General features: G+C 42.0%; 3 protein-coding genes and 1 non-coding gene across 15 annotated transcripts; 2 read left to right on the forward strand and 2 right to left on the reverse strand.

Annotated features, from left to right (window-relative positions):
- The first annotated feature begins 282 nt into the window (after positions 1–282).
- Positions 283–125,704, forward strand: ARHGAP31 (Rho GTPase activating protein 31). 2 transcript variants are annotated; one of them, XM_054481232.2, is made up of 12 exons: positions 283–1,138; positions 74,434–74,536; positions 77,459–77,603; positions 89,981–90,063; positions 91,365–91,472; positions 92,155–92,297; positions 98,867–99,065; positions 101,539–101,663; positions 107,237–107,299; positions 109,893–110,468; positions 117,479–117,759; positions 121,834–125,704. In XM_054481232.2, the coding sequence occupies exons 1-12, from the start codon at positions 1,039–1,041 to the stop codon at positions 124,249–124,251; spliced, it is 4,344 nt and encodes a 1,447-aa protein (XP_054337207.1). In that variant the 5' UTR covers positions 283–1,038; the 3' UTR covers positions 124,252–125,704. The 2 variants fall into 2 exon arrangements, with proteins under 2 accessions (XP_054337207.1, XP_054337208.1); XM_054481233.2 differs by having other exon boundaries at positions 339–1,138; positions 109,953–110,468.
- On the reverse strand, positions 49,125–49,229 carry LOC129034303 (U6 spliceosomal RNA). Its single transcript, XR_008501808.1, has one exon. It is a non-coding gene; the product is annotated as a U6 spliceosomal RNA (small nuclear RNA).
- A 14,800-nt stretch (positions 125,705–140,504) lies between the features above and the next one.
- Positions 140,505–181,079, reverse strand: TMEM39A (transmembrane protein 39A). 9 transcript variants are annotated; one of them, XM_063661661.1, is made up of 10 exons: positions 181,063–181,079; positions 175,526–175,662; positions 174,180–174,366; positions 167,601–167,823; positions 162,135–162,218; positions 156,735–156,889; positions 147,491–147,839; positions 146,533–146,720; positions 144,511–144,631; positions 140,505–141,946 (listed from the first exon to the last, which is right to left on the reverse strand). In XM_063661661.1, exons 3-10 carry the CDS (start codon positions 174,290–174,292, stop codon positions 141,713–141,715), a joined length of 1,467 nt encoding a protein of 488 aa, XP_063517731.1. In that variant the 5' UTR covers positions 174,293–174,366; positions 175,526–175,662; positions 181,063–181,079; the 3' UTR covers positions 140,505–141,712. The 9 variants fall into 9 exon arrangements, 8 of the variants coding, with proteins under 8 accessions (XP_063517731.1, XP_054337023.1, XP_063517730.1 ...); XM_054481048.2 differs by lacking the exon at positions 181,063–181,079 and adding an exon at positions 175,796–175,865 and having other exon boundaries at positions 174,180–174,322; XM_063661660.1 differs by lacking the exons at positions 175,526–175,662; positions 181,063–181,079 and adding an exon at positions 175,663–175,839.
- Positions 181,080–181,083: 4 nt separating this feature from the next.
- Positions 181,084–204,981, forward strand: POGLUT1 (protein O-glucosyltransferase 1). 3 transcript variants are annotated; one of them, XM_054481051.2, is made up of 11 exons: positions 181,084–181,324; positions 182,135–182,225; positions 183,619–183,762; positions 187,524–187,659; positions 190,258–190,379; positions 195,541–195,600; positions 197,068–197,167; positions 199,172–199,230; positions 200,791–200,958; positions 201,762–201,818; positions 202,529–204,981. In XM_054481051.2, exons 1-11 carry the CDS (start codon positions 181,099–181,101, stop codon positions 202,683–202,685), a joined length of 1,320 nt encoding a protein of 439 aa, XP_054337026.2. In that variant the 5' UTR covers positions 181,084–181,098; the 3' UTR covers positions 202,686–204,981. The 3 variants fall into 3 exon arrangements, with proteins under 3 accessions (XP_054337026.2, XP_054337024.1, XP_054337025.1); XM_054481049.2 differs by having other exon boundaries at positions 181,235–181,424; XM_054481050.2 differs by lacking the exon at positions 202,529–204,981 and adding an exon at positions 202,005–202,340 and having other exon boundaries at positions 181,249–181,424.
- Positions 204,982–207,858: the final 2,877 nt, after the last annotated feature.

A 207,858-nucleotide genomic window follows, 5' to 3' on the forward strand; every position in this document is an offset into this window, starting at 1 on the left:
TGGCCGGCGTGAAGCCACTGCCTGTCAGGTTTCTCCTCTGGAGTCCCCTCTTTGTCTCTGTCATTACTCTTTAAGTATTTGCGTAGCAGACAGGCGGGCACCGAAATAGAAAGTGTCAAAGATACAATGACAATGAGGATAAAACCAGGGCAGAGGGTTCTGAAAGTCCCAACCAGCACGGTCCCCGCAGAATGCCAGCGCACCTCCTCCCGCCGCTTCAAAGAGCCGGCTCGGCGGTGCAGGAAGCGGCGGCTGCGGCTGCGGGTCCTGCGAGGAGAGCGCGATTTCCTCCGGGGCTGCCCAGTTATCTCTGGAGTCGCAGAACGGCTCTCGGGAGAACGCGTTCTCTACCCCAACCCCGTGCTCCTCAACCCACCCACCTACTTCCTCCAGCTCCACACACTCACAAGCACCGAGCTGCCAAAAATTTCCACCCTCCGCCCCCCTCCCTAGCTAACTTCCTTCCAGCGTTTCCTGAGCTGGATGATCCTAGGATTTGTAAGACAGGAAAAAAAGGAAGGCGTGAGGGCGGGCAGGAGGGACAGGATGCTTGTTTTTCGCTCTACCAAAGCCATCTGAAGGCGAGACAGCGGGCCCAGGGCGCAGGACCCACCGCAGCCCCCTGGGCAGTCTCCTCGCCCCGCGTCCGCGTCCTCTCCGGGGCACTTAGGAAGGCGGGGGGAAAGCTTGCCCTCCCTCCTAAGCGGAGGAGAAACACCCGAAGACACCGCAGGAGCCTGTGAAAGTCCCTGGGACTCCAAGTGAGGAAGTGACACTCCCAGGCGAGCCGGCCCGCGGCTGCCAGTCTGCACGGCCTCGGCACGGCGGCCCCGGAGCGGCGCGGGGTGGATCTCAAGCTCTGCCGGCCCGCGCCCCGCGGGGTCCATGCGCGGGGCCCCCAGCCCAGGTTCTTCCATCTTCCGATGCGGCTCCCCAGAGCCGCGGGGCAGCCGGTGATCTAGCCCGGGAGCCCATCTTACAGCGGTGCCAAGCAGAGGGGCGGCAGAGACGGAGGGGCAGCCTCTTTGGGACTAACTCATGAAGAACAAGGGTGCTAAGCAGAAGCTGAAACGAAAGGGAGCCGCCAGCGCGTTTGGCTGTGACCTGACGGAGTATCTGGAAAGCTCGGGACAGGATGGTAATGTGCCTTGGCCTTTCTCCCCCGCCCCCCCACCTTCTTTTTGTTTGAGTGAGAGATGGACTCTCTCGAGTTGTGTTAGAATCGGTTCACAAGTTAATGTATTCCAGGCCTGTGCGCTCATTGTACTTTTTTTTTTTTTTTAAAGAACATAAAGGATTCTTAAGGTGCACAGCGCTGCCGTCCCGACGCGCAGAGGCTGCTGTGTCAGTCCTTCCGTTTGCCTCACACAAGCTGTTAATGGGTGGTACTGCCGCAAGTTTACCGGGCCACCTCAGGGGATGGGGGTAGAAGCTGCAGAGGTCCCAATCCTAAACTTGGCATGTTGGAAGGGAGGGAGGAGGGGTGGACATGTGGGATGGTGATCAGTGGGCTTCCCTGGGTACAAAATCATGCCCGCCTTAGCTGTCCCTCCTGGGCTCTCCAATTTCGTCTGCTCACATCTTTTTTTATTAATGTGTTAGAAGGCAGTTGGGGGTGGGGGGTGGGGGAGGATCCTGGCTGGGGGAGTGGTTGCACAAACATTTCTGAATTTCTGAGCTGATGCCAAATATATAGTACCTCCACCCCCTTTCCACAACCCCCTCCCCGCCCTGCAAGACCTTTTCCCTCCTCTTGGCTTTCAGATTAACATTTGGTGTGTCAGACAAGAAGAGTGTTGTAAAAAGGTCAGAGGGCCTCGATTTTTAAATAGTTTAGGGTAAGTAGAGAAAAGGAAAACTTCTCTGTTTTCAAGGTCAGATGGGGGTGGGGGGAAGTTGAGGATGGGGGAATCCAGCGGAGACAATTTAAACATTTGTTGGTGAAGGGGGAAAGAAAACACCATCTAGATTACAATAACAGCGTTTGAGCTTAGAAGTGTTTAATCATAGGAAAGTTGGAAAATTGAGCATTAAATGACTCCTTTTGTAAGGTTGACTGGTTTTGCACTTACCCATGACAAAAAGGCCTTGTCTTCAGAAGCTTCAGCGAGAGAAAAATAGCCTACTATATGGGCCATGTGTTTATACATAGATAGATACAACAAAGGAGAAAACTAAGGGCTGTGTAACTGTGCGGAATAATTCTGCCTCCAGGAAAATAATCTCAAAACCTATTTGATTAGTCCATATCGAATATGCATTTCAAAAACAGTGCAATGCTTTTGTTTCACTTCTGTTTTTTGGGAGACTCAGCACCACCTAGTAATTTGCAGTGGTGTGATATTCCTGTGGTATTCTAGAGTTCAGTCTGCTGTGTCATTAGGACAAATAGCTTAGGATTTTAGAGCTTGGAGAACCACAGGTTTCAAAACTGACTCTTTTGAAATTGATGCATAACTTAACACTTCATTGAATCCTCACCAACCATCTGGAGAGGTAGATTTGAGATAAAAATCACTTGGTTTGAGTTTTTTTGAGTATAAGAAAACTCTAAGTATGCCTCTTAACCACTATCGTCAGAAGTTTACAATGAAAGGTTCCCCTTCACCTATTTTTGCAGGGGACTTCAAGTTAACCTCCAGGTACACTAGGAATGCTCCTGGGATGCCACCTTTCACCATGCGGGTGTTATTCTGGCCCCTCCCTCAAAGCTATGAGAGTTGCATAGGGGTGCTTGCCAGCCCTGTTCATTCTCACAAACTAATAGATCATAGGATGAGCCAGAACCCTAGGGTTCTGTGAAGAGACCTCAAAGGCAGCTTTAGGCAGCTGTTCTTTCACCTGCTTTATATTTTGGGCTTCTGCATATGTTTCATTTAGACAAAAAAAAAAAAAACAGGAAAGAGACTACTGCTTAAAAGAATGGCAAACCAGTACCCCGGGTTCCCCACCCTGGGGAGGAGGAAAAGAAGCCCAGAGGGGTAAATTGGCCTGTCTAAGGTCGTACAGCTAATCATGAAGGATCAGAGGGCCCTCCCTGGCCTGTTAGGTTCCTCTGCCCTCCCTGGCTTCTGTGTCTAAGCCAACATTCTCTTCTAATGATATTTTCCCCCTAAATTGAAAGCAGACAGCCCTGCTACAGGATCAGCAAACTTTGAAGACTGAACGTACCTGATGAGAGTTCAGCTTTGAAAGGAAAGGCAACTGACCCACTTAATGATCCACACACTGTTATTGTGCTACACGGAAATTAGACATGCATAATATACTGCTTATGTAAATAAGAGTAATTAGAATTTATTTTTTCCCACAGCTAAAACTAGTTGGATGGTTTTTTTCTGTATATTTGTGATAGTGTAGCATCAATTAACAAAGTCAGTGCTAATGGTTTTCTCTAAAGTAATGTTGCTTCTTTGTGGACTCTCTGAAACATGTATTGGTTCATAGACAAGGCCTGGACTCTGCTTCTGGGAGGAAAAGCTGAGCTGGGCACTGGCCCTTTGCCCACCACCTTGGAAGATCAGCCCAGAATGCTGAGGGTGACAAGTCAGTGTGGTAACTGGGAGTCATGGGGCTGAAGAAGGGCTCCCTGGACTGACATCACGGTTACTGAACTTTGAAGGTCAAGGGTGGTGCAGTGGACCTGCATTGAGACAGAAAAAATAGGTTCAGGTTTGGGAGTACAAGGGGGAGAAGGGAAGACCAAAGATTTAGGGAGGCAAAGAGAGCCCCTGTCCTTGGACAGGGAAGGAAAGCCCTGAGCTGGAGTGGAGGACAAAGCGGGGTGACGATGAGCTACGTTCAGGGCATCTGAACATGGGGATGCCACATGCCTGAGTGGGAACTCTGGGGAGACAAAGGCTGAAGACAGAGAATGAATGTCGCATGCTTCTGTAATTTGCTGAGGCTCAGCCCTGCTACTTTCAGCTGGACAAATCTGACAAGGCTGGGCGTGTGGTTTACAAATAGGTATTCAGCTTAGGGCAGACATTGCTCAGGGCCAGTTGTCAACCTTAATCTTTGGGAAGCTGATGAAAAACAGAATCCCTTTCCTTAGAATCACACACACACACACACACACACACACACACACACACACACACACACACACACACACACACACACACACACACACACACACACACACACACACACACACACACACACACACACACACACACACACACACACACACACTCTGTATGCAATTTCTGCAGGTATCTACATAGATGTCAATTTCAGACCCTGCTCTGATCACCCCTCACTGGCTACACAGTGGGGCCTGATATCCAGGACCAATTTTCCCCCTTCTTTGACCACTTTTCTCTAGCCTGGTAAGAAGGGAGCAATGAACACTCTTAGCCTGGTAAGAACACTCAAGAATGGCATGAAGTGGCTCCTGGCAGACTTGCCAAGAGCCTCTTGCACTTCCCCTCCAACACAGTGGCTGCTGCCCACAACCCCCAGCTCTCCCCTGGGAACCAGCTAACTTTCTCTTCCTGTCTGGAATAAAGGGAGATCATCCCTTCCTTACTGCTGCTGCTGAAAATAGTATAGTTTTCTTTTTCTTTTCTTGACCACTGAATAAGAAGGCCCTTGCTTGCAACTGTATAATGAAAACCACATCATGTTGCTGCCTGTGGTTGGGAGGTGGTGGGTGAAGCTCTGCGAGGTCATAATGTGCCCATGGTCGTTTCCTGCCTCTCCTTCATACGCCAAGTGTTCTGGGTCTTCTATTAGAGCTTGGAGATGGTTGGGGCCAGGAGCCAAGAGACAAGTAAGAGAGTGTTATAGGGAAAATTATCTTCTTCCTCTGGGTTGGCTTTACTTTAATGGCTGAGGATTTTCTTGTTCCTCCGAGCAATCTTTGTTCATTTTGCCCACTCCCTGGTAAAAAGTGATACCGAGCTTCCAAATTGACAAAGAAAAGAAGGGGCGACGATTGTGCCAAAAAGGGCAGCACAAACTGCGCCCAATGTGTGCCCAGAGACAAGGCTATTAAGAAGTTCCTCATTCAAAACACAGTAGAGGCCACCGCTGTCAGGGACATTTCTGAAGCAAGTGTCTTCACCGCCTATGTACTTCCCAAGCTATATGTGAAGCTACATTACTTTGTGAGTTGTGCCATTCACAGCAAGGTAGTCAGGAATTGATCTCGTGAAGCCTGCAAGGACCAAACACTCCCACCCTGATTTAGATTTAGGTGTTGCCCTACGGCCTCCACCAAAGCCCGTGTAAGGAGCTGAGTCCTTAAGGGCTGAAGAAAAACTGTTCTCTCGAGAAAAATAAAATGGAAGTTGTACTTAAAAAAAAAAAGGTGATATTGCTTGCTCTAGCCCCATGGCTCTCAGTGATGGCAACACATTAAAATTACCTGAGAGCTTTAAGAAAAAAATGCTGATGCTCAGACCCCTCTAAGAACAATTAAATCAGAATCTTTCCTAGAAGATGTGGATACACAGGCAGGGTTGTATTTTCCCTGGATAAGTGGCCTTAGCTTATTTCCCTGGATAAGCGGCCTTAGCCATTCAGAACGCACCTTCTGAATGTTTGATAAGAACCGTCAGCCTTTTTATTCCTAAAATTTTTTTCCTAGTTCTTACCACACTGAAAAAATACACATTAACATATATATATATGACATATCTTTCATATATAATGTATATGTTTGATTTGAGGCATGACAGAGGGAGGGTTCATAACAAATAAGTGCCCATTACAAATATGACTTTAAGCTTGATGAGAGTAAGCCCTGGTATTTCAAAGAACAAGGATAAGGCAACGGGAACTTTTAGATGTGACTCTTCTACATTTCTGAGGCTAAATGATTCTCTTTCTTTGTTTATCTATTTATTTAACAAATATTTATTAAGGCACTGTGATAGATACTGTGGAAAAAAAAAAAGATGGGCTGCAAGCTCAAGAAAGTTACAGTCTAAGGGATACTAACTTTCAGATCAATTAAGCTTTGAAGTTAGCTGTCATAGCTGAAGGAAAAGCTGAAGAAGAAAATTCGAAAGTTTTGATCTCCAATTAAATAGACAAGATACTCAAACATCAACAGCAGCAAAGTCTTAGCAAAGAAGGTAAATATTTTCTGTTCAAGAAAAGATTTAACCTTGAATGGAGAACGAAGGCAGGGGTTTTTTCTTTGGCTTAGCTGCTTCCTTTCCAGCAGCTTGCCTGGCACATCGTGGTCACACCTTCCCTGACTAACTCTTCATCCTTTGGGTCTCAGCTTTGGAAGATTCTGGAAACCTCCAATCCTCCTGAGGCAGGTGCCCCTGCTGGAGGATCCCATTAGGAGTTTTGGAAACTTACTGCCTGGAATAGAATCCCAACTTTGCTTGTTCCCAGCTGAGTCACCCTGGAGCCAGTTATTTACCCTCCCTGGGTCTCAGTGTCCTCACTCATGAAATGATGATAATAAGATTGATACGAAAATAAATGAGTTAATATGGGTAAAGCACTTAACAGAGGGCAAGCACATGGTAAACCATAAGTGTAGCTATTATCATGGCACCCTGAGTTTACCCTAGCATCACCACCTACCATCCAGGACTGAGTGGATGAGGCTCCAATTAAATGAGTAAATGATATGATAAGATGGAGCTAATCCATCACCAAAAGGGACAAGAAGCAGGTTGCTTGCCCTACTGAATGAAGAAGCCAATTTATGCAAGGATTTCTCAGAGTCACTGCAGGGTGGATCATCAGTATACACTCAGGAACTAAAGGTCACCCTAAAATTAAAGGACCCTCAAAAGGCCTAAGACACAGCCACAGCTGGGCATGGTGGCTCATGCCTATAATCCCAGCACTTTGGGAGGCCAAAGCGGGCGGATCACTTGAGGTCAGGAGTTTGAGACCAGCCTGACCAACATGGTGAAATCCCATCTCTACTAAAAATACAAAAAAAATTAGCTGAGTGGCGGAGTCTGTTATCCCAGCTACTTGAGAGGCTGAGGCAGGAGAATTGCTTGAACCCGGGAGGCGGAGGTTGCAGTGAGCTGAGATTGTACCACTGTACTCCAGCCTGAGCGACAGAGCCAGACTCCATCTCAAAAAAAAAAAAAAGAAAAAAGAAAGAAAGAAAGACACAGCCTCTGCTGCTGGGTCTAGCAGAACTGAAGCAGAAGTCAGGTCCTGGATGTGGAGCTTGTGGAGCGAGAACAACAACTTCGTGGGCTTGAGTTTAGAGGGGCATCCCCGCATTTGGGCTCCCAGAGTGAAACAGGAAGAACTGAAAAAGGAGAATTAGGCTTTAAACGTGGAACGAACTGACTGGCTAACTTGAGGCCGAGCTGTAACTTACTCTGTGTAGTCTGGAGATGACAACCCACACAGAGAATAGAAACAGCCACTTCCACATGCTTCCCTTCTGCCCACTAGTTAGACCTCTGCCAAGAGCCCCTGGGCCACAGGGACAGCCTCACCCTTTCTCCTCCCCTGTCTACCCCAACTGGCCACGACCCAGTTGCCTTCCAGCTTCAGGAGGCCCAGGCTTTGGGGCTGCTAAGGAAGCCCACTCCCTTGTTGCCTCAGCCCTACCCTGAAGCTAAGAACAGTCTGCGGGGTGAGGGAGAGCTGAAGGCCTGCTCTTGTGCTGGGACAGAGGGAAACATGTTGAAACTAGGAACACATTTTCCCATAGCTGGTGCTGTAAGCGGTGGACACACTCTCCAGTGCCATTAGAGCTGTAGTTTTTGATGTATTTGCTTCATCCTCCTCCCCTTAGCCTGTTAGGCATCTGTGGGCTAGCCTGGAAACCTTTTCCGTAGGGTGGAAGCAGGTGTGAGGGGAAACACATTCCGAATTCCAAAAGTTGATTGATCACTGCTTCAAGTTCTCAAGCACCTGACGGGGACTGTTTTTTTACCAGGAATCATCTCGCTGCAGAGAGGTTTCCTGGGCTTTTGTGGCTGTGGGTGAGGCTCTGCAGCAGTGGGTGGAGAAAGGGGATGGGGCTCTAAGTTCCAGGACTCTGGGCATAAGAACTGTCACTGCCCTGCCACCTCCCTTGCCATTAGCTAAGTCTAGCTAAAGATTCTGGAACAAAGTAGTGATAAGACTCTTCTAGTTGGGGCTACCCATTGCTCATTTCCTCCAGAACAGACCACACTTGCTCTGAGCCGCCTTCCCACCCTGGCCTCTGCGTCTCAGGACTCCACTTCCTTCTAGCGGTTCCTTCAGACCAGCCTTGAGGCCCAGGAACATGGAGTTAGCTTTCTTCCCATTCAGTGCTTGCTGTGTATTTAAGCCAATGTGACATTTTCCTACTTATCCCCAAGCTTCAAGTTATTTTTCTTTTTGCCTATGGGTCCATGTCCTACCCAATTTCCTGAGCTGTTTCCCCCTATGCACCAACAGAAATGCCACTCTTGAGTTGAACTGATCTTGCTATTTCTCCCCCAAGGGGCTGGCCTCAAGTACTGATTGAGTGAGGGCCACAGCCTGCTGGAACTTCAGGAGTCTAGATAGCACTCTCTGTCTCTCTAGACTTTGCCGCGGTATACAATTTCAACTAAGGCTTCACATTTAAAACCCCTGGGAACAAACAGGCTGACTGTAATTTAGAGGAGAATAAGTATTGGTACTAGATTTTTTTTCTAAGAGCAGAGTTTGATAGAGAAAGATGAAAACATCAGGCTGCTGAATGGCTGAAGGGAAAAGGAGGAAGAGGAGGTCTCTTGAAGAGAAAGGACTCAGACATGAAGTCTGAGTCCCACATCAGGCCTTGTTGTTATTTTCATTGGTAGTAAGTACTACTTATCTGTATTGATTGCTTACTCTGTGCCAGTCACTTTATACATGCAAAGTAATATTTCAGTATCTTTAAGAATTGGGCATTTTAATCCCCATTTTGCAAAAGAAAAAACTGAGTGATTTAACCAAGTGATGCCGAGATTATAGAGATGGGAAAGGCAGAATTGAAATCAAGATCTGTATGACTCCTAAGGCCATGGTCTCAGGCATGAATCACATCTCCTAGGATAGCATATTTCATAATTTGGCATTAACAGTTTTGCCACAACCTATGAAAAGTGATTTTTCTCCCTTTGCTTTGTTTTTCCCACAGCCTAAACCATGAAGAGTCATAATAACAATGGACATTTGCACAGCACTTTACCCTCTGCAAGGTGCATTTCACACACACGGATCTAAACCTACCAGCTTTGAAGCCCAGCCGGACCCTATCTTTTCCTCCCAGGTCCCTTGCCCACTGCAGCCACATCTTCTTCACCTCTTGGAATACCCACTGCCTTAGGGTCAGGGGTACCCAATTTGTTATGCATTCTATCTGTTGTTTTGTTCTCTAACACTTTATGTATGCAAATCGATGGTGAGTTCCCCCGAAGGCAGATCTGGCAGCTCACTGTGGCTCTCTCAGGGTGAGCCCCATGTGAGACATGCAGCAGTTGATTCATTGACCCTACTTCCTTCTTCAGAAAACCAGTGTTTGTGCCCTTCTAGGAAGCTCAGGACAAGGCACATTGCTGATGTGCTGGATTATCAGGAATCCAATTGCTTAATGGTCCCCACAGGGGTTCATAGCTACTCCCAAATAGAAACTGACCCAGGCTTTGCACAGAACTCCCCAGAAACACTGCCTTTTCCTAGTTCCTCACCAATCACTCCTTGGTATGAACCACATTCTTGGCGAGGCCCCAGAACCAACTGAGTTTCTGGGATCGAGTCTCAGGCACTCTTTGTTCTCGTTTAAGCTTGGTTGATGCATGCCAGGCCCTGGTACCACGCCCATGGCCTGATGCTGGCCCAGAATGCCTTGTAGGCCCCCTTCCCACCACCACTGGAGGGAGAGGGGTGAATGTCACCCCTCCCCCCAAAAGCAACATATACCAGCTCTCACTGTTACAGACACTGGAAAACAGCTTGACATATAAGCTAGGATTCTGGCAAACCGTAAATAAATCTATAGGCTATGTGAAGGCAATTGAGCTAATTTGTGTGATTATGCATATTTCTTTCCCCAGCTCTTTTCATGTTTTTTTTTTTTTTTTTGGTTGAGATGGGGTCTCACAGTGTCGCCTGGGCTGGCATACAATGGTGCAATCTCAGCTCACTGCAACCTCCACCTCCCGGGTTCAAGCAATTCTCCTGCCTCAGTCTCCCAAGTAACTGGGATTACAGGCACCCACCACCATGCCTGGCTAATTTTTCATATTTTTAATGGAGACCGGGTTTCACTATGTTAGCCAGGCTGGTCTCAAACTCCTGACCTCGTGATCCGCCTGCCTCAGCCTCCCAAAGTGCTGGGATTACAGGTGTAAGCCACCGCACCTGGCCTCTTTTCATGTTTTAATCAGATCCTATCTGGAATGGGACTTTCAATTCAATGTAACAAGTATGTAATGGGATTCTAACGTGACAGACACTGTTGGGTTTATAGAGATGCTCTCAAGTTGCTCCTGACCTAAAGGATTCAAAGAGGGAAAACAACTAAAAGAAGTACAAAGAAGAATGGAATGAGGGCTGTAGAGGATGAGCAAGCAGGGGGTGTGCACATGTGAGGCAGCCAAGTGAGAAAGAACCATCAGACAGAGTGGGTTGTTTTCACCGGGGGAAAATCAGTAAAATTATAAAACAAACATCATCTGACTGAGTTATGACAGAGCTATGGGAGGATGGGAGGATGGGGTGGTTGGTCTCTAGAGGCAGGAAACCACAGGGATTTGCCTGACGCTTGGAATTGGTCACACCCTTCTGCACCCTGGGGAAGAAGAGGCTTAAAATCTGGGAAAGGCAGCTGAGGGTACTTAGAGTGGTGAGGCTGAGATTGGCTGCAGTGACAGAAGCCTGCCTTCAGCTGCAGGGAAGTGAACCTAACCTCAGGAGAGGGCAAACCAGCTGATAATAACAAGAGTGGCCTTTGATTTGGCTTATCGTGGCTTTGTCTATCCCCTGCCCAAGCACAGAAGAATGGAGAATTCTGTTAAAATTAGCTGGGCTTGGTGGTGGGCGCCTGTAATCCCAGCTACTTGGGAGGCTGAGGCGAAAGAATTGCTTGAACCTGGGAGGCAGAGGTTTCAGTGTCCCAAGATCACGCTACTGCAATCCAGCCTGAGTGACAGAGTGAGACTCTGTCTCAAAAAAAAATAAATAAATAAAACAAAATAAAATAAAACTTTTAAAAAATGATGCTAACTGACCCTCTGTTTCTTGATTAAATCTATCTGTATGGCATAAATGTCCAACTGCAGAGCCTTCCACTATATGGAAAGTTCTGTTTTGTCCCCATCTTATAAAGAAGGACCAACTCAGAGAGGTTAAGTAACTTGCCTCCTGTCACCCAGCCAGGAAGCGCTAGAAGCGAGACTCCAGCTGTGTCTGTGCAACATTAAATTCTCCTTCCATGGCTTTGCCTGCTCTTGACCCAATGAGACACAGCTATGCCAGCAGTAAAACAGGTCTGATATGCAGAGCTCCATTTTGCCATGCATTGCCAAGGTGATAAGTTCAGTAGGATTTAGTTAGACTTAATAAAACTTCTGGCAATTGCGTTCCCATCCCCAGTTTTTCAAAGTAAAACACTTAGGTTCCACATGGCAGGATTCTAAACAGAGAGCATGCCCTGTTACCATAAGTAGCCCCTTCCACCACTTCTTTCCCATCTGTTTCCTGCATGCTGAGTATTATTGGGAAACAATGATGTCAGCTCTTCCATATAAATCTACACCTCCCTGCCAGCCCCTCCCCTACAATGCATATTTTTGTTCCTCTTTCTGGCTTTTGTCTTGCTGTTCTGCTAAGGACTCATGCTTTTGGTGACAATTGTTGGCTTTCTTTTTAATCTTTCTTTTTAACAAGTTTTAGCTATTTAAGCTTTATTGTGGCCTTCAAAGTGCACATGCTTTTTGGGGCCTATATTTGGAAAAATCCTTTGTAGGGCTAATAGCTAGAATATGAGCTTGGTGCTAATGGAGAAGAGCCATTTTGCTTTCTGGAAAAGCAAAGCCAAATGCAGGTCTCTGCATCAAGCTCAGAGCTGAGGACAGAAACGCTGCTTGGGTTGGGGGCCCTCTGAGGCTGCATTAAAGCTGTAGCTGCCCTGGGCACAGAGCCTATAGCTAAAGGCCAGAATATCCCCTTCAAGTAATCTGTAAAGGTCCTGTTTTCCCCCGTCGTAAGCCTGACTTCCAAATGGGGCATGGTTTCCTCAGTTCTCCTTTCTTTAGTAACTCTAAAGACAATTTGGTTTCAGATGGAAAGGAGGGCTAGTTCTCTGGGTACAGTATGAGTTTTGAATTCAGAGTCCAAGAATTCTGGACCTCTCTTGTTAGTCCTTGGGCAGCATTTCTCAAACTTTACTGGACATAAGAAAGACTAAAAATGTAATTCTTGCTTTTAAATTTTAATTTTAAAATTAAATATTAGACAAATTTAGTATACTACTAGAGATACTCTTCAAATCCAATTTTGGACTCCTTGAGACAAAATGGACATCTAATAAAAGTTTTCAAATGGGGCCGGGTGCGGTGGCTCACACCTGTAATCACAGCACTTTGGGAGGCGAGGCGGGAGGATCACTTGAGGTCAGGAATTCAAGACCAGCCTGGCCAACATGGTGAAACCCCATCTCTACTAAAAAAAAATTACAAAAATTAGCTGGGCATGGTGGCACGTGCTTGTAATCCCAGCTACACGGGAGGCTGAGGCACGAGAATTGCTTGAACCTGGGAGGTGGAAGTTGCAGTGAGCCGAGATCGCACCACTGCACTCCAGCCTGGGGGACGGTGTGAGACTTTGTCTCAAAAAAAAAGTTTTCAAAGGGGTATTTGCATAGGTTGTGTAGTGTCTGGGTCCATGGAGAACATATGATTCTACTGAATGGGTTCCATAGTTTATAGGGCAGCAAGCTGTAAAGTGCTGCTGCAAGTCAGGATTCTGAGGTCCAGTTCCTCAGGGATTTTACTTTTGTTGGTCTGGGGTGGGAAATCCACATTTTAAAGATGAGCTCCAGGTGATCTAATATCCATGGCCTACTGATCTCACTTTGAGAAACACTGACGTAGCACATAGAAAGAAGCAGCTATGTGAAATGACATGATTTTTATTTTCTTCATTATACTTTTATATTGCCCAACATTTCTACAGTGAAGATATATTTTTATCTTTTAAATCAGAAAGAAACATTTCTAAAATTATTGTAGGAATAGTGTGTCTTAAGTCATTGGCTTTTTCATAAATGCCCTTTGTTTCAATCTTTATTTTTAGAAAAAAAACTAAGTCTGTTAGTTTTTTTTTTTTCCTGCCTTAATAGATGCAGTATAGTGAAGCCAATTAACCTTTCCGCAGTGTAGCAGGGTGGTTGAGCATAGGGTTTGTTTGCTGATAGACTACCATGGTTCAAATTCCAACTCTACCACATGCTAGGTTTGTGACCATGGACAAGCTACCAAACCTCTCTATGCCTCAGTTTCTTCATCTGTAAAGTGGAGATTATGACGCTAATGGTACCTACCACATAGAGCCATTATGAGCATTCAAGCAACTAGTGCATTGTTTGGAATTTAGTAAACCTTTCATACATGTTAACTATGGTTATCATTTCCTTGAGGATTGGAAATCTTACTGTGTTTCAGCCTTATTACTGAAAGTGTGGTTCCTGGGTTATGCTACAGATGTGGAAGTTGAGAAAGCTGAGAACAAATATTCCAAGGACCCCATCTATCCCTAGGGGCTTCTTTCTTTAAGAAATTCTCTTATATGTACACAATTATTTATTTCCCTTGGGTGGATGTATAAAAATGCTAGTTTTAAGATTCTAATCTGTGGATAAATATATCTGGGGTGGGAATGTGGCAAACTTTCTAAGTTTTATATTTCTTTAGCAATTAGAAAAAGAAAATAATCTAAAAATAATTCTTCCTCCCCTATAAAGTTTATGGTAAAAAGGCTATAATCACAGTGACAGCCATCCAGCCTGCTAGTTTCCATCTGTATTTCAGGAGAGTTATAAATCTGGTAATCAAGTCTGTTTCCATCATTGATGGAACAGTGTAAGTCCTGGATTTTTGCTGGGCCATATGACATCTCACATATGCCTATTTATTTGCCCCAAAACTGCATTTTGGAAGTTGACGGAATTAGGTAAATCTGGCTTGAGAGTGAATCCAAGTATGAATTAACGGCCAAAAAAAAAAAAAAAAAAAAAAAAAAAAAAAAAAAAAAGCTCAATCTTAGGCTGTAGGAACAGCAGCAGAGTATATAGATCAAGGGATCCATCCCGCATTCTTCAGGACTGGAGTCTCGCACGCAGCATTGTCTTTATTCTGGAGCTGCATTTTAACATGGAAGCTTGTACACAGAATTATATTTAGCAAGGTGATCAGAAGAGTGAAGGATTGTAAAATGCTACAGATGACAAATGAAGTTGCTGAAAATGTTTATTATAGACAAGTAAAAGCTGCTTCCTTTGCAGACATGACCATGCTGGCCTCTCTGGCTTGTTGTGTTTCTTGTCCCTTGTCTTAGTTTCCTATTGCTCCCATAACAAATTACCACAAACTTAGTGGCTTAAAACAATACAAATCTATTATCCTACAGTTTTGTAAGTTAGAAGTCCAACACAGCTGTCTCTAAAGTCAAGGTGCAAGATGTATTTCTGGAGGCTCTGGGGAAGAATCCATTTCCTTGCCTTTTCCAGCTTCCAGAAACCACCCACATTCCTTGGCTTATGGCACCTTCCTCCATCCGTCTTCAAAGCCAGCCATATTGCATCTCTTCCACCATTTGTCCAAAGTCATGTCTTTCTCTTCCCACAGCTGGGAAAGCTTCTCTACTTTCAATGACTCATGTGATCAGATTAAGCCTGCTTGTATAATCCAGGACACTATCCCCATCTCAAGGTCCTTAACCTAATCACATCTGTAAAGCCTCTTTGTATAGAAGGTAACATATTCACAGGTCCCAGGGATTACGTCATGGACATCTTTGAAGGGCATTATACTGCTTACTGCCCTACGGAAAGGTGTCACACTGGGCAAATTGCCCATACTTGATGACCTTTGAAGTCTTCCCCAATTCCTAAACATGGTCATTATATGATTTTTGTTGTTGTTGTAAAATTTTAGACAGGGTCTCACTTTATCACCCAGGCTGGAGTGCAGTGGTGCAATCTTGGCTCGCTGCAGCCTTGACTTCCTGGACTCAAGTGATCCTCCCACCTCATCCCCCCAAGAAGCTGGGACTACAGGCATGCACCCCCACACATAGCTAATTTCTGTATTTTTTGTAGAGACAAGGTTTCACCATGTTGCCCAGTCTGCTCTCAAACTCCTGGACTCAAGTATTCCACTCACCTTGGCCTCCCAAAGTGCTGGGATTACAGGTGTGAGCCACCGTGCCTGGCCAATTAATCCAATTTGGTACACTGTTAGAAATACTCCCTAAATTCCATTTCCGATTGCTTGAAACAAAATGGACAAACGGAAAGCCCTGTATGTCAGGGTTTGTGGAGAACATGTCATTCTACTAAGTGAGTCTCTAGTTTGTAGACTGCAAGTGTAAAGTGCTGCTGGCCTGTCAGTAATATGTGTTCAGCCCTGTTGACTGCTGAGGAAGCCACAGAAGTGCTGGAATCATGGCTCCCATCGATTGAGAACTTGCCTCTTGCCAGGCTGTGTACAAATGTTAACTCATGTGTCTCTGAAAACAGCCCTAGGAGGTCAGAGAAGAAAATAGAGGTTGGGTGCAGTGGCTCACACCTGTAACTCCAGCACTTTGGGAGGTTGAGGCGGGAGAGTTGTTTGAACTCAGAAGTTCAAGACCAGCCTGGACAATATGGCAAAACTCTGTCTCTACAAAAAAAAAAAAAAAAAAAAAATACAAAAATTAGCTAGGCATCGTGGCTCAGGGCTGTGGTCCCAGTTACTCAGGAGGCTGAGGTGGGAAGATTGCTTGAGCCCAGGAGGTCAAAGCTGCAGTGAGCTGTGATCATGCCACTGCACTCCAGCCTGAGACAGAGTGAGACTCTGTCTCAAAAAAAACCATCCCCCCCGACAACCACCAGCACCATGGAAAAGTTATCTTCTGCGAATCCGGTCCCTGGTGCCAAAAAAGTTGGGGACCTCTGGCTTAGACAACCACCATTTAGCGAGAGCACTTTGAGTTAGGTAATGCCTGTTGTAAATGCTCACATGCCTGGGAAGATTAAAGGCACTATCAACTGTTTTTTAAAATCTCAGGTCTCAACAAAGAAAACAAAATAAAATACAATCTCAGAGAAGTGAAACGATGTGCCCAAAACCATATAGCTGGTACTTGGCAAAGCCAGGGTTCAATCTAAGTCCTGTCTCAGTCCGTCACACTACATGGTCCCTTTCTAAATTATCCTCCCATCAAGCTGACTGGCATTCACAGGAGAAGCAGCTAGAGAACAATAGATCACATTGGGTAATTGAATGCCTCGGCCACACAGGGAGCCCAGGCTCAGTCTTCAGGGGTCAAAAGAGAAAACCAGTTAGGGACTTGGCCTGGAAAAGCTTCCAGGAGAGCAGCCAGAGATGACACAACAACATTCTGTGGTCACCCAGTGGTGTGCAAGAAAGGAGATCCAGACTCCAGAACAGATTCTTAACCAAGTGATTCACCCTCCAGGGAGTTCTTGCCTTGGTAATAATGGTGCAGACTGGGGGTCCCCCAACCTCAGGCTGCAAACAGGTATGATCCATGGTCCCTTAGGAACCAGGCTGCACAGCAGGAGGTGAGGGCAGGCAAGGGAGCATTACTGCCTGAGCTCTGCTTCCTGTCAGATCAGCAGCATTTCTAATAGCAGCGCAAATCCTACTGTGAACTGCGCAGGAGGGATTTAGGTTGCAGGCTCCTTATAAGAATCTACCTAACACCTGATGATCTGAGATAGAACAGTTTTATCCCAAAACCATTCCCCGCCACCCATCACCACCATGGAAAAGTTGTCTTCCACGAAACTGGTCCATGGTGCCAAAAAGGTTGGGGACCACTGGCTTAGACAACCACCATTTAGCGAGAGCACTTTGAGTTAGGTAATGCCTGTTGTAAATGCTCACACGCCTGGGAAGATTAAAGGCACTACCAACTGTTTTTTTTTTAAATCTCAGCGGGAATTCACCTAATCAGCTTCCTTTTTCCCAACCCAAAATTGGAATTAACTGAAGAAACAGGATTTTAAAGGGGAAAAGACAGCTTTGAAGGATAGACATGCAGATGAAATGGGTGGGCTGGTGGGGTGCTAACCTTCAACAAGGCAGAAAGTGGTCAATGAAGAGCACAGAAGTGACAGCCTATGTTCTCCTCCGTCTGCCTCCAGCTCCCCATCACTCCTGTCCGTTTTAGTGCCAGTAGATTCCCCAGTTGACCAATTTTCTCCGTTCCCAGTGTTTCTGCCCTAGAATAGACCTCTGTTACCTCTCACTTCCAACCGCTGTCGTAGTTTCCTCCCTTGAGTATGAGCTCCTTAAAGACTGGCACCCATCCTCTGTTCCTCTGTGTATTAGGTGTCTGCAGGGCTGGCTCATTTCTGCAGGCTCTAAGGGGGAATCTTGCCATTTCCAGCTTCTAGAGGCCTTCCTCATTCCTTGACTCATGCCACCTTTGCTCCTCGGCCTCCATCCTCACATTGTCTTCCTCTGCTGATCTGCATCTCTCTTATGAAGTGATTACATTAGGACCACTCAGACAACCCAAAATAATCTCCCCATCTCAAGATCTTTAATTTGATAACATCTGCAAAATCCCTTTTGCCATATAAGGTAACATTCACAGATTCTAGGAATAAGGATGTGGACCTCTTTTGGGGGACATTACTCAACAAACCACACTTTGTTTTCCCACAGGACACGGTTGGCTAGTAGATAGCATTCACTTATGTGAAGAGAATAGAGTGGTGATTATGGGAGTGGAGGAAGAGATGGACATCAAATGCCACCATCTGCTAAGCACTTATCAGGCATTGGGTCAGCTGGGACACTGGGAGGAACAGGTATTATCTGTCCTGGGGAGGGAATGTGGGAGACAGGGTCATAATCCCATATGATGGACATACCTTCAACTGATTCTCACACAAACCACAATAGGAAGTAGATGACATCAGTTCTGACTCAGAGGAGTGGGATCTTAAAAGATGAGTGGAATCTGAGTAGTCTCTGTCTGAAGGGAAGATATTCCAGACAGAGGTAACAACATAAATCAAGGTAGAGTGGTAAAAACAGTACAGCAGGATCAGCATTCTCAAAAGAGAACAAAGGTGACAGTATCTATCTGCCTGAACTCTCTGTTTACAGGAACAAATGGCTAGTTGAGTGACCATTTTAAATCTTCCAGGGAAAAGAGAGTGGTGAAGACAAATGTGTCCGTTTAAATTCCAGACTGATAAAGGAAGGGGGAAGCTCACAAGAGCCACATTTAAAACCACCTTGTCCTTTTTGTTGTTTTTGTTGTAGCTGTTGAGAAAAAATTGGACCCCCGTCAGAGGATAAACTTATTTCAGGTGGAGAGAAAATGAGGTACCTGGGGCAATTCTAAACCAGAGTTTCAAAGTTTGTTCCATTTATTTATAATTTTAGGAAATTTCATTTCACTCAGTCCTGTGGATGATAACTAGAGGATGTTTAATGTTTCAAATCCAAGTTTTATTTGAGGTGAAAAACTTTGTAATGTTCCTTCTCACCCGCCTCCTGGTCACACTTCTACTCCATCCCATCTCTTTTTCTTCCAGCCTTCTCTTCATCTTTGTCATTTCCCCAATTTGAGAAACAATGCAGTATGTGATTTAATAAGGAATAAGCACCTGACACAAGTACAAGCCGTCGTCTTCTCTTGTAAAATTACAAAAATAATAAAATAAAATAGCAAAAGTAATTGTTAAAAACAACAACAACAACAATGTGATTTATAAAGTATAAAGTCCCTTTCCACATCCTTGTAGCCCCATTTGTCACTTATCAGTCTAGACAGATTCATCTAATTCGGTATAATGGAGCTTTCCGCAAAGATGGAAACTTGCTCTATCTGTGCTGCCCAGTGTGGCAGCCACTAGCCACATGTGTCTGTTGAGCACTTGAATGTGGCTGGTGCTACCCAGGAACTAAAATTTTAATTTTAATTAATTTAAATGTGGCTAGTGGCAGTTACACTGGATAGCACAGAGACCTTTCTCTGTGTGTTTACTAAAAATTCACATGGAGATTGATATTTTTTGTTCTCTTCCCTCAACAATAAAGTTATAACATATTCTGAAATATGCTATTTTCAAGTGAGAGTAGACCTTGGAGAACTACCTGTTTTGTAACTATAATTGATTTCTTTCTTTTAGTCACTGGATGGGATTCTACTGAATGGATGGTTTTTAAAGTATTAATTATTTTTAAAATCAGACATCACATTCTTGCTGTTTAAAATGTAAAAGACTCTAAAGAGTATAGTAAAAAAATTTCCTTCCCATCCCTGTCCCCAGCTTCTCTGTTCCTCTTCCCAGAAGCAACTAGTGTTATTTTCTTGGAAATCCTTCCAAAGATATTTTGTGTATATACAAGCAAATATACAAGTTTTATTTTTTAACTCATAATTTATTTCACCATTTCTTTGTGTATGAAGCTTTCTCTTTTTACAAGTTCCTGTAAGACTTCACTTATTATCTAAATATTGATCACTTATCTATTGAATATATGAGCCACGTATCATTTTCATTGATAATTTCTATTATCTATAACTTGTTAAATATCAACAATGGCTTCCCTTTGCTGAAGGAATGAGGGTAGAATTTGCTAGCCCACATACTTCTAATTATAGTTTAAACTTGTTTTCCAGTATTCGTGAGGGATTTTGTCTGGTCAATTGACATTCTGTCAGCTGGACAGCTGGAGTTTAGGCCCTGGAGTAAAGCTGAGGCTGAGAGCAGGGAAGACTTAGAAGCTGTCTGGCCCACAAACTGGCATATCCATGCATCTTGGTCACAGTGGTTATCCAGGCCAACCTGGCACAGATCACAGAGACCCAGGAAGAGTGGCAAAAGCAGGTGAAATGGAGGTGGCAGCCTAAACTGAAAATGTATCCTGAAGTTGAGTATCTATATTTTTGCAGATGCTGTAGCCAGAGTATATCTTAAGGTAGGATCAGAAAACATTTATATCCATAGATTCTTACAGTGGGCAAAAGGAGAATGTCTTAATAAGAGCTTGTCACCAGTGGCACTCACTAAATCCATCAATGGCTTTCCAATGCCTGCAAGACAAACACCAACTCCATCAACACCAACAAGGCTTACCGCCTTCACACGCAGACACCTGCTTCCTCAATGGACACATCTCCCGACCACAGCATTATCCCTGGCCACACTCTACTTCTTGCAGTTCCTCAAAAGTGCCATGCTGCTCTTGCCTCCAAGTTTTTGTACGTGTTCCTTCCTGTGTGTGGAACACTCTCCTCAACTCTCTTTTTAGCCTCACTTTGGGCCTTGCCAACTCCAACCCATCTTTTGCACCTCAGCTCGGATGTCTCCTCCTCCAGGATGCCTTTCCTGGTCCTCCAGAGAAAGAGTTAGGTGCTCTTGGTGTGTGTTCTCATCTTATCCTGTACTTCCCCAACGCTGCTCTTATCATCCTCATCCCCACCTAATCCCTGCCTCATCCTAGACTCTGAATGATCCTGGGTCATCTCTGTGAGACTCAGGAACTGTGTCTTCTGGTGTTCATTATTTTATTGCCAGTGCGTAGCACAATGTTTGTAAATAGGTGTTGACTGAGTGGCTGGGTCCAGAGAAGAGCAATGCTGTCTTGGGATTGCGTGGTAGTGAGGTGGAGGTGGAGGAGTGTGTTCTTTATAAGTGTTTTGCACATATGTGTGCATCTGTCATGTGTCTGTGTCCATCCAATGGGGAGACTGTGGAGGTGGCGAAGGGATCCACTGATGGAGGTCGGGATTGTCTTCATTCTGCAGATAATCGTCATCTGGTCTTAAGCAAATCATCGTACTCTCTGTTTCTCAATTTCTTCATCTAAAAGAGGGGTGAGAATTAGGTGAGATAATATAAGCAAAAGGACTTTTAAAATAGAATTTGAATACTATGTTTGTACTGCAGTTTAGGCACTTGTGTTCAGGAAGAGCTAATGGCCCCAGAGCCTGTATCTACTGATAGGCTGTGAATGGAATGAGTCCTTGTAGACATCCCCCACTGCCATAGTGGAAGGAAATTGGCAGAGCTGTTTTCCTGACATAACCCTCCTCTCCACCCTTGTGCCTCCCCCTAGCCCTGACAGCTTCAGCCATCTGCTACCAGCAGAAGTCCTTCAGGGCCTTCTAGTACATTGTCCAGGTGCATAGCTGGGGATCCCCAGGGGACTCCCTTTCACTCAGTACCAAGGTAAATACAGAGATAAATGAACTAGGAGCTAATAAGTCATTTTAGAGCTGAAAGAATCTTAGAAAATCTCTATCCAGAACTCTTATTTAACACACAGAGAACCTGAGGCCCTGGCTGAGTTAGTTGCCTGAGAAGATGCAGCTGGCTCGTCGCATTTCTGGCTGGCTGTTTGTGTTGGTCAGAAATCACAGGCCAGTGTGTTTCTCAGAACCAGCCAGCATCAAGGACCTCTGAAAGGGTGGGAGGAGGATAAGATGATGGTGCCTTTAGAAGAGAAGACTTCCAAAAGTAAGACTATCTCACAGCTTGTGAAAAATATCATTTATTATACAACTAGTTACAAAGATGACACATATTTAACTGCATACAAAGATGTCCAAGAACATATTAAGTTAAAAAGTTTACAAAACAGCATATACAGTGTAATTCCATTTGGGTAACTATATGTATAAGAAAAAGTCTGGAGGAAAATACTCAAAAACATTAGCAAGAGCTTTCTCTGGATGGATACTTTTCTCTTCTGCATATACTGCTGTTACCGTGTTGTCTGAATTGCTTTTTGTAACAATGAACATGTATAATGTCTATAGTTTGAAAAACCAACAAGGAGATTTTCATTTTATAAAACATACATATTCCCTAAATCCAACTTTCTTTTACTTTGATTTCATTTTTATCAAACAAATTTTATTATCTGCAACTTGCTCTCCTCAGTGAGGCCATCTGTAAGAAGCCTAAACCCAATTTTGAACTTCTATAAAAAGTAATTCAACTTTGATATTACAAAGTCATCCCCTCTGAAATTAGCTGCAGAGCACAGATCACCTTCTAGTGAACTTGCCAAATTCAGGTTATGATTCTGCCAAGGAAAAGACAAGACCCTGACCTGTGATGACTCTGCAAAGGCCCAGCTTCCCCCCTGCCACCTCTTAAGGCCTCGCGAAGACATCAGCCTGACCCACAGTCCCTGTGGACACTGCTTGGGACTAGGGGTAAGGCAGCCTTACAAACCTTTGGTGGTGCATACTCAAATCTCTGACGTGGAGAGATAAAGAGCTTTGGTGTGGCGCAAAAGGGGAGCTAGCTGCTGCTGTGGATGCTGACCAGCAGCTGACAATAGTAAGAGGCTTGCACAATACAGAATGTGAAACAAATTTTATTTGGTTTGTAAAAGTGAGGTCCAAGTTAATAGAAGGACAGGGAACTTGCCAAAATGTTGGGGTGGGGAAGGAAGAGAGTGATCCTTAGATAGCACATCATAGAGTACTCTTACAAATCGTCTCATTGTTCTTCAAAATCCTGTGAAGTCGTGAGGCAGGTAATTATCACACATGCTGTAAAATGAGGGCACTGATGTTCCCTAAGGACACAAAGCTGGTAACACCAAATCTGTGGCCTTTACTACTACTTCCCTAGGGTGCAAGATCTATGCACACAGCATGTGTGTTTAAAGCTCTGGATGGCAAGCAGAACTATGTATTAGTCATGGGACCTTGCAGCATTCTCTTCATCTTTCTGAGCCTCAGCTTCCTCATCGGTAAAGTGGGATCATAATACCTGTCTAACTTGCCTCATGGAGTGGGGATCTAACAAGACAATGGATGCAAAAATAGTGTGCTTTGAAAATAGTGGGTTGTTAAAGGAATATAAAGTATGATCAATCTCCCAGTGCAGTACTGAGGGATATAGGTTGAGAATAACTTTCTCTAAACAGAACTGTTGTTTTAGGACTGGATAAATTTGATACAGCCCACAACAATCCTACAACCCCCACCATTTCCCTAGGAAGCCACACCTATTTTCACACCCCTGTCCTGTGTAGGGTGCACTCAGCTTTAAAGATAGGTAATCAGGTTTCCAGGAAACAGAGGAATTCCTGGCCAGCTGCCTCTTCTCTCTGAAACCCTGAGCTGGAGTGAGCTTGAGTTGGGGGCTGTTGGTGAAATAGTTGCTGTGGGGCCCATACTTTAATCTTAAGAAATTGTGTTTGCCTCCTTATTTTGAAGGATGGTTAAGTACGAAAACCTCCAGTCTGTGTTATGCTTTTCCCATCACAGGGGTCACTAGAGGGGCCTCGGAGGGAAGGCTCTAGGGTTCCCCACCCTGCTTCAGCCAAAGAACTCTGCTTCTTTAGTGCTATTTGTTTTATGCTTTGGAGTGAAATTTATCTGAACAAAGCACTTCATGCTTAAAAAAATAAGTTGAAAACCACTGCTGCTTGAATTCGCAAATCAGCAAAACTTCTCTTGTGCCGCAGGTCACCCACCCAGCCAACCATTTATCCCCTATGTCCCTCCTGTCTTTGCTCTGCCTGACCTCACTAATACCTGCTTTCTGCGATCAGGCTTACTCCGGAACCTTTCCTCTGGGCAGTCCAGGTGTTTTGTTTTGCATAAGACATTTTGTAAATAGCCTGCAGAACACAGACGCAAAGCCATGTGTATTTTTGTTTGATAAAAAATGCTCAGCACTAATATGTAATGTGATGTTTTATGTTTTGTATGGTATGTCACATTTCTATTTTGTTTTTTCTTTTTTTTTTTTTTTTTTTTGAGACAGCGTCTCGCTCAGTCGCCCAGGCTGGAGTGCAGTGGCACGATCTCGGCTCACTGCAAGCTCCGCCTCCTGGGTTCATGCCATTCTCCTGCCTCAGCCTCCCGAGTAGCTGGCACTACAGGCGCCCGCCATCACGCCCAGCTAATTTTTTGTATTTTTTAGTAGAGACGGGGTTTCACCATGTTAGCCAGGATGGTCTCGATCTCTTGACCTCGTGATCGCCTGCCTCGGCCCCGCAAAGTGCTGGGATTACAGGCGTGAGCCACTGCGCCCGGCCACATTTCTATTTTCAATAGAAGCAGTAAAGAAATAAGGCAGAATTTAAGTGCTGATATTAATGCCACTTAATACCAGCATTTCTCTGAATAGTTCTCAGCCCTCCTGCCACTATGGGTATAAATATTTTTTATGTGAACACTAACAACACAGAATAATTCCTGACACTACAGATGCATCCCAATTACTGTAGGAGGAAAGGGAAGAAAGAAGACATGAGAGGGAAAAAGAAAGGAGGATAGGAAGAATGGAATTAGAAGCTGGTACAGAAAAGTACAAGGTAATTTAGAATTTTTGAAGTAGTTGACTTAAGTGGAAGTACTACTGTGACATGGAGTAAGATTCTTCTCTAAGCCTCAGTTTGCTTATCTGGAAACTGAGGAATATGGTTTGATAGACCTAAAAGAGATATTGTGAGGACCAGTTGAAGTAGTGAATAGGAAAGGGACTTTAGTTAAAAAGGGAATTGCTGTTCTTTCAGCTGAAGAGTCCTGTCAATTTTTTCACTGTTTTTAAATAGATGGTCTGAAGGATTAGGATCTTTCCCTCTTTCTATATAATTTTGGAGCACCACCCAGGGCAACATACTGAGACTTGGTCTGTATAAAAAAAAAAAAAATTTAAATTAGCTGGGCGTGGTGGCTCATGCCTGTATCCCCAGCTACTCAAGAGGCTGAAGTGGGAGGACTGCTTGAACCCAGGAAGTAGAGGCTGCAGTGAGCTATGATCGCACCACTGAACCCCAGCCTGGGTGAAAGATCGAGACCCTGTCTCAATAATACCCAGCAGTTTCTACAAAGTTTTCAAATGCTAGGTCTAATGGTTTTTCACTGGGTGACTTTCAGAATCGATTTAAGTTATCTCCATTTGAACTCTTGAAGGTGTAATAATATTTCAAAGATGGCATTATTGACAGAGAGGTTGTGCTCTGATCTTTTTAAAAACATCATCTAATAATTTCAGTATTGCCTTAAATATAATTTTTCTATCCAGCAGATGCAGGTCAGTTTGATTTTTCTTAAACCTTACCTTAGTTAGCAAATTAAGGAGATACTTTACTTCTGATTAATTTAATTCTGTTTCACAGAGCCTATAGAAGAAACAGGTCTCTCTTTTCTTGGCTAGGGTAGAAATTCAAATAATATATTTACTTACTTTACCTAGACTTTCTCTCTAAGACAGCTAGAACTTTTTTACTCTTGCATAATTCTAATTTAATACTGTAGAATCAGTCTCTCGCTTATAACTATTTTGAGTTAAACATTTAAATCTCTAAAAATTCAAAATCTAAGCTCTGGTAGTATAGAATGCAGCAATAATTCAATAAACAAATATTCCTGGGAAAAAATTGAGAAGGTGAAAACAAGCTAAACTATATTCCAGTATTAGATGGACCTCTATCTCTTGGTCCAACAACCTGCCCATTTTTTTTTTACATACAGGTCAGATTGCTCCAAAAAAACAAAAAAATGCCTTTTCAAAATAAGTAATGCTGCTGGTCTAGTCTATCTTGGGACTCACTGTTAAAAATTCTTCCCTTCTGCTGCCTTCTTTTGGGTAATACCAAACAAACATTAACAACTGTGGAACAGATGTTCTAACTAGTGAGGATTCCAAAGCTCGGCTCAAACGCATTTTCAACCAGAACAAGACACCAACCACAGAGATTAATCTTCTGGTATGGGTGTTATGAGATAAAAGCACCTTCTAGATTTCATCATATATTAAAAAAATAATAATCTCTAGAGTTTATTTTTGTTTGTTTCTTTTTAGAGATGGGTCAGAAAATTTTTCTATTTTGTGAGCCCAAGTATCATACAAATACTTATGTTGGTGTTCTGATTTTAGACAAAGCAAAGATAATTGCTTTCTGTTCTGCTGTAATAACTTTTAAAAAGATAATTTCTCTTTCACCCTCTTTTATTTTTGTGGAAAATATTAAGAAACCACTGTACATTATAGCATAAGACGTCTTAAGAAGATAACATTTCACTGCATTCCATAAGTTGCAGGATATCAAGCAGGACAGTTCCCACCTTCCATCTAGACGCCAACACAAAGTCATATCCAACCCAAACATTTGCACTCATTTCATTTAACTAACAAGAATCTGTAGATAACCGAACATTTTCCTAGTACTGAAGCATCACATCTCCTGGCTCTAACAGACTTTAATTTTAAAAGTCTAAAAAGAACCGTGAGTGGTTCCCCCTCCTTCCCTATAATCTATTCCAGTGATTGGAAAACAGGGTGATGAGGTTGGTGAGATGGTCAAGTTTTTAGGGGAAGGCCGTGAATCCACGAATGTCCAGGGTCTGGCCCTCAACCTAGTGAGACCTCCCATTTCATTCCCAGTATAACGTGTACAGCTTTCAATAGATGAGGGAGGGATGATGATAAAAAGCCCACACAAGGTGAGATCAGCAAGGGATCTCCCCTGGCAGGGGAAGAATCAAGGGAGGGGAGCTGGAATGACCCAGGATTTCCTTAGGCCCAGACTCACAGCTCTCTGTGTATGGCTTGGTAAATTCTACGTCTACAACCCAGAGAGTCCTAGATTTCAATCCCAGAGCAAAAGCTTTGCCTTCTATCACAACGCAGGTCCTCACCAGTTTATGCTACATTCCTTGTTCAAGGTATGGTATGTAGTATTACTTGAAGGATATTGCTGCATTCTCGATTCTACCAGATCCTCCCATAAGACTGAACAGTTCTCAAACTAGGGAAACTTGGTTTTATTAGTGTCTATTCTCTGCTGCTACATAAAGATCTCCAGGGATACAGGGCACTTAGACATGAGGCTTTCCTGATATTCTTCCCTTCCCTCCCTATAGAAGAGGAATAGGCCCCAAATAAGGGGCTACATGATCACTGGGCATTTTCCAACCCAAAATAAGCACAATCATCCTATTGCTAAGGTAAGATAATAATACTGGTATCAACAACCTTGGGCCAAATGTGAAGATGTTAAATTCATTTTGCACACCTATTCTTCAGGATTAAAAAATATTATCCTGATAAATACAGTAAACCCATTGTAAACAAAACTTCTCATGATGCTGTAACCTTACCCATTACTCCCTTACCTCGTATCTTAAATAATGTTTTGAGTGTATTCTTCCCTTTGCCATTAAAAGTTCCATTCCTTCTGCCCACGAACCAGCAAGTCCTCACCAATCAAGAATCAGCTGCGATCTCATCATTTTCTTTTTGTGTATTCTAAAACTCAGATTTTTTCTCTCCTCTGGCCTACTGTGGCATGCCCTTCCTTTTCACTAATATCTTGGACATTGATATGGTTTTGCTGCGTCCCCACCCAAATCTCATCTTGAATTCCCACGTGTTGTGGAGGGACCTGGCAGGAGGTAATTGAATCATGGGGGCCAGGCCTTTCTCGGGCTGTTCTTGTGATAGAGAGTAAGTCTCATGAAATCTGATGGTTTTGAAAAACGGGAGTCTCCTTACAAAAGCTCTCTCTTCTCTTGAGTGCCTTTAATCTTCCACCATGACTGTGTGGCCTCCCCAGCCATGTGGAACTGTAAGTTCATTAAACCTCTTTCTTTTGTAAATTGCCCAGTCTCCAGTATGTTTTTATCAGCAGTGTGAAAACGAACTAATACAGACGTATAAACATTGACCCATCCTCTTTAACTTCCATATACCCTTTTTAAAATTGCAGAAAAACCATTCAATTAGTGGAAAAATTGCTCAAGTAAATTTTATCATCTTTCACCCAGGCCCAGTTTCCTATTCAGCAGCAATTTCATATATATACATATGTATTATATATATATAATTATATACTATATATGTAAAATTTTGAAATCAATGTTTTCATATTTTAATTAATAATACATGCTTATCCTAATTGTAGAGAAATTGGAAAATACATAAATGTTTTAGAAAGAAAAAAATACTTGTATGTAATTCTATCACCCAAAGATGTAACATTTTGGTGGATTTCCTTCAAGTGTTTTTTTTCTATGTACATTTTCATATTGTGATTACACTCTGTGTGTATGTGTGTGTGTGTGTGTGTATATATATATATATGATTTTGTATCTTGCTTTCTTATAACCGAAGTCTTTATTCAAGTTATAAAACCCTACATATAACATTTTAAGGCTCTGTAGGTTTTGTTTTGTTTTGTTTTGTTTTGAGATGGAGGCTCACTCTGTTGCCCAGGCCGGAGTGCAGTGGCACGATCTCGGCTCATTGAAGCCTCTACCTCTTGGGCTCAAGTGATTCTCCTGCCTCAGCCTCCCAAGTAGCTGGAATTATAGGCGCATACCACCATGCCCAGCTAACTTTTTTTTGTATTTTTAGTGGAGATGGGGTTTCGCCATGTTGGCCAGGCTGGTCTTGAACTCCTGACCTCGGGTGATCTGCCCGCCTCAGCCTCCCAAAGTGCTGGGATTACAGGTGTGAGCCACCACGCCCGGCCCATAGTAGTTTATCATGTAAATATGCCAGTTTATTCCCTGCCTCCATTACTGGACATTTATTATTTATGATTGTTTTAATTTTATGAACAAGCCCACAAGTGAGGCCCATTGTGAGGCATATGGCTCTTTTGTTATGTAATAATATTTCTTTGGAATAAACTCCCAGACGTAAAATTACTGGATTAAAAGGTGTGTTATTAGTCAGGACTCTCTTGGTTGTGAGTGAAGGAACTCAGACTGACATAAGAAAAAAAGTGGGGGTTGATTACTGATTCATAGAAGCAAACTTTGGCAAAGACAAGAAGGGAGCTGGCTTTAGGGAGCTGGGACCAGAGGCTGGAATTTTAACCTCCTGACTTTCTCCTTGTCTCTTGAATGGGGTAGTAGCATTTATCTTAGACATAAATGAAAATAGAAGTAACTCAAATCGTCTAACCCACAGTGACAATTGCTGCTCTGTTTTTAGAGCCGGGATTTTGTTCGTGGACTTGCCTTGCCTGGTGGTTGAACTTTGCAGCCCCTTCCTCCTCGGGGCAGCTTCTCTCAGTGGCAGCTGTGTTTCCCATGGTTTGTCCTGGATGTCTTCCTTGTGCCATCCTTGCAAGCCCGCGGCCAGCGCCTCCACCCACGCTCCGGCCTTGCTCCCACTCCCACCGCTCTGCCACCTCCCACCTCAGCCTCCCACCTTGGTGTGGAGGGACCAGCGCCGAAGACAAAGGAATCTCTGACAAGAACCGGCTAGTCCGGGAGGGACGGCGGGGAAAGGGGTGCTGCTCTGGCGGAGCCCTCACTTCACTCGGTTCCCCTCGAGCGCCCCCCTAGCTGGGGCCCGGTCGCTCTGGGCCTGCTCCTCCTCCCGCGCCTGTTGCGGGGCACCGGCTCAGACCCTACGGGGGGCTCCGCCAGGGGGAGGGGGAGAGGGGCTCCCTTCAAACTCGGCCCGGCCGCGGGGGTCCCGGGTGCCCTCTGCTGGGCTCCTTCCACGTCCTTGTCCCTCCTGAACTCCTGTTCCAGCCCTGCCCCCGCCCCCCAGCAGGGAACCGACTCGCTTCTGCCCCGCCCCGGGGTCCGGGCGCCCGCCCGGCGCTTCAGCTTCAGCAACGTCAAGGCCACGTTCCCCCCGCTCCAGCTCGAAAGACGGTGGCGCTGACTCTGCTCGGCGCGCTGCGGCTTCCTCCCGCTGCTCCGCCCAGCGGTTTCTGATCCCCTTTCGGTGCTGGGGACTCTCACGCTGCGGCGACGGGAAAGCCCGCGCCCCCGGCCGCTTCCCGGAACGCCCTCGGGGACGGCTGAGTCACTTGGCGCCCGCCCGCGCGGCCACCGAGCCCAGAAGCGGGGAAACCCCAGGGACAGCCGCCGGCCCTAGGGGCAGCCAGCGCCCCAGGCCGCCCAGCACCTCAGGCCCGGATGGGCTTCTCGCGCCCCAGGGCTGCCGCCACACCCCGCCAGGCCAGACCCCGCGGGTAGAGAAAGGAGGTGCAACCCTGAGAGCCAAGACGTTGGGCTTTGCTTTGCTTTGCCTTTCTTTCCTTTCCTTTTCTTCTTCTTTTTTTTTTTTTTTTTTTTTTTTTTTAACCACATCCAGGAAGAGGAGAAACCTGTCTTACGACAGGAAACGAAGAGGGAGGATGCATCCGAACTAAGGGACATTGTTTCAGTTGCTTCACCTGACATACTGCCTCACCTGAGAGAGGGAGGCCAAAGAGAGAGCCAGTGGTGGCTGGAGCAAACCCTGCCCTCGTTACCTGTGCTGGGGCTGAGCCCTGGGGCTCACCAGCTGTATGGCCTTGGGCAAGTCCTCGGAGCCTTAGGTTCTCGGCAAAATGGAGATGATGTGTAATAGAAAATGTTTCTATAACTTTTGTGGCTTACTTTTTGAAAAGCGAGGAAGGGACTTTTGTCCTTCCCTCTTCGCATCTCAGTCGCAGTGCTGGTTCACAATCAGGCTTTTTAACGCGGTTTCCACATTTCCTGTCCTCCCCCTTCCCCTTTCCTCCTGGGAATAGGAAGGTGGGCCCCCAAGGAGACAGAGAGTACACTCGTGAATGAAAAAGAACAGTCAGCACAAGGACCTTTTGCCGCAGAGATTTCTTTTTCCAGGTATCCTAAGTGGGGCTCTCGCCATCCCTGCTCTATACCGAAGGGGTGAAGTCCTGGGACTCTGTTACCCCATCTGTATGTAATCCTAGGCAAGATTATTACAGTAGTGCTTTCCTCTTTTTAGAATATACCCTTGTCTACCCCTACCCCATCTTCAGGACAGTAAAGGTTCTCAACTCACTTCAAACCCTCCTAGCCATCTAGAACAGTGGCTCACAACTGCAGACCCATAGGAAATGTAGGGCCATCTATGTAATAAATTTATCCGGATGTATTATAACAATTTTAAGGTTACACTTGTCCTTTCTTGAACAGGACAATTCTTTATTCTAAGACTATATGCTTCATAGTTTTAGTTATTTTGAACTGTCCATTCTATTATGAAATATGATAGTTGTTATTGTTGGTTGATGTCCTCTCTCAGAAAAATAAAAAAATTAGCAGTCCTAGGTGGATCCCCCAAAATGTTTTAAACTTGATCTGTGAAATCCAAAAAGCTTGGGTACCATTGCTGTATTCCACATGTGGTTCACATCAAGGTTCCTTGTCCCTCCCAAGGAGATTTGTAGCTATTAAAAGAAACAAACAAACATAAACAACAAAATCCCTTTCGAGAATCAGATCCTCAAAGAATGTTTAAGGATAGACATGGAAAAACAAAGATTGGGGAGAGGAGTCTTTCTCTACTCTCAACCCCTAGCCCTTAGTGTAGGTGAAGGCAGCACAGTTGTATCTGTTCTAACTGGTATTTAGTATTGAGCATGACTTTTAATGGATGACTCTTTTTGGTAAAACAGAGAACCTATTTTGAATAAGCCAGGGTCTCTTGGTCTTTCAGTTTGCAGATCAGCGGAATGGCTAAATGAAGGTGCTATACTTTACTTAAAAGGTGAAAATGTGATCATTTGGGTAAGCAATAAGCAGCACTCCTCATGTCAACAGTGGCATAGTGTGGACTTACATGATGCCGTCTTAAATTAGGCCTCATTGGTTAATATTTATTGAACACTCTCAGTGTGTTTGGTGCTAATTAAAATATCTTCAAGTCGCAGAATCACTGCTTTCTAGTAACTAGTGATGCAGCAAGCTGTAACTGTTGAATTATACCTACCTATATCAACACAGATACAATACATGCGTATTCATCTTTTTTGGATGCTAAGATAAAATTGTGCTTAAAATTCTTACTTAGTTGTGTGGGAAGCAGGGGAAAGGAAGATTTTTAAATTAGAAATGGTTGTCCTAGGATAGGAAACCATCGCAGCTGTCATGCACATTAATGTTTTAGAAACACATTCACATATCATCTGTGTTGATCTTCCCAAGACCCTGTGACTCTACGGGCTGATTTCAGAGATGTTGTTGTTCCCCCTTTACAGACAAGATATTTTAGTGGCTTGCCCCAGGAGACTTACCTAAGGCCACCCTGCTGGGTGGGGAGTCTGCCCTGGGTCTGCCTCCTCCCACTCATGCTGCTGCAGTCCTGTATTCTGGGAAGGCCTCTATGGGCCAATCCCAGAGCCTTTGAACCGGGGGAGAAAGGGTGGAGGGGAAGCTGGCTTCTCCTAGTTCTGTATACCCAAGAATCCACCTGGTGGGGGTGGCGGAGTGGGGAGGGAGGGGCGGAAATGACTCAGCCTGAAGGCAGGCTGTTTGACAGCTAGGGCAAAACAGTGGCAAGAAGAAACTGAGGGAAAGGAGAGAGGAGCTACCAGTAATTTTCAAACTTTGCTGAATATTAGAATCACCTGGGAAGTTAAAAAAAATTTTTTTTGATGCCTAGCTCTCACCCATACTGATTAAATCAGAATCTCTGAAGGTGGAACTAGGCATTGGTATTTTTAAAAGCTTCCCAGGGCTGGGCATGGTGGCTCACACCTGTAATCCCAGCAATTTGGGAGGCTGAGGCGGGTGGATCACCTAAGGTCAGGAGTTCAACACCACCCTGGCCAACATGGTGAAACCCAGTCTCTACTAAAAATGCAAAACATTAGCCGGGTGTGGTGGTGGGCGCCTGTAATCCCAGCTACTCAGGAGGCTGAGGCAGGAGAATCACTTGAACCCAGGAGGCAGAGGTTGCAGTGAGCCGAGAACATGTCATTGCACTCCAGCCTGGGCAACAAGAGCAAAACTCTGTCTCAAAAATAAAAATAATAATAATAATAAAAAGATTCCCAGGGTTTTAGAGTGTGTAGGCACATTTGAAGACAAGTGGCCTACAGCGATTCTCAGATTTTTGTGTGCATTTTCAATCACCTGTGGATCTTGTTAAAATTAGGGTCTGGTACAGTCAGCTGCAGATGTGACGTGCTACTGTACAGATCCAGAAAAAGGAAACACTGGGTGCTCGGTGGTCAGGAAGAGTTTTGTGAAGGAGAACAAGTCTGAGTGGGCTTTGGACGTTGTATAAGATCTAAAACAAGAAAGTATGAGAAGAGCATTCCCCTCTGGGAAATGAGACAGAGGCCTAGAGGTGGAAACGTCCAAGGTATGTTTCAGGGGTCCTGCTGGTCCAGTATAACTGATGGGGAGAAGTTTTTGAGAGATCTCATCTTCCAAATTTAGCACTTGGCAGTTAACTAGCTATGGTTTTGGGTGCATTTGTGTTCTTCTTTCTTCAAGATCTTGGTGTTCAGAAACCTGTGTTTTAGTGCGTTTTGCCACACATGATGCTAAGCATTCAGCAGGTATTCAGAACATGACTGGAATCTTGCATTTGTATCTGCTATTCCCTTTATGTTCTGACAGATACTTACCCTGATCACTTGCTGATTTCCTTTGTGGCTTAAACCTCAATTTCTGTCAGGTGGGTTGGCTCACGCCTGTAATCCTAGCACTTTAGGAGGCCAAGGCAGGTGGATCGCTTGAGCTCACAAATTCAAGACCAGCCTGGGCAACATGGCAAAACCCTGTCTCTACGGAAAATACACAAAAAATTAGCTAGGCATGGTGGCACGCGCCTGTAGTCTCAGTTACTTGGAGGCTGAGGTGGGAGGATGGCTTGAGTCCAGGAGACGGAGGTTGTAGTGAGGTGAGATGGCGCCACTGCACTCCAAACTGGGCGATAGAGCCAGACCTTGTCTCAAAAACAGAAGCAAAACCAAAAACCACAGCAAAGAAAACTCACGGTCACTTTCTCAGTGGGACTCCCTTTATTTAAATAGAATTTAAAGGGGCTTGACCACTCCATTTAAATTGCAACATCAGCTGGGCGCAGTGGCTCACACCTGTAATCCCAGCACTCTGGGAGGCTGAGGTGGGCATATCACCTGAGGTCAAGGAGTTCGAGACCAGCCTGGCCAACATGGTGAAACCCCGTCTCTACTACAAAATACAAAAATTAGCTGGGCATGGTGGCATGTGCCTGTAATCCCAGCTACTTGGGAGGCTGAGGCTGGAGAATCGCTTGAACCCACGAGGCGGAGGTTGCAGTGAGCTGAGATCATGCCACTGTACTCCAGCCTGGGCAACACAGCGAGACAATGTCTCAAAAAAATAAATAAATAAAATAAATTACAACATCCTCTTTCTCTTTCCCCACCTCTCCCATGCACTTCTTCCTGCTTTAGTCTTCCCTTTAGTGTTTGTCACCAGTTCATGTATATTTCATCTTGTGTATATTTACTTCTTTATCTTATTTACTCTCTGTCCCCTCCATTAAAAAGCAGGTCCACAGGAGCAGAGAATTTTGTTTGTGTTTGTTCACTGCGGTTTCCTCAGCGCCTAGAACGATATTGGATACTCCACAATTATTTGTGAATGAATGAACAGTGCATATTGAATTGAATGCATATTACTTTTGGTGTTACCAGCACAAGTAAATTCAACATTCAGAGGCAGGAGAAACCAAAATAATCCATCTTGCTACTGTTTAATTTTAGAAGAGACACTTATAGCACTATTTGGTCATTAGATAGAAAAATTTTGAATAACATGTTCCAGAAAATAAATTGCCTTCCCAAGGATCGGAGAGTTGTTTTTAGATGTCTCATATTAGAAATCCAGGAAAAATGTTTGATTTTAAAAATCAGATTAAAAAAATTAGTTTAAGAAAACCTCATAAAGCTACTAATGATTAGGTTAGCTTGATATTGAACTATTTTAAAATATAATTATGGCTCAAGTGAAGGGAAAGAGTAAATGCCACCAAGTATAGCAGATTACTTGTAAATGAGACATTAAGAGGGGGGAAAACCGAATCTAAGAAGACGGTTCTGATGGTAGATTAACTGGTGGATTGTGGAATTTGGGGTTGGAAGGGACGGTGAAGGTTGGAGGGTCCTGATGCTTGACTCTCTTGTCTCTGCATGGACATCTCCAGTGATGGGAAACTCCTACCTCACAAAGCAGACGATTCCATCTGTGAACAGTTCCAAATACTGGAGGGCCCTTCTTTCTTTTGAGCAGTTAGCAACATCCTTATACTGGTTTTAGAGCTACCTGTTAGCTGCTATACTGGGGAATTTCATTCTTCTTCTGGACAGTATTTCAAACTTTGAAGATACCTATTGTATCCCTTTTCCTCCCTGCCCACCCAAACCCCTATATATCACCAGAAACTCCACCTTTTTCTTTCTTTCTTTTCTTTTTTTTTTTTTCTGAGACAGAGTCTCGCTGTGTTGTGCAGGTTGGAGTGCAATGGCGCGATCTTGGCTCACTGCAACCTCCGCCTCCTGAGTTCAAGCGATTCTCCTGCCTCAGCCTCTGGAGTAGCTGGGACTACAGGCACGTGCCACCACGCCCAGCTAACTTTTTGTATTTTTAATAAAGATGGGATTTCACCTTGTTGGCTAGGCTGACCTCGAATTTGTGACCTCAGGTGATCCGCCCACCTCAGTCTCCCCTCCCCAAATGCTGGGATAACAGGTGTGAGTCACCACGCCTGGCCTCCCAACTTTTCTTAAAGCCAAATAATCTCAGCTCCTCAATTTTTCTACATAGGTTTAGGGTCCACTCACCTTCTGAGTCATACTCCTCTGAACATTTCAGATTCCTCTGAAACTCCAGTTTACCTATGCCCCTTATAAACTGTGTCCCCAAGAATGGGACATAATGTTCCAGGTGTGGACTGAGGAGTGCAGAGAGTAGCATTCTCCTCCCTCTTTCTAGACACTGTGCTTCTAATGCAGCCTTAGATACATCAATGTCTTTATCAGCCACATCACACTTTGGACATAGTGTGCTTCCTGTTGTCTGCCATAGCCAGGAGGACAATGAGTTGTGTTTTCAGAGATGAAAAAGTGATACTCAAAATGGAAAGTATATTATATGAAATTAAATATAAAATATTTATAAGATTTTTTAAATTGAATGTGGTCTTTGCTTACTACTTTCTCAACTGTATTTATCATTAGAAAGATAGGGGCTTTGGGATCAGACAGGCCTAGGAATGAAAACTATCTTGACCCTTTCTGGTTATGCAGCCTCAACCTCTCTGTACTTCTGTGTTTTCATTTATTAAAGGAGATAATACCCACTTTCCAGGATTGTTGAGGAGAGGAAATGAAACCATGTAGGTAAATGTGTGGCATATGATAAATGCTTTAAATAACTCTTAGAAAAATAATAATCATTATTATGATTCTAAAAGGTAACTATTAGACAATTAAATCACCTATGTTGGAACCTCATGACATGATCATATAGACATCTCATGTACCTTGGAAGGGACCTAAAAGTCGTATGGCAAGCCAGTCTGTCTGAGAATATAGGTGAGTCCAGTGTGCACAGTCCCCAAAGGCTATCCAGAACTAGAGAGTTTAGGGGTCCCTGCCACTTTGCTGCCTTCTAGATCGTGGTGGCCAATGGCCACCAAGCTCATCTTTCTTCACGGTTTATTCTCTTGAGCCACATGTCAATATAGCCTGCATCAAGCTACCTAGAATTGCCCAACATGCCATTTCATGACCAGAACTACACGCACATGCCACAAAAACACCACAGGCTCCTGGAAGTCCTCTGTAAAATCTTTGGAGCCTTTGTGAGTGGGAGCAGCTAAAAACGAAACATTCAGGAGGTATTGAAGGAGAACTAGAAAATATAGAATGCTTATTGCAATGGATCTATACCTGGCTGAGATCCTTTTTTTGTGAGCCTGCAGAAGTTCTGAAAAGAGAAGTTTCTCTTTCTAGTTTTCTCCCCTCCTCCTTTGCAAGGCCCCAAATCCAGCTATCCATAACCTCCTTCCACCGAGTCTCCAGTTATAAACAAAGGCCTCTCACAGGGCCTTCCCACCCCCAGCCAGCTGTATCCAAGGTTACAGTGGGGAACTTCGAAACAGGACTTGGCTCTCAAACAGAAGATGCCCTTCCTGCCCGCTCACAGAGCTCACGCTCATTCCACAGTGCCCAGTGAAAGGACAGACTGTTCTGTGATTGAACCATGAGCGTATTGAGAGGAGTCTGTCTGCAGTGTCCCCACCAAAGTGTTATCCAAGCCTTATTGTGTGAGTCCTCATTGGTGCTGAGAAACCTGGTAAATGAAGACCGTGTCTGGGTAAACAAACAAAGACGCTGAAGAAGTCAAAGTGGAGAAGAGAATGAGTCTGTGTCTATGCGGAGTGAGTTTCCACTATCATCAGTGACTCCATTAGCCAGTTGCTTCATAAAACCAACTAGTGTGGTAGATGTTTCCATTCAATCGTCTGATTGTTTGAACTGATCTAATCACCCCAATTAGTGTTGTGGAGAGAGCCTTCAGGAAAACAGCAAATGAGGCTCAAAGGCAGGAGCTGCAGAATGTAGAGGGTGGGATTTATGTATTTTCCCATGTGCCTCTTCATATCTTTAGTGGATCTATTCAGCTATCCTAGAGAACCCAGAGCTGCCCAAGCTGCAGAGGATGGCATGGCTAGATCTACCATTACAAAGGAGGGTGATGCCGTCGGCTCAGCGTGCGGGCATCATAGGAGAAACCAGCCATCTTGTATTCCATACCAATGGCATGATTATCCCATGACCCAATGGTCTGTGTTGCAGTGGCCAGGAAATCAGGCAGGGTGTGCATTCCTTTGCTGGGATAAGAACCATGACTCCTGGCTCTCAGTGGCTTTGTTTGTTTTTAGGGTTGTTTTGTGGTTGTTTACAGTGTGGATGGTTTCTTTCCACCATCAATTAGTAAACTCTAGTTTTGGAACCATAAACCTGGATTTATTATTATGTTAGAGCTAATTTTCTGGTGAGCCTTAAGCAAGTCACCTCCCCTTGGAATCCCTGCTTTCTCATCTAAACAGTGAAGAAAATGGAGATTGTCTCCAAGTGACTGTCAGCTAGAGCCTTCTGTGGTTCTGTGGGGAGGACCCTTGTCCTTCTTTATCTCTTTATCATTTACCCACACCACTTTGGACAAACTATAACTAAATGGGCTTTGAAATGCTTTTAAATAGACTGTTACATACACATATTATGCATAGGAACAGACCTGTTTTGTATACGTTCGATATATTTATAAAGTGTGTGCCTTTGAAAGCATTAAAAATAATCTCGGCTGTCAAACTCTTGCTTCACCAGGGTGCTTTCAAGCTGGTTTCCTCCTTATCAATGGCTCCTTCAGATCCACCACGCTGCACATTCTTCAGGAGGTGGCATGGCTAGTGGTGGGAGTGAGGTTGTTTATAATCTTTCAGATTAAAATGTCATTGGGTGCTTCTCTGAAACTGCTGACATGGTTCAAATGTCCACTTCTGATGGCCTGCCCTTGGTCAAATGAGTTCCAGGGGTGCTTGGCTAAGACCATAAGGTCCACAAATCCACCCCAGGGTCCCCATGCTAAATAATAAAACATTGTTTCAGCCCTGAGTCACATTTCTGTAGCACTCCATGATTGAGATGAGATAACTAATGTAGTTTTTACATGGTTGTATTTGGGGAAAAAAAGGCGATCAAAATAGACCCTTTAATTACTTTTCTTCTGTGTGTATGTAGAGTATATGTTCTGAACAATTTGAGAGAAAAGAATAAAAATGGAATAGGTTAAGTGAAGCCGTATTAATTACTTTTAGACTTTAAATTTAAAAATACTTTAAATTTTAGACAAAACAGGAAAAAATAAAACTCTGACTCCATGTTGGATTTTGAAAAGGAGTGAGGGAAGAAGGTGTGTATATAGTACCTGCAAACGCTCATAAATATTCATGAGTCCTCGACTAGAATGAAAATCATCAAAAACAGTCTGAATCTAATGACAAAAAGAAAACAGCTCCAAGAGCCCTAAATTCACTATTTCCTCTGGCTTTTAATGTATTCAGGCATAATCACCTCTTCAGCCATTTTGAGGGACTTGAGATTGATAAAATATGATTTAATAAGGACAAAACAATTTTAGCAGGATTATGAAAACCAAGGCTCTATTAAAGTTTGACTCAGAAGAAACCTCACAGGGCAGCTAATCCCAGCCCAACCCAGTACAGGAATCCTGGACCCAGGAGTCATTCAGCTTCTGCTCAGCTTCTGCAGTGCCTGGCTGCCTGCACTGCCTCACTACACAGCCCATTCCCTTAGGTGAAGAGCTCCACAGGACTGAGAGTCCTTTCTACTACTGAGCTGAATAGCACCTCTGTCATTTCTGTCTTTGGGTCCTGTTTTGCTTTCTAAGTCAGAAAGAATATGTTTCCACCTACTTCTGCTTGAAGCCCTTTAATTATTTTAAAAGTTATTACTTCTCCTTTAGATTTCTCTTTACCAGGTTAAATCCGCCAGCTCCTTCAACCATTCTCCAAATGAGCTAGTGTTTAGGTCCTCTGGATTCTCTTCATCTTCCTCTGGATTCCTTGTTTTTTGGTTTTTTTGAGACAGAGTTTTGCTCTTGTCACTCAGGCTGGAGTACAATGGCATGGTCTCAGCTCACTGCAACCTCTGTCTCCCAGGTTCAAAGTATTCTCCTCTCTCAGCCTCCCAAGTGGCTGGGATTACAGGCGCCCGACACCATGCCCGGCTAATTTTTGTATTTTTAGTAGAGATGGGGTTTCATCATGTTGGCCAGGCTGGTCTTGAACTCCTGACCTCAGGTGATCCACCCACCTCGGTCTCCCAAAATGCTGGAATTACATAGGCAAGAGCCACCCCACCGGCCCAATTCCCTGTATTTTAAGATGTGCTTCTACAAGCTGTAGCCAGTCCTCCAGATGTAGTCTCTCTGGAGCAGAGTGCACAGGGATCTCTTTCTCTCTCTCTTTCTCTCTCTCTCTCTCTCTCACACACACACACAGACACACAGGCATGCACGCATGACTTCCAGACCTGTATTGGTACTCACTACTCATGCAGCCTGGCTGAGTGAGCCTTTTTTTGGCAGCTTTGCCCCACTGCTCACTCATGTTGACAAATAGCAGGCAATTGTCATGGTCTTTGTCCCTGACTTCCTGACAGTGCTAAGCAGAGGTCAAGGTACTTTCACAGTGATAATGAGAACTTCCATTTACTAGTCCCTCCTCTGTGCCAAGCACTCTAATTGAAGTATAGCAGATGTTATTTAATTCAACCTATTAGGTAAATACTGCTATCTTCATTTTCCAATTGAGAGCACCAAGGCTCAGTGAGGCTAAATAACTTGCCTAAAGTCATATAGAAGACTAAGGGCCAACTTGGATAAGAGCCCAGGCTCATCAGATTCCAGAGCCCATGCGTCATCTATCGCATATTGCTGCCCTCATCAAAGGTGCTGTTTGTTCCATATGTTGGAAATACTGGACCCAAACAGCCCAACCCAGCATTCTGGTTTGAACCAGCCATGTTTGTCAGAAAGAAATGTTGCTCTTTCTTCTTCAAAAAGGGACTCTGAATTTTCATTAATATTAATTTTCCACTATGAACCTATTATCCTTGTATGTATTCTAACTTTTTGAGAAGATATTTATGTTTTCTAACTGTTGTACATTTCTGGAAGGAGCCAAGGTTAGCAGCTCCCACTAGCATATTACCCAATATGTAAAGGAGCATTTCTTTAGTATCTGAAGTAGTTCCGATTTTGCTGTAGTACTAGAATTTGTTCATTACGTTTACTCCAGCTATATTCTTTTTAAAAGTATTTCATCTTTTCTGAGCTTTTTTCTTAATACATGTGATACATGTTTATTTTAGAAAGTCCTACTTTATTATCACATTAGAGAGATGTCTAGCTTAGATTTGTGTAGCACTCTGCAGCCTTTGTAATCCATGCCTCCCCACACTTTTCCTTCCCAACAGTTATTACCTCCATTGACAGGTGAGCTCAGGGAGGTGAAGTGACTTACCTAAAAATTAGGAGTCAGGAAGAGGCAGAACAGAAGCAGGATAGAACCTAGTTCTGACTCTCACCATTTTATTCCTTTCTTTTCACCATGCTGCCTCTTGGTTCTTCGGGCTTTCAGTTATTACACCTCATTATGAGAAGTGTTTTATGACTGCTACTTTGTGAGAAGTTAAGTACTGAAGTAAAATTGAAATAAGCTGCCAATCCTGCTCATTAAATGTGGTGGGAGGTTTAAATGACACTACCTGCTTTATATTTGGTCTTTGTTATCACCAACAGTCTCAGAGTCACTGATCAACCCTGGCACATGTGCACAGCATCATGGAGAAGGATATGACCCAGATGTGCCCTAGACAGTGCCTCAACTCCTTTAAAGACAAAGAAGAGTGGAATATAGGCTCCTGGAGGGGGACTGATGCCCAGACCCCCTTCCCCCAGGCACAGTGAGACCTCTTGCCCTTCCGGCACCTTGCTGACCTCCCTTAGTGGTGTCCCTGATACTTCATCTCCCGGCTCCCCCCCCATCTCCTGTTTGGCTTGCCGTCTTGGCCCCCACTCCAGCCCCCACCCTGTCCTTTGGCCTGGCTCCTTGGCTCCTTGGCAGGGCTCCTGTCGGACCAGACACTTGCGTGACTGCTGGTGCCTTTGGCTGGGCTCCCTTATCCCTGAAGGCTCTCTTCCTGGCTTCAGACCCTCACTGGGAACACAGATGCTGCTTCTGGAAACATCCAAACAGTAGCTCTCAGCTCCCTGGTGAGATGCTCTTGACAAAGGCCAAATTGCGATTAGGGAGCTTCAGTCTTGGGGCTTTGTGGTCCCCTCGAAGTCATGCCTTCTGGGCCCATCTTCAGGTAGGGTGACCCATATAATTTATCATCCAAGTTGGGGCACCTTAAGAGTAGAAGGGAGTGCTGTTAATAATTTCATCTGCACGATAGGAATAAACAAGGACCATCCCTGGCCAGCGGGGATATATTCCAGGTTGTAGTCAGCCTGACTCTCCCATTGAACAACAAAGGTCCATGTTTATTGGAGGCTGACTCTGCACCAAGCACTGCACTAAGCACTTTACAAGCATGCATTATTCATTTAATTCTTACAATAATCCTATATGTGTAATGTTGCCCTTATTTTACAAAGGAAGAAACTGAAGCCCAGAGAAGTTAAGTAATTTGCTTGAGGTCACATCAATTAAGTGGTAGGCCCTAGTCTGACTCTAAAGCCTTTACTTTTCAATCCTCCTTTTGGGTCCTGACCAGTAAGATAAAGGAATCAATAGAAATGAAACCCTTCAGTAGGGAGACAATGGAGATAGTCTGCAAATTAAAAATGAGTTATGCTGTAGAAGAACACTTGTATGTTGATTGCTCAGAATTTGAAATTCATTTTCCCATGGGAAAAAAAAAAGATCTAAAATGGTGGTTAGGCTCCAAGCCCAGCCAACAAAAGTCTATGCAGACTGTAATTTCACTGTGGCCTACTCCTCTATGTAATACTGAACTGGCATGGGAAGCAGAAGCCATAGATTTCTATCATAGTTCTTTCACTACTGGCTATGTGACTTGAGACAAATTATTTAATCTGTCTGAGCCTCAGTCTTATCATCAAAATTGAGATAATGTCTAGCTTCTAAAAAGTACAAGAATCACAGGAGATAATGTACATAAAGTCTTTTTAAAAATAGCACTTATCACACTGTAGGAACTGACCACCATTTATGACATTGCCAGAACGCAAGCCAAGTTTTGGAGAATCCTAACCCCGGTCCTCAAAGTGGAGACATAAACTCCTATGGGATGGATGGGGTAGCAGGAGGATGGATGACCAGGCCAGGGCAGGCCAGGGGACGTCTGTGGAAATGCGTTCTCCTTGGTGAAGCCAGTGGCGCTGTGAGAAACATAGGAAGAGAATGGTATCCGGGAGGAGAACACAGGCTTCCACAGGGATTTGGGGCCCAGTTAGGCGAAGAGGAGTATGTGGCAGCCACACAGCAGTGGGGGTCTGCACTCTGAGGAGCAGGGGCATTGGTCTGTGGCTGCAAGGTAAGATAGCCTCGGGGGCAGGGTCTCCACAGCTGTCAGAAGCTGTTCTGGTTTTGGGGTTGGAAGAGCAACAGACATTTCTACCTAGGGATTGTTCATGGTTCATGAATACAGCCACTCTGCAAATGGGCATCAACAGCTGCCCGAGAGCACAGGAAATCTAGATCCTGGGTTGAGTTTAAAAACTGGTTCTGGCCAGGAGCGGTAGCTCACACCTGTAATCCCAGCACTTTGGGAGGCCAAGGTGGGTGGATCACTTGAGGTCAGGAGATCGAGACCAGCCTAGACAACATGATGAAATACCCTCTCTACTAAAAATACAGAAAAATTAGCCAGGCGTGGTGGCAGGTGCCTATAATCCCAGCTACTCTGGAGGATGAGGCAGGAGAATCGCTTGAACCTGGAAGGCAGAGGTAGCACTGAGCCAAGTTCACACCATTGCACTCCAGCCTGGGCAACAAGAGTGAAACTTGGTCTCAAAAAAAACAAAACAAAACAAAAATACTGGTTCTGAGTAAGAAGTCTACAGAAGATTCATTTAACTATATAAAAGGTTTTATTTCATTTGAAGTGGCTCTTGACTTCCTAAAATGGGTATCACCTTATTTTTCAAATTCTTAAAATTTCTTATAAGTCCCAAATTAGACTTTTCTCTACACATTAGCAATTTACATCAGCCAGTCACTAGATGGGCCATAGTGTAGATCTACACTGACCATGTCAGCTGGGATGTACCATCATGCAGCAGAGGGAGAGGGACACCTTGCATACCCAAAATAAGGGGATGTGTCGTCAGCAGAAAAGTTAAAAATGACAATAAACCCAAGAGTGGGTTTTAATCACTAAGCACTGGTAATTCTAATATTGACAGTGATAAAATATTCCTCCCCGCAAAATCTTTTGTCAGTCAAAGTTCTAAACAATTGCTGCATTTACGCTGGTTTTATTTTTAATTTTATTGAGATATGATTAACATACCACACAGCCACCTATTTAAAGTATACAAGTCAATAGTTTTAGTATAACCACAGAGCTATACAACAATGACCACAATCAATCTTAGAACATTTGCATCACCCTCAAAAGAAACCCCATACCCATTAATAGCCATTTCCCATTCCCCCACCTTCCCACCTACTCCCCCAGCCCTAAGAAACCCGGAATCTAGTTTCTATCTTTATAGATTTATCTATGCTGGACACTTCATATGAATGGAATCATCTGGCTTTTTGTTTCTGGCTTCTTAACATTTACAGTGTTTTCAAGGGATATCCACATTAAAGCTTGTGTTGGTACTTAAGTCCTTTTTATTACCTAATAATATTTTATTCTATGGATATACCACAGTTTATCCATTCATCAGTTGATGGACATTTGAGTTGTTTCCACTTTTTGGCTGTTGTGAATAATGGTGCTGTGTCCAGAATTGGTGAGTTCTTGGTCTCGCTGACTTCAAGAATGAAGCCGCAGACCCTCACAGTGAGTGTTACAGGTCTTAAAGATGGTGTATCTGGAGTTTGTTCCTTCTGATGTTTGGACATGTGCAGAGTTTCTTCCTTCTGGTGAGTTCGTGGTCTCACGGACTTCAGGAGTGAAGCTGCAGACCTTTGCGTTGAGTGTTACAGTTCATAAAGTCGGCGCGTCCAAGTTGTTCATTCCTCCCGGTGGGTTTGTGCTCTCGCTGACTTCAGGAGTAAAGCTGTAGACCTTTGCGGTGAGTGTTACAGCTCATAAAGGTGGCACAGACCCAAAGAGTAACGAGCAGCACAACTATTGCAAAGAACCAAAGAACAGAGCTTCCACAATGTTGAAGGGGACCCAAGTGGGTTGCCACTGCTGGTGCCAGTGGCCTGCTTTTATTCCCTTATTTCGCCCCACCCACATCCTGCTGATTGGTCCATTTTACAGAGAGCTGATTGGTCCATTTTACAGAGTGCAGATTGGTCTGTTTTACAGAGTGCTGATTGGTCCGTTTTTACCGAGTGCTGATTGGTGCATTTACAAACCTTTAGCTAGACAGAAAAGTTCTCCAAGTTCCCTACCTGATTAGCTAGACACAGAGCACTGATTGGTGCATTTACAAACCTTTAGCTAGACACAGAGTGCTGATTGGTGCATTTACAATCCTTTAGGCAGACAGAAAATTTCTCCAAGTCCCATCCCAACCCAGAAGCCCAGCCGGCTTCACCTCTCAGTGCTATGAACATTTGGGTACAAGTTTGTATGCAGATATATGTTTTTATTCATTTAAGGTCTATATATGCCTAGGGCTGGAATTGCAGGATCATAGGGTAACACTGTGACACTGTATTGACATTTTGAGGGACTGTGAGTTTTAATAATATATATGTGAATATATTTAGTATATTAGTACACTTTTATTATTTATCCTTTAATAAACATGGATTAGTACATTTTCATTCCTTGTCCTTTAATAAATATTGTATCAACATGGATGTTACTTGGAGAACTCCTACTCATAGTGACATCCATGACCAGGTAACACAAGGGTGTTACATGGATGTTACTCCTAGTTGAGCCCCAAGCCATGTCCACGTAACACATGGACTCAACTAAGTGTTCATTTAACAATTAGCTCATACTCATTTAAGTAGTTTGACCTTGTTTCAGGTGCAGTGTGTGTTTCTAGCTCCTGTGGTACTACATATTCCTGCATTTAATCAGTAGATGTGAAATAAACAAAAATAGCACAGTAAATACAGAAAGAATCAGAACTTGTCATTATATGACCACTTGAGGTTTTTATTTGTATTTTAAACTTAAAACAGTGACATAGGATGCAGACTTGAAGGTATAATATTTTTGTTTCATAAGTACAAATTTTAGTTCATACGTGACATATTTTACTGAACTTTAATATCTTTAAAGTAGAATTCTTTTTTTTTCATTGAAGCTCAGAATTCAAAGCTAAAAAATAGAATTTTATTCAAGTTAAGCTTGGAAAGAGTTTTAGTTTTATTTTAAAACTAAAAAGCAAAATCAGAAAATACCAATGATTGCTGTTATTGCATTATACACTTACTACTGAACATAAATCCATTCTGTAGAGGACAGTAGCATTAAAAATCACATGTTCCAGATGTCAGATATGCTAGGCCTGCCACTGTGTATGAACTTGTACAAAATGACCAAGTTATTTAGGAAATATTTCTTGCATTGAGTAAGCTTAAATTGACAGAAGAAAATGGAAACAGATTGGCAGAGTGGAAGGAATTCCTGGCTAAGTTATATGTTTAGGTAGCAGTTCAGAGTCATGAATTACTTGGGTATATCAAGATTGAATGAGAAGTGGAAATTTGGGGAGTTTGAATAAGAGGGTAAACCTGGCCTAGGTCTGGAGTAGGAAGCAATTTGAGATTCTCAAACAAGACAGCAACTTTGGTGGGGGAGAGCTAGAGTTTCATCATTTTGGCAGCAACACACAGCCTGAGTGGGAACAACAGAAGACCACAATGAAAGGCGAATTATAAAGTTGGTCAATAATTTCAGGCATTAGCTAATGTCATTCTCTTTGAGGGTAGCAGTTATGGAGAAGGAACGAATCAAAGAGATCTTATAAACAACACAGTAAAGATGTCTATTTTTCCCTAAGCTGACTATAAGTTTAATGCAATTCTTATCAAAATCCCAGCAAGATTTTTTTTGTGGATATAGATAAGCTTATTCTAAAAGCTTATTCTAAAAAGGCCCTAAAATAGCTAGAACAGTCTTGAAAAAGAAAGATAAAGTGGGAAGAATCACTCTACCCTGTATTAAGGCCTAGTATATAGCTACAGTATGAAGGTGGTGTCCTATTAGCAGAAGAACACATAGATCAATGTAACAGAATAGAGAATCCATTAACTCCCCCCTACCCCCCACAACTCTGACCCCACACAAGTACAACCAACCAACTTTTGACAGAGTTGCAGAAGCAATGCAATGAACGAAAAAGAGCATTTCCAAAAAATAGTGCTGGAACAACTAGACATTCCTAGGCCAAAAAAAATGAACCTTAATGTATACTTTATACCTTATATAAAAGTTAGCTCAAAAGAGATCACCGTCTGAAATATAAAATGCAAAACTATAAAACTGTTAGGAAAAAAAATTAAGGAAAATCCTTGGAATCTGGGCCCAAGCAAAGGGTTCTTAGACTTGACACCAAAAGCATGACCCACAAAGGGAAAATTGATCAATTGGACCTCATCAATGTGAAAAATGCACTCTGCAAAAGACCTTGTTAAGAAGTGAAACAATCAGATAGCGAGAGGAAGAAAATAGTTGCAAACTGCACATCCAACAAAGGACTAGTATATGGAATATATTAAAAAACTTTCAAACCTCAGCAGTAAAAAACAAACACTCTAATTAGAAAATGTGCAAAAGATATAAGCAGACATTTTATCAAAGAAGATAGACAAATGGTAAGCACACAAAAAGATGTTCATCATCATCAGTCACTAGGGAAATGCAAATTAAAACCACAATGAGACACATGTCATTTGGTCATTTCTAATTTGGCTGGGCCACAGATTTGTGGCACACACGAAGGGTCTAGTGTCTAGAAGTTAATAATTTATCCAGTAAAAGAGCTTAGCTGATGCCAATGGCTGTCTCTTAAAGTGGCTTGTTCCCTTCTCGTTTTGTCATCAAGTGTTCTGATGGTATTCCTAAATTTGAACATCCACAAAGGTCTCCAGAGGTAGCTCTCCCAAATGCCACATCTAAGTCTAGCAGGATTTAGTGACCAATTAGATATAGGAGTAGCTCAAGTGTCTTTGAAAATTAGCACCCTTTGACCTTATGTGGGGCAGAGCCTAGGCCACTTGCCAACTGTGTGATGTGACAAGACACGTATTTCTTTGAGATTCAGTTTCCTCCTCTTAAAAGGAGAATGACAGTTCTTCCCTTACAAGGTCTTGTAAGAATTAGATCAAACACCATGGATATGAGGTACCCAGCCTAATGCGCAGTGTGGCTGTGGGTGCTGTTTCCATACACAAGCCAAGGCTGTGGTCTTCAGGAAAGATTTAAGTGAGTCTCTTTCCGGAGTGATTTAATTTTGTTGACCATGTGGCTGAGAATATCTGAAAAAAATCCCAAATCTATTATTCTGCGTTGCTATTCTCTTAAGTATGCTAATGTTTGTCCGAACACATATCTTGTTTTTTTCAAAACACAAGATCACTTTACTATACCCGACTTCTTCCCGTGGTCATTCAGCTGGCCAGAGGAGCTGAGCAAATGCCTGCATGAGCTTTCCTTCAGTGTGTGCATTAGCATGGGAAACATCATGGGAATTTTTTTTCTCACCCAGCGGAGCCTGTACAGAGAAGGTACCCATAAATATTTGCTGAATGAGAAAAATGAATGAGTCTTGATGCTATAGAGGAGTTGGGAGTCAGGAGTCCCCATATATTCTCTTAGCCAGGAAGATATTTGGAGTCAAGGACAGCAGATAGTCAGGGAGGTAGGGCACATAGTTTAGTCTAAGTAGAGTTAGACAGATGGTCATAAAGGGGTGGGGAGGAGAGGGTGCATCCAACTGAGGAAGCCTGGAAAAGCTTCAGTGAGGACATGACATTCATGGTTGTCTTAAGCTGGCGTTGCTGTTGCTGATGATAATAATAATAGCAAACTAGTAGGTAACACTTTTTATGTCAGGCACTGTTCTAAGTGCTTTCCACGGGTTAACTCATTTAATCTGCTCAGCAACTCTGTGAGGGAGTTACTATTATTCTCCTAATTTAACAGATGGGGAAGCTAAGGCACCAAGAGGTTAAGAAATTTGCTCAAGGTCACATAGCTTGTAAGAAGAAAATCTTCCTAAAATTAGCATTATGAACCCTTGCAATATGGTTCTAGGGAAGCCAAGGGAGTTCCATCTGCTCTGATAATAGTATGACTCCTATCTTCTTAAATATGTATCTATAAACATGAGTAGTTGGACTTCACAGGGCTACTATATATACTGTTGTTGCACACTTAGAATGGTCGTAGTAACTCGCAGTAAAAAATGCATCACTGATACTATGTAACAACCAAAAATCTGTGTGTAAGACATTCCTGCTACCTCTCAGGGGTCTCCCAGACATCCTCTCACTTTTTTTTTTTTTAATATGGAACACTTCGTGAAATTTCATGTCATCCTTGTGCAGGAGCCATGCTAATCTTCTCTGTATGGTTCCAATTTTAGTATATGCACTGCCCAAGTGAGCATGCCTCTCACTTTCTGACATGAGACTTAGAAGTTCTGGGCACTCCTAAGATGTTGATCAAAATCATAGCAGACCACAGGTCACAGCTTGTACCTAACCTGGTCCCCACCACTTTTTTATTAAGATCATGGTTGTTTTACTTGTTCATATTCATGGCCACATTCCTCAAAATAGAGTCCCTCTCTGTTTCACAACCTGCTGCCCTGTGACTCTCTGTGTGTGTTTGTGTAACAGAATGTGTGTTATGGTTGTGTGAGCTTTGAAAGAGCAGTTATAACCTAGGCCCCCCAATGATTTTTTGTTAATGAGCCCTGCATCCTCATCCAGTTCTAGCAATGCTTTGCTAAAAACAGACTGAGGTCATTCATGTGTAAATGGAAATACACCAAGAAAAAAATTAATACGAAATGTCCATCAAGATCAAAAGAAAAAATAAATTTCTCAATGGAATACTCAGGGCTATGCAGAGACCATTGGTTACTGCTGCTTCACATATAATTGAAAGTCAGAGCATGTTTCAGTAAGGTTCTTAAAAAGGCTGGGACCAACCAGAGGCTGTGATTTGAGAATCCCACAAGGATGACTGCCCCCAAAACTGGCTGGATCCTGAATTACACAGGGAATATGTACCACCAAAAACTGTAATAAATGCCAAAAAAATAAGTAAGAGCCTCAAGGCCTATGGAACTCAGGGCCTAGAACCAAAACATTTTCATTTAAAGACAAATACAGGCCGGGCACAGTGGCTCATGCCTGTAATCCCAGCGCTTGGGGAGACTGAGGTGGGCGGATCACCTGAGGTTGGGAGTTCAAGACCAGCCTGACCAACATGGAGAAACCCCATCTCTACTAAAAATACAAAATTAGCGGGGCTTGGTGGTGCATGCCTGTAATCCCCACTACTCGGGAGGCTGAGGCAGGAGAATTGCTTGAACCCAGGATGTGGAGGTTACAGTGAGCTGAGATTGCGCCATTGCACTCCAGCCTGGGCAACAAGAGTGAAACTCCGTCTCAAAAAAAAAAAAAAAAAAAAAAAAAAGGACAAATACACACAATGTTGTAATGAAATTAGCATCCATGAACTATTTGATCACAAATTATAATTTGATGAATTTTTCAAAATCAAAAATATATAAACATGTCAGAACAAATCATTCTCCTGATTATCATTGACAGGTGAGTCTACAGAAATAAATGTAGACCTTAGAATGACACATTCATTTGTACATTCAATCGTGCATTCATCCAGGGCGTATTTATTGAGCTCCTAGTAGGTGCCAGGGGGAACTCTGAAAAAAGAGCAGTATAGAAAGCTGGTTAAGAGTGGGGTTGGGAGTCAGAGAGACTGGGCTTAAATACCTGCCCCACCATTTTACAAACTGAATGATGTTCGGCAAGGGAATAAACTTCCCTCAGCCCCTGATTTCTCAACTGTAAAATGAGGACTGTTAAACTTGCCTTGCAAGGTTGGATTGGATGAAGTAATATATGTGACATACTTAGCCCAGGGCCTGGCCCACAGTAAATGTTTGAGGAAAAGGGAGGAGCCAGGGGAGGTGGTACTCTAACAATTCATACTTCCTAAACTCAGAGATACCCTGGCATCTTCCTCTTCGCTTTTCTAGAAGAGTGCTCCAAAGGTACATCCCCCTGCCCCAGCCCATCCACATATTCATACCATCAAAAATGTGGCTGGTAGCCAAGGAGCAGAGCCACCAGGAGGTTCATGCAGAGGCAGTCTTAGAAGACAAAGACACCAATGGGAAGGGAAAACCTGATGAGGATTTCAAGGCTGGCTTCATCCTTGCTCTCCCTTTTCTCTCTGAGGCCAGGTAAGAAAACAGCTTCCCCTTATCTCTGTAGGACGAGGAGCTCAGGGACACTCCTGTACCTCTAGAAGCCTCTTAACCCATTGGGCAGTTTGGCTCCCTGACACACTGACATCTGCTGCTGCCCATCCTTTCTCAGTTCCTCCTACTGGTGGAAGAAGCTAAATCATGAGAGGTGACCCACGCGTAGGCCTAAGGTTGGCCCTGGAGGGCAAATGGAGTCAGGGAAAGATTTGTGGTTGTGGCTATGTGAGTGTGATACTGAGAGGGAGCACTGCTGCTGGCCGGGGGCCGCAAAGAGTGGGAAAGGAACTCAGAGACAGAGTTGCCACATTCAGCAGATAAAAATATTAGACCCTGGACTAAAATTTGAATTTCAGATCAACAACAAATCATGTTTTAATCTATGTCCCATGCAATACTGGGGGCATACTGATACAAAAAATTATTCATTATTTATCTGAAATTCAAATTTAACTGGATGTTCTGTATTTTATCTGTCAACTCTAATCAGAAAGGGAAGGAGGAGAACATCCACCATTTTCCCCGTGTTTCCGTCTGAAACCAGGTAGGACACAGTATCTCTGAAGAGTCCACCCATTCTGCAAGTACACCCTCATATGGCTGCAGCCTGTATCCCAGTCTCTTTGAGGAGACATTGAGTCAAAGTCCCCACTGTGCAGGGCATGGTGCTGGGTGCTAGGAATACAGAGGTGTACAACAGCCCCTCACTTAAGGACCCACTCACTAATGGAGGACCAAAGCCCAATGGGACAGTAATCACAATTAAAATAACAATAGCAATTGTTAATATTTATTGAGAGCTTATTGGGCCACTGTTCCAAGCACTTCATAGATTATTTTATCTATGTTTTTGTTTTGTTTTATTTGTTTGTTTGTTTTGTTCTGTTGCCCAGGCTGGAGTACAGTGGCATGATCATGGCTCACGGCAGCCTCAACCTCCCCCCATCTCAGGTGATCCTCCCACCTCAGCCTCCCAAGTAGCTGAGACCACAAGCATGTACAACCACCCTGGCTAATTTTTACCACCCTATGAGGTAGATTATATTGTTAGCTTCAGTTTTCAAATAAGGAAACTGAACCTGGTAGGTAAGGTAACCAACCATACAGTTTTTTTTACCTGAATTGAGATGTGTTTTGTTTATTTTTATTTCTAAGAGAAATTTCACTGCTGATGGGATTTTTTTTTCTTTTTTCTTTTTTTTTTGAGGCGGAGTCTTCGCTCTGTCGCCCAGGCTGGAGCGCAGTGGCACAATCTCAGCTCACTGCAAGCTCCGCCTCCCGGGTTCACGCCATTCTCTTGCTTCAGCCTCCTGAGTAACTGGGACTACAGGTGCCCGCCACCATGTCTGGCTAATTTTTTTGTATTTTTTAGTAGAGACGGGGTTTCACCATGTTAGCCAGGATGGTCTCGATCTCCTGACCTCGTGATCCACCCACCTCGGCCTCCCAAAGTGCTAGGATTATAGGCGTGTGCCACCACGCCCGGCCCAGTGGGATTTTAAAAAAAATTTTTTAGAGATGTGTATTTAAGTGAAAGGGAGCACAATCCATAACTACACAGAGCAGCAGGTGTCCTCTGGAGCTGCCCCAGCACACTGGAGTTATGGCATTCTGCTTACAGGAGGCATGCCTGGTCTCAGTGGTAGGAAGTGGCAGTGGGAGGCTTTGAACCGAGGCAGAATGGCTCCAGAACTCATGCCCTTAATCAGGAACAGTAAGAGAGGAGACTGATCAACAGGCACTTCCTCCCACTGTACGCTAAGCTCTTGGGGATGGGGCCTGCTGTTTTGCTTCCCACTGTGTCCTTGAAACCTAGCACCCAGCACCCAGTACCCAAGCATAGAGTGGGTGCCAAAAAGCACTTGATGAGCAAATGAAGCTGGGAAGTCTTTATGGAGAGGGTAGGATATGAGCAGAGCTTGAATAATGGAGCGGACCTCTACAGGGACCCCTTTCTCTTCCTGGCTCTGTCCCTCTTTCCAGGTGCTTGAGGCAGGATCAGTGAGAGAGGGCCATTCAATGAGCTGTGTACATGACTGCAAACCAAATCTCTGGGACATAAAAAGGTGACACCTATTCTAGAAACTAAGTCATGAAGGGCTCTGTTAGCCCTAACTTGACTCTTTTACATGGACACTCAGATGCTCACTGCCTGCCCTCTCCAGTGCAGATCCTATAGATTTAGAATCCGTCACATTTCCTGCATCCTGACCAGTTGACTGCCCTCTGTTGGGTCCTGTAGCACCAGTGGTACTGTCTTCTGGATGAGCTGACCCCCAGGGAAGTCTCCTCAACTTTCATCTCCTTAACCAGCTCAGGACTGCTTTCCTCTGTGTTCCCACCAGGGGCCCTAGACTGAGGCTACCCACTCCCAGCAGCTCTGACTGCACCCACAAAGCCTGCTACTTCCATCTCTTCAGTGAATTTAAGCCTACAACAATCTACTGCAAGCCTACACCCTCTTTAAACAGGAATCACGAGATCTTTAGAACAATAAACAAACCCCTCCTTCTTGCTGAGGATCAGCTACTCACTATTTAAGAAGAGAAAACAAATTTATAGAAGGGGAGAGACAGCCTCTGGCAGCTGGCTGTCCCCTCTCTCCAGAAAGATATCATTAAACCCAGTGACTCCTGTCTGACAGCTGTAGAATGAACAAGGAAGGGCTCTCTCTGGCATTTTTGTTCCACCCACGATTTAACTGCTTGTAATTGAACTAACTAGACTGTAAACTGAGGTTATGGTCAGTGTCTTATAAGTATAAGCTACTTCTTTGAATCCCTAAAGTCTAGCACGGTGTTTTACTTGTGGGAATCCAATAAACATAATTAATTTGAGCTGACTGCTAAGGGTGTGTCTAAGCTTAAATATTCTAAATTACTTCTGACACCAAAGTGCTAGTTAGTCTGGGGCAGAAAGAAGCCCACGTACTTAAGCCCTAATCCTGAAAATCAGAGAAAAAAGGAAATGTTAATCACTTTTCAAATCACTCTGGTCCCCTTGTCTCAGTCTCCTTCCAACTCTAGGGCTTTGCTGCTGTCAAGCTGGGTGACATTAGATAGGTCCCTAAACTTCCTGGGTTCTTAATTTCCTGGTGCTGAATCAGGCAGGTTCAATACAATGATCTGACGGTCTCTTCCAACTCTGACATTCCAGGATTCTGGTTGACCAAAAAGTGGAGAGCAGGGATAGAGTATGGAATGGATACTTGGGGGCGGGGATGGTGTCGCTGGGAAGGAGAAAATAAATATAGATCTGGGAAGAGACAAAAAGCTCAAGAGACTAGGGTACACTTTGCCATCCCTTCAAAGGCTCACTGTGCTCTCACTAACATGGTGTCATCCGTCACGTCCTACATGGTGTCCAGCTGATGCCCATCCACCTGGGCCCAGCCTTTTCTTCCACTCATTCCTCTATGTATGTGCTCTGCCTTCTTCCTGGCACTGCCCAAGGCACAAGGAAATGACCAGACTATAAACTGTGGCCAAGGGCAGTGTCTTGTAAGTTGAGTAAGACAGACATAGCTCTGCATACAGTTTACGGAATAGAGGAAAGGCAGATGTTTTAAAACAAAACAACTCAATTAAGTAGTAATAGCGAACCCACTGATTTAAGACTGTGTCAAGTATTCCCTACTCTTGGAAATCAGGGAAGGCTTCCCAGAGGAGGTGACCAGGAGATGGGTCACCCCATGCCTAGATCACTTCCCAGAGGGTCTTTCTGTCTCTAAATGATCCTGACAGAGCTTTTAAAACACCAGTGCCTTCACGGAAGCTTTACAGTGGCCTCCTTGGGTACAAGCTCAAGTAGAGATTCAGTCTCCATTTGAAACCTCTTCCTGGCTATTGCTCCCAGGACAGGCTGTTGTCCTTGGGTGCCCAGAGTGCCCTGGATATATCTCTGACACCTTCTATGTACCCAAGAAAAGGGATTAGAATATGAGCCTTACCTTGTGAAAGCTCACCATCCCTGGGCTACCCTTGAATCAGATCTGACCACTGACATTTTCAGTAGCAAACGACTGAAAATTCTAATTCTGAAGCTCTTAAAGGGTGAGGAGAGAATAAGTCAGAAATTAAAAGCAAAAGAGATCTGTTTGATATTCAGATTCTCTAATTCTAGAAATAAGAGTGTCTGTATGATAAACTAGCATTCCCTTTGCTAGTTGTCTGTGTCCTTTATATCAGGGGTCCCCAAGCCCTGGGTTACAAACCAACACCTGTCTGTGACCTGTTAGGAACTGGGCTACACAGCAGGAGGTGACTGGCGGGCGAGCCAGCAAAGCTGAGCTCCACCTCCTGTCAGATCAGTGGCATTAGATTTTTGTAGGAGCCTGAACACAATCATGAACTGCACAGGCAATGGATCTAGGTTGCAGGCTCCTTGTGAAAATCTAATGCCTCATGATCTGTCACTGCATATATTACATGTAGTAACATATACATGTATTTACATTACATATTACAATGTAATAATAATAGAAATAAAGTTCACAATAAAGGTAATGTGCTTGAATCATTGCAAAACCATCCCCCTGACCCTGGTCCATGGAAAAATTGTCTTCCACGAAACTGGTCCCTGGTGCCAAAAAGGTTGGGGACCACTGCTTTATATATTATTTATGACTGTCTCCTCCTATAAGGAGGTGCCCACATATTTGACAGTAATCCTTTGTATCATCTTCATCATCGAGCCTTAATCCTAAAGAGAGTTGTCTCCTGGTACTCAAAGGGAATTGGTTCCAGGACCCCCATGGATACCAAAATCTATGGATTGTCAAGATCTTGATATAAAACGGTGTAGTATTTGCATGTAATCTATGCACATCCTCTCATATACTTTAAATCATCTCTAGATTACTTATATCTAATACAACATAAATGCTATGTAAATAGTTGTTACACTGTATTGTTTAGGGAATAATGACAAGAGAAAAAGCCTGTACGTGTTCAGTACACACACAGCCATCCTTTTTTATTCTGAATATTTTCAATCCTCAGTTGGCTGAATCCAAGGATGCAGAACCCACAAATATGGGTGGCTGACTGTATATCTGGTGAAAATTACTTCTAAAGACAGTGCTGAGAGCAGAGGTATAACAACTGTGAGTGAGAAGAGGAGTAAGCAGGTTTGGATAATTGCAATATCTGGCCTCTGAAATGAACGCTGGTTCCCCATAGGAGGCATTTCAGAGAATACTAAATAATTTTTGAGCTGCAAAACTTCAGGATAAAAGCTTGAATATCATCACCCCTTGCTGTTTTAACAAACCACAAGTTGCTACTATTTTTTGCCTGATTTTATATAAGGAATAATATATTATCTATAAAGGTAAAAGTGTAATCTCTCTGCAGAAAGCATATCTTTTTGTTGGGATCTGTCAGAGATATGGAGAGAAAATTGAGGAAGAGGCCAATGTGAGTTTCCAAAATATTTTACATCTTATCCCTCAAGTATATTCCCTGGGGCAAAACAGAAGCTCATAGAAATTCAGATATCTTGATTTGCACGTAAAATAAGTGTCCAGAAACCTAGACACTGCAGCAGAGCTTGGTGTCCCATTTTTGGTGAGTTATTCTATTTGAGGTTACAGTAAAAGCCCTTGGGAGGACTTCTCTGGGCTGGGTTCTGAAGAACACAGGAGAGAAGCATCTCCTGGGGACAATTTCCATCCTGGACAGAGAATGCAAAGGCAGAAGGGGTGTTCTGAAGAGAACTGTGGGGAGTTTACGTGATTAGAGAGGGTGATGTTGGGGGAGGGGTCACGAAGAACTTAGCATTCCTTGCTATAGACAAACAATTAGATCTCTGTTTTCAAAAGCTCATTGGAGCAGCTGGCAGGCAGCTGGATTGAAGAGACTACTGGAGTCCTGATAACAATGGGCTGCCCCTCCTCCCTGGCCTCTTCAATTGCCCCATGAGCCTCTCCCAAATTTAACAAACTATTTAAAGAAGATCTCCAAGTGTAGTCCTGAGAATTTGCAGGGGAATCTCCTGGAGTTTGCACTCTTCTTAAGCTCCTGGGAGGCCCTTTTGCTCAGAAATATATGAGAACCTCCAGGAGAATGGTTTCTGGGCAGGCTTCCCTGCTTGCATTTCCACTGTTGAGAATGGTCATCTATTCAAGCCCTGAGTCTTGTGGTAAATTTTCTGTACATAGATGGATAATCTTAAAGCATGAACACCAAAGAGATTTCAGTGCTAATAGAAGGGGATGAGATTTGGTGATTTTTTTTTCTTTCGCTCATCTTTATTTTTAACTTGCACTACTTGTAGAATAAGAAAACTGTTAACTAAAATAAATGTAATGAGCACTCTGTATTTGCAAACACTGAACAAGCTCATGGAAGAAATGAATTGCCTGAAAAGGGTTACAAACTGCAGGGAAGTGCCGTTGTTTTCAGCAGGAAAGAGAGGCCTGGTAACAACAGGAAGCGCTGGGAGGCCTCAGTACCAAGGCTTCCAAGCAAAGCGGTTCTGGAAACAATGGCTGCCTGTGGCTCGGGAATATTGGGCAGGAAATGAAAGGATGCTGGGGTGGGGGCTGGGGCATAGCGAGTAACTGATAAGCTTTACCTGGCTGTTCTTCACATAGTCGTAGCTGGCCCAAGATGACGTCATTTTTTATAAATGCTCCCCATCTCCCATCAGTAAAATTGATTTTAGAAAAATACAAAAACGAGAAGCCCCCATAGTGCTGTAGGTCTGGAAACCATTAGGAAGCTCTACAGCCTGGGAAACCAGAGGGTACAATAAGCAAAAGAAGGGATTTCTCACTCTTAGGGCATGGTCAGATCAGTGCGGAGAGGACCTTCAGATGAACTAGGCATCTTTTAGAGCTAAGTCCCTGGAGGATTCCAGCCTCCATAAAAATAAAAATAGCCTTGGGGTTAAGGGGAGTCTAGCCATACCAAAGGAGATATGTATAAACCTCTTGAGATTGAAGTTTATATTTTATTTAACAGACATTTCCATTTATATGGGTGGAGTAAGCTGGGGAACCATTAACAGTACAAATGAGAAACAAAAACAAAACAAACAAACAAAAAATTACCCTAATGTTTTGTCCTGAAAGACCTAGCTGTAAACCAGAGCTGGTAGGAGTCAGGACCTGAACACTGGCAGATAGAAATCGAATCTGCCTTCTTAATTTCCAGCCCAGCCTCTCCTCCCAGTGTCATCCAAGAAGCTGACAGATCCTGGAAGGAGGTTAGACCTGGAAGAAACATAAGGATCCAGAAATCATTTGGATCCAGAACTTGTTTCTAGCACAGATGAAAGTCTGAGGCTGGCAGTGGCTGATTTGCTGGAGGACATACAACTGGTTCATGTTGCTGTAACTGATGGGTACCCCAGCACCTACTGCCTGGAAGATACCTAGGGGAATTCAAAGAAGAGGAAAGTTATTCTCCTAAAAGGTCAAGAATCTCATACGTGTAGATTAGGGCAAGAATCCATGTTTCTTAATTCGTTATCTAAGTCCTTCTCTCTCATCAAGTTGCACTTAGTTGTGAAGTCAGTCTCTACCTTCTGCTGCTTTCTGGTCTTCCCCATTCCTGGTCTGTGACTTGGTTTCCCTAGTGTGGAGGTTATGCTTATAAAATGTACTGGAAAGTGCATGAATTTTGGGTTCAAACAGACTTATAACTGCACCCCAGTTTGCCACTAGCTGTTTGAGCTTGGACAAGTTGTCTAACCATATAGAATGTTAGCTTCCCATCTGAAAATAGGAGTAGCAATGCCTACATCTCAGAGTTTTAAGAATTAAATGAAATAATGATGGTTAATTCATCCCCATAAGCACCCATGAGGTATGCAAGAAAAAAAAAAGAGGTGGTCTGGACACACTCAGAGTAGAAAAAAATTTACATTGTCCTCATTCTTAAGATGATCAGTGTTAGTGAAGCATACAGTTCAAGAAACAAGTTTGCTTCTCTCTCATTAATCTGCTCAGTTCACGACCTTCTCCCCTGGGGCTCACTCTCAGACACATGCGGCCATTCTCTGTATCCATTAGCACTTAAGAGCCTCCATCAGCGGTATCCTAAGGAGCAGGTGGCAAGAAAGTTGCTCATCCAGTAAATAAAACCTTGATCAGGTGATTCCACTGATGTGGGCTTTATGCAGTTAAACTGAGGATTTAAATGATTTTAAATGAGTTGTTGTTGCCTAGGAATGTGCTAGGGATTGACTGAGATCTTTCTGTCCTCCATCAGCAGCCCCATGGCGTGAGTGATGTCTGCCCCTACAAATCTCCTAATAACAAAGCTTTCTCCACAGACAGTAGAAAGGATGAACCACATAAGTCTTTATCGACTACACAAAGCCCAGCAGCTTCATCAATGGGACAAAACCCTTCTGTACAGTTTCTGTGTACAAGATGAGCAAGGCCAGCTCTAAGACCAAGGTCACATGGGGACATCTTGCAGGTTTGTTTTCTATGTTCACAGCATTTGAACCTTTTTCTCTACTCAGCACCACCCTTCCTCAGCCACAACCACTCCCACCCCAAACACACACACCCAGAGGCACCCTGTGGGAGTCCCTCATAAGCTCTCCCCACTGGCTCATTCGCTACTGATGACATGCGGACCCAGACACTTTCACCACTCTCAACCAGTGTTTTATGTGTGAGTCAGATAGGCTCTTACCTTTCCTAAAGAAATTTCAGGCAACAGCTAGAAAAGAGTGAGTCCTCTCACTTCCCCTTTCGTTGACAAACCATGAGAGGTTGTCCCTTCTGATCCTAAAGGGACTCCTTATTTTTTTCTTTTCGTGGCAAGTCTTTTCTTCTAGATTACCTCCCCTCCCTCTTCCCACACACACACACACACACACACACACACACACACACACACACACACAAAGGCCTATTTCTTTGAAGGGAAGAACTTCAGGCTTGGCCCTGATGAGGAAGCTGAATGTCTAGTCCCAAAGCTGCCTGTTTTGGACATTATTCTACAGGCAGTGGGAAGCTATTGATTGTTTTGGTGTAGGGGAGCTTTATCATCAAGGTAGAGTGTTTTAGAAAGATTCATCTGGAAGTAGAGACCGAGATAGAGTGCAATCTTCCCAGACAGTCAGTAAAAATGCCCCCAAGTTCCCTAATGTTTCTCTTCCACCGGACTGGTCTAGTCAGCATTCCTGGAATTCACCACGTTATTTCTTGCCTTTCACCTTGTTTATACTATTCTGTTTCCTGCCCCAAAAGAAAGTGTACGACATTTACTAAGTACTTACTATATGCTAGGCACTTACATGAACGTTCCGCAGGTATTGTAATGTATATTGCGTCACGTCAATTACATCATATGATAGCGTCTCACATCATATCAAATCATCCTTCTGCACCAGTGTCAGAGTTCTTATTGCAGTACCTTGACTTGTCCTTTATCCACTTAGCTCACAACATTGTGAGCCCCTGAGCATGAGGGTCCTGTCTCAGCACTCCCCAACGTGGTCCCTCTCAAGACAGCTGGCTCTCTATAAATGTACACAATTTCTTGTTCTTGTTCAACATCTAAAAGCTCTGCCTGACTTCCCCACAAGCTATCATCTTTTTAAAAGAACTTTTGTTACAATTTTTGTGCCTGTCTAGGGCCCTTAGCATATTTCGTTTGATGTTTTCATACTGGCCAAGTTACTTAATACCTTTGAGCTTCAGTTTCTTCATTTACAAAACAGAGATAAATAACTCCCTCATAAGGTGACTGTGAGGATTGCACTGGGTACAAATAATGGATAAGAAGTGTATAGCTAGGCTGGGTGCGGTGGCTCACGCCTGTAAGCCCAGCACTTTGGGAGACCGAGGCGGGTGGATCACGAGGTCAGGAGTTCAAGACCAGCCTGGCCAAGATGGTGAAACCCTGTCTCTACTAAAAATACAAAAAATTAGCTGGGCGTGGTGGTACAGGCCTGTAATCCCAGCTGCTCCAGAGGCTGAGGCAGAGAATTGCTTAAACCTGGAAGGGTGGAGGTTGCAGTGAGCCAAGATTGTGCCACTGCACTCCAGCCTGGGCGACAGAGCAAGACTCCATCTCAAAAAAAAAAAAAAAGTGTATAGCTCAGGGACCACTGCATACTAGGTTCACAGTAATTACCCATTCCCTTCTTAGCTTCTTGAGGGCAAAGATCTTATTACCTTTTGTTCCTCTAGATGGGCCCTCAGTGCATCTGCTTTGGTAGAAGGAGAATCGCTGTCACTGGGAAAGAGACAGCATTGGCAGTAGAGACCTGAGGGCCCCGGCAGGGATAAGTCACAGAGTGGACCAGAGGAGGACCTGGACACCTCTGCAGGAAAGTGCTGGTTTGGCTTCGCATCTGAGAGCCTAAAAATGAGGAAGGCAGGGACCCCCAGCCGGGGAACCGGGCTCCAGGCTGCCTTGTTCAGCAGGATAGCAGAGCTAGTCCTCAGCCATCCCAGGCCAGCAGGTTGGGCTAATACTTCTGCTTCACAAGGGGTAATAACCTCAACAGGGTCACTGGAAAGGACTTCAGCAAACATTTAGAACTTGGGTCACTGATTTCAGAAGCCCCTCCATCTTCCTAAATGAAACTTGTTTTTCAAAATCCCATTTCTTTCTTTTTAAAAAATACTTTTACTATATCCCCTTCACAGAAAAATTTAGAAAAGCAAAATTAAAAATAGAGAAAAGCAAAAATCATTTATTTTCTCCCACTTAGCAGTAACTACTATTAACATCTCTGTGTGTGTGTGTGGTTTTAGTGTGTGTGTGTGAGGCAAAGTTTCGCCCTTGTTGCCCAGCCTAGAGTGCAATGGCGCAATCTCAGCTCACTGCAACCTCTGCCTGACTCCCGGGTTCAAGCGATTCTCCTGCCTCAGCCTCCCGAGTAGCTGGTATTACAGGCACCTGCCACCATGCCAGGCTAATTTTTTTTTTTTTTTTTTGTATTTTTTAGCAGAGACGGAGTCTCACCATGTTGGTCAGGCTGGTCTCGAACTCCTGACCTCAGGTGATCCACCTGCCAGTGTGTGTCATTTTTTATTATTTAATATACTGGGGAAGAGGTAGTTTTAAAGAGACGTTCTGTACTCTATGTATATTTTAATTTTTCAAACTTTTTTGCTATTTTTTTTCAAAGGGAACTTAAAAATAGATATTAACCATGAGCTGTTGAACACTTAAAGATCAGGCCTGCAGTGGTAGGATTTCAGGCATTTTGGCAGTCAACGGCAAGGAGCTAATCCACTCTCCTCAAATCACACCTCCAAAGTTGCCACCATAGAACCTGCCTTCCTTTTGGGGAGTGTTTGAACCATGGTAGGTGTAGCTTGGGGCTTTTTCTATTCTTCGTCACTTGTGGTATCACAGAAAAAGCATGGGCTTTGGCAGCACACAAACCTGGGTTTGGATCCCAACTCTGGCACTTCCTAGCTGCAAGCCATTGGGGAATTTATCTATTCTCTCTGAGAATCAACTTTCCTATTTTCAAAATGGAGATCATTTTGTCAGTTTCATGGGTTGTCTACAGTTATAGAATGGAGAATGCTATAAAACAAACAAACAAATAAAAACCCACCTAAAGCCATGCCTGACACATAGTAACTATTTTCTCTGAGGAATCCAGATAGCAAAGGAGCACAGAAAATCTATCTGGAGAAAAATGACCAAGCTCCTGTTCAGGAAAACATTTTGAGTGCTTCTGTGTTCTTTTTTTTTTTTAATTTCTTTTTTTTATTATACTTTAAGTTCTAGGGTACATGTGCACAATGTGCAGGTTTGTTACATACGTATACATGTGCCATGTTGGTGTGCCGCACTCATTAACTCATCATTTGCATTAGGTATATCTCTAATGCTATCCCTCTCCCATCCCCCCATCCCACGATGTGTTCCCCACCCTGTGTCCAAGTGTTCTCATTGTTCAATTCTGACCTATGAGTGAGAACATGTGGTGTTTGGTTTTCTGTCCTTGTGATAGTTTGCTCAGAATAATGATTTCCAGCTTCATCCATGTCCCTACAAAGGACATGAACTCATCCTTTTTTATGGCTGCATAGTATTCCGTGGTGTATATGTGCCACATTTTCTTAATCCAGTCTATCACTGATGGACATTTGGATTGGTTCCAAGTCTTTGCAATTGTGAATAGAGAGTGCTTCTGTTTTCAAGGCTATTTTAGATTAATAAGACACGGGACTGTCCTCATTGTCCCCAAGGAGCTCACAACTTAGTAATGGAGATGAATCAGAAACAAGCAACACCTCACACTTGGTGCTAGACACAGAGTAAGCTTGCAGTAAATATCTGCAGGATTAAATTTATTCTGACAATTTTCTTCAGAAAAGGTAATATATTCCTATAGTTCAAAATTCAAAAGTACAAAAGAATATACAGTGAGAAGTCTCTCTCTTACTCAAAGGGCTACCCCCAGCTTCCAGTTTCTTTCCTGTAGACAACTAAAATTATTGCTTTCTTATGTATTCTTCCATAGATGTTGAATGCATATATAAATAGATGTGTATATTTAATCTTTCATTCTCTCTTAACAACAACAACAACAAAAAAAAAAACAACCATGGCTGGGCACGGTGGCTCACACCTATAATCCCAGCACTTTGGGAGGCCGACGCAGGTAGATCACCTGAGGTCAGGAGTTCAAAACCAGCCTGGCCAACATAGTGAATCCCAGTCTCTACTAAAAATACAAAAATTAGCCAGGTGTGGTGGCACACACCTGTAATCCCAGCTACTCAGGAGGCTAAGGCAGGAGAATCACTTGAACCCAGGAGGCAGAGGTTGCAGTGAGCCAAGATTGTGCCACTGCACTCCAGCCTGGGTGACAGAGCAAGACTCTATCTCAAAAAAAAAAAAAAAAAAAAAGGAAAAAACAACCAGATGCTAGCATACCATTATTCTGGTCTGCCTAACAATATATCTGAGACCACTCTATGTCTGTACATAAAAGTTTTCTCATTCTTTTTAGTGACCACATAGTATTCCACTATGTGAATCTTCCATTATTTATATTAGCAACCTGCTGTTGATGACAATCTCGTGCAATTATGAAAACTGTTGTAATGAATAGCCTTGCACATACCTTACATGTCACATGTACAAGAATATCTGTGGGATAAATTTCTAGAATAAGAACGACTGGGTCAAAAGCCATGTGTACTTACAAATTTAACAGATATTGTCAAATTGCCCTCCAGAGGTTGTATCAATCTCCCCTGCCAGTTGCAATGCATGAGAGTACTTGTTTTCCCATAGCCTTGCCAACACTGTGGGTTAACAAACTTAGGTACCTTTGCCAATCTGGGAAGTGAAAAATGATATATCAGTGCAGTTTTAATTTGCAGTGGAATTGAATTTAGATAATTCTAGAAAGTGCCACAAAGGGAGGAGGCACAGGAGAGATGAGAACACGGAGGAAGGAGAACCTAGTTCTGCCTGAGGAAGGCTTTATAGAGAAGTTGAGGCTTGAGCTGAATCCCAAAAGATAAGCAGGAGGAGTTTCTCAGTGGAGAAGAGGCAATGGGCTCAGACGAGGGAATATCGGGTGCAAAGTCAGGAAGGTGTGAAGGTGCAGAGCATATTCAGGAAGTGGCAGGCTGTCCAGCGTGGCTGGAACACGGCATTCCCGTGTGGGGCTGAGAGGGAGGGAGAGCTTGGCAATCAGTGATGAGACTGGCAGCGGGGAGTATGGCCAGATTGTGGAAAACCTCCTAGGCCTCCCTCTAAATCAAATCTCAGTTTTTAAAAGATAAAATATATTCCCTGTCTGTAGGAACTAAAGAGAAAACAGAACTAAAGCCCATTCTCCCCAAAACGAATTCGAAAGTGAAATAATAATAAAACAATTGCTTTGAATCCTGTAGGGAAAATGAGAAGTACAGTATAAACACTGCTCACTCTTTTTTTCCTCTTTTTCTCCTGGAAGGAGGTTATACTTGAGTTAAATGTATACCGTTTCTAACTAACAGTTCCCAAAGGGTGGTTTCAAAAATGTTCTGAGCCAGATAATGGTCTAGTTTCTCAAAGGATAGTGCTGCTTTGGATTTATATGTTCTCATCTATAACAATAAGAAACAGTTGCATTACTTATAACATCACTCTTTATGCATGTGAATAATGATGAACCATTATTCCAATAACCAATGATGAAGGATGTGGACAATATAAATCAGAAATAAGAAGCTTTTCTCCTGATACAAAAAGCACAAGCAACAAAAGAAAAACATAGATGAATTGGACTTCACTGAAATGTAAAACTTCTGTGCTTCAAAGAACACCATGAAGAAAGTGAAAAGACCACCCACAGCATAGGAGAAAATATTTGCCAATCATAGGTCTAATAAGAGTCTAGTATTCAGAATATATAAAGAAATCTGATAACCCAGCAAAGACCACCCAACTAAAAATGGACAAATTATCCAAATAGACATTTCTTCAAAAGAGATATACAAAGGGACATGAAGGACCTCTTCAGGGAGAACTATAAACCACTGCTCAATGAAATAAAAGAGGATACAAACAAATGGAAGAACATTCCATGCTCATGGGTAGGAAGAATCAATATCGTGAAAATGGCCATACTGCCCAAGGTAATTTATAGATTCAATGCCATCCCCATCAAGCTACCAATGACTTTCTTCACAGAATTGGAAAAACCTTTTTAAAGTTCATATGGAACCCAAAAAGAGCCCACATCGCCAAGTCAATCCTAAGCCAAAAGAGCAAAGCTAGAGGCATCATGCTACCTGACTTCAAACTATACTACAAAGCTACAGTAACCAAAACAGCATGGTACTGGTACCAAAACAGAGATATAGATCAATGGAACAGAACAGAGCCCTCAGAAATAACGCTGCATATCTACAACTATCTGATCTTTGACAAACCTGAGAAAAACAAGCAATGGGGAAAGGATTCCCTATTTAATAAATGGTTCTGGGAAAACTGGCTAGCCATATGTAGAAAGCTGAAACTGGATCCCTTCCTTCCACCTTATACAAAAATTAATTCAAGATGGATTAAAGACTTAAATGTTAGACCTAAAACCATAAAAACCCTAGAAGAAAACCTAGGCATTACCATTCAGGACATAGGCATGGGCAAGGACTTCATAGCTAAAACACCAAAAGCAATGGCAACAAAAGCCAAAATTGACAAATGGGATCTAATTAAACTCAAGAGCTTCTGCACAGCAAAAGAAACTACCATCAGAGTGAACAGGCAGCCTACAAAATGGGAGAAAATTTTCACAACTTATTCATCTGACAAATGGCTAATATCCAGAATCTACAATGAACTCAAACAAATTTACAAGAAAAAAACAAACAACCCCATCAAAAAGTGGGCGAAGGATATGAACAGACACTTCTCAAAAGAAGACATTTATGCAGCCAAAAGACACATGAAAAAATGCTCATCATCACTGGCCATCAGAGAAATGCACATCAAAACCACAATGAGATACCATCTCACACCAGTTAGAATGGCAATCATTAAAAAGTCAGGAAACAACAGGTGCTGGAGAGGATGTGGAGAAATAGGAACACTTTTACACTGTTCGTGGGACTGTAAACTAGTTCAACCATTGTGGAAGTCAGTGTGGCGATTCCTCAGGGATCTAGAACTAGAAATTCCATTTGACCCAGCCATCCCATTACTGGGTATATACCCAAAGGACTATAAATCATGCTGCTATAAAGACACATGCACTCGTATGTTTATTGCGGCACTATTCACAATAGCAAAGACTTGGAACCAACCCAAATGTCCATCAGTGATAGACTGGATTAAGAAGATGTGGCACATATACACCATGGAATACTATGCTGCCATAAAAAATGATGAGTTCATGTCCTTTGTAGGGACATGGATGAAATTGGAAATCATCATTCTCAGTAAACTATCGTAAGGACAAAAAACCAAACACCGCATGTTCTCACTCATAGATGGGAATTGAACAAAGCATTAGGAGATATACCTAATGCTAAATGGCATGTTAATGGGTGCAGCACACCAGCATGGCACATGTATACATATGTAACTAACCTGCACGCTGTGCACATGTACCCTAAAACTTAAAGTATAATAATAATAAAAAAAAAAACTTAAAAAAAAAAAGGATTTGGGATAAACCCAGAATATCACAGGATTGAGAAGAGACTTAGAATACCATGAAAGAAATGCAGTGGTATGAAAAAATCACGTTGCTTTTTGGTTGCCCTCTATCTAATCCAGTTTACTCAATAACCTCATTAATACTGTAACCGAACAAAAAAAAAAAAAAAAGAGATATACAAATGGCCAGTAAGCACAAGAAAAGATGTTCTACATTGTTAGTTATCAGGGAAATGCAAACCAAACTGCAATGATACCACTTCACAACTACTAGGATGACAATAAAAAAGACAGACAATAACAAGTATTGACCAGGATATGGAAAATTGGAACCTTCATCCATTGCTGGTGGGAATGTAAAATGGCACAACTATTGTGGAAAACAGTTTGGCAGTGCCTCAAAATTTAAACGTAGAGTCACCATACGACCTACCCATTTCACCCCTTGGATATATATCCAAGAGAATTGAAAACATATATCCATACGAAAACTTGTACATAAAGGTTCATAGCAACAATATTCCTAATAGCAAAAAGTGGAAATAACTCAAATTTCTATCAACTGGAGAATGAATAAACAAAATGAAGGCTTTATTTGGAATTTTATTCAGCCATAAAAATCAATGAAATACTGACACATGCTACAACATGGACGGACCTTGAAAACACTATGCTAAATGAAAGAAGTCCATCACAAAGTCCACATATTTTAAGATCTCATTTATAGGAAATGTCCAAAACGGGCAAACCCATAGAAAATAGAACGTTGATTAGTGGCTGTTGGAGCTGGGAGAAGGGGAAATAGGCAGTAAATACTAATGGATATGGGTTCCTTTCTTGAGAGATGAAAATGTTCTGGAATTAATGTGATGGTTGCTTAACTTGTGAATACACTAAAAATCACTTAGTCGTACACTTTAAAGGGTGAGTTATATGGTATTTTAATTATATCTCAGGTTTTTTGTTTTTAACTTTTTTTTTTTTTTTTTTTTTGAGACAGAGTCTTACTCACTCTGTCACCCAGGCTAGAGTGCAATGGTATGATCTCAGCTCACTGCAACCTCTGATTCCCAGGTTCAAGCGATTCTCCTGCCTCAGCCTCCTGAGTAGCTGGGATTACAGGGGTGGACCACCACGCCCGGCTAGTTTTTGTAGTTTTAGTAGAGACGAGGTTTCACTGTATTGGGTAGGCTGGTCTTGAACTCCTGACCTCAGGTGATCCACCTGCCTTGGCCTCCCAAAGTGCTGGGATTATAGGCAGCCTGAACCACTGTGACTGGTCTATATTTCAGGTTTAAAAAGAAAAAATAAAAGGTTTAAAAGGAAACTTTTCTCCAAGGAGGACAAGCCAAAGCCTCAACATATTTTTAATTTTTTTTTCTTAGAAAATTAAAAAGTGGTTCATTTATTATTATTTTTTTTAAAGAACAGAACACATTATACTTTGTTAAATAAATACCACAACTTTTCAACATCTGTTTAATTCCACATTAAGCCAGGAGGAAGAGAGTAGAAAGAAGTTAAAACAGGGAGGAGGAAGGAGACTCAGAGGGAAAATTGGGGTGGGCAGTGACCTCCAGGCAGGGAGAGCCTCGCAGAGGCCAGGGAGGAGCATGGGACAGAGGAGTGGAACAGGGATGGGGAAAGGATGGGGACAGGAACAAAGAACAGAGGCTGGCACAGAGAGCTCTTGGATTCTGGGGGGGAAACGCCTAGGAAGTTCTGTACTCACAACCCAGAGAAATGAGGAAGTAATGTAAATCTTTACTGCATCTCTTGGGAGAATGCTGAAGAGGGGGCCCATTCACAGCACTGCAAAATTGTTTAAAATTCCCCCCTCTCTCCCATGTGCATCGCAACAGAAGCTCACAGGATTTCTTCCTGTGCAGTGTCTTGTCTCCCTCATTATCTTACCCTCTTCCCTCAAGCATCATCATTCTTTGCCCACCAGCAGCTCTTGGTCCTTTTTATTACCTCAAACAAGATAATGAACATATCCATCACGACCAAATGTTTCCTCCGGTTCCTTTGTCATTCCTCCCTCCTGCCTCTTCCCTGCTTTCTCTTCCTAGAAGTTAGTTTGCATTTTCTACAGTTTTACATTAATAGAATCCTACCCTATGTAGTCTTTCATAGTCTGGCTTCTATCACCCAGCCGAGTGTCTTTGAGCTGCACTCACAGGCTTTATCACTCCTTGTTGTTGCCGAGTATATTATATTGTGTGTACACACCACTAGACTTTACTTTGAAGGTCAGGAATGCAGGACCCAGAGAGGGGACAAAATCTGACCAAGTCAAGACCTTAACAAAATCCAGAATGGAGATGGGGGAGTGCCTGTTTCCCTAAAACACAAATGCCATTTGCACTATGAAAGAATGTGGCCACCACAACCACGTAAATGACCAAATACAACTGTGCTTCTTTCAATCTCTGTCTCCAGGTCTGATCAGGTCCCAGGCACACAGGGAACTGAGGCAGCTTAGCAGTGCTATGACTTCTGGGGGTGACTTCGAGAAATGTTTGACTTCTGGCCTTTTCTGCACTAAACCCTTCAAGAGGTTAGGACTTGAGGAAAACATGCCACGTTATTTATAAGTGTAAAATATCTGTTAGTAAGAAATAAATAAAACAAAGGACTTTATAATATTTTATAAACTGTAAAGCATAAATCAAAGGCAAGATTTTCTTTTCCCTCAGAAACCACTTGAAGTTGTATTTTGTGCTCAGATTAAAATTTAACATTTAAGATAACTGATCTAGGAAAAACTAAACAAAACAAGGGAGTTAGAGGGACATCGGTGAAATGATTCTAAGAACTATAATATTATGTCATCTGCAGCAACTATGTCTACCTCTGTAGGAGGAGACTCAGAGTTCTATGGGCCCAGGATGAATCCCACAGAATGAGCTCTGTGACTTTGACCTCCAGCGTCAGTCCTTCCCATGCCTAAATCGACAATAGAAGCTTTCTTTCTGTCTATAACTACTCAGCTATTTTGATCGAGCTTCTACCCTGTCCAGAATCCTAGGGTGTCCCCAATCTGATAGGACCCCCGGGACAATAGTTTAAAGAATTCTAAGACTTTGAGACTTAACAATAGCCACTGCAACACTACCCTCCAGGGCTATTTTCAGACCCTTGCTATTCTGAGTGTGAGCTGCAGATTAGCAGTACCTGCATGACCTGGAATTTGTTAGAAAGGCAAATTCTCAACACTCCTACCACCTGCCTCCCTCTGAATTGCAATATGCATACCAGTGAAATCCCCAGGTGATTTTATGCACATTAAGGTATGTGAGAAGCCCTGGTCTAGACCGGTGGTTCTTCAACATTCCTTTTTTTTTTTTTTTTTGTTTAAGACAGAGTCTAGCTTTGTCGCCCAGGCTGGAGTGCAGTGGCGCAATCTTGGCTCACTGCAACCTCGGCCTCCCAGGTTCAAGTGATTCTCCTGCCTCAGGCTACCAAGTGGCTGAGAGTACAGGCACCCGCCACCACACCCGGCAAATTTTTGCATTTTTAGTAGAGATGGGATTTCACAGTGTTGGTCAGTCTGGTCTCGAACTCCTGACCTCAAGTGATCCACCCACCTTGGCCTCCTAAAGTATTGGGATTACAGGTGTGAGCCACTGTGCCCGGCGGTTCTTCAACTTTCGAGTACATCAGAATCATCCGGAGGATGCCGGGCTGCAGGACTTGATCCAGGGCCCACAGTCTGAGAACCGCTGCTCTAACATCTAGAGCTGGATGATTACACAGAGATTGAATCCTTTCCCATTACTGAGTAACAACGATGGAGAATTCCTACATCTTCCAACTCAGTCCAAGATGAGAAATCCAGGAAAGCTAACACTTCACAGTGATTGGGACCATGACCTCTTTCCTTGGGTTGTTTTAACATTGTCTCCCACTTAAACAAAGCCATAGACAATAGGTTCTAAGGCCTTTGTACCAAAGCCAGAATAAATTTATGGCAGAGACTCTGTCTCAGAATGTGTTTTCCCACCTTTGAGACAAATGGAGCCTGAAGTGCTGCAGCTGAGAGCTATGGTACTGGGAGGTCCCTATCTGAGAATGGGCTGGAACAGGTTGGTTACCCTGTACTGCCCCTTTTGTGGAGTGTTCTTTATCAAGGTCCTTAGAGTCCAAGGCTTTTGTGCTTGAGTCCTCCTTGTGAGTGTTCCGAGTTCTTAAGTCCACTTGTGCCCTGCACAGCACAGCAGCCATGCACTGTGGTACAGACTTGAAATGCAGAACACCCTGAGGGCCAAGCACAGCTCCCAGACTGCTAACTCACAACCCATACACTGTTAGATCCTACTGCCTTTGTGCTGCAAAGATATACCTACATGCAAAGAAAAGATATCCCATGGAAGCAAAATTACTCTCAAATCAAAAAATGTGCTAAAGAAGGACACAACAGCCATTCTAAGAAGTAGAGATGAAGCCGGGTGTGGTGGCTTACGCCTGTAATCCCAGCACTTTGGGAGGCTGAGGCAGGTGGATCACCTGAGATCAGGAGTTCAAGACCAGCCTGGCCAACATAGTGAAACCCTATCTCTACGAAAAATACAAAAATTAGCTGGGCATGGTGGCAGGCACCTGTAATCCCAGCTACTCGGCAGGCTGAGGCAGGAGAATCACTTGAAACTGGGAGGCCAAGGTGGCAGTGAGCTGAGATCACACCATTGCACTCCAGCCTGAGTGACAAGAGCGAAACTCTGTCTCAAAAAAAAAAAAAAAAACAGAAGTAGAGATGAGTTTTGACCTGTATGAGGTTGGTCATCTACCTCAAGTGCCCATTGGATGGGAAGAGGCAAGCTGTGTTTTCACCAAGAAAATCAGATTATACGTTTATATTATGGATAAGTTACAAGTAGAAATAATATTGGTCATTGTGGAATGCTTCTTATATGCCAGGGTCTGTGCCAAATATTTGTAAGTATTATTTCAGTCCTAGCTACAAGATTAATATCACTCTTGTCCTCCTTTTACACACATGGAAACTAAGAAACAGAACCCTTGTATATTTTGTCCAAGGTTACAAAAGCAGTTTGGTATCCAAATCTACACTCTCAACCATAGACTGTATGGTGGCAGGTTACCGAACAGTGAGGTGTGGTGGGGAAAGAGTCAACCATCATTGTTCACAACAGGGATTTTGAGAGAGAGAGAGGGAGAGACTTTAAGTATCATTGGAACTGTTTCCATTTATCTATCTATTCGCATGAGCATGGGAAACAAAATCTCACCAAGAACCCTATTTTATAAAACAGATCAAATCATAGCTCTTCTGGTTGAAGACAGGCAGAGGCTCTGGACCCCTGCCCGCTCCCACAGCACCCCCCATCACACCCTACTCCCACGCTGCCCTCACTCCTAGGAAGTGGTTCCACCTCTATGGTCTCTGGCCTCAATGTTTCCAATTCCAAGTCCATTCCCTGAGGGGCAAACCATGGATGTGTGCTGGAGGGGAACGTTCTTGGAATGCACAGCCTTTGAGAGGCAGCAGAATAAGTATGATGAACTTTATCGAACGCTTAAAATTAGTTACTTGAAGGCCACAAAGGAAAGGAATGCTTAGAGCACGTCATAATAGGGAATTCAGGTAGAATGTTGAGTGTGAATGCCTTAGAATTCATAAAGATCCAGTCCAGCTTAGAATTGTGTGTAGGCATGAGTCTATGTAATAAGCATTAATGAATTAGCATTGGTCTAATCTACAGCATTAATGGATTGAGTATGTGTTGGAAGTGTGAGCACAATAGCCCAAGTGTTAATTCATGGAGGTCCCACATCACTGTGGCAGCCTCGAGAAGCCACTGAAGATCTCAGAGCCTTCAGTGGATTGTTTGATGGGTTAGGTTGTTCTATCCCAAACCACCATTCACAGCCCTCTCACAGGGGGGAACTCAAGTGCATCTGTCCAGGGACCAAAGTGGCAAGTGATCTGCTGCTCTCTCTGTACCATCCAGAAGGCCTGTATCTGCCCCTCTTGGTCACTGAGCCGTCTAGTTCTCTCAAAGTCAGCCGCCCGGAGAGAACAGCACAGCCAGACCCTTCTACCAGGGCACTGAACCTCTGGAGAGGCAGGAACTCAGGAGGCCCCGTCAGTCCCTTTTTTGTTGTCCATTAAATCAATGACTGGCTTCGATCCATGTTGGGGGCGGGGGGATGGAAGTGGGGGGGCCGTTCTTACCTTAAAAAAAAAGCACTTTATCACTTTAACCTTTAAATCACCTTCGACATTCTAGCAGATTTTCTTCCAGTCTTTTTTCCTTCGAATTTTTTTTAATCTAAACTGAATTTACAATGTATATTCAATTTGTTGAAGATTTTGTCTTCTAAAAAAATGGAATTGTAAGCATTTTCCAATGTATTAATTATTTTTTACAAGCAACAAGTAATCATGAGTGACTTAAGTAAATTTGCCTGTGCCTTGATGTCCTCATGTTTAGAATAAAGCAGTGGCTCTCTAATTTTTGCATGCATCAGAGTCACCCAGAGGGTTGTTAAAAGGCACAGATTGCTTTGCCCCACCCCAAAATTTCTGAGTTAGTAGGTTGGGAGTAGGGCCTGCAGATTTGCATTTCCAACTTCCTAGGAGATGCTGTTGCTGCTGGTCAGAAGACCATACTTGGAGAACAATGAAATGAAGAGACCCAGCTGTGGGATGTCCAAGCTCACCACTGGTCTCAAAATCTAAGTTCTTGAATATTTTTTAAAATTCTTTAAAAAAAAACAATTCTTGGTCAGGCGTAGTGGCTCACACCTATAATCCCAGTTCTTTGGGAGGCCAAGGCGGGTGGATCACCTGAAGTCAAGTGTTGGAGACCAGCCTGGTCAACATGGCGAAACCCAGTTCTCTACTAAAAATACAAAAATTAGCTTGGCGTGGTGGCGGGTGCCTGTAATCCCAGCTACTTGGGAGTCTGAGGCAGGAGAATTGCTTGAACCCAGGAGGTGGAGGTTGCAGTGAGCCAAGATTGCCCCACTGCACTCCAGCCTGGGCAACAGAGCAAGTCTCAAAAACAAAACAAAACAAGAAAACAATTCTTTAGCAAAGCCCTATGATTTTTTTTTTAAATACGAAAGGAACATCACCTACCACTTACAAGTAATCGTTTCCACTTGTAAGTCATATGAGTTCCATACTTACATCTCTTTGAAGGTACCTGGATTTTTAAAAGGATATCTTTAAAAGACAGGCAGACTTACATCTAATACTTAATTGTTTTTTCCTTTTCCTTTACATAGTTCCATATGTTTTGAAGAGCTGTGCAGAATTTATAGAGACTCACGGCATCGTGGATGGAATCTATCGGCTTTCAGGAGTCACCTCAAACATACAACGGCTAAGGTAAGCTAAAAGAATAGCCCTAAACCCATGATTCCTCCTGTGTCCATGCCTCTGTCCATCGGTGTCCAGAGTATTAAAAACCCAAAGGAACTGAGGGAAGTGTGGCAGCACCGAAGATCAGATGCCTGACTGTTCTTAATCTAATCAGGAAACCCTCCAGCCTGATGTAATTCTTTCCAACAAAAGCTCCTAAGGCTTTCAGTCTGTTTCTTTGTCTTGCACTAGATATATTCTTCTTAGGTGAATTTGATTTAACTCAAATGATTTAAATTACAAGTTAAGGAAAACGTGATTTATTATCGTTTGCTGGCCTGCCCAAAGCTCAGTTAGACTAGGTTCCTGTTACTTAGTGTTCAGACCCCTGAGATCCATGTCAGTTTTTCTGCTGGCACACCCTCAAATTTGATGTTTTGTCTGGTTGAGAAATCAGAAGCCTATATGATTGTGCATGTCTCTAATTGATGCTAGGATTTTAAAAATTACTGATGGGTGAAAAAAAATTAAAAATAATAAAAATAAAAAATAAATTACTGATGGGTGAGCTATTTCCAATTCTGTGTATTTATCCTAAATATTTGGAAGAAATTTCTATCACATTAAATAAAGAGGGCAAAACGTTTTATACAAAACACAGGTACGTGTGTGTTTTATATATATACAGAGAGTATATAGAAAATAGAGTATATATATATAATTTTACACAACTTAAACAATAGATTTACATATTTTGCATATTGTTCCTTAACACCAAAAAGAACATAATTTAATGCTATTTTAATTATAACATTTTATTATTACCTATATTTATTATATGTTCTTTAGTTATAAATGTAGACTTTTAAAACAAAAAAATTCTTATTACAAGGTTAATATGTAAAATTTAATAAGTTGTGCACGTAATTCAGTTTTCATATTCTTTCTCTTGTTTGGTTTCTGCCCTTTTCCTCCAGATTTGGATGTAATTAAATTATACCAAAAAATAGAGCATCTTTTTTTTTACTAGAGAAGTCGTAGCTGTTAAAAAAAATAATTGGTTTATTGCAGCCATAGATTTTAATGAACCTATGTGTTTACGTAATTTCACTAATTTACTAGTACTCCATTTATTAGCGTTTCAATGGCAAATACTTCTTAATGGTTGGAAATATGCCACACAGTAGGTAGCATCCTGGAAGGACACTTGGGTAGTAATGAATTATTTTTTATTTCAGCACTGACCTTATCCTTGACAAGAGAAATCTTTGGCTAAATAAATGAATAAGCTCTAGATTGCTCTTGTTCTGTTCTCTTAAAAACATTCTCTTTTTAAAAGAGAACTATGCCAAGAGAACATAGCATGGCATAGTTCTCTTTTAAAACGTAGCATGGGCTGGGCGCAGTGGCTCATGCCTGTAATCCCAGCACTTTGGGAGGCCAAGACGGGTGGATCACCTGAGATCAGGAGTTCGAGAAAAGCCTGGCCAACATGATGAAACTCCGTCTCTACTAAAAATACAAAAATTAGCTGGGCGTGGTGGTGGGCGCCTGTAATCCCAACTACTCGGGAGGCTGAGGCAGAAGAATCACTTGAACCCGGGAGGCAGAGGTTGCAGTGAGCCGAGATTGTGCCAGCCTGGGCGACAGCAGTGAAACTCCATCTGAAAAAAAAAAAAAAAAAATAGCATGGCATAGATCTCTTTTCAAAGCCCCACTCAGTTTCTTTCATGTTCCGAAAGTATCAGGGATTTCCCTACCCTTCATTAAGGGTGTAGGCCCAGAAAACAGGAGAATGGGCAGCGAGCTGTTTCAAAAATGCTGGTTCTGAGAGTACTGTTGACTTGGTCACCAGTTGGATGACTAAGTGAATACTCTCAAAAAGCTTAACTTCTCTTCTATATTAAAGCTCATATTTGTCATTTTTTAAGCAGATTTTAATTTATAAGTATTAATATATATATTATTTGAGGCAGTATATTCATGTAACCTTTTTAGGAAATGTTTTCTAAATGTTTTTCAGGCCTGGAATTGGATGATGTTCCAAGACATCCCACTATAGATTGTTTAAGAAGATATTTATAAATTCATCTGTCCTGTAGGAGTCACCATCAGGCAGCCTAGAAGGTTCTATTGAGCACCAAAAAGATAGTCGATTAGGCTGGGCATGGTGGCTCACATCTGTAATCCCAGCACTTTGGGAGGCCGAGGTGGTCAGATCACGAGGTCAGGAGATAGAGACCATCCTGGCTAACATGGTGAAACCCCATCTCCACTAAAAATACAAAAAATTAGCCGGGTATGGTGGCGGGCGCCTGTAGTCCCAGCTACTCAGAGGCTGAGGCAGGAGAATCACTTGAACCCGGGAGGCGGAGGTTGCAGTGAGCCAAGATTGCGCTACTACACTCCAGCCTGGGTGACAGAGCGAGACTCCATCTCAAAAAAAAAAAAAAAAAACAAAGGATAGTTAAAGTTCTCAAGCTTTGGGTTTGAGTCTTCAGATAAAACAAGTTTGTAGACACGGATGTATGGAGATGAGCGACAACAACCTGACCTACCCTAGTTTCGGTCTCTCCTATAAGAAAGGGAAATTCATTTTGAACAATATTTTGGAAAAACTGAAATCTCAATAGGACTTTTTGGCAAATTGTGTTGATATTCCCCCAATGTTCATAACCAAGACTGCAGACCTGATGCCATGGGTAATCCATTTGTAAATGAGCATTATGTCTTTCTAATCACAGCAGATTTTGCAAGAAGATCCAGACCTGAAGTGGAAGTCTTCCTGTGACTTCCTAGGGCCTGGAGTAGAAGATCTTTTTGAATTAAGGTCAAAAATATAGTCAGAATCAGCAGTTTAGGGTCTTTTTACCCCTAAGCAGCCAAGCAGCTGCTGACATGGAACACACACTCCCTGGGATTGTTATGTCTCCGTCTGTGTTGTTTCAGGCAAGAGTTTGGCTCAGATCAATGTCCAGATCTGACAAGGGAAGTGTACCTCCAGGACATCCACTGTGTGGGCTCGCTCTGCAAGCTCTACTTTAGGGAGCTGCCCAACCCCCTCCTGACTTATGAGCTCTATGAGAAATTCACGGTGAGTGTTTGGATTTCCATTATGGTTACTGGGTGGGATGCATGGATGGGCCAAGAAGAGTTTCAGCACTAAAATAACAATAATAACACTCACCAGATGGTTGACATTATCTTAGCATGGTGAGGGAAGTAGGATAATATGGTAAGGAAAATAGGGTGGTGGAACTGTTTGCTAAATTTTTCTTTCTTGAATTTTCAGAATCATGTTGTTTGTTTTAAGAGCTGGGTTGAATTATCTCCATGTTTATTCAACTGAATGTGCCTTATTGTATAGGGAGGAAACTGAGAACCCCAGAAGTAAAGTGGCTGGCCCAAGGTCACACAGCAGAGGCAGGACAGGAACCTGAGACTCCTCATGCTACACCCATTGCTAGCTTTTTTATCAGACCATTCCCTCTGTGTTTCTTTTGTGGGTTGGGGAAAGAGGTGGGTGGGTAGAGAGGGGAGAGGGAACAAACAAATGTCAAGAGGGGTCAGAAAGCTGGGAAGAGAAAAGAATACGAGAAAAACAGCCAAGAGGGAGAGCAGGATAGGTCAGTGAGTTGGACTGGTGGAGAGGATGAATGGGCATTAGCAAAACACCTAAGTAGCAGCTGTATGGTCACCAAATAGGGCACACCCATAGGAAAGTAGAAAGAAGAATAAATGCTTAAAGGATGACTGTAGAGATAGCGTGAAGAACATGGCTTGAACATTTGGCTGCATGGGAGAAGGTGTAGAGTAGGCAGAGGGCTGGGTTTAACCAAGGTTGGGGTTCAGTTGGCAAAGAGGGATGAGGGAGATGAGAGCGTGTGCTGGGACATTGAAACAATTTATCATGGAATTTAGTGTAGATACGAAAAGAAGTGAGGGCACAAGGTAGTTGAATAACAGTGTAAAAGTAGATCATCCCAGTGAAGTCAGTGGACTGTTGAAGTATGGTAGTTAGAGAGGGATGTTCGAAAGTGAGACTATGACGAGGTTACAGTTTTGGGTAAGGACCAGATCTAGTCACTAACAGCGGGAGGGAACCTTTCCTCATGGCTCCTGTAATAAATTTGTTTTGAGTATATGAAAGGTTCTTCAATTTGAAATGATACAGGAATAAATGAATGCTATTTCTTAAAAATGGGCTTGGGCTGTAAAAATATGTTTAGGAGTTTTCAGTGGTACAGGGAAATACTCAAATGATCATTGAAGAAAAACTAAACGCACAACTGTATACTAAGAAAGAAATAAAAGGAAAGATGTTCAAAAGACTAAAAGACTAACAGCTATTCATTTCAGTGATGGGATTTCAGACAGCTTTTCTTGTTTCTTTAACTTTCATAATTTTGCCCACTAAAAATATATTAGTTTTTAGCAAGCAACAACAACAACAAAACCATCTTCTGGTTATATATACTTAAAGAATTTTAAAAAGGAAAAACAAAATCAAGAAATAGGGGGAGAAATGAAGATTAAAGAAAAAAGAAAGAAAAAAATAGTCCAAAGCACATTAAAAAATGGGCATAAATGTTGACCTCTAGAGAAGTCAACATGTACCAGCTGGCATAGAGTTGTCATTGGTTATGGGGCCCTTCTCCTTTAGATCTAAGGCAGAAGGTAAAGAAGCCTCCTACCTGCATGGCTAAGTTGTAAATAATGGTATCCCCTACCCATGGAACCACAGAAGTGTCTTTCCTAGGAACCAAGAAGAAAGGTGTGAGCTTCATGTGGGTCTGTCAGATTATAATCACTTCACCATATGTAAGTATTTGGTTATTTTAAGAGTAATCCTATTTAATAAAAGACATTATGAAAAATGAAGGAAAGTAGAAATGAACCATTGGTCTGTCTCCTTAAAGACCAAAGACAACTACAGTTAACATGTTGTGGGTATTCTTTCCATAGTGTTTTTGTTGTGGTTTGTGTTTTGTTTTCCAAAATCAAAATAAAATTTTATTGCAAAAATTAAAGTAATACAGAAATGTATAAAGGAGAAAGTATAAATCTCAAATCACCTGAAATTCCATACTCCAGGCATATTTGCTATTAACAGATCAAACAGATATTAACTATATCTGTAGTAATAGATGTTAACAGATCTCAACACACACACACCCACACACACTCACTTGTCAGTACTACATATTGCTGTTTGGGGGATGCTTTTAGTTCAACAGTGTGATCATCTTTGTGTGTTAAGAAATACAGGAAGACACTGTGTTTACAGCATTCTCTCATATGTGCCATGATTTTTGAAACCAAGCTCCCACTGATGGACATTTAGCTTTTTCATTTCTCAAGACGTTCCTTTTATAAACATTATAATACACATTTTTTCACCTATATTTTTACACTTTTTTTTGTTTGTTTATATCCTTAGAGAAAAATCATTGAAGTAGATTTGCTGAGTAGAAAGTTCTTGTTTAAAATTTTGTCACAAATTGCCAGTCTGTCCTCCAGAAAGACAAGGAATGCTCTTTTCCCTGCAGACTTTCCAACCCTGGGTATTTCCAATTGGTTAAATTATTTGTTGACCTGAATCAACAAAAAATAACACCTTATTGTTGCTTTAATTTGTGTGTAAGACATTACTGTTTTCAATATAGTCGTAATCCTCTTATCAGTACCATATTATCACATCTTTGAATATGATAGAATGGAATATCATTATGTTAATGAACTGAATCAGTCTTATTTCTTTTAACTAATATCTCATTCTATTATAGTTGGGGGTAGATAGGAATTCTTTGTCTGGAAACTTTAGAAATACAATTTCTCCTTAGCCCTTGTCTACAGGCTCAGAATGAAACCCGTATTTATCTCTCCCCTCTCCTGTTCCCTGATAGTGCTAATCATTCTGTTTTCTCACAGCAACTGAAAAATACCAAGGCAGCTTGTCAACCTGCCATCAGATTTGAAGGAAATCTGACATTGTATTTAAACAGTTTATTTGACACTAAAAAACAGGGATGTTTTGTTATGACAACTAACTCTATATACATAGGATCTAGTGAAGTTAACTATGTTGGAGAATGTATCATTTAATAGATTTCTTTGATCACAGATAATATAAGTAAACCTTCAGGGGTATGGAAATAGCTCTGTTACATTGTCACACATTCTCCCTATAGTTTACTCAAACCTACTTGCACAGCTAAAGTAGAATAATACCTTTTTTTAACTTTTACTTTAGGTTCAGGGTACATGTTCAGGTTTGTTATATAGGTAAACTTATGTCACGGGGGTTCGTCGTACAGATTATTTTGTCACTCAGGTACTAAGCCTACTCCCAATCAAGTAGTCCCCAATGTCTGTTGTTCCTCCCTTTGTGTCCATGTGTTCTCATCATTTAGCTCCCACTTATAAGTGAGAACATGCACTATTTGGTTTTCTGTTCCTGCATTAGCTTGCTAAGGATAATGGCCCCCAGCTTCATCCATGTTCCTGCAAAGGACATGATCTCATTCTTTTTTATGGCTGCATAGTATTCCATGGTGTATATGTACCATATTTTCTTTATCCAATCTGCCATTGATGGGCATTTAGGTTGATTCTGTGTCTTTGCTATTGCGAATAGCACTGCAATGAACATACGTGTGCATGTGTCTTATGGTAGAACAATTTATGTTCCTTTGGATATATACCCAGTAGTGGGATTGCTAGGTCGAATAATAGTTCTGTTTTTAGCTCTTTGAGGAATCGCCACACTGCTTTCCACAACGGTTGAATTGATTTACACTCCCAACAGTGTATGCATAAGTGTTCTCATTTCTCCGCAACCTCACCAGCATCTGTTATTTCTGACTTTTTTTTTTTTTTGAGACGGAGTCTCACTCTTGTCACCCAGGCTGGAGTGCAGTGGTGTGATCTCAGCTCACTTCAACCTCTGCCTCCTGGGTTCAAGTTATCCTCCTGCCTCAGTCTCCTGAGTAGCTGGGATTACAGGCGCTCGCCACCACGCCCACTAATTTTTGTACTTTTAGTAGAGACGGGGTTTCGCCATGTTGGCCAGCCTGGTCTTGAGCTTCTGACCTCAGGTGATCCACCCACCTTGGCCTCCCAAAGTGCTGGGATTACAGGCGTGAACCACCGCACCTGGCCTATTTTTGACTTTTTAATAATAGCCATAGAAGAATATCTTAATGGAATGATGAGAGAATAAGAAAAAATATTAATGGACTAATAATACTAATAATGATAATAGCTGTCATTAATTGAGTGCTTACTATATGATAAACTCATTATAAATATTATTTCATTTAATTCTCAAAGTAACCCTATGAGGTAGGTTTTATTGTCTCTGTTATACAGATCATTAAAATGAGGCTCAGGGTGACTCTTGCCGGGGTGGTACAGCTAGTAGGTGGAGGTAAAGATGTAGTTCTGTCTCATAACTCCCACACTACTTGAAAGTAGAGTTAACGACACTTAATTAAGGCTCAAATATTAAATAACTTAATATGAAATAAAGTGATGAAGGAACAATGCCATAAACAGTGCTAGGAAAATTGGCTATCTATTGCAAAATGAGGAAATCAAGTTTCGTCTTTACCATTTAGCAGATTTCAGGGTGGAGAAGGGTTTCCTAACCATAAAAGCAAAGGAAAAAAGTCACAAAAAACAAACTTAAAAATGGAGCTACACGTTAACTATTTTTCTTTGTAAAAATATATTAACACAATTAAAAGGCAAATGACTAAATATAGGAACTATTTACAATAAAGATGACAGGGGATTAATGTTCTTTAATTATAAGGAAGCTATCAATAAAAAGAAGTAAAACATATAATACCTCAATAAACAAGTAAGTGAAGGACCTCGACAGAGAATTCCTAAAAAAAGAAATTGAATTATTTAAAAAGTATCAATATATTAGAATAATATAGTTGCACATTAAATAAGTAATTTTTAATGTTATCATTTCACACTAGCAAGCCCATGGTGAGACTGGCTTTTTTTTTTTTTTTTGGCTTTTTTTGTTTGTTTGTTTGTTTGTTTGTTGAGATGGAGTCTCGCTCTGTCGCCCAGGCTGGAGAGCAGAAGTGCGATCACGGCTCACTGCAGCCTCCCCCACCCGGGTTCAAGAGATTCTCCTGCCTCAGCCTCCTGAGTAGCTGGGATTACAGGCGCCCGCCACCATGCCCAGCTAATTTTTGTATTTTTAGTAGAGACAGGGTTTCACCACGTTGACCAGGCTAGTCTCAAACTCCTGACCTCAGGTGATCCACCTGCCTCGGCCTCCCAAAGTGCTGGGATTACAGGCGTGAGCCACCGCACCCAGCTGAGACTGGCTTTTTTATAGTTTTCTGTTGGAAGTATAAATTGCTTGGACATCCCTGAAAGTCATATGAAATTACTATCAAGAATACTCAAATGCTCATATTCTTTAATCCAGTAACTCTATTTCTAGGACTCCATTCTAGGGTGACAATCAGATGTGCACACAAATAATTGATGTACAAGTATTTCCATTGCAATATTATATACAATATCAACATTTTGGAGAGTACATCTCTAACAATGAGAGATGATTTCAATAAATGATTATTATTGTTAAAACTGTGTAGCCATGAAAAGTCACAGTTTTGAAAAATGTTTACTGACCATATGATATGGTTTGGAGGCTTGTCCCCTCTAAATCTCATGTTAAAGTGTAATCTCTAATGTTGGAGGTGAGGTCCTAGTGGGAGGTGACTGGATCATGGGGGTTGATCCCTCATGAATGGCATGAATGGCTTAGCATCATCCACTTGGAGACGAATGAGTTCTCACTTAGTTCATGTGAGATCTGCTTAGAGTTTGGGACCTCCCACTTTTCTCTCTCGTGCTCACTCTCTCACCACGTGGCATCACCTGTTCTCCCTTCCCCTTCCACCATGACTGTTAGCTTCCTGAGGCCCTCACCAGAAGCAGATACTGGAACCGTGCTTGGACAGCCTGCAGAACCATGAATCAATTCAACCTCTTTTCTATATAAATTACCCAGTCTTAGGTATTCAGTATGGTTTGGCTCTGTCCCCACCCAAACCTCATCTCGAATTGTAATCTCCACATGTTGAGGGAGGGACGTGGTGGGACTGATTGGATCATGGGGGCGGTTTTCCTCATGCTGTTCTCATGATAGTGAATGAGTTCTCACAAGATCTGATGGTTCAAAAGTGTGTGGCGGTTCCCCCTTAGCTCTCTCTCTCTCACTCCTGCTCCGCCGTGGTAAGGCATGCTTGCCTCCCCTTCGCCTTCTGCCATGATTATGTTTCCCAAGGCCTCCTAGCCATGCTTTCTGTTAAGCCTGTGGAACTGTGAGTCAATTAAACCTCTCTTCTTCAGAAATTGCCCAGTCTCAGGTAGTTCTTATGGCAATGTGAAAGAGGGCTAATACAGTATTCCTTTATAGTGACACAAAGACAGGAAAACACACCATAATATAAAGTTAAATGGGGAAAAAAGCAGTATCTGTAACTAAATAGGAAATAAAGCCAGTGTTCATGTTTGGTGCTTGGAGGCCCTGATCAAACTGCTGTTGTTTTTTTTTCTTCACCTATGAGTAGGTTAGTAGTGGTTATTTCTGGGTGATGTGATAAAAAGGGATTTTTTATTTTCTGCAGATTTCCTACTTTAATTTTGAGTACATGTATTAGTTTCCAGTTGCTGCTGTAACTAATTGCCATAAGCTAGATGACTTAAACAACAGAAACCTATTGACTCACAGCTCCGGAGGCCAGAAGTCTGAAATCGGCTTCACTGGGCTGAAGTTAAGGTTTCAGCAGGGCGTGCTCTCTCCAGAGGCTCTAGAGGAAAAGCCGTTCCTTGCCCCTCCCAGCTTCTGATGGCTGCTGACGTTCCTTGGATTATTGGTGCCTCACTCCCATCTCTGCCTCCAGGGCCACATTGCCTTTTCTTCTTCTGTCTGTGTCAGATCTCCCTTTGCCCTGCTCCTATATAGATACCCATGACGGCATTTAGGACGCAACCAGATAATCGAGGATAATGTCCCCACTCAACATCCTTAATTTAACCACATCTGCAAAGATTCTTTTCCAATAAGGTAACACAGGTTCCAGTGATTAGGATTTGATATCTTCGGGAGCAATTATTCAACCTACTGCATTTCATTTTTATCAAAAAATAACAACAACATTTATTTTAGGAAAAATTCAATTTTGTTCCGATTGATCCAGCTAAAACTATTACACCCCAAACAGGAAAACTTTGCTGACTTGAGATTTTTAGAGAAGGCCATTTAGAGAGGTGTTAAATTATGTATTTGCCTTTTTTCTTTTTTTAATTAAACTTTTCACCTGTCAGAATGTATATTTAATTTATACTGAAATAGTATCTTTTTAAATTTTTTGAAATTTATTTATTTTTAGAGATGCACTCTTACTCTGTTCCTCAAGTCTGCAGTGCAGTGGTATAATCATAACTCACTGTAACTTCAAACTCCAAGGCTCCAGCAGCCCTTCTGCTTCAGCCTCTGGAGTAGCTAGGGCTACAGGCGTGTGCCATCAAGCCCTGCCTGAAATAATGTCTTTACGTGTCAGTCTCCCTTGGTTAAATTGTAAGCTTCCTGAGGACAGGAACTGTGTTTATTTTATTTATTGTTGTGTTTCCCTGCTTGCTAGCTACTGGAAAATGTTGTAACTGTTACTTAGGAAATATTTACTGACAGATTTGTTGACTAGCAGCTATCATTTGAAATGTCCCTTAGGGCCAGGCTTGGTGGCTTACGCCTGTAATCCCAGCACTTTGGGAGGCTGAGGCCGGCGGATCACTTGAGGTCAGTAGTTTGAGATCAGCCTGGCCAACATGGTGAAACCCCATCTCTACTAAAAATACAAAAATTATTCGGGCATGGTAGTGTGCGCCTGTAATCCCAGCTACTCGTGAGGCTAAGGCAGGAGAATTGCTTGAACCTAGAAGGTGGAGGTTGCAAATTCCCCTGCTCCGTCTCCCATCATTTCCACCTGCCTTGCTCCATACAGGCCACACTGGCCTCCACATGTCCCCTAAGCAAGTTCAGCGTGTCCCCGCTGTCCCCAAAGCCTTTGTACCTGCTGTTTCTTCTTGGCACCCTGTTTTCCTGGATACTTGCACAATTTGTTCCTTCACTTCATCTTTGCCTCTGTTCAAATGTCACCTCCTAGAGACCTCTGATTATCCTATCTAAAACAGGAGTCCCCATCATTCTCTCCCCTGTGCCCTACACTACCGGGATTGTGCCACTACACTCCAGCCTGGGTGACAGAGTGAGACTCGTCTCAAAAAAAAAAAAAAGATAATGTCACTTAGGGCAGACAACTAACACCTTGCAACCGGCAAAGTCAGGCTGGTTGTGAGCTCAAGATAGCTGCAAAGGGGTGCAGTAGCCAATTGTCTTGGTTTGCCAGGGACTCTCCCTGTTTCAACACTGAAAATCTCATGTTCCAGGAAAACTCTATCTTGGGCAAACCAGGATATTGGTCATCCTACCGGGAGCCCAGAGTGAAAAGGAACTGCCTCTGCAATGCTGGTGTTCATCATGATGGGGAATGATCCCAGGATGGCAGTGTTCTGGAAGTGTGGCCCAAATGTGACTGTTTAGCATTTTCAAGCACAAAGCAAAATATTGACTCGTTCACTTACTCCTTCCATTCAACAGTGTTTATTGGACATCTACTACCTACATTTGGCAGGCACAGTTCTAGGTGCGGAGATTTAATGGTGAATGGAGCAGAGAAAATCTCTGTGCTTGTGAAACTTACATTTTAATGGAAGGGACAGATGATACACAAATGTAAGACATAGATCTATAATGAGAACTGTTGATAAGTACTATGAAGAAAAATAATGCAGGGCACAGGGGAGAGAATGATGGGGACTCCTGTTTTAGATAGGATAATCAGAGGTCTCTAGGAGGTGACATTTGAACAGAGTCAAAGATGAAGTGAAGAAACAAATTTTGCAAGTATCTGGGAAAACAGAGTGCCAAGAAGAAACAGCAGGTACAAAGGCTTTGGGGACAGCGGGGACACGCTGAACTTGCTTAGGGGACATGTGGAGGCCAGTGTGGCCTGTATGGAGCAAGGCAGATGGAAATGATGGGAGACGGAGCAGGGGAATTTGCAGAGGGACCAGCTCACTTAGGAGCGCTTGCTTCCACAGGTGTAACAAAGACATAGCTATAAAGACTGCCCTGAAGGACACACAGTGGTTCCTCTGGAGTCTGTAGTTGGAAGGAAGGTTAACTTTCCTTGTACATTCCTTTGGAGGCTTTCCTTTTTTTTTTTTTTTTAATTATATGCATTAATTACTTTTTAAAGGTCTAGTAAATAGCTTAAAATACCTTAAAATAATAAAAATGGTTTGATAATTTTAAAATAATGAATAAAAAGTTAAAGTTGCAGCTGGGGTGCAGTTGGAAGGGAGTGCCTCAGACTGTCTGTGTTGGGCCACCCTGGTGACAGGGCTGCCTGGGCAGCAGGACTTGAGCTTAGGGACTGTGGTGGCTTTGAGTAAACAGAAACCCAGAGTGAGGGTCCTACCACAGAGGACAAGAGCCCAGCCTCTACCAGCGTCCTCCAAGGGCAGGAAGCTGGCCTTATTGACACTGATTTGAAAAGAACAAATAGTCACAGATTCATCCTAGATCTTTTAAGATTTAACCATTAGCCATCTTGGCCTGGCTAATGCTGAGTGAAATTCTCTCACAGGCAAAAAATTGGGGTAGGTAAAATTTCCACTCCCATCCCCCAATTGCCCCAGCTGTGGGTTCTGTGGTCCTAATGGGACAACATAGAGAAGCTCAAAATAAGTTTGCAGTGGCCAGGCCCCTCCAGAAGGAAAACATGGATTTAGAAAGCTTTTGGAGAGGGTTGGGGTAGGATGGGGAGAGGTTGCAAATAATGAAATAAACACCAGTCCCAAATGGGACCTGCAGGCATCCGGGGATGAGCCTGCCCTGCCTCTTGGAGAACAAAGATGACTAACAGCTTCCTAAAATATTAAAGGAACTTTCCATGAGGGTTGTTAAATTGACCTACACCTTTATTCCCCAGACACATTTTTTAAAGGCGTGTGGGGTTAGTGGTACAACATTTGTGAAGCATGATTCCGGCTTTGCAGAGAGATGAAGAGAAGCTCCCCACCCCTCCCTGTGTGCACAGTAGAATGTGGGAGAGTCCACAGAGCATTCCCGCAGCCCTTCCCTCCCCGGGAGCTTCTCTCCCTCAGCTCCCCGGCTCCCCAGCTCCCCATTGTGAGGTTCTCACTGCCTTGCAGAGCCAGGGTCCTCTCCACAATCATGTTTTCCAAAGGACAGCCCCAGGGAAGAAAAGGGAGGTGTCAGGGGCCTTACTGGAGGCCCCATTCTTGCCCCTACCACACACCCTGCATATCTCACAAAGTGAGGATTCCAGCAGTGATCTTGCTTAGGCTGGGCCTGTTCTCAGGCTGGCAAACCCACCAGAAGACTGGGACACCTATGACTATGATCCTCCCAGTCCCACGTTTCTCCCCACTTCTGCTTCAAATGCGAGACCTCAAGATTTCCACATAGAGAAGTTGGATTGCCTTAAAAAATGGTGGGCTTCTGTATATTTGTTTTATTTCAATTAAATAAAAAAGGTAAAAAAGAAAAAACTTGGTGGGCAAAGCCCTGGCCTGCTGTCTCACACCTACTGTGTGCCAGGCACTGTTCTGGACACAGGGATTCATCATGTCCCCGCACTCACAGAGCTTATGTTCTAGCAAGGGAGACAGACAATAAGCAATAACTCCAATAAATAAGTGCATTCTTGCAGTGTAATGGCAGTGAGTCCTGTGGGGAAAAAGTGGGAGGGATTGGGAGGCCCAGGCTGGAGCAGGACCTCAGTGGTCTTCTCTAGGTTAAAACAGATCACACTCAGCTGGTGTGTCCTAGGAACTGAAGATGCTGGTAAAGTTAATTCCCTTCCACTTTTCTGTGCCTAAAAGTTCTCATTACTGAGTGTGTGAAATTCAGTATTTACATGCAACATGCACACGGCAGCTAAAGGTTGAACAGAGGTGAGCAACATAAGAAAACCATCACCATGGTTAGGATCTTGTTTTGGGTTGTATGGCAAGGGGCAATATTTATCAAATTAATTAAGATATTCCATAATTGTGCCTTTCATTATGTATCAATCTAAAGCAAGTTTCCAGCACTGGGAGGAAATACAAGACTAAGTGCTGTGTGCCTGTGAATTCATGATCTTAGAGCCCTTTTTAAAGTATGTATTGATCTAGGTGGGTTACCTAGGTGTATACATATGAAAAAAACTCATGGAGCTATAGCTTAAGATCTGCACATTTTTAATATATGCAAATTATATCTCAGTGAAAAATGAAAGATAGCTGTGGTTACCATGGATCTCAGGCTCAGGCACTGCTCAGATGCTGGCAGTCCATGAGCACTCACACTGCAGTGGGAGGGGCCATGAGCACAGCAGGACTGATTATCAGAACAGGGGTGCAGGTCTGGGACCAGGGGAATCTGCCCAGGGATGCCTCCATCATGCAGCAACCCCCAGCAAGCGAGAGATGGACATGGGCCAGCCTGTAATCACACTGCCTTTATTGCTATTCCTGCCTCTCCTTGAAGGCACTTGGGCTGATGGGGGAACAAAATACCCATACAGCAAATAACTGGAGAGCAAGTCTGGGCAAGACCACCAGGTTTCAGGGACAACGCTCTTATCCCTGCCAAGGAAGGCACATCTTCCCTGCTTCCTGGCTTCTAGGACAGGCAGCAGCTGAGTCCTTGAGGTCATGGAGTAGTCACGGGCTAGGTAGGCAGTAGCTGTTTGCACCCAGAAAGACAGCTGGCTGAGTGGACTTGGGAATGCCCTGTCATCTCCATCTCATTCTGTATGTGTCTCATTTATTTATTTACTTGCTTATTTATTTATTTATTCATTCATTCATTCATTCATTCATTCATATTTTAGAGACGGGTCGCACTATGTCGCTAGGCTAGATCCAAATTCTTGTGCTCAAGCAATCTTCCCACCTCAGCCTCCTGAGTAGCTGGGATAACAGGCATGCGCCACCATGCTGGGCCTATCTCTATCTCTTTACCTCTCTGTGTGTGAGTCTCTGTGTCTCTCTACTCCCGAGACACACCCGAGATTCTACACATTCTTACCAGACCCCTAGCAACCATCTCAGGATGCCCAGAGTCCCAGGCAGCCCACCGCCCGCTGTGCACACATGGTGAGACCCTGCACACACATCCAGAACCAACAGAAACTGTAGTGGGCTGGTTGTTTTCATAGTAAAACGTGCCTCTTGGAAGGGTGATCTCTAGGCATGGTTGTGAGGCTGGAGTATGAGGGCTTGAGTGATCCCAGCACATGCAGATGGCTGTCCCTGCTCTCAAGCACTCACCAGGCTGCCTTGTGTTCTTCTCCACAGGAGGCAGTGTCACATTGCCCTGAAGAAGGCCAACTGGCCCGAATCCAAAATGTTATCCAGGAGCTTCCTCCATCCCACTATAGGTAAGAATGGTTGGGAAAAGAAACGTGTGGCCTCTCAATGCAGTGTAATACCAAAGAGACAGGCTGGCATCATGGAAAGGAAACAATGTGTGGACAGTAGCCAGTTTAGGCTTTCTCAAGGGCATTTTGAAGTTGGTGAACAGGTCACTATTATCAAAGTGAGTTGGTGTCTGACCAGGGACATTGGCAGCAAGGAGCAGCCAGTCTCCAAATCACCTGCAGAACACCCCTCAGAATCTCTCAGGAAGTCATTCCAATGATGCATACTAGCCTCTTGGTGGCATTCTTGGTTCATACCCAGATTTGTAGCATAACCAAATCTATGGCAACTAAGATAGCTTTTCAACAGGGATTGACTGTGGGCTCTTGAGCATTAGCTGATTGTTCTATTTGCTCATTAGTACCATCCCTACCATCATCCCCCACCCTTTCATTTCATTCTCACAGTTTAGCCCCTAATTTTGCCACCTTTCCCAGTGTTCCCTATGCCTGCCCATCTTTACAAGGGGGCAGATTTTGATGTGGTATAAGAAAGAACTTCCTAGCAATAATAAATGTTGTTTATCTGTGAAATTAGCTCCCTAACAAGTACCAAGATCCCTGTAGCTGGGGGAATTTTTATTAAAACGAGCCTAGATGAGAGCCTATTTCAAAACTGCTTGGAGGCCATCCTGCCCTGGTTGAAAGGACGAACAAATGGCCACTAAGAGCCTCCAGGTGGCCTGCGCGGTGGCTCATGCCTGTAATCCCAGCACTTTGGGAGGCCGAGGCGGGCGATCCCAAGGTCAGGAAATCAAGACCATGCTGGCTAACACAGTGAAACCCCGTCTCTACTAAAAATACAAAAAATTAGCCGGGCGTGGTGGCGGGCGCCTACAGTTCCAGCTACTCGGGAGGATGAGGCGGGAGAATGGCGTGAACCCGGGAGGCGGAGCTTGCAGTGAGCCGAGATCGCGCCACTGCACTCCAGCCTGGGCGACAGAGCGAGACTCCGTCTCAAAAAAAAAAAAAAAAAAAAGCCTTCAGGCTCTGAGGTTCTGTAATTCCCTGGTTCTGTCTCTGACTGGTGCTCCAGGGGCCTCTGCTTACATCTGACAAGATGGACCCCCTTCCCCACCCTGAGTCAATGTGCCTAGGGCCAAAAAAATTACTTCTGTCAATCTTGACATCTTTCCAATGTCAATTCATTAAGATAGAAATATTTAGAGTCTCTTAAATCCAAACTTAGAAATTATCTCCATATGTCAGGCTTCACACGGGCACTGAAGTTTCTTACTTTGTCAAAAAACAAACCATTCTAGGACCTTGGAATACCTGATTCGACACCTGGCCCATATCGCCTCCTTCAGCAGCAAGACCAACATGCACGCCCGGAACCTGGCCCTGGTGTGGGCGCCAAACCTCCTCAGGTAACCACTGTATCCTCCCCTTGTCACCAGCCCAGGGGGCTCAGAGCAGCCCCCGATTGAAATGAAGATTGGATTCTTCAAATTGAAGCCCCTTTAAAACAAATCTGTGGCTTAAGTGGTCATTTATAGCACGTATGAATTAAAGGTGATTTAGGTGATAATAGCCTAAGCTCTCTGCCTGCTAACTTGAAAACTGAGTTCTAAAGACATTTTTGGCTACAGCTACAATGTGGCTGAACTTATGGGTCTGTATGTTACAATTTCTTGAAAAGGCCTTTATTGTTTTGGGGGCTCACTGGCTTGTTTTTGTGGAGTCACAGCTGGCTACAACCAGAATCAGCTGCTTCATATGATTTCATAAATAATGACCTGCTTCATAGAACAGTTAGGTGGGAGTGGAAAGGCATACTATAAAGGAAACAAAAGTCAATTTCTGTATGTTTACAGGATAGTGTTTATAGTATTGCAGTGTAGAGTACCTGGTAACCGTTTCAAATTTGTTCAGTTTATTGGGCTTCACAGCCTTTGGAGAGTTCCTTTAATTGGCCCTAAATAATTAAAATATTCTATGAACTGTATCAATTTAGGAGATGAGCCTTGTGCAAAAGGCCCACTGGCTCCCCTTGCTGCTTCAGGTTGTAAGGCAAACTCACTAACTGAATATGTTTCTTCCATACTGTAGGTCGAAAGAAATTGAAGCCACTGGTTGCAATGGAGATGCAGCCTTCCTTGCAGTCCGGGTCCAGCAGGTGGTGATCGAGTTCATATTGAATCATGTAGATCAAATATTTAACAACGGTGCACCTGGGTCTCTGGAGCATGATGGTAAGGACTCCTCCTAGCATACACTCCACCAGCCTATCCTTCTTTCTTGCAACTAATGGTGGGACTCAACAGAAAGTGAGGGTGGGCTTAGTTCTAGCTCTGAGTGTTGGCTGTGTGTATGCTGACGACTGTGTGTCAGTGTCTGAGGATCGTGCATATATACATCTGTATATGTGAAGTGAAGCTATGGTGTGTTTGCATGTGGCTTTAGCATGTTTCTAATCAGTTACATACATGGCCTATCCTGTGAATGTGGTATGGTGAAATAGAAGTAGAATAATGTTCTACTAGTTTTAGTGAGTTCTTAAATTCCGAGTTATTTTCCAAAAGACGTACTGCCAGCATTCTTCTCGTTGACTGTTAAACTTCATCTTTACTTTCACTATATTTCAGAAGACCCTTATGCCTTCACTTTGAAGTCTTAAAGGAGTAAGTTAAGAGGCAGCATGTTCATACTCACACATATATTCAGAATGCATTCTCTTCTCAAGAATTTCTTGAGTGCTTTGTTCTGTGCTATGCCAGGCAGTAGGCATACAAAAATGATTGTGTTTGTGGGCATCTTGTAATGGATATAATGAGCCCTAGGAGTGAATTAAACTCCCATGAACCCAGTTGGTAAAGACCAGAAATCCAGCTGACCAAGAAGCTTGGTGCATGAGAGTGGTTTTCCAACATTAGTGTAAATCAAAATTACCTGAGAAGTTTGTTAAACCAAGGCTACTGGACCTCATCCCCAGAGTTTCTGGATTAATATGTTTGGAGTGTGGCTGATAATTTGCATTTCTAACAAGTTTTCAGGTGATGCTGATGCTGCTGTTCAGGTCCACACTTGGAGAATCACTGGTGCATAAAAAACCATATCTGCAACATATTTTTTAGCTGATCAAAGAACTCCTTTCCAGTTCATCCAATATTTTGGAAAAAAGAGATATCAGAATAATCAGTTGCAATTAGTATCAAATTTTGATTCCTGGTATAACTGTTCCCATCCCTACCCTGTCCTCTATGTAGTTTATGACCACTTAAAAATTATTTTGTCTACATAACATAAAATTCATCATTTTAACTATGTTAATGTGTAAAATTCAGTGGTTCTTAATGTATTCACAGAATTGTACAACCATTACCGCTGTCTAATGCCATACTATTTTCATCAGTCCAAAAAGAAACCTGTCTTAGTCCATTTTGTTCTGCTATAACAGAATACCATACTCTGGGTAATTTGCAATGAAATGGAATTTATTTCTCATGGTTCCAGAGGCTGTGAAGTCCAGAATCAAGGGGCTAGCATCTGGTGAGGGCCTCACCTTCTTGCTGCATCCTCCTATGGTGGGAGATGGAAAGTCAAGAGAGTGTGAGAGTGAGGGCTGAACTTGGTTTTATAACAAACTGACTCCTACGATAACGAACTCACTCCTGCAATAATGACATTAATCCATTTAGAAGGGCAGATCCCTCATGACTTAATCATCTCATAAAGGTCCCACCTCACAACAGTGTTGCATTGGGGATCAAGTTCCCAACACATGAACTTTGGGGGACGCATTCAAACCATAACAAACCCCATACTCATTAAGCAATCACTCCACATTTTCCTCTCCCCACAGGCCCTGGCAACCACTAATCTACTTTCTAGTTGTATGGATTTGCCTTTTCTGGACATTTCATATAAATGGAATCATGCAATGTATGGTCTTTTGTGACTTTTTTTTTTTTTTTTTTTTTTTGGATGGAGTCTCACTCTGTTGCCCAGGCTGGAGTGCAGTGGCGTGATCTTGGCTCACTGCAACCTCTGCCTCCCAGATTCAAGCCATTCTCCTGCCTCAACCTCCTGAGAAGCTGGGATTACAGGTGCCCAACACCACACCTGGCTAATTTTTTTTGTATTTGTAGTAGAGAAGGGATTTCACCATGTTGTCCAGGCTGGTCTCAAACTCCTGACCTCCAGTGATCTGCCTGCCTTGGCCTCCCAAAGTACTAGGATTACAGGTGTGAGCCACTGCGCCTAGCTGACTGTTTTTTTTTTCTTAGTGTATGTTTTCAAGGTTTACCAATGTTGTTGTATATATCAGTACTTCATTCCTTCTTATGGCTGAATTAGATTCTGTTGTATAGATATACCACATTTTTATCCATTCCTTAGTTTGGGTTGTTTCTGCTTTTTGTGATTATATATAATGCTGCTGTGAACATTCACGTACACATTTTTGTTTGAATATATGTTTTCAATTCTCTTTATTATATATGTAGGAGTGGCTGGCCTTTCTTTTTTATTTCAACTCTCCAGTTATAGATTTTTTTCTTTTAAACTATATAAAACTATATAAAAACCTTTTTGAAAGTAAAAGAGAAGTAATATGCATACATTTATTCATTCACCCTTTTGAGCCCACAAAAAAATTTATTGGGGATTTACAGCAGGAACTGTTGTAGGTATTCCACATGCAGCATTTCATTGATTTATTACAGCAAACTTGATAAAGTTGTTATCAACCTTATTTTATACATGAAGAACGAGAGAACCAGAACCAGAATAGCTTAGTAACTTCCCAAAGCCACCTAGTGAGTAACTCGCTGTGTGTGGACTACTGAACCCAAATCTTTTAGCCCATGCTCTTTCCTTAACTCTATTCTGCCTCTGTGAGGAAAAGAATATGAAAATAGATAACTAAATCATTGTGGAGAACTAGGGCTTTTGGGAAATGTTCTTCTGGACAGCAAAGCCCATCCATGACTGTTAATGTTAAGGTTGTTCCTAATTCCAACCTGAAAACGCCTTTTCTCTTTATGGCTATTGCCTTAACCATCTTTTTGTCCTGCATATTAAAATCCAGTTTACTCTTTAGCCTTTAACTCTTCATTGCCTCCAGTGCTTATTATTCACATACATTTCATTTAAAGGTTCTTATTATAATTCTTACTGACTTTGGTAAAGTGCCATACTTAATATTTACACAAAATGGAATAAGCCCTATTCTCTGGAATTTTACATTTGGACAGAGTTCTGCTTCAAACTGAAAAGATTTTAGATGTTTTCTTCGTCCATTTGGGCTGCTATAAAAAAGAAAAATACCATGAACTGGTTAGCTTATAAGCAATAAACCTATTTCTCTCACTTCTGGAGGCTGGGAATTTCAAGATCCAAGGGCCGGTAGATTCAGTGTCTGGTGAGGGCCCATTCCCCAGTCAGCACCTTCTCACTGTGTTCTTACATGGGGAAAGGTGAAACAAGCTCCCTTGAGCCTCTTTTATAAGATCACTAATCCCATTCATTAGGGCTCCACCCTCATGACCTAATCACCTCCTAAAGGCCTCACCTCTTAATTCTATTGCTTTGAGGATTCTATTTTAACATATGAATTTTGAGGGGACAGAAACATTCACAGCATAGCAGAAGGCATTGAATCCAATACTTTTATTTGATAGATGAGAACACTAAGGCCAAAGAGATTGTGATATCTCCAATATTCACTACAAAATAAATGTGTATTAAATATCTCCTATGAACTAGGTGCTGTTCTAGACACTGGAGACACATCAGCGCCCAAAATGACAGAGACTCCCTGGCATAGAACGATGGATGGTCTGGTTGGGAAGACAAGGATATATAAGTTTACAAATAAGTATATTATCACTTCAAAGACAATAAATACCAAGAAGAAAACATAGCAGAGTAAGGCAATAGTCAGTGACTTGGGGGTATAATTTTGTTACAGAGTGGTCATGGTTTCTAGAGAAGTGATCTTTGAAGTGAGACCTGAATGACATGGGGAACCAAGCATGTGAGGATCTATGAGCAAATGTTCCAAAGACAGAGAACAGAGGTTGTAAAAGCTCTGAGGCAGAAAGCTGGAAGTGTTGCAGAACACTGGCCAATGTGGCTGGAACCAATGTGGCCTTCAAAGTGGGGTGCCCCACTCTGGTGGGTACCAAAGACCACAGTAATGAGTTATGGGTGTTGGGAGAAACTGTTCGAATTTCTTTTTTCCATTTATTTTTGTCTTATACTGTGTAATTCATATTATTTTTTATATATTTGCTATTACACATGACACACAGTAGCATATATGTATATATATAATATGTATATGTATAATTTACAAATATATATATGTACACATTTTTAAATGTTTGCTATATTTTTGTAGACTACTGGGCCAGCGGGCAAACAGGAAAGGGGAAGCAGATGAAAGATCCTTTTAGGTCATGTGAAGAGATGGGTTTGTTCTCAGTGCCTTGGGAAAGCATTGGAGGGTTTTGAGCAGGCCCGTGCAGGATCTAAGGCTTCCAGCTGCTGTGTGAAGGAGAGGCTGAGAGGCTGGAAGCAGGGAGACCAGTTAAGAAGCTATGGCAAAAACAGATGGGAAATCATGGCAGCCTCTACCGGCATCTTAGCAGTGGGAAGGAGGAAAGTGGCTGGGTTCCGGATGTATTTTGGAGGTAGAGTTACGAGCCTTGCTTATAGGCTGTGTATGGAAGGAGAGATGCATTAAGGAAAAGAATAAATAAAAAATAACAACCCCAGGCTTTAGCTTGGGCACTGGGTGGTCCGTGGTGCCACCTACTGACATGAAGAAGATGAGAGGAGGTACCACAGTAGAGCAGAGGAGCACAGATCGCAAGCTCTGTTACAAAATGTAAAGTCAGAGATGCCTAAGCAGGGGCCAGGCACGGTGGCTCATGCCTGCAATCCAAGCATTTTGGGAGGCTGAGGCGGGCAAACCACTTGAGGTCAGGAGTTCAAGACCAGCCTGGCCAACATGGAGAAACCCCATTACTATTTTAGAAAATACAAAAAATTAGCTCGGCGTGGCGGTGGGTGCCTGTAGTCCCAGCTACTCAGGAGGCTGAGGCAGGAGAGTCACCTGAACCCAGGAGTTGGAGGTTGCAGTGAGCCGAGATTGCACCACTGCAGTCCAGCCTGGGCGACAGAGCGAGACTCTGTTTAAAAAAAAACAAAAAACAAAAACTTAACCAACTAACAAACAAAAAAAAACCCATCTAATCAGAGACGCTGAGCGGGCTTTAGTCCTAGGAGCCTGGAGCTGACAGGAGAGGTGGGCACTAAACTTGGTCTTCTGACCCTGCAGTTTACGTTCTTCCCATTGTTGCAGTTGCTCCCAGGGTGAGTTAATGTATGTATTTATTTTTATGTATTTTAAAGCAAATACATAATCACAAATAATCTAGAATATGTGAGAGTCTTTGAACAAATATTCAAAGTAGGTTAAATTTAAATATTTTTAACCCTCTTTGGATTGCGTGAAAAGACTGTGTTAAAGTCAGAAAGTTTACTGAAAAGTTTTCAGGATCCCAGGCTATATTTAACAGTAGTCCTACTGAATGAGTGCCATGCTAGTCCTCCCCAGAAACACCCCATTGTCACATAACAGTTGTCTTCATTTTCCATGAGGCCCTTTTTCAATGGTTTTACTTCTCCCCACCCACAGAGGGTCATGCTCTGCAAAGAGAAATAGTGCCATCAATCTGCTTTCTGAAAATACAGAGAGTCCTCCACCAAAAGTGATTTCAATTGGTCTAAATTATCCTTGAGTCTCTTTACTATTTCAGAAGTCATAGAAAACTGGCAAGGTCACCAAAAACTAAATAGAAGCAAACTTCGACTATTTTTTAACTTAGATCAGCTTCACAACCTCAGCACTATTGATATTGAGTGCTGGATGATTCTTATTGTGAGGCACTGTTGTGTGCATTGCAGGACGTTTAACAGCATCTGTGGCCTCTGCCTACTAGATACCAGTAGCACTGCCACACACATTGATGACCATCAAAAATATCTCCAGACATTGCCAGATGTCCCTGGGTGTGGAAGGGAGTGGTATACAAAATCACCTCAAGGTGAGAACCACTGACTTGGAGAAAAGAGATAATCCTGTGCATCAGTGATTGTCATCATCACTTCCATTCTAAAAAAAAAAAATGCCATAGAATAGGAAAGGATCAGCTACATACACTAGAAGACAACTGGGTAGTCAGTAAAAAAACCACAGAGAATAGTTTAGGCTGTAAAATAACTTCCTGTGGCAGGGATATAAGCCTAGATGATCTGGGAAAGTAGAGGTTCTAACTTGAAATGGCCTTGGAGCATGTGCTCTCCAGCTGTGGGGAGGAGAGGCAGCCTCCTGCCCTACTCTGGCAGTTAGGCTATCTCTGTGGCTGGACAGACATATTTGCATCTGGCCGAAGCACTAGGCAGAGTTTTCAGGAGTAAAGACTCATTGTTGTCACTCTGGCTCACAGTGAGTGTTCAATAAATGTTTGTTATAGGAATGAATGAATGAATGAGTGAATGGTCCCTCTCTGAAAAGTATGGAAGGTGCAGCTACCTCCTGAAGCCCCTGTTTGTCCTCTGGCAGGTCTGGCCAGGACAGTCATCAATTTCCGGTGTGCAGCCCCAGCCCCAGGCCCCACCATGCCCAAGAGAAGCCAGGGTGGCACTCAGCCCCCATCATAGGACCAAGAATGGAGGGACTGTGGATGGGGAATCTGGATGGATGTGATGGGAAGGCCTCCTCCAACGCTGAGCTCTTCCATTGCCTTTACAGAAAATCGGCCCATCATGAAGAGCCTGACCTTGCCAGCCCTCTCCCTGCCCATGAAGCTGGTGAGCCTTGAGGAAGCTCAAGCCCGCAGCCTGGCCACTAACCATCCTGCTCGCAAGGAAAGGAGGGAGAACAGCCTGCCTGAGATTGTCCCTCCCATGGGCACCCTCTTCCACACTGTCCTTGAGTTACCAGACAACAAGTAAGTGGCACTCTTTTAAAAAATTCTAGGAGATGTGTGGTTGAAGAGGAAAGAGGAGGAGAGGTATATAGTCTCAGGACCAAGATGGCAGTGTGGGTTGGAGGTACCGTCTGGGTTGGGGTTTAAGGAAACATTCCAGAAGAGAAGGGAGCTGTCTCTACAACTCTCTCACCAGCGGTTGATGCCTTTATGCATGCACTGCCCCAAAGTTAACAAGACCCCTGATCTCCCATTGATCAAGCACCATTTTGGGAGAGTATTATAGGGGTCACATCACAAGTCATGACTGAAATTCCTGACTTTTTAGTGTAGACAAATCAGGCTTGGTGTTTACAAAAGGAAGTTTACTAAAAACAAAACTTTAACCCCCTCCCCTGACCCTCCATCACCACGTGACGATACAAAAAGAATAGGGTTGACAAATGGTGTCACTCTAGGCTGATAGCTCTAGGTGAGCAGCAGTTGGGGACATGCAAACCTGGCGTCCTTGTCAGAGCCTTCCCTCATCTCCAAAACAAATCAAGCATTGTTTTCATTGGTAGAATATTTTCTTTCCTCTTTTCTCCCTGTCACTTCTTCTGTTGCCACCTGGGTCTCTACCCACCCCATCACTCATACCCCATGGTAGAAAGAAGCGGGGATTGAACAGGAGTCCTAAATTCTAAGCAGATTGTAGGTGGAGGGGCTGAAAGGCAACCTTTCCATTGAAGGTTTCATTCCCACTGTTTGGTCAGTGAAAACAGGCACCTCTTGCACAGGCTGCCACCTTGCACAACTAGGAGATGCCAGTCATGCTGCATGCTATAGGAATGGCATATCTGGAACTCATCTGGTGAGAAACCCATCTGTGTGCTGGAAAGTATATGGATTGTGTTTTCTTGAGACTCAGCCCCACTGCTCCTTTCCCTAAGTCCCTGGAGAATAAGTCTCATTTCTCCCTGATCCTCCAGAGATCAGGAAGAATACCTTGGAAAGACTATCAAATGCATTTTCTCTGTGCTTTCAACCACATCTGGGGTGCACCATACCCAAAGGTACGCTACCCTATAAAATATTCCGCAAGGATAAAAGCTTGACAAAATGCGGGCCAAGTCCAAAGGAAACCACCAAGCACTGCAAAGCTATCTCAGATAGATCATAAAAACATCCTGGGTCCAGGTATGATGACTCACGCCTGTAATCCCAGCACTTTGGGAGGCTAAGATGGGAGGATCGTTTGAGCCCAGGAGTTTGAGACCAGCCTGGGCAACATGGTGAAACCCAGTCTTTACAAAATATAAAAATATCAGCCGGGTATGGTGGCATGTGCCTGTAGTCCCAGCTACTCGGGAGGCCGAGGCAGGAGGATTGCTTGAGCCCAAGATGTCAAGACTGCAGTAAGCCTTGTTTGCACCACTGAACTCCAACCTGGGTAACAGAGCGAGACCCTGTCTCAACAACAACAACAACAACAACAACAACAACAACAAACATGGTGGGCTTGAGATCTGGATGTTCCACGAGAGCCCTGCAGAGAATAGGTCCTTTGTGGGACCCACAGATTGCAGATTTTCATCCTGAAACTTCATACATTCCAATGGCTGGGCAGAGCCACAGCAGGGCAAGGCCTCCATGGTGACCCCTGGGGTGCCAGGCTGTCTTGACACAGCCTAGTGCTCCCCTTTCCCCATCTCACCAAAGCAGCCTGGTGTGAGGCTAAGCCAGAGACACACTGACTATCCTCTGCGTTTCTCTGCAGTGATCATTGACCACACCCTGCAGGCTGCTACTCTCCTCAGCCTCACCAGGCCAGACTCTTTTCCAGGTCGGCTTTCTCATCCAACCCTTTTCAGTCCATGAAAGTCTTCACCAGCCCTCTCTTTGCCTGTGGATGTCCCAGCAGTGTGGCTGTAGTGCCGGAGCCTAACAGCACCCAGGTCCATATGGTCTTTAGTGTTTACTCCAGTATAAAAACTGGCCATGTGTGGTGGGTGGCCCAGTACTGTCATCCCAGCACTTGGGAGGCTGAAGCGAGAGGATGGCTTGAGGCCAAGTGTTCAAGACCGGCCTGGGCAAGATAGTGAGACCCCCATCTCTATAAATGAATAAATGAATAAAATGAATGAATGGTGTCTTTGAAATTCCAGAACAAAAGTGCTTATCAGAATTCCCAGAATTGTGTGTTTGCTTGTGACCACTGAGATTCCTACCGATTCTTGCATCTGTTTGCCCCCACCTCTGCCTTTAATAGCACACCTTTACCTCTTGCCCTGGGAAATACAGTTTGCTGTGACTCATGAAAGCCTTGCTTGGTCACCTGGGGCATCTCTAGACAAGGTGAGAATCAAGCTTACCTTGGATTTTAGAGGGGAATTTCCTGAAATATCAGAGCCATTCATAACTGAGGACATAATTGGAATATTTGGTCTCAATTTAAAAGTCCCCTTGAAATGACAAGTTAACAAACTAACCCCTTATGCCTTGGTTCTTTTAGGCGAAAGCTCTCCAGTAAATCAAAGAAGTGGAAATCAATATTTAACCTGGGACGTTCTGGATCAGACTCCAAATCAAAACTGAGTAGAAATGGGAGTGTATTTGTGAGAGGACAGAGGCTCTCGGGTAAGAATCAACAGCAATTGTTTTATGATACAAATATTTGTTTCCTAGCTCTGCTTATTAAGTCTTTGGTTTGATCATATCAAACACACTAGCTCTGAAAGAGAAACTTATAAATCAACTGGGGGAAGAGGAGTCTTTTTTCAAAAAAGTTTTAGACTTACCAAAAAAATTGCAAAAATAATACACAGAGAACCTGTATACCCTTCATGCAGCTTCTCCCAATGTTAACATCTTATATAAGTTATCAAAGCCAAAAATTAATATCGATACAATACTCCTAACGAATTGCAGATCTTATTCACATTTAGCCAGCTGTCCCACTACTGTTCTTTTTCTGGTCTAGGATCCAATCCAGGATCTCACGCTGCATTTGGTTGTCGTGTCTCCTTAACCTCTGCCAATCTAGGACAATTCCTCCATCTTTTTGATCATGATAACTTGGAAGAGTACTGGCCATTTATTTAGTAGAATATACCTCAGGGAGAGTTTGTCCAGTGTTTTCTCATGGTTAGACTGAGGTTAGGAATTTTTGCAGAAATCCTACAGAAGTGATCCTGTTCCTGACTCAGTGTGTTATATTAGGAGGTACATGATGTCAATATCTTATTGCGTGTGAAGAGAACTGTGATCCCTTGGTTAAAGTGCTCTTTGTCATGAATTTTAGGATCCTCTAATGGTTCTTGGATGTAACAATTATTCCTATGGCATTTGCTAAATGATGATTTTCTATTAATTGGAATTCTGCTGAAAAGACCTGTCCCTTCTCCCCCAGGGTCGTGATTTTTAAAGAAGGATGCTACCCCATGGGACTTATTTCTGAGTAGTGAATAGAAATTGATGCAGGAAGGAACTGAGGGAACCATATATAGTGGGGAATTTAACCAATGCAGCTGAATATGATGTCAAGAAAGAGAAGACCAAGGAAATTTTTCATAATGATCTTTAGTGTTATAGATTGAAAGTATAATAAAAATGGAGGCAATAGTTATGAAACCAAGGTGTAAAAGAGAAATGTACAAATGCAGTGAGCAAACTTTGACTGGATCCTGGAAAAAAAAAAAAAAGAGCTGACCGAGCACAGTGGTTCGTGCCTGTAATCCCAACACTTTGGGAAGCTGAGGTGGGCGGATCACTTGAGCCCAGGAGTTCGAGACCAGCCTGAAGAACATAGCGAAACCACATCTCTAAAAAACAAAAACAAGAAAAAACTACAAAAGACAATTTGGGGAACAAAGAGGGAAAATGTGGATATAGACTGGATATTAAATGATATTAAGGAATTATAAATTTTCATAGTGTGCTAATGGTTCTTAGGAGACATATACTAAAACTAAAGTATTCAAGGATGAAGCAGCAAAATATTGACACTTTCAAATAGCTAGCAAATTATAGGTAGGTAGATAAATACTGATATAGAAATAGATAATGCAAATATATGGCAAAATGTCAATAATTATCAAAACTAAGGTGGTAAGTTTAAGGGTGGTAGGTTTCTAAATGTTTGAAATTTTTAATAGAGATTTGGGGGAAAATTAATTCCTATAGGAAATATGTGAGATAATATTTTTAAGGACTTTCCTCAAACCCGGTGATAATCACATGCCAAGGATCAGAAAGTCCAGATCTTAGAAATCTTCATGTTTGCCTGTTAGAGTAAGGAGGGGTGTCACAGTACAGCAGTTACAACGATTTAGGCTGTAAATAATGGCAAATCAATTCAATCAACTTATGCAGTGAGGGAATTTACTGGCTTCTGCAGTTGAACACCCTGATACAGGGAAGGCTTCAGGGGGTTTAATACAGGGGCTGTGTCATGATTTCTCCATGTTTTCTCCAGCTGTTCCAGCTGTGTCCTCCTTTGGGTCAGCTTCATCCCTAGACTGGCTTCCTTTGCTGTGGCAAAGTGGCTGTAGTAGTTCTAGGCTTTCCCTCTGACTATCCCACTAGGTCCAGAGGGAGAAAGAACATTTCTGGTAGCTTGCTCCTAAGAGCAGGAACCCTTCTTTTCCAGAAGGCCTCATCAAAATTCCCCTTGTCTCGGTATCCTTCACTGAGCCACATGGTTCAGTCCCTGTTGTCAGTGGTGTGCCTTGTGCTGATTGGCTTCAGCCTGGGATCCTGAGCCAACCCCTCGCATGAGGAATGGGACTCACACCCAAGAAGTACAAGAGCTATGTGCGAAGGGCAGAAGGGAAATGGATTCCGGGTCTGCATCTGTAATCATCGTATGGCAAAACTCAGCTTGCACAAAATGGAAAGATAGCCTGAATGAAGAGGACAGGTTGCCACAAGTATGGCAAGACAGATGCAAATCAGAAAATAGGATTCTTAAGGGAGAAATTGGGGAGAAGAGTACCTGACCAGAAACTCCTAATCTATGAAAAGAGATTTGCTTAAGCACGTCAAAGAGAGAATTTCAGTTGCAGAATCAGTGGTATAGCCATGAAAGAGGTTCACCAGTAATGAAAAGTCAAAAAACAACAAACAAAACAACAAAAAGGAAATAAGTGGTTTGCTTTGATCTTAGGAAGATTTCCACCCCCATGTGGTTTTCAGAAAGAACAATTCCAAGGCACTGGATCAAATGGTGGTAAACTCACAGGCCAGGGCTTCTCACACCTGGACCTCAGAATCGCCCACAGAGTGGATCACACCATAGCAATTTTGCCTCAGAAGGTCTGTGGTGAGGTCTGAGTATTGGTAATGTTCTAAAAGCTCACCAGGTGATTCTGATATGTAGCCAGGGTTGAAAGTCACTGACTTATGATCTTATGAACAAACTAATCATATCTTCACTAACTGGATGCAGCGGTGAAATTCAAGAACTGTCAGTGTCAATATAAGTGGCTCCCTGTGGCCTTAACTATTGCCTGAAGTGGTTTCTTTTTACCAGAAGAATATTGCTGGCAACTCTGGAAAATAAAGACCAATAGGCTTTATGGTCATAACTTTAGTGGAATCTGTGATTAAAGTTAGGCCATTGAACCCTGTAACAAATGTAATCCACCAGTGTGGTCTCTGTAAGTGGCACGTGAGCTCGCTGTTGAAATATGCATGTGAAAAGGGGAACCAGTGGATTAACATATGTAAATAATATGCCTTCAAATCCCATAACTAAGAACATTTAAAAAATTAATTCACCATGAATAGTATTGGGATTGTTTTGGCTGGGGAGGAGTGGGTGAGGGGGTGTTTAACCATATCTAGAAAATGAAACGGGTAAGAAATAAAGTATAGGAAAAAATGGAGAACTGAATTAAGATGCATAAACTTTAGAGCCTCCCAGATATGTGTATTTTAATTGATTGCATTTAAGTTTTTTGTACATTATTAAAGAGAAAGAAGAGTTCAGGGAACCCTCCAAAATGAACTGTGAGCAGAGAAATCTCAAAGCCATACGGCTATAGCAGGTCCAGGCTCACCTTTGAGTAACGCAGCTAAGAGAGGAGGACTCGAGGACACAAAGGCTGCCAGAAAACTGGGGAGTACACCTCTGTGACGCCAGGCCAAGGTCCCAGACAGAAAAATGTAATATAAATATAGTCATAGGCCACAGGGGCCTGAGCTCTTAGTTAATCTCCAGAAAGGAGGGCAGGCAATGCTTGGGGACTGTCCCCCAAGCCACTTCTCTGATGTGCTGCTGTGCTCCGCAAGGCCACAAGGAACTGCATCATGAGAAAGAGGCTTCAACACCAAAGGTGGACACCGATGGACCTACAGACAGAGCTGCTGCCCGGCCTCTGTGACACAGTCAGGGGCGCCTGGTCACTGCCCGTCAAGGTTGACACGTGGAAACCAGAGAAATTCCAGAAATACAGTTCCTGGAAAACAAAGGCAGTGCATGTCCTAGAATACACAAACAAAGGGATGCTGATCAGGTAGTTTCAGGGCAGTAAATCAATTTATAGATCTGTGGAAATAGCAGATCTTCAAAGGATAAGACTTCTGGGGCACATTGGAAGTGAGGAGGTGAAAGGCAATCTCTGCCTTTGCAAAGGATTTGCATGGAGATGTCTGGGCGTCCCACAGTGGGCCCCAGAGAGAGAGAAGCCCCAAGCTGGGAGACCAAGGGGCTAATTCAGAACCTCCCAGAAGGAGCAGGTTTGGATCAAGGAGGAAGAACAGGGGAACTTTAAACAAGAGACAAAAACAAGCTTGAGTTACGGCTCAATTTTGGTTAAAGCCAACTCTAACTGCTTCTCATAGAACCTTCTCCTGTCTTCCCTTTTGTTGCTGAGCCCTGATGCATCCTGAATAGCAGCAACAACAATCAATAATTGCTACTTTTTAATGAGTACTTACTCTATTGCAGATTAGTACAATATAATTACCTTATAGCCATTACCCATTTAATCCTCACAACAACTCTATTTTTCTCATTTTACACATGATAAAACTGGAGTTTAGTTTAGCTGTCACTTTGGGAGGCCAAGGCAGAAGGATTGCTTGAGTCTAGGAGTTTGAGACCAGCCTGGGCAACATAGTAAGACCCTGTTTCTAAAAAATTTTTTAAAATTAGCCAGGTTTGTTGGTGTGTGCCTATAGTCCTAGCTACTCCAGAGGCTAGGGCAGGAAGATTGCTTGAACCCAGGAGGTTGAGGCTGTAGTGAGCTTATGATCACTCTACCACACTCCAGCCTGGGCAACAGAATAAGACCCTGTCTTAAAAAAAAAAAAATGTTTAGCTGCTTGTCTGAGGTCACACAGCCCAAAAGTGGCAGAGCTGGAATTCAAACCCAGATGTTTCTGAATTCAGAGTTACCTTAAGGGCTACTAGTCCTGGGCCTCCTGCTTCCAAGTGCCCTCTTTCCCCTCCTGACAAGCTCGACCTAGAAGGAACTACCTTTCAGCCAATTCTGTTCCCTGAAAAGAGATGGTGTTTGTGAATGCATCTATGTAATGCTATGCCTGGAATAAGTTTTTACTCATTTAAACCACACTCTTCCAAAAAGCTGCTAAGGTGGCTTACAAAGATGCATGGTGCATACCCAGTCACAGAGTAAGTGTGCAAAAAAGGTTTTACTGGGATCTGTTCAGGGTGAAGCTAATGGTTGAGATCACTGGGGAGCACCCAGCCTGCAGGCCTCAAGGAACAGAGCTGCATGTGGCAGAAACCTAACTCCAATTCCCTTGGGCCCTCTCACCTGCTGTACCAAATTTGCAGTAGCTGACATGTGGTCTCAGCTCTCTGCTCTCTGGCCTGCTGAATACGAAGAATGCCCTGGAGCCTCATGGATTCTACCCCTGGATTCATCCTTGAATACTTTTTGTAAAGTAAAATTGGGCTCAGGACTCCTCATTTGCTATGAGCTATTTGACAAAATTGCAATTTACCTTTATTGTAAAATGTTAATAAAACTTTGATCTATAACTGCCCTGAGTTTATTAGGTCTGTCCCATTAAGAAAGTAGGAACATCTAGGGTGGGGTAGAGGAATGTTTCCAAGGGGATCAATTATACTTGAAAAACTTTCCTAAATAATTTTGTCTTGTGTACTTAAACAGCCTGACCTATTTTTCTGAATGCTTTCTGTTAATATGCATTCATCAGGGATATTTTTCTTTTGTCTTTAGTGGAAAAGGCTACTATCCGACCAGCTAAAAGCATGGACTCACTGTGTTCAGTGCCTGTGGAAGGTAAGATTTTACAAGTAGTTTCTGAGTTGGAGATTACAACTAGGAGGCTGGAGCTCACTTGCCTTTATAAGCTGTCATGCCTGCTTCTCTATAGTCACAATCACACACAACCACCTAGTCCCAAATCCCTCCCTGACCCTACCCTAACTCAAGGGGTTCACATAGCCCCATAACCTCCCCTACCTTACTCCAGGGCTAGGCCTAAAGAGCCATCCTCTGCCCATCCTTCCTCTAGCCACAGCTGAAGTCCATGGCTGCTTTTCATTCAAACCTGAACCAGGTAAAAGGTCAACACCTGAAACCTAAGGCAGAAGAGGCTTCCCCTTTGGACAGAAAGAAAGAGCCAAGCATTGGTTTATGCCGTATGGTTTTATGCCTAGAGGCCTATGTATCTTGAATTTGGCTGTTTCCATATGCATTCGCTTCCTAGTTTTTGTGTCAAGTCATGATTTTCAGTTGGTAGGTTCATTCATGTATCTATTCATTCATTCATTATGTATCATTAAACATTAATTAGGCACCAGCTATGTATTAGCCATGTGCAAACCACAATATCCTTTGTTGGAGTAGACGTGGATACAGTTGCACACGAGGTAATACCGACCACCAAAATAACATGTAACATTTGTTCTCACAGCTGTATCCTTCAGGGCTGACTTGCCTGTATCTCTCTCTTCTATTTCTGTTAAGTAACCAACAAGCACCACTACAAATTACAAGGCAAAGGACTTGTCTGGCAACAGACTGTTAAAACTCTCCTATACTTATCCCATGACTTTCTGGCCCCTTTAATACAAGACATTTTTCTCTTTCAAAAATGGGTCAGACCAAAACAATACAGAAAATCTTTAGAACAACATTTTAAAAATAATTCTAAACCTGGGCCGGGTGTGGTGGCTCATGCCTGTAATCCCAGCACTTTGGGAGGCTGAGGCAGGCGGGTCACTTGAGGCCAGGAGTTTGAGACCAGCCTGGCCAATATGGTGAAATCCTCTCTCTACTAAAAAAAAAAAAAAAAAAAATACAAGAAATTAGCCAGGTGTGGTGGTGCATGCCTATAATCCCAGCTACTCAGGAAGCCGAGGCACGAGAATCACTTGAACCCAGGAGGCAGAGGCTGAGGCACGAGAATCGTTTGAACCCAGGAGGCAGAGATTGCAGTGAGCTGAGATTGCGCCACTGCACTCCAGCCTGTCTCAAAAAATAATAATAATAATAAATAATAATAATTCTAAACCTGTATAATACCCAGTGAGATCTTCTTAAGTTAACTTGATACTTTCAGCATTTTCTTAACTTTTATATTCATCTATTTGCTTTGGTTTGGAAACTTCTTGGCAGTTCTTGCCCAGTTTTGCAGGAGTTAGTATTTCAACGTATAGGTCATTATATACATGGCATGTGAGTATTGGACAGGTCATCTAACTGCTAAGTCTCGATGTCCTCATGTGTTAAAGATCATTACACTTCCTTACAGGGTGGTCATAAGAATTTTAAGCATACAGTTATGTAAGATGCCCAGTTTAGTGCTTAGTACCAAGTTAGAAATTATTTTCTGGATTCCTGGCAACTCGCATATCATCTCCAAGCTTATTTACTTCCCATGTAGGCTTTTCTCTTCCTTGCCTTCATTTCTAAGTCAAGAACTTGGTCTGGGCATAGTGGCTCATGCCTGTCATCCCAGCACTTTGGGAGGCCGAGGCAGGCAGATCACCTGAGGTCAGGAGTTCAAGACCAGCCTGGCCAACATGGTGAAATCTCCTCTCTACTAAAAATACAAAAATTACCTGGGCATGGTGGCAGGTGCCTGTAATCCCAGCTACTCAGGAGGTTGAGGCAGGAGAATCACTTCAACCCAGGAGGTGGAGGTTGCACTGAGCCGAGATCATGACACTGCACTCCAGCCTGGGCGACAGAGCTGTACTCCATCTCAAAAAAAAAAAAAAAAAAAAAAAAAAAATCACTCCTCACAACTGTGCTTTCTAACATTTAGTTAATTTACATTTCTAGTTTCTCATCCTCTGAATCAACAGGAAGAAGCCTGAGAAAAGGTGGGGAAGGTCTAGTTGTTAATAGCATTTGTTTCCTTGCTGGGAAATCAAACCCCCCTGTCTGGATCCATCTGCCAGAGAAAACCTAAAACAAAAAGTTTTAAAGTTCTAAAATAAGACAAGATTCTGTTTATTTTTCCTTTTTGTCTTCTTCATTTTGAGCAAACATCATCCTACCGCCTCCCATCTGTCTCTTTATTTTTTCATGGTCTACATTTAATGCCTGGTAGATGATGGCTCTGTTTAGCAACTTTAGCAGTAATCTTTTTTTGAAAACTGCTCTACCTGCAAAATTTAAAAGTGATCTGTATGGCACAACAGCAAATGAACCTACCAAAGCATCATGCTGAAATTCTGTGCATATGAGGAAATGCTTTCTCTTTTCTCATCCAGATGTTACCTGTCTTTATGTGGGCAGTTATGCCCCTGTTAGAATGCTGTGCCTCTCTAGTATTCAAATGTCGTGTGCCTGCCCTTACTGGAAGGCCTGCCATTATATGTGTTCCCAGGCTGCTGACCATACACTTGTTCCTTTTTACTAGGAAAAGAAACCAAGGGAAATTTCAATCGAACAGTTACCACCGGTGGATTTTTCATTCCAGCAACAAAGATGCACTCCACCGGCACCGGCAGCTCATGTGACCTCACCAAGCAGGAGGGCGAATGGGGCCAGGAGGGAATGCCTCCGGGGGCTGAGGGTGGCTTTGATGTGAGCAGTGATCGCAGCCATCTCCAGGGCTCTCAGGCCCGGCCCCCACCGGAACAGCTGAAGGTTTTCCGGCCTATTGAGGATCCGGAGGGCGAGCAAACAGCCCCAAAGATGCTGGGTATGTTCTACACTTCGAACGACAGCCCTAGCAAATCCGTCTTCACCAGCAGCCTCTTCCAGATGGAGCCCTCGCCGCGTCACCAGCGCAAGGCGCTGAACATCTCCGAGCCCTTTGCGGTGTCTGTGCCGCTCCGCGTGTCCGCGGTCATCAGCACCAACAGCACGCCGTGCAGAACACCCCCGAAGGAGCTGCAGTCTCTTTCTAGCCTGGAAGAGTTTTCTTTTCATGGATCAGAGAGCGGAGGCTGGCCAGAAGAAGAGAAACCGCTGGGAGCTGAGACTTCTGCAGGTAAGTAGAGGAGAGAGGGTATCTTTCCATTGCAAGAGAGAAAAACCAGACTTAAATTTGCTTGAGTTTGCAAGGCAATATAGTGCGGTGGTTAAGCCTGTGGGCTCTAGAGCCCGATTGGGTACAAATCCACGCTCTGCCATTTTACTGCGTGATCTTCAGCAGGTTAATGTAACCACTCTGTGCCTCGGTTTCTTAATCTGTAAAATGGGAATAATTATGTTAACAATACCTTTTTCATAAGTTTGTTGTAAATATTAAATTATTTAATACATATGAAGCTCTCAGAACAGTGTCTACATAAATAAGTATATAATAAATGTTACCTATTATTATTTTATTTGCTCACAGAGTGAGAAGGCAGGAGAAAAACTCACAGAATGGAATGCAGAGCTGCAGAGCTGGAATTGGGGATTCAGTTCTTCTAGTCTCCTCTTTCCATCCACCCATCCTTATTTCTACTTTATATTTGCAGACAACATGGCTAGCAACCCTAGCAACGAGAAAGAGCATCCCTCTCCCAATTTTCTGATATCAAATGCAGGAAGGATTCTGATTGGATCTGCCTGAGTCCCATGCCCAGCCTTGGACCAATCACTGTTTCCCAGCTAATTGGGTTCTGAGATTGGCCAGACTTGAGTCTCTGGGTGTGTCTGGAGTGAAGAGAGTTTCTTTAATTAACAAGCAAACATGGGCCACATAAAATGGAAGGAGGGAGAACCCCAAAGGAAAGGATGGCTGACAATCAAACCAACAAATGTTTATTGTGATTTAGGAATGTTTCTTTTCCGTTAATATTAGTCATTTTCAGCACCTATTAGGTTGTCAGGCACTCTCCTAAGTGTCCTGCAAATATTATCTCATTTCTCCCCTCTATCCTATGATATAGATAGTCACTATTATCCCCATTTCCTTAAAGAGGAATGGGTTATTTGCTCAATCACTCATAGCAAGGAAGTGGAAAAACCAGGATTTTAATCCAGACTTTAAAAAAATCCATGCTTGTAACACTATACCACGCTCCCTCTTGTGTTCACTGTGGGCTGTGGAGTTAAAAGATTGTTAAGACATGATCCCTTCCCCACAGTGAGCTCAAAAACTAAGAAGGGAAATTGAAACTCTGCGCTGAAGTTCAGCACAGGGTCAGCCTATGGAAGCAGCATAAGAGCCTCCTCAGGATTTTTGGAATTAGGGAGGGGTTAGGTACCCAAAGCATCATGAAAGAGGTGTTCTTAACAGATGGCAAGGGCATGAAGGAGAGACGGTCGTCTCAGGAGGATTCCAGGAAGATTTAGAAGAGGTGACATTTGGACTGAGCCTTCATAAATGGGTAGGGTTTCTCCACGCAGAAAAGAAGAGAAAGGGCATTCCGGGCAGCTACATGTTGTGGGAAGTATGTAGGTTTTGGAACCCAACTGGGCTGATTCGGATGCTAGCTTTACTGCTTTTTGTCAGTTTGGCAGTGGGAAATTTTGGAGCCTGTTTCTCATCTGCAAAGCTGGGGAGACTTCTATCCTAAAGGCTGTAGTGAGGTCTGAATGGGAAAATGTCCATAAAATACCTGTCCATAGTTTGGCTCACAGAAGATGTGAGTAAATATTAGTCCTTTCCTCCCATTTCCTTTCAGGATGGGTACACAAATGAGCAAATCTCAGGGGATCAAGTGATGCCTTGTCTGGAAAACGATGTCGTGGGCTGGTGTGGGTGCAGCAGGATGAGGGATAGGGGAGGGAGTGAAGGCTTTGAGGAAAACAGTGTTTCCAAAGGCTTTTGTGAGATTTGTTATCCTCTCTGGAAGACTAGGTCTCTGGGTCCCATGGGGTCTTTTAGAGACAGTCTGTTATCCGTTTTTCCCCCTCTCTCCTCTCTATAAATAAGAATACACATTTTGTATTGAGTTGGTCTGGGAAAGATACCAATGGAGACTCCAGCCTGCCTTCCTACCTGTGGCCAATGGGCAGTCAGGGCAGAAAGAGGGGCCTTGTGGAAGGCAGCCATCCAGATCTGAGACTAAGGGTGGAAGGGGGCTGCTGAAAGGCTCAGGGGCAACAGGTCCCCTCACCCTGCTCTCTGACGGGGTGAAGTTAACTTCAGTGTCTTATCTTCTTCCGTGATTATTCCATGTGGAGAACTTCACTTTCATTAATTAAATATTTTTCTTTCTGTTGTGCAGTAGCAGGGGGCAAAAGAAAAAGAACTAAAGGCAATTTTCCAGGTTACCCAATTAAACTTTTAGTTGCTCTGGTCAAACCAACTCTCCCACTTTTGGCCAATCTAAGTGAAATTCCAGTGTGACCCAAAGCGTAGAGATACCGAGTAAGTAGTGCATTTTAACTAAAGTTAAATGATTGTAAATACTGATTACTCTGAATGAAAAAATTGAAGGATTAATCAATGTAATCATCATGGTTGATTATCTGACTTTTACCTGATTCAAGAGCATGTCCTGCTATTCATCCTCAGCTGGTGGGGAGAAAGGACAACAAACCGAATCCTTCTGAAAGTGAAGGATGAGCTTATGGGCTGGTTTAAAAATTACAGCTGACACTCTCTGCATCCCCTTCTAGAAAGGCTTGTTAAGGAAGATCAGAATAAACATATAGCTTTACAGAAACTTGACAAATGAAAATCCAGAATTTCCCTAAGAGATATTAGGGGTTGCCTCATTCTTTTACTAAAGAACTTACAATAGAATTCTCTTAGTTCTATTTTAGTGCATCTGAAATATGATTCTATAACACCTACAAAAATTTGTTTTGCCCTATTTTTTTTAATCAGGAGCAAGCTTACCTTATAAACTCATTAGTTGATTCTATTAGTTAAGGTACAGGCTAAGCTGCTATAATATAGAAAATCAAAAATACAGCGGCTCAAACAAGATAGAAGTTTATTTCTATCTTACACAGAAGTCCAGAATAAGGCGACTGTGATCCAGGAGATCTGGTGTTCCAGGCTCCTTCAGCCATACCCAGGGGTGTTGTCCTTGTCTGCGTGGTTAGAGTAGGCTCAACACCCCCACAGTCACATTCCCACCCATGGGAAAGGGCTAGAGGAAGAAGCCAAGCAGCTTCCACTTAAGGATGTCACCTAGAAGCTGCACACATCGTTTCCACTGCCTCCCATCTGCCAAACGTATTTCACATAGCCACCCTACCCTCAAGAGGCTGAGAAATGTCACTAGATGGAAAGCCATGTGCCTAGCTAAGACTTGGAGGGTGGGGGACGTTCTAGCTCCAAATAAAGAAGAGGATAGATATTGGGCAACGATTATCAATCTCTGCCTCTATGGTCACCCGCTTTGTGTATAATGTGTCACATGCTGGGAACGTGACAATGCCCTTCCCTTTTGAGCTATAGGATTTCTTGTAGTTTAGAAGTAGCCACCAAATCTGTCAGCCAACAAAAATTTGTTGAAGATTTTCAGGTAATTTTTAGGAATAGATACTGCCTCTGTTCTGGGGAACTTACCCAAGGATAGAAGCCATGTACCTGAAAAGGGATCATGGTAACCTGAGGACTGTGCAGCACGTAGATAATAACACTGAGTGCTAAGGGACATGGTATGGGAAAGCTACAAAGAGATGTTGTTAGGTTTATGTCTTGAGGAATGGATTCAATTGGAATCACAGGGAGGACAAAAGCAGGGGAGAACAAGGCCTGTTAGGGGAGTGGGAGAAGAGAGGACATGTGGCTGGGCCACAGTGAGATGGGCTTTGCATGCCATAATGGAGGCAATAGGGAGCCATTGAGGGTTTTCAGCAGGGGAGTGAGTGATAGGTACAAACTCATGGTTAGCACGGGCCCTTCCTCCACACCTCACACAGGAATCCATATTAATGGTCATGGTCAATGGAAAGAAGCTCTACAAAAAGGGACACTGGCAAGTTCCTCCAACTACTAGATTTTAGGAGAATGTTAAAAAATATATATTTAAAAATTATGGATGCATTTACCCTTTCACCCAAAAGTTTCACTCCTAAGAATTTATCCTAAATAAATGGTTGCATAAATACAAAACGATGCTTGCATGTCATGGCATTATTTGTAATAGCAAAGGACTGGAAACAACCCAAATGCCCCCCTTTAGAGGTCTGGTTGAGTAACTAGGGAGCATCCACACAGTGAAGTTCTATAGAGTCCATAGCTTTGTGAGCCTTGTGCCACATTCCCCCAAACTCCAGCGCATCTGTCGGGGACAGTTTCTGTGCACATGAAAGGCACCTATCTCCGATGTCTGCCTTGCGTTTCTGGTTTTCTGCCTCAGAGCATTTTATGAAGGGATTGGCTCACTCAGCCTTTGCGTGGGACAGCCCTGAAGCATGGAGAATTAACTGGGGTAGCTCTCAAGTAATACAAGCCAGGAATTGGTAGATAAATGACCCACCTTCTCATCATTTGGAGGGATTGTTGTGGGACACATTCTACATAGTGCTTCTTAGGGTTACCAGGGATTGAGTCCCAGTTGCTGAAAATGGGAACCAACTCAACTAAATACTCTTTATTGACTTTTCCTCCGTCCCTCTCACTTTCTCATTTCTGCTTCCTGGGACCACCTTCTAAATAAGCCACCTGCTACTAGGACCCTGTTTCAGGATCTGCTTTGAAGGAAACCCAAACGAGGCCACATCATAAAGAATGATCATGCCGGGCGCGATGGCTCACATCTGTAATCCCAGCACTTTGGGAGGCTGGGGTAGGCAGATCACCTGAGGTCAGGGGTTTGAGACCAGCCTGGCCAACATGATGAAACCCTGTCTCTACTAAAAAATACAAAAATTAGACAGGTGCAGTGGCAGGCACCTGTAGTCCCAGCTACTAGGGAAGTTGAGGCAGGAGAATCGCTTGAACCCAGGAGGCGGAGATTGCAGCGAGCCGAGATCGCACCACTGCACTTCAGCCTGGGCAACAGAGCGAGACTCTGTCTCAAAAAAAAAAATAAATAAATAAATAAAATAAATAAATAAAAAAAGAAGAAAAAAATGACTCATCTCCCTCTCTACTAACATGGCATGGGCTTGGTTCAAGATATGTTAAGTGAGAAAATGTAAAGCAAACAACAATCTGTATCACATAGTGTATTTTGTGTACTAAGGATGGGAAACAAAAATATATACAAGTATCTGTTTAAATATGCAAAAATAAACTCTGGCAGAATAAACCAATAAACTAATAAAAGTAGTTATCTATAAGAGACAGTGGGAGTGTGGAACAAACCAGAAGCAACAGGGATGAACACATGGTGGGTGACCAAGAAGAGGTTGGTCTGGGAAGCCTTGAAATAGGTGTTGTTAGGTTTGCCTTGAAGAATGGGTTAGATTGCAACCACAGGGAGGACCAAAGCAGAAGAGTGCAAGGCGTGGCAGGGGGACTGGTAGAACAACAGACATGTGGCTGGGCCAGCAAGAAGGGGCCTTTTTATATACAGTGGGCCCTCGACAGTCAAAGGTTCCACATTCATGGATTGAACCAATCACAGATCAAAAATCTCCAGAATAAAAAATTGCATCTGTACTAAACATGTACAGATTTTATTCTTGCCATTATTTCTTAAACAATACAGTATAACAGCTATTTGCATGGCATTTACAGTGTATTACATATTATAAGCAACCTAGAGATGATTTAAAACAAAAAGATGTGCATAGGTTATATGCAAATACTATGTATGCCATTTTATATCAGGGACTTGAGCACACATGGATTTTGGTATTGGGGGGAGGTCCTGGAACCAGTCGCCCCATGGATACCAAGGAATGACCTGTAGTTTCAACTTTCGAACTCGGTAAATATTTTACATATTCAGAGATAAAATTGAATTTCAGGAAATAAGCCTGCAAAGTGATGGGCAAAAGGAAATACTACTATTGTGAATTCTGAAGCATTTTAGTTCAGACATCAGGATGCTGTCACTAGATCTGAGTTGCTGGGCTGGCCTTGGGGTGAGACACCTCAGAGTTAAGACACCAGTGTAAACAATGGCAATGAGTGGTTTGGTCTTAACCAATCTTAACCAACAAACTTTTCTGAGCTTGTGCTGTGTGCCAGACACTGCTATATGCTTTGTCTCCATTGTCTACTTTATCTTCACATCAGCCCTGAAAAGCAAGTCTTATGATGCCTTTGTACCAAGATTACAAGATTCATTGAGAAATTAGCATTTGAACCCAGGTTTCTTTAATAGCACTGTAAATGATAATTTTTCTTGAGGGCCTGCTATGTGCTGAGCACAGTCCTGGGTACTCACTCAGTCTTTAATCCAGAGTGTGGAAACAGCTTTATGCAAAGAAATGGGGCTTTCCTTCATGCAAAGCAATAGAGGCCAAACTTGAGATCTGCCTGCTTCTTCGTAGATGTTTAAGAACAGAGCTTAGTCACTTTGGATAGCTCCAAATTGACAGGAGATAAACCCTGGGAAGAGTCACACAGGAAGCTGTTAATCATAATTATAAGAAGCAAGATGTGAATAATAGATTTTTGTAACCTTGGGCACCTAGATAGACTTCTCGAAGTCTGACTAGTTATTTGAGAAGTCAGAGACTGGGCTAGAGCATGGTGTCTCAACTTCAGCACTACTGACATTTTAGACTGGATAAGTCTTTGTTGTGGGACAGGTTCTGTGCACTGGAGGATATTTAGCAGCATCCCTGGCTTCTATCCACTAGATGCCAGTAGCATTCACCCCTCCCCAATGTTGTGGCAACCAAAAAATGTCTCCAGACATTGCCAAATGTCCACTGGAAGAAGAAAACGGTAGGAGCAAGATGGTCCCTGGTTGAGAACCACTGGACTAGGTGATCTTTGAGGTCCCTTCCTTCTCTGACAATCTGTGACTCTGGGAACTCAGGCCAGGACATTGCTAGGAGAAAAGAGTAAATGCAAGGGGTGGTGAGCTGAGGGAATTCCCTCCATCCTTCTGAAATAGGGCCAGGAGACAGGACAGTGACTGTGTTGGGAACAGTCTCTCTTGAAATGAAGTCTCCTTTAACTGATAACTCTCATTTTCACTGCAGCTTCTGTACCTAAGAAGGCAGGTCTTGAGGATGCCAAGCCAGTACCTGAAGCACCTGGGACAGTGGAATGCAGCAAAGGCCTGTCCCAGGAGCCAGGCGCCCACCTGGAGGAGAAGAAAACCCCAGAAAGCTCCTTGAGCTCTCAACATTCAAATGAATTAGAGAGGAGGCCAAATCCAGAGAAGGTGGTGGAGGAGGGACGAGAGGCTGGTGAGATGGAGTCCAGCACCCTGCAGGAGAGCCCCAGGGCCAGAGCCGAAGCTGTGCTTCTCCATGAGATGGTAAGGTGCACTCTCCTCCTGCTCCAGCCAGGTGGAGTTATTTTTTCCCAAGGGCTCTTGGTACAATTTAAAGTAAATTGAAAAAAAAAAATTTTTTTTTGAAAAATCAGTTTCTGCCAAAGGGACTTTAAGAGACAAACTTCTAATGAAGGTCTGAGATTTGTTTTGCAATGGACTTTTCAGAAGTCCTGCAGTGATGGGGAGGAAACATCCTGTTCAGATTCCCTAATACAGACTCAACTCTAAATATTCCTGACCTGAGGTCACCATAAGCCAGTAACATGTCCTTGGAATGTAATGACATTCAATCCCAGAAGCAGCACAAGACCTGCTTGTCATACCCCAGTCCCAAATATCATGATCATTCACAGAGTCCAGCCTTCTTCTTCCGGACATCCTGGATGGGCAGTTGTCTACACTTATTTCCAAAACAATAAATATTTCCAGGATCCATTCTTTCCTTCCGTGGGGTTTGGAGAAGTTAAAATACAATGCTGGAGCTGACTAAACCTTGTCTACTTTTTGGAGGTGGAATTTGCCAAGAAGGTTTTTATGGGATGTCCTTCCATAGAAAGTGTGAGGAGGTTTTCCAAGGATACCCAAGGAGGAGTCCTGCATTTGAGAGGCAGCTCTGTGACCAGAGGAGGGCACCAGAAAGGAGGATGCCTTTGAACTTGCTTCTAGAGTCTTGATTTTCAGAATGTGCACAAAAGAACCATGTGCTGGGAGTTAGGGCAGAGTGGAGTGCCATGGAGGCCTCAGGATGGCTGAGCTAGGGTCTCTATAAGATATATTTGCATTTGTTGAAGGGGAAAGATGAAGAGATTCATATGGGGATTGATTGAATTATTACAGGGAGGACCCAGTGGGAATGAATGGCATTGCTTTGAGAAGCAGGCAAAGTTAGTGCTGGAAATAGAACCGAGTGGATTCAAGGGAACAAGTAAAGACATCAGTTCATTCATTCATTCAAAACATGTATTTAACATGAACTTTGTGCCAGACACTGGCATCACTGTAGTGAACAAGGCTTTAACCATCCCTGCCTTCTTGGAGCTAACAGCCTAGTTGGGGAAAGATTGAACAAGTAATTCCCGGGGTGCTATGGAAGCATAGAGTGCATGGGAGCACATAGCATGAGGACCCAACCTAGTCAGAGGGAGGAGGCATGCCACAAGGGTCAGGGAAAGCTTCTCTGTAGAGTGCATATTTAGGCAGATAACTTAGATGGAAGAAAGGGGCAGTGGGTGGACTAGGAAAGGAGAGACCTCCAGGCAGAAAGAATAAGATGTGCCATGAATCCAAGGTAGAAAAGAGCATTCCCATTCAAGGAATGGGAGCAAGGCTGGGATAGCCGGGCTGGAGAAAGTGAGACTCAGGGGGATGCAGGAGCCAGGACTTCTTGGAAGGGATTTGGGGTTTAACCTAAGGGCAATGGGAAAGCATATGAGGTGTTCAGAATTTTGTCTTTAATGGGTCATTCTATTCTGTGTGGAGAACGGCTTGAAGAAAGGAGGCACGAATGCATCAGGAGGGGAGTATGTGGTAAGCCAGGAGAGAAAAGCTGGAGATGTAGACTAGTGTGGGGCCATGGGGATAGAAATGAAGGGCTACAATCACTATTTAGAAGGTAGAATGGACAGGACTTGTTGAAGGATTAGATAAGGGCTGAGAAAGAAGGAAACGTCAAAGGCACCTCATAGGTTTCTGGCTTGAGCAAAAAGATGCACTGTGGGTCCGCCTACTGAGAGGGCAGAGCGAAGTGGAAGGGAGTTTAGATGTTCACTTGTTCATCTAAATTTATGGTTTCTTAGTATTGATTTCTTAGTAAGAGCTCAGTTAATGTAGGTGCTGAGGAGAGTAAAGAGATGAGGCTGTCCCTGCTCTGAAGGAGGGCACAGTCTAGTAGGCAAAATAGAAATGTTCACAAATAAATGCAGTGTGGTAGAAGCAGATTAATTTTGACAAAGTAACCCCACAGAGATATGTGAAAGAAATAATTCGAAAGAAAACATTGAATCCATTACAGTTCAGCAGACCCTTTATTGAGCCCCCATTCACAGTATACCAGGCACCTTTTGGCCTTGATTAATCAAAGATGAATAAACACAATCCTGACCTCAAGAAGCTCACAGTCCATTGGGAATAATCAGACAAGCATTAAAGTAACTGTAATATGAAACAACAAGTGATTAGAGCTAGGTGAGAAGGGACGAGAGGTCAGCAGCAAAAATTACTTTCACAAAGGCCTGTGCCATCCCAGGATGGAGATTCGTCCCCCAGCTGCCTCGCCCTGGGACAGAATTAGGCCTTGAGGCAAGCAATGAAAGAAACTGGGCCAGGCGTGGTGGCTCACACCTTTCTGAGCACTTTCTGAGGTTGAGGCGAGCGGATCACCTGAGGTCAGGAGTTTGTGACCAGCCTGGCCAACATGGTGAAACCCCAACTCTACTAAAAATACAACATTAGCTGGGTGTGGTGGCACATGCCTGTAATCCCAGCTACTTGGGAGGCTGAGGCAGGAGGATCGCTTGAACCCGAGAGGAGGAGGTTGCAATGAGCCGAAATCATGCCACTGCACTCCAGCCTGGGTGACAAAAGTGAAACTCTGTCTCAAAAAAAAAAAAAAAAAAGAAAAGAAAGAAAGAAAGAAACTGAAATTGGTTGTCCTGGCCCTGAGCAGGCTTCCTTCCATCCCTTTCCTGTCTATAGCTTTGGGCTTTAGGTAGGGAAAGGGAGGAGTCTAGAAGGACAAAGGGAAGCTGGACTTGAGGGGAGACAGGGACAACAAACAAGGTGGAGGAGTAGGCAGCTCCACAAACCACAACAAAGAAATCCCCATCATGTTAACAGTGGTTATCTGTGGGGCGTAAGGATATATGATTTTGATGTCTTTGTATTTGCCTTTATTTTAATATGTATTCATATTTTTTTCCATGTGAAATATGTATTTCCTTGGTAATAAGAAAAAAGAGACTGGGAGTGGTGGCTCACACCTGTAATCCCAGCACTTTTGGAGGCCTAGGTGGGCAAATTACTTGAGCCCAGGAGTTTGAGACCAGCCTAGCAACATGGTGAAACCCCATCTCTACTAAAACTACAAAAATTAGCCGGGTGGCAGAGGCCTGTAATCCCAGCTACTTGGGGGGGCTGAGGCAGGAGAATCACTTGAACCCAGGAGGTGGAGGCTGCAGTGAGCCGAGATCACGCCACTGCACTCCATCCAGGGCAATAGAGTGAGACTCTGTCTCAAAAAAAGTAACATTAAAGGCCAGGCATGGTGGCTCACACCTGTTAATCCCAGCACTTTGGGAGGCCAGGGTGGGTGGATCATGAGGTCAGGAGTTTGAGACAAGGTCTGGCCAACATAGTGAAACCCCATCCCTACTAAAAATACAAAAAATTAGCCGGGTGTGATGGTGTGCACCTGTAATCCCAGCTACTTGGGAGGCTGAGGCAGGAGAATCGTGTGAACCCAGGAGGCAGAGGTTGCAGTGAGCTGAGATCACATCATTGCACTCCAGCCCGGATGATAATGCGAGACTCTGTCTCAAAAAAAAAAAAAAAAAATTTAAAAAAGAACTATATTTACTTATTTGGAAAGCAGGTGTCAGGATAAGACTTAACGTTTTCATTCCACTGGAAGACTCTCACTCTTGTGTGCCTTCTAGTGAACCTGAAGTTAAATGAGACCAGGGTTTTTGTTGTTTTATAAGGCAACAGTGCATAGACGTTTTGGTGTAGACAGAACTGGATTTCAGTCCTGGTGTGCTGCTGTTATGACAGGTAAATTGTTTAATCTATTTGAACCTAGACCTCTCATCTATAAAATGGGAGTAATTATAGTAGTGTTTATCTCCTAGAGTAGTTGGGAAAATTACACATGATACAGCTAAAGTATGTGATGGTGCATGGTGAGCACTCAGATAGCCACAGGTATTATCGGTGCTGCATCCTGTATTTGCTGAACTGGCACAGGCTGGCACTGTCAGTCCCTTCCCTCTCACTGGAAACGCTGATGTCAGCACCCAGAGTACTTGGTTCTAAGACAATCAGTTTATTGATGTTTTTCAGGATGAAGATGATCTGGCCAATGCCCTGATCTGGCCTGAGATTCAACAGGAGCTGAAAATCATTGAATCTGAGGAGGAGCTCTCATCGTTGCCACCTCCTGCTCTGAAGACCAGCCCAATTCAACCTATTCTCGAGTCGAGTCTGAGGCCCTTCATTCCCCCAGAGCCTCCTGGGAGCTTGCCTTGCGGCTCCTTCCCTACTCCAGTCTCCGCCCCTCTGGAGGTGTGGACTAGGGATCCAGCCAATCAGAGCACACAGGGGGCTTCCACAGCAGCCAGCAGAGAGAAGCCGGAGCCTGAGCAGGGCCTGCACCCAGACCTCGCCAGCCTGGCTCCTCTGGAAATAGTTCCTTTTGAGAAGGCATCTCCACAAGCAACAGTGGAAGTAGGAGGCCCAGGGAATCTGTCTCCTCCACTCCCACCTGCTCCTCCCCCTCCAACTCCTCTGGAGGAGTCACCTCCAGTCCTGCTTTCAAAGGGCAGCCCGGAGAGAGAAGACTCATCCAGGAAATTGAGGACAGATCTCTACATAGACCAGCTGAAGTCCCAAGACAGCCCTGAGATCTCTAGCCTCTGTCAGGGAGAGGAGGCAACCCCAAGACACAGTGACAAGCAAAATTCAAAGAATGCTGCTTTCGAGGGGAAAGGCTGTGGTTTTCCAAGCCCAACCAGGGAGGTTGAGATCGTCTCACAAGAAGAGGAGGATGTAACCCATTCAGTACGGGAGCCTTCAGACTGTGACGAAGATGACACTGTGACAGACATTGCCCAGCATGGCCTGGAGATGGTGGAGCCCTGGGAGGAACCCCAGTGGGTGACGAGTCCCCTTCACTCTCCCACCCTGAAAGACGCGCACAAGGCCCAGGTACAAGGCCTTCAGGGTCACCAGTTGGAGAAGAGGCTTTCCCACAGGCCCAGCCTTCGCCAGAGCCATTCTCTAGATAGCAAACCCACAGTTAAAAGCCAGTGGACTCTCGAGGTTCCCTCCTCCAGCAGCTGTGCTAATCTTGAAACAGAGAGGAATTCTGACCCTCTTCAGCCCCAGGCACCCAGGAGAGAGATTACTGGATGGGATGAGAAAGCCCTGAGGTCCTTCAGAGAGTTCTCTGGCCTGAAAGGGGCAGAGGCTCCTCCCAACCAGAAGGGACCAAGTGGTGTGCAACCCAAGCCAGCAGAAACCAGCCCCATCAGCCTAGCAGAGGGAAAGGAGCTGGGGACACACCTGGGGCACAGCAGTCCACAGATTAAGCAAGGTGGTGTTCCTGGGCCAGAGAGCAGCAAGGAGAGTTCACCCAGCGTGCAGGACAGCCCTTCGCCTGGAGAGCACCCTGCAAAGTTACAGCTAAAGAGCACAGAGTGTGGGCCCCCAAAAGGGAAAAACAGGCCTTCTTCCCTCAACTTGGACCCTGCCATTCCCATTGCTGACCTCTTCTGGTTTGAGAACATGGCCTCATTTAATTCACCTGGAATGCAGGTCTCTGAGCCGGGAGATCCAAAGGTCACATGGATGACCTCATCTTACTGTAAAGCAGACCCCTGGAGGGTTTACTCCCAGGACCCCCAGGACCCCCAGGACCTGGACATTGTTGCTCATGCACTGACAGGCCGCCGTAACTCAGCTCCTGTGAGTGTGTCAGCTGTGAGAACCTCCTTCATGGTCAAAATGTGCCAGGCCAGGGCGGTCCCAGTCATCCCTCCCAAGATTCAGTACACCCAGATCCCACAGCCCCTGCCCTCTCAGAGCTCAGGGGAGAATGGGGTTCAGCCTCTGGAGAGGAGCCAAGAGGAACCCAGCTCAACCAGTGGGACCACTCAGAAACCTGCCAAAGATGATTCTCCCTCCTCTCTGGAAAGCCCAAAAGAAGAAAAACCAAAGAAAGATCCTGGAGCCATTAAGTCCTCACCAGTGGATGCCACTGCACCCTGCATGTGTGAGGGACCCACCCTTTCTCCAGAGCCAGGCTCGTCTAACCTGCTCTCCACCCAGGATGCAACAGTGCAATGCAGAAAGCGCATGTCAGAGACAGAGCCATCTGGGGACAACCTTCTTTCTTCAAAACTAGAGCGACCATCTGGGAGTTCTAAGCCTTTCCACAGGTCAAGGCCAGGAAGACCTCAGAGCCTAATCTTATTCAGTCCTCCTTTCCCCATTATGGACCACCTGCCCCCCTCATCCACAGTGACAGATTCCAAGGTCCTGCTGTCCCCTATCAGAAGTCCCACCCAGACAGTTTCGCCTGGCCTTCTTTGTGGAGAGTTGGCGGAAAACACATGGGTCACACCAGAAGGGGTTACACTTAGGAATAAAATGACCATCCCTAAGAATGGCCAGAGGCTAGAGACCTCAACCAGCTGTTTTTACCAGCCCCAGCGGAGATCAGTAATTCTGGATGGAAGAAGTGGGAGGCAAATAGAATGATTTCAGTTCACCTGCTGGTGTCTGAAAAAAACCGTGATTCATCTGGAAGTTATTACAGGGCCAGCTTGCCATATTCCAGGCACAGGTTATCAAGTTTGGGCCTATTGTGGCCTCTGACTTCTCTTTCTTCAGCCTTTTGACCACTTATTAATTAGTCCGTTTGCTAGAAGAGTGGTCAAGGGCAAAACGAGAGATGAAATTTAGTTAAGTCTATGTGAGCAAGTGAGAGAAGGTTAGGTAAGGGGAGAGGATGGAATGCTTGCCTCCAGTGAACTTTGGAGCTTGTATGTGAGTCGGATTGCTCCCCTATTGCTATTATCTATTACTCTTGAGAGCTGGCTGTCCTTTGAAAGAAAGAAATAATGTTCTTTGAAAGAAAGAAAAATCTCTTGCTGTGTCAAACCTCAAAATGTTGCTATTGGGGTTAGAAGGTCTCCTCTTCATGCTTTTTAATGCTCTTTCGAACGTGTTCTTTTAGACCAGTTTTCTAATAAGCTTTGTAAAGTGTACTATCCAAATTAGAAGCGGATTTGGAAATGCAAACTAACGTGCACTTAGATATCCAAGTGGGTGAGCTTAGCCACTCTTACCCATGCTCTTTCCCTGGAATCCCTGGAGACCTGTCCAAGATGATTTCCATATACTAGCATAGAAAATCAGAATCAAGAGCAAACTCTGAGACTGGCACAATCCAAGATTTCCTGGCTCTGGCTTTTAGTAATTTGGGACTCCAACTGCCACTGGACTGGACTGCAATTTATAAATCCAGTAGCTATGCAGGGTGGAGGCTGAGCTGAGGATTACCATAATGAAATGTGCTAAATCTTCATTTAGGTATGCAATCATGAAGTGAAGGCATTTGCTTTCTTTACAGTATCAGAGTCCAAGAACAGGATGTCTTCATAGATAAAAGCCTCATACAAAGGCAGAACTACACTCCAAATTTAATGTGTTTAAATTGGTGGGGCACCAGCAGAAAATACTTCTAGCTCAGCTTTACTCTTCTTCCACACTAGGCTGGGCCCAGCAGTACAGGAGAGGATGAAGGGAGGAGCTCCAGGAGGCGAGGGAAGAGCCCTAGCAGGGTGGCCATCACAACCACTCACTGAGAGTTGCCCTTCTTAAAAATGTGTTTTATTTTAGCCAATGGGTCCCTTCCTTTCTCCTTTCCTCTCTACTGCTCAAGAACAGATTTGAGGCCAGGTGCTGTGCCTCACATCTGTAATCCCAACACTTTGGGAGGCTGAGATGGGTGGATTGCTTGAGCCCAGGAGTTCAAGACCAGCCTGGGCAACACAGCAAGACCCCATCTCTTAAAAAATAACAGACTTGACGAATCCCTCTCCCTTCCATAATTCCCCTCATCCACCGCCCACTCCAGGCACTCACTCAAACTTGTTCTTCAACTCTGTATACAAGCAGAAGCAATAAACCAATCTGATTTTCTTTTCAATTATTTATAACTTTCAATGGTTCTTTCCTTTCCAGCTGGCGAGAGAAAGGAGAACTAATATACCTGCTGGCAGATTTTTGGTGCTGCCCAAAAAAGGACTTCACAGGGCATCTCTTCTCAGGTTCAAGCCTGGCTGACTTCTGTCCAGAAGCTCAGTCATTGCAGAAATTTCTCTAAGGGCTGGTAGTATCTCTGGGTAGGCATCACAACCAAGGCTGGTTCTGGGCTTAGTGGGGGCTGAGATGAAGTTACCTCCTCCAATGAGAAATTGGGAGCTGATGCCCTGCAACAGATACATATCCCTCTCTCTCTCTCTCTATCTCTCTCCTCCCTCTCCCTCCCTCCCTCCCCCACAATAAGCCTTACAAACAGTTTTGAAATCTTGTTCTGTACCTTTTAAGCCAGTGTCTGTGGCGAGGGTGACTGGCAAGTCAGCTGATGAGTTCTGCCTTCCGAGAGCACTGAGTGAGCAAGGCCTTTTATCAGTGTTTTGGCCTTCTCATTGGGTGAGCAAGACATTGAACCAACAGCCAATGAGATATGAACCTGTAAGAAAAGTCCTAGAATATAGTATTTTTCCCCTAGGCCAGCAAAGTGAAGAAATATAGTGGTGACAGATGAGAAAGGCCATGTTAAAGAGATCTGAAAAGTACATTCTTGCCTTATCAGAAAATGTGTCAGACAGGTTTTATGTCAGCCTCAGTGCTCCTGCGGTGTCGACGCTTTGATAAGGACCATGTTCCAGTTAGAATGCGAGGGAGGGAAAGAGCTGCACTTGGCTTCACCATCAGAACTCTGAGCCAAATAATGAAATATGTAAACTATTTTATGATTATTTTAAATGTTTATTTGGTAACATTTATAAGACATATTTTTATTTGGGGATAGACTGAGAAGCCACCATTTACATATTAACAAGTGACTTCAGTTCTAAGGGTTGAGGTGCCTGTGTGGATTTATAAAATGGTTGCAAGATCTTTTAGACTCTGACACTTATAGCATCACCTTCAGGAACACAGTTCTGTGGATGTCATCGTGAGACACACTGACAGCTATGGAGATAGTCCCTACTCTCAGCTTTCCTTGCTAGTCAAGTCCAAAAGGCCTTAGAAGCTGACTCACCTTCTCAGCCAGAGTCCTGCTGCTCAAGTGTGGACCTCCACTTTGACTCTCACCCAGCCTGCCAGCCATCACAAAGGCATTCGTAAACTTCCTGTGGTCTGGGCTAGCCTGGCACTGATGAAATTCCATTCTAAAGAAAGAAAACTCATATTCCACCCCCCAAATTGTTCCCCCAAATGCTCTGGGATTACCTGTTTCACCACTCATTTGAGTATCTGAAAAATGAACTCCCTGAGAATGGCTGGATGGGAATCAGATAGTCTGCTTCCATTCAGGAGAGGGACAGAACAGGAGCTGCTGTTTTTAGGAGGATTTACCTGGTGCCCTAGAAAGGGCTATGCAATCAAATTCTCAGAGGGCTCCTTCAAATCAGCTATCAGTCCTCAAAATGGGGGTGGCTGATGTTAATGATGAATTTGAAATGAAACGCATGCATGTACTGATGTTTTCTTTCAGCATTAGTGGTTGCTTAAGAAAATAGTAACCTTATTTTCTGCTACACTTGGAATATGAAGAAATCTGAACAAGAACCCCATTAAGACACCTAACCTAATCTAAACCCTAAAATTCAAAATATTGTCCAAGTCAAAATTCTAGACTCTGAGGACATTAAAAATGTAAATATCATCATCCTCAGCAAATATTTATCGGGAGCTTAGTAATAGTGCACTGGGTACCTTAGCACTCCCAAATCATTCAAGAGTCTAGTGAAAAAGGGGGAGGGATGGCAGCAAATAAAACACCCCCATAAACAACCAGGAGCAAGGTTGAGAACCATTAAGTTGCCAAACAAAAGCAGAAGGGGAAAAAAGTGTGGCAACCAGCATCTTTTAATAGGATAGTTGATGGTATTCAAGTGACCTACTGACTTCAAATAATCAAATTGAACACAATTGCAAATCCAGTAGAACATCCCAGTGAGACACTCGGGTGTTTGAGAACTTTGCTTGATTTAGAAAACTGGAAAGTGGCAACTAGGTTAGAATAAGTAGTTCGGAGGTTTCATGTGGTCATAATTGGTTTGGTGAAGTGTGAGATCTCTGCAAATGAGCCAGGTAAGATCAGTGTTCCATAGTGCTTGAAAAGGGGATTTTAGAGACTTCTGTCATCACAAAGCAGGTTAACTCCCAGTTAATGATGAAGCCGTAGGCCCAAGACAAACTGTTCAAGATAAATTGTTCTTGTCAGTGTTTGGCATATGATAATCACATTTGGCTAAAATTGGATGGGACAGTCATTTGTCTACACAGGCCTTCCATTCCTGCATGAAGAGATACTGGGGAGCATACAATTATTTTGTCCAGTATTAGAGTGGGAGAAGTTCACAGTAAGTCCAGTCCCACCAGGATTTATTTGGGCCACATTCTACCATGGCCAGTCCAATCTGATGACCACGTGAATCGGTGTTAAGTGTTGCTAAGAGTATGATTTTAGACATGTCCAGCAGGAAGGTCAGCTCAAAATGTGGCATGACAAAGAATATGTGCTCTATTACCAAAACCTTTCCTAGCAAAACAAGGCCAGAAGAGGGAGCAAGCATCTTTCCAAGCATGGAGAGGAGGGGGCAATGGTGGAAGGGTGATTGCCTGAAATCAGTGCCAGTACAGATAGCATAAAATTGGGGGCCACCACAGATTGGCTGGCTACTGTGTAGATCATTTAGTAATCTTGAGGTACATTAATAATGCAGAGATTACTTTTCTATGAGGGTAAGGGGGACGTAGCTAAATATAAGAAGCTTACAAGGTCCGTAGCCATGTGTTTTACTGGATAAATCACAATGCTTTGCAATAACTTATGCCATAGTACTTTCTGGCTTATAATTCTGCAAAGTAAAGCACTTTTTCAAAGGAGTCTATTGGAAAGCCACATGATTTCAGCTGTGTTTTAAGCTCTACAAATACGTTTCCAAAGACATAATCAAGATGTAATTCTATTGATTAAAAATATAAATATTAAAACTATCCATAGAGACATTTAAGTGTAATTAAAACAGATTTTTATGTTTTAAAAATACTCTAATAAATGATATAAAATGTAATGCTTATGATGGAACTATGAGCTAGAGGAGGACATGGGGTCACCAAAATCAATAATCAGAAAAGTAGATTATATGCACCAGGCTCATTGTTTTAGTTTGTTCTGTTTGATGTCATTTTTTGTTACTTCAATGTTTGATCTCACAGAAAAAGTCCGTGATGATTTGCTTCAGTACATTTTTCTTGTTTTTGTTATTTTACCTACTAATAATTGCCAGATGTCTGCAACTTCACCCTTTTACTGTTGCAGACACATAGTCATGTCACTCAGGAAACCCAGCGTTAAGTCCAGGCTATCATAATGAAAAATGAGAAGAATAAAAGCTCATTGCTTCTCAAAACTCCACAGCTTATGGAGGCACATGTGTCCACCTGCACAGATGTGAACTCAACTTTTCTATTACTTGAATCAATCAAAGGGGACTCTTCTTTTACTTGAGTAATTATGTTAATGATGCTCTAGGGGGAAAGGCAAACATTTGTTGTCCTGGCATATATCCTGTTATATATATGACCAAAAAGGTGGGGAGGGGGAGGTGAACAATCATACAACCTAGGTTCACAACCTAGTGATATTTGCAGTGAAACATTTGTAGTGATATTTCCCCTTTCATTGCCAAGGGGATGAAAACACTACCATTTTGGCAACAACTTTCTATTTAGAACCTTACACTACTCAGGCCTGCTCCTGCTATCCTTCACTACTGCCCTAAATGCCTTTTTCTCCTATATACTCCCCGATCTGCACACTCTTTGGTTTTTCTCCTGAACTTCCCCCAACCCCAGTCCAACACACAGTTCCCCTCACTTCCAGTCTTTCCCATGTTCTCTGGAGTCACTTTCTCCTTATAAACTCCCCTGCAGTCCCAGTCTCTTCACTGAATATTGTTGCCACTTCCTGGACTTCAAGAAAACTCGCGTGAGAACACTTCCTTCCCTCCACAAAAGGCTGAACATGTGCCCATGCACCCATGTTATGCAGACTTGTACGAACGGTCAGAGGATGTTCTTCCAGGTCCTCACTTCAACTTCTGCACCATTGCTTCTTCCCATCCCATACAAAAATCCCTTATTACCAAAATGTATGGATCCAACTATTTTAACTTTTATCATTTGTGGCCATGGTTATAGTTAATGTCCCAGATTCCCCAGTCTTGGGTACCAATCTCCCTGTTTCCTTCTACCTCATGTCCCACCATCATCCTGGATGACTTCAGTGTTCTAGAGGAAAGCCCACCCAATACCCTTGCCATAATTGCTTACAGCTTTTTACACCTACTCAGTTTTGAACATTTGCTTCTAGGGTTACACATCAGGCTATTTCACAATAGAGAATTTTGTGATCCTAAATTCTCATTTTCCTTTTTCAGAACTTTCTCTAGCCTTACTACTTTATTCCTTGTATTTGTGCAAGATTACCATGCCTGCCCCCACAACCTCCTCTGATAGACAGCACTCCCACCACACTTCATAATTCCTTCCCTAGCCTTTCCAGACTTAAGGTGCATCATCCTCACTGTTCTCACCAGGACCATTAACTCCCTTAACCACTAGTCCTTTAGCCACACCTGCTTGACAAACCTCCAACCTGGAATCTGGACTCTTATCACACATCTCTGCCCTTTAACTGTGTCTATGGGTTAGATCAGAGAAAACAATAAAATCACAATATAAAAGCTTTTAGATATTTGTGGTCCATCACCTCAAGAGCAGCCTCATTTCCAAAACCTTCAATGGCTATTCCACAACCCACAATGGCTATTCCACTATTCTTGACTCTCTCCTAGACAACTCTTTCTTCCCCACAAACAAATAACTGTTATTGCTTCATAAGTTTATAATATCAGACATCTTTATTCAAGCTCCCACTGCTATTTCCCCTTACCCGTATATGTGTGTACCTAACCTCCCTTCTAGTTCGGAGGAAGTGTCACCCCTCTTTCCAAGAGCTCCCAGGCTTCTGTGTTCCCAGTCTCCTGTCATCCACTATTCTTCCCTATGTATTGAGCCTTGCCCTCTTTGATCTTTAATCCCTCAGCATATAAACATGCCAAAGCCTATTCTATCTTAAACAAAAGTCTTCCTCAATTCTGTCCACCTTTACCACCTTGTGTCTAGGTTCTTGGAAGAGTCATCAGTGTCATCAATGCTCAATTTCTACTTCTTCATTACAATTCACTATTCTGGACCAATGGCAGCCTGACCTCGGCCCGCATAACTCCGCTAAAATTTCTCTTGCTAACGTCACCAGTAGTCTAATATCCAAATCCAACATTCACTTCTCAGTCTCTAGACTTCCCTGTTATATGTGATCCTATTGATCATTCCTCTTTTGAAACTTTCTGCTTTGCCTCCTTCCATGGCCATTCATTTTCTTAGCTTTGTTCACTTAAAAGGTTCCTCTTCCTGGCCAGGCACTGTGGCTCATGCCTGCAATCCCAGCACTTTGGGAGGCCAAGGCAAGAGGATTATTTGAGCCCAGGAATTCAAGACCAGCCTGGGCAACACAGGAAGACCCCATCTCTACAAAAAAAAAAAAAAAAAAAAAAATTAGCTGGATGTGGTGGTGCACGCCTGTAGTCCCAGGTACTCAGGAGGCTGAGGTAGGAGAATCACCTGAGCCTGGGCAATAGAACAAGACTCTGTCTCCCTAAAACAAGATTCCTTAAAAGCTATTATTTGCCAGAATTCTGTCCTTCTTTCCCTTTTCACGTCATATGCTTTCCCTGCACTATCTTATTTATGCCCATAGTTGCTTCTACCACCCTCACACTGGTGACCCACCTCACCACTATTTTCTCTTGCATGGAAATTGAAAGTACATAATTGTATACTTTTATTGGGGGTACAAACTGATATTATGATTTATGAATATAATGTTAAATAATTAAATTGAACTGGTTAAAACTTTTGTGGTGAGAACATTTGGAATTTATTCTCAGCAATGTTGAAATGTGTAATATGCTATTAACTGTATTCACCATGCTGTGCAATAGAACTAAAAAAAAGACCATATTCCTTCTGAGACTTTGTACACTTTGACCATCACCTCCCCAGCCTCTGTAACTACCATCCTACTCATTCTGAAAAGTGTAGTGATCTCTTATTGTAGTTTTAATTTGCACTTCTCTATTAACAATATTGAGCAATTTTTCATATGTCTATTGGCCATTTGCAGTTCTTCCTTGAAAAATGTCTATTTTGATCCCTTGCCTATTTTTTAATTCAGTTTTTGTTTTCTTACAATTGAGTTGTTTGAGCTCCTTATATATTTTGGAGATTAACTCTCTATTGGGTGTATAACTTGCAGAAATTTTCTCCCCATCTATAGGTTGTCTCTGCTGTTCACTGTTTCCTGTTAATTGTTCCCTTTTGTGGTGCAGTTGTTTCCAATTGTAACACTGTTAATTGTTTCCTTTATGGTGCAGAATCTTTTTAGTTTGATGTAATCCGATTTGTCTGTTTTTGCTTTTGTTGCCTGTGCTTTTTGGATCAAATCCAAAAAGTCATTGCGCAGATCAGTGTCATGTAGTTTTCCTCATATGTTTTCTTCTTCTTTTTTTTTTTTCAGATGGAGTCTCGCTCTGGAGCACAGTGGCGCCATCTTGGCTCACTGCAAGCTCTGCCTCCTGGGTTCATGCCATTCTCCTGCCTCAGCCTCCCGAGTAGCTGGGACTACAGGCAACCGCCACCACACCCGGCTAATTTTTTTTTTTTTTTTTGGTATTTTTAGTAGAGACGGGGTTGGTGGTTTTATAGTTTCAGGTCCTACATTCACATCTCTTAATCTATTTTAGGTTGATTTTCATATATGGTGTAAGATAAGAATTCAATTTCATTCTTCTGCATGTGGATATCCAGTTTTCCCAATACCACCTAGAGAGACTATTCTTTTCTCATTGGGTATTCTTGGAACCTTTGTAAAATCAACTGATTGTACATGTGTGGGTTCATTTCTGGACTCCCTATTCTATTCCATTTGTCAATGGGTCTATTTTTGCCAGTACTGTACTGTTTTAATTGTTATAGCTTTGTAGTACAGTTTGAAATCAAGTAGTGTGGCATCTCCAGGCTTGTTCTTTTTGCTTGATTGCCTTGGCCATTTGGGGGTGTTTGTGGTTTTTTATGAATTTTAGGATTATTTCTTCTATTTCTATAAAAATGACATTAGAATCTTGATAGGGATTGCACTAAATCTTTAGATTACTTTGGGTAGTGTGGACATTTTAACAATATTGATTCTTCCACCCCATAAACACAAGAACTCTTTCCACTTATTTGTATCATCTTCAATTTATTTCACCAACATTTTATAGTTTTTGGTGTACAGGTCTTTCAAGTCCTTGGTTAAATTTATTCCTAAGTATTTCTTTTTGTAGCTTTGTAAGTGGGATTGTTCTCTTGATTTCTTTTCAGATAGTTTGTTGTTAGTGTATAGAAATGCTACTGATTTTGTGTGTCGATTTTGGATCCTGCAACATTACTATATTTATTAGTTCCAACAGTTTTTCAGTGAAGACTGTTGGATTTTCTATAAGATTATGTCATTTCAGCAAACTGACAATTTCACTTGTTCCTTTCTATTTGTGTGCTATTTATTTCTTTCTCTTGCCTAATTGCTCAGGCAAAGATTTCCAATACTGTATAATCTAGAAATGGCAAGAGTGAGCATCCTCATGTTGTTCCAGATCTTAGAGGAAAGGCTTTCAATTTTCCATCATTCAGTATAATGTTAGCTATGGGCTTCTCATATGTGGCCTTCACTGTATTGAGGTACAACCCTTCTATTCCTTATTTTGGTGAGAGTTATTATCATGAAAGGATGTTGAATTTTGTCAAATGCTTTTTCTTCATCTAAGGAGATGATCATATAGATTTTGTCCTTCATTCTGTTAATGTGATATGTTACATGTATTGATTTGCATATTGTTAACCATCCTAATATACCAGGGATAAATTCCACTTGATCATCGTGGATAATCCTTTTAATATGTTGTTGAATTCAGTTTGCTAGTATTTTGTTGAGGATTTTTGCTTCTATGTTCATCAAGGATATTGGCCTGTAATTTTCTTTTCTTGTAATTTCCTTGTCTGGCTTTAGTATTAGGGTAATGCTGCCCTCCAGAAAGAGCTTGGAAGTACTCCCTCCTCTCCCAATTTTTTTTTTTTTTTTTTTTTTGGAAGAGTTTGAACAAGATTGGTATTAATTCTTTAAATGTTTGGTAGAATTAAGCTGTGAACTCATCAGGTCTTGGGTTTTTCTTTGATGACGGACTTTTTATTACTGATTCAATCTCCTTACTAGTTATTGGTCTGTTCAGATTTTTCTATTTCTTCATTATTTGGTCTTGGGATTACATGCATCTAAGAATTTATCCATTTATTGTAGATTTTCCAATTTGTTGGCATTTGTTTATAGTAGTCTTTCATGATCCTTTGTATTTCTGGAGTATCAGCTGTAATGTCCTTTCCTCATTTGTGATTTTATTTATTTGATCTATTCTTTTTTTCTTAGTCTAGCTAAAGGTTTGTAAATTTTATCTTTTCAAAAAAGCAGCTTTTTGTTTCATTGGTCTTTTGTATTGCCTTTCTATCTCTTATTTATTTCTGCTGTGATCATAATTATTTCCTTCTTTCTGCTAACTTTGGGCTTTATTTGTTCTTTTTCTAGTTCTTTGAGGTATAATGTTGTTGTTTATTTGAGAACTTCTTTTTTGATGTAGGCATTTATTGCTATAAACTTTACTCTTAAAACTGCTTTTGCTGCATCCCATAAGTTTTAATATGTTGTGTTTCCATTTTTGTCTCAAGATCCTTTAAAATTTTCCCTTTAATTTCTTCATCGATGTATTGGTTGTCCAGGAGAATGTTTAATTTCCATGTATTTGTGAATTCTCCAAAATTCCTCTTGGTATTCTTTTCTCATTTCATACCATTGTGATTGGAAAAGATATTTGATATAATTTCAGTCTTCTTAAATTTGCTGAGGCTTTTTTTGTGCCCTAACATGTGATCTATTCTGGTGAATGCTCTGTGTGCACTTGAGAGTGTGTATTCTGTTGCTATTAGATGGAATGTTCTGTATATGTCTGTTAGGTCCATTTGGTCCAGTGTTGCTCAAATCTAATGCTTCCTTATTAATTCTGTTTAGATGATCTGTCCATTGTTGAGATGGGGTACTGAAGTCCCCTACTATTCTTGTGTTGTAATCTGTCTCTCCCTTCAGATCCTTTAATATTTGTGCTATATATTTAGGTACTTCAACATTGAGTGCATATAAATTTACAATTGTTATGTCCTCTGGATGAATTGACTCTTTTATCATATGATGTCCTTCTTTATGTTTTTTTTTCAGAGTTTTTGACTTAAAGTCTATGTTGTCTGATATAAGTATAGCCACCCCACTCTCTTTTGGTTTCCATTTGTGTGGAGTATTCTTTTCTATCCCTTCACTTTCAGTCTATGTCTAAAAGTGAGGTGAGTCTCTTGTTGGCAGCATATAATTAGGTCTTATTTTATCCATTCAGCCACTCTATGTCTTTTTATTGGAGAAATTAATCCATTGACATTCAATCGTTGCTAGGTAAGGACATACTACTGCCATTTTGTCAGTTGTTTTCTGATTGTTTTGTACATACTTCATTTCTTTCCTCCTCTCTTTCTGTATTCCTTTGTGGTTTGTTTTCTATAGTAGTATGCTTTGATATTTTTGTTTTGTGCTTCTAAAGATTTTTGCTTTGTGGTTACCATTAGGCTTACATGGAACATCTTATACTTACAACCACCTATTTCAAGCTTATAACAACTTAACTTTGCATATAACTCTATACTTTTACACCATCATTACAATCCAATAGTATTCTGAATGGGCTCTGCTTTATTTATATGTTTGAGTTTCGTGCATGTTTTATGTTATTAATTAGTAGCTTTTTGTTTCAGTTTAAATAACTCCATTTAGCAATTCCTACAAGGCAGGTCTAGTGATGATGAATTCCTTTAGCTTTTGTTTGTCTGGGAAAACACACTTTTCTCTTTCTTTTTTTTTTTTTTTTTTTACTTCTCCCTCATTTATGAAAGACAGATTTGCTGAATAAAGTATTGTTGGTTGGCAGTTGTTCTCTTGAGCACTTTGAATTTATCCCACTCTCTCCTGACCTGAGGGTTTATGCTGAGAACTCTGCCGATGGTTGTATGGCACTCCTTTTTATGTGATATGTTTCTTGCCTCTTGATGCTCTCAAAATTTTTTGCCTTTGATTTTTGATAGTTTATTATGTGTTGTGGTGTACTCCTCTTTGGGTTGAATTTGATTGGAAACCTCTGCAGTTCCTGTACTTGGATGTTGGCATATACCACAGATTAAGGAAGTTTTCAGCCGTTATTTCTTTAAATATGCTTCTTGGCCCCTTTAAACATGCTTTTCAGGCACCTCTTTCTTCTCCTTCTCCAACCACTATTATGTGAAGGTTTGGTCTCTTGATGGTGTTCCATAATCTGTAGGCTTTAATTTTAGAAATTCTTTTGTTCTTCTTTTTTTTGCTCCAGGCTAGATAATTTCAAATGTTCTGTCTCCCAGCATACTGATTCTTTCTTCTTCTTGGCTGAGTCAGCTGTTGAAGCTTTCTGTTGAATTTTTCAGTCTCTTGAATTTCTATCCCATTCTTATTGTTTCTGTTTATCAACTTTCTTTTTAGTGTACTGTTTTCAAATTTCATTAAATTTTTTATCTGTATACATTAATAGTTCACTGAACTTCTTTATGGGTATTATTCTGAATTCTTTGTCAGTTATTTCATAAATCTCCATTTCTTTGGGGTCTATTATTGGACCTTTATTGGTTTCTTTTGTAGTTGTCATGATTCCCTGATTCTTCATAATCCGTATGTTCTTGTATTGTTGTCTGTGCATTTGAGGAGACAGCCTCCTCTTCTGGCCGTTACAGGAGTTCTTGGGAAGGGATAGACCTTCACTATTTAGTCTATCCTATGATTCCGGAAGGGTCAGCTGATGACGACCCCAGGCAGGCAGAGCTTCTTGCGAGTTCTCTAGCTGACTGGGCCACTGCTTTTGCTCTGTTGAGTTGCTGGTTGGGTATTGCAATGACTTCTGGTCAGACTGGCCATAAGATGTACTGCCTGGCTGATAATTCTGATATTTGGGACCTGCAATTTGGCAGGGCTGTAGACTGGGATACAAGGTTAGGCAGAGTCACTACTCATAACATACGTGACCAGAGGCTGTACTCCTTAGAAATGCACAATTAAGGGTTGCCTCCCTGTCAGGATGAAGCCATAGAGTGAAATTTTGGCTCAGTGGCTGTTTGATCTCCAGAGTTAAGCAGGTCTAGCCACTTTGCTTCTTCTGGATGTGTGGAGGTGGAAGTCTCCTTGCCTGGGTAGGGTTATTGGAAGTGCTTTTTGGCTTGGTGGAGCTGCTGCTTGACTTCTAAGGTCAAGGTGGTCTAGCCCCTTCACCTCTCCAAAATAAAAGGCAGGCATCTCCCTTCCTGGGCAGGGTTGTTGGGAGTTGGCTCTGAAGCTAGGCAGGAAGACCAGTAGTGTAGGGATTCAGGCTAGATTGTACTTCCCACTGTCCTTTTTCTTTTTCTTTCTTTTTTTGAGATGGAGTCTTGCTCTGTTGCCCAGGCTGGAGTGTGGTGACACAATCTCAGCCCACTGCAACCTCTGCCTCCTGAGTTCAAGCAATTCTCCTGTGTCAGTCTCCCGAGTAGTTGGGATTACAGGCGTGAGCCACCATGCCCAGCTAATTTTTGTATTTTTTGAAGAGACAGGGTTTCACAGACTGGCCTTGAACTCCCAACCTCAAGTGATCCACCTGCCTCAGCCTCCCAAAGTGCTGGGGTTACAGGCATGAGCCACCACACCCAGCCACTACTGTGCAAATTTTGAAGGTGACCAGCTCAGCCTTGCAGGTGGGCTATGAGATTGACTGATATCTTTGATCAGTCACCTCAGCCAAGCAGGAACACAGAGGTACCACCACTATCTGCATGCTGGTCACTACCTCTGCTTCCTTTCTTTGTTTCTACCTGACTCCAGGCAGTCTAGCCATGCTGTTTCCCCTACTGCTTCTCATGAGATGAGACCAGAGTGGGCTTCCTGGTAAGCATCTTGGAATGCTAGGGAAACTGGATCTCATTTTCTTTTCCCCCTGTATAAACTGCTGGCCTAGGGAATTCTCCATCTGGCATTATGTCAAGTTGGGGGAAAGGAGGGAGCAATATAGTCAAAGTGAGACTGTTCTTAACTCTTTGAATTCAGCTTTCATTCAGCTTTATGGACCATACTAGTGTCTCAGACTAGTTTCTAAGTGTTGGGGTTTCAAAAAGATGTTCTAGTCTGTGGAGTTGCTATTTGAACTTTCTATGAAAGCAAGTGGAGCCTGAGACTTCCTACTCCAGCATCTTGCTCTGTTTTTCATTTTCTCTTACGTGGACTTTTTAAAGAGTTGGCTAATCTCCTGCTTGTAGTCTCATCAACATTGCTCCATCTCCAAACCTATTCTACATACTGCTGCCAAAGTTGTCTAAGAGAGGATAGTGGTTCTCAAACTTCAGCATTCCTGAAAATCACCTGGACAGCATGTTAAAACAGATTGCTGGGCTCCATGTAGTTTCTTACTCAGTAGGTGTGGAGTAGGGCTTGAAAATGTCCATTTCTAACAAGTTTCCAGTTAAGTGATGCTGATGCTGCTGATCTAGAGATTACTTTGGAAACTAGAAACCAGTGAATCATAAGTTATTCTTGGCTTATAATCTTTCATTAGCTGTCTTCTGTCTACAAGTTCCAAGACATCTGTCTGCTTATTTGAAGTACTTATGAAAAGAGCACTTTATTGGGCTTCACACTCAAGATTGTTAATAGATCTGATATCTATTACATATCTCATACATATTTCTATTAATGAACACCCTTGTGTGACAACTGGTTTACTTGTCTGTCTTCTATTAGTTAATGAACTCGAACATCACTATCTCCGGCACCCAGCAGTGTTTGGCATATAATTGCCCAGTACATAGAAATGAGATGCCTGGCTAGCTTAATAGAAATAAAAAAAATTAATTAAAAAAGAGAGAGAAACGGCAGAACAGGTGGCAGTGGTGGTGATTGATAGGGACAGGAAGGAAAGGAGGATTAGGAATATAAACACGGAATCAGAGTAAACAGGATATTGAGGAAAACTTCTGTCATGCGCACTCCTGTGAACTACCCTCCTCTACTCCTTTATTTACCCACCTTAGACCACCCAGACTAGTCAAGTATCTTCTTTCCTTTTCCGGTATCCAAGTTCACCTAACTGAACTTTTGCTATACCATGCTTTCCACAAACAATTTTAACTTGCCAACAAAGAATTACAAAAAAGGTCATTCTTTAATGATTACACATTTTTCTACTATCAGTGAGCAAATATAGTGTCCCTTCTGTTACATGAACTATAATAGGATATCAGGTAACTAGTAATTTTTCTCTCTTCCATGAACGTGGCCCCTACAAAAACAAAACAACAAAACAAACAAAAAACAGCTGGAATGTGTAGAACAGGTTGAACTAAACGGTCTTATGCCCCGTATGCTGCCATATCTGGAGGTGAGGGTAGGAGGAACTTTGCAATTCCATTAGCCAAAATTAATTTTTATTTATTTCTTACATCCACTTATTTATTTAGCCAAGCCAGCTTCTGGTTCTGTGCTATTCCCTTAGGATAGGACGAAGACAGATCAAGCCAGAAGGGGCATCATATTAATTTATAAGACTGGTCTGTCATCTCTAATCAGGGTTATCTGGGTTACTTTTCCAAGCTAGAGCCAAGTTGGGGCAATTTTGATGAGATATCTCTGTGCCCATGCCACCCATTTTGCTCTAAACTGCCGAGTAATCTCATGAAAATGTTCCTGCCAAGAGAAGCATATTTTCAAGATCCTACGGAAAGAACAGAGAGATGGCAGATTCCCTACCCTTCCCACCCCTACCTCAAGAACCACTATATTTAGGCTGAACTACTTTAAAAAGCAACTAACCTAATATACTTATTTTCTTGCTATTCTTCCAATATACCAACTTGTCCCCACCTCAGGGCACTGCCCTTGCTGCTACTGTAACATGAATTCTCTCCAAAGCTATTTATATGATTCAGTCTTGCTTTGTCTTTGCTTAAAAATCATCTCCTCAAAGATGCCTTCTAGCAGTGCTATTCTTACCACTATTTCCTTGCCCTGATTTCCCTTTACTGCACTTATCACTACTACCAGGGAATGTTATATTACATATAAATTTATTTGCTGTATTTTCTGCACCACCTAACTCCCCTACCCCCACCCATATTGTAAGCTCTGTGCAAGTAGGACCTTTGCATTTCTCATTCACTGCTATATCCCCAGGGCTTAATATAGTGCCTAGTGGTTAATATATATTTGTTGAATGGTTGAACAGACTCAGACTGAATGCCTAATAATGTTAACTTAAAAAAAAAGTATACACGTCAAAATATTTAAAGAAACAATTATTGATTTAAACATAAAACTGATATTGGGTACCTTGGTTTTATACACACTCCTCACAATGTTTCCTTTGGTGAAGGCTTTCAGGAACTCTTCTGCAAGAATTATTTTCAGAGCCAGCTTGTCAACTACATGATTGGTCTTTTTACTTCATAAGTCTTATTTTGTTTCACCAAAAGCTTCACAGTGTAACAAACCAAACTCAGCACAGAAAACATATGACAATATATTTTAGATTCTCTAACACAAGGTCTCGTAAGTTTAGATGACAAGTGACAACATCAGTGGACTAAGTATATCACCTCCCATAACTTAAAGGGCTAATACTCATAAACATGAAAGTTCTGGAGTATGAAATTTAAAACACAAATTTTGGATATAAATTATCTGAATACAAAGCTGTAGGTAATTCTTATCTTTCACTTCCCCTCATAACTCCAAACATAATGCCATTGTAGATGGGTTGCTGCTAGACATCCAAGATTGTTCAGCTGAGGACTTGCCCATTCTCCCAGTTACTTGGAATTTTCAACCTTCCCATACTCTAGCCCACATGGCATTTGCACTCAGCTTCTCCTACTGATCCAGCCACACATCATCTTCTTCATGAATGTGGGCAGACTACATTCATGAAGTCTGGTAAAGTATTATTTCAAACAACTAAGAGGAAAATTTCTGGAGGCAGAAGTGGAAAAACAGGAAAAGTGGCAGCAAAACCCTGAGCCTCAGCATAGTAGCTTATTCAAAAGTATATTTAAATGTCACAGGGTGAAATAGACCAGCTGAGTCCCTATCTTAGAAAGGAAGCCTACTGCTTCCTCCTGGTAGGCAACAAAGAGAACTCCACCTAGGACTTTAACCCACTCTTTTCCCAATGTATTCCAATACTATTAGCCAGCTGAACTAAAAGAGAATGGGTGCTGGTAGGCAACTCCATTGATCTCCCCTTCTTTAGCAATAATTACTGGCCAGCTGAGGGCTAAAGATAATGAGGATTGAAAGAAAAGCAGACATACCAAAGGTACTGTGTCAAGTAATACATGAGATGTGTTCATAAACGAATGAGTTATTCCAGAGCCATACAAACAAATCAATCTCTTTACTGGACAGGCATACCTCTCATATGTATATTATTCGAATATACTAACACATGAAAGATCACATCACCTTGTTTATGGATACATTTAATATCCCTTACCCTTCCCGACTTTCAAAACATAATAGTATACAAAATATAAAATATCTTAAATATTTATAAAAATCACAAGAAAAAAATAGAACGTATGAAAATATTTTTATCTGAGTTCTCCCTCATTGTTGAGAGGCAGCTTAGTTTGCCTTGAGTTCATAACTGTTGAGTGGGTAGGAGTATGCCCTGCCTAATACTATTCTGTCCCGGAGAAGTTTAAATAAAACATAGTAGTTGCAGAAGAGGATGAGAGCCATGGAAAGTGTGTGGTTCCACTTCTCCGACCGCAGCAAGGAATAGAGCTGATAGAAGACGACACTGCCCTCAATAAGGATAAGCAGATTTAACAGCCTTAATGGTCGATGAAATAAGAACTGTGAGGAAGTTAAAAAAGCAAAACGTTATTTCATAGAAAAGTAATGGCTATAGTTATTCTTGCATTGATTTTTCTAAAATAATTTAATATTTACAGGTTCCCATATATAATAATAAATAGATCCGTTTATTTAATATCAATCAGGCTATTTCTTGCCATAAAAATTGAAACCTTTTCCTTTTTGCTCAAGAAATAATGAAATAATTTTTATTTCAATGCCCCGAGACACGAAAAGAGATTATGCCCAAAAGAAAACTACTTATAAACATTTTTCTTAGATTGTATCTCAGGTACATATTTTATTTAGGATAAACACAAAAGTATATTCATCTAAGACAGAGGTGGATAAAGGACCAAACAGGAAATATTTTAGGCTTTGTAAGTCAAGAGGCAAAAATTAAGGATATTACATAGGTACTTATGTAACCATTTAAAAATGTAAAAAACATTCTTGGCTTGCAAACTAAGACATAAATACCAACACTAGACAAGTTTGGGGAAAAGAGAGGTTACAAGTCGAATATCAATACAATAGTTTCTTAATTTTTCCTTAAACTGTTTACCCACCATGGTCACTGACTGAAATCCTCTACACCATATACCTGTGTGTTTAATTACTGATTTTTTTCTGGATATTGAGAAGTAGGGTGCACAAAGACAGGATAAGGAGGAAGGAAGGAAAAATGAGTCAGAATTAGACTAAAAATAGGGCTTACTACTATATTTACTCCCACTAAATTCTCCACTTTAAAAGGCTAAATTCTGGTTTTCTAATACAAAGTTATTATGAATACAAACATATAGGCCACAAGTTGTAAAAGAACATTAACAATTCAGCTTAACCAGTCTAATCCTAAATCTAGATGAAGACAAGGGTGCAGTAACAGCAGTGATCAGATCTAAAATAACTAATTTAGATGGAATTTAGATTTTAAGAGCTTACACCTCAGAATGAAGCCAAAATATCATGACAGCTTTAAAACGTTTCCAGGTTCAAGAGGAAGAAAATGTTTAACCTGGAGTCTGACAGCTATAGGTAATAGGCACACTTTAAATGACTGTTTTGAAACTTCAGTGTGCCTAAGAATCATTTCCAAATCCACAAATGCTGCCAATTCCTGGGATCATCCAGAGATTCTGGTTCAGAAGTCTGATATAGGGGCCCTGAATCACTTTTTAAAAATAGTGGGCCAGGTGATTTATAAGCAGGTGGCCCATGGATCAATTTGAGAAGCACTGATTTAACTATCTGCACTGATTTAACTATCTATCCAGTCCTGCAAAATCAGTAATAAATCAACTTGCCTAATCGTTTTTCCATAGATTCCACCTGATTTTTCAGCTGTCCAGAGCTAGCAAGGAAACTACTTAATTTTCAAGCAGAAAATTCTAATGAACTATTTGGCTATCACAGGTCTCAAGGAGACAGCAAGAACCAACAGAAGTCATTAATGGCCTAGAGAATTCAGCTAGCTGAATTAAATATTCTGTATAGAAATCAAGTACTCATGTACTTGTGACTTAAGTCCTTTCCTCCACCTTAAGGCATTTCCACCGGCGTCAAGAAGGAGATGCTTGTCGTTTTCTCACTCAAGGGCCTTTCACCTTCCCCATGTTCCTCCCAACCTGCCCCACCCTGCATTCCCCTACCATGGTATTTATAAGCATCATGCCCTGGGGCAAGTTCCCAAAATTTAATTGAAGTGTCCCACAATAACAAACACCTGCAGAACCAGAAAGTCCATGTACCCTCACAGGAACTGAGAAGGACAGAGGGAGAAAGAGATTCAAGTATCTTAAAAAAGATCTCCAATTCTTTTTTAGAATATGATCCCCTTTCAAAAGCAAGGCACTACACTATGGGCATTTTTACTATAAACAGTCCCCTGCAGGCACCTACTTTTCCCCACTTGCATTAGTCAGCTGGCCTTTCTTTTATAAGTATGTACTTTTGCCTTGTACAGACAATTTCTGGAAGGCTGAAAGACCAAATAGATCATAACCAAAGGCATGAGTTCAATGGAATGTAGTGGGTTTCTATTGCTTTTTCCTTTTTTACCTTTTAAGCTTTTTTCCTTTTCATGGCATTTGTCTGACTTCCAAAGGGGAAGCTAAAGCCTTTTTAAAGAAACAATATATATGACAAATACCTAAAAATAAAACCACCACACTATTAATATATTAAATGTCACTATGGATACACAGATACAATATATCTTAACAATACCACTAAACCAAACTCTTACAAAACAAAAATGGTAAGATGAAAAAAGAGTCTTAGATAACTGCCTGCTTGTTTCAAGTAATACTAGTTTCAACAAATACCAATGTAACTAGAGAAACCAGCTAAGCTACTGAAACTGGAATAACAGTATATGATCTTCAAACTGCCCTTCAAAAGACATTTCCAAAGTACAGGGACCACTGTTACGCTAGTAGCAATAATTACCATGTAATAATTTCCTAGTATGTGCTACACGCTATGCTACATGCTTCCACATAGAGTGGCCTCCTAACACTTACCCCTAAGCTTATGTTTGAAAATAAATAAGCGGTACTTGCATAAAAGCGGGCATGAGATACATCTGAAGGCACTGCCACGTTGTAAGGCCCCATGGCTCTATATAAACATCTGCTGTGCCGCACCAGCACCCCCTGAGGCCATATTGTATTTTCTGACCAACTAAGGGAGAAAGAAATGCAATGTTAGCATATTGGCAATTACAGATAAGATAGTATCTGGCAAGGCCAGCTGTATTTTTATGGAAGGAATTAAATAATCAAGGCTTCATCTGCCTGAATTCTGAAAATACAGTAATTCCATGGTCAAACTGGAGTAGTCTTAGAAAGGATTTGTTACTTTAACTTCATTGCTATATAGTAAACACAGGTTGCAAAGAAATATAGTTAACTCAGTGTCAAAGGACTTAAGAGGCTTAGAAGAATGAGCAGACATAAATGTGTAAGCCAGAAAACAGTGTGTAAGCAGGCTGACTGTCATCTCCATCCCAAGTGAGCAGAGTCTACTGGTGGAAATGCTAGAGGGAACAAACAAGAAGAGAAAGCTGATGGTAATAAGAGTAGTGGAGAAATTAGCACATTGTCAATCTAGCATGACATTTACTGCAGAATTACATCCCAAAAAACTATAGCAAATCAGTTTGCTTATCACACAATTCAAATACCTCACAGCTGTAAGAAGGTATACAGTAGAACACAGCGACACATCTCACACACACAGACTTTTCACTGCTTTCATGGTTTATTTTTATAGAGGTTTCTCTGGGGGAAAAGAAGTTACAGAAGCAGCAGCTTCATTCTTTCCAGCATAATGGAGTTTGGGTGGGGACAGGGATCTTCAGGTTAAGCTTTTTTTTAAAAAAAAAAAAAAATCTAAGTTAATTCATCTCTTCCTGATTTTGGAAAGGTTAGTTTCCTAGGATAAGAACTGGGAGGCAGTTTAGATATGTTATTTAAAAAAAAAAAATTCTAGCACCCTAAAGCTTTCCCAGTTCCGAAAATGTTCCACCGGCCTTGCTCACACTTACCAGCATTAAAGTGATGATACACCTCATGGCCATGTGCCATCAGTAGCCTGAAGATGTACAGTACTAGTACTGTGGATTGTATTTTCAATTTTTATTGAAATCTGTCCTTTGCCCACAGTCGGGTTTCTTTTCAGCCTGGCCCAATCTCTTTCAGTTCCTGGGCTTGAAGGCCTGTGCTAATCTGTATCAGACATCAAGGCAGATAATTGAAGGGAGAACTCTCAGGGGGAGAGGGAAAGGGAAGGTCACCTCAATCTGTCCCACTTAACTAGGGAAAAATTTCTAGATGAAATTTGTGAAATGTTTGAATTACAAAAGGGGGAAGATGAAGATGGTTTGGGTCTGAAAGAAAAGTATGATGAAGGACTTAGCAGTGACAGAATAAAACGGTCCTAATGTTAGCCATTTTGGATCACAGGAGCCATGTGGAGTAATGACTGATAAGGGGGATACACTGAGAAAAATTATTCCAAAGAACTCACAGTCAGGCACAGTTCTCACTTAAACACAGGAGAAGCAGGGAAATATTCAGGAAAGAGTTTAGAAAGAAAATAATAGTAAAAAAGTACAGGTAAGGAAAATTACTATAACAAAACTGCATGTATTAGAAAGAAAAAATGAGAGAATCATATTCCAGTTAAGTGTGAGATGAGTAGCTAGCAACTACTCAGCTGTGGCAATGAAGATGAGAAGACAAATCTAAAAGTCTTCTAAAAAGAAATAAAATATATGACTTTGAATTCGGGCAAAGGGGTAAGATTGAAAGAGAACTCCAAGTGCATTGCTTGGGAGACAAATTACACACTCTAGAGTGACTGGGCAGCTGAAAGGTAGAACGCATTTAAGGAGCTGGGATGGTGGTGGAAATGAGTTAATGTCCCTTGTATTCAGTTTAGCATGATGACAAGCATCCATGTAAGACAAAAACTAAAAATTAAATGTTCAAAGCCAAGAACAAGAATGACATACAAAGCAAATAAACATGATCAGCAGCATGTAGAAAGTGTTACATGGTTTTACCCTCTAGCTTACTCACATGTGCTGTGGAGCATTGCTGTAGGACCCATGTTCCAGCTTCTGCCACTTGCCCAGGTGAGCAGCTGATTTATGTAGCAAATCACAGTATTTGGATGGCAACAGTTGTGTGGTGAGCATGACAAAAGCATTGATCCACACCATAATGAGGTGCTCACATGACCAGCGCATGTCATAGTACTGGGTACTCTGGAAGAGATCAGAAGAGAGAGAAATGATCCATGCACTGGTAAAAAGAGGCAGGGATGGGTTCGTGTACATATGCCCTGCAGACAAATGCCACACTGAGTCACACATGCACTGGTGGTCCTGCTGTCCGTGCAGAAAGTTCAAGAGCAGAGTCCTCCACAATCCTTCAACCTGACTTTCTGGCTGTTATGAGTTAGGGATGGGAGGGAGAGGCAATTATATTTTAAGTGTCTCCTTTCTAGAAGAACTGAGTGTTCTCTGAAGGACCATTCCAGCTGCAGAAGTACTTCTGAATGGGTAAAGAAATGGCACTAAAATGTACCAAAAGATTTTGGGCCCAAGTGACATCCAGACCATTTTTCTTTTCTATTGAAGTAAACTGAAGTTTAGATAAAGGTTAGATTAAATTCAAGGAAACTCCTGATAACCATGTTAAGATCAACCACAGTAGGCTGAGTTTTACTGAAACCTTGGTCCTCTTAAGCTACTACATACTGATTCTATTATAAGTACATTTTGATTCTCCCCAGAAACTAAAAATACTTAAAAAAAAAAAGAAAAAAAGAGGGAACCACCACGGGTGCATCACATATATGGAAATACCTATCCGCCAACCAGGAGCGGTATTAGTGCACTCCAGATGCAGCCGAACTCCACCATCCAGGCTGCCAAAGGGGAGACAGAGAAAAGGGGGATTAAACAAGAAATACCCAGTTTATGTAATTCACACACAAATCCAGGAAGCACATAAAAGTAATATAACCACTTACCTTCACAAAACACAGGGGGAGAAATGCAACATAGTAGGCACTGAAGAGGGAGTTGAAGAGAACCTCCTTGATTCTGTGGTTGAAATCTGCTTTCAGACATTCTACTTCATTGCGAATGAGGTCTGGAGATAGGGGACAACTGTGGGTGGGGATGGGTGTGGCATTATTAAACTGTTCTTTCAGTGACTCCAGCAACAAGGAGAGAAAGTCTTTGGATTTGGCCAAGCCTCCCACAGTCGAGGCACTTTCCTCTACTGCCTGGTGCTGAACCACATAGTTATAGTCTGTGAGAAGAAGATGAGCTCTACTATCTTGATGAAAACAGCAAAGAGGAACATAAACACCAAACCTGTAAAACAAAGTGTGAGAATGAGACCACAGATACCACCTAAAATCACACCTTATAACTTATGTCAATATAACTTATAACTTAGGTCAATAAAATAGTCAGAACCCGCAAGAGTAAACATAACTCAAGAGGGACATTGCTGATAGTAAATTCATTATCTGGGGAGCTCTTCAATTTCTTTCCATAAAAGCAGTGCACATTCATTGTAGATTATTAAGAACCTACAGAAAAACCACAATGGCAAAACACACATCCCTTAGCAATAATCATTTTTATAACTAGATGCACATATTTCCAATATAAAGTTTGTAACCTTTGTATTATAGTTACATATGGTTTTTCCTTTTTGTGTTTGGCCTCATACAGTACAATGTGTTTTGTATCCTGCTGTTTAAACTTTGTATGTGTGCATGTGTGTATATTGAGTATTTTCCCTGTGTACTGAGTATTTTCTCAAGTCTAAATATTTTTCTATAGAAATTTTTAAAGATACAATAGTATTCTCATTTATAAATACCATAATTTACTCATTTCTATCTTATTGGAAACCAGCTGTTTCTTATTTTTCACTACTATAAATAAGGATTTTCCCAACACGTGTGTACGTTTGGTCATTTTAGTACAGCTTGTTCTTTACTTCAAATGTCCCTTTCTTAGTAGGGGGCCCTCCTGCCTCCCTACTGTATCACTCATCCCACTTCCACAGGCAACCCTACTTCTCCTTTCCTGCTTATTTTTCTCCACAGATCTTACCATGTTTATTCGATTTTTAACTTTGGAGGTAGTTTTGTTTGTTTTCTTTCTTAGTCAATCTTCCCTTCACTACAATTTAAGCTCTATGAACCAGAGATTTCAACGTAATTAATTCACTGCTGTAACTCTGGTACCTCAGATAGTGGCTGTAACACTGTTTAAGTATGCAATAAACGTCTCATTAATAAAAAAGAATTCTGGAAGTACAAATGAATTTCTACAAGTAAAATTAATTGGTTAAAGAAGTGAACATTTTTGAGACTTCTGATAACTTCTTATAGTATTCCAACTGTTGGTTCCTTAAAATTTTTTTAAATACTTCAAGTCCTCATTAAGTAATTTCCACATTGTGACCTAGGTATTATAAATTAAATGGTCATTTCATGGACATAAATTCAGATATGATAAATAGCAAATAAAAAGATATTTAGGGCCAGGCACAGTCCCTCATGCCTATAATCCCAGCACTTTGGGAGGCCAAGGCGAGTGGGTCACCTGAGTTCAGGAGTTCAAGACCAGCCTGGTCAACATGGTAAAACTCTGTCTCTACTAATAATACAAAAATTAGCCAGGTGTGGTGGCGCGGGCCTGCAATCCCAGCTAGTCGGAGGCTGAGGCAGGAGAATCACTTGAACCCTGCAGGTGGAGGTTGCAGTGAGCCGAGATCCCACCATTGCACTCCAGCCTGGGCAACAAGAGTGAAACTCCTTCTCAAAAAAAAAAAAAAAAAAAAAGATATTTAGTTACACATTTTATAACAAAATGAACAGATGACACTTATCCATAGTTTTCTACAGAGGGAGAACTGATGTTACTAATTAAGAACATTCTTAGCATTAGCTCTGGGATCTACTGTGAATGTGCCCTTGGGAGGACAAGAGTGGGTAGAGGTAGAAGTATTAATTCTAATTTTTTTTTTTGAGACAAGGTCTTACTCTGTCACCCAGACTGGATTACAGTAGCGAGATTACGGCTCACTAAAGCCTCAACTTCTTGGGCTCAGGCAATTCTCCCGCCTCAGCCTCCCAAGTAGCTAGGACTACAGGCGCATGCCATTACACGCGGCTAATTATTTTATTTTTGGTAGAAACAGGGTCTCCCTATGTTGTTCAGGCTGGTCTTGAACTCCTGAGCTCAAGTGATCCTACTACCTGGGCCTTGCAAAGTGCTGGGATTACAGGTGTGAGCCACCGCACCCAGCCAGAGAAGAAGTATTAGACAAAAAAACTCTCACATGTGCATATTTGTGATGGCTAGAGCAGGTCATCAGAAGTTCAATGTTGCCAAAACACAAGCTGCATGTGTAGGTGTAGAGGTGGGGATAAGAGGCTAGAGTGTGTGGTAGATTGCAATGATGACCCCAATTCTTTACCCTCCTTTGTAGTCTCACTGCCACATAACTGCATGGCCCTCATTCTATGGGTGAGGCGACCTGCCCTATCCCCATACTGGGCTCTACAATGGAGGGCTTTGTGAGGTAAACAAAATAATTCATTAAAGGATTTTAAAGAGGGTTAGTAACATGATTAAATTTCCCATTGTGAAAATCATTCTAGCTACAATAAAAATGAAATGGAGGGGAAGAAGAATGGATTATCAGAAGACCAGATGAAGGTTGATAATGCAATAGTAAAAACTATGGAGAGCACTGGACTAATTCAAGATACACTTAGGAACCACAACTGTTAGACTTCAGACTAATTTACCCTAATGAGAAGCTATTTGAGAACTGAGGGGTAAAAAAAAGAGGCAGAAAAGGGCCTCTTTCTTAGTTTAACCTATGGATAAACAGGAAATTAAATACGTTGCTATTGTCATAATCTAATATTTTAATTTCTCGCACTTTTGATTTTTAAATTGAAGTTTAGATAAAAGGTGGATTATACAACTTCTTAAAAGTAACGAAGGCAAATACAGGCAGACCTCATTTTATTGCATTTCACTTCATTGTGCTTCCCAGATACTGTATTTATTACAAACTGAAGGTTTGTGGCAACCCTGCATCAAGCATATCTGGGGGTGCCATTTTCCAAAGTGCTCACTTTGTGTCTCTGTCATATTTTGATAATTCTCCGAATATTTCAAACTTTTTCATTACTATTACATCTGTTATGCGAAATGTGATCTTTGATATTACTACTGTAATTGTTTTGGGGCACTACAAACTGCACCCATATGAGACAGCACACTTAATGGATAAATGTGTGTTCTCATTTTTCCATCAATGAGCCATTCCCCCATCTCTCTCCCTCACGTCAGGCCTCCCTATTCCCTAAAACACAAGAATATTGAAATAAGGCCAACTAATAACCCTAAATGGCCTCTGAGTGTCCAAGTGAAAGGACATCACACATCTCTCACTTTAAATCAAAAGACAGACATTAACCTTAGTGAGAAAGCATGTCAAAAGCCCAGACAAGCTGAAAGCTAGGCCTCTTGTATTAGCTAGCCAAATTGTAAATGCAAAGAAAAAGTTATTCAAGGAAATTAAAAGTGCTACTCCAGTGAACATACAAATGGTAACAAAGCCAAACAGCCTCACTGCTGATATGGAGAAAGTTTTGCTGACATGGTCTGGATCAACCAGCCACAACATTGCCCTAAACCAAAGCCTAATCCAGAGCAAAGCCCTAACTCTTTTTAAGTCTATGAACCTCCAGAGAGGTGAGAAAGCTACAGAAGAAACGTATGAAGGTTAACAGCAGTTAGTTCATGAGGTTTAAGGAAAGAAGCTGTCCCATAACATAAAAGCACAATGTGAAACAGCAAGTGTGAATGTACAAACTGTAGCAAGTTATCCAGAAGACCTAGCTAAGATCACTGATGAAGGTGGCTAAACTAACAGACTTTTCAATGGCGACAAAACAGCCTTATACTGTATTGGAAGAAGATGCCATCTAGACTTCCATACCTAGAGAGGAGAAGTCAATGCCTGGCTTCAAAACTTCAAAGGATAAGCTGACTCTTTTGTTAGTGGCTAATGCAGCTGGTGACTTTAACTGGAAGCCAATGCTTATTTACCATTCCAAAAATCCTACCATCCTTAAGAATTATACAAAATCTACTCTGCCAATGCTCTAGAAATAGAACAACATATTTGGATGACAGCACATCTGTTTACAGCATGGTTTACTGAATAAGCTCACTGTTGAACCTACTGTTTAGAAAAAAAGATTCCTTTAAAAATATTATGTACAGCCGGGTGCGGTGGCTCGCGCCTGTAATCCCAGCACTTTGGGAGGCTGAGGCAGGCGGAGCACCTGAGGTCAGGAGTTCGAGACCAGCATGGCCAACATAATGAAACCCAGACTCTACTAAAAATCCAAAGAAATTAGCCAGGCATGGTGGCACGCACCTGTAGTCCCAGCTACTTGGGAGGCTGAGGCAGGACAATCACTTGAACCTGGGAGGCAGAGGTTGCAGTGAGCTGAGATCACACCACTGCATTCCAGCCTGGGCAACAGAGCGAGACTCCAACTCAAAAAAAAAAAAAAAAAAGTACGTACTGCTCATTGACGACGTACCTAGTCACCAAAGGCTCTGATGGAGAGTGTTGTTTTTATGCCTGTCAAGATAGCATCCATTCTGCAGCCATGAATCAAGAAGTAATTCTGATTTTCAAATCTTATTATTTAAGAAATACATTTGGTAAGGCTATTTCTACATTAAATAGAGATTCCTCCAATGGATCTGGGCAAAGTAAACTGAAATCCATCTGGAAACAATTCACCATGCTAAATGCCATTGAGAACATTAGTGATTTATGAGAGGAGGTCAAAATATCAACATGAGCAAATGTGGAGGAAGTTGATTCCTACCCTCATGGATGACTTTGAGAGGTTCAAGACTTCACTGGAGAAAGTAACTGCAAATGTGGTAGAAAAAGCAACAGAACTAGAATTAGAAGTGGAGCCTGGACTAGGTGCAGTGGCTCATGCCTGTAATCCCAGCACTTTGGGAAGCCAAGGAGGCTGGATCACTTGAGCCTAGGAGTTTGACACCAGCCTAAGCAACATAGCAAAACTCCACCTCTACAAAAAAACAAAATACAAAAATTAGCCGGGCGTGGTGGCACACACCTTGTAGTCCCAGCTACTTGAGAGGCTGAGGTGAGAGGATCACTTGAGCCCAGGAGACGGATGTTGCAGTGAGCCATGATTATACCACGGCACTCCAACCTGGGCGACAGTGAGACCCTGTCTCAAAAAAGAAAAAAGTGAAGCCTGAAGATGTGGCTGCACTCTCTCACAATCAAACTTAAACAGATAAGGAGCTGCTTCTTATGGATAAGAAAGTTGTTTCTTGACATAAAATCTATTTCTGGTAAAGATGCTGAGAACACTGTTGAAATGACAAAGAGTTTAGAATATTATATAAACTTAGTTGTTACAGCAGCAACAGGGTTTGAGAGAAATGACTTCAATGTTGAAAGAAGTTCCACTGTGGGTAAAATATTATCTATCAAACACATCACATGCTACAGAGATATGTTTCATGAAAGGAAGTGTCAACTGAAGTGGCCAACTTCACTGCTGTCTTATTTTAAGAAAGTGACAAAGCCATCCCAACCTTCAGCAACCATCACCCTGATCAGTCAGCAGCCATCAACATGGGGCAAGACTCTCCACCAGCAAGAAGATTACAACTCACTGAAGGCTCAAATGCTCATCAGTATACTTTAGCAATCAAGTATTTTTTAATTAAGATATGTACTTTTAAAAGACATAATGCTATTGAGTACTTAATAGAATACAGATAGTATAAGGCTGGGCATGGTGGCTCACCTCTGTAACCCCAGCACTTTGGGAGGCCAAGGCAAGAGGATCATTTGAGCCCAGGAGTTCAAGACCAGCCTGGGCAACAAAACGAGACCCGATCTCTACAAAAAATTTAAAAATTAGCCAGGCATGGTGGCACACGCCTACAATCCCAGTCCCCTAGGATTGCTTCAGCAATCCTAGGAGGAGGGCAAAGCTGCAGTGAGCTGTGATTGCACCACTGCACTCCAGCCTGGGCAACAGAGTAAGACCTTGTTTCAAAAAATAAAATAAAATAAAATAAAATAGACTACAGTATAGTGTACACATAACTTTCATACATGACTAGGAAATCAAAAAATTGACATGACTCGCCTTATTGTGATATTTGCTTTATTGCAGCAGTCTGGAACAGAACTTACAACATCTCTGAGGTATGCCTGCATGTTTAAAACTAAAATGTATTTAAATCACATAATTATTTCATTGTTTTAAGGGGTATGGAGAGCCTCTAAGAGTAAGTAAGTTTCTTTATATACTTAAATTGAAACAGAAAAGTTTGCTAGCCATCTTGATAATAATAATCCTCTTAAACTTGGCCAAAATATTCTTCAATATATCCATAATTAGCCTTTCAAATCAGATACGGTTAATCTTCTGATTCAACCAGTAAGGAGAATGACTAAAAATTTATTTTCAACTCAAATGGCTGAAATATTAATCTATAAATATAGAAACAATTCATGTAAAATATATTCCTCATATGAAATCAGAGTCATGAAAAATGTTCATAACAGATAATTCATTTTGTAGAAAACAAGGGTAATATTAATGAATTCAGTTGATGAGTGACTTAAATAACTGTTTAAACAATGTAATCAGACCTACTATAGTATAACCAATAGAAAGACTGTTCCTGTCATCCTTATTAGCACAATCTCTAATTATGACTTGATTTTATACTTTGTTAATTACCCACATAAATTCACGCTAACACTTCAGCACCATAAATAATATAAAGCAGTAATTCTCAAACTTGAGCATGCATCAGAATCACCTCGAGGGCTTGTTAAAACACAACTTGCTAGGTCCTACTTTCCAGTTTCTATTTCAGTAGGTTTGGGGTAGATTCTGAGAATTTCTAACAAATTTATAGGTGATGCTGATGCTGCTATTCTAGAAACTACATTTTGAGAACTACTGATACAGTAATGATTAAGACAAAGACTCTGGAATCAAAAAACCTTACTCCTCAGCCTGGGCAACATGGTAAAATCCTGTCTCTACAAAACAAAACAAAACAAAACAAAAACTAGCGGGGCATGGTGGTGTGCACATGTAGTCCCAACTACTTGGGAGGCTGAGGTGGGAGAATTGCTTGAGCCTGAGAGGTCAAGGCTGCAGTGAGCTGAGATCGCTCTACCGCACTCCAGCCTGGATGACAGAGCAAAACCCTGTCTCAAAAAAAAAAGCAACCGTCTCTGGACAGTGGTGGTGTTTGATGGGAAAGTGGCATGACAGAATCTTGTGGAGTATGCGTAACGCTCTGAAGTCTTGACAGGGGATTAAGTCACACAGGTGTGTCCACATTTAACAAAACTCCATATACACAAGATTTGGGAATTTTATTTTATTTTATTATTTTATTTTATTTATTTATTTATTTGAGACAGAGTCTTGCTCTTGTCGCCCAGTCTGGAGAGCAATGGTGCAATCCTGGCTCATTGCAACCTCCATCTCCTGGGTTCGAGTGATTCTTCTGCCTCAGCCTCCCAAGTAACTGGGATTACAGACACGCGCCACCATGCCCTGCTAATTTTTTTTATTTTTAGTAGAGATGGGGTTTCGCCATGTTGGCCAGGCTGGTCTCGAACTCCTAACCTCAGGTGATCTGCCCACCTCAGCCTCCCAAAGTGCTAGGATTACAGGCTTGAGCCACCGCGCCCGGCAGGAATTTTATTTATACGAATTTAACCTCAAAAGAAAAAAAAGCTGTCAACAAATATCGAGCTCTAGTTAATGATACACACATGCTGAAGTATTGAGGGGGAAGCAAACTGAAGTCTGAAATTTAACTTTGAAATGCTTCAAAAGTAAGATGGACTAATGGATAGAGGGATGGAGAGATGGACAGGTAAGTATTACACAATTATAGTAAAACATTAATAGGCAGAATCATCTGGGTGAGGATTACACTGGTGATAGCTGTAAAATTCTTTCAACCTTGTTGAATGTTTAAAAGGTTTTGTAATAAAATGTTAGTTACAATCATAATAATACATATACATGTCTACAGCACTTGAATATGGCATAGAGTAGACCCTCTTACCTGCAGGAAGACATTCCAACACCCCAGTGGATGCCTAAAACCATGGATAGTACCAAACCCTACATACACTATGTTTTTTCCTATACTATATACACATACATACAATAAAGTTTTAACTTATAAATTAGGTACATTAAGAGATTAATAATAAAATAGAACAATTATAACAATATACTGTTTACAATTTCATGGATAGAAGATTCATTCTTACAGTAAATCTTAGCAACCTCAGCATGATTTTTCGTCTTTCCTAAGTCAAGAACTTTCCCTTTTCACTTAAAGAAAGCACTTTACAGCTTTCCTTTGGCATACCTGAATTGTGAGCATAACTACACTTTGGAGCCATATTAAGTAAAATAAAGGTCATGTGATCACAAGCCCTGTCCATCTAATAACCAAGTCCGCTACTAAGCAACTAATTGACAGGTAGCATGCACGGCATGGACATGGTGGACAAAGAGATGATTCACATCCTGGTGGGACAAAATGGGATGGCGAGAAATTTCACCATACTACTCAGAACAGCACACAATTTAAAACATAATTTGTCACATATTTCTGGAATTTTCTATTTAATGTTTCTGGACCTTGGTTGATCACAGGTAACTGAAACTTCAGAAATCAAAACCATGGATAAGGGAGGACTACTTATTGTACTTCTGTTACAGGAAACAGAAGATCAAAGTAATATGACCAACCAAGGGTAAGACTGGTTTTCGAACCAGTGCATTCATCTAAAATTAACTACCGTTTGCCCAAATATAGATAGCAAGAGGGGACTTTACTTGGTGAAGAGAGATAATTAAAATATTCTCCACTGGCAACACACCCTACATTCCAGGTTTCCCAAGACAGTCCTGGTTTATGCCTGTTGTCCCAACTGTACTCCAGTTTAAAAAACAAATTATATGTTCACCATGCTCATGGATTTCCCAGTTTTCTAAATGCTTCATTTATATTTGAAGAATTTCATTTTTTACTCTTAAAAGTATCGTTTACGTGACCGAAATAATTTCTAAAGATTTACTAATAACATGGTAAAACTGGAGTACTCACGGGTAGCCAAGAAAAAGGAGATTGAGGACTGAATGGCTTCGAAAGAGATTGACGAGGGTCCAACAAAGTACCCATCCACACAAAGTGAGTAGTACCAAGCGAGCTGATATCAGAACCATGTAGTGAATCATTGATGCTGCACCTGCCTTAGTAGCCTGAAAGTTTGGAAGCACCAAAAGGAACATTTTATAAATGATCTTCTTCAAAAGCATTGTAATTCAAGTAAGAACTTAATAGGTTTAGTGGAAGCTAAAATGTGTCTTTAAAAAGTGAAATAAAAGAAAAACTGCCCCATCCCACCTTATCTTCATACTAATTGAAAATTCAGACTTCTCCAGGCACAGCTCTTTCTTTCTTGCACCCCGATAGTGCCATCTACAGACCTCTTCTAAGGTCTTTTTATATCATCTAATTTATTAACATTGGAGCTTCTCAAAGTATGTTCCACGGATCATATTATTTTGTTCCATCAGAATGACCTGGGCTACTAATTAGACATGTAAACTCCTAACAACTTTCCTCTCCAGGGGTAAGGAATAAAATCTTGAGTCAAGCAACCTATATTTTAACAACTTAACCAGTTGATTGATTTATTTATTTATTTTTAATTTTTTTTTTTTTTTTTTTTTTTTTTTTGAGACAAAGTCTTGCTCTGTTGCTGTTGCCCAGGCTGGAGTGCAGTGGCACAATCTCAGCTCACTGCAACCTTCACCTCCTGGGTTCAAGCGATTCTCCTGCCTCAGCCTCCTGAGTAGCTGGGATTATAGGGGTACACCACCACGCCCAGCTAATTTTTGTATTTTTAGTAGAGACAGGGTTTTACCATGTTGGCCAGGATTGTCTTGAACTCCTGACCTTGTGATCCACCCACCTCCCAAAGTGCTGGGATTACAGGCATGAGCCACTGTGCCCGGCCTGATTTTTTATGTACATAAACATGGAGAGCCACTAATTTATCTGTCTTACTTCCCACTAAACTATAAAGGGCCTCAACAGCAGTAACAATATTTTTATTTTTCTTTGAATCCTCACCTCTAATTTGCTTGGTGAATTAATGTTTCATAAATTAGTGAAGTTTCAAAAAATAATCCAATCTTCTCTGACAGATCCCTATATAAATAAGTTTCTTTTTTAACTTTTGCAAACATGGAAATAATGCATAATCACTTCCAATTCTTTTTATCACAGCTATTCAGATATGCTTCTTCAATTGCAAATCTTTAAAACTGACTAAATACAGTAAGTACTTGTCAAAACTTACTCTGCAAAAAATGCCATTTTCTTTCTAAATGAACTAGGGAGAAGAGAATGAGCAAAATGTAGGGGAAAATGGAAGATCCCCATAACCTCTAAGAGAGCAGTGTTGGAATCCAGAAAGGAGAAAAAAATTATCTAGAGTGAACAGTACATGGTAGGGGATAAGGAGCTTTTCAGGTCCCTCCTATGTATCCGTTTCTTAGTCTACAGATCATATTATGGAGTACCTATAATATATATGCAATATACTGTATACTGAATACTATATATATACAGCATATATACGTAATATATAGTTACTTTAAAATGCAAAGCAGCAGTTAAATAAATGCCATAATGAACAGCTTAAGCCTCAAACTGTGAAGATGGCTCAGGCTCTTCTCAGTCATAGCCTGGCACATAGCTTCACATAACTCCCCTGATACATACCTTCATGCCAATTTACCTCACATATCAAAGCTTAGTAAAGTTATTTAAGCTATTGGAGATACTCCATTACCTGCTTCTCAAAAGTTCAGGGTTAGAAATAAAAAAGACTGCTTCTGCCCAATGTCATCAAAGCACAGAGCTTGGATTTGTTAATTCTGCCTTATTCCAGAGCCCCAAGCTGCTAATCACTGTGCTGTATGTGACAGACCCTTTACCAGATCCTAGGGGTAGAGTGGTAACCAAGACAAACAAAACCCCTGTGTTTATGAAGCTGACTAACCAAGAAAAACAAATATTAAACTCATATCTAATCTTTTTTTAATTGTAACGAGTGCTATAGGAAGAGTAGGCTGCTATGGAAAGTAAATAACAGGAGATCCTATTCTGGAGATGGCTTGTGTTAGTAAACAATATTTAAGCTGAGACCTAAAGGATAAGCAAGATTTCACTAGGTGAGGGGCAGAAAAATATTCCTAACATTATGTTAATTTTAAAATACAGGATATGAGACTGTATATAAATAATTCTCAAATATAGTAAAATAAATGTAAATATAAAATCTTCATACGCATATGAAGATCAGAAGAAAATATAGCAAAATGTGGTCTTTGGCCGGGCGCAATGGCTCACGCCTGTAATCCCAGCACTTTGGGAGGCAGAGGCGGGTAGATCACCTGAGGTCTGGAGTTTGAGACCAGCCTGGCCAACATGATGAAACCCTGTCTCTACTAAAAATACAAAAATTATCTGGGCATGGTGGTGGGCGCCTGTAATCCCAGCTACTTGAGAGGCTGAGGCAGGAGAATCGCTTGAACCGAGGAGGTGGAGGTTGCAGTGAGCCAAGATCATACCATTTACAGCCTGGGCGACAAGAGCAAAACTTTGACTGCCCCCCACCCCCCAAAAAAAGTGGTCTTCAATAATGAGATTGTGAGCAATTTTTAAATGTCCTGCTTTATATTTTAGTGTTTTCCAAATTTTTTTCAATAAAATATACTATTTTCCTATTTAGAAAAACAGTTTTTAAAAAGAGAGTTGCTTCAGGTTGGTGAAAGAACAGCTAAATTTATTTCTAGTCTTGTGAAGCAAGTATAGAAGTAGAGTTAGCCTGGAGGTGAACAGGCAGAGCTGGCCTGGAGGTGAATAAACAGACTCTACCTACGTGGAGAGGTAGTCCTCTCTGAATAGCATTTCCGTTTATGAATTAATTACCACCAGCCTCTCCTTAAATATTATTGATCTTTCTCAGGGTAGGGATCCTTTGTGATATATGCAAAAAAAGGAGGAAAACATATTTTAAGGGAAGGAAGGAAAGATGATTTATGATAGGTTTTATCCATCTAATTTAGATATTTTAGGAAGAAAATCACTATACAGCTCTTATTTTAAATTTTTGAATAGGTAATACATTCACATCACTCAAAACACAAAACATGTAACAGTGTTTGCAGTGAAAAGCTTTCCACCTGCTGATCCTGTCTCCTAGCCACCTACTGTGCAACCTGTTACTAGTTTGTATGTCCTTCTGGAAACTATTTATTCATATATAAGCAAATATATTTTGTTCCCTCCTCGTGTCTTATTTTAAACACTGTTCTGCACCTTGCTTTTTTCATTTAACATCTTGGAGGTCAATACATAAACACATTTTCATGTTGTCAATGGCTGTATGCTATTCCATTAGTGGATGTACCAAAATTATTTGAACATTCCCTTACTGATGAACATTAAGTTACAGAATTAAGACTTTGATAAAACTATGTTTAAATTTAGCTTAAGTATTCTGTTCCCATTAAGAACTGCAAGACTTGGCCAGGCGCGATGGCTCACACCTGTAATCCCAGCACTTTGGGAGGCCAAGGTGGGTGGATCACTTTAGACCAGAAGTTCGAGATCAGCCTGGCCAACATAGTGAAACCCTGTCTCTACTAAAAACACAAAAATTAGCTGGGTATGGTGGTGGGCGCCTGTAATCCCAGCTACTCAGGAGGCTGAGGCAGGAGAATCGCTCGAACCTGGGAAGCAGAGGTTGCATGAGCTGAGATGGCGCCACTGCGCTCCCACTTCAACCTAGGCGACAGAGCCAGACTCCATCTCAAAAAAAAAAAAAAAAAAAGAATTGCAAGCCTATTCCAACTAAGGCTATGCAAAAGCTGCTATACTACTTTTAGGCCATTTAAGTTATAATCTTTGCAGCAACAAGGTAGAAACCCCAGTTTTGAAGGGTTACACACTAACTGGGCATACTAATTGGACATGTACAAGTAGCATTTCCAAGTAACTGAAGGGATGAAACAAAATCATTTCCTATTTTAACAAATGAAAACATAAAATTCCACTGAGATCCTCTAAAGAAAGAACATGCTTTCACAATATAACAAAAAGTGAGTTTCTATTTTCATCCTCTAAATAAAAACTCCAAAAGAAAAGATTATAAACAGACATTCCTACTGTGAAAAACAAGGAATCCTACTACCTGTGCTTTTTGGTTAACTTCAAATGGTTTTCAGATCTTGACTTAGTATTTCCAGTTACTCTGCTTCCAGAAATAGGGTTCCTGAAAATCAGAGCTTATACACACAGATTTTCCATGTATGTTTTGGGAAAAAGAAGTTGACTCTCAATTATCTGTGATTATAGTAACTATTCATTTAAAATTTCACACTGAATTATAAGTTCCAAGATTAAAATTATTAGCCACTTCAGCTAAATTAACATTTTTTGTTTTTGTAATCACTTATAGGGCACAAGATAACAATATTTTAAGAAAGCACATTTCCCTGCCTCATTGGGATTTACAAATATATGAAAAATGAGGCCAGGCACAGTGGCTCACGCCTGTAATCCCAGCACTTTGGGAGGCCGAGGCAGGTGGATCACCTGAGGTCGGGAGTTCGAGACCAGCCTAACCAACATGGAGAAACCCCGTCTCTACTAAAAATACAAAATTAGCCAGGTGTGGTGGCGCATGCCTGTAATCCCAGCTACTTGGGAGGCTGAGGCAGGAGAATCGCTTGTACCCAAGAGATGGAGGTTGTGGCGAGCCGAGATCATGCCACTGCACTCCAGCCTGGGCAACAAGAGTGAAATTCTGTCTCAAAAAAAAAAAAAAAAAAAAAAAAGGAAAGAAAAATGATACCAATGGCCTAGCTCTGTCAACAATTTTTAATTTTAAAAAGATCATTTAATGTTCTAATTCTTTCTCATTCTGCTCACTAAACTACTTAGATTCTAGTCTTCAGATTAATCCTATACAAATTCTGATACTCACCGCTTTTCAAAATTCTAAGAAACTCAAATAAATGTTTCTTGCCAACAATCTTCTCAAATGGTATATATTAACAGTATCAAGTGAATATTATCTGGAACTGAATGTTTTAGGTGCAATTGTATGTGTACAGATAACACTTCATATTAATAGTTACCTGAAATTCATCCTATTTTTACTGAAACTATTTAAATTTTTTAAATTGTACTGAAAAACTCAGTAGCGGAACACAAGCTCTGACCCTACGAATGAATTTTCTAACAGTTTTTGACACTTGAATTTTAAAAAATTACACTGCAGGGAAACATTTTTTAAAGTACTGGCAGAACTCACATGGGAGTAATTTATTGTTTCATTAAATGGGGACACGTCACGTTTTCAACCTGCACCCATTCTAGTAACCAACTCTAGCTACATGTGACAGAATATAGTGAATGAACTGTTACCTCTGAGATGAGAGCCCATACAAGCCTCCTCGCAAGCATCACTGTGATGAATGCTGCCAGATGATAATCAATGAGATGAAAATTCTACAACAGAAATAAATAACTACATCAGAAAGAAATATGATGTGTATTCAGCTGGCACTACTACAAGAATAGAGGTTTACCCCTCAAAAGATCTTCCTTAGATCACCACACCCTTACGGATTATGGGAAACACTATTTTAAACTACCTGGAATGTATTCCTCTCCCTTTTCAAAAGTATTACTGTACTAAAAGGAAAAGATTGCAGCTTTGAGTTAACAAGTTATAACCTGCAGAATTATGGCAAGAATAATTTATATAAAATGCCATATTTATAATGTGTCAAACTTAATAGATCAGTTGGGATTCAGTCTTCAGAAGTTACTGTTGTTGGTCTCTTATGCAAGCTTATGTTAATCTAATTGGGCATCTACTAAACTCTATAGATGGTACATCAATTATACTCATTTAGTGTTTCTCTCTAGTTTGATTTAGAAGTATGCCTTATGTTTGGTCTCTTCTAAAAAATAATAGCATTACCTAGATGCTGTCTACAGTTCCTCCTAGTTCTAAATCTGTATATACAACTGTGGTAATAAGCAAATGAAAAGTCTTTAGCAACAATATCCCAGGAACCACCAAAATCAGGATGTATTTTCATTTTGATGATCAAAAGGTCTGTAGGTTTCCACAATTTCTTCCAGAATGAAACATTAAATTTCTCGATTACTTAATTTAATAAATCTATACATAGCATCCACAATGTGCCAGGTACTCTCCTTCACACTAAAGATACAGTGTGGAAGATGACAGTCAAGGTTCCTGCTCTCCTGGGTCTTACTTTCTACTGTGGTGTCAGAGGGAAAGGAAATGGCAGAGATTACTATTCGTTCCTTCTGCATCACCATAAAATTTAACTAGGCACTGACTCCTAGCCAGCTAAAGGTTCATTTTCCAGCCTCCCTTGCAAAAACTACTTTTAGCCAAGGGATGAGTGAAAAAGTAATATGCACAACTTCTAAGCCATACTCTTCCAGAAGGAGCTGTCCCCTTTTCTCTTTTCTTTCTCCTTCCTGCTGGTCAGATATGACAACTGGAGTTAGAGTACCTGCCTTGGACCATGGTTTGCAAGCAGCATATTGGGGATGGAAGAGCAATAAATACAAAGAGTTGCCATGCTGATGTTATATCACCCACATAAACTTTTATTAAATAGGGAAATAAGTTTCTATTTTGTTTTAGCCACACTGTTGCGGCAGCTAAACCCATATCTTCAATAAATTTGTTTGGAGAAGCAGGGCAAGTAATGACAATAAAGCTCCCAAGCAAAAGCATTTTTAAGTAGTTAAAACTACTTGTAAGAAATAAAACAGTAACAAATAATGACTAAGAAGGAGGTGCAGAGCCCATTTAAACTGGTGGTTAAGGAGGCTATCTCTGAGAGGATGGCATTTGGGCTGAGAGCTGAATGAGAAAAAGACACCTGGCATTACAAGCTCTGGGGACAAAGGGCCCCAGACAGAAGAAAAAGCAATCACAAAGGCCCTAAGACAGGAAAATATATGCCTAGTGTGTCTAAAAAGCAGCAAGAAGGCTGGAGTGAGATAATTATTGTAGTGGGGCAAGATCAGTTAAGAAGCTCTTGCTTTTAATTCGAGTGAAAAATGATAACAGACTGAACAGCGTGAGTAGCAATGGAGATGGAATTAAGTGGCCAAATTTAGTACACATTTTAGAGATAGTACAGCCAGAATGTCAACAGAGTGGCTTGCCACTCCTTAGATCATTTCCTTTTCTTCCTAAGTATAATGGATTCTAACAGTATTCATCCCCTCCTATTTTGGGACTCCTCCCTGCCTACCCTACTCCTCCAAAATAATGCATGCAGATTCACCTGACCCCTGGCTGATGTCTGGGTCTTATTATTGCATCACCAGTCCATCTAAGACATTTTTAAAAATCAAAATATTGGCCAGGTGCGGTGGCTCATGCCTGTAATCCCAGTAATTTGGGAGGCCAAGGCAGGCAGATCACGAGGTCAGGAGATCAAGACCATCCTGGCCAATGTGGTGAAACCCTGTCTCTACTAAAAATACAAAAATTAGCTGGGCATGGTGGTGCGTGCCTGTAATCCCCGCTACTCGGGAGGCTGAGGCAGGAGAATCACTGAACCAGGGAGTCTGAGGTTGCAGTGAGCAGAGGTCATACCACTGCTCTCCAGCCTGCTGACAGAGCCAAACTCCGTCTCAAAAAAAAATCAAAATATTTAAGTGCCTAACACATCTTTTTGTTAAGCAAATCCTGTTATAACCAAATCAATGAAAACGGTAATGTGCTTATGATTAACTCTTTGTAACCCAAAATATTTGATTAATCAGAGCCCTCTATTTCTGACTTCTAGCTTTTATGTTTCTTAGGGTTAAGACTCATTCAGTTAATTGGCTGACAGCTAGAATGATACTTCACATATTCAGGTGTCCACATTTTCTTTTTGATATTAAGGTCTTGAAATGGAAAAATAAAAACCTAATATATAAATCTGACAAAATTATTATGAGTATCTGACCCAGACACTCATAATAGAAGAAAACTTAAAAGACAGACCACATATTTGGGATAGAAATCCTTGCTAGAGCCTCCTGGTCAGGTAACCACCTTCCATGCTTCAATACCTTCAGTGATGGGAAAGAACTTGATCTCCGGCAGTCCAATCTATCTTTGAACAACTCACTGATACAGGCTCCTTTCAGATTCATGGGCTAAACTCTTATTTGCTATTTCACATGTTACTCTTGGCTTCACAATCCGATTTTAAGCTTTGTGTTAGCAAAGATTATGTGCATCAGATAAGCGAGCCAATCTACTCTACAACCTCCATTAAGTGTGCATTCCTCTACTGCAGAGGCTGGAAAGCTAAAAATGACATTTCCAAACTTTCTTGCAACTCAGACTCTAGATACGATTTAGGTTCTGTCAACCACAGGCATCATATAAAACTTGAATAGAAGTGAGTGAAGTTAGGGGGAAAGGTAGCAAAAGGCATCCATTTTTGGTGGTAAGGGTCAAAGCAAAGGAAGCATTAATTCTGGAGTCAGCAGCTATAACAGCAGGTTCCTGATTATGACAAGAACACTGGCTTCCTGTTTCAAGGCAGTATTTGTAGGTGACTTTCTAAAAAACTATAGTCAGATATGTTAGACTGGGCAAAGAACTCTTCGATGAGACTGAAAATTCAACAAATGAGAAGTTTCCAGGGAAATGTCAAACCAAGTAGAAATTTTATAATGAACTACCCAAGAAGCACTTACAGAATAAACACAGGACTAAAACAGGAAGTAAAGCACAGTAGATTGGTCTGGACTTGGGCACTCACTATGCCGCTATGTGATTTTTGAACCAGTTTATAGGTCTTACATTCATTTATAAAATGGGAGTCATATAATGGTACCTACCTATTTTGTCTTACATTCATATATAAAACGGGAGTCATATAACGGTACCAACCCATTTTTATAAAGAGTAAATGAGATAATACTTGTAAATAATCTACTAAATATTTTAATGTGTGTTCATTATTGACACTGTTAAGATAGTGAGTATTTATTTATAGAACTATATAGCTGTAAAAGGCCTTAAAGAACATCCAATCCAACTTCTTCCTTTTAAAACACCATGGCCAAAAAGGATGAATGAAGTACAGTTTCTACACTCAATAAGCTCTTAATCCAGGTAAGAAAAAAAGACTATTAAAAAAAAATTTGGCACTATATCATTGCAATTTTTCAACACAGAAACTGACATTCTTATCACATGATATTAAGTAGACAGAAGGTCAATATAGCAAGAAAATTCTTAATAGTTAATACCAGGAACAACCAAATGATACAAACATTTAAAACAAAAATTTTTATTCTCTTTCTATACTATCTTAAGGATTTTGGCCCACATTTCCTTTCTATGTTCACCATGCTAGGGAGGCTTTCTAATCTTTATTAGTCCCAAACACATATATAAGAAAACAATAGTCTTCTTTTGTCTAGAGCCTATCTCTATCACCCATTCAAATCTGCCATTGCCAACAACCTATCTGTCAAGTCATCTGACTAGCCTTAGTACAGTGGCCACAATCTTAGCTCACTGCAGTCTTCATATCCTGGGCTCAGGCAATCCTCTCACTTCAGCTTCCCCAGAAACTAGGACCACAAAGTGTGCACTACCATGCCAAGCTAATTTTATTTTTTGTAGAGACAAGTTCTCACTATGTTGCCTAGGCTGGTCTCAAATTCCTGGGCTCAAGCAATCCTGCTGCCTTCACCTCCCAAAGTGCTGGGATTATAGGCATAAGCCACCATGCCCACGCCTTACCAGTATTTTTTTATATACCCATCTATGGTGAACCTTCTCTACTCTTTTTTTTTTTTTTTTTTTGAGACAGAGTCTCACTCTGTCGCCCAGGCTGGAGTGCAGTGGCTCGATCTCGGCTCACTGCAAGCTCCACCTCCTGGGTTCATGCCATTCTCTGGCCTCAGCCTCCCAAGCAGCTGGGACTACAGGCGCCTACCATCACACCCGGCGAATTTTTTATATTTTTAGTGGAGACAGGGTTTCACCGTGTTAGCCAGGATGGTCTCGATCTCTTAACTTCGTGATCCACCCGCCTTAGCCTCCCAAAGTGCTGGGATTACAGGCGTGAGCCACCGCACCTGGCCTATCATGGTATTCTTAATAAATGGAAAGAGAACAGTATATTTTTATGTACTTCAGCAAAGACAGCCAATTTCTCAATTTCACTTCCCAATTTCCCAATTTTATTTAAGTTCACTATGTACCCAGCTAAAGGACTATATTTAGCTTCTCTTGTAGTTAGGAGTGGACATGTGTGGAAATGATGTAAGCCTGGCCCATAAGAAACTGTCCTTTATATTGCCCTAAGCTCTTTCCCCTTCTGGCTGACAGGGATGGGCCACAGCCACCTTGGAGGCCACAGGTTGGAAGACAGTAGAATCTCCATCAGCCTGGGTCCCCTGAAGAACTCCTGGCAACCAGGACAACTGCCTCAGAGTTTATTTGTTACAGAAGCTACCACTATCCTAATTCAGCCATCAAAAGTGTAGAGTTTTTAGAATGTAGTAACACTGACACCTTATACTTACAAATTTAAAATGGTGTAGAGAAAACTAAATACCAAAACCTTTCTGTGACATTATTATAAAAAATTATTTAAATGTTTTCTGCATTTTCATTTATATTTTTACTTCCTCTGGTAGTACTTATAATTTAACCATCTTATCATGAAATTTTATTTCTGAAAGTAATCTGTGGCCTAGCAGAAAAACATTTTATTAAAAGAAAAATTACTAAGAAAAACAATTTCTACAGAAAGGCTTTCCGGGTAGTTTCTTGGGTAAGTAACATGAAGAACTTAAAGTCTGAGTAAGACTTACCAGTGATGTACAAGAAGCAGGATGATTGTAAGGATACCACCACACTGTTTTATAAATGTTGATGTACTGAATGAAAAGAGCAACCAACAGGTAGATGAAAAAAAGGAATTCAAAGAGTAGGCTCCCATCCACAGGCAAGTCAGGAATTTGGCAATGACGAACAGGACCTGGGGTGATTAAGGCTGTGATAGGTGGGACTGGAAGGCCAATAGCACTACCATTCCTGAAAGAGAAAACTATGGTTAACTCAAATGGTGATAACCTCCAGTATCACAGAACATAAAGGGCTCCTGCTGTCTCCTCCATCTACCCCTTCACTGTCGGCTTTCCCCCCAAGACTCCATCCTGGGATCCTCTTCTCTTCTCCCTCCACACTTTCTGTCAGTGATCTAAGATGCAGCTATGGCCTCCATTATCTCCTACATGATGAAGACTGTAATTTCTCTCCATAGAGCTCACTGCTAAATTATAGACACATTATTCAATTCCCTACTGGACATCTCTGTGTTCTTCCCTCTTATAGTCCTGACCTTAGTTCATGGCCCACTCAGTTAGCTGCCCACATCAGAAACCTGGCAGTCATATTAAAACTTTTCTTGGCCGGGCGCGGTGGCTCACGCCTGTAATCCCAGCACTTTGGGAGGCCGAGGCGGGTGGAACACCTGAGGTCAGGAGTTCAAGACCAGCCTGGCCAACATGGTGAAACCTCATCTCTACTAAAAATACAAAAATTAGCCAGGCATGGTGGTGGACACCTGTAATTCCAGCTACTTGGGAGGCTGAGGCAGGAGAATCACTTGAACCTGGGAGGTGGAGGTTGCAGTGAGCCGAGATCATGCCACTGTACTCCATCCTGGGTGACAGAGCAAGACTCCATCTCAAAATAAAAAAAAAAAATTAAAAAAACAAACAAATAACTTTTCTTTTGCCTCTCCATGTCCAATCACTCTCTAACTCTCCTAGATTCCACTTCATAAAACTTTGTCCAAACTGTACCTTCCTCTTTAAACTCATTTGCTTTAGTTCAAGCATTCACTATTTTCACCAAAACTATTGCAGTAATCCTCCTATACTCAATTCCACTTTCACCAAACTCTCCAACCTGTCTTCAGGGATCTTTCTAAGGTAAAACTCTGATAGTGTTACTCTTACCTAAAAACCTTTAATGGCTCTCTACTACCAGTGGGGTAATAGCCAAAAATTTTTAGTAGCCCTATGAGGTCCCTCAGCTTAACAGACTAGCTTCACCTCATCACTGCTTCACATGCACCCTATATGATACTTATGCTATTTGCTTTCTGGAACATACATGCTCTTCTTTTGCACATGTTATTCCCTTTAAATGTACTAATCACCTTCCATAATCACCTTCCTTAACTTCTCACATACATATTTACTGACAAAATCCTTCAAAACTTTTTTTTAACTCATTCTTCAAGATTTTTAAGCTACTCAAACACATTCTCCGGGAAGCTTATTCTGACTCCATCAAAACTGATTCATCTCTCCTCTGTGCCACCATAATACCTAACTACACCTTTATTACTGTACTTTTCATATTGTTACACAATTTTTTGTATGCATCTATGTGTTGTCTACCAGATCATAATCTTAAGAAGACAGACTATACTTTTCTTAATTCACTGCAAATATGTACCTTTAGGTTGAGAAGGCAGTAGACCAATACAGTTATGAAAAAGAGAGATATCCCTTAAAACACAAAAAGATGCAGAGATTTTAATCCCTATCTTCTTATTGTTCTTTCTTCCATGCTCTTTTACACATCAGAAATAGCTGGGCTATCTAAAGGTATAAGATGGAAGTAAGAGAAACTTTCCTTTGTTTATATTCCTGGGAATACTTACAGAGATCTAAGGGTCTACTATTATTTACAGACCAAAGAAAAGAAGCTTGGCTTAGATACTTCCAAAGAAGATTTGAGAGAAGGAACAAAATTCGCGTTACCATTCTACTCTAAAATTTCCAAATATAGAAATTGGTATGTAGCAGTTACAGTACTTTAAGTGACTCATGGGAATATGAACTCTGCTGATTCTGAACAGTTAAGAATACTATGGCAGAAACTCAGAAGACCTAAAAGGGAAGAACAGGAACTGGGGGAGGAGGGTATGGAAAAGATTATAAGTTTCTTCTTCTCATTCCCAGAGTATACTCCAACAGAGCAAGCCTACCAAGTAACACATTGTGAACCACCAGTAGGTCTCAGAACCATACCTGCTCAATCATAAACCAGTCTTTGAGGTGGGCCACAGCACTGTAAAAACTCCAGGAGGCACCATTCCACAAAATACAACATGAAAGGCAGCCTCTGAAGTTTACAAATTGGTAGACTTGCATGAAGAGATTACAGCAAGAAGCCAATCTATTCCCTCACTCCCGTTGATTTATGAAATTAAAAGCTCTGATGAGAAGTTACAAGATTACAAGCATCTACTCCAGACAAACTAAAAATTCTTATTTCCCTTCAGTCAAAAATACACTAAAGGAGAACACATGCTAAATTACTTGTTATGACTTAAGGGTTAAAAAGTTCTTACAGAATTTTTCCCAAGTGAAGTAGACAAATGTGTTTTTACCATTAACAAAGTCAATAAAATGCTGGGCCTCAAAAAAGATATTCAAAACAAAGTAGAAAAGACCTACATTTGTCATACTCTATACAGCTTTGACTATTAAACGTCAAGCCAGAAAACAAAGAGACCAAGGTCAAATAAAACAAGATCTGGCTGGGTGCGGTGGCTCATGCCTGTAATCCCAGCACTTTGGGAGGCCAAGGCAGGCAGATCACGAGGTCGGGAGTTCAAGATCAGCCTGGCCAACATGGTGAAACCCCGTCTCTACTAAAAGTACAAAATTAGCTGGGTGTGGTGGCGTGTGCCTGTAATCCTGGCTACTCGGGAGACCAAGGCATGAGAATCGCTTGAACCAAGGAGGCAGAGGTTGCAATGAGCCGAGATCGTGCCACTGCACTCCAGCCTGGTGACAGAACAAGACTCTGTCTCAAAAATAAATAAATATATAAAATAAACGAGATCTAGAGATCTAGAGATCTAGAGCATCAGTGGAAAAAAAGTACTTCTATATAAAAAGAATCTATGAGATTATGTCTTCTCTATCCGATCTATAAAGTTGAAAACTTGAGAAGAGATATGATCATTTTTAAAACTAAAATAAACAGATTGTCAATATATCTCAGGAAATCAGTCACAGAGGTATTATTTAGGAAAAAATGTAAGTATTATTCCTCTAATAGAATATAAAAATAGGGCCAGGCGCAGTGGCACACGCCTATAATCCCAGCCCTTTGGGAGGCCGAAGCAGGTGGATCAAAATTAGTCGGGCGTGATGGCACATGCCTGTAATCCCAGCCACTTGGGAGGCTGAGCCAGGGCAGGAGAATCGCTTGAACCCAGGAGGCGGAAGTTGCAGTGAGCTGAGGTAGCGCCATTGCACTACAGCCTGGGCAACAAGAGTGAAACTCCAACTCAAAAACAAAGAAAAAAAAAGAATATAAAAATAGATTTAAGAATCTATTCAGAACCCATATAAATTATCTAGCAATGAGTTGTGACAACACATGTGAAGTGATACTCATCCAGGAAAGCTCATTAGAGACTTGATGCCCAGGGTTTTTATTGGGGGCTGGCCACATGGGCACCTTCTTTCTAGCAGTACCAAAATTCTAGACTCCCAAAAGGAAAGCAGGTGTTCAACATAGCTACTCTTAGGAAGGCCTGCTTACAAGGCTTACACCTGGGAACCATGACTAGTAAACAGTTCCCTACAGTGACATAAACTTTCCCTAAATAACAAGAGTGGCTCACTGTGCCTAAACTGTTTATATAAACAATGTGGTTTATGCTGAACACCTGTGTTTTGTGCTTGCATATAAAGTTTGTGTGTGGGAAAGGGTTAACACAGCAGGCCTGAGACTGACTGGTATGAAGCCAGCAAGCAGCAGAATTTAGGGAAGCAAATGGATGATGGAAGAAATATTCAAAGGCATAAAGAGAAATAGAAGAGATAGGGAAAGCAGTGGTCATTTGGACACGTTCAGGTGATATTATTAACAAAGTATACGCAAGGAATAAGCAAAGAAAACAACAGTTCTTCTCAAATAAGATTCTCCCTCAATCAGGAACTCTCTAAGAAATCCAGAAATATACAATATATCTTCCTTTTTTAAAAGGATAATACTTTAAATACACTGTTGCAAGAACAAATCCCTGCTCCCCAAAGGCGGACAGCAGGACAAGGAACTACAATTTCAACCTTGACTGTGTTACCAAACTAGCTCCTTGACATTCTAGAGTTTAACTTCACCAATCAGACCACAAGCACCTACCAAACAGGGACAAATGCTCTCCTCTCCAGCTGACCTATGTCTGTCTTGCAGGATCAAATGTATCATCCAAAAGTATGTAATACTGAAGCAATTATCTATTTCCCTCCAATACTCTACAGACACTCCAGAAGTGAGTTCTCCTCATCTGGACACTCCTTCTTTCTATATATCCTTCCTAAAACTATATTACAAGCTATCTGCTAGTTCTTTCATGTTTTCATACCTTGTCCCCAGGTCTTTTATAACAAGTTATTCCAGCTGCTTGCTTCCCACCAAGAAACAAATATAAAGCTTTCTTTTCCCCAAATAATTTCTCTAGGTAAACATGTCACAAATAATCACTCAATAATAGTCTTGGTGACTTTTCAAACCATAAACAATTATTTCTTTCATCTTAAAATGTTGGAAAATACTTTCTTCTACTCACCCCCTCCCTCCCCCCAGTTAACTGCTAAATAAACATATGTTAAAGGAGGAGAGAAAGGCAGATTAAAGCAACCATAGTTGGAACCTTGAATACCAGGATAGAAGGGCTACAGTGAAGGCAGAGAAAAGAATACCAAACCCAGTCAAGAGCAGAGGTATTTTCCGAATGTTCCTACTTCTTCCCAGTATACCATCTGCAGACTCTAAGTGCAAGCAGAAGCATCTACAAATGACATTTTCATCGGCTTTCAGTTCTTTTTAATAGCAGAACACTTTATTTTCCTTTCCTCATGATATTGTACACAGTATCTTAATATTTAAAACACATAGGAAAATGAGTCAGTCTAATTAAGAAAAGACTAGGAAACCTCAAGCCTAGACTGTTAGGCTTGCCTGATCCATTTTCCCTTCTAAGCCCTCCTACAGCAACCCCTGAGACACTTGAAGATGGATTTCATGGGACAGTCTAAGAAGATTTTTATCTAGAGAACATAATTATCTAGAGGAATCCTCAAAGCCAAAGTCAAAGACAACGAACAATGAACTGCTAGAGTTAATACGGAGGCAAAGCTAGAATTTTTTGGCTAGCTAGAATCCTAGTTAGGGACAGCTAAGATTTTCTATCACAATTTGAAAGTACTGAATCAGTAAGTTGATAGCATATATTAATAAAATTAAGGCATGTACCTCAAAGAGCAAACAACTTTTATCTCAATACCTATATTAGATAGTACCTTTCTTCAAAAGCATTTTCGCATATTTTCATTCTTATTTTTAAGTATATAAAATAATACTTATTTGTAGAAATTTTATAAAATTCAGTAAAGTTTTTTAAAGTTACTGCAATTTACTACTTCATTTATTTCAACATCCTGCTATGATGCAAACAGTATCATCATTTTTAAAATAAGGAAATCCAACGAACAGCAGAGTAAAAAATACTCTAGCATAAACTAGTTACTCTGTATACATACATAAACAAAACTTGGATTAAAAATTAGTATGAGAATCGGAGACTGGAAAAATCCCTTCAAACTGGAAATTCAGGGAAAGCTCCACTGAAATGATGACATCAGAACTAATTTTAAAGATTGGGTGGAAGAGGGATTGGAAAGTCAGGAAAAAAAAAGGGCAAAGGTCAGGCCTAGAAAACAAAAGTGCATAAATACCATTAGACAGGCCTGAAAACACAGTAGTACTGATTGCTAGCTCTGAAAATCAAAATCAAGACAAGAGAAAAACTTTTTTCAGGGAGGAAGGAGAAATTAGCTGGCAGAAATTATCTTCAGCAAATACTTGATTAGATAAAAGTATCTCTTTGCACTGCTACATTATCAAACCTCCTGATGGCATGGGCTATCCCAGCTAATAAACAGCTAACATTTATTAAGACCAAACAATTTTTTGACAATTTAAAACCCTTGATGGAATTTGACTTATAATTTGCCCTCTAAAAAAAGAATGCTTATAAGTAGATAAACCATCACACTTACCTTGTATTTTCATTCACTTCTCCCTTCTTCTAATAGATAAAAAGGGGATAACGAGAATTTAGATGATCAGCCAAAAGAAAGAATGGGACTGCTTTCACTTTGTGGGCCCCATTTCACATCTTTTTACCTCCAAAGTATTTTGAAATTCTGAATTTTGTCTTGAAGGGCAGGATTTCTACCTCAGTGTCAAGAATAAATCTCAATAAGCAAATATCTGAATGACATGATGACTTTTATGTTAGTCTTACTGATCAAAGGACATTAAAATTATATATAGCCTTATTTTTTCTTTACCTGTTTCTCAAGCCTGTTCCATTGCCACAGCCCCCACCAACCAAAGTCTGCAAAGAAGGTAAAGCTGAACGGCTTAGCTGTTGCCGACTAGGGCCCCTCCTTCCACCGGGCATGTCCAGGAACCAGTCTGCTTCCAGTGCCACCTGTAGTTGCAACCCAGGTTAATGGTTGTCAACCAGTTTCAACTCTGAACGACAACAAAAACATTTAAATATCAGTAGACTATTTTTAAAGTAGGCAACAAAACAACGAGAAACACTGAGTGAGCAGGCCTTACAAAATAAGATTTTCAAACGAATGTTCTCAGTGTCTACTACCTACGTTATTCGAATTAAAGGACTATTCAGACTCTAATGGGTCAAAAACCTAAGTTCTGATCTAAGCTCTGTTCAGCTTCAGGCAAGTGATGATTTGTGTCTTTTGTCAACTGATTTGTATCATCTGAAAGATATTATAATCAGATAGAAGTTTACAAGAAACATCACAGCTTATACATTTCCAGCTCAATGTTTCACACTTAAACTACTTGAAATATAGAAGAATCGGCACTTTATAAAACGTTAGGTTTTGTTATCAAGGGATATGGGTTGTGAGCTCAGATGGTCACATATTATCTGACCTTATCCGGATAAGTTAACTTCTCAGTGTGTTTCTTCACGGGCGGGGGGAAGTGTCCCCTGTTCTGTAAAGGTTGTCAGGACTGAGGAAGTGGAATGAAAGGGTACCAGTAGTTCTTTTAACAGTTTAAAAGTAAAACTGTTCAAGTGGTATCTCTATATGTTAGGGTTAAAATATTGAAAGAAACTCTTCAAGGGGATGCCCGCTCCAGAAAAGCTGGTGTAAAATCATATAGAAATTACTGAAACTGCAAGATTAAGAAGCAAGTAAAAGATAAAGATCTTCACTGGAAAAAAAAAAAAAGCTGTTTTCATCATTCTACGGCAAAAATCATGATTCTGTCAACATGGATACCAATGTTTCCTAAACAATACAACTAAAAACCCCAAGGATGACATTGGAAAAAAACCGTGTTTTCAAATGCTCCCTATTCCTAACAGCCTTCGGCTGTAAACTAACCCCAAGTCAAACAAAGCATTCAAACCGCTGGATGCAGGGGCTGCTGGTCCTTGCTCCATTAACAAGCAAAGGGAAAGAAAACTGCAGGGAAAAAACTGGGACGGAAGAGGTGACAGTATGCGGTGTGGTGGACTGCAGGAGACCACAAACTTCAACAGACTGGTCCCTAAGTCGGCAGAAAGGTCGACAAAGCAGTCTCCGCCGCACACCCAAGAGAGCCGAGGCAGGTCCAGGACAGCCGGACCTTGCGGCAGCTCAGTAATACTCACGCATGGAAGAGTCCCAGCCGGTGGGGCGGGATCCCTAGAAAGCGGCGACAACTTTACAGACTGGACCCCAGGTAAGGGAACTCCCTCCCCGCGTTGAAACGCTGCAAACCAGGTGCTTGGACGCAGGCAGCCCCCACCTAGAGAATCAAGAAAAGGTGTCCAAGCTTCGGGCTGCCAGACTCAGACCCAGACTCCGAGGCAGTTCCAGTGCCAGAGCTAAAGCTAGAGCCAAAGCCTGGTACTTCAGCACCCATCCCCAGCCTCCATTACCGCGGAGCTGAGCAGACGTGGCAGCGCACGGGGATGACGTCAGCTACGCGACCGCGGTCTGCCCCAGGCGCGAGTGCGCCCCCGGAACCAGCCGGCACGCCAACCCCTTCCGTTTGCACCTGCGCAGTGGGGCGCGCCTTCTCCTCTTAACTCGCGGTCCCGCCCCTTCCGGCCAGTGTTGGTCAAAGCATTTCTTCCGTCGGTCTCAGTCAGCTAGCGGCTACGAGGTGCGGGCACCATGCTACTGATCCTTCTTGCTGTCTCTTGGACTCCATGTAATAACCATGTACAAGTTATCACCTCCACTTTACAGATAAGTGTAGATTAGGAGGTGTCACCTAGGGTCACGTCACTGCTAAGTGAGGGAGCCCAAGTCATGAAGTCATGCGTCAGCATCCAACCCTGCGCTTATTGTTGTTTGCTAAGAACTAGACAGATGCTGTGGTTACAAAGCGAATACCACAAAAGCTCAGAGTCGAGTGGAAGAGAGGAGACACTAAGAAAATACAGTAATTACCATTTGTTACAATAAATGCAATATTAAAAGTATGTCCAAGGTCCAGAGATAGCATGTAACACTAAGGAATTCTGTGGGATGGTGGTGATGTCAATACCAAGAAAACTTTGCGGAGAGCTTGGAGTTTCAGCCAAGACTCCACAAAGGCATAGGGGCTTTGTGGGAGAATGGCAGTCCTCCTGGAGAAGTGGCAGATAAAAAGGTAAAGATCTGTGAGCAAAATCATGATGAGTTCAGGAATTGACAATAGTTTGGTATTAGAAGAAGAGTAAGAGTGTCAAAAGAAGCATTTGTGTAATCTTTCACTCCAGAGATTTTTAAGCTCCTTAATAGAAAGTTGTTTGTATTGATTGAATGATTAACCTTTATTAAGAATTTTGTTGTGTCAGGCACTGGATTAGTAGCTTTACACATTTCATTTAAATCTCACATTTTGATAGCTTCTACTATGGTTCCTATTTTACAGAAGAAACTGAAGTTAAGAGAAGTTAAGTAGCTTGTTGAAAACAGCCTGCCTGGCCAGGCAGGGTGGCTCATGACTGTAATTCCAACACTGGGAGGCCAAGGCAGGAGGATCGCTTGAGCCCAAGAGTTCGAGACCACCCTGAGCAATATAGTGGAACCTTGTCTCTACAAAAAAAGTAAAAAAATAAATCGGTCATGGTGGCTCACACCTGAAGTCCCAGCTACTTGGGAGGCTGAGGTGGGAGGATCACTTGAGCCCTGGAGGTCAAGTTTGCAGTGAGCCGAGATTGTGCCACTGCACTCCAGCCTGGGCAACAGAGAGAGACCCTGTCTCAACAATAATAATAATAATAATAGAAAAAAAAAGAAAATAGCCTGGCTAATAAGAGCCAGAACCAGAATTTAGAGCCAGAATGACTGATATCAAAACCAGTAAATTTGCTAATATTCCCAAATATTCCTAATGTCCTAATGTACCACAGAGCTGTCACTTAGGAATACACACAAGTCTCCAACTTAGGATGGTTTGATTTACAATTTTTCAACTTTATGATGGTGCAAAACCAACACTCATTCAGTAGAAACTGTACTTCCAGTACTCATACAACCATTCTGTGTTTCATTTTTAAATACAGTCATGTGTCCCATAATGATGTTTCAATCAATGAAAGACCACATAAATGATGGTGAGCCCATGAGAGTATAACAGAACTGAAAAATTCCTATTGCCTAATGATGTAGCTGTCTTTATGTTGTAGTGCAATGTATCCTGGTGTACACAAACGTGCACTACCAGTTGTATAAAAGTATAGCACATACAATTATGTACAGTATAACATACTAAATAATGATAATAAATTACTTTGTTACTGGTTTATATATTTACTATACTATACATTTATTGTTATTTTAGATTGTACTCCTTCCACTTATTTTAAAAAAATGAAAGTTAACTGTAAAACAACCTCAGGCAGGTCTTTCAGAAGGTATTCCAGAAGAAGGCATTGTTATCATAGGAGGTGGCAGTTCCATGTGTGTTACTGCCCCTGAAGATCTTCCAGAGGGACAAGATGTGGAGGTGGAAGATAGTGATATTGATGATCCTGACCCTGCGTAGGCCTGACCCAGACAAGATGTGGAGGTGGAAGATAGTGATATTGATGATCCTGACCCTGCGTAGGCCTGACCCAAACACACACATGTGTGTTTGCATATTAGTTTTCAACAAAATAGTTGAAAAAGTAAAAAACAAAATAAAACATTTTAGAAATAGAAAAAAGCTTATAGAATAAAGATAGAAAGAAAATAGGTCGGATGCAGTGGCTCATGCCTATAATCCCCGCAGTTTGGAAGGCCAGGAGTTTGACAGCAGCCTGGCCAACATGGCGAAACCCTGTCTCTACTAAAAATACAAAAATTAGCCAGGTGTTATGGTGTACACCTGTAATGCCAGCTACTCAGGAGGCTGAGGCACGAGAATTGCTTGAACCTGGGAGGCAGAGGTTGCAGTCAGCTGAGATAGCACCACTGCACTCTAGCCTGGGCAACAGAGCGAGATGGTCTCAAAAAAAAAAAAGAAGAAGAAAGAAAGAGAGAGAGAGAGAGGGAGGGAGGAAGGAAGGAAAAAGAAAGAAAGAAAGAGAAAGAAAGAAAGAAAAAAATATTTTTGTATGGCTGTACAATGTGCTTCTGTTTTAAGCTAAGTGTTATTACAAAGTCAAAAAGTTGAAAAAAATTAAAAAGTTTATACAGTAAAAAAGTTACAGTAAGCTAATTTATTACTGAAGAAAGAAAAATATGTTTATAAGTTTAGTGTGGTCTAACTGTACAGTGTTTATAAAATCTATAGTAGCGTAACGTTCTAGGTGTTCACATTTACTCACCACTCGCTGACTTATCCAGAGCAACTTTCAGTCCTGCAAGCTCCATTCATGGTAAGTGACTTATACAGGTGTATCATTTTTACTCATTTACTGTACCTTTTCAATGTTTAGATACACCAATACTTACCATTGTTACAATTGCCTGTAATATTCAGTACAGTAACATGCTGAATAGGTTTGTAGCCTAAGAGCAATAGGCTGTGCCAAATATCCTCAGTATGCAGTAGGCTATACTAGCTAGGTTTGTGTAAGTATACTCTATGATGTTCACACAACAACAGAACTGCCTGACACATTTCTCAAAACATATTCCCATTGTCAAACAACACATGACTGTACTGCACACCTTCCTGGAAGTAGAAAAATTTTTGACTAAAGTTTCATTTGGATTCCAGAAGAAATATGCTGTAGTTTTGGATATACATTTTTTTCCTGTCTATTCACCCAAAGTGAGCCTCACTCATACAAAAACTGGGTGGTTCTGCCCTGGTGGAATATAGACCAAATGCCCATATGGGTGTAATATGTGACTGATACGGCCCATTCCTAGGTAATCAACATTATTTTCTCTTCCACCATTCCTTAACATGCATCCTAAAGCCTCCACTACTGTCAAGCTAAATTTGATCCCCACCTTCTGCAAATTATGGCTCCCGTATTTTTAGTGAGTCCAGCACAATATTCGTTAACTGTGACGTTTCCTTTTCTTCAGTACAAAATATACCCCTCCTACCCCTTTCTCCAGATTTCCACTTCATATTGATCTTTTCCTTCCACTGAAACCAGTGGCACTTAACTATTGCCTTAAATTGTAAACTATCTCTAAGGAAGCATATTTGTCTTCCCTACTAGTTCTAAACTCCTGGGAGCACAGATTTGATCTTGTACTTCCCTGTATTTCCGTATTTCCACAAGGCTTAGGGATATAACTATGTACATTTTAGAAAACAGATAAATATTGCTGGGCGCAGTGGCTCACACCTGCAATCCCAGCACTTTGGGAGGCCGAGGCTGGTGGATCATCTGAGGTCGGGAGTTCGAGACCAGCCTGACCAATATGGAGAAACCCCGTCTCTACTAAAAATACAAAATTAGCCGGGTGTGGTGGCTCATGCCTGTAATCCCACCTATTCAGGAGGCTGAGGCAGGAGAATTGCTTGAACCCAGGAGGCGGAAGTTGCAGTGAGCTGATATTGAGCCATTGCACTTCAGCCTGGGCAACAAGAGCGAAACTCCATCTCAAAAAAAAAAAAAAAAAAGAAAATAGATAAATATTTGTAGTTCTATGATCACTAAATATATCTACACTGACCTATATATACCTGTATAAAGATATATATACCTGTACTATACTATATACCTATATTGTCCAGTATCATGTTGCCCACTGTCAAGAAACAAAATTTCATCAAATTTAGTTTAAAGTTCTTGGCCGGGCATGGTGGCTCACGCCTGTAATCTCCCAGCACTTTGGGAGGCCGAGATGGGCAGATCACCTGAGGTCAGGAGTTTGAGACCAACCTGGCCAACATGGTGAAACCCTGTCTTTACTAAAAATACAAAAATTAGCTGGGCATGGTGACACACTCCTGTAATCCCAGCTATTCGGGAGACTGAGACAGAAGAATTGCTTGAACCTGTGAGGCAGACGTCGCAGTGAGCCAAGATTGTGCCACTGCACTCCAGCCTGGGCAACAGAGTTAGACTGTCCTCTGTCTCAAAAAAAAAAAAAAAAAATAGAATTGGCTTTTATTAGTGATTCATGAATCAGGCATCATCTCATCTATAAAACAGAAAAGTGTTCCAATGAGCTGAGCAGAAGGGGTTGGGCTTATAGGCAGAAAAGGGCTGAAGAAAGCAGAAATAAGGAACAAAAAGCAGATTGGTCATTTTGAAGTTACTTTCCTCAAAGAGTTACATCAGAGGGGACTTCTTTATCATGCCAGCTCAGGTATATGGGCCCCTTCTCCTATTTGTTGGAAAACTGGCCCCTTTTAAAGTTGAGTTTAATTACGTGGCACCTAGGACAAGTGCCTCCATTCTGGTTTTGTCTGCTCTCTTGAGGCCTAGTGCCAGAGTTCTGTCCAAAACAAGGACCTCCCATAAACTGTATTTAACACCATTGATTTTTTTTCCTACGTCTAAGTCACCCCAACTGTTATAAATTCCTATTACAAAGGGATCCCTGCTATGCCAATTGCAACCTTTGGGGTCTAACCGTGCTGTACACACACACGCACACACACACACACACACACACACACACACACACACACACACACGCTCAACAAATCTATGCTATTTGATAAGAGGCAATTTGACGTCAAGAGAAGAACTGTTCGACCTAGGCTCTATGCCAAGCGTTGGTTGTGCCACTAACTGTGAAACATACCCTCTCTGACCTTCAGTTTTCTGGCTGCAGACTTATTTTCCCAGGGATGCCAGGGAGGGAGGACAGGCAACTGGTCCATTCGTTTATTCTCCCCACCTTCCCGGCGCAACCTTCTCAGGGAAACTCCGCCTCAAGGCTGGGGACTGGAGGAAGGGTGGTGGGACCAGGGTGGCCATCTTTGTGCGGGGCGACCCGCCGCCCACGTGCTGCGGCTCCCGGGCCATCCTTGTGCGGGGCCGCGCTTCCGCCAGCGCCGCAGCGGGGAATCTGCAGTAGGTTCGCTGGCGATGTTGTGGTGGGCTAGCTCGCCGCTTCGGCTCTGGCTGCTGTTGTTCCTCCTGCCCCCAGCGCAGGGCCGCCAGAAGGAGTCAGGTGGGCTCCGGGCAGTGCCGAGCTTGCCCCTTGGGCTCGGGGTCTGGCCGGAGTCCCCAGGCGCTCCCCCGCGCGGCCGGCTCCCGGGAAGATGCCGTGGCCGCTGTAGCTCGGAGCTGGGCAGAAGGCACCGGGGCGCCTTGCGGCGGAGAGTGAGGTGCCGGGGTCTCTGCTCCGGCTCTGGACCCTGGAGAGTAACCCATTCCCCGGAATTCAGAATGACAGGGAGGAGAGGGAATTCCCCGTTCACCTGCAGGAGGCGTCGCCCGTGCTTGGCTACTCTGGACCTGCCTGAAACACTGAGGGGTCGTGGATGGGGGCAAATGTGTGCGCGCGCGTGTGTGTATATGCGTTGCCAGAAGAGAAGAGGGGTTTAATGTCTGTAGCTTTTAACTGATCCTCTTTGTGGAGTTCAATTTGATTAGTAGAAAGTGAGAGTCCGCGTCACTATCCATAGCATTCTGAGGGTTGGGCATTAAGCTTGGGAATTTTCCAGTTTCTTGGACACCTGACAGCCGGATAGAGGAACAGACTTAACGTGAGCGTGGGAGTTGCACACACAAAAATTCCTCCCTGGCGTTTCGTTTCCATCAGTGGGATGGGAAGGGGATTTCTGAAAGTTTTGGTCTTCTGTTGCTTCTGTCGGTGTGGTGTCAGCAAATAACGCTCAGGAAAATTTTTTTAACTCTCATTTACTTCACTTTTCAAAGGTTCAAAATGGAAAGTATTTATTGACCAAATTAACAGGTCTTTGGAGAATTACGAACCATGTTCAAGTCAAAACTGCAGCTGCTACCATGGGTGAGTTCTTTTCTTTGATGTGTCTTTGAGAGTTGCTGTCACAGGAAGTATTCTAACATCCTTGAGAGATTTTGGTTGCAGTGGTCAGAAAGGCAAGGGTGTTTTTCTGTTTCTGGGGAATAAAAATGCTCTGGGATGGGAAAGGCTCAGGTGGTGTCAACCTAACCACTGACTCACTGCGGGATTCAGTGCATGTGCATCTGTTTTTCCCACTGGGCTGCAAGCTTCCTGAGGTCAGGGGCTGTGTCTTATTTGCTGTTGTCTCCCTGGTGCTAGCCCTCAGTGCGTGCTCGATAAACATTGTTGAGGAAATAAACCCATCTATCGCTGAATCTAGTCCTAAATTTCCTGATGGTTATCTTTAGAAAATGCACATCAGGCTGGGCATGGTGGTTCATGCCTGTAATCCCAGCACTTTGAGAGGCCAAGGCAGGTGGATCACCTGAGGTCAGAAGTTCGAGACCAGCCTGGCCAACATGGTGAAACCCTGTCTCTACTAAAAATACAAAAATTAGCTGGGCATGGTGGCACGTGCCTGTAATCCCAGCTACTCGGGAGGCTGAGGCAGGAGAATCGCTTGAACCCAGGAAGCAGAGGTTGCATTGAATCCAGATCATGCCACTGCACCCCAGCCTGGGTGACAGAGTGAGACTCTGTCTCAAAAAAGAGAGAGAATGCACATCATGGCCGGGATGAGGTATGGTAGAAAGATAACTCTGAAAACAGACTTGGGTGTTAATGCCAGTACTCCCACTGGTTACCCCTGTGCCAAGCCACTTCAGCTCCTCTGGGTCTCAGATTCTTCATCAGCTAAATAACAGGGTCTTTTAAGCTCCTTTTTATGTTATTTTTGACTCCTCAAAAAATTCCTTGGATGCTTATGATACTTATTGAAAACTTACTATGTACTCACTTTAAAAGGAATACAAAATAGTGTAATTTTGGTTACTGCTGTCACGCTACCAGAGTAAGGGGTTGTGGGGGAGAGTGTGGACCAGACAGACCAGAACAAGAGAGTCAGTGCTAGACTGTAAGGCATAAACTTCACCTCCTGTGGGATTGGGAGGAGATGCCAGGAGGACTGAAGTGACTAGAAGGACACAGGTGTGGCATGAGTAGCGAAAGAGAAATACAGAACTGCCAGGGGAGGGGCAATCCAGATGGAAGGAGGAAGAAGAGACATTGACCCGCTTTTTACTTTTTATTGCTTTATTGCATTTGATGTTTCAGATTACCTACAGGGCTTCTAGGGAAGAGCTGCTCATTCTCACTCTCGATTCTTTCCTTCCACTTACTGTGTTCTCTAATACGAAACCTAAACGCACTTAGGAAGTAGGTGGAATAGCACCCCTCTCTCAGCCTGCTTTCCTTGATGACTCCCATTCTTTCCCAGTGTCATAGAAGAGGATCTAACTCCTTTCCGAGGAGGCATCTCCAGGAAGATGATGGCAGAGGTAGTCAGACGGAGGCTGGGGACCCACTATCAGATCACTAAGAACAGACTGTACCGGGAAAATGACTGCATGTTTCCCTCAAGGTAAGAGTTACGAGGTAGATATATCTTCTGACTTTATTACATATGGGCTTGATACCCTTTTATAGAGGAGCCAATTCATGGGACTAACAAGCAGATCCCTCCTCACATTTCAGGCGGACTATGAAATAGTGACGAGCTCTTCTCCTTGCCTGGGAATTTTTCTTGCGAGCTCCTCTCAAAGCCTGTCTCCTCTGTGAGGCTTGGCTCATCACTGGTTGTACTGGTGGTGGCTCTGTCTCTTCTGCTCCTTCCCTGGGATATAGTAGCAGCAGGACACAGGCTGATGAGGCCTAGCAGGCCTAGCAGGAGGGAGCTGGGCTGAAGGAGGAAGAGGAATTGGTTGAGTGTCTGTCATGGGCCAGTGTAGTTCTAGATACTGAATATTCAAGGCGAGGTGGTAGAGTTAAGAGGAGTAACTAGATGGGGTGTGGTGGTTCACACCTGTGATCCCAGCACTTTGTGGTGGATTACTTGAGCCCAGGAGTTGGATTATGGCAAATAATCCGGCAGTGGCAAATAATACAACAGAGTGAGACCCTGTCTATTAAAAAATAAATAAATTAAAAAAGAGGACTAACTAATGCTGCAAATTACACTAGCCAGGACTTCAGAACTTCAGGTGTAAGACCTAGGTACCATGTCAGTGGGCTGAAGGCAGGGTGGCAGGCAGGGAGGGTCATGGGCTGAGCGTGGAGGTTGGGTTTAGGCAGCACTGCACACACCAAAAGATAAACTTTATTTCTGGAGGTTTTTTTTTTTTTTAACTCAGATCTTTATAAAATTAGAAGGTACAAAACTCAGAGGGCATAATATTCCCTTATGTAAGAGCATCTTTCTAAACAATCCCTATTCTGTCATTAAAAGTAAAATAAATGTGCAGAGTTGCAAAAAATTATCGATTCGTACATAAACATTTATATTATTTGTATTTAGTAACAACTTTGTAACAATTTAATATTTATTCTTATAAGTATGTAAACAAGGCCGGGTGCGGTGGCTCACGCCTGTAATCCCAGCACTTTGGGAGGCCGAGACGGGCGGATCACCTGAAGTCGGGAGTTCGAGACCAACCTGACCACCATGGAGAAACCCTGTCTTTACTAAAAATACAAAATTAGCCAGCTGTGGTGGCGCATGCCTGTAATCCCAGCTACTCAGGAGGCTGAGGTAGGAGAATCGCTTGAACCCAGGAGGCAGAGGTTGCGGTGAGCTGAGATTGTGCCATTGCACTCCAGGCTGGGAAACAAGAGCGAAACTGTCTAAATAAATAAAAAAACAAATAAATGTAAACAAGAAAACAGGCTGGGCACGGTGGCTTGTGCCTATAATCCCAGTGCTTCGGGAAGTCAAGGCACACAGATCGCTTGAGCTCAGGAGTTCAAGACGAGCCTAGGCCACATGGCGAAACTTCATCTCTACAAAAAATACAAACATTAGCTGGGTGTGGTGGCATGTGTTTGTAGTCCTAGCTACTTGGGAGGCTGAAGTGAGTGGATCACCTGAGCCCAGGAGGTCAAGGCTGCAGTAAGCCTGAGCCGTGATTATGCCACTGCCCTCCAGCCAGGGTGACAGAGCAAGACCTGTCTCAAATAAATAATAATAAAGAACAATAAAAAAGAAAGATTATTTAATATCTCACAACCCTGAGGAAATCAGTTACCCTTTGGCTCTCAGATATTGGAGGAAATAAGGTTGTAGAGGAAAAAATCGTTGAGGTATTTTAAACAGACATTTGTTTCATTATTTGGAACTCAGTAATAGAGACTTTAAATACAAATTGTGAGTCTAGGATAATTTTTAATTTCCACAAATGAGAAATAAAATAAGAATATAGACGTTGTTGGACTTTGAAAGCTTACCCAATGTTTAATAGTTTGCTGAACAATTGCCAAATGAAATGAAATGCTTTCAAAGTTTCTGAAAGGCACAATTCTCTTCTTCCTGAGCTCAGAACATTTTGGTCATAATCATGAGCTTAGAAATGTTCTGAAGGGAGTACAAGACCTTCATTAGCAATAAAATAATGTATATTTCCAATGACACTGAAAGTTCCCTATCCTAGCTACATATACAACTAAGGAAAACAGAGAGGGACAAAATATGAATAGAATGCAGTATTCCAAAACACAATCCTGAATGAAATGCACACAGTTGTATGATATCTCAAAGATTCCCATATAGCTAGAAATAATATCTTTCTAGGTCTAGATACTTTTTTTTTTTTTTTTTTGAGAGAGAGAATCTCGCTCTGTCACCCAGTCTGGAGTGCAGTGGTGTGATCTCGGCTCACTGCAACCTCTGCCTCCCGGGTTCAAGCCATTCTCTTGCCTCAGCCTCCTGAGTAGCTAGGATTACAGGCACAGGCCACCATGCCCAGCTAATTTTTCTATTTTTAGTAGAGATAGGTTCTACACACACACAGTGTAGAGATAGGTAAACACACACACACACACACACACACACACACAGTTGCCAGGTGTGATGGCACACACCAGCTACTCAGGAGGCTGAGGTGAGAAGATTGCTTGAGCCTAGGATTTTTGAGGCCATAGTGAGCCATGATCATGCCACTGCACTCTTCAGCCTGAGTGGCAGAGCGAGAGACCCTGCCTCAAATAAAAAAAAACCTTAAAAAAAGAGAAATCTTGGTAAATAGAAGCTAATTGTCCTACAAAGAGGCTAAACACTTCCACAACCCATATATCATATGCTGTGAATAGATCTCACACCCTCACCCACACTGCACTGTTGGACTTTTTGATCTTTGCCAATCTGATTGGTAAAATTGGTATCTAGTTTCATTGATATTTCTTTATTATTAATACAGTTGAGCATCTTTTCCTGTTTGTGAACCGTTGATATTTTTTGCAGTTATTTCCCTATATATAAAACACTTTTTTTTTTTTTTTTTTGGCTAGAGGAGCTCACTACATTGCCTACTATGTCACTATGTTGCTGGTCTAGAACTCTTGGGCTCAAATAACCCTTCTGCCTAAGTCTCCCAAGTAGTAAAACAATATTTTAAATCAGTTATTTCCATGCTGCCAGAAAATTTTGATCAAGCCTTTGAATACTGCCCCTAGCATAGTGCTGGTCAAGACCTCAAAGGATGAGGCAGAAACAAGCTAAACTGTCAGTGTATCTTCTTTTTCTTTCAAGAAATCCCTGATTTCCTAGGGAATCTAGTCAGAAAGCTATGTTACAGTATTTATGATTATGTATATAACACTTTTTCTGGCTTGCAGAACTGATTTTGATAATGTTCTTTATTCAGGTTGAAGGTAATGAAAGGTTTTCTAACTGTTCTCATAAACTAGGAGACTTAATTATAATGGAAATAAAAATGGTGTCTTTGTGCGGAGCAAAGCCAAAGGAACACAGGTAGAAAATTAGCTATTTCAGCTGTTACAAGAGTTTGTATCTTGTCTACTAATTAAACTATTCCATATAAGGGAAATAAAGAAAAGAACTAGAATGAATAAAGTGGTAGAAGTAGCAATAATACTCCCTTCAAAGCTATGATGATTTATTTGGAAAATTTTATTGAGTATTGTAAGCTGGAGCAGTTTAGCTAGGAGTGAACTTGCACAATACAAAAAAGCAGAATAGCCCCTTTAGAAGCATTGCTTTCAGGAGACTTTGCAGTAGGCTGATGATCTGGAACACTGGCTTGTCTTACTTTAAAATGTGAATGGGACCTCGCCTTGTCCTAGAGCCTGCAGGCACTACTCTGCTGAATTTATGGTATGTCTGGTTGACAGGTGTAGTGGTGTCGAGCACTTTATTTTGGAAGTGATTGGGCGTCTCCCTGACATGGAGATGGTGATCAATGTACGAGATTATCCTCAGGTTCCTAAATGGATGGAGCCTGCCATCCCAGTCTTCTCCTTCAGTAAGGTAAGTACAGGGAGAGCCACATGGGTGGATGGAGGGTGGTCCTCTAGGATATGAGAATGAGATCGTTGTCCGGTGACATAGTCTGATGGGTAATGGTAAGGATGAGGACTGAGGTCCAGAAATGGGTCTGTGTCTCTATTAGCATCACAGTGAGCAAAAAGACAGAGGAGATGAAGTTGAGAACTGGTAAGTCATGTAAGATTGCTTGAGTGTCTGTAGGGCTAGAGATGGCGGCTAGGGCATGAGAGGCCTAAGAAACCTACAGGAATTAGAGGTGGGTCTTGAAGATCCTACAGAGCATAGGAGGAAGGGGTCCAAGAAAGCTTGGAGTTAGGGAACACCTTCATTCCAAAAGTTTGTTGAGCTCCTACTATGTATATATTCAGCCATAGTGCTGGGTATCAGCTGTCCCATCTGTCACCATATTCCAGGGGCCCAGGGTGGCTAAAAGTGAACCTGAAGGTGCTGGATAACTCCACACGGTGTGCGTGCAGGCAGTGCATTGAAGGGATAGGCTGGTGACAGCCTAGAGGGCTATGCAAGGGGGTGATCTTTTAGACTCATCATGGAAGATTGGAGTAGCTAGGACACACCTGTGGGCTTGGGGAATTGGGGGCGAGGAATGTCTTGTCAGTGCTCAGGTTCATGTAAATGTTGTATCGGCAGGGATGGGCCTTGGTTCCCCAGAGACAAGGAAAGCATTTGGGGGTGAGGGTGGGAAGGCTAGAAGAGAGTGGATGGAAGATTCTATGGGGTAAGAGTGAATTGAGGAAAACCCCATGTAATTTGGGAAAAGGAACACTATCTCTGATTTGGTTTGTCCGAAGCAGAGGGAACTTTTATCCCTACTTTTTCTTTATCACAGTTTACTTTCTCCCTAGACTTGTTTTATTTCCTGTGTTGCAAGTGGGCAGAGGCCACATTTGTGTTGCATTTCCCTTGGTCTAGCCTCATTTCTCAAAAGTGCTTGGTTCCATTGTTTGTCGTGAAACTCACTCAGAAGAACAGATAGAGGCTCCCATGTAAGTCAGTAGGGACTTCGTGTTTGTTATCTATCTATTGTTTCTGTAGATAATAAAGTATGACCATTGGTATACTAACTTGCCGTTCATCTTTACTTCCCTCCTGTTTTTTAAATCAGTGACTTCTAGTTTCCATGGGAGAGTTTTACTCTGTCAACCTTATAGTTAATTGTGCAGCTTCTATTGAATAGCTCTTATGTTTAAGGTGCTTGATGAATCACATCATTTTTTACATATTTGAGAGATGGCAAACAGCATATTGCACATGTATTTCCAGTGGAAGAAACAGTAGAGTTAGAGGTTTATCAGTGGCCAGATTTTTAACAGAAGTAACCATAAAAAGGGAACAAATGGAGGCCAGTTGTAGTGGCTCATGCCTGTAATCCCAGCACTTTGGGAGGCCGAGGCAGGTGGATCAAAAAAAAAAGGGAACATATGGCTTTAAACTTCTTTCTTTTTCTTGAGACAGAGTCTCACTCTGTTGCCCAGGCTGGAGTGCAGTGGCGCGATCTCGGCTCACTGCAACCTCCACCTCCTGGGTTCAAGCAATTCTCCGCCTCAGCCTCCCGAGTAGCTGGGACTATAGGCACCCGCCACCATGCCCAGCTATTTTTGTGTGTGTATTTTTTAGTAAAGACGGGGTTTCACCATGTTGACCAGGCTGATTTTGAACTCCTGACCTCAAGTGATCCACCTGTCTCAGCCTCTCAAAGTGCTGGGATTACAGGTGTGAGCCACCGTGCCCAGCCTCAAACTTCTTTCAAAAGGTATGTGATAATACCCCTTCTTCTCATTTTGCTCATCCATGCTTCTGACCCTGATCAGTGAATAACCAAGAATTTATTGACCAATCAATGTGAGCCCAACAGTGCCATAGTATGAGATAACACTAGCCAATATTTATCAAGTATGTACAATGCGCCAGCTACTGTTCTAAGAATTTTACATATATCAACTCATCTAATATTCAAAATAAGCCTTTTAGGTAGATCATATTATTGATATTATTGTTTCCCCCATTACAGTGATAAGGAAGCTGAGGCATAGAACCATTAAGTAACTTGCCTAGAGCTGTAAAGAGGTGGAGTCAGAATCCAAACCCATATGATCCACCTCAGGAGCCCACACTCTTAACCATTGCACTGTATTTCTTGGCTCTTACTCTCAAAAAAACCCATTGGGAAATAACCAAAAACTGGTGAGACAGTGTAAACTCTTAAGTGTAATAGTTAAACAATGGGAGAGCTCTGTGATTATTCAGAATTGGGCATATTGTTTCCTTAAATTGGAAATCTTAACAGTATATATCCTCTAGAAAAACAGAATTTGGGGGAACTGAAAAAGCTGACCTTTAATGTGATTCTAAATTCTGGAATTCAGTGAGCCCATGACTTTTAATCCGTAGTCACTTTTGCCTTTTAATGTCTACAGGCTAGACTTTGGAAAATAGGGAAAATATATCTTTGACAATGTGACACTAAACCAAGGCTGTCCAGATCCTGTGGCATGATTGCAGTTGCCTCTTTTCACTCTGTTCCAAGACTGATTTAGAACGACCTGTCTGTTTTTGTTGAAGACATCAGAGTACCATGATATCATGTATCCTGCTTGGACATTTTGGGAAGGGGGACCTGCTGTTTGGCCAATTTATCCTACAGGTCTTGGACGGTGGGACCTCTTCAGAGAAGATCTGGTAAGGTAGGTCCTTTAAAGAGGTTTTATTTTTTCCTCTTTCTGGGTTTTCTTGAAATAAGCCATAGAATATAACCAATTATTTATTTATTTATTTTTTGAGACGGAGTTTCGCCCTTTTTGCCCAGGCTGGAGTGCAATGGCGTGATCTCAGCTCACCGCAACCTCCGCCTCCCAGGTTCAAGTGATTCTCCTGCCTCAGCCTCCCAAGTAGCTGGGATTACAGGCATGTGCCACCACACCCGGCTAATTTTGTATTTTTAGTAGAGACGGGGTGTCTCCATGTTGGTCAGGCTGGTCTCGAACTCCTGACCTCAGGTGATCCACCCACCTCGGCCTCCCAAAGAGCTGGGATTACAGGCATGAGCCACCGCGCCCAGCCTATTTACTTTTAAGTGACTAATTTTTAAGTTAAAAATTAAAGACAGAAAACTGTAGCATAAACAATTTTGTATGTGTCTAATAATATTTACATATCCATAGAAACGGGCAGAATAGTCTATCCTAAACTATCAGCAATGCCTCTTTGCAAGGGATTATCAGAGACTTCCGTTTTGTATTTTAAATTTTTCTTTCTTTTTTTTTTTTTTTGCAACACAGTCACGTTCTGTCTCCCAGGCTGGAGTGCAGTGGTGCTATCGCAGCTCACTGCAACCTCTGCCTCCCAGGTTCAAGCGATTCTCTTGCCTCAGCCTCCCGAGTAGCTGGGATTACAGGCGTGTGCCACCACGCCTGGCTAATTTTTTGTATTTTTAGTAGAGATGTGGTTTTGCCATGTTGCCCAGGCTGGTCTGGAACTCCTGGCCTCAAGTGATCCACCCACCTCGGCCTCCCAAAGTGCTGGGATTACAGGCGTGAGCCACTGCACTCAGTCAGTATTTTCAATTTTTCTATACTTAAGATTCTTTAAATAAGAGTGCATTCTTTCATAGTAAGAAAAAATGAATGACCTCATCATAGGGGGGATAGAAAACTATTTGGAAGAATATAAACGTACTTGGCAATTGAGAGCTAAGTACTTTAGGCAGGGCTGAGGGAGCATAAATGTCCCATAAGCATCTCAAGTACAAGCTTATTCCAGATCCTCTCTGATTCATGACTGAGACATGCCTTGGCCTGTTGACTCCATCCTGCTATCATTTCAGGATTTAGATTGTGTAGCTCATCCAAGCTGTAGGTATTTCTTACCTAGCTACATTTTACATCATGATTCAAACAACTTTGGTGCTTAATTAGGGAACTTCCAGAAACACAGTCATTATAGGCCTTCTCTCAGGTATAAGGAAACCAAACAATTCAACCTTATTTCCGTAAATACCTATCACCTCTCCCAAGTGTGGCTGAAGATTCAAAGAGGATTAAGGTAATATTCCCCTCCTGAAGAAACGTACAGGGCTGCAGTCCTCAGTGGCAGGTAGAGCCCTTTGTTAAAAAACAAACTTCTCTAGTGGGTATAATTTGGAAATTTTAAAAAATAATAACTTAGTCTCATATTTTACAGAACTGGAACTAGAAATTGTCTTTGTCCAGCCCTTTATTTCAGGGTAAGGGAATGAAGGTACAGAAAGGTTTAGTGATCTGGTCAAGGTCAGAAGCAAATCTAGGCCTAAAGACCCAGTTTCCAAGTGCATTATCCAACCTACTTTACTGGTTAATATTCCTTGTGTTTTCCTGACATTGAGACCATCATTTCTTGTTTATTTTTGGGTTTTGAACATAATTTTGAGAGGGGGGGAAAAAGGTGTGATTTTTTTTGTTTCTTGGTTGTTTTTTAAAATTTTTTGTAGAGACAGGTCTTGCTATGTTTCCCAGCCTGATCTCAAACTCCTGGGCTCAAGTGATCCTCCCGCCTTGGCCTCCCAAAGTGCTAGGATTACAGGCATGAGCCACCACACTAAGCGGGAAAAAAGGTTTTAAACTTTTTTTTCCCTAAGTTATTCTTGGCCTTGGCCTTAGTTTTCTAATCCTTTTCCCCTCCCCTCAGGTACTTGCAAATACCCTTTTCACATTCTTCTTTTTGTAGCTCTTTTCCTACCTGCCATGCAGCTGCCTTGTTTTTAAAATCTTTAAAAACGTTTTTACTGATTATGAAACCTAGATATGCTCATAAAATTTTACAAATATGTATAACTTAGGCAACTTTCCCCCTAACTTATTGGTGTATCTAAGTAATCTTTCCATGTCTTTGTTTCATGTCAGTACATATGAAACAGTCACTTTATTTATTTATTTGTTTGTTTGTTTGTTTGTTTTTAAGAGGCAGGATCTCACTATGTTGCCCAGGCTGGACTCAAACTCCTGGGGTCAAGGTGTTATCCAGTTACTCCACCGTGTAGTTATTAATACCATTTCCCCCATGTAAACTAGTTAGCAATTTTTAGGCAGATAGAATGTTTTAAAGTCTAATCTTACATGAATACTTTTTTCTTTTGGTACCTTCCCATTTTATTCAATTGAATTTATTCATGGTTATAGAATTACAATTTTGTTTTTTAGAACCCTCCGTTTAGAATCTCTAGTGATGTTCATTTGTTACCTTGAAAAATTAATAATCTGCTTGTTCATCCATCTGCACTGATGTCTGCCTGCCACTGTTCATTCTATTTTTCTAATATTTTGGGAGTTTGTGCCCACTGATTTATATTTCACTCTGTAGAAGAATTCATTGTTCTTTACAGATGGAAGATTTCATTTGTTACTGTCAGAGAGGGTTTAAAAAAGAGGGCTGGGGTAGCACCAGGCTGTGGTGGCCACTGTTGGCACTTGCCTGGAGAAAAAGTCCTAACCTAGGTCTTTTGAGGGAGGATAGGTATGTTAGGAGAATGAAAGAGAGAGAACAGTGATACACAGTTTGGGTCTGTGTATATTAAACACAGCTTCCCCAGGAACCAAGGAAATAAAGAGAAGTAACTTTGAGTATAAATTGATACATTTTTTGTTAGATAGTTTGACAATATGTATCAAAATTGGAAGTGTTTACTGTGTATCCTTTGACCCAGCTGTTTCACATCTAGAATGTATCCTAAGGAATTAATTAGACAAATGTGCAAAGATTTGTGTACAAGGATGTTTACTACCATGTTGTTTCTTAGAGCAGAAAGTTGGAAACTACCTAAAAGCCCATCAATAAAGGATGAAGTGAATCATAACATGACGATAAAATGGAATTTTTGCAGTGAGTCTTTGCCAGAGATTATAAAATGGAATATCGTGCATGAATGGAAAGGAAGTGTAGGTTTTAAAAACTCTGGGTTCAAATCCTGGCTCTTATTAGCTGCCTGACTCTGTGCAAGTTGCTTGACCTCTAAAGGACCTCATTTGTAAAATAGGGATGATAAAACCTACCTCTTAAGATTTTGAGAATGATTTTATATTTACAAAGCACTTAGAACAATGTCTGTAACATAATGAAGTGCTATATAGATGTTGGCTGTTATTATTATTTATATTTCCTATTAAGATTGTTACCTAACAGTATGTATGGTGTGACCTCTGTTACATAGAGCAATGTTTCTCAGTATTAGTGTTGCTGACATTTTGGGCTGGATAATTCTTTGTCCTGGAAGCTGTCCTGACCACTGTAGGATTGTTTAGCAGCATCTCTGATCTTTACCCACTAAATGCCAGTAGCAGTCCCCTAGTAGTAACAAGCAAAAGTGTCTACAGACATGGCCAAATGTCCCCTGGGTGGGAGGGAAGGGCAAAATTACCCCCAGTTGAAAGCTACTAATATGAATAAATGATTGCAAGGAAATTCCTGGCTAAAATGTTACATTGTTACCTCTGGACAGGGAGATTCCAGATGACTTCTTTTATCTTTATGCTTTTTCATGAGAACTTTGCACGAGGAGCATGAAACATTTTCCACTAAAAACAAAACAACAAAAATCCAGTGCTATAGTGTCTCTGTTTGGGCAGGAAGAAGTATGGGGAAAACAAGATAGTTCTGGCCTTAGACTGGAGAATCAGGTAAAGGTGATCCATCCAGAAAAGGCCAGAGAATGAGCCAGGTTGGCTGAGGATGGAGGTCTGAGGGCCTGGAAAATACTGAGCAGCGTTCTCAGCTGAGTGAAAATGAGCAGCATGACATTATATGTATCTGAAAAGGACCTGTGCCTAGAAAATTTATATCCTAAGTTTCTCCATTACTGCAATCCAGCCCATCAATCCCTCATTAACTTCAGTTCAGCCTTCCCTTCCTTTTTCAGAGAAGATGCTGTGCAGACTTCTGTGCAGGGAGGGTTCCTACGAAGCAAGTTAAGAATGATGCATCTGTGAGCTAGCAGTTTCAGTAAGGAAGGCTGGTCGTGGTAATGTGTACTGAGATCTGAGTTTCAAGGACTTCGTCTTTATAGAGCACTTAGTCTGGCTTTAAGAATACGAAAGTGCTTTTCAAATATCAAACTAAATCTGATGACACTTCCCACCTATGGAAAACATAAAATCAGAGAGTGATTTCCCTTCCATTCCATTTCTGATGCTTTTTTATTTTTTGGCAGTTCTGTTCACATAATTAATTTCATCAGTAGCACCCTACTTAAAGTACAGAGGAAATCCACATTTGCCAAATTATAAACAGACCTAATCATGACCTTCAGGGTTTGGGGGCTTTTCTTTCAATGTTGTTAACTTGTTAATGGGGAGTAGATTTGTAGATACAATGGGTAGCACCTCCAGAGCAATGAAATGGTAGCAAAAGGAAACAAAGTGTCCTTTAGCGCTTTTTCTTTTGAATGGCTTTGATTAGACATATTTAGAAATATGAAGCTCTGGCCAGGTACGGTGGCTCACGCCGGTAATCCCAGCACTTTGGGAGGCCGAGGCAGGCGGATCACGAGGTCAGGAGATGAGACCATCCCGGCTAACACGGTGAAACCCCGTCTCTACTAAAAAATACAAAAAATTAGCCGGGCATGGTGGCGGGCGCCTGTGATCCCACCTACTCGGGAGGCTGAGGCAGGAGAATGGCGTGAACCTGGGAAGGGGAGCTTGCAGTGAACCGAGATGGTGCCACTGCACTCCAGCCTGGGCAAAAGAGCGAGACTCCGTCTCAAAAAAAAAAAAAAAAGAAATATGAAGCTCTGAACTAATCTTCAGAAATGGTTAAAGCACATTCTTATATAGTTGAAAAAGATATATTGAAACTAATTAAATTCTATATTCTTAGGTCAGCAGCACAGTGGCCATGGAAAAAGAAAAACTCTACAGCATATTTCCGAGGATCAAGGTGAGTTATTTTCTGACATTTTACAAAGATATTCTTCCAAGTAATGTAAAATGTAAGTAACTTTGAGGGTATGACAAGCTCTGTAGTTCAAAGGGAAAGCTAAGATAACAAAGAAAGAAATGTGGATTCACAATTTTAGATTCGAGAATAATTCACATTATTTGCTGAAATCGCCATTGATTGAGTTGATATTCAAAGAAGTAAAGTTCATCCATTTCAGTCATTTAACAGATATTTTACGTAGTGTCACAAATGTGTTGGGCATTGATTATGTGATGCCAAACACAACAGATGGGTGTCTTCTTACAGTCCCTAGGAGAAGCTTATGATCAGTTTCTAGGAGTAGCTTATGATCATGCCATGGTCACTCTGCTGGTTAATGCAGAGCAGGACTCATCACCATATCTCTTGACTGCATTTTTTATCAGACCGTGTGGCTGCCAAATAGTGGTTAAGAGCACAGACTGAGACTGCTGAAAATGAAGGGAGCAGGGAGGAAAGAGAAGAGAAAAATGGCAAAGGTAGTAGGAGGACCCTGTGTTGTGCAGCTCCATAGTCCTAGTGCCAAGAACAGATCCTAGCATGTCGATATATGATAAATATCTGTGGAGCAGATGAATAGAAAAGACCGTGAAGGGAGAAGGGTTTTGTAGTTTTAGCAAGTGAGTCCTTGCCAGAGATTATACTCTCTCTTCACCCTCCTGTTCTCTTGGGAGCTAGACTTTAGGAGGTAAATGGATTATCCAGCTACTATGTCCTGTTTCTTACCAACTTCTCTGATTCTTAAATCTCGAAGTCACAAATTAACTTGGGGACCATGTCTGGACTTCAAGAGTTTTAGGACTCCCTTGAAATTATGTGGGGATATGTGCATTTTTCTGGGAAGGAGAGAGGGTTGGTTCATAGTTCTTAACAGATTATCAAAGAATCCATGATGCCTCACATGTCAAGACCCTCTGCTACTTGGAACATCACTAGAAATTCTTCCACATATAGTCATCAGGTTTTTAAGCCCTTTGGTTTTTGTGTATTTTTTAAAAATTAAATATTATACTGGACTGTACAGAGCGTACATAACAAAGGTCATGTAGCTGTTTTAATGAGTCGTGACTACCTAGCCTCACAGTCATGAGCACCAGTGATTATAGAAGCCGCATGAACTTTCCTAAAAGGGAAATCATTCCCTGGGATTTGACTATAGTGACCTGAACAACATACCCTTCAAGACCAAATGCAAGCAAAGAAGGGCCAAGCACCCCCCAGCCCTAAAGGTACAGAGGGGACCAGCCCTGGATGACCTAGATGCTGCAGTACCCAATATACCCCTCTTCTGCTGTTATGGCACCAGTGAATTGTCCATTTGTGCAGAGTCACTGCATTGGGTCCTAGTCTTGCTCACCTTTCAGGGATTGGGAACAGTATTCTAATACAGGCCACACAGTTTTATGTCACATGTTTCTTTTATAGGACAAGTCCAGAACGAGATCCTCTCATTCTTCTGTCTCGGAAAAATCCAAAACTTGTTGATGCAGAATACACCAAAAACCAGGCCTGGAAATCTATGAAAGTAATCACCAGTCATCTGACTAGAACTACAGCAGTGAACATTCTCACTCAAAGAACATTGCCACCTGGGTAGAATTTGAGATTAGGTTTCCTCTCAGTGGTGAGGTGAATGTAAAGAAAGTTCCATGAACCAGCATTAGCATATATGTAAATTCTCCTTTTTCAAACTTACATTGCTTTTCTGGCCATATTATGACTAGTATATTGCACTACTTTGAAGGTTTAAACCAGGGGTCACAAACTTTTTCCAGGAAAGGCCAAATAGTAAATGTTGTAGGTTTTGCAGGTCGTATGGTCTCTATTGTAGTTGCCAACAGCCATGGGCAGTTTGTAAATGAATGAGCCTGGCAGTGTTTTTATAAAAACTTTATTACAGCCGGGCATGGTGGCTCACGCCTGTAATCCCAGCACTTTGGGAGGCAAGGCGGGTGGATCACTTGAGGTCAGGAGTTCAAGACCAGCCTGGCCAACATGGTGAAACCCCGTCTCTACTAAATACACAAAAATTAACCGGGCATGGTAGTATGTGCCTGTAGTCCCAGCCACTGGGGAGGCTGAGGCAGGAGAATCGCTTGAACCCGGGAGGCAGAGATTGCAGTGAGCCGAGATCACGCCATTGCACTCCAGCCTGGCGACAGAGCAAGACTCCGTCTCAAAAATAAATAAATAAAAATAAAAATAATAAAAAATAAAAACTTTATTTACGGGCACTGAAATTTGAATTTCATGTAATTTTAAGTTGTCATAAAATATTATTCTTTTGCCTTTTTTTTTAACCATTTGAAATGTAAAAATTTCTTCGTCCATGACAAAAACAAGCAGTGGGTCAAATTTGGCCTGTGGGTCATAGTTTGCCAACCCCTGGTTTAAATCAATGGTCTCAACCCTGGCTGTGCAATACAACCAGAGAACTTAAAAAAATGAATCAAATGAGTCAGAATCTCTGGGAATGGTGTCCAGGAATATTCATTTGTTTAAAACTTTTCAAGTGATTCTAAGGTGAAGCCAGAAATGGGACTGTTGGTTTACAGTCCACTCTCTCCTCTTAACTCTATGGCTTTTTGCCTTAATCAAAGAAATTAAAGCCCTAAACTTCCTTTATATGAAATTTCCATATACCATATGAGGATGCTATGAGGAAAAGCTTTAGACTTCTTGGGAGAAAACTAAGTAAATCTGAGGTGCATGTATTATTTCATACAGTTTTAATCAGATAGGAACAAGTGAGCTTAAGAAACTTTGTTGAATAATAAAAATATGAAAAAACGTATTCATTTAGAACACAAGTTGTTAGCATCTACTGTGGGAGGCTGCAGAAGCAAACAAAACGTCCCATCATCAAGGAGTTTACCATCTGCTAAGGTGGATGGAATGTACGTGGGGATCTCAAACTCAGATGTCCCCAGGGGCCAGCAGGTGATGTCAAGAGGTGAGCAAGAGAGAATACTAACAGTTCCAAATGTTAGTAAGAGCCCAGTTTGCCAGCTCTTCCTTTTTATTCTCCAAGAAAGATTGGAAATCTGGATTTTTGCAAGAAATATCCTACCACCTGTAAATGTTGGCAATGATTTGATTTAAAAAAAAAAAATACTTTGCATGCCCAACAAAATTTGAGCATGGGCTATATACACCTCTAAGGCCATCAGCCAGCACTTGGGACCTTCTCTGCATACATTATTTACACAGAGTGAAGTGTGCTGCAGGCTGTGACATCTGAATTCAAAGGACGGCAACATGGCTGTAGGTGAGCTTAAACTCTAAAATCAGACAGGCCCTGGTTAAAACTCTGTCTTCTATTTAGAGCCACATTGACCTTGAGCAAATCTCAACTTCCACAGCCTTGGCTTCTGCATTTATATAATGGGAATAATAATGTCTCCTGAGTATATTGATTATGAAGCTTAAATGAGGTAATGTTGATGAAATGTTTTAACAATGCTTGCTGCACAGTGATCACAATAAATGCTGTTGCTGCTAATACTAATAACTTCCTTTCCACTTAAAGGATACCTTAGGAAAGCCAGCTGCTAAGGATGTCCATCTTGTGGATCACTGCAAATACAAGTAAGATTTGCAGGACTCCTGACTCTCTTGGTTTCCATACTCCTTTTGAAATAGCTTCACTTTGGGTGAGAACTTTAATATAAAGGCCCAGCTGTAGTAAATGAAAGTTGCATTAATTCATTTCACTGGCTTTTCCTGAGGGCCTGTATGCACTGACCTGAGTTCTGTGGCGACTGTAGAGAAGAATGGAACATGGTTCCTGCTTCCAAACAGCTGCGTGCCAGCTAGTAATCACAGTAATGGAATTACCTCTCCATATGCCCCACCCACCCAATCGTTGAAGTTAGAATAAATATTTCTCAGTTAATAAATATTAGAATTATTATCCTGGTGTGCTGGCATGCTCCTGTAGTCTTAGCTACTCGGGAGGCTGAGGTAGGAGGATCCTTTGAGCCCAGGAGTTCAAGACCAGCCTGGGCTACATAGTGAGACCCTGTCTCTAAGAGAAATAAAATAAAATTCCAGGACTAAGAATTAAATGAACAGGTAAAACCAGGTCTAGAGGAGGGCAGTGGTGGTGGGGGTGGCTCAGAGTTAGGAGTGCTAGTGACACGCAGAGTAGGAGCTATATGGTGAAAGCAACTCTGGTTGGCGACAGGTGCTTGCATAAGAAATGCTGAGAAGAAGACAGCTTTTTTTGTTTTTTTTTCCCCCTGTGGTCAGTCTCTGAAAATTGATTAGGTTTTCCTCATTCTCCTCTCTATACCAGGGATCCCCAACCCCCTGCCATGGTACTGGTCTATTAGGAACCGGGCTGCATGGCAGGAGGTGAGCAGTGGGGAAGCGAGCATTAAGCCTGAGCTCTGCCTTCTGTCAGATCAGCCTTGGCATTAGATTCTCATAGGAGCACAAACTGTATTGTGAACTGTGCATGCAAGCGATCGAGGTTGCGTGCTCCTTATGAGAATCTAACTAATGCCTGATGATCTGAGGTGGAACAGTTTCATCCAAAACCATCTCCCCCACACTACCCATCCATGGAAAAATTGTCTCCCATGAAACTGGTCCCTGGTGCCAAAGAGGTTGGGGACCACTGCTCTATACTTTAAGAGAAGAGGGTGATGTCCAGGAAGCAGTGGAGACCTTCGACTAGATGGGGTACACTAGAAGAAAAACAAGGCTTTGGGAGGCCATGACTAGTTAGAGACATTAGGCCTAGAAAAGCTTGTGAAATTTTTTTCACTCTTTGTATTTTATGTTTACCATTGAACATTTATTTTCTCAAATATGTTCCAAATCTACAAGCTGTCATTTCCTTCTGAGCCCTGTATATACTCTACCCAGCACCCAGCTCCTGACCCTATCTAGCGCTGTCTGGAGAAAATATCCCCTATTTTTCCTCACCCTGACATTCCCAGAACAACCTGTAGTCCTAGCCCTGGTAAAGTGGTTGATAGAAACCACTTAGGAACATATTAATGTGTCCTTGAAAACTCAAAGTGGAAAGAGAATGGAGAGGAATCATAAAAGGAAAGAAGGGGAGGGGAGAATAAGCATAAAAGGTCATATTTGTGGCAGCAGGCATATAGTATCAAATGTATTTTGTTCTTTTTTCCCCAGGTATCTGTTTAATTTTCGAGGTGTAGCTGCAAGTTTCCGGTTTAAACACCTCTTCCTGTGTGGCTCACTTGTTTTCCATGTTGGTGATGAGTGGCTAGAATTCTTCTATCCACAGCTGAAGCCATGGGTTCACTATATCCCAGTCAAAACAGATCTCTCCAATGTCCAGTAAGCAGTTATCCCCCAATGCAGAGTTTCTAAAGACCCTTCCAATCTGCTTTTAAAAATGCCTTAATGCCTTAAAACCAGTCATGTAAGACATTTAGTCCTACGATTTTTTTCCATTGAAAGCTTTTTTTCCTCTTGGTTTGCATATATAGTATTGCATTGTTATCCAAGTAGGCTATAAGTGGAATTTAATTTGAAAAAGCGCTTTAATACTGGTTTCAAATGAAACATTCAGACAAAATGAAGTTAAAAAGCTCTAATCTCTCCAAGACTAAAGATAGGGATATTCAATCTTATTATATTGTCAAAAGGATTTTCAGATACAGCATGAGAATTGACTCAGGTGAAGCTTCAGCAAATTTCCTTTCATGATGGGAGGAGCTAGGAAGAAGTGTAGAGAAGGGCCAGAGTTATCTGAATATTGTTATCATGGTGATATCTGTGTATATATATATTTTTTCTATATGTAAATATATTTATATATAAATATGTAAAATAAATAATATAAACATATAATATAATATATAATATAAATATACAAAATATATGTAAATATATAAGGTAACTTCTGTATTTTCTCAAATATGTCCCAAATCTACAATAGGGTATCTTTAATCAGTGTGTGGGGTTTTTTTTTTGTTATTATTTTGTTCTTGAGAGAACCCTGATATCTTTGCTTGAAGGAAATAATCCACCATCTACATACCTAAAATTATCCATAGACCTCAATCTATATGGTCTTTCTGACTTAGTGCCAATGAAGTTGGTCTATATTTCACAGTCTAAAATTCTTTTCATTTTAGAGAGCTGTTACAATTTGTAAAAGCAAATGATGATGTAGCTCAAGAGATTGCTGAAAGGTGAGTTCTGTTCATTTCCCCTTTTCCACTTTACTTTGTCACCCCCATTATACCCTAGCCAAAGTTATCTGAATATTGTTATCATGGTGACATCTATATTTTATCCTCTTTATATGGAGATAATTCAGAACTAAAGCTGTCCTGGGGGAAAACATATACACATGTCTACATATGCTTGTTTTAAAGGAAAAAGATGGGCCGGGCGTGGTGGCTCACGCCTGTAATCCCAGCACTCTGGAAGGCCGAGGCGGGCGGATCACCTGAGGTCAGAAGTTCAAGACCAGCCTAGCCATGGTGAAACCCCATCTCTACTAGAAATACAAAAAAATTAGCCGGGTGTGGTGGTGCACACCTGTAATCCCAGCTACTCAGGAGGCTGAGGCAGGAGAATCACTTGAACCCGGGAGGCGGAGGTTGCAGTGAGCCAAGATTGCATCATTGCGCTCCAGCCTGAGCAACAAGAGCAAAACTCCGTCTCAAAATAATAATAATAATAAAATAAATAAATAAATAAAGGAAAAAGATGTTAAGTTGTATTGCTACATGCATGTATGTGGATATGATTGCCATAGGGTTGGTTCTTGAGGCTCAAATGAATTAATTTATACAAAATGCTGAATAAGCTTGGCACAAGGTGAGCACTCAAATGCAGACTGTTATTATTATTAAATTCTGTGCTTTAACATTTTCTTGTTAAATCTTGTCTCTAGGGGAAGCCAGTTTATTAGGAACCATTTGCAGATGGATGACATCACCTGTTACTGGGAGAACCTCTTGAGTGAATACTCTAAATTCCTGTCTTACAATGTAACAAGAAGGAAAGGTTATGATCAAATTATTCCCAAAATGTTGAAAACTGAACTATAGTAGTCATCATAGGACCATAGTCCTCTTTGTGGCAACAGGGCTCAGATATCCTACGGTGAGAAGCTTACCATAAGCTTGGCACCTATACCTTGAATACCTGTTATCAAGCCAAATACCTGGTTTTCCTTATCATGCTGCACCCAGAGCAACTCTTGAGAAAGATTTAAAATGTGTCTAATACACTGATATGAAGCAGTTCAACTTTTTGGATGAATAAGGACCAGAAATCATGAGATGTGGATTTTGAACCCAACTCTACCTTTCATTTTCTTAAGACCAATCACAGCTTGTGCCTCAGATCATCCACCTGTGTGTGTCCATCACTGTGAAATTGACTGTGTCCATGTGATGATGCCCTTTGTCCCATTATTTGGAGCAGAAAATTCATCATTTGGAAGTAGTACAACTCATTGCTGGAATTGTGAAATTATTCTAGGCGTGATCTCTGTCACTTTATTTTAATGTAGGAAACCCTATGGGGTTTATGAAAAATACTTGGGGATCATTCTCTGAATGGTCTAAGGAAGCAGTAGCCATGCCATGCAATGATGTAGGAGTTCTCTTTTGTAAAACCATAAATTCTGTTACTCAGGAGGTTTCTATAATGCCACATAGAAAGAGGCCAATTGCATGAGTAATTATTGCAATTGGATTTCAGGTTCCCTTTTTGTGCCTTCATGCCCTGCTTCTTAATGTCTCTCTAAAGCCAAAAAAAAAAAAAAAAAAAAAGACAAAGCCTCTTAATAAATTTAGGAAGTAGTCCTCATTCTTTAATGGAACTATACATAGAACAGCAGCTCTTCCTCACCCTTTGCATACCTTTAATATTTTTCCGTCTTAAATTGGCCACAGCAGGGGTCATTCACACTCTCACTGTCTTGCAGGAACCACAAGAAGTCTTCATATGTGAACGTGCCGTTCAGTTGGTAGTTAAGAGCGTTCAACTTCATATACATAGAAGATATTTGTTTTAGTGCAAATCCATGATGGAGTGCCTCCCTTTTCCTTTTTTCACTTTTTGAAAAAGATGTTTGGGGTAGTAGTTTAATATCTCAGGGTGCTCTTTCTAACATAGTAAAAAATGAAGAAAAATGTTTAGATTAAAACTCTGTAGTCTGATGACTTAGAACCATCCTTGACCCTTAGGCCCAACCTTTCCACAGAGAAATCACCTCTCTTCCTTTGTCTTTTAAGAACTATTTGGTATTAACTAGTTTCAAAATTAGTAAATGTGAGATTCAGTCACATAATTATCAGACATTCCATTTGTCAGAAATGTATTTGGCTTTTTAAACTCCTTTCCACAAAATTTTAAGTCTGATGACCTTTTTAGAGAAGTTGAGCATGCCTGGCATGATCATTTCATGGAATAAGCAGATGTTTAAAGTTGGAATTTTTTTTTTTTTTTTTTTTGAGTACTAGCAATGCACAGGGACCGTGTTCTTAGGTTCTTAGTCTGTGAATCTAGCAATAGGCAGTCCAGATTTCTGAGTCGTGCTATGGTTTTGCCTTGTCACTATGAGGCCCTACTAGGTGTAAGCATCTCTCTGAATTTTAATTTCCTCTCATTAAAATAGGAACAAAATTTGCTATCCTTTAGATTAGGAGCTGCAGATTCATTTCCCTGGGAATGTTTCCCATTTAGCTTCAAATTTCAGCTCAAACATCACCTTCTTTCTGACTCCTTTCATTCATTCCTCCAGGCAGTAAGGGGCTACCATAGTACTTTGTTTATGCCTGTATTATATGACATCACCGTAGTTGCTTGACTGTTTCTCCTACTGTTCTGTGAACTTATTAATGGGTGAGAATCTAGTTTTACTCATCTTGATGGCTTCATGATCCAGCACAGTGCCTCACACAAAGAACTATTGGGTGGGTGGATGGATGGAGGAATGGAGACAGTTGGCTTAACCAGCTCCTATATACAGATTATTACTGGCTCCAAAGGATGAGTGGATAAGACCATAAGAATTGGATCAATGTAAATCGTCACCTGCCCTTTGAAGAGCCAATAAGGGCATCTTTATCTTTAAATACAGCAAATGTTATTCAGATTTTGTACTTGTCTATCTGTTTACTTCAGTGTAGATGATATGAGGATGGTATAACTATGTAAATTGTTTGTTTTTGAAAATAATTTGTTTCCCCACAACTTTTGAAGGTTTTATTTGTTGTTGTTATTACTAGTTCAGTCCCAAACTTACCCTTTCCTTTTCAGAGAGCTAATGGCCATGCTTTTCTTCAAGGAAAGAATAATTTATTTGAATGAAGTGGGATACTTGGATAACACAAATAATGCTTTGTCTTTATTTATTTCGGGAGTGTTATCTATGTGCTGTCAGTGACCCACCTTATTCTACTATATCAGGTCAGATTTTCCTAGTGGTCAAGAACAGAAACTGCCTCTAGCTAGTTTAAGCAAAGTAACTTACTAGAAGGATATGAGGGCATCTCGTGGAATCTAAAAAGGTTTCATAGTGGTTAGAAGGATAGAAGCAAGGGCACCTCCAGGAATCTCAGCAAGAATTTTGACTGTTTCCAGGGTGCTACTATAATGCAGTTCCATTACCTATTGGGCTCTGTCTCAGCCCAAAATTCCCAAGGGCAAAAAATTTAATGGACTCATTTGGGTCACCTCCAAGAGTTCCCGACACTTAATCCCTAGACTGACTACAAACAAGAGCACAAACAGGCCAGACACAGTGGTTCACACCTGTAATCCCAGTTCTTTGGGACGCCAAGGCAGAAGGATCACTTGAGCCCAGGAGTTCAAGACCAGCCTGGGCAACATGTTGAGACCTCAGCTCTACAAAAAAAAAAAATAAATAAATAAATAAAATAAAAGAGGCAGGAGGATAGCTTGAGCTCAGGATGTTGAGGCTGCAGTGAGCCATGATCACGCCACTGTACTCCCACCTGGGCAATGGGAATGAGACCCTGTTTCAAAAAAAAAGCACAGATACACAAAAGTCTATCTTTACATGCATCTAAAGATGCCGTCTCTTAGGATAATCTTACTGCATCCAGAGGTAAGGTGTTGTGGATGGAGCAGAGAGTTATATTTACAAGTCACTCATTTAATACTTACCAGATACTTCTTAAGCATCTACTATGCACAGAGACAAGGAAAGTTTACAAGAGGCTCCCAAACTTCAAGGGGCTGTGCTGTTGAGATGATAAACAATATGAGAGGCATCATGCATACGTGGAAGGTGATTAAGGCAACAGCAGTGCCAATTATTCATGAAGACAATGTGGATCTGGAGTTTAGAGGAAGAATAAACTTCTAACTGGAGCAGATGGGAAACTTTGTGGAGGTAAAAATTAATTTATACCAGGAAGGATAAGTAAATGAAATGGTTCTTGGAGTTCTCAAAATTCATTATCTCTCCACATGTGGAAAAGTTTTATATCATATATAATGTAACAAAATGTAAAATACGTAGCAAAGGCAGTACTTGGTGAACCTGGCAGGGAAGGGAACCTGCTGACCCCTGAGAAAAAAATTCACTGTGAGGGAAGAAACTATTAGGTTCTATAAACAGAATTCAGCAACAAGGGCGGATGGTGGAAGAATGGTATTCCAGGCAGTATGGTGATTGCACTGAAATCTTTCCCTGATGCAGTTACTCTGCTGGCAAACACATGTCCTGGGGACAAGAAAGCCATATGTGAAACAGTGGTCCAGTAAACCCCCATAACATCTTTTGGCTTAGACTAAGCTTGTCCAACCCATGGCTCACGAGCTGCATATGGCCCAGGAAAGCTTTGAATGTGCCCCAACACAAATATGTGAACGTTCTTAAAACATGAGATTTATGCATGGACTTTTTTCTTTTTCTTTTCTTTTTGTTTTTCTTTTCTTTTTTTTTTTTTTTTTTTTAGCTCATCAGCTACAGTTAGTGTTATGTGTGGGCCAAGACAATTCTTCTTCTTCCAGTGTGGCCCAGGGAAGCCAAAAGATTGGACACCTCTGGCTTAGACTGTGTTGATCTGAGAACCTTCAAAAAGAGCAGACTACAGACTACAGGGCTGGGCTCGGTGGCTCACACCTGTAATCCCAGCACTTTGGGAGGCTGAGGCAGGCAGAAGTTTGAGACCATCCTGGCCAATATGGTGAAACACCATCTTTACTAAAAATACAAAAATTAGCCAGGCATGGTGGCACATGCCTGTAATCCCAGCTACTCAGGAGGCTGAGGCACAAGAATCACTTGAACTTAGGAGGCAGAGGTTGTGGTGAGCCAAGATCATGCCACTGCCCTCCAGCCTGGGTGACAGAGCTAAGACTGTATCAAAAATAAAATAAAATAAAATAAGCAGACTACAGAGGAGGGTGAGCATTTCTCTTGTTTTAAAAGAAGGTAAGCCGTAAGGGATTGGGGAAGTAGGAAATGTGGGAGGGCTCAGATGGAAGAGCATCAACAGTGCGAGCAGTAGCCAAAGGAGAGGGGACTTTTCTGAGTTATTAGGTGGCAAAAGGCACCTTACAAATGAGTCTTCAGTTACCCAAAGGAGAACCAAGTTATGGAATTTAAAATTTGCCTGTTAATATGACCTCATCTACAGGCTAGTGAATCCTGGGGCATTTGAGTTGTATATAAGTGATTTTGTCAGTATCTTCCCAACACCCACCCAAACCCTCCTACCCATTTCAAGTCCTCCTTCATCCAAGAATAATTCTGGGGTCATCTTATGCATTTAGCTTTTTCTACATATAGGTTAGAAACAGACTGTACAGCCATTTTCTTGGGCTTTCAGGCCTTGGTAACTTATCTTGGTGCCCACTTCTACCTAACATGGGATAAGCAGTAACCCAGAGCCAGAAGTCAGGGGATCTGAATTATTCATTCAACAAATATTTACTGAGCACCTACTGCGGTTCTAGGTCCTGGAGATACAAAGATGAATATATTTGGTCTGTGATCTCAAGGATAGTTTATTGAGACAGATTAACAAATAGGAAATTATGATGCAGTGTTGTAAGTGCTACAATGAGTGCTGAATCAAATCTCCTATCCCAGAGTAGTCTTCGTGGCGCTGTCACTAATTGAGCTGGTCACTCTAGTCAGTCACTTCTCAGGGACTTATGTGTAGCATTTCCAGCTATCAAATTCCTAAGTCTACTTACTGTATTCTACTACAGTGTGGCCATTTTGATTGACAACTA

The sequence above is a fragment of the Pongo pygmaeus genome, chromosome 2 (assembly GCF_028885625.2).
Source record: "Pongo pygmaeus isolate AG05252 chromosome 2, NHGRI_mPonPyg2-v2.0_pri, whole genome shotgun sequence".
In the NCBI taxonomy this organism is placed as follows: Eukaryota; Metazoa; Chordata; class Mammalia; order Primates; family Hominidae; genus Pongo; species Pongo pygmaeus.

What these genes read in the sequence shown, in the direction of transcription:
- ARHGAP31 (XM_054481232.2), top strand. Translation starts at nt 1,039, where the DNA reads ATGAAGAACAAGGGTGCTAAGCAGAAGCTGAAACGAAAGGGAGCCGCC. An exon ending in CTTCCTCCATCCCACTATAG is followed by an intron (nt 90,064 to 91,364) that starts GTAAGAATGGTT and finishes AAACCATTCTAG; the next exon opens with GACCTTGGAATACCTGATTC. An exon ending in CTGTGCTTCTCCATGAGATG is followed by an intron (nt 117,760 to 121,833) that starts GTAAGGTGCACT and finishes GATGTTTTTCAG; the next exon opens with GATGAAGATGATCTGGCCAA.
- TMEM39A (XM_063661661.1), bottom strand. Translation starts at nt 174,292, where the DNA reads ATGCCCGGTGGAAGGAGGGGCCCTAGTCGGCAACAGCTAAGCCGTTCA. An exon ending in TATGGGCTCTCATCTCAGAG is followed by an intron (nt 156,890 to 162,134) that starts GTAACAGTTCAT and finishes CCAAACTTTCAG; the next exon opens with GCTACTAAGGCAGGTGCAGC. An exon ending in CTCCTTTTTCTTGGCTACCC is followed by an intron (nt 147,840 to 156,734) that starts GTGAGTACTCCA and finishes TTTGTTTTACAG; the next exon opens with GTTTGGTGTTTATGTTCCTC.
- POGLUT1 (XM_054481051.2), top strand. Translation starts at nt 181,099, where the DNA reads ATGCCAGGGAGGGAGGACAGGCAACTGGTCCATTCGTTTATTCTCCCC. An exon ending in AGGCCTGGAAATCTATGAAA is followed by an intron (nt 197,168 to 199,171) that starts GTAATCACCAGT and finishes TTCCACTTAAAG; the next exon opens with GATACCTTAGGAAAGCCAGC. An exon ending in ACAGATCTCTCCAATGTCCA is followed by an intron (nt 200,959 to 201,761) that starts GTAAGCAGTTAT and finishes TTTTCATTTTAG; the next exon opens with AGAGCTGTTACAATTTGTAA.